We start from the raw sequence: 288,358 nt of genomic DNA, 5'->3' as shown, positions 1-288,358 counted from the left end.
GGGCAGGAGGGGGTGCAGGGCCCTGGCAGCTGGGGAATGCCTCTGCCCTGTCTCTGCACAAGCACTGCGCTTGACTCACCTCCACGGCGAAGTCTGAGCCAGGCACAAGCCCCTTAACGTGAGAGCTTCCACTTTGGAGGATGCAAGTATGGATTTTTTTATCTTGCTTTGTAGCTATGTGTTGTATGAAGCTCAGAAAGGAGTGTTAGGTATGTCAGTGAGTGTAGTCATGCTATCTGGTCTGTACTCTGAATATGGGCTGTTCTATGACATGCTTGGATGCTATAGAACTAGAATCATTTTCTTACTCTAAATTAAAATAACATTACTGTTGTCGGATAATCTGTTATAAATTCCCTATCCTGATGTAGTTATATCAAATCCTATTTATTCCTATGGCAGATGCAGCTGGTTTGGTATATGCAATCAGTAACAGACTTCCTTTAAATTACAGGTCTTGCCCATGGGCTTATTGTTGTGTTTATTTACAAATAGCAGGTTAAAAGTTGCTGTGCTCTCTCAGTAGCTATTGTCTTTAGTTTGAAATTGTCACCAAAATCTTCCACACCCTGGCAAACACAAAAAGCAGCTGAGGTGGTCCAACCTTCACACAGTTTGTGAAGGTTGTGCCTGCAGTAAATACCCAGGTTGACAAAAGCAACACGCGCAGTGATAAAGTGTGAAACTCCTGGGCGAACTTTTTCCTGTGGGAAAAACCCCTTACCTTGTAAAAACTAACACAATGAGAATGGTACTTCTTTGACCCCGGTGTTTGCTCACTTCAGAAGGCACAAAGCTCTCCTCAACCTTTCAGGGTCAAATCAGGCAATAAAAACCTGACTACACACTGGGGTTTCAGCCCTGCTTCTTGTGCTTGTTGCAGCCCTACAACCTATCTCCTACTTCCTTGATGCTAATACAGGCCAGAAAATACGTACAAAGTTTTACACTGTCCCAGATGTTTTCAGAATATTTTTCAAGGGGTATAATATGCCCCACTGTTTCCTATAACATCGTGTGCACAGCATTAAGTGCAACATCAAAGACGTGTCTAAACAGAAAACATTTTTCGTGATCTTTTTAAAGGAAGAAAGCAATCATATCCTTTGGCTGCCCTAGCTGAAGTATATGCTTTTTTTTAAGCACAACTTTGAGTACTTTCCTAAATCAGGATCTTGATTTCTTCCTTGGATATAATTTAAAATAAACAAAACTCTTTTCTCTTTTGATATATTATGCTGATCTATGGCTTGGCTTTCATTTTGTCCTGTTAAATAGAAAACCACTTCATCATTAAATATATCCTTCATACTTTCTCCTCCATAGTGAGAGAAAAACATTGATAAACATCAAGTGCCAGCCATTTCTCAAAAGCTTCCAACAGGTCTCAGGGAAGGAGAAGAAAACAAATGCTGTGCAAGTGCTGCCAGTTCAGCTATAATACCACTAGAGGAAGGAGTACATGGGAGTGAATATTGCAGAGGATGGATTTTGGTAAGTTATGCCTCTGGCTGTCTTACATCCAGCATGTAGTAGGCCATGGAAAAAAAATCATTTAGCTTCGGTTTAGGTGGAGATGGAATAAAGCTGATGTCTCTCACATATAACCATATTCTTTTGTTTAAAGTGTGGAGCTTCAGACAAAATGCTGCATTTCCCCAGCACTTCCCCCTGAAAGGGCAATGGTCTTCTTAAACAGTCTCCTGTTGCACTAATTAAAACTGAAAATTTCCCACAGAATTTCAGGTACAACTTGTTTCTTTGGAAGCTTTTAGGAAATAGAGCTAAGTCAGTTTTAGTCAAGGTATGATGCAGGATAAGATGGGAGAATGGCAGAAAGTAAAGCAGAGAATAGAATAGTATAGCAAACCAGAGCTGTCTGTCTGTGTCCTCTCCAAATCTGCCGCAGTTGGCCCCTGTCTAACCCGTATGCATCCCAAACATTGGATTTTTAGACACTGAAATTCGCTGCCCACTGTGCGACAGAGGAGAGCTGTTTGAGCTAAGGAACAATATTGGCAGAAGAACAAATGTCTTTGAACCGACTGTGAATAAATTTAAGCAATTGCATTATTTCTAACTAGCAGAGGAGCCAAGCTCTGGAAGAGACTTCTTATAGGGAAAGAAAGAACTGAGCCCTGGCCAGCTTTAAGATGAAGCTTGATGGGTTTATGAAGATAATTATCTGACAGAGTCCTCCATATCCCTCTGAATAACTGCAGGCTGGGTTCCTGGACCCAGCTGCCTCTTGCAGCCTGAAGCACACCCACAGGGAAAATTGATGGGGTCTGTAGGGGAGGTGTGAAATCCCTGTTGATGCCCCCAAGGACTTTCATAGGAGGGCTGCAGTAAAGCCCTGTTTTCTGCCAGTCCTGCTTGCCTTTCCTCCTTTCTTGCTCAGGAGACAGCCTCAGGGATTCCTTGGAGATGTCTGGCATGTAGCTGCACAAGCACATGGGCTGTAGAGGATCCTGTTAACCCAGGACTCTCAACTCTATCTTCTCTGGCAGACAGGAAGATGTAATGGCCATGTAAAGTGACCCTGAGACTGTGATTTCTGGGGGAAAAGCCTCTGGGACCCCTTCTCACAGCAACTGAAAACCCTGACAGGGCTGCCAGAGGTCCTCTGCCAGGCTCCTCTCCCTTCCAACTGCGCTTGTACCACCATCAGAAACACAGTTTGCACCTCTGGGACTCTAGCTTCAAGTCAAAGTAGCGTTATTCCCTTCTGTTTTCCTTCATCCCAACCCTTTTAATTGGGTGAACAACATCACTTGAACTTCCTGGAGGAATGGCAGCCACACTTGGAGCAGGGAGTCTGGAGGCTGACAGGCCCCTGCTGCCCTCACTGCTGGAAGTCGTGAAGGATCACACAGTGCCTTCATTTTCATCCCTAATTATGGGAATTTTGTGAGAAATCCATGGGACAGCATCAGTACAGGGAGTAAATAAAAGGTTGCCCTGAGGTATCAAGCACCCGAAATTCCAGATTTCAGCATTATATCTCGACTAGGAAGGATGCTGTCTGCTTTGTTACCTCACAGGTGTTATAATTCCTGCTCCTCATAATAAAAGACGTTTCACAGTGTGTGCACAAGACTGTGGGGTTCCAAAGCCCCTTGTTTTACAAAAGATCAGTGCACACTGGGAGCTTCCCCTTAGCCTTCTGCTAGCCTGGCTCTGCCAACATGCATCAGCACCATGGATGAAGCCTGGGAGATATCAAAAATTATGAGGCAGCAAAAATATAAGTATGAAAAAATTAGGCCAAGCTACTGATAAAGAAACAAATTTAATTTTCCCCAAGTAAAGGACATTTTTATTAGGAGTTTAGTGCTTCGATAGGGTGCAGATATAGAGCATATATGCTCTTTCCCAGAATTTCACCCTCAGTTCAGATCAGATTTGCCCATAAAGTTCCAGTAATGTTTTTCTTCTAGTAGTGACACTTAACAAAATAATTAGGCAATTTATTGCCTAATTCCTCAAGGAGCAGCAATTATTTCTTTTACTTCAAACATATAAAAAGCTGTGTCATTTATTGATAGGGAGTCGCATAATATTCCATGACAGAACAGCCCTCTGGAGACATTACTCTATATGCTGCAAATGCATTTTGAGAATAATAAACAAAACTCAGCTAAATCTTAAATAGGCTCGTTCTTGTATTTAAAAAATACTACCATTCATTAGAATTATTTATTGTTTATCAGTGCACAGATGACCACAGCCCAACAAGAGCGACTTGGCCAGTACCCCTAGGAATTTACAGCTGCAAACTCCGTTCTCATACCAATACCTGAGCAGCTGAACTCACATGAGCTCTGATTCAGCAAAGGCCATGAGTGCGTGCCTGGCTTTAGGGAGGGCAGCACGCTCCCAGAAGCCCAAGCACATATTTCAAGAAGCTTGCTCAGCCCAAGCCTTCAGTACTTCTTCCCCAGATACAGATGAGAAAATATGTGGACACCAGGCCTCCCAGCTAGCAGAAGTGCTCACAGGTGCCTAACTATTTTAATGCAGAGTTTAATGACACTTTTAATGCTCATTTTCAGACCAAGAGCTTGGCAGAGGTGAAAGCGAAGGGGGTGCCAGTGTTGCTTGCTTGCAAGTACTACCTCTGACTGCTGAATAGAGTTGGGTGTGAGGTTTTCATTTATGCATTATACAGCAGGTGCTATCCTGGTTTTGTTGTTGCAAGTAGATGGACATAAATTCCTTGTAAACTACACATACCAGTTTAAAGCCCCTGTAAGATTTAGTGTTATGTTTCATGGGGAGATTCTCTGGGGTTTGCTGCTTAATTCAGTCTATATGATCTTTAACCTAGCAGCAGCTGAGGATCAAATCTTTTGGGTTCAGGTAGTGCAGTTATCAATATATTCAAGATACTGACAGTATTGATGTGTAAATGCATCCAAAATCAATTGAAAACAATCTACATTCTGAAAAAACTTGGACTTTTCACTTCCGAGAAGAGGAGGAATACCATGGGCCTGCCTGTGTTCCTGCAGCGCCAGTGCACGTGTAAGAGAGAAACAAAAACCCAAACTCCCAGCTGGTGACAAATCTGAATGTTGAGGCTGGGTGGAAGAGGCGCTGGGTGGAAGTGTTGCTCCTGAGCTGTGTTGCTAGCAAGCTTGGAAGCAATTTAATTATGGGCTGGTTTTTGCTTTGCAAGAAAACCACCAGAAAGCCCAGTGTTGACATAACATGCTGCATCAATGCTCTTTGCATGCTGCATTTTCATATTTTGTTCTGAAATTTAACTCCTAGGTTGGGGGAGGGGAGGGGTGGTGTTCTATTTCAACATGCCTTATAATAAGACACTGAGCTTTTAAAATGCAAGCTGGAATTTTATTTGGCAAGTTGATCGAAATGTCAGTTTGTCAGAAATGAAATGTTTTAATTAGATCATCCTAAAAATCATTATTCTGGAGCTTTATTTTACAAAGAATTTGGCAGCACTTCCTCCTCTGTGAAGCTAAACCAAATATTGAAAGCACAGAGCCTTTGCAAAGTGTACATCTGTCTCCATACAACTCCGACAGATACACAGCTATTCTTTTTCCTTTCTTCCCAGATAAAGAGGAATTTTATTTTAAACATGGAGTTTTTAATGCTTGAGAAAATAGGGCAGTCACAGAACCATGGCTTTAAACAAACTTTATTTGGGCGCTTGACTGACTGGCAATTGTGGGCAATCATTTTAGCTGTCACAAGGCCCAGAGAAATGTGGGAGAGCTCTTCCATGAAATGTTTATATTTCATAAACAAAATGATGTGCTTAACAGTCAGAGTGATGGGAGGGTTCCGGCTAATGCATTTTCCAATGTGTGAGGCAGATTATTAATGCGCTCCAGTAGCTGTTAATTTCAGTTTGCCGGAATGATTTATGGGGAGGTAAAGGAGAGAGACATAATCTAATTGAGATCAGAATCACTGTTCTAGTAGAAGAGCACCAGCATGGACCCTGGCCACAGCAGAATGATTAATATCTAATAAGCAAATAATCCGTTAAATTATTATAAACATTACTTTTGACAACTCTTTTGTTGCCGGGAGAGAAAGCAAAACAAGCAAGGAAGATTAACAAAACCCCAGGTAAATTTTTCAGGTGTTTCTCTTCCACTGCATTACAGATAAAGGTTTGGTGCGGAGGAAAAACATCGGGTTAGGAGGGAGCATGCTCCCTGGTCAATTGTAAATCAGCGGGGGAAGCATTGATGATCTAACATGAACAACAATTGAACAATCAGAAGAAAATCTATCTTGCAAAGGAAGAGAGGAGGGAAAACTCCCACATTATCAGCAGGATCCACAGCTCAGCTCGCACCCAGCGGCTCCCTGGTCATGCTGCCCTCATTAGTACATCCTGCCTGTGGCCCTGCATTCGCTGCCCTTTGTCTCAGCGATGAGCACTCAGCATCTCTCCATGGCATCCTCCCAAAAGGGGCTGATGGCCCCGCTGATGTCCCTCCTCTCCAACACCCTGCCGTCATTTTGGCTTCTGGCAGTGGTTTTGCCCTTAGTTTTCCTTGCCCAGCAGGTGTCTTGGATTTAGTCCTTTACCAGAAGTGCACAGGGTGCCACCAGGAATCATTTTGGCTGTGCAGAGGGTATTGGTGGTGTTTCTGTAGGCATGGAAGGAAATTCAAAATCATGTGAAAAAGTAATTCAAGAAAATCTGAAGAATGTGATACAGAGCAACACAAAGCTGAAGCAGAACACTTTGCTCCTCAGTTTTTCTTCCAGAAGAAGTGTTTTCAGGAGTAAATATTGTAGTTAAAATGCACACTAGGCCTTCCTTCAATTTCCTTGCGCTGTAGGGCATTAAAAGTGTATTTTGAATTAGTCAAAACCAAAGGGATTTTATTTTTCATCAGATGATAAATGATCCATCAAAAGTCTTATGTGGTTGAGCAGAATGATATTCCTGAGCAAAAATTAGGTATTTCATTCATTATCAAGGTTTTTTTTAATCAAATGAAATATGTTTTAAAGAAATAAATGCGTCCAATGAAAAAGAATGTAACCACATTGAAAATATTAAGCAAATATTAACCATTTTTTTTCTGTCAGTGTGAGGATGTACTGAGTACTGAGGATGTACCGTGTGTGTGATTGATTTCAGTAAGATTTGCCTTTACTTTGATATCTTTGCCTTTTTTCCTTCATCCCACCCCACTTTCCCATGGCCTGGTCAAGAGAGTTTAGATTTGGAGAGCAAGTGAATGAAGCTGCAAACCTGCTGCCAGAGCTGTGGGCTCTGCTCTCCAATACCCAAGGCAAGCCCTGGGAGGAGCAGAGGAGGATGCAGCATGTGTGTAGTTGAAATTTGTGAAGTGCTTTTGTCTCCATCATGTTATGAGGTGGTTTTGGCAAGTCGGGTATCCCAACACCGTGCACCCGGCAGGCTGACAGCAAACAGCCTTGTGCTACTGTGAATTGTCATTGCCTCTCCACAGAAAAATGGCAGCTCAGTCACTGCAAGACTTATCCAAAAGAGCCACATGTCCTACCTGAGAATGGGCTTCTGAGAGGAAGCAGACTTACGTCTCTTGTTTGTTTAAGTAATATGAAATCCCCAAAATGAGGTCGGGAGTAAGAGCAGTAAAGAACCTAAAGCAGTAAAAGAGCAAGTAGCATGATTCCAGTACCAGAAAAAAAGCCACCAAATAAAGGATAACAACATAAACATCAAAACACTGGCTTTTGCCTCATACTTTTCTGAACAAAAGTCTGCTTTACATTAATGAGATGAATACGAGCCACAGGCTTTGAACTAGCACACAGGAATTCTTGATTTGAGTTGTTGTTATTAATCTCATTTGCAAGGAAGTTCCTTTCCTTTGTTATTAACCCCATTTTCATTGCTAATGTTTATAAAATAATCATTGTTATAATGATTAATGATTAATGGTTGATGATTATAAAATCATCATTATTATTATAAATAAGTCTTTCAGCTGGCTGGGGAAGACAAAACCACAAGTTCCCTCATTTTCTTGCTCAAAGGGAAGCCTTTCTGAGATGAACTCATGAAGAGAAGTCGATTCAGCAATCTTTGGATGCATCAAGAAATCTCCTTTTGGTGCAGCACCTCTGCTGTCTGCTGTGCCCCAAACCAAGCATCTCAGAAGGATTTTAAAGGGTCTTTCTAGACCTCCTTTTTCTGTTCAGCTTCTGATAGATAGATAGAAATTTTTCATGGCAATGAATGATAATTTCTTCTCATGTTCTTACACTCTGATAGGGAGAAGTGGAGCTGATTTTCATAGAGCTGTAGGTCAAAGCAGAAGGATATGGATCCATCTCTTTCCCCTCCTATTCTCCAGCCAGGCTCTGCAGCCTGAGGGGCTGTCCTGTGATGGTGCTCTTACCCAGAGGCTGGCTCTGTAAGCATGGGACTAGTGAGCAAGCAGCATCACCTGGCACAAACCAGGCCAACACAGAATCCACAAAAGTCAGAGAAGAAGTTGGCTCTCCACATTGCCTCAAGTTTTAAACTTTTTGATGAGCAACACTGTTAAACATGCAAAAATAACAACACAAATGGCAAGAACATGCATATTCTCCCCCAGATAGCAGTGGCATTCACGTGTAGCCAGGCACTTATAAAGTTCCTTAAAATCCTACCCCGTTCTCTCTGGGTTAATTCAGTCTGTGACCCAGCTGCTCATCCTGATACTAACTCTGAGAATCTTTCCTTTTAATCATGTGGATTCTCTGTTTGTTATTGTGACTGTTGTCCTTGGCTCTGCTGGCTGTCCCACAGCCTTGCTGGATCCATGTACATATCCAGCCACCCCTCACCAAAGCTGAGGGGATCTGCAGGCCTCCTGCTTCAGTTTTAGTCTCCTGCCTGAGCTGAACTGAAGGAAGCCAGCCTGCAGACAAGCCAGACAATGTCCTCTGGGTCCAAACCTGTCTGGGGTGAGATATGAAGCACAGACACTGATCCAAACGTCCTGCAAGACTTCCAGCACTTCTGAGTCTGCAAAGCAAGGCTAAAAACCTTCAGGAGCTCCTCAGTCCTCCTCGACAGGATTTCATCTATCCTCAGAAACAGCCATGTGAAGTTATTAAATCACTGGCTGCTTCAGAGAATAACAAAGCCTGGCCTTGATGTGCTGCTGTGCATGGCAGGTCCTTCAGGAAGACACAAGCATCTTATATTTCATGTTAAAGATCCTGGAAGGCAAAGTTGCACAGGAACAAGCTTGTATGTAAGGTAACTTGGGATCATTAGGTTTTCTTTGCCAACTACTGAGACTCTGCCAGATTTCATTTCCTCAGTGTCAGATGTCGGCATTCTGTCCTGCAAAATGTGCATTCTTCTCTTATCTTCTTTCCAATATTCCCCACAGTGTATTTGACACCAGGAAAAAGAATGTGTGAAGTAATGGTCACCCTTCAGATAATCAGGCCTGGGAACAGAGGCCAGTTTGTTTGCAGTGCAAGCATTTAACTTCCCAGTGCTTCACAGAGGCCGAAAAAAGCATGTTCAAAACACGCAGAAAGTGTTAGTGACCCTCCAGGATGAATTCCTGATATGACGACATGGAAATAATATCTACATTTTAGCTTCAAGGGTATCAGCAAATTAAATACTGTTTAATATCTGACCCAATGTATAGAGGAAGGCTCTGTCAATAAATTAATTCATTGGTTGTGAAGCCAAGCTGTGTTGCATGGATTTATTTCATGGCACATAGAAACAAATAAAATTCAAATAAAAGTAGCAGAAAGTTTTAGTTTAGTTAACCTAGAAATTTTGAAAGAAATGTTTGTTGGAGCAAAGTTGGACAGAGATATGCAGACTTAACAGTTCCATTTCTGATTTGGCCTGGGGAAAATGCCTGTGACTAAGTTAAGGATAATGTGTACCATGAAAGTCATTCTTTCAGTAAGACATGAAACTCATGGTGGTATGCATCAGCACATAGCATCACTTCCAGATCATGAGGGTCTCTGCCAACCTTAGCTCCAGCTGGATTTGACCTTCAAAACACAGAAATACAGTTTCTAGAAGTATAATTCTTCTTATTCTGAATTTGTTCCCATTGTAAATTATGGGGCTAACAGCTGGCTTCCAATGAAGTCAACTATTAATTAATTGTATGTTCACTACCCTGTCTTGTGTAAATCAATATGAAAAATAAGCAGTCTCCTACTATACAGCACAGACACTCTACACAGGGAAGTAATTTAGGGTGGATGTCAGCTTGCTCAGAAAGGCTTCTTTACTGCAAACAAGACAATGAAAAACCCTTGCTCTAGGGAAAGCCTCCCCTAGTCCCTGTTGGTGCTGACAGAAAAATCCTGTGGCTCTAGCAGTGAAACACAACTAGTGCTGACATTGCACAAGTATCAGTATCAACATAAATTATTGTCCAAACAATCTGATTTTGCCAGCAATGATACAATGGTCATCTATAAGATGATGTGGTCCATGACTGGATTATACCCTTGAATCAAGGGTGTACGTTTTCGAGGATTTTGTATTCTGGGTGGTTTAGTCCTCATTTGGAATCACTTCACTATTCACATTATGCCAGTAAAGTTAGTGGGATTATTTCAGTTTTCACCCCATGTGCCTCAAGCTGGGGCATAGCACACTTCACTCCTCACTTTGTGCTAGAAAACTGGGAGAATTGTCTCAGTTGTCTGGTAGGGTTTTTGAGTCAAAATCACTTACCCTGCTGAGAGCTGTCCAACTAAGTGCCGAGCTCTCATTCCTGTGTGCACTTCAGTTTCTTCTCACCTGCCCCAGCAGGGAGACAACTATCCCTTGAGTAGCAAAAACTACATTTCAGGCTTTTTTCCTGAATGAGGAAATAAAACAGAAGTCACAACTCTGGTTGTGTTTGTTTGGCTCTTTTCTGAGAATGCTGCTTGGAGTGAGTGTTTGGAAAACTAAGGATATTGTGGGCCCATTACTAAATGGTGGAGGGGGGACCCTGGTAAGAGAAGACAAAGTTACTGAACACTTTTCCTTGCATCAGCCTTCACTAACAAGGCCAGCCCTCAGCAATCTTTGACTCAGGAGACCAGGGAAAGAGGAATACTGGAAGGAAGAATTCCCCTTGGCCAGGAAGAATTGGGTTAAAGAACACCTACATAAATTTGGTGTCCACATGGATGTGTCCTGATGGGATGCATACACACGTGCTGTGAGAGCTGATGGACACTGCACTAAAGCTGCTCACAATCAACTCTGGTGATCAAGAGAGGAAGAAAGCAAATATCTCTCCAGTCACCAAAAAGGGCTAGGAGCTGGAGCCAGGGTACTATTGAACAGTCAGTCTCACCTCAATCCCTGGGAAAGTGATGGAACCGTTAATTCTGAAAGCCATCTCTGTCCACATGAGTGACAAGAAGGGGATCAGGGTAGCCAATGTGGATTCATTAAAGGTAAACTACACTTGACCAACCTGATTGCATTTTGTGATGAAACAACTGCCTGGACAGACAAGGGGACAGCAGTGGACATTGTCTGACTCAACTTCAGCAAGGGTTTTGACACCATCTCTCACAACGTTCTCAGAGGCAAACTAAGAAAGTGTGGGCTGGATGAGTGGACAGGCAGGTGGATAGAGCTGAATGACAGATCTCAGAGGATCATAATCAGTGGCACAGGCTCCAGTTGTAAACCTGTCCATAGTGGCATCCCCCACAGTCCAATACTGGGCCCAGTATTGTTTAACCTGCTCCCCAATGGCTTGGACAACAGGGCAGAGGCCTCCTCAGCAAGATGACTCAAAGCTGAGAGGAGTGACTGATACCTCAGAGCCGTGTGCAGCCCTACAGATGGACCTCGGTGGTTTGGAGAGATGGGCAGAGAAGAACTGTCTGAAATTCAACAAAGGCAAGTGCAGAGTCCTGCTCCTAGCACTACCACAGGCTGGGGGCCAACCTCTTGAGAAGCATCTCTGTGGAGAAGGACCTGGGGGTCCTGGTGGACAACAGGTTTCCATGAGCCAGAAGTGAGTCCTTGTGCCCAAGAAGGCCAATGGTGTCCTGGGGAACATTAGGAGAAGTATTGCCAGCAGACTGAGGGAGGTGATCCTGCCCCTCTGTTCAGCCCCAGTGAGGCACATCTGGAGTGCTGTGTCCAGTCCTGGGCTCCTCAGCACAAGAGAGACATGGAGCTCCTCGACCACGTCCAGTGAAGAGCAAGAAAGATGATAAAGGCTGTGCCTGCTCAACCTCAAGAGGAGATGACTGAGAGGACACCTCATCGGTGTCTGTCAGTATCCAAAGGAGGGATGCCAGGAGGATGGACCAGGCTCTGCTCAGTGGGCTGGGCAACAGGGCAAGAGGAATGGGCAGAAACTGATGCACAGGAAGTTCCGCCTGAACATGAGGAAGAACTTCTTTACTGTGCAGGGACTGGGACGCAGCACTGGAACAGATTGTCCAGAGACGGCATGGACAGGAATATCTCACTGGAGATATTAATCATCAGGGACCATCTGGATGCAATCCTGTGCCATGTGCTCTGTCATGGCCCTGCTTGAGCAGGAAGGCTGGACCACTGTGGTCCCTTCCAAACCTAACCATTCTGTGACTCTGTGATTTTGAGTGGACCCTGGACACCTTTCCCATTCCTGTTCCACTATGGGGCCCAGAAGTGGGGCTTGCTCCCTGCCCTGCCCTGAGGGACATGTGGTGATCTCACAAACTGACTCCCTGTTTTCCCTAAATTGAACTCACAGCCTCCATGTAAAACATCAGAGAGCTAATGCTCAGGAGTGAAGTTATTTCTGTCAGCTAGAACCTGCCCAATCCACTTTGTCAGTTCAAGGAGAAAGAAAATATGAGAAAACTATCAAGTTTTAAGTGAAGCATCGTGAAGTAATGGAGCATAACTGCACAAACCTTGTTTTCAGCAGTAGATTGGATTATCTGTATATTGTACCATAAATGGGTTAGAAGTACAAGCAGGAGATGCCCTGATGTTTTTTCATACCATTCTTCCAAAGTCTTCTTCTTTTTTTTTTTTTTTCCTGTAAATCACGTGTCAGGAAATCTTTGGCAAACATTATTTCCATACTTAAATTGAGCAATGAATTGAAACTAGCAAAAGAAAAGGGGAAGAGAATATATTCTATAGATGTGCCTTTTAAATTGCTTTATCTATTGATAGTTTTGTCCCAAGTAAAATGCAATTTCAACAATATAGAAAGCACAGACTGAAAACCAAGCGCTAATTAAATCAGCAATGTTTCATTATTTCATGTGAACAATGCGAGTCTAAACTGATCTTTCCACAGAAAAATTAAATCAAGTTCCATGTGAAAGTCTGCCATTTCAAATATATTTCATATCCTGTGTTCAGAGGAGGACTGTGAGCTGTTAGGGACCTTCCCCAGAAGCAGCATTCCCATCTCCCCATCTCATCAATGCCCACCACGGAGCTGGGGAGCTCCTCACGTTTTCCAGATGTGGTACCAGAGTAATATCCCATGGACACAGGAGTGACTTCCCTGTAAGAGATGTAACTGCAGGTCTCTTTGGATGTATAGTTAAAGCAGAACATATTTAAAAGCTGCTGGCTTATTGTGAAATTCAGCTGCATATGCTCAGGGAGGGGCTACTGCCCCCCACTGTTTTTTAATGATGGTGCTTGCACAAGGCAGGGGCTGGGGTGTCATCTGCAAATATATTGCCTGCTCTAAAGCCACAGGGAGACCCAGCATCCAAATTTATTGCCGAGCTGCAGGGAGAACCCTCCCTCAAATTCTGCTGCAGTTTCTGAACACAAAATGTCCTATCAGCTGGGACATGGAGGTATCACCCATAAATATCGGAGACCTTCCTGGTGGGTCAGAGAAGACCTTTCAGTATGTCCCAGCAATCCTAGAGGGAAGTGGAACATTGTTGCCTATTGCTTTAGGTAACTTGAATTTCAGGTGACTACCCCTGCAAGGGATTCTACCACCAGCAGGACGTCAGCGCCAGCAGTGGACATCCCTGCCTGCCGAGGCTATGAAGTGGCTTTTCTCCAGTACTTGTCATCTGAAATATGCAACTGCCTGCGCCTGTTGCACGTAAGCATTTTTGTGGTTATACCTGTTGTTGGTGAGGACACAGAGCAGTGGCAGTGCAGCCGGCTGGCAGAGCCAGAAGCCCCACGGCTGCCGCCCTTCTGCTCTGCTAACCAAGCACTTCCACACGGACACCATGCAAGGGGAAAACCACAGAGAGACCCAGAGATGTGCTTAACAAACTTCAGCAGCCGAGTCCCAAAATCACCCAAGCACACCTGCCTTGCTAATCCACAATTTATGATTCTGAAGAAAAAGATGATGATGACGGCAAAGAAGGGGGAGTTCACAATTCACAAACCAATTTGTGTTGTTTCTGCAACACTGCAAAAGTGCGACTCATGAATATCCTAATGAAATTGCAATGAGAGTTTTGGCACCATTTCATCACCTCAACTAGATTAGGGAGCAATCACACTGTGGGTTTAGATGTCTTTGGGAACTGCTGGGGACGGGGGAAATAGATATGCAATATTTATGATTCAACAAAAATTGCACCACCTCTACCATAAAATAACAATAATGACTGTGAATTGCCAAGAAATGTTTTTGAGCAAGCGGAGGGCTTGTTGGTAAGACCACTTCCAATGCTGCTACACTGGTACAAAAGTCTCCTCTCACAAAGGAGTGTGGCGCTGTAGTACAGTCACACTCAGCAGGAGCAAGAGGAGTCTCAGAAGGAAGCACTGGTAGAGAAATAAGCCCACAGATCAGATTGCTTGTTCCTGTGAATAATCCCACTGTGATGAAATCTTTCCTTGTGCCATTTCAAGTGAAATGGGAAATGCAAAAGGTGCATTTCCTGCAGCAACATTCTGGAGTTTTGTGCCAGTCTCTACCAGCCCCTCTTCTTGCTTTTTTATGGGCAGTCACAACCTCTCAGTGAAGCTGATCCTATAATTAGATTAACTCTTTTATTTCTGAGGTATGCATGAGCAAGGTAAGAAAGACCTTGGGCCATTTTTTTTAAATCTTAGTGTCTGTACCATGATTAGAGAATGCACAGAATGGGATAGTGCTGATATATACCAAATGAGAATGTTTTTCCCAAGAGGCTTCTGCAGTGACATTTCCAGCAGTGATGGCTAGTTCAAAAGAAGCTTCAGAAATGGACAAGCACCAAGTCCATGACCTCTCATGGAAATTTGTGTGCAGTTTTTAAGGATCCCTGCACACTGATTTGTTCAGGGTTTTACACGTGCAGCATGGGGCTATAAAAACAAATGGCATTGTTGTCATATGGGAAGGAGGAAAGAAATTCCTCAAACCTGATGCAGAAGCAGGTATCAATGCATGAAAAGGTGTGTAAGGCACCATAATCCTCTGTGAGAGCCATTTACCTGTCTGATACTGATAGGTATCTGGGACGTCTATCACCCTTGCTGGTTTATTTACTAACCATCATAGTTATTCTTTTCATTACCTCCACAGTGTAATGGTTATTTTATGAAGGCTCATTAAATTTAATGAGACACCACCAGATTTTATTGCCTTCTAATAAAATGGGTAGGGGGAGCTGTTTTCTTTCTGATTCATGCAGCTCCAGAGTACCTTAAAATAGTCAGGTATTCAGCTGGGTTATGAGCAGGGCCCCTGACATTCTTTCTGCTGGTCTCCTTGGGGGGCATCAGTGATTAACAGCTATTCAAATAAAGATGTGTACAGGGATATGCCTGGATAGGTAAAGGTTTGTTTTACATACACACCTATTTTATATATTTATACATACCTACATACACACACACACACACACACACACATACATACATATATATATATATATATATATACCTGGGAACTTTTTTTCCCAATGGAAGATATTTCTACCAAAATAGACAGGTATTGTTGGAGTATCTGGTCAGAAGCTTGTCAGCCCCCAGGAAAAAGGCAATTGCCAAGGTCCTCAGGAGGTGACCTGACTAGGCAAGGACAGTTTTTCCTAGCAGAGAATCGGATTCATGACTTCTTGGCTTATTTGTTTATTTATTGCACAATTGTCCGTTGCAAGTATAATTTTTTTCTTTTTTTTAATTGTGGGAGGTAGATCTTGGAACAATTTCTGAAAAAATGCCTAAACGCCAGAAAGAAACCAAGCTACAGTCTTCTCTAAGTATTTCCTTCTTGAGAAGATGGATCATAGAGTTCCTCTTCCAGTGGGATATTGACTGGGAGTACCATGTCACTTAAATAGGAAAAAAACCAAACTCCCGAAAAACTGAAGTGAACTTCTTTATAAGCTTATTGGTAAGCTAAGATGACTGGGAAGCAAAGTCCAGTGAAGGTGCAGTCCACGGCTTGTGTCTGAATCACCTGCACTACAGGGAAAACAGAAGGTGGGTGCTCATTTGGATTAATCCTGATGGAAGTATTGGGGAAGAATTTGGCTGGCCCAGTCAGCAGCTAACTCTGGTCTGCAAAGGCTCTCAAGGTAGTTGTGGGAGGAGAGCATGAGGAAACAGTGATGTAGCATGCGGGGACAGCAGGACACCAGCAGCATGTACCAATCATACTGTGTTAATAAAGCAACACATGCAGCACAAAATACTGCTTTAATAAAGCAATGAATTTAAAAATACAGGGCAAACCCCAAAATGCTACAAGAGCAGGTCTCTCTCCTATTGGTGTTTTATGCTGTAGTTGGAAGCTGTGAGAGTCAGAAATCACCATATCAAGACAGAAAAATATATACATAAAATAGCTTGGAATTTGGTGATTGTGTTGTAACTTAAGTAACAAAACAAGCAGATTTAGGAATTGAAAGCTCTCTGAAAAATATGTATTGATACAGCCTTGCTGTCTCCCAAGTGAGCAGCCCAAGGGAATGAAACTCTTCCATATAAAACTGGTTGAATTATTCATTATAAATAAATTATCCAATAAATGTAGCCCTTTCGGTGATCATAAATAACTAACAACCCAATCCTGATTTCGGTAGATGTTTTTGGTACCCAGAGGTATGTGAAGAAGGGGCTATTTCCAGACTGTTTCTTTTGAGGGTACCTCACTAAGTATTGTTGTGCCATTCACACTCTCTTCTTTTAAGATGAAAATAACATTAGTGAGCAGGTGCTGCAAACTGATAATTCAGAGTTTTCATTGTTTTGTCTGGCACATAAGCTCCCCTGCTCTCTCTTCTTCACTTCTTTCCCTCTGGTGACTTGCCTGGTGCTCCAGCTTGCCTGTGTCTCAGCATCACCCAGCCCTCAGATGGCTTGTCTTATCTGGTCACTCCAGTCACACTTCCATGGCGAGTCAGAGTGGGGGCTTTAGAGTATGTTCTAGTGGTCTTGGGCAATTGTTTTGGTGAAATGGTCATATTGGGAGCATAAGCCACACCATTATCCCTGTGCATCACGATTCATCCAATACCTGTAGTTTAATAATCAATACAAACCTTACTTCTAGCCTGATGTTCTGGATTGATTTTATGTGTTGAACTGATTAGGAATTTTCACTACAGGGCAGGATTTTGCTGGAAAAAATATCTGCCAAGCCACATTTTTCTCCTAAGAATCATAATTTGGGTCAAGCTCTCCCATAGAAAATGTCTATGAAGGAGATTGGAATTATGCATCCAGTTTGGGAAGACATGAGGGATAGGAATCTAGACCAGCTAGAGGCCCAGCGAGGGTATTTTGCTAAAAAAATTATATCTGTCCTCTCTGCTGAGCTCTGATGTAGTTGCAGACTCAAAGCTGAACAGCTCCATCCAGAGAGAAGTCCGCACCAGAGTATCCTGCAGCCCAGCAGCCAGGTCATTGCATGGGAGAAAGGAGACACAGGTAAAAGTCTTTGCTTTTGCTCAGAAGGGATAATGGAGTTCAGACCAAGATCTCCCATTTCCATGGTCGCTTCTATCTGGATTTTTTGGAAAAAAAATAAAAAAATCTGGATTTTTCAAGTGCAGGGGGTAAAGTATTATGAAAGCTCACAAACACTTGCCAGATCAGGAGCTGCCTTTCCATTTGGTTCAGCTCTCCTAAGCAAAGCATTGTGGAGTTTTCCAGACGAGGCTTGTTGTCTCTGTGAGTCCAGGGAAAGTGCCTCACCATCAATGAGTCCTGCTGACTTCAATGATCACACCTCCAGCATGCCCATTTGCACATTGAGGCTGGTGTTCCTCAGAGCAGAGCAACCCTGGGCTCTCTGTGAGAGGACAGAGGAAAGAGTAGCAGGAAACCCAGATGTCCAATCTTGCAGATAAAAAAAGAGTCCAAACAAGCCAAGAGCTGTATTTATGCCTTGCCAGTGTAACACCTGTAACTTGATTTGTGGAACTGACAGCAAGATTTCCTCTCTAATACATACCCTATATCCTTATCATAAAGGGAGCAGTTAAGAGGTGTGTAAAAAACCTGTCTGTCCTCATTGAAGTTGAATATAGTCTATTTTTGCTTTAATGCAGTGATCTAATTAACCTCTAGCCAGAATTAAAATGACCTTGAATTGGCCTTGTGACCTCCAATGCTTAATGTTGTTAACTTTAAACAAGCTTTTTGGGGTGCTCAAAAGCAGCATCTGTTAAAATGGCCAAAAGGTCGAATCCATTTACTTAAATACACCTCCTGCACGCATTGCTGGTGGGTGTGCTGCCTGCATTTATAAAGGGGATAGAACATCTGCCTTTGAGGGAAAAGGGTAGTTTATCTATGAGAAACCATGTGAGGAGGGTGAAAAATGGCTCTGAAGATGTGTTTTCACCTTCTCGTTTTATTTTCTTGAGCAGAAAGCCTCTTCGGGTTTCACTTTTAAGTTCTGCTATGTGCAGATGATTACAGTGTGGAAAATGCTGCTGCTTGGTGGGCTCTGCAGCTGAGATTTGTGTTTGCAGAGGAACGTGTGAGGCCGGTGGGCACCCATCTGGGGCAGGAGGTGGCAGGTGTAGCAGCAGTGTCACATTTTGGGCTGAGGTTTAGGTTCCACTGGAGTCCGAGAAATACACGCTCATGTTTAAAAAGAAGGAGATGCTCGGTGTCTGAGAAGAAGTAGACTCCCAGCAGACTTCCTGGACCACAAGGTCATTGGCGGAAATTACTTTAAAAAACTAAAACCAAACCACACTGTCGGGGCGAGGAATTTCAAAGGCAGCGTGTAAGGATTTAGATGAGAACAATCTGTTCGGGCGCCTCCTCTGACGGATGTTAAGGCCCTGGGGCGTTGGGTACAGAAGTCGTTTTGGCTCTTGGCGTCGTGCTCGGCCCCGCGTGTGGCGATGCCACGGCCGGGCGGGGGTCCCGGCTGCGGGTGGGGGCCCCGCAGCCCCCTTGGTGCCCAGCGAAGGGCCGCAGCGGGGTCACCTCTCCCGTCACCGCGACAGCGACACTGCTGTAGGTAACGCAGTCGGTGTTGCTGCGGCCGTCCCGATTCCCGGAGCGTTTCCCGAGGCTGCTCTTTCCTTCCCTGCGCAGCGGCGGCCCTCGCACGCCGGCTGTTTGCGGTGCATTACCATAGTACATTAACATTTGTAATGCGGCGATTATTTTACATAATCGATATAATCAAGTTCCTTTTCTTGGGAACCCTCGTGTTTATTTACACTTATTCCACACACGTCAGTTCCCATCAGGAGCAAAACCGATTTTCTTGTCCTACATCTGCTCTCGGGATAACCTTAACTCACCGTAATTCTATCGGCGCTCCCGTGGCCGTGAGCCCGGTGTGATGGGAGGGCGTGGGAGCGGCCCGGCTCCTCCTGGCCCGGAGCGCAGCCGGACGGGAGGGAACGGGGCGGCTGCGATATTAGTTGTTGTTATTATTGTTTATTGTTATTTATTTTGCGGCAGTTTCTGTTTATGGCGTGATGCATTTGAGCCCAAACACATTAGGTGCATTATTCATTGGGTACATTTGTCAGAACATGCATGTGTATAAAGAACTAATGATCCATATTAAATTAATGACGCTATAAAAAAGAAAAATACCCCATACATGCAGTTTATGACGGCAACTCCCGACTTTGATAAACCATCGAAAAGACTTAATCAGATGAAGCATTGGACTGTTCCGTCTCCAAAATTACATTTCTCGAAATGTGCTTGTACACAATGTTGGTTTTATTAAAACAAATTAATTCAGTCATTAAGGAATCATACGGCAAGTGTCTCATAAGTCAGGACCTCCAGTGTAACAAATTGATTAAATGACTGTGTAATAGTCTCTTTAAACAAATCTAGTGTAACAAGTTAATAGATCTGCTCAATTACCATGCTGGGGTGATGAGGATGTGGGCAACTCTCTCATTAAATCCGGGATAGACTTGGGGGGTGCGGAAGGGGGCGGTGCGGAGGTGCGTGTCTGTGGGGCAGGGCTGCGCTCCCGCAGTCTCGGCCAGGAAGGGACCGGGGAAGGTGCTGGAGTCGGAGCCGGGCGGGGATGGCTGCGGGCTCTGGGCAGGGCCGCCCCACCGTCGTGCTGGGGGGCTCCTCCTGACACCCCAGAGCCGGGGGCGCGGGCGGAAAATCTATTATTCCGCTGCCATTTTGTTAAGTGTTTGCTCCCCGTTGTGACCCTGCCACTTTATCTGTTGATTTTTATTTTCTGAGTGCATGTTGCCCATATGTTACTCTAATAGTTGCTATAATTCTTGAGCAATAGGGCTCATATTTTACTGAGCTGAATTAAAAAGAATGCACTTTAATAAAAAAACCGAGCAATACACTAATGGCTTGACATTGATGTATTTGCATAAAGATGAATTATATGGGCTCGCTTGACACGACTTTTAATAAATGATCGAGGACGTTATTACAGGGATGTACTTGTGTGTGCGGAAGCGGGTTATTGCCGCGGGGCCGGTGCCAGGCGCTCCCCGCAGCCCTCTGGCCCCGGAGGGCAGCGCGGGCCCTGACCGGCCCCGCCGAGCGCCTCCCGCCAGCCTCAGGCCTCCGGGAAGGCTTGAACCCCCGGGGGATACGGAGAGGTGCGGTGCTGCCGGCTCGTTTCCTTGTATCAATAACTTTATTCTTATCAACCACGCTCGCTGGGGCGCGGAGCCGCTGCCGGGCTCGGTGCGGGCTCGGTGCGGGTGCAGTGTGGGGGGCTCGGTGCGGGTGCAGTGTGGGGGGCTCGGTGCGGGTGCAGTGTGAAGCGCTCGGTGCGGGTGCAGTGTGGGGTGCCGGCTGGTCCCCATGGCAGCGCCGCCTTCTCCCAGGCAGATGTTTGCATCCCTCACGGAGACTTGCAACCGCTGTTGGAGACATCTGGCAAACGCCGCCAGAAACGCGTATCTGGGAAATACCTATCGGTGCAGAAGGTAAAGGCGGAGCTGCAATTAGGAGGGAGCAGTTCATCTCACTTTTTAATTTGCGGCTAGCGACGCCGGCTCTGAGCGCTGGATCCTGCAGCAAGCGCCTCTCCCGGCGGTCCCTCTCCCCGCGGCCGCGATACTGGAAGGGACACGGAGTGTCCGGGCCGGGGGTGAAAGCCCATCACCCTCATTTTAACCCCCGGGTTCTCCGGCCTGAGGGACGACATATGTCCCGAGGGAAGGGGTGCCTAAAGCAAAGCCTCGGGGCGGCTGGCAGGGATACAACGAAAGTCTTGCACGAAATAACATCACGGCAGCAAACGGAGGGAGAGCGGAGGGAAGACGACGTCCGTGTTATATGGGAAGCGTTAAAAATTAATAGCACTGAGAAGTGATGAGCGATAACGGGATTTCAGGAGCTCATCGCAGGAGACCACACGTGAGGGAAAGGGCGGGAGAAGCCATCGATCGCTGAAATGGGAGCGCTGTCCCGCGTGGCTGTCGGTTTGGGTATCCCTCTGGCAGGGTGTAGGCATTTCCTTCCTTGCTGCCTGCGCCGGAGGCTCTATGTGGGAGTTGCTATCAGAATGAGAGAGCCCGAAGGCCTCGGGGCTGTGACAGCGCTGGTGCAGGGCCTTGTCGGGGACCGACACACACGCCCCGAGTAGACCGACCCCTTCGTTACCCAGCGGAGAGGCGAGAGCTCTTCCTTTACCCCCTCCCAGCTGCCGCTGCGGCCCGCCCGCCGGCCGTGGGCTTCCCCTTGTAACCTGCATCCCCCCTGTGGCACTGCGGTACGGATCCTGTCCGCGTCCATATGCCCAAATCCATATGCATGCGTCCCGCAGGCAGCAGCTGCTGGCCGGGAGTGGGGTGCGGGCGGTGGGGTGGCCCCCGGCCCCTCTTTTGCTTCCCATACCTCCCCTCCCTCCCTCCATCTCTCCCCGCAGTCTCGTGGTGCCCATGGCTATTGCAGGGCGCGGAGTGGGTCCGGCGCCTGAGGCGCTTCTACGAGGAAGAAAATTTTTATCTCTGTCCGTGGTGACGCTCGCTTGGGCTGGAGGCGGACCGCAGCGGGCTCCTTTTGCAAAGCACCTCGACAAAGCAGAGGCGTTGGAAAAGTAAGGAGGATGCTTTGGGCACTCTGGGATTGCACAGCCGGGAACTTCTCCCGCGATATCTTCTGCACCCCAGAGAAGGCACATGACAGGGACCGAGGCAGGGTAAACCCAGCCGCCCCTATTTTCCCTGAGCCGGGAAATCCCAGAAACAGCTGTTTTTATTTCCGCTGAGCCTGGAAGTCCCGCGCACGGAAGGGACTGGGGTTTAAAACCGAGGGCTCTGTGACAAAAGGAAAGGAAAGCCAAAAGCTGTGTGCGAAGGGAGGTGTCGGGAGCGGCCTGCGGTGGTCTCTCACCGCTTAGGCAGGGGCCCTCCCGCCCAGCTCCGCGGCCGCGCAGCCGGCACCCGCCACTCCCCACGCGTGTGCGCAGCTGCCCTTTCCCCGCGGGAGTTTCGGCCCGGGCCCGAGCTAGGGACGGCTGCCGGGGAGCAGCTCCGCCGGCCCCATTCCCTATGGACATGGTTCTGAAGCATTTTTAAATGTCGTTTTCCCCGAGTTTATACAGTTCCGTCACAAATTTCTGCCTGCATGAAGGACTGAGCTGAAACCGCGGCTGATCTCGGCCAGGCCCCCGCGCACGGGGGGAACCTCGCGGCCCGTGAAGCCAGCTGACATTTGTCTTTTAATTGTTCACTGTGCTGTCCGTGGCAGGGATCCAGAGGTTAGCTATTGAATCTCTTCCTAAAAAGTCCTTTCCTGGAGGAGAGGGAGCCCAGCCGGCTTTGGCTTCCAAAACATGTCCCGAAAAGGGGGGCCGTGAGTTCGTGTGAATCCCCTGCTCTTTCTTCCAGCGCCCCAGACAAAACCAGCCTAACCAAGCGGACAGCGTTGGGCTCTTTTCCCTGCGATTCCACTTTGACGGTGCCAACTGCAACTGGTGGCCAGCTGGGTCTCTGTGCAGAAGTAAATTAACTGGAAAGCCTCAGTCGGTGCTGCGGTGAACTGGAAAAGGGGCCGGGGACCGCCGGAGCGCTCCCGGCAGTCCGGGGGCACTCGGGAGGGCGTGGGCAGGGGCCGGGACCGGGCTGCTGGGGAGCGGGGCCGGCCGAATGGCAGCCGGGGAAAGGGGCTGAGGGTGTGCGGGCGGAGACCTCCGGCCGCGCCGGTCCCCACCCCGGTGATCCGGACCCCGCGGTATTTTGATTTCTCTCCCGCCGTCCCGCAAAACCCGCGGGGATATCGTAACGGCGTGAGCCGGCAGGGCAGCGTCAGCTCTCTGGGAAACGACCGGCCTTTCCCTTCCTGCCTTTACAACTAGTCGGGAAAGGTGGGGGTGGGGGCGGGAGTGTCGGTGGACGATGGGCAGCCCCCAGTTCCCCGGCCAGGGAGAGTCGGGGCAGCCGCGCCGAGGCAGCCGCAGAGCGCCGGGCTCGTTCCCTCCTCTCGGCCCCGGCATTGTGTAAGCCGAAAGAAGAATAAAACCCCGCTCTACCTTTTTTTCTTTTTTTTTTTTTTTGTTTGTTTGTTTGTTTGTTTTTTGTTTAGAAAATTATTCCCAAATAGAATTATTTATTCATTTCCTCCAGAATAGCTGGCCCTTTTTCTCTCTCATATCAGCGATTCTGTTTGCTCTGCTGGTCCTTGGGAAGAAAAAAAAAACAAAACAAAAGTGATTGTTTCTGGACTGTTTAGATATGGAAATGATCGCGTCAGATAATGAGTTTCAATTTGAACCAGTTCTGGTATTGGGTCTATCTATTTGTTCTAGACACTTAGCCGAGCTCTTATTTTATCCTCTGTTTTCTTCTTGGAAAGCGGTTTATTTCCCATAATAATGGTAACACTCTGCCGTTAATAAAGCCCGGCGTCGCCCGCCTCTGAGAAAGTTGAAACAGCCTAATTAAGGCTGAGCCGAGCCTCTCCAGTGGTCGGGTGGAAACTACCTGCCCGCTCACGTCCCCAAACAACCAGCGGTTTATTTTATTTGTATCCTTCTTGAGCTCCCACAGCAAAATAGTCAACTTCCAATCTTTAAAAAAAAAAAAAAAAAAGCGCCCAAACAACAAAAGTCTTCAAACAAACCAAACGACAACAAAAACCCTACTACTGAGAGTCAACAAAAGACCAAGAAAATTATCTCTTCTCTTTTTTTCCTCCCCTTTTCCGTGGTTTCATTATATAATCTCTGATAATCTCGTTTTATCTGTACCCTTTAGTGAAGGCAGCAGACGTCTTTAAACTGGTTTAATTGATTTATCGTTTTGTTGTTTTGTTTGGTTTTTTTTTTTAACAGAAAGTGCATTACATTTAACTGGTCTTGCAAAGGGCTTTTCTTCTCTTTACAAACCGAATTATTTTTAATATAAATTAATAAATGTTAAAATGCTATATCACGATATATCATCGTTATTAGCTTAAAAAAAAGAAAAAACAATTTACATTCTCTAGTATTCCGTATGATACAAAAGAAAACACACTTTAAATTCAAATACAGCAACTAAATGAATTTTATACTTTGACTGACAGTGTTTGTGACAATTCCCACCAGCTACTTTTTCAACGCGAGGTTGATTGGAAACGGTGTAAATGAGAGCAAACTCTGTCCCTCCGCCCTCTCCCCCAGCCCTCCCCCCCCCTCCCGCCCCTTGCACGACGACCGCAACAGAAAGTGTTTCAAAAATACTAATAAATAGCACGCGAGGCCGCTGCACTTTCGGCCCGAGGGAGGGAACGGTGGCGGCCACGGCCGCTTTTTCCTCGGCGGCCCCGCCGAGGCTCCTGCGGTGCCCCTGGTGCTGCCGGAGAGCGCGGGGCGGGCAGGACGGCTGCGCCCTCGGCCCCCGCTGTACAAAAAAAAAAAAAAAAAAAAAAAAAAAAAAAAAAAAGAATGTATATTACATTTTAAATATTCACAGTAAGGAACGCCTATGGTCGCAGTGACTCACGGTTTATTTACAAAGAGCCGGCAAAGACGCGGCCGCCGCACGGCCGGGAGCGGGACCGGGGGTCGGGCCAGTCCCCGCCGCTCCCCTCCGCCCGCCACCCTACAACAACACGCGGCGCGGGGGAGAGGGCGCGCCCGCCGGGGCCCGCTGCCCGCAGTCCTCTCTGCTCTCCCTCCGGCGTCTCCTCCTCCTCCCGGGCGCGTAGAGTCTAGAAAAATAGATCTGTACATCTCCGAAAGCGGCGGCGGGCGAAGCAGGCTAGACGGAGGCCTCCCCCTCCGGGGGATGCAGCAACAGCCCGCCGCCCCCCGGCTTGTGTTTCTTCAGGAGCTGCGTTATCTTCTCATCGTCCGAATTGGGGTCCAGGGGCTTGTTGTAGTCATCGTCCTCCTCCTCGTTCTCCGAGGCGCCCTTCAGCCGCTCCGTCTCCGAGTCCTGCTTCTTCTTTGCCGTCGCCATCTCCGCCGCGTGCTTCTTCCGCCACTTGGTCCGTCGGTTCTGGAACCAGACCTGCCCCCGCCGCCACCGTCACCATCACCATCACGGCACGGCCACCTGCGGCGGCTGCACCGGGCCGCTCCCACCCCGCTGCCCTGTCAGTCCCCATCCCCGGCGGGCGGCAGCGATTTCCGCTTCGCCGCCCTTGAGGCAATTTCCCCACAACGAAAGCGGCCGATCCCCGCGGTACCACGCTCCCGGCAGCCGCCGACACCCGGCCCGGCGCGGGGCCCCCCCAGCGTCGGCCAACAGCCGTCCCCAGCTCCCCCGAGGCTCGCGTCGGGCCCGGGCGGCTCCCTGCCATTCTGCCTGGGGCGGGGAAACACACATTTGGGGCTGATTCCTTTCCCAGCCCCCCTGCCCCGCCAGATGTATTTACTCTCCGGCAGGGCGCTGCCAGAGGAGGGGGGCACTTTCATTATGGAAGCTGCAATAATTTATTCGCAGCCATCGGGACGTATTTGCTGTGACAAAGGAGGCTCTGCAGATCAGACTGAAAGCGTGAGCACCGGCGAGGGGCCCCTCTGGCCCAGTCCACCAAGCAAATGCATCTGCATGTTGTCGGGGAGCTCACCCCGCTCTCCCAGCCCCTCACACCTCCGCTTTGCCCAAAGCACAGAGTTTTTAACCAAAACATAATAGTGCGGGTGCGGCAGTGCGACACCCTAATATCACCCGTTCCCTGTTTTTCCCAGAACGCTGGCCACCCCCATGGTGTTCAGAGCTTCTCAGTCTTGCTTGGATTTGTTTGGTTCAATCTGATTGGGTTTTTAAAATGCTTTAAAACAACCTTCTCGGCCCCGCAGTAAGGCAATAAGGGGACAAATGCCGGTGGTTGCCGGGAAGCCCTCGCCGTGTGCCCGTTGGCTCGGCCACGCCAGCCCACAGCATCTCCGGCTGGTTCAGACGGGACCCCGTTTCCGCGGCGGGGCCCTTTTGTTCCCCGCTCCTCCGGCCCCGCACCACTCGGTGCGTGAGCCGTTGCTCTCACCTTTACTTGACTCTCCGTCATCCCCAGGGAATAGGCCAGCCGGGCTCGCTCCGGGCCCGCCAGGTATTTCGTCTGTTCAAAAGTCTTTTCCAGAGCGAAAATCTGCTGGCCAGAAAAAGTGGGTCTTGTATGTTTTCTCTTTCCGTCCTTATCCAGCAAAATTGAGCCTTGATCTGGCGAAGGGAGGGGGGAGAGAAACGGAAGGCAGGGACAGACAAGTTAATCTACGGATTTGGGAAAGCACTTCACTCTCAAGCGGCCCCAGGGGACGGAGGGGTCTCTACGCGGGGGTGCGTGTGTAAGAAAACTACTGCCTAAGCCAAGCGACGGCTCTGGCCTTTCGGCTCTGCCTGATTATTTTTCCTTTAAGGATCAAAAATCTGAGCGGGCAAATGATATTTTTTCTAAAAAAGCCACGGCCGGCGAGAGCGGGTGGTAGCCGAAACTCCTGCTCGGGGAAAGTTTGTGCGCGCCCCTAAAGCAAGTCCCGGCCTCAAGAGTCCCCAGCAGCGACGGCGGCAGCGCAGCCAATTTCCCCTCGGAGGGTTTCACTTTTCGCCGGCGATAATGGGCGACATATTACAGGGTTTTGCGCTGATCGAGGGGACGGAGAAAGCAAAATGAACTTAAGAAACGAAAACAAAAGAAATCGAGGCAAAGCCAGCCCCCTCTGCTACGGCCGGGCCCTGCATGGAGGGGCAGGAGGGTCTCACAGCGATGCCAGGGCGCAGGGACTCCCTAGCACGGGAAGCGGACTCCCACCGGGGCTCCCCGCGCCCTCTCCCCCCTGCTGCCCCGCGACGCTGGGTACTCACGGGGGGCGCAGGCGAGGCGGGCGTCCCTCCAGGGCGGGCTCTGCATCACACCCGGCCAGAAGATAGGCGTCCGGCCGGGCAGCTCGGCCAGCGGCTTGGGGTAGCGCCCGGCTGCCACGGCGGCTGCGGCGGCGGCGGCCCCAGGGCTGAAGTAGAGGGCGGGCGGCGGCGGCGGCGGAGGGCTGAGGCTGCCGAAGCGGGGCAGCCCGGCCAGCAGCCCGGCGGGGGCCGCCGAGGAAGCGGAGGGCGAGGCGGACGCGAGCGCGGCGCCCGGCAGGGGCATGGAGGGCCGGCTGAGGATGTCGTTGATGCCGTGCGGAGTGGCGGCCGAGAGCTGCGGCGGGGCCGTGCCCAGCGCCGAGAGGCCGCCCGCGGCGGCGGCGGAGGCGGCGGGCGCCTTGAGGCCCGGGGAGCCGAGCGGCGGCGAGGGCGAGGCGGAGGCGGGCGAGGCGGAGGCGGAGGAGGAGGAGGCGGGCCCGGCGGGTAGGGGGTACGCGGGGTACAGCGGCGCCTTCATCTCGGCCATGCTGTGCAAGGCGGCCAGCGGCGGGCTGCCCAGCAGAAAGGCGCCCTGCCGGGGCGCGCCGTCCATCTGTCCCAGCGCCAGCATCCCCGTGCCGCCGCCGCCGGCCCGGGGCGGGGGGCCCGGACGGCCCCTAGCGCCGCGGGGCCCCGGCGGCCGGCCCGGGGGTGCCGCCCGCACCGGCGACGCGCATCCAGCCCACGGGGCCCGCCGCCTCTAGCGGGGAGCTACACGCCCGAGCGGCGGCCCCGCCGTCCCGCCGGGCATCGGGGCTGCGCCTCGGCGGACGCTGCCGGGGCGGAAAGCGGCGGTGCTGTCGGACGGCGGCTGTACGCGTGTGTCTGCGCAGCGGCCGTGCGCCTACTCTGATAGACCTCCGCTCCCGCTGCCCGCCAGAGGCCGGGGGCTCACAGCGGCACGGGAGCTACGTTCGCCGTCGCTGCCTCCGCCCCGGCGCCCCGCATCCCTCCCGGCGCGGTTCCTGCCGGCTGCTGTCGGGGCTGCGGGCGCGGCTCGGGGCGCACTGCCGCGCCTCCCCGCTCCCTGCCTCCTTTAGCGGGGGCACGGCCGGCCGCGGGCGCGGCGGCGGCGGCGGCGGGGCGGGGGCGGGGCGGCAGCCGGCCCTGCCCACCCGCGCCGCGCCCGCCCTGCCACCAACTTCGAGCTCGCCGGGCTCCCCTCTCCTCTCTTCTCCTGGCTTTTCTTTTATTTTCCCCGTTCTCCTTTTCCCCTCTCTTTTTCCTTTCCATTTTTCTTTTCCCTCTTTCGTCTTCTTTATCTTTTCCCTTTTCCTCTCCTTTTCCTCTCTTTCCTTTCCGTCTTCCTTTCCTTTTACCCCTTTGTTAACCCCTTTTCCTTTCCTCTTTCTTCTCCCTCTTTATCTCGCTTTTGCATTCCTTTTTTGTCTCTAATTTTTTTCTTCTTTTTCTTTTTCTTTCTTGTTTTCCTTTTTCCTTAGTTTTTTTTCCTTTGTTTTTTCCTTTCTCTTTAACGTTTTATTTTTATTTTAATTGTAATTTATTTTTCTACATTTGATTTATTTTTCCTTTACTTTCTCGTTTCCTTTCCTTTTTAATTTTCTCTTTCCGTCTCTTCTTCTTTCCCCTCTCTCATTTAATTCCTCTGTTTCCTCCCATCATTTTATCTATCTATATCACTCTTTCTTTCTTTCTTTCTTTCTTTCTTTCTTTCTTTCTTTCTTTCTTTCTTTCTTTCTTTCTTTCTTTCTTTCTTTCTTTCTTTCTTTCTTTCTTTCTTTCTTTCTTTCTTTCTCTCTTTCTCTCTTTCTCTCTTTCTCTCTTTCTCTCTTTCTCTCTTTCTCTCTTTCTCTCTTTCTCTCTTTCTCTCTTTCTCTCTTTCTCTCTTTCTCTCTTTCTCTCTTTCTCTCTTTCTCTCTTTCTCTCTCTCTTTTTTCTCCCTTCCTCCCTTTCTCTCTCTTTCTCCCTCTCTCTCTCTCTCTCCCTCTGTCTTTCTGTCTCTGTTCCTTGCGATAGACTCCAGTGACGGTCGGGCCGGGCCTGCCCCGGCGTTTCCTTGGGACGCGGGTGGTGTGAACTGACTCGGCCCTTCCCGCACGCCTCTGGACCGTGTGGATGCTCTCTGTCCCCGCTGGAACCGGGTGTTGGTGCCACCGGGCCCGACCCCTCCGGCCCGGGCACTGCCCGGTGCTGTAACCCGAAGCCCCGGTAACAGCGAGCCCCCTGGACACTTGTGCCCTGCAGCCCCGGCTGCTCACGGCAATTCCCGTAGCCTAAGGCTGCAAGGGAAAAAAAATAATCCTATTTGTCCCCTAAAGAGCATTCCACGGAAGAGTGATGCAAACTCACCCTGAACAATTTTTACCCTATGCTGTCTGTGCCCGTGTGTTGTACCTGCGGGGAACTCTATTTTCCTCAAGCGTGGAAAAACGGGATGATGTGAAAATTAATTTTATTTTAATTACGAATCTTAACTAAAGCGGAGGTACGTTGGTCCTCTACCTGCAACGATATTTCCTTCTATTCTAAATAATCCCTTGTTGCTCTGAATTGTTTTAGTTTAAATTATAAATCTGTTGAATACACTTGGAGAAAGGGCGCCTAGGATCTTGCCTCGCCTTAACTTTGGCACAGCCACACGAAGGGCACCTCTGGGAAGCTCGAGTTAAATCCCCGAGTCTGATTTTTTTTTCTTTGTCCTCGTGTCACTTCGCAAATATTCTAAAAGAAAAACCAAAAATAGTGCTTTCCTGCTGGTTGCAGAGGAGCCAGCGAGCCCCCGGCCGCGGCAGCCCCGCACGGCCCCGGCCGCGCCCAGGCTCAGCTCCGGCAGCGGCCGTGGAGAGGGGGGAGCCGCCTCTCAAGGAGGCCGATTTGCATTTGAATTAGGAGGGAGAGAAATGCTAAACCGCTTTTGGAAGTTCTGAGGCATGAGCGGCCCCGCTGCGTGTCCAGCACCCAAGGGAGCCTCTTTTCCTCCTTCCTGCAGAGGAGACGGTGCGGGGGCAGGGGCTTTCCCCCGGCCCGGACTCACTGCCTCCCTCCTCGCAGCGCCCCGAGGGAACTCTGCCAGGGCCAGGCACCGGCAGCAGCGGCAGCTTCGGCCGCGGGTCTGCGCTGGCGCGGGGGGAAGCGGGCCCTGAGCCCGCAGCGCGGTCCTGCCGGGCCGGCCCGAACTGCGGTACCGCCCGGGGCTGTGCGGACAGCGGGCGCTGCCAGCTCCGCGCTCGGTCCGACGGTACCGCCGGTACCGGCCCTTTCCCCTCGCTTCACGCCTCTATACCGGCCCGGCCGGGAGTTCGCCGTCCGACATCTTTCGGCTTGTTTTCTAGCGGAAGCAAAACAAAACAATCCCTCCAGCAAAAGAGCTTTTCCTCCTTTTCTACTGTAAGAAACTGATGGCGTATTGAAAAAAACGAGTGTTTATTTGGGGGGTCTCCTCGTGCAACTTCTTCCATAAAGATAGCATCGCAGGTGGGATGGCGCCCATAGGGCTGCCCCTGCATGAGAAACGGATTCAAAAGCAGACACCAGAATTACCTTCTCTCTGTCTTTAACAACCGAAATATTCGAAAATATTAATATTTGGTTCTCTTTCCATACCCAGTTTCTGTTTTCCCTAAGCTAGGGCAGTCAGTCCCTAAGTTAAAGCAGTGAGGCAAAGTAACTCGGGAGGCAGCCGGGTCTGGGCTCCGCCGCTCAGCAGCTGAGCAGCGGGTAGGGGACACCGTGAGCACTCCAGACAGCGGTGGGGGTGAAAGCGACCCCAGCAACAAACTTCACTACCAGGGTGAGAAAGCCGCAGTCTGGAAACGCCGCAGCCGAAGCACTCCTTGAGCAGATGGGATTACTGACCGGACCCGCTGCAGCCGGGGCTGCTCGCCAATACCCGGCCGCATTTCCCCAGTTCCAAGGGGTCTCATCGCAAGCGCTTCGCCGCTTCAAATAGAGCAAAGACCAAGTCCTGTAATGAAAGAGAGAACAGCCGCCAGGGCGAGCGTGGGGTGCGGGCGGAGAGGAGGAGCGAGCGGCCGGCCCGCGGCCGGGGCAGCGGAGAGCAGGACCGAGCGGCAAGCCGAAGGATGCAAAGCCGCGAGAGGAGGGCAGCTCCCTCAGAATCCCACCGGGGCCTCGGGGAAGCAGCCCGCAGAGCCCCGGGGACGGCAGGGTAGCAGGGACAGTGGGGTCCTGGGCTGCGAGGGGCGGGGGCTGGGGGCAGGGAGGGGCTGAAGTGCGATGGGGAGCCCGGCCTCCCCGGGAGAAAGTAAAGAAGTGTGAATGAATTCACAGGTACGCAGAAGAAGGGTTGTCCAAAAAAAAAAAAAAAAAAAAAAACAAAAAACCCCCCCAAAAAAACCAAAAAAAAACCCACAAAAACAACCTAAACCAGAAAAAAAATAAAAAAACCAAAACAAAACTGTTTTGCTCGTTGTAGGCATAGGAAGTACGAGCGCTGGAGCAGCAATGCCTCCAAAATTCACATCGACCAGAACAGTCCCAGCGTATCTGAAAGGGGAAAAACCCCCCAACCAAACCATAAGGACACCTAAAATTAAAAGGTCGAACGTGCTTTGGCATTGCAGGGTCAGATGTTCTTTAAGCTGACGAGACAGAACCCGCACTGCAGCATCGTGCCGCCCGCGGGGTCCAGCTGCGCGCGGGGTGAGCCCTCGAGGGAAGGGCTGCTCTGCCCCACAGAGCTCTTCCAGCCCTCAACAGCAGAGACAGTGAACCCCACCTTGCCCAGCTTTTTCCCTAATAAGCCATTGTGGCTGTGAGAGGAGCCTGTCTGAACTAAATGAAGCAGTCATTTTATTTAGCAAATGAAATATTTTGCCACTACCATATGTTCCTCATTGCAACCAAGCAGCCAGTTACTTTCTTAAAGTGGTGGATAGGTATATAGACACCTTTTTGTTGTAGCAGCGCTGTAAAGCCACTGAATCATTTGTTGTCTGCCCGACATCGTGGGAAGGAGCTGAGCCAGGAAAGCATAATGTTCTTCTGGGCGCTAATTCGAACTCTTAATCAAGATCTGATTACCAAAAAGGAAGACAGAGCATAAAAACGCTATAAAGATTGAATTTTTTTTCTATCTTGGCCATAACTCACCCCACAAATGTGTCCATTATGACACTCACTCTAGCAGGAAAATTGTGATGTTGTTGCAAGATTCCCTACAGCAGAGCTGCTGCCAATGATGATGAATAATCTCGGTCCATATGCTAGCTCTATACATCTCTACAGCACCAGCCTGCTCTCATCCTCTTTCTGCTTCCTCAAAAACACGGAATATTTGAAGAACAGTTAAAGTTAATTAAAAATAGTTAATAGGTTAATCAGACTTGGTCTTATATTTATCTAATGCAGAGCACTGATTCTTTAGTGATGTAGCCTGAGGCATTACCACGAGCCAAGAAAATGAATCAGACATTTAATGGAGATGTGGAAACGGAAATTTCTTGTAAGACTACAAAATCGGACGCCAATAATACACTAAAATATAATAAATTTATCATTTAAATTCCACGCATGAAATTCCATCCTGTGTCCTCTTGCTGGGCGATAAACTGAGACAAAGCTGGCCAGAAAAATTTTCAGGAGACGGGCCTTTGGGTACATCTCACCTGCTTTTTAGCATTCTTGTTCCAGAGTGTCTGCCCGCAGACCTCTGGTGACAGCTTAGGTCAGAGTCGTCACTTCGCGGGAGATCCCACTGCGGACTCCCCAGGCTGCTCTTCATAGTGCCAAGGCCCCTGAAACGCTGCCAGCTCTCTGGGGGTGTGCTGGAGTCGCCCTAGGACTGGCACCGCTCTGGGTTACTTACTCGTTCTGACCGCGCAGGAATGGTTTGTGCGGGGAGCGGCTTTCCCTCTCCAGCCGGCGGTGCGAGCTCTGCCTTCCGCGGGGGCTGCCAGTCACTGCTGAGGACACGCTCCCGTCACTTTGTCGCGCTAACGCTGTGGTCCGCGCATTCTGTCTGAATTTCTCTTTGCATTTACACTGAAGCGTATCCAGAGTAACTGGGAGCGGAGGCTGAGACTGAGTGGGAACAGGACACGGTCATTGCCTTTTAAAAAAAGCTTCAAAGAGGAGGGTGTTGCAGGCTGCTGCCTGCACTCACCTCCGTTACCACTTCAATATTTCTTTTGCTTTTCTTAAGTGACATGCTCAAGCATTTTCCGTATCCTCAGGAAGGCAAAATGTTTTTCTCGTTTCTGGAACACTGAGAATATTTGCTGCTGAAGCGGAGTAGTTACTTTTACTTTTGGTTTGTGATCGTTGGTTCAGCCTGACCCCTGCTGGGGGAAGCTAGGAGGAGAGGATTACAAGTGCAGAGTGTCTATCCAGAATCCACAGGTTCACCGGAGACCATTCCTGGCGCAGTCCTGCTCCGAGACCCATCCCTACCCCCGGCCCATGCCCTGCTCAGGCTCTGCCCACACTGCACGCTCCCCTCTGGGCAATACAACCCTTATCTGAAGTTTGTCCAGCTTCCACCTTCAGAACCTGTCACCACCTCCACGGTTACGCTGCATTGCAGAAACATCACATACCGATTTAATATGGCCACAGGGGTCTGCTGCAGGTGCACCCACCCCTCTCTGGCATCCTGGCTCCAAAGCTCTGCTAGCAACAGCCCTGTGGCATCACTGATTACCAGCCCTCCGCCTATCCTAATTAGTGCACAACAGATTTCTTAACATTCCCATATTTGAGTATTCCCCTGTGGTGCTACTAAAAACTGCAGCCAGCACAGATGTGCCCATGATGTGACCTGGCACTCAAGACAAGGCATTTCCCTCTAACTTGCTAAGGACTGAAGTCCTTGTGGTAGGAATGGCCCATCTCTCCATCTGGGAGCAGCAGCAATGGGACTGCTGCTGCCTCTGCACACCTCAGTCTGGTGAGAAGCCTCCTTCATTTCCAGTTGGGAATTCTGTGGGGACTGGATGCATGTAGCTGATCAGCCCCAGGCAAAGAAACTATTTTGGAAACCCACTGCTAACAGTCATGCCAAAGTGTACCTGCCATAGGCCGGGTGTGCAACAGCAGGAGCAAGAAACATCTGGAGCTCCATCTCCTTCATTCATCTTTGCCTAAGGGCTGTGAAGGCGCCACTCTTCCAAAGTTACCTTCCTTTTCTCTTCCACTGAACATTGCTGCACAGAAACTTCCCACTCTGCAGTGTGTGTGCATATGAGATGTGGATAAAGACATCAGCTGAAATCCAACAGAAGTTCACCTGTCATCCCCCAGCCCTGGCTGACCAGCTGAACCTCCCAAGCACTTGCAGGGCAGCGAGTGCCCCCACAACTGTTGGATATGGATCCAGGCACTGCCCTGGCATCCACGTGAGGGATTTCTTGATGTGGATAACCACATATACTCTATGGCTAAAACTAATGTCTGCTTTTACTTCGGTTCCACATTAGCAGCAAAAATGTATGGAAATCTAATTGGCAAAGCTGGAGCTTTTATTCAGTTTCTTTCACTCTGTGAGACAAATATATGTACACGAGGCCATCGCTGCTATTGATCTTTAAGCAGCCCCACAATGGAAATCAGCAGTGAGAGCTTTGATTAGGAATTGTTGGCACAGGGTGGTCCAGTGTCAGGGAAATGAAAATCATTAAACTGATGGTCTAAATGGGGGTGGGAGGGGGAAAGCAGTGGCGATTGCTATCATTATGTGCATAATTTTATGATTTTTAGAAAATAATATTTCAGCATTTTCCATCACATCAAAGGCTGACAGGGCTGCATTGATTAGCAGATTCAGCCCAAAGGATGGAGAAAACCACTGATAGCAGTATACTTCGTACCACGACTTGGTTTAAGAAAAGATCTTGCTTTCTCCGTTTCAGTTTCAGTGTAACCGAAAGGAGCCGAGGAATATCGGCGGTGTCAGGAGCACTCTGGGAGCTCTTGGAGCGGGGCTGGGACGCGGTGCCGCTCGGGGAGCGCCCGGCGATTCTGGGGCTGGTTCCGGCGCTGCCGTGCTCGCTCCGGCAGCTCCACCTAGCGAGGAGCGCTCGCCGGCCGCTGGGAACCACAGGATGGTACAAATCTATTAGTGCAGTCGGGAAAGAGAGTGTGTGTCTGCCTGCCCCATGCCGGTGGTGGCTGTTGTGCTGCAATGGAAGGGGCAAGAGCATCTCCCCGGACGGGTCAGGGCTGGAGCTTCCACTGTTGCTTTTGGTACACAGAATTCCTGCCTTTGGAACAGAACAGCCTGGCAGTACACTGAGAACAGGAGAGAGTTTCTTCCCTCCCTCCCTCCGTCCGAGGTGCCGTGCCATCCAGCCCTGCAAACTCCAGCTCTCTGGCCCCAACAGCAGCATGAGGGTTTGTTAAAGGTAATTGCGAGTGCTATGCCATAGACTGAGGGGATGCGGTGGCTTCTGTCAGACTCCACCCCATTCTCTGGCACAGAAGATGAAGTGCTACTCACGACAGGGGCAGCAGGCTCACAGCTGGGGATGACCCTGTGCAGGGAAGAACAGAATGGCTGGACCTGCTCTCCAGAGGTGTAAGGGAGCTGCTGAGGAAGCAGGAAAACCGCTGGTCAGATTTTTCTGTAAGAAGCTGAATCCTTAGGGGAACTGTTCAGTGTTTTGGGGTTTTTCCCCCCTTGCTTTTTCCTCTCTAGTGAAGGACCAGAAATGTAGACCGCTAAAAAGCCTGCATCCAGAAGGGGCAATTTCCCACTGTGAGAGTTTGAATCCCAGTTCTTGCCTCAGTTTGCAGTGGCAATGTCAAGAACTCTTGGGATAAAGCATACTGCTGTTTCTTGCCCGACAGAGGAACCTGTCATTTTCCTACATGTTTCTCAGTCCTCTCTATCAGCTCCTGCTCTGATTACATTCACACTTTCCTTTTCATCTCTCACAACCAGTGATGTCAAGTCATGTTGTGCAGCTTGCATGAACCTCTAGTGGCACTGGGGACAGGACAGCTGGGAATTCTTGGCTGTAATAAGATACCCAGGTAATTTCTTCCAGTACTATCTTTGGCTATGTGTCATGAGGGCATGAAGGATGCTGTTCAGAAAGCATCGTGCTGGTACAGCAGCTGGCTAAAACTGAGTCTTCTTGTGCTGGCAAACAGGGAATTTCTTTAGTTTCCAATTACATGAAAAAAATATTACATGGATCAAAGAGTGAGTGGGCCTGAAGATAAAGTTCTGGACTTCTTTCTCTTGTTTTGGCTTTATACTGCAGGCTTTAGGTAAGCAGACATTTGTCTGGCACAACAATAGAAGCATTAGAAAGCCACTTGCTATTGTTGCTTTCCATTCCCATTTTGGTCCTGCTCTTCGGGCAGTAGCTGACTGAGGACCAGCCAGTTTGGTCCCAGCCCCCAAAAGAGCTAAAAATGCTAAAAGGTGGAACTGATTCCTCTTTTGAGCAACTAGCACCCATTCCTCCTGGTGTTACAGACACCTCCTTCATTGTGATTAAGTCAGGCAGCCAGCTGGGGGGCTTGGGGGACAGGCAACACAGATGGAGCCCAGATGCCTTTGCCCATTTAGCACACAGAGCAAATCTCTAGAAGAAGCTTTCCAGGATCAAGTGCTTTCCCAATAAATCTGGCATTATCAGGTAAGAAAAAGAGGAATAATAAGAACTTCCTGGAAGGTGCTTCTGTATGTGCTGGTGACTTAGGGAGAAGAAAAGTGAGATCAGAAATGGGAGTGCTGTGGCAGATATCCAAAAGTCACTGGTCAAGATTTATTGAGAAGCTTTCAACCTGGAAACCTGGAAACAGAGAAAAAAAGAGAAATAAACACAGAGAAAAAAGGGAATAGGCCATAAGTTTCTGTCTTTTGTTTGTGTTGATTCTTCAGCTGTGGGGAAGATGCTTCTCTCAACAGGTATCCCCCTAGCAAAAACCTCAGGATCTCATGTAACACAGTTCCAGTGCACAGGGTTTGGAAAAAGATGGAAAATATGTATGACCTGCTGGTAGTTTCTCGGGTATTTTTACGGCTATACCACTGGAAGGTAACTTTCAGAGAATGCTCCCAAGTGAAAATGTAGGAACGCCTTTGGAAAGTACAAGATGTGCTTCAGTCTGAAGACTACCACAGCAAAGTGGCAGCAAACCAAGACTTTACAGGCTAACCTTTGCAGATTGTGACTGTAACACTTGGCTTAATTGCATCCTGTCGGCTGCTCACCACTTATAAAATACACTCTGAGTGGGCCATAATGCTCCTCCTGTCCCTTGAGATAAGATAGTTAGATTGTATTGCTGGCAAAACAGAGTGATATTTCATAAACTGCTAAAAATCAATGGTGATATGCCTGATCATACCTTAGATGAACTTTTCTCATGAACTGAAATGTAATAGAGTGGGTAATACAGGAGCTCAATTAAATGAAATGATATAAAACTTATTGAAAGCAACACAAAGAGGAGGGGAGCAAATCCAGCCACAGAGATCAGAGACAAGTGCAAGCTGTGCTCTGAGCACCACAAATCCAGTAAACAGTAAAAACATACCATGGAAGTTACTCTAACCTGGGATTGGGAGATGTTGCTGAAACTGTCAAAGAGCTTTTGCCTCGGCCTAAGATGGCAAAATTCCCAGAGATGGGAGTAGGGCTCAGCCTCATATCTGGCCTGTAGGGGAGCACGTGAGTGTTGCCGGATGATAAAATGGGGATTGCTCATAGTGTGGTAGGAAAGCCCATTCCCCAAGAGTCTGTCCATCAGGGAGTGCTGTGGTCTGCTCAGTTGTGCAGGAAGAGCCAGAGTGACTGGGGATTGAAGAGGGCAGTGAAGTTTGGGCACAAACACAGCTGCCTTGACATCATACAGAAGGGATTATCTCTTGCAGCTGGCTGTAAATTGTGGTGTTAAGGCTGCTGCCAGCCATACATGTGGTAACATAAATGGTCTCCACCTCCAGGGAAACTGCTGGGAAGTGGCACTGGGCACAATCATTTTGCTTGGCCAGGTTTCTCCTGACAAGGAGGTGTTGCCAGACAGAGTGATGGGAGCTGTGTAGGAGGCACTCACTCTCCTCTTCCTTTCTCCTGCCCTTCCTGCTGCAGGCTGTGGGTTAGGGCTCCCTACCTTGTCCTGTGAGGGATGAGGTGTCCCAGCACCCCCAGAGTCTCCCCCAGGCTCTGAAGGTGCTGAAGGTACTGTGCATGGGGTCACCTGAAGGAGCTGTTGTGTATCTACTGAGGCCTTTTAAAAAGCATCTTATGCAACTTTTTGAAGAATGGTTTGCTCTTCAGTCCTGCCCAAGGCACGCAGAGGGTAAGCTAGTTTCTCCAAATACTTTAGACTGAATTTGTTGGGGGACAGCTGATTCTGCCAGTGCTACATTTTGTGGGACTTGACTAGAATGGAGCCAGCTCCTCTGTTTTCTCCAGCAGCCACCTGTGTTTGACAGAGCGGTGCCATTTGTCCTTTTAAACAATCCAGTGGTTACCCCTTTAGCCTTTCCCAGCTGGAATTGTAAACGTATAGTCCTTACCCCTGCCAAGTCTTTTTCCTCATCAGATTTGTCTCCACCTTTTTCCATGCCCACATCTCCTTGCAAAAAGAAGAGTTGCAAGTTATGGCATTCCAAAAGGAGGTTTGTATGATAAGAAAGAATCTGCATGGATAATATAACACAGTGCACGTGCGATTGCACAAGGAGGGTGTGTTGCAATTTCATGGCATGTACAGACAGTCTCAACAAGCTTAATTTCACATCTAATGCAAAAACAGCAGCAGCTTGCCAAGCACCCAACACAAATGAACCCTGGTTTGGTTTCTTTTTTTTTTTTTTGGAAAAAGTATGACCATCCCTGGGATTATGATAGGAAAAAAGGAAAAAGAATAACTCAGTAGCTGTGCAATACTCAGTCACTTGGACCAAACAGAAGGTGACAGCTGCCTAGGGCAAAGGTTTCTACTGCCAGAGCTTTCACAGTGGTCACTAGACTATGTTCCTCAGACTTTGGTGCATAACTTGGAAATAATGAGGTCAGTTTGTTTTGTTGCTTTGTTTTTTCTGGCATACAAGTGGCCTATTTTATAAAGTTCAAATGTACAACTAATAAGCAAATACTCAACCACAAATGCCACAGACTATGAGGTTTTTATGCCAGACTAGCAAATGAAAACAGATTACACGACATATTAACTAAACACAAAAGAACAATTCAGTGCTGTCAGTAGATTTAAATTACTAAAATATAGATATGTATGCTCTCTTCGGGATGCCTTGGCAAAGTATCACTGGCTTTTGACCCGTGTTAAACCCAGTAAGACAGTACTACAGCTCATGCTGCATTTATTTAAAGGGGGGAGAAGCAGCTTCTTTACTCATACAAGCCCATATTTCAGTGCAGCTTTCCCTTTTTCTAGCATCTGAGTCTAGCGCCTAGAGCTGGAGGAGGATTCATCCCAGAGGGCACAGGTTGTGTAATAACAAGCTTCTGACCTAGAATTTCAGCTTTAAGCATATCCTGAACACCTGGTCTCCCATGCACTGTCTCAAGGCAGCACCAGGCAGTGTTTTGCAGCTCTTGGTTTCATCAGGGGAGCACAGAGTATTAATAGCTAGGCTTGCGCTTTGGAGAGCAATCATACAGCCTGACTGAGGCTGTTGTATCACTGTTTCCTCTGCTTCTTTCTGACTTGGGGTTATCATCTTTAAAATAATTTAGAGATGCAAAAAAATTATAAATTGATTAAACGCAGCACATTACAATATTGTTCATAATTGATATTATTTAAGAGGATACTGAGCTGTTGCTGACAAGGCCTGACATTGCTATCTGTGCTGACCAGTAGCTATCAACATTTTCCACTTGTCTCACTTCTGTGCATCAGTAGGAATCTGTAAGCCCCGTGTCTCTGGGGCTGTTGTTTGAGCCCACTCCGGCTGGCTATGGCCCTGGCCCACACGGTCTCACACGGGCGAAAGCAAAAGACGAGAAGCGCTCTTCTCCAGGTGGGGACGAGTGTCCTGTTCATCGGCTTGGGAAGGGACACCTCAGACCCCAGTGACCCCCAGGCAGGAAAGAGACTGTCCTCTTCCTGCAGGGGACTTTTATACCTGAGGAATGGGGTGGGGGAAGAGGACTGTAGGCAATGGGATACCGTTGAGGAGGGGCAAGGGGAGGGGTAACCAGGGGGCAGAGCACCAGGGGTGTAGGGCAGAGGGATGACCCAGTGCAAAACAACAACTAAAAAAACAACTTAGTGCAATACAACAGGAGTCCATTAAAAAGAAACCCCAAACCTTGCAAACCACTTCTGTTTCTAAGACTGGCAACAGGGATCCTCAGTGCTACAACTGCAGACGTGCCTTTCTTTCCATCACATGTTTTGAGACAGACACTTTCTGTTCCCCAGGTTGTGAGCAGACAGGGAACCAGTTCCTTCCATTTCCTTCTGCTGCTGCAGCCACGAAGCAGCTCCACTCTGCCTCTCCACCATGCAAGGAGCTTACTGCTGCTCAGCAGAGACAGCAGCAGCTCCGTGCCGGCTGCCTTTCCAGGAGGCTGGATGCAGCTCCTGTAAGGGATTATATAACTCTTTGAATGTCAGGGCTCCGGTTTTGCGTCTGCCTGCAGAAAACTCCTCCTTTTGAACGCAGGTCGAGGCACAGAGCAGAGGCAGCTCCGAGCTCAGCCAGCAGCAGACGAGGCAGATCTGCCTGCTGTGGATAACCGGAGCGCAGGGCAGGGGGCAGCATAGCCGGGGCAGGTGATGTGTCCTCACTTGGGGCAGATGGGGGAAGTGCAGGGATTTGCTCGTTAAAAGCTTCCCTGTACTGCAGATAATGTTGAGTCGGTAGATGAGGTTTGGGTTGTTTACTGGCAGCTTTGAGCCACTAAATTCATGTGGGAATACAAGGCAACACAGAGCATCAGAAACCTCTGAGGTCTCTCACATCAAGACACTGAAATCCATCCAGGAGAGGTGATAATATTTGAATATCAGGAGAGTCGTCAGCTGACATGTTAATCTCTCTGTCCTGGGAGCTCATGGAAGTTTCTGCCACACATTGTGAAACCATGCCTAGTCACAACATTTGGAGAAGTGATGTTACATTCCAGCCAGTGTAGTTACTTGCCCCAAAGGAGCCTGAGTAACAGGGTGTTGACTTGGAAAATTCCCATCCGACCAGTCTAACCAGGTACTAGGCTCCCATGGCTGCAAGGTGCTGCAGCTGAGAAGAGGGACAACCACACTCCCCTGATCTACTTCATCCATAAGCCCCTGCCCCACCACTCTTCTGGGAGCCCCTTGCCTCTTTCCTCTGAGCTGGAGAGGCTTGAGATGCTTTGCTGTGATACAACTGTTTTTGCTGTCCCTTCTTGCACTTCTGAGCACTCTGTGGATGAAAAGGTGGATGACAGGAGCCGGAACACCCGGTTGGGAGAGAGGAGCGAAGCTAGGGCTGGATTCCTGCCTGATCCCGCTGGGGCCTAGTCCTTGTTTTTAATTTTCTCTCTCCCAGTGGCCCTGCCCAGAAGACTGTTCACCCCTCACCCCACTGTCACCAGTTGTTCATTGCTTGCTGTACACTGACTCATCTTCCTGAATTTGCCTTGCCTCTGCTCACTAATATGCACTGAGTACTTCACCTTTTCCTTCTTTGACATTATTGCTACTTTTTTTCCAACAACCATTTGCTAAACAAATATTTTTTTCCTCTCAACTTTTCTAAAAAAATTAACTTTCCCTTCACTGTTTAGATTAAGGATGGAGCACAGATGTAGAAGAAATGGAGGTGCTTACTCTTCTCCTAGATGGGATGTAAAGATCTGCCTAGTGTTCTTTATGCAGGTATTGAAGCATAGTCTCTGTCTCATCGATCTCAGAAAGGTTTTTTCTGTGGCAAAAAGAAATCTAGTCATTCTAGTCCTCTACCTTTCACTCCAGGTTTACCAGGAAGGGCTGTAACAAGGCATGTACTTCTTCAGCTAGACCCAGCTGCTCCACGGTGCAAATAGGGCAGTTGGTGTCCACCCCAATCCAGGCTGCTGACAAACATGTGGGACCTGCATGCTGGGGGAAACAGCCTGGATGTCTGCTCCACACGCTGCAGCAACCATGGGCAGTGAAGGTGTGGGGACCAGACAAACCACTCCTTATTCTCTCTGCACAGAGAAAATAAACGTTTATGCTTTCCCCCCAGACAGCTCCTCCATTTGCAGGGCCAACAGTCCAAACGCACATCTTGCATTTGAAGTAAGGGAAACTGGTTTCTTCTGAGAGCTTTGCTGGAGGAACACTCACAAGGGAAAACTCAATAGAGGAAACATACTGAAAAAGGAGAGAGTGGAAAGGACACCTCATTATTCATTGGGGTCCCCTCTGCTCGCCCTGTATCTGACCTGCTGGGATCTGTTCCCACCCTCTCATATTCTGAGCAAGGAGAGCTGAATTTTTTCCAACTCAATTTACGCCATAATATTTCACTTATGGAGAAATACATCAAAATTATACTTAGCAATAGCAAAGTGTTGGAGAGGCCTGGCCATATGGCCATATCACTGACTTGCAGTGAGCCGCTGCTTTCACCTTTCACATTATGTCACCAAGGGACACAATGCCAGAAACTGTGCTTCTGTGGCCTGTCTGGCCTGGCTTTGGGTCTCTGATTTGCCTTGTGCTGGATCAGCCCCTCTCTTAGCACATTTTTGTCATTTTTTTGGGGGGATGCTGCCCCCTGACATTGTCAGCAGTGCACAGGTAAAACCTTTCACATAAATGGCTGTTTTTCTGAAATACTGGGGTGTCCCCACTTCCTGGCAGAAGGACTGGAATTGTTTTACTAATGTCATAATCCATGTCCACCCACAGCATCAGTTCTGAACCATGTGTTTACATTAAAAACATACCAAGCATACTTTTGGAGGGACATAATAATAATCTTGTTTATGTAATAAAACTTAAAAAAATGAAACAAAACCAATCAAGGTCGGTGAAGCCAGTCACCATACGGATAATGTAAATGACAGCAGGAGTGGCTCAACATTGCTTCACAAGAAGTGCTGGCCCTGTGTTTGCAGGCACAGTAAGCCGGTGTGTGGACACTGAAGTGACACCTAGACTGAATGTCTTTATGGGAATGCTCCCAGGCAGCCAGCTGTTGCCATGGCCAGACCTCGAGCAGCCATACAAGAACGGTGGAGTGGCACAAGCACCGATAACAGGGCGCTGCAGGAATTCAGCACGTGTAGCTGGCCTTGCAGAGAGCTTTTCTCGACTTTGAGCTCCTAGGCAGGTGTGTTTCGTTTCTGCGCAGTCTGGTGGCACCACACTTGGCAGGGAACATGGCATGGTGGGGCAGGGACGAGCCAAGCACCGCACCTGTCTCCATGAATAGACATAGAGCAGGTGGGCATGAGCATCCCAGAAGGAAACAAAGCACTCTACCCGCGGGGCTGCAGCACGGCGCCTGCGGACGCCGATACGAAGTTGACACCGGGCTGTCTGGAGATGCCTGTCCCAGGCTCCCGGGGGATTCCACCGGCGGGCTGCAGGCACGCAGCGTCCGCGGCTATTCTGGCATCCAGGAGAGAACAACCTGGGTTAGGCGCTTTGCGGGGACCCACCGCCGCAGCCGTCCGGCCTCGGGCGCACGGCGCGCATCGGGCCGGAGCCCCGCGGGCCGGGCCGGTCGTTCCCCGCCCCCCGGAGGCGGTGCCGGTGCCAGCGGCGGGGGCGGAGCGCCGGGCGCACCTGAGCGACACCGCCCGCCCGCTCCGCCCCAGCCGCGGCGACGCGGGCGCTTCTCCGCTGCCGGGGCGCCGGGTCCGGCCGTGGCCCCGAGCTGCGGCGGCGTCCGCGGCTGGAGCGCCGCCTCCCCGGTGGTGGGGACAGCACCGGGTTCCGAACAGGAGGAGGAGGAAGGAGAGCCGGCGGGCGGGCTCCGCGGCGCGGCCTCCGCGCCCTCCCCGTCCCGATCGCGGCCCCGCCTGCGCCCGCTCGCCGCCGGGTGGGCGCTGCGCTCCCGCGGCGCGATGTCGGCGCGGCGGCGGCGGAGGGCGGCTACAGAGCCGGAGGAGGAAGAGGAGGAAGAGGAGGAGGAGGAGGCGGGTAGCGACAAGGTGAGGACGCGCGGGGGTGGCGGCGGCGGCGGCTTTTGGGGCAGGGGGACAGCGCTGCCTCTCCCCACGGGCCCGGACCGCGCCGCCCGTGGGCTCCGCGCTGCGCTCCCGGCCCCAACATCAGGCTCCCTCCCGGTCCCTCCCGGGCTTGTAACGCCGCCGCGCTCTCGGGTGGCGGGAGTAGAGAGAGGGCCAGGTGCCAAGTTAGGGGTTGTGTGCCCGCGCGTGTTTTACCCCGTTGCCATTCCCCCGCGGCGAGACCGAAATGGGAGCGGCCCGGCTCTCTCCGGGCCCGCAGCGAAAGCTCAGCGCCGTAGCTGCGTGTCGTATCTCACCTCTCGACTAGGGAGCTGATGGCGTGGTGTAACCCCAGCCGCTGCTGAGCGCCGCACGGCCGCTCCCTCACACCCCTCGTTTCCCCCTGCCCGGTGGGATGGGGAGGAGAGTCGGGGAAAAAAGGTAAAACCATTTGATTGAGATAGGAACAGTTTAATAATTGAAATGAAATAGTAACATTACTGAAAAGGGAGATGACAAAAGGGCATATAAAACCCAAGGAAGTGCAAGTGGTGAATACAATTGCTTCACCACCTGCCCAAGGACGAGCAGCAATCAGCCTTTCTCAGCCAATACCCCCCAGGAGTGCCTTTGGCCAGCTCAGATCAACTGTTCTGGCCCCTCCTGGCTTCTTGTGCACCTCCCTCACTGGCAGAGCACGGGAAACAGAAAAGTCCTTGACTTGGGCTAAGCAGTGCTCAGCGAAGCCAACACATCTGTGTGTTATCAACGTTATTCTCCTCCTAAATCCAAAACACAGCGCTGTAGCAGCTACTAGGAAGAAAATTAACTCTATCCCAGAGAAAACTGGGAGACTGGCCCAGGCAAAGAGCACGCTTCAGTGTGGTTGGGCCAGTCCAGTAGCACTGGAACTAACTCAGAACAGTGATCTGCTCCATTTAATGGCTGTGTCAGCATTTCCTGAGCAACTCTTTCTGCTTTATGGCCTGTTAAGTGATAGGCATTCACCTCTGGCCTGGAAAAGACTTACAGTATGACATTTCTGCTAAGGCAAGAGGTTTTTGAAATACTGAGTCTATGCATCAGGTTCATTACAGTGGCAAAACAGCCACAGTGCTGTTCTTTTGTTTGCTGTGGAGTTAAGGCTTATCTCTACAAAAAGCTAAGCACATCACCCCATTACAGTTGCTAATTGTCTGAATAAAATGAAAGAGAAGGTCTCATTTGGGTAACTGGAATTAAAGTTTTTAAAAAAAGCTTTCTAATAGCTAAATTGAGGTAGCAATATGTGTGTTTTTACTTGAATCAGTAACTGCTTAAACTTGCATGGATGTCGATGTTGCTGAGTGTGTAGCCTGCCTTAGGCGTTGTGGCAAGGAACTGGAAAGTAAAACTCAAGACTTTTTATTCCATGCTTTGGTTGCTTTAATTCAAAGCCAATGAATTTGCAAATTTGTAGTGCTGTCCTACATTGAGAGCTGTGATCACATAAGGTAGTGTTTAGACTATAGCTGTGCATATTATTTCTCTGTAGATGAGAATTAACTTTTAAACATGATTTCTCATCACAGTGTGCTCCAAAAACTGTTTTTCCGTGGAGATACTCTGGTTTGCTTTATTTTGCAGAGTAAGTTTATTTCTGAGGTGTGCAGTGAGCTGCCTTCAAAGAATTCTTGCTGTTCAAAGCCTCTGCTACTCAGGCCTCCGAAGGGTTCCTCTAATCTTGGTTTACCTGTGGGATTTTCAGAGAGGAAAATGCTGTTCTTACTTACATGCATACTGTGGTTTTTACTCCAGCTACTCGACAGCTTGGTGCTTCATCCCATTTTGGATGATGTTGAGTAGACAGGAGGCTGGTGCTGTGTATGCAGCCAGGATGCTGGTTACAGGAGATGGATTTCAGCGTGCATACATTTGTGTTCACTCCAACAACAGATATGAAAAGCCTTTTCCACTGCACAAGTGACTTTCTCATGGGTTATTTATGGGACCCTCTGTGTTCCCACTGGAGTTGTTTAACCTATCTGCAATGTGCCCAGCGCTGGTGCCCCTTGTCGTGGCTCACAAGTGACAGTAAGAATTGATTTTACATCTTAAGATGGCTTTAGTGCCATTGGTAACTGCAGAGATAAATCAGTATTTTGTACTGATTTTGTACTGTACAGTGGGTCACGGTTTGGGACTCTGTTTTTAATTTGAGCACACACATAATGTCTGCTGTAGGTGATTTGATGAGTAGCATCTGGTCATCAGGATTCACAGGTGTCACATTATACAGCTTCCTAGATGGTTATCACTCTGCTCTATCTCTTGCCTGGACTTTGCAGCAAGTGGAAACTTTTATTGTTCTCTGGCTATTTTGAGATGACCTTTTTGGTGTGGTGATCCTGTATTTGGGCTCAAAACTGGTTCTTTGGCCGATAACTACTCAGGATAGCCATGATGCCGTGCGTTTGCGCTGCTTTCTAGAATGCAGCTCAGAAACACCACCCCCTTCATCGCTTGTAATGAAGGAGAAAACTTGTTTCTTTGGATTGTACGAGCTTCATTCTGCTTCTGCTCTTGTTGGCCCAAACCAAGCCTTCCATATACATAAAGGCAACATGCACCTTCTTTTGTCCAAGTAGAGAAGCCCTCTGTGTTTATTGAAGAACTCCAGAAACACTAAATACGTTTGAAGGTTTTTCTGTATTCTGCTTTGAGCCCTGTTTTCCGTGTGCTATCTGGTAGTTTTCATGTTGCACTTATCATATCCATAGGTGCTCATTTCCCATTGAATTTAAGTGAAGCTGTTGGGGATTTTCTTCCTCATTTGCATGCCTTTTTGTCCCTAATTTGAAACAACTGGTAGCTATTTCTGTATTGATGTAGTTTCAAAGGAAAGTTAAATTCCTTGGTTTTGTATGAAGGAATATGATACATCCTTTGTAAAAGCTTCTTGAAGTTCCCAAGCTCTGCAAGTCTTAGCATCTCCAGTTGCTCACTAGCTTGTTGAGCTGGTGACATTTTCCAAAATTGCTGTGAACATGGCTTTGCCGTGCCCTGCAATTTCACAAGTTGGTTGTTTTCTTTGTATTGTCCTGTGGCATACAGGAGTGATTTTTTGGTTGTCACTTTCTTACTTCCTGCTCCTCGCCCTGGCTGCTCTTTTCCTAAGAACATCTGGTCAAAGTGCTTTCATAAATACTCTGAGCATGAGGAGAAAGAGGAATGACTTGGCATTCAGATGCTGATCTTCATGTGTTCGTGATTCTTTTAAAATTTCAATTGTTTGTTTTCTTTGCTACAAAGCAAGGGACAGTGCTTTCAAATTCTTCCCGAAAAATTAGCATATCCTGGAAGAAATCATACAGTTATTCTTCTTTGTACTGTACAGAGTTGTCAGAGTAGGACAGGGAGGGGGAATTGTGATTGCATTGCATTGCTGGCTGTTAATCATTTATAACTACAAGAAGCTTGGAATCACTGAATGCTGTTTCTCTTGTGGCATTGAAAGAGCTGTTTCTGTTCCATGGGACAGCTCTTCCAGGGAATCAATTGCCAGAGAAGTTGCTCAGACCTGTGAAGTTCAGTTTGGTGCTTGAATCTTTGATGTCCAGAGCCTCAGAAACCTGCTGGGAGATAAATGAAATTCCTAATTGCAGTATAGCCTGTCTGCCATGGATCACTTAGTTACTTCATTGGGATTATTTCTCTTGGAGTACCCCAAAAATGGATCACTAGAATTTTCACAGAGAAGTCTAACCTCTATGTGCTCTGCTACAAGCATGGTAATAATAATCAGGGCAGACTATTTCCCAGCATCTGTTTTCTTGGAAATGGTGTTGAATTAGTACTAATGCAGAGAGTGAAGGGTCAGTAGTTTCCAGTCATTGATTCGGTGTGTGCAGGTCTCTCGTCTGTGTTTCTGCATATGTCAGGCTTTAATAGTTTGGAAAAAAAGGTTTCATTATTCAGGATCTACTGATAGTTTGATATCTTGGCTTCAGAGGAAGGTATCAAGGTACAACTAATTAAATACTCTACAATGTGTTCTAACTAACCTATTGACTTTACTTTGGAACTTAAGAGAGACTGCAGAAAGATCAAAGATGGAGAAGAAAACATACTTTGAGTAACACTTAGGCTTATAAAATGACAATAACTAAATTATTTTGCTCATTGACTTTTTCTCATAAATTGTTGGACAGTGGCTTTATTTTTTCAGTTGCTCTTCAGAGGGATTTACATTCTCAAAGAAGAACATATTTGCTGTCTACTTAGGAGTTCCTTATGGTGTCCTGGGAAAATGCCATACAAGAGGAACCCTGCAAGTGCCTTTGTAACCAGAATAATTCTGGTGCGTGGTTTGCTTGGCATGTATTAATTGTAGTGGAGGGCATGTGGTACAAAACAGCACTTCAGATGTGTGGCCTTTTAGATGATGAAAGATGGAGAGGTCGATTTTTCTCTTCATGACACACGGCTGTATTTCATAAGCTGTTGCAAAATAGTGGGCAAGCAGAAATCCACATGGAAACCTAATTTATGGCAAGATGTCACATGTTTTGAATTCCTGATATAGAGGCTCAACCTCTTGACTGGCTGAGTTTCCCCCTTTTTATGGCCAAGTATTTGTGTTCTTGTAGAGAAGATTAAGCACAAGGATGAAAGTCTTGTCTTTTGAGAATACTAGACTTAAACTATCTACCCCTTACAGACACTTTCTGTGTGAATCAAGCAGGCAGGAGTGGCACACTGTATATAAATAAACAGTCCTGTCACCAGCAGTTTGAAAACTCTAGGAAAAAATCCAAACACCTTGGATAAAAAACTTAATTTGGAGTGGGGTTGAAAGGTTTCCTAGGCACTTAGGACAGTACAACCTGTGCTGTCCTAAGTGCTCAATTAGCCTTTGTAAACCTCCTAAATACCTGCTCACTGTGTGAAAACCACGGCATTTCCCACAGACCTTCACAGGTCCTTGATGTTACTGTGTACTAAGCTTGGCCACATCTCAAATCTGAAGAGCTGGAGAAGGAAGGGCTGCTTAGGTATGTGCTGAACTCCAGAACTGCTTCTACAAGGTCAAGCTGCAGTAGCAAGGCTCTTGATTGTTGGGTTTTTTTCAGGGTTTTTTTTGAGTGCTTTTATAGTTATTAACTTGGTGTTTCCTTCCATAATGATTGTTGTTATTTGTGGCTATAAACTGGAATGTTTGTAATCAATCACATAAAATAATGTAGAAAATTATTAGCAAAGAAGTCTCGTCCCCCACTGATGGGGTTCTAAGCACTTGATGCAGAAGACAATTAACTAGCTTTTAGTGAGCTATGTCCTCTTTGGCTCCTGAGTTTACAAATTAAATGCCTCATTCAGGAAATTGTTGTGGCTGTGATAGCAGTTAACTGGAAAATAGAGCATTCCTGGTAATTTTTGAAGTATGTTGCACAGGGAAGTTGAAGATAGTTGAGGTGTTGATTCCCCCTGGTTATTTTAATAATACGAGGCAAAAAAAATGCACCAAGTTCTAAGGAACTTGTGGGTTGCACCAGCCAAGCTCCCATGAGCTGCTGAAAATCACATCAGATAAACACAGGCCCCTTCTTCCAGCTGGTTATATACTCTGAAGAAAGCTCTGCACTCCTGAATTCAGATGTTAGAAGTAGCAAATTGAAAGTATTGCTGATAATGAGGTGCTTGTAAGTGATAATTGTGTGTTAAAGATCAGAGGGACGAAACTAAATATGATTTTTTAAAAATTGTTTAAACACAATTGTTTTCTGCAACACCAAAGTGGAATAAAAAAGTTTGGGGATATTCTTAGTTCTGAGTGCTTAGAAGAGAGAACATCTCTGCCATCTGCAAGCAGGGATTAATATTAAAGACGCTAAGTCATGGTCTTAGGGCTAGGATTACTGCCTGTCATCTGCGCAGTGAGTGGTGTCTTCTAGACAGCTTGCTGCACTCCAGAGCAGGTCACAGGAGTTGAAACATGGCTTTTGGAGAGGGCTGTGATCCCCTCAATTGCACCTATAGGTGATTTCCTAGGCTATGGTACAGCACTGTGAGAAACATCTCTGAATAGCAGGGTTGTGAGTGTGGTAATTTTTGATTTCTTTATGTGCTTTTTCAGGTGTTCTACTAACTTTCTGAAGTCTAGACCAGAGCTTGTTTGCTCTTGTTACTTATATCATTATAGGCAGAGTCTGCCTAATTATTCAGCTGTGGGGTTTCACGGTCTGGGGAAACATTGATGACCTTTTTGAAAGAAGTAAATGGTGTAAAATTGATGATTTCATCCTGGGCATGTATGTGGTACATCAAGTGGATGAGAAAAACCCAGCCCTAACTTTAAAAAAGAGAGGATGTACCTACCCACTTGCCTTGTGCATGTGCGTAGTGCCAGCACATGGTCTCAGGTTCTGAAAGGTTAAAAGCACTGTCTTAATGGAAAGGATGGTGTTTTTCCTCTGATCCAGTGCCCCTGGAGAGCCTGGGGAGGGTCTGAGGTTGGAGACTGCAGCACCCTGGTCAGCTCCTGACCCCTGGCCCTCCGCAGCCCGACGCTGAGGTGTGGGCTGGGCCCTTTGCTTTGGGCCACCAGCTTTGTGAAACTTTATTTTCTGCCTCGTGTTGTTTACAGAGGCCAGGCACTGGGACAGAGGTTACACCGAAGTGCAGCCGCAGGGAAAAGGCCATGGATTATCAACAGAGTAACCAAGCTGGGCTTGGGTGGGATGACTGAGGGTGTAAGCACCCAAATTCTGTGGTGTCTTGTAGTGGGGGTGAAAGAGAGGATTTACCTCTGCTGGCTTAGAAAAAGTGACAAAAATACTCAGAACAAGGGAAGAAAGTAATATTGTTATGGAAGAGTAGGAAAGAAAAGCAAAGGTTTCTAATTAATGGAAATGGAGGAGAATGGAAATAAGGAGAAAGAACTGAGATTAGGAAGTTGGAAAGAGAGAGAAGTGAAGAAATAGCATATAGCAGTGGAGAAGAAAGTTTAAAGTACAGTTACTTAACAGTCCCCAGAACTATTAAGAGCTGATGAACTTGAGGCACCAGGGCAGGCTGGAAGCTGTTGGAGATTGTAAGAAGGTGAGGTGAGTCAGGGAGGTCAGGAAGTTCAGGTCTCAAAAGAGCCAGACACTGAGCTAGAGATTGCTCTCTGCATTACTGCTGTGCCAGGGCTGAGTGCAGATTTCCAGCTCTCTGGAGCTGTGGTGTTTGCAACTTTAGAATGACTGAAGTCACCCTTTGTGTTGGCTTTAACAGAGGGAAAAATAGTCCTGATGTTGTGCTCTGAAAGTTGGTGACAATTTGTATGTTGTCACCAAAATTTGTACATTGTCACCAAATACCTGTTTTGCATTTGGGTTAGACCTGCAGTCTGTCTAGATGACGTCTTCTCTAGCAGTCCTCAGTGAGCAGTGAAGAAAGAATTATAGTGTTGCAGTCATACACAAAATTATTTTGAGTAATAACTCTGTCCTTGGGACACTTGCTCACCTTGGTTTGGTTTTGGATTGTTCTTTTCAAGCCTGAGATTTCAATGTACCGCGTATAAAACTGCCAGCAGCCTCTTCTCATTGTATAAAGGACTGTTTTTTCATGTATTACATTTTCTATTTTTTCTTCTTAATGTGACATTTCACCTTCACCTTATTCCATAGAAGGGTAGTTTGAGCTGTAGAGGGAATGTGCTAGAGGCTTGGGGATTTCTGGAAACTCCAGTATTCTATGTCAGCTGGAGTATTTCTGGAAACGTATATCCATGAAAAAGTGATGCCTAGAAGGGAAGTTTCCTGACTACAGCAGGTAATATCACAACATCCAAGTACAGGCCTTCCTATAAACATTTACTGGCATACATTGATCTCCTACAGCATCTCCTGTTTCACTAGTACACCATTCTTGTCTTTTAGAAGGTAATGCAAATATCATCAGTTCCTAAACTAATGTTTGACTCAGAATATCTGATAATCTTTCATTTTGTATTGAGTTTTCTGATATTTTTATTTTTCTTTTTGTAATAGGAAGTGGATTTGGAAGAAAGACTTCATGAGTTGGACCTTAGAAGTGATTCGGATATTCCTGATGTTCCTCCACCAACAGACAGCACTCCAGAAATCCTCAAGAGGGCTTTGTCAGGCTTATCTGCCAGGTACAGTGAAAGAAGGAGATCTCAAATTTAACAGCTGGTGGCTAAAAGTCATACAGATTATGTTGCAGTTTTAAGTCTTACAAATTGTACTGCAGTTTTGAGTTTTATATGGTAGATGTGAAAATTTCAAGGATAAATTGTTGCTGGATATTATTGTTCTATTTATGCTTTGATAGTCCCTTCAGTGGAATATTTTTTGTGTACACCTGTGTTCACCCATTGCATGCTTTTCTAAGTAAACATAGTTTACATAAATACCTACTGAGTCTGAGCATCGCAATAACATGGCCTAAAGAACTTGAATTACACAGTGATCATTTCTGGAGGTTGTAATAAACTGATAGCCTACCTCCAAGATTGAGAGGGGGATTGGTTTATGAATGAAAAGATGTGTAAATTTTCAAGATAAGGTTTGCTAGATTTTTGTGATATTTCCACTTCTAAATAATTTGCTGTACAGTTAAATACATCATAGCTGATATGTCCATACTTTTTAAAGCAATGCTTTTTTTTTCCTGCTGTTTCTTTTCAAACTTAAGTTTCTACCTCCAACTTCCCAGGATCTTGATGTCCAACAAATGTGAGGGGATGTGTATGTGTACAGATAAACACATACACATAGATAGTTGTGTGGACCTGCATATTCATGAAGGCTGTTGGATAAAGTTCCTTGTATAATTTTTATGCACTCCCTTTACAACACCTGATCAGTCAAACGCTTTTGGGACAAGCAAGTTGCATTATGGTTTTTCACTGACACAGTGAAAGAGCATTTAGGTGATAGATACTAAAAAACTACCTACTAAAATAAATATGCGTGTCATATACATGTTATGCTTAATGTAACAAATTAAGCAATATGCAGTGTATATTTTAGAAGCAACTTAGGTCTTGCAAGAGTCAGAAGAAGGATCGCTAATCCAGACTATAATTAAAACCTTCCAAATCCTTGTAAAAAAATTGGTCTCCAGCAGATATCTCCAACAGCACTGTGAAATGAGTTTTTTGCCTTGCTCATTTCCTAGTCTGTTGTCCGTTTCTGTTATGTGCATGAGCTATAGGCAGATGTAATGTTTCAGGTTTTAAAAAGCCTGTTTCTTAACTGCACCAGTGGTGAGTAGAATGTGATAATCTCTATGACCATCACACTGCAAGGAGTGTCTCTTTCAGAGTTCTGTCATTGTGTTAAATGTGGAAGTCTTAGGTCACCAAATCAGACTTGTTCCAAAGGGCATGGTGATACCCAAAGCCTGCAACTAAGAGGCGCAGCTGAAACCTTTCCTGTTTCATGGGCTTGAAATTCTTTATTGGAGTGTTTGCACCAAGGTGCACAAATTAAATTCTTGGTGCTTTATGAATGCCAGAGTTGGAATTACCTGCCAGTTCAGTAGCCAGCAATCCCAGCAGAGTCATTGTTCATCACGTGCAACATGGGTGGGTTGCACTGTAACTTTTAGAAATATGGATACTCCTTGTATTTGACCTTTGAAAGAAATAGTATCTATAACTTTCTAGCAGAGAGATAGGATACAATAAACTTGTCAGGTGGCTTCCTAAATTCTGGAGCTTCTTATCTTACTGAAGTTGTCTTTCCAATGCTGTGCTTGCCAACACCCTCAAGATAACATGTGGTATTTTAACATTACTCATAAAGGGAGAAGCTGAATTCTTCTGGAGGAGGCTTAGGCTTGTGCACTATGGATATGCCACCAGGGCCAAGCTGCTACTGTGTATACCGCATCGTATAGCAGCAAAACATGTGATGGAGCCTCTTCTGCCTCTATTCGGATACTTAAGCCAAATCCAATTAGTGGCTGTAGCTGCCATTAACCTGTCAATGAGTCACATTCTACAAAATCAAATGATTGAATTTTACATTGGACCCAGAGTCTGATTTGAAACTATCACTGAACCAGGTGTATCTCCTGATGAAGCAGTGAAACACAAGACTAGTGGCAAAGCAAAACATTAGGAAGAATATTTTCAGGCTATCGTGGGGGCTTTGTGTTTAGCAGTAGCTTGTGATTAGTTGCTTCAGCGGACTTTTAGAGGAAATGGCCTCAAATCGTGCCAAAGGACATTTAGGTTGGATGTTACAAAAATTTAATTTAGGAAAGAGGTTTGGAGTTAAATCTTTGGAGAGGTTTAATTTAGGAAAAAGGTCAAGCATTGGAACAAGCTGCCTGGGGAACTGGTACAATCACCATCCCTGGAGGTATTAAAAGATGTGTAGATGTGGCAGTCAGGGACACGATTTAGTGGTGGACTTGGCAGGGCTAGGCTAACAGTTGGACTCAATGATCTTAAATGTTTTTCCGGCTCAAATGATTCTATGACTCTGTAGTAACAGAAATTTTTGTCCTGTTTTCCTTAGGTAGTCACCCCCAGCTGCCAAGATCTACAAGGTCAAAAGAGTACAGCTAGTTTGAGCCATCAACCCCAAGTGTCACATATTCTCCTGTCCTGGTTCCAGTGCTCACAAGAGCATAGGACTGCTTCCAATAGATAACCCGCTTCCTGGCAAAAGAGCTACTTTGCTGTAGAAAGGAGGTTTTGTTTGGAGATTCTGTTGTGCGTCTGTAACTCCTGAAGGAATCATTTGCTTTTTACCTGGCAGTCTTACTTACATATGCCAGCCTTGGCATGGCTGGGCTCCCATCAGTCTTGCAGCTGACGTGAGGGTCCTGATGTATTTTCACAGCAGCTTCAAGATGGGGTTGCACCAATTCATTGCAAATGACATTTGGCAGGGTTGAGGTAGCACATGGGAAGAAGAAAGGTGTCGAACTTTAATTTCTTTTATTGTGCATCCTGTTCAGTAGGATAGTTGCTTGATTCTGTGTTTCTTGCTATGCATTGATTAAACACAAGAACTTCTGCTTTTCCCACTGTTTCTAATACAGTTTAATTTCTAGTTAGCAGAGGAAGTGGAATTCATTTTCATTTATAACTGCTCTTGCTGCTTTTTTTTTTAATAGGTGGAAAAATTGGTGGATTCGTGGAATTCTCTCCCTAGCAATGATTTCTGGTTTTTTTCTGATTATATATCTGGGATCATTTATGCTGATGCTTCTGGTAAGTTTATTTAAATGCATTTTTCTGTGTGAGAGTTATTTGATCTCTTCATTCATCGTGCCTGAGCTGAAAGGAAACTGCATGGCCAATTCAGAGCAATTGTCTTTTATTTCTGTAAATGTAAATACTTCTGAAAAACACTTGAGGGATTCAAAACTGGACCATACAGATGAAGGACTTCCTATATACTGTAATTTTAATTTTTTTTTTAGGAATTAAAGTAGCCCCAAGAAGTTGAATTACTGTTGCCTTGCTTAACTACTATCATCCATTTCATTGACTAGTTTGTATTGCCTACTGTTGCATGTTGAGGTTTGTTTGAAAAAGCAAACAAGTAAAAATCAGACCAAAACCAATTCAAGGAAAACTCCAGACCCACTAACAAGAGAAAAACTCTAAAACCAAAATATTAAGACCGGTGCAATTTTGAGGCTAAGGAAAGCAGGCAGCCCTGGCCTCCTGACTGCAACTGGCACTGAAAGGCTTTCGTTAGACATGCTCCTTTAATTCCATATTTATCTATGAGGCTTCATTGTGGCCTTGCATTTATCTGTAAGTTGGAACTAGATCCCTTTCTGAGGTACAGACAAAGTGTATTTTTAGGTCATGAAGTGAAATAGTGATGAGGATAACAATAAAAAACTTATAATAATCTTCATACATGCTATATAGCAGGTCAGCCTTTACTGCTTCTTTGCACCATTTTAATTGCTAGTATTTTTATGGAATGATGGTTTAACTATCTTTGCCAGTCTTAGAAAGGAACAAACAGGAATCAAGCTTTTAATATGCTGAAATTGGTTCTTCTAGGTAACTGCTTCAATTTTTGCCTCTAAGTTTGTTCAGGTATCAAAATTTTTAAACCTTTTTTTTTGCCTCCTATGAGGCAATTTTAGGATTTAGGTATTTATAAAAATTTTAGGATTTAGGTATTCCTAAAAACATTTAGGTTGGAAAATACCTTTAAAATAATTGAGTTGAACTGTTAACCCAGAATTGCCAAGTCCACCACTAAACCATGTCCCCAAGGCCCCCTCTACAGATCCTTTAAATATCTGCAGGGATGGTGATGCAATCACTGCCCTGGACAGCATCTTGCAATGCTTGACAGCCCTTTTGGTGAAGAAATTTTTGTCAATATCCAATCTAAACCTCCACTCCCATCTAAACTGAGGCCATTTTCTTTCACTTGTTACCTAGGAGAAGAGACCAACCCCTGTCTCCCAGCTCAGGGGACGGGGTAACCAGCTCAACAACTGGTCTTACCATTAAAGAGGCAAAGAACCTCAGCTTGTTCCTTGTCACTGTGTTTCCTCCTGCATCCAACAAAGGATGGAGCTTCTCCTTAGCCCTACTTTTGCTTCTGATGTCTTTATAGAGGTAGTTTTTATTGTCTTTTATGGCAGTGGGCAGATTAAGTTCTCATTGGGCTTTGGCCCTTCTACTTTTCTTCCTGCATGACCTCACAACGTCCTTGTAGTCATTCTGAGTCACTTGCCCCTTCTTCCAAAGGTCATAAAATCCAGTGTCTTATGAGACTGGAATGCTGTTTCACCAGCATTATGGTCTGCATTACAGTTTCTACACCTGAATTAGTCTGGTTAATATTTCCTGTTTTCAGGTGAATGACATAACAAACTACTAATTCATTGCCTCATTCATGGAGGATTTTCTTTTTTGTGTGTGAAGAAGCAACAAAAAAAGCCTTTTTAAATTGCAGGTTGCTGTAAAAAGATTTATTTTTTTCTGCTTTATTCTGTAAATCAATCCTTTAGTAGTCACTTACATTTGAGAATTATGATTATGAACTAGAAGGAACTAATTAATTTGCAGGGTGATTTTGTTTATTCATGGTATACTGTGAGATTGCAATCACGGGCAAGAAGTTAAGACACGAAACAAAAAGTAATCATAGTTAGTAGAGAATTGTAATAGAGCTCCTCTTTTGTGCCATAAAGCAACAAGTCTGTCTTCTATTAAAATGAGCTGGTAATTAAGTTGAAATTTGAGACTGCATAAAAAGGAGAATGGAGGGAAAAACCAGTCTTGTTCATGAATTATTTAATTTCACGGGAATAAAATAGCTTGTATTTAAATAACAGTTGTTATTTAAATAACAGTTGTCATGTTAAAACCAAATCTCAATACTGGGACTGAAGATGCCCAGAGACTTGTAGGAAGAGTAATCCAGTGAGGTTTGGAGGACAAGACCCGAGACTCTCTAAAGAGCTGGAATGTGTGCTCTGCCTTTGCCGGCTACTTGGGTAACAGGCTTCCATGGCTTGGATCCTGGCGCCCTGCTCCACTGTAAAGTGCAATCCTGTGACGTTGCTCTTGCCCACAGCATTTAAGTTTTGTAAGGTTGGCCAAGCAGAAGAAAGAGCACAAGATAGGGGAGCTTCAAAATTAGCTTGCTGGGGTGGTGTAAGCCTTCGAGCGCGCGTTCGGGTGTTGAGCAAGATGAAATGCGCGGCTGAGCGCGGGCGGTACGGGGTGCTGCGAGGCCCCGTGTGCCGACGGCGGGCTGGTGCTCCAGCCCCTGCGTGGCGTTACCCGTGCGCTGAGTTTGGCCATTCCCCACGCCTGGGTAGGGTGATCCGCTCAGAGACTGCGGGTTGGACAGACGTGCAGAGTCCTTTGAAGCCCAAAGGCATGACAGGACTGAGGTCAGCAAAACAAATGAAAGCCTGGGAGGGTGTGACATTCAGACCTGGGTTAGATGAGCTTTGCCTCTAATCATAAAGGCTAATTACCCTTAATGAGATGCTTGCAAGTGAAAGACCTAGGTGTCCTGTGTTGCACAGCTAGTTTTTTCCATTGGGCCCAGAAAATATTTCTAGAATTAAATGTAAAGATAAAACTTAGCCAAAAGAAATAGGAGAGTTTTCTTTACAGGAAACGCTTCTGACCTGATGCTATCAAACTGTTTTAATGCAGAAAGGTCAGGAGCTTTCTCTTGTTTCACAAGTATATGCTTGAAGCTAGCCCAATGTGGGGCTTTTTTTCCTTCATATACAGTTTGGAGATTTTTTTAAAGCTTTAAATGGAGCTTAGTTTTTCCTTGGATTTGATTTGAAGCTGTTTTCTGACTGGAATTTGACTTCAGAATAATGTCTTCCCTTAATGCAGGCTGCAGTGCTCCTTACTGCCTGTACGAAACAACTGCAGCATATTTACAAAGTTTTTTATTTCTCTTATTTTAGGTCTTAAGCATCCAAGTGAAGTGTTATCATGAAATCATTACTATTGCTTACAGAGTCTACCACTCGTATGATTTACCATGGTTTAGATCCCTCAGCTGGTGAGTAGCAAGCCGGAACATCAATAAGCCAGGATGTGACACTTAAATCATCCTCTTCCTCACCTGTTGTGGTGGAATGACAGCTTTGTGGGTCATGTGCAGACATAAAACTTGACATCTGTCTCTAATACAGAATTTTGTAGTTGTGTTCCCCCTGTGAACTTGGACAAATCAGTTGGCATTTTATTACTTATTTTTTTAACTTGTTATAAATAAATCCCTGTTTGTTTGGGTTTTTTTTTTTTTTTTAAGAATTGCATTTAATATATATTGTCTTATTAAAATAACTGTTAGATGTTGCATCTTGCAGGTACTTTTTGCTCTGTGGGAACTACTTCTTTTATGGAGAGACTGTAGCTGATTATTTTGCTACATTTGTGCAAAGAAGAGAACAGCTGCAATTCCTCATTCGTTACCACAGATTTATATCTTTTGCCCTCTATTTAACAGGTAAGTGCAGGAAATCACAAAAAGGAAAGAACTTTGTGCTGCATTTGCTCATTTAATTTTAAAATATTAATTACTCCCCATATTAATTTAAAATATTAATTATTCCCCATCATTATGCACTTCCAGTTTCTTTTTCCTCTTAATGCTTGAGGAAATGAGGTGGTTGCAGTTATATTTTTCCTGTGAAAAGATGAGTACAAATTTTGCATTCACTGAAAAGAAGAAAGCAGCCTAAACAAGGGGATGATCTTGAGACAGTTGAGATAATAGTGCTCAAAATAGGCTGGCAAGCATTAATTTTGATTGCTGAAGACCTGGTGCTATTTTGGCTGGCTGTAGGGATAACTTCTGTGTGTAATTGCTGTGCTGGGTTGATTCTTTACTGTGCAAGTGTTCTCCTAGGTCTCCAGTAATAGGATTTACTAATATATTTTTAAACTGATTAGTCAAAATGCCTGAGTCTTAATTTTGTCTGCAACATATTCAGATACTTTCCTAATGGAAAAAAATTCCTCCCTGTCCAAAAAAAAACTTTTTAAAAGCCCTTTTTCTAGGAAGAAGAGATACAAGTTGGTACTTTTTTGGGGTATTGCCTTGTGAACATGTACATACATTTTTTCAGCAATGCAGTTTAGCATAAAATTAAATCAGCTGAGGACTCAGATTGGTTTCAGGGACAAGGGCCTGCTATGCTACAAATATTTCTAAAGTGTACTGAAAAATCTGATCTTTGTGATGATCTGTCAGTTTTTCTGCTGTTGGTTTTTGTTTATTTGGTTTTTTTTTTCTTAAACCAAATAAAAATTCTGCTCAGTGCTTAGATCACAAACTTGAAACCAGCTTTGCAGGACTTGACCTTTTCCAGCTGGCTTTGTCTTGGGGAAACTAACTTGAATAATGCCTTGTGAGCTGGTGAGGGGAGACCTGAGACAAGCCAAGCGTGAGCAAAAGGAGGAGGCAGAGCATGGCAGAGCCCCCTGGTGTTGGGCTTGTGAGGTCACTCAGGGGCTGTCCCCAGGGTTCAGGGTCTTTTGAGCACCTCTGGCCCCCTGTTGGTGCAGGAAGATGCCATAGGAGAGAAGAAGCGCTCAATTAGCCATCCAGAAAATTCTTTTTGGTCAGCTGAATTCTCCAACACCTGTGCTTCACACTTGCATCGCCTGCAGTCATATGCCTGTTTGGAGGAAAGGGGCAAGCTGGTCTTTTCCTTTCACTTATTTCTGTTAAGTATTCAAAACTAGTTTGTTGACCTAGCTTTCAAATGGTTTTTAAAAGTGATGATCTCCTTTGCTAAAAATTGATATCCACAGTAGGACCTTGTGTGTTCCTAGGGGGTTGTTCTTTACTGATGGCTTACTATGGATGTTCTTTACTGATGTTAGCTACATCTGTGTCAACTAAATCATAGTCTTGTGTGAGAATAACTGTATATGTACTTTTAACTGAATATAGGCCAACAATTCTAGCAGCAGAGGGATTAAAAACTGCTTCAAAGGAAGAGGATTACTGGTATATCACAGTTCAGTGTCATTAAATATAAGATGCTACAAACTGCACCTGCTTTGTTTTACAGGGTTCTGCATGTTTGTTTTGAGTTTAGTGAAGAAACACTATCGTCTGCAGTTTTACATGGTGTGTATTACCCCCTTTGCTGTGCTCATTCCCGTTCTGATTGCCACTAGAAACAGTCATGGCCATATGCTCATGAAACAGTTCAGAAGAGCGGCGTGGAAAATGCGCTTAAAATGAGTTACATGAAATCAAGTCATGGACTGTAGCTGTTCACCTTCCAAATGATGATGATGGTGATGATATTGCAGGATGTGGCCTCTCAGTCAGTACAAGCTGTCCTTGGTGAGGCCTTGTGCAAGTCCAACATGATATGTTTCCCTTAGTGATAGGCTGATATGAAAGAGGTGCCTGGAGAAGATAGATGCATCTCCCTGCGAGGTCTGAAGCCAAACAGTTCAGCATTGCATGGAAAGTGATTCTTGTGATTCAAGTGTTGCTTTCTAGAGGCCCCACTGAAGTACCCTGACAGGTCTTGATCCTTAATGCCTGTGTGAAATATTTATTCCATGACATTTCACAGCTGTTCTGGTCTTTTGCTCTGCAGTGTCTCAATAGAGCATTGATGTATTAAAAGAAACCAGCATTGTCATCTCTCGTATTTGTCCACCTAATAATCAGCATAGTAGCTAAGCAACAACATGAACCTTTTTCTTATGTGTATCTTATACGTTGAAAACTCATTTTGTAACATTACAGGTTAAAACCAAAGCAAACACCCAAAACACCCCACTGACAACACATCACCTCCCACTTCTATGTAGGAATGATTAGAAATCACAGCGAAACAACAGTGCAGTACAGCTCCTGTCTTGAAAGAACTTGAGCAATCAGGGCATTGCACAATTTGAAGATTTCCTAAAGCTCTGGTAATGCAGTTAACCCTTCTGTTTCTGCACTGCTTTAGGTAGCACTTTACCATTGAGGATTCCCAATTCTAGACCAGGGCTTAAGTGAGCCTTATAATAACATGTAAAAAGATCTTTTACTCAAAATAATATACCCTGTTTGTAAGAGGGTTTACCTGACAGTGAGATGCGGCTTTTCTAGTCTTTCTCTTCTAATCTGCAAAAAATAAAAACACACCTCCTCATCTTCAGATTGGCACAACCTAAATATATTCACTCGCCATGATTTTTTTCCTTTTTCCTCTTCTGGAAAGAAGGTGAAAATGTGTAGTGTCAGTCACATGACTTGGTGTCAGCCCAGAAAACATTAAAATGTGACTACCCAGGAATCACAACAAAATGAAGCCATATATCTGCTGTGTAGCAACACAGTGTTTAGGAAGAAAAGGAGAGTCTGTCCCATCCCTGGAAGTGTCCAAAGCCAGGCTGGATGGGGCCCTGAGCAGCCTCGTGGTCTAGTGGAAGGTGTCCCTGCCTGTAGTGAGGGTGTTGGAGCTTTGTGATCTTTAAGGTCCTTTCCAACCAAGCTGCTCCAGGATTCTGGTAGAGTACACATTTGGGTTTGGGGGGTATTCCTGTGTCACTGTACAAATACTTAAAACTTTGCTTCAGAGCTGTGTTAATCAGCAGGTAATCCTTTCAGAAAGCTTTTGTCATTTCTTGTAGCCTCCCCACTCCGCCCTTTAAGGCTTCTTGAGTTGCCTTATCTGGAAGTAGAGTCTGGCTGCCATAGGTAAACACATGTGATAAGAGAATTGAAGAAGTAGGACATTTTGAGTGTAAATGGCCCAGATATTTAAAGTGCTTAAGTTTGGTGTATTGTGAGGAAACTACCAGTTCTTGATTTAAAAGCGTTTGGAATATAAAATCTATTGCAGAATCTTTATTGGTAACCTGTTTGGAAACCACTTTATTGTACACTGCCTCTACAGATTAAACACCAAGTACATACAGTAGTTCTGAACTAAATGATTGTTTAAATGACCATGCCCTTAAAAACAAACACTTCATTTTTGCTAATCCTGAGAATTTTCATGTTTCATAAGTTATGAGAGACATCCACATCTGTGTAACAGTACTCTTTCATGAGCAGTTCATTGCTATTTTATTGTTACAGTTCTAACATGTCTGTTATATGTATATACAGAATATCACATTGCTTAGACTTCTTTGCTGCTTTCATGCTGGAAGTGTATGTCTTATTAAATCAGGTGTTAAAACTGCATGTTAAAAAATTCTGGATGGAGGTAAGTGATGAAGAGACCTGCTGAAGTTTTTGAACTTGCTTCAGAAAGGCAGCTCACTTGTGATATACTGTATGCACACATCTCTTGCATTGTCACTAGAACTGGTCTTCCTGGGGAGCTCCTCAGTAGCTCCTGTAGCTGATGTGCCAGGATTTATGGAGGTCTATGGGTTGGTGTTTTCACTAACTGTTGTGTTGTTGCATTGTTAACAGTTCGCATGGACTCATGTCACTTTGCTGATCACTGTAACTCAATCTCATCTTGTCATCCAAAATCTCTTTGAAGGCATGATCTGGTAAGGGGACAGTAACAAACTGATTTGTACCTCTATTGCATTGAAAAGTTGGTTCTTTTGCATAGATCTGGTTAGGGAATAATTGTGGAAACAGTTAAGCAGGACGAATTATAGGAGCATTAATGTGTAATTGGAAGGGGAATCAGAGGAATTGGGAGTGGAGGTAAAGCATAGAGGAGAGGAAGCAGAAACCTCTTTATCTAGATTGACAGACACAAGTCTGATAGTTTTGAACAATCACTTCATTTACTTGCAGGGAATAGGATTGATTGCATGCCAGGTCAGATAGTTTCCACAGCATTTTGCTGAACAGATGAATATCCAGCAATTCTTTTGCAATTACTTTGGAGCTTTGAGTTGCTCAGAGCTATTGAAGTTGGATCATTTAATTTGAAATCCCCAATCTGACTATGTTCCCTGCAGCCTGTCCTGTTCAAATAAATTCAGAGTACTTAAAATATTTTAAGAGTTTTAATCTTGGTAATGGTTGGGCAACATTTGTGCCTCATTTTCAGTAATACATTAAATTTTGGCAATGAAGTTAAACTTGATTATGTAAAGCCACTCCTTAGAGAGTGGGTGTGTTTTCTTACCCCTCTCCTTCAGGGACAGGGTAAATTTCAAGTTGAGAAAGAAAGAAGAAGCATGTGGAAGATGGTTTGTGTTCTTCCAAGGACATAATGCTGTATGTTCTCCTCTTCCTGATATTTGTACATCTGGGGAGATTTTTGAAGACAAGGCATACTTAGAGTTAGAAAGAAAGCCCAAATCCTGTGACTAAGTTTCTATATACAAATACTTTTCATAGTGATTACGATCACATGTCAAAAACTGACCTAGTTGCTTTGCTAGCCTACTATTTCTTATTGCCACTCTTGCTAGGCAATTCGGCAGGAGATCAAAAAAATCTGACTTTTAGCTTATTAACACATCCCTGCTTTGAAAAGGAGGGGAAGAAAAGAGACATTAATGGGCTTGAATAACAACTTCAGATGCACTCTGCATGCAAAGAACATTTTAAAAGCTGCTCCAAACTGACAAGAAGGGAAAAAAATATAAGGAAAACTATTTTTTTAAATTTAGCTGTCATTTAAACTTTTTGAGTAATTTGCTTGTCTTGATGTTACAAAAAACTTTAACATGTTGATTTCTTCTTACCTGTGGTACCAGTCTTTAAGCCTGATAGGAAAAAGCCAGCCTGTTCATGTTTTAAGCTCATGCATCAAAATAACACTTTAACTTGAACTAACATGAATCTGTTATGATGTAGTTTGGCTGAAGACTAAAACCAGTATAGCTCTGTTGTGCTCACGGGGTACAAGGCAAACACATTATGAAACATAATTCCTTCCAAAATACTGCAGAAAAATTTCCCAGAAAGAAATTTGGCTCTTTCAGTTTTTGTCGGGTGTTTAGGTTCAGGCAGTTTTTCTCTGTGAAAATTTAATGTCTTTCTCTAGGTTTCTGGTTCCAATTTCAAGTGTTATCTGCAATGACATTACTGCTTATATTTTTGGATTCTTCTTTGGCAGAACTCCATTAATTAAGGTAGGTGCTTAGGCACTTCCTTGCTAACAAGCTTTTACAATTTATAGCAATTTTGTTACTTGTTCAAAAACATGTTAATGGGAAAAAATACTTTACACTGTACTACATGATTCACAGCTTTGCTAAAAAATCCCAAACTGACTAGCCTGTTCCTGAAAATTTGAATATGGGAAACTGGGATTAATGTGAATGTGATATTGGCGTTATGTGATAATGCAGTTTGAGCCTATTGCATCATTTATAATTGCATTCTTTTTGGATGTCACATGCAGATTTGGCTGCATACTTACTGCACAGTAACTTTTTTGAAATAAGCCACTAGTCCATATATATCTGCTCCTCTTGTTGACTGAGAAGGGCTCAAGCATTAATCTTCCTGTTCTGGTAGAATATGCAAGACCCCACAGAACACCACAAATTATTTTCATGATGTCGCCATGTTAACTTTTGGAGATTTAGTTAGTTCTTATACTAAAATGCTCTTAAATTGAAAATGTGGTAGAATTTGGTAACAGTTTGGCACACTGGTCTCTCTAGTTATTTGCTCTATTGGTTATCCAGTCCGTGTGCAGAAAGCTGGTGACTTCTGAGGAGCATCCCCAGCAGTGGGTGTGTCACACCTGGATTTCTGGCACTATCTAAATGGGCACTTGCTTGCAGAGCTCTCCAACAGAGCTGAGGTGTGCTTGTGCAGATCTCCCAGTCTTCTGCTTGAAGGGAGTTCTGCAGCTTAATCTGGGTGAGATGCAGCCAGAGGCCAGCAGCAGCCTTCAGACAGCAGCAGATGGGATGGGAGCTCTCCCTTTCCTCAAAGTGGCCACTGCTGCCAGCCAAAGTTGGCTGGTTGGCTTTTTCCCACCTTGCCTGGAATGGGTTGTGGCCATAATCTTCTATTTATCACATTCCTGCTGCAGCTGCTGACATTAAGTATTTCACACAAACATTTGAAAAACAAAGTAGGGGGTTAATTTTCACAAGCAAGGTCAAGAAATACAGTAAAAAAAGAGTGCAATGATGGACTAACACTATCTCTGTTGTGCCTAGCTGTCTCCCAAGAAGACCTGGGAGGGGTTCATTGGAGGCTTCTTTTCCACTGTTGTATTTGGATTTATTGTAAGTAAGCACAGGACACTCATAGAACCAAAGAATGGTTGTGTTTGGAAGGGACCTTTAAGATCATCTCATTACAATCCCCCTACCATGGACAGGAACACCTTCCACTACCCTAGATTGCTCAGAGCCCATCTATCCTGGTCTTGAACATTTCCAGGCACATAGGAATTTCTTTGTATAGAATCAGTCTTCATATTTTTACTTGAAATAACCAAATTTATAACTAATTTTATCTCAAACTCCTGAAAGCCTCAGGGTTGGGGTGTTCTTTTGCCTAGAGAATTCTGCCAATTTATAACTAGCTGGAAAGGGTAGGCAAGGTTTTAACCTCTACTGAAGACATCATATTGACTATTTTCTGCCATTTCTGTTACAGTATCTGGAATAATTTTATCTATTACTTTCATCCCTATTTTGAAATTGAAGTTTATCAATAGCATTATTTATGCTTTGTAGAAGTAGTCCTTCTGTGTTACATGCTTTATAATTATATTTCTCCTGAAAAGCAATTTACTCTAATGATATGCACAGATGATAATACCATCATAAGTAACTGTTGTGATAAGTAATTTGTCACCAAGGTCAACAGAACTCATAATAGCCAAAGTTAGTAGAGGAGATGTTCAAGTTTTAAGGGACAAGTGAACTGCAAAAAAATTGAGGGGATGACATTTTTGGATTTTATAATACTGAAGATAACTAGATAGAAATCTGAGAGATAGAAAAAGGAAAATAATTTGGGAAATCATCACTAAGCTCATGGAATATCTGCCTTGTTGAGGCACTCTCTAGTTAAGGCAGGCTGATTTTTCTCCATTCTGTCTCTCTTATTAGAAAGATTTTTTATTACCCTGAGCTTGTGGTGATAACGCCATTTACTGTGGGGTTTTGAGCGTAATAACAAATGCCTAATTCAGGAGTTCTTGTTTTGCTTTTCAGTTTTCCTATTTTTTGGCTCAACATCAGTATTTTGTCTGCCCTGTGGAATACAACAGTGAAACAAACAGATTTGTGACAGAGTGTGAACCTTCAGAGCTCTTCCAAATGAAGAAGTACTCTGTGCCACCATTGCTTCAGGCTGTGTTGGGATGGGTAAGGGGAAAAAAAACAGGCTTTGGTTAAAACTGAAATCATGCTTCCCAGCTTAAATGGGTTTCCCAATAATTTTGGAAGAGTATCTGAATGCTGGTAAAGCTTAACCTTAAGAACTGGGTCATTACTAAGAGCCCCTCCATTGCTCATACAGGGGATGTGGTCACCCGATCAGAGTCATCGCTGGAGTCACCCAAGGGAACCTGCCTGTGTTCTTGAAGCCTGTGTTCTCTTTGTGCTGCACGTAGATGCCACTAAGGCATTTTGCAAACTTATTTTTGAAGAGCAACCTTTGAATTTTTTGTGGGAAATGGACAAAGGCTTGTTATGGCCTGAATTAGTGACAAGCTGAAGTAAGCCTGTAGAACTTCGTTCTATCTTCAGCTAGTGTGTAACTGCTGTTAGGATTGGAGTTTTACTCTCTTCTCCTCACAGAATCCTGCGTGTTAGTGCCATTACTCCCATGCTGCATGAAAAAGTACTACCAGCAATAGTTATATGTAATGTACTCTCTGACCCTTCAAATATGTAAGCTAAAAATGCCTACAATCAAACATATTGAAACACAGTGTTATTTTTTTTTTAGGAAACGGTGAATATGTACCCATTTCAGATGCACAGCTTTGCACTGTCAACATTTGCCTCATTAATTGGGCCATTTGGAGGATTCTTTGCCAGTGGATTTAAAAGAGCTTTCAAAATCAAGGTATGTAATGAATCCTGAAAGCCTCTAAGTTGTCTTTTGTTTTTCTCTTTGGATTAGATAAATTGGTGTGTTAGAGGTTTTTTAAATCCTTCATTGTAGTTGTGTTTCTATTAAGTTGCAACAATGTTTTGGCTAGTTTTTAGTATCAGAAGCAGGACTTAGTTTTATCAGATAGGTGTGTGTGTGATAGTCTTCAAACTTTGCATAGTCAGCATGTGATTTCAATGCTGGAAATCTAAGACTAATTTGGTTACATAGTTCGGACAATAATTATTCTTCCAAATCATGTTGCAGAAGTGATTTAGACAAGCAAGGTGTGAGATATTATACTTGACATGAAAGACAATCTGTAGACACCTCAAAAGTTCTGACAGTGGTTTACTCTTCAGATTTTGGCTGGCTGGTTTTTACGGGTGACATTGGTGTCACAGGCAGATGCTGGTGTGTCAGGCTCACCAAAGTATGAGATGTTTGGCTGCCTTTGCCAAACATCTGCCTTGTAACAGGAGTGTGTACTGGCAAATTATGTGACCTGCTGCCCTCTATTTATTGCAAGGTGTACGCTGTCGCTTGTGGCAATGTTGTCCTTGGCTGGTATTAAATGGCAGCAGGAGTATGGCAAGAGGGCAGCCCCAAATTTCTCCCGACCTTCTTTATGTCTTGGTAGGACTGCTGTAATTCTTACCCTGTTGCTTGTTGTTGTTTGTGTTGTTGTTCCGTATGTCCACCAAGCTGGCATGTGCTTTGCACAGAAGTGTGTAAACCTCCCTGTTTGTGCTGAGCTCCTGTACATGTGCTTGTACTTACCCCTCTTTCTCATGCTGGTCCCAGCAGCTTGCCCAGTGCTTTGCTGGCTACAGCACTCTCATACCTGTACAGCCACATAGCAAAAGACTGTTTGTGTGAAGAAGGAATTTGGGATGAAAAAAATGCTGCTGAAAAGCATCACTTAAAGTCGATAAGTAAAAAAGTAGATTCCTTTTAAAACTTCTGGCCCCCAAAGTGATGACTTAAGGACTGTCAGAAGTCAAGGATGTTGTGGCATTGCTGCTGAAGGCAGCGCACTCCATGCCTGCCCTGCATTGGGTAGAACTAGTTTAACTTGCTGGCAGTCATCCCACATGACTAAGGTCAGGGTTTCCACTCAGAGAGGACACGAGTGAGTGTGGCTGACAGAAAGGATGCCTGAAGGTATTTTGATTGATAAAGCTGTTCTATAGACAAGCCAGGTAACATAAAGGTAGTGTATCAAGCTTTGTTTGCATCAGAAATATGTATTTTTTTAAGTAGTGATCATTTTTTCACAGTGTTTTTTGATTCTGTTAGATAAATTTACATTGTTTGCACATATTATGGTTTTTAGCTATGGTAGACAATAAAGCATAAAAGGTCTTAAAGAGGAGAATTAGATTCTGCAGAGGCAAGAAACAACAGCCAGCAGCTTAAGAGGTTTGCTACAAAATGAAGTGTGTATAGGCACATAAGTGTTCTCAGTACTGGCACACCTGCACCTGACCTACTGCTGTCCTCTTGTGCGAAACTGTGGACAAATTGCGGCTTTTCCTTTTTCTTCTCACCCCTTGGCTTGCCTTTGCAGTTAAAAACTCCTTTAGCAAAGGAGCCTCTTGCTAATTTTTGTCTCTAGGCAGTGAAACCATGGCTTACTTGCAGTCCTAATGTGCTGCTGTCAAGAGATAACATCATTTGTGTGTTTCACAGGAACCACTGACCATCTTTTTTTTTTTTCTTCTTTCCCCTTCTTGTCCTTCACACCCAAAAGGATTTTGCAGACACAATCCCTGGGCATGGTGGGATAATGGATCGCTTTGATTGTCAGTACTTGATGGCCACTTTTGTTCATGTCTATATCACCAGTTTCATAAGGTATGGACTTTTTACTCCTGAAACATGCACAGGAGCTGTGCCATAATGAATGAATAGGGCTTATGTTAGCATAGCAGAGATTGCAAGTTGCTAAATAGGATTTATCCAGTCACTTCAAATACAGGACTAGTAAGAAAACAATGTCCCTGCCTGGGAACATTGTGTCAGGTTCAAACTATGCCTGAATGTTCCTGTGACTGCTATTGAAAGTAACCTGTGTACCTGAAATACAAGAAAGTTTTGTGTAGATGCCTATCAGAAGTTTTACTAGAATTTGCTGATTACAGAAAGGTATAGGATAGGGTCTCAGGCAGGAGGGCTGTGCAGCATCTGCCTTCATCTTTGGTTCCTAATGAACCAATAGGTTGAGAGACTGCAGTTCCTCCCATGAGTTTCAGTATTTCTCAGTTGCTTTGCTTGGGATTTTCTGGTTTTTGTTTAAGATCAAAATGCTGTAGTTAAAGAAAATATTGGTCATCTTCCCTGAACCCCACCAGCTTTCAACATGAAATAATGGAAATCACAATTCTCTTATAATAGACATTTTAGTTTCTGAGGCAGGAGTGTTTCAAGGGACCAAATCAAGACATGCCCTTAGTTTTGTAAATGGATATGCCTAAAGAATTATTAGATACCTAATCAGCAACAGATTCTTTGCCTTATATTTGATTCATCTTAGAAGTAGATTGTAAGTGGCTAGCTAAAAATGAGGCTGATACTTAGAAAAGCTTGGTTTAATTTGCAGTTTGCTTTACTGACTTGGCCAATTTCCCATTCAGTTCAATAGTACATAGCTTATCTGCCAGGCAACAGATACTAAATAAAGATCTGCTAATAAAAAAAAATTATTACAGTGATAAAAGATGAATCAAGGAATCTTATTTGTCATAAGCCTTCTTAATATCCCCACTTGATAGCAAATAGAAATGCTTTTTAGTTTCTGTTTATATTTAGCTAAGAGTATGCTTTGCCAGTAATGCTGCCCCATGCATCCTGAGGAGACAGACTGGGAGAAATTGTAACTTCGTGTCCTCAAGAAAGGGAAGGCATTGTTTGGGCAGCAAGAAGAAATCTAAAAGACTCATTAGAGCTGTGGTCACAAAAGAATTTTTTTTTTCATTGACAGGGGTCCAAATCCAAGCAAATTACTGAAACAGCTATTGATACTTCAGCCTGAACAACAATTAAGTGTGTATAAAACCCTGAAATCTCACCTCGTTGAAAAAGGGATCTTGCAGCCATCTCTAAGAGGGTAGTTTGTCAAAACAGAGGACTAGAAGAAAACTCCATCTACCAGAAGCCTGCGGAAAAACACTGCAAAAGTGCACATAAATAATGGCTAAAGGAAGAGTAATTTGTAGTCTGGAAAAGGTGAATGTTTCCTGAAATGAATGTGAATGCTATGACTTCCTACTAGGACACTAAGGATTTCTTACTCCTAAAATAATTCAAATGCTTACAAAGTACTGGTACACATGCTTGGCTTAGTTCCTTAGTTCTTAGTTCCTGAGATGGATGGTAGCAGTTGTTCTTCAGCACCCAGCCTAACAATCTTTGTATTTAAGAAAAAAAATTATTAAATTAACTGTAAGCTTTTAATGAATTATTTAAAGCTGTATATCTTAGCAATACCTTTTTGGTCTCCAATTGTTAATGAAGTGTAAACACATCAGGGAGGCAGTAACTTCTGTATAGGCTGATGCTGAAGTTACTATTGGCCAGAAAACACTTGTTAGCTTGGTCAAAGAAGTAGTTTGAGCCTGCTGTATCAGACTACTTGTATTTCCTTAATAGTTATGAAGATTAAGCTTAGCTCTGTTTTTAATTTAACAGCTTTCTTATGAAACCATTTCCTGCTTTCAAGAGAAAAGTACATTTATGGAAATACAGCTGGGCATTGAAATACAGTTGGGTAGTTTGGGCTGTGGAGCTGCTTTTTTATGTTGTTGTTGTTAACATTACGCATCATAAACAAGCGTGTACCTCCAGGAGTAGATTACCTGAGAAATTCTTCAGCCCAATGAACAGATCAGGGAGCATCTGAAGCTTAAGTCCCTAGTTTCCATGGCCAGGTCAGTGTCTGAGGACAGTAATCCAAGCCTTATTCCTTGTGCCTCCTAACTGCTTTGTAGAATAGGTGTATTTCTTCTTTTTAAAAGCACTTTGAGGTCCTGAGTAAAAAGTGAGGTTTAAGTGGTGTGTATCAGTGTGTTACTCAGTAAAGACACAAACTTGAATCTCATGAATGTGCACAGTGCAAGACAGGATGCATGGTTCTTTTGCTGTGTGTCATTATTTATTAAGAAGATCCTCAAGCAAGCTTGGGTAACCACAGAGGGGTTTGAATGGAGAATTTTTATAGAAAGCAACTATTCTGTAGACTTAGTGGGATATATGAGGAGAATTAATGCTCCATTATTCTCAATTCTAGTTGTTTTACAACTTTTTTCATCATGTAACATGTTTTGATGCAAATAAAAATATGAACTTTTTTTGAAATAACAAAAATTGCTGAACAAACAGAAAGCACAAATGCCAATTTTGTTTTCATATCCTGTAAATTGATACAAGTTCATTTTTCCATCTAACTGTAAATAAGTTTCTCCACAGACCAATGCCATATCTATGTGTGTGTATATAAATTATTAAAATATGTATGTATATATACTAAAGATTAAAATTTAAATGGTTGGTGCTACTTGAGGATATGACCGTGGAGAAAATAACTTGGATGGGTGATAAGATCTATCAGTAAAATTCAAACTGCTTTTTATTGAACACCATGTAGCTGAGACCACTGTGCACTCTGTTTTGCCTTTGAGCTTGTCCAGCTTGTATATGGAAAGGCAGCCCCTGTGCATTCAACAAAATCCAGGTCTGAAGTAATCCTGCTGATGTCAAGTATTGACAGAGTTAAATTATGTCTGACTTGGAGATTGCAGTACTGTATTGAAGAAACACTCCAAGAGGTGAAAAGCATCACCTGCTGCTTGTCCATCAGTGGCTCTGTGACTTGGCTTATTAGCTGGAGGGGATTGAAGTTCAGCCCTCACTCAAGATAGAGCATAACTTGAAGTTAAAAGGTAGCACAGCTACCTTTGGAAAGGTGACTTAAAAAGAAGGGAAGAAAAAATGTGAAGGAAACCAAAGTAGAATATCTTCAAAACTAGCTTTTAGATGAGGCTTTGGTTATGTATGGATCTATGTTATGATGATATGCAGCCATACTGGAGCTAGTATATCTTTATCCTGGGTATTAAAACAAAAAAATCTAAATATTTAAAAATTATATAGAGAATATATATGTAAAAGGGTAATTGTTACTTCAGAAACTTGAAATTTTTAGTGTAATTTTATAGCATGTACAATAAGGAAGTTAAAATATATTTTATTATTTAATACAACAGAGCATTTGAAATTAATTGCTGTCAATGTGCACAATAGAAAATTCAATACTGCAATTCTGCTTTTCAATGTTAAAATGAAGATGGGATCACCTGTGAACTCACTCATCAATTTTCTAGGTAGAGTAATAGCTTCCTTCTGGTTTAGGCTTGGTGTAAATATGACTGAGCAGGATCTGTCACTGTGAAGTGACATCCATTCTTGGTTACTATAAAGAGAATTTACCACACTGGCTACTTCTGTTAGTTCAAGCATTGCAACATGATCAACAGGGAAGTTAACTTTCTACACCAGTGATTCTTTTCACTTGCACTTTTGTCCCAAGTGGCTCTAATTACCTGCTGAGCAAAAAAGAAAAATGTATATTCTGTAAATATTGTAAATAGTATGAGCATTTAATGTCTGTTTTAGTTTGACTGTTTCAATCTTTCATTGAAGCAGTTGTTGTAAAAAAAATAAAACTGGGACAGAAGTACTCCTGTCTTTTATTTCCTATAGCGTGCATAGTGGGTGGAGTTTTCTTAACAAGATTTTGTATTCCTTTGATTCCTTACATTTGTGTTCTTAATAGAAAGTCTGCTAATAATTTCCAACCTTTTGCCCCTCCAGGCTTCAGACCATCCATGTCTGTTGCTGGAAATTGTACAATATGCCTGATGTCCAAAGACATGCAAGCTTGTCATCTTTTCCCAAAGGTGCTCATTCCAACAATACTGATATAGACAATTTGTGGTGGCAGCTGGCAGCTACCTCTCCCTGCTTTCCTGTTCTTTCTCTTTTAAGTCTTGGATTTGAGGCCCTTCACCTCCTGCAGCCTCAAACAAGCCAGGTAAAAAATGCATGTTATTTCTAAATTACACAGAGTGTAACATCTGTTAAACACTCACCCTCAGCCAACTGCCTGTGGGCCATGCACTTCCTTGGGTTTTAGGAAACCTGTAGAGAAACACAGAGCTTTCCTGTGGTCTGAGTCTGCTTCCTAATGGTCTTTTGAGGAAAGGAAGGGGAAAATTAGCAGTGTGTTTTCTCCTACTAGACAGGTAATGTTTGGGACTTCCTCACACAAAGTCCTTTTGTCCAGCTGGTACTCCTACCTAAGTTGCAATTTCCCTTTCTCTTGCAAGTAGTTTCCCAATTATAAAATGGATATTTAGCTCCTTGTTTAGCAATTTCAAATAGCATGAACTTAAGGATGAGCTCTGTGTCTGACAGGATCCCAGAAACAGGTGGGAATGTGTCACCCATAAGCACACACCAAATTTAGGTCGGAAAATCCCCTCGACATGATGGAGTCTAACCATTAGCCCAGCACTCCAAGTCCTCCATCAATGTACAGCTGGGTACCACAGACACTGGGATTTGTTCATGGGATACATACTGCACCCTGACTTCTCAATACTGGTGCTTGTTCCTTGGTGAATTACAGGGACCCATTTTGATCCCTAAAGGAAAGGTGATGACAAAGACTGGTATCATAAGGATTTTGTTAGCATGCATATATCCTTTGCAAGTGATTGTGTAAAGGCAACATATTTTCACAAGGAAGTCAAGGTTTGTCCCCCTTTAATTGCCACCAGGTGACTTGCACTAGTCTGTGTTGAGGTGCAATAGAAGCAATTTGCTTCCTCAAGCGGTTGCTGCTCCCGTATGAAGAGACTGGGCCAGTTGTCCCCATCTCAGCAGGAACTTGAGTTTTGAGCTAGTCCCACGCAGTTTTCAGAGCAAGAGGCTGGATTTTCACTTCTGCTGTTGGGACGCTGCTTTTTGATTGCAGGAAGTGAAATACTCGTGCTATCTGGCAGATATGCACACCTCTAAAGAAAACATACCGAGAGCTCTTATTGCCCAATAGTGGCTTTATTACCTACCTAACTGGGGCTTATCATTGGGGGTTGTATGTACTTGAAGGGTGTGTATAGCTCTGCATACTTTGACCTTGTTTCTGATGTGACAAACTGTGATACAAGCATAGGCTGTTCCGGGACGGAGAGAAAGGCAAGCTCTGCCAGACTCCATGCTGTGTCATGTCCAGCTGCACAAAACAAGCTTCTGACTTGTGGAAGCAAACCTACAAAAGCATGTCTGTTAGCCCAGCTGGTCCCATGGACACCAAGAATGAGCCAGCCACATCCCCGAGTCGAGCGAGGGCAAGCCTGGCCCAGCCATCACAGAGAGCAACCCTGGCCAGGCTAGCTCAGCGCCACCACACCCACAAGCACTGGCCATGCACCATCCACTCCTTCCTGGGAAGATCCCCCAGCGCCTGGAGTGCAGGCGGGAGCTTCTCTGATGTCCACACGGCCCCTTCATGACAGATCTCCTCCCCTGTCCCTGACATGATGGCAACAGCCGTCCCTGCTTGAGAGGGCACTCAGGGCTGTGTGCAGGGCATTCCTTGGCAACCATCTGCAAGTGCCCTGCTCCCAGTGCCAGGCATGTGCCTGGAGACAGCTGCTCCTAGGCTCAGCAGCATCCTCTGAGAGAGTGACACAGGGAAGAACAGCAGGGATGGATGCAGGGACAGTGCCCCAAGCATCTGGCTGTCCCCAGGCCATCCTGCTGCCAGACTGTTCTTGGCCATGTCTTCATGACACCAGTCTGTGATTCCTCTTCAGGCACGCTGTAATTAGATCTGGTTCATTGTTTTGCCATACACATTTTGCAAACAGACTGTGTTTTATATGTATTTGTATATATGTTATAATTTTTCTTCAATAAAACTCAGTTTAGCCCAATTACCTGAGTTGTGTGCATTAAAAAAAAAGATTCAAAACCAAAAACGATGTTTTTATAGGGTCTCTTATATCCTCCATGGAACACCTCCGCTGGGAATGGAATCAGGTACCAGGGCTTTGTGATGAGGGGCTGCATTGTGCCCAGAGACCACTGTGACAGGGCAGGGCCCCGCTCTGGCCGTGGGGGACTGCAGGGCTGCAGAGCCCTGGGGTGCCCACTCTCAGGAGAGCACTTCCTGCAGGAGGCTGCATCTCGCCCGGAGCCCTGGCGGCTCTGCAGCAGAGAGTGTCAGGACAGACATGGAGAGCCATGCGGAGAACGCCAGCCAGACGCACAGGAAGTCGCTGAGCCTGGACTGGAGGCACCAGGTGAGGGACGAGGCAGGGGGACAGGCCGGCTGTGGGATGGGGCTGCACCGAGCTGCCCGGGGGCTGGGGCCGGGCTTGCTGGCACTGTGGGGGACTCTGTGCCAAGGCAGCTGCCTCCATCCCACCCTTCCTCCTCCTGCTCTTGCTTCCCAAGGGTGCGTCACCGGCAGCCGGAGGCAGCGCCTCTGGAGAGCCAGGCCCAGGCCTCGTCCCTCCATGGGGACAGGCTCAGACTGCTCCTCTGCCCACAGAGCTCACGGGATGGAGGGGGCTCCCCAGCCATCATGTAAAGCAAGGGGAAGCCTTTGCAAGGGCTAGAGAAAACTGGGCAGGCCCATACCAGGTGAAGGGCTCTGCAGAGGCGTGCCATCCTGCCACGGCAGCAGGACAGCCTGGAGGAGAAAGAGCTCCCAAAGCAGGAAGGCAAGGAGCACTTTGCCTCCCTGTCATGGCCTTGGTGGCTCCATGGCAGACCCAGGCAGGGGACTGCCATGGACAGGACAGGATGGGACAGGATGGGACAGGGGGATGAGCCTCCCTCTGACCAGGGCCAGCTGCTGCGCTGCACTGCTGCAGCCCCATCTCCTCCCGCAGCGCTGTTCCAGCAGCTGCTGCTGCCAGGTTTCCAGCAGGTATTTCCTGGAGGAAGCCAGATGACCTTTACAAATAACAGAATCACTGAATCACATAGAATCACAAATATTAGGATTAGAAGGGATCTCAGGAGAAAGTCCAGTCCAACACCCTGCCAAGGCATGGTCAACTTGAGCAGGTTACACACATAAAAGTTCAGGTGACTTTGGAATGTCTCCAGAGGGTGAGACTCCACAAGCCTCCCTGGATAGCCTATTCTAGGGCTCTGCCACCTCAGTGTGAAGTTCTTAGTCAAGCTGGGGAAGAACTCCTCAAGAAATACCCTTCTCTCCTTTCTCACCTCCCAGGGGCAGCCATTGCCAACAGGCCTGGAGAGGCTGGAGGCCATTTCGAGCAAGCAGAAGGTGCTGCAGTGGCTTGAATTCTATGTTCCCAGTGATCCACAGACCTTGGCCTATGAGGAAGAGGACTATGAAAAAAAGATTGACAAGGAGCAGTCCCATGGGGTATTGGAAGAGGACATCACATCTCAAGTGCCCTCAGACTTGTGGGAAGAGTGCAGCCAATGCCAGGAGTCCCAAGACACGTCAGAAGTGGACAGTGACCAAGAGCTGTTTCAACGGAAAGAGGATAAGAGCCCAGCAGCAGCAGCATCACGGCAGCGAGCGGAGGCCAGTGGCACCACACCCACAGGCACTGGCCACGAACCATCCTCTTCTTCCTGGAAAGTGCCCTTTGTGCTAGGAGTGCAGGCAGGAGCCTGTCTGCTGCCCTCACAGCCCCCTGCAGACAGATCTCCTTCCCTCACAGCCAGTCACGCCGCGGGGCAGCAGCAGCGACAAACCCTGTTCAGGAGGGCGCTCAGGGCTGTGTACAGGGCGTTCCATGGCACCCACCGCCCACGGGAGCAGGAGCAGCAGTGCCCTGCTCCCAGTGCCAGGCAGGTGCCTGGGGACGGCTGCTCTGAGCCTCAGCAGCATCCTCGGAGAGAGTGACACAGCAGGGATGGATGCAGGGACAGTGCCGCAAGCATCTGGCTGTCCCCAGGCCATCCTGCTGCCAGACTGTTCTTGGCCATGCCAAGACATGTCTTGGCCATGTCTTCTGTCCCCTTCAGACATTATGATTAGCTCTAGTTCATTTTTATCACACACATTTTGCAAACAGACTGTGTTTTATATGTATTTGTATATAATATGTTATAATTTTTCTTCAATAAAACTCAGTTTAGCCAAATTAACTGAATTGTGTGTACAAAAGATTGGTTCAACACAAAAAGATGAGAAAAAGTACAGTTTTAAATTTCAGAGGATACTTTCATTACTACTAAGCAGGTGATGGCTCCTGCAGGCATCAGAACTATCTGTCTCGTAGTTCTTGTATCTGTTTAAGAAAGACCTTCTGCAGCAGGAGGGCAAGGAGCAGCTTGGCTCCATAGCAGGAGTGGCTCCATAGCAGACCCAGATAGGTGAGTGCCATGGACGGGATGGGATGGGACGGGATGGGACAGGACGGGACGGGACAGGACGGGATGGCATGGCATGGCATGGCATGGCATGGCATGGCATGGCATGGCATGGCATGGCATGGCATGGCATGGCATGGCATGGCATGGCATGGCATGGCATGGCATGGCATGGCATGGCATGGGCCTCCCTCTGCCCAGGGGCAGCCACTGAGCCACAGCACTGCAGCCCCATGAGTATAAGGCATGTCTGCACTACACTGAGACATCCTAAATGGACAACAGCAGTACGTGGCCTAGCATGAGCTGAAAATTATAAAGTCAGAAGAGTATTTGGAGTGTCCCTGAGGAAGGCTCTGGCCTTATGCTTTTGGTGTCAACTGCTTAATGTCAGTGTTGGACACAAGACATTAAGGTGAGGCTTGATTGGATTGAGTACATCCCATCTTTGAATGGACCCTCCTTCTCCTCTCTAACAGTTCATCTCCCTTCTTAAACTTGATTTGTAAGACTTAAAGAGTGTTAGGCTAAATAATAAGTGCATCACTTGCAAACAGCCACACTTTGACAATTACTCACACTGAACTTGTTTTTTCCCTCTTTTGAACAAAGTGGTCCAAAAATACTGACTTGACTTTACTTTTTCCACAAGCATTTCGCCAGGTACCTGCGTGAGGCAGCAGGACCTAAAACCTCTCTCGGCCGGGCCTCGGTGCCACTAGGGGTCCCCGCCGTCCGCGCATCCCGCCTGGTTCCTCTTCATCCCGCCTCATCCCACTCAGTCCCGTCGTGGCGGGAGGCGCTGCGGCAGGACGCGCCTGGAGGCCCAGCTGAGGGATCGGGAGACACGAGAGATCTTATCATTCTCTACAGCTACCTGAGAAAAGGGTGTAGTGAAGTGGGGGTGAATCGCTTCTCCCAAGCATCAAGCAACAGGATGAGCTACACTAAGGGAGACGCAGCTCGGGTATTAGGAAACTTTCTTCGCCGAAAGAATAGCAAGGGACAGCCAGCTGTGGTAGAGGTCACAGGAATAAAGGACAGCTTCTACTGGGCAAAGCTGTGTCTCAGCAGACTTCCAGTTGCACCAGGGATACACTGTTTTGAGGCTAGAAATCTGGATATCCTGATGTGTTTGGAGATTTCAGGATAATCTTGATAACAGGCATTTTAAAAAATGTTGATAAGAATTGGGTGTTTCAGAATGAGGAGCTGGCAGAGTCAGCTGCAGACAACTTTCTGTGCATCCTAGAGCCCCTTAAATTTCTGGTCAGAATACAGTGTCTTTTGGTACTGTGATTTATAGTGAGGTATCTCCTGCTGCTGAAGAGAGAGAACAAATTCTTCTCTCTTGAGAGCCAAGCAAGGACCATCATTCCCTCCACATCTAGCATCAGGGCAGGAATGCAGCCATCACCCCTCCTTGTCTACTCCAGTGTAAAATAGTGGCCAGCTCAGGTTCCAGTCTCCTTCTTGTCCCTAGAGAGCACCTCTGTACTATGTCAGGAATGAAATACTGTCTCCCACAGTGGATGTTTGTAGCAGAATTCTGTGATGTGGAGGTGGTCTGAGAAGGAAACTCAAAGTTTAGTTATCCTAAAGGGCAAGGCATTTACCTCCAAAGCTGCAGGTCCCAGTTCTCAGTGCTCTCTCTGTCTTGGGAAGCAATCATGTCTTTCTGGTCTCTTCTGGAAAAAGAGACATTGGCGGACACTGCATGCCAAGCACCTTAGAGGGGAGGATGTGGCAAGCTGTGATCTGGGTTTGGTGTGTTCAGGATAAGCATGGATATGCAGGCTAATCCTCAGGCCAAAAGAGGTCTCAGATGGTCAAAAGATGTTTTGAGTGGTCTCAGAAGCAGAAGTCGGTGAACCTGGGGAGCTTTAATTTGAAAGCTTGTAGGCATCTGTGTTGTCAAAAACCTTCAGGATCAGTTAGCAGGAATCCTGCAAAACACATATCTGGGTTTGAGTATTTAAATACCCCCTAACCTTTCTGTTTGTCTGAGCAAAAGTTACTTCAAATGTATTTTGAGATTATGTCTTCCCAAACATGCAGCAAAGGTTAAATGAAACTCTAGATTTTGCATTAACTGGAACAGACTTAATCGAAACATACCGTGTGGATCTGAAAGATTTTTTTTATCTTGATGGATTTTCTTCTAGAGGCTTTTATACCCAGGCACTTAAGCAAAGTGGCCAAATTGCTCCTACCCCATGCAATCAGTACTACTTCAAGGTTAAGCATAGTTAGCAAATAGAAAGGAAAAATTGAGATTTTCAACTTGGGTTCAAAGCTGACACCTTGTTACTAAAAAGTTTTTCCCACACTTGAATGGCCCTCCTCTCTTCAGCAAAAACGAATTTCCAAACCAGTCCCAAACTAGCTAATTTCAGCTTCAAACAAAAACTAGGGAGGCTACTTGGCAAAGTGAATGAACGTGGGGGGAAGCTTTCTTCTTCAGCTTGCAGCGTCCTTGGCTCCTCTAATGCCAGATGTACTTTCAAAAGCAGCATGTAAATTTGACCTTTGCCTGCTCTGTTTTAAACTGACAAATTATAGTCATTACGCAACTAAAGTAACTTCACATTGCAAAGATACATGTTTACAAACACTTCCTATTCAAAGGGGAAAAGAAGGCTTAGCTAGAAAAGAAGTTGTTTAAAATCTTAGTGGGTGACATGACATGGACAGGGGGATTGAGCGCAGCCACAGCAAGTTTACCAACGACACCAAGCTGTGTGGTGTGGTGGACATCCTGGAGGGATGGATGCCATCCAAAGGGACCTTGACAGACTTGAGAGGTTGGCCCATGTGAACCTTATGAAGTTCAACAAGGTGCAAGATCCTGCACTTGGGTCAGGGCAATCCCAAGTACAAGTACAGGCTGGGCAGCAAAGGGATTGAGAGCAGCCCTGAGAAGAACTGGGGATGTTGGCAGATGAGAAGCTTGACATGACCCAGCAATGTGCACTTGCAGCCCAGAAAGCCAAATGTGTCCAGGGCTGCATGAAAAGTCACTCAAGAAACAGGTAAAGGGAGGTGATTCTGACCCTCTACTCTGTTCTCCTAAGACCCCACCATGAGTACTGTGTCCCCAACATGAGCAGGACATGGAACTGTTGGAGGGAGTCTAGAGGATGTCACAAAGATCAGCAGAGGGCTGGAGCACCTCTCCTATGAAAACAGGCTGAGTTTGGGGTGTCCAGCCTGCAGAAGAGAAGGCCCTGAAGAGGCCTTCTAGCAGCCCCCCTGTATGGAAAAGGGCTACAAGAGAGACGAAGAGGGATTTTTATAAGGGCATGTAGTGATAGAGAAAGGAAGAATGGCTTTAAACTTCCCATGCCTGGAAGCATTCAAGGCCAGGTTGGATGGGACTTTGAGCTCCCTGCTAGGATGGCATTGAAGAGTGCTATTCTGTAGGCATTGGTGTATTTTGACCTAATTTTTAGGACAAAGTCCTCTGAAGCTTTGGCTAGAAGACAACATAGTATTTGCCTTCTGCCTTCTCTTAAACAATTTGTCAGCACTGAGGTTATCACATTTATTCATCTGGTATGCAGCAAATGTAATGAGACCCTCTTTAAACAGAGGCTGTAAGAAAAAACAGCCTGTAGATTTCTGCTGCTTTTAAGCTTTTTTTTCTGTGAGAATCCCTGTACAGTAGGACAAAAGAATGGCCTGTCTTCTGCAGGTGGCATCAACCCTACACATCAGATTCCAAAGTGTAAGTTTCTAGGAGAAAGTCTTAAGTAATTTATTTATTTACAGTGTAGAAATTCACCACAAAAGGTCAGAAGAAAGCATTTGCCAGAATCAGAAAAGGTCCCTTTGTGTACTTCATGGTTGGTTTTTAATTTGTGCAGAGATTTGGCATGCCTTCAGCACAAGAATTCAAGCCACTGATAACACTAACTACAAACAAATTCTTCTGGTTCACTGTTGTTTGGTACGGTTTTATGGCCAGAGCACCTGTATATCACATTATGTGAAAAAGATCCCAAATGTCTGATAATTTGAATGTTCCTGGGCTAAAAACTTTGAAAACTTGTAAAACAGATTTGAGACAATTTCATCCAGTTTCTTTCATTCCTGTCCCCTGTCTGTTTGAAGGGCTCATTTTAAAACAGTCAAGAAGGGAATGCTGCCCAAGAAACACCGGGTTTTTCTCAACTGTCTCACTTGGAAGTTATGTGTCATTAGCTGTGCTGTAAGACAGAAACAGCTTCCAATTTACACATTCCCGTGCTTGAAAACTTCCACAGGTGAGCATTTATGCTCAGTGATTTTTATTTTCATGCCACTGCCAGACAAAGATATTTGGAAGATATGAACTTTGAAAACCTCCCTGGAAGAATCTTAAGAGGTAAGAAGCCAAGCAGTGTAACTGAGCAATGATTTTTACATGATGTAGCCCTTCAGAGTTAAAATTCAAGGCAGGCAAACCACCACGAGGGTGCAGTGGTAAGGCAGCCTTTGCTGGCAGTGGCAGAAAGCTTTAATTTGCTGCTCCTGTTTTAAGGGGTCAGATGATGATCTTTACATCGGCTCACTAAAGGAAATAATTTAAACATAATTAACTTGAGCTAACACTGAAACTCTTGGGAACATGATGGTGTTCAACGCAAGGGGAGGTTTAACTTGCTCTTTATCAGGGATGTGATATTACTGTTTGAATTAAGACAAGTCTTAATTAAACTTGACCTAAGTGAGAACACAGTTGGGTGAATAATATTACATTCTCTCAGACTGTAGTTTACTTCTAGAGTGGAGAAGGACTAAATTATTGTTTTACTGAGGATTAATATAGCAGGTTTTTAAATATTTTTAAATTATGTGCAACTTTTCCATAGCTTAAGCTGGTTCTCATATTCTTTTTTCAGTAATTGTTTTTTGGGAAAATGCATTGTAAATCAACCTTCTCAGCATTCATCTTTGTTCTCTATATAGCCATCAGTAAACATATTATTTTATATTTGTCTTTTTTAATGTAAAGATGGATGTTTGTTGGGGGGGGTTAATTATTTTTATTAAATAATTAAGTAATTATTAAATTATTAAATATTTTTTTAAAAACACACACAAAACCCTAAAGCAGAAATCTCCACAGCAAGACATTTGAGGGGAAACCTGGAAATCAAGTGATTCGCATAGGAAGAGACTGACAGCTGAATGCAATATTTTGAAAAACAGTACTTGTGTCCGGGACTAAAAAACTAGAATATATTTTGATAGTTCAAATGAAACCTGTCTCCTTTAGACAAAAGGACCAAGCTAGATGCTTTACCTGCCTCCAATGTCTTTAGAGAACGGCCCTTGTTTCCATAAAACCAGACTAGTATTTTTGAACATTGTCTGATTTGACAAGTACAGGTAAGAGAGGAGAGGAGGAAGTTTGTGTGCCTGTCCCCAGAAGAAGCTGCTTGCAGCTTCAGAGGAGATACTGATTCCCTCCCCTCTTGCACGGTCTGCAACCTACAGCTCTCCTGCAGCATCCACCTGCTCGGCTGTGAAACACAGATTGTACCAGGCATCTCTTCTGCAAGGTATTGTAAAAAAAAACTCAATGCAGAGCCAGAGGCCTGAGAATGGAGGTTTTTTAGCTGCTGGGGTGACATTCTCATGTTCCAGCCACCCTGAAGGCAAGCCTGCAGCCCTTGGCACCGAGGACGGCCTTGCAGAGTGCACGCACCTGGTGGTCCCACAGAGCCACAGGCACCTGATCCAACACCCACCCAGCCAAGAGAATGCATTATATGCCTAAATTAGCTGTATTCACAGACCAAACTCCCCAAATGTGAGGGAAAGATGACACTTTGCCAGCACTAGCTATTTAAAACAACAAGTGAGTTTCTACCTTATGACTTCATCTAGGTGTAACAACTTGAAAATCAAGTAATCTACTAAGGTGCCACATCTTTTTCACAAGAGCATGCAAATGCTCCTGCAACTTTGGGACAGAACACCCTTCTGAATTGGCAATTTACGTTTCTTACCTGCTCATTGAGAGAAAAAAACCCAACAAAACTAAAAGAAGGCTTTTCCGTATTTTGGAAAGAGAATGATAGAGGAAGCAGATGAAGGTTTTTCTGTATGGACTGAGATGACCTGAAATGAAAGCAGGCAAAATAGCCAACTCTGAGATCTGTCTCCATGATCAGGAAGAAGCAGACAGCATTTCCTAACTGAAGGTGGCCCGCCTGGTTGGACTGCTCAAGCATACAAATCATATTCTTCAGGCCATCACCATTAGAAAACACTCCCATCCCACAAAAGCTCTGCCCCTTCCTAGCACCTGTCTCTTGCAAGCAGCTCTCACCCCCTGCAATCCACCTTCAAAAAATCCCCTCTGCAGACTGCTGAACACAATTCCTCTTGCTCTGAATCACTTTGTGCAATTAAGACAAGGTGATTCTGGCTTGATTTTAGCCTTCTGGCTCGTGGTGGGATGCTGTGTAGGCCAGAGATGGTGTTTTGGTGAGCTGGGGCTACTGTGTGGCTATGCTGCATTGCCCTGGAAATGGTGAGAAAACCCTGCTCTGGAGGCTGCTTCACAAACGGCTGCTGGTGGCAATAGGACATCTGGAAACCACGTGGAAGCTGCAGATGGTGGAAATGTGGTACGTGGGAAGCATGTGAATTGCTCAGTAAGCCTCTAAGAACAGTGATGGAAACTCCTACATGGTAGAGACCTTCCCTGGGTGTCTCAGGAAGGATTTTATCATCACACTGCAAGCTAGAGCTTATACTCCTGCAAAAAATATCAACGTTATTTCTGGATAGGGAGATTGAGTCACCTTTCAATTTTAGGAATTCTGCTGGGCAGTTTGTGCAACAGAGAAGTAGGAATAGAATGGTAATCATAGGTCATGTAATACAATCCCCTACAGCAGGTACAACTACACCACTGAGTCCTGATGACTAAGCAATCTCACCTTTAATTTAGAAGCATTTTTACTGCTGGAAAATTGTCACAGAAATGGGATTCCCTGAGTATTAGGAATCAGTCATGTGAGCCAATATAATTTGAGTTTTTTGGTTTTTCTTGCCTTCATCCAGTCTTTAGACAGTCATGGAGGAAAAGACAAATCATGTAACTTCACATAATATTGATTTTTTCCCCCCAATTAATATTTCTTGTTTAAGACTGCATACAAAGGTTAAAACTCCTTAAATTAATCCAATACTGCAAGTCTACCACAAATTCTGATCTTAGCATGAACTCTGCTGTGACCACAGGAGGGAACACTAAAGTGTTCTCCACTTTAGTTCGAGTATTTGTTCAAATGTTCTTCATTTCTCCCTTTCAGTCACTGTGCTAGTAGAATTGGAACTGAAGACCACTTCCATAGGAGTCTTATCCTATTGCAAACTGGCAATAGGTAGGTTTAAGAAACAGTTGTGATTCCCAAGTGAGGAGAATGAGAAGGCACTGTATCTGAGGGTGATTCCGCAGTGAGGGGAAACGAGAAGAATCTGGTGAGTCTATATCACAAAGGCTGAAGGGCAGCAGCTTTTCTGCTACAGTCCTTATCTCTGACCAAAGGTGAATAATTTTCATAATAATTCAACATTGTGTCACAAATCACAGAATAAACTAGATCAACTACTTCCTTATGAGAGATAACTGAGGTTTTGGTGGCCAAAAGACTGGCGCCTTTTGAAGACGCCGGAGAATAGAATTACTGCAAAAATTATTTCGGCAAACATTACCTTCTAGCTCTTTGGCTTTAGTAAGAGCAGATAACAGAGCCCTTCTCTTCTCCTAAAAATGTGGTTTGTGCCTTTCCTTCAAAATGGAGAGGAATATCTCCTTGCATGTTTTCTTATTAGGTGATAGAGAGAAAGAACAGCTAAAAGTATTTTCTGCACAGGTCCATCACTGTAATAATTAGAATCAATTGAATTGACATTCATTATTTTCCTCATAAATATCACTCCTTTACTTTGATTTCCTTCCTGTAGTCTCTGCTGGAAAATGTAATGTTTCAGATGTACTCATGGATACTCCAAGGTATTTCCTTTTAGGTGGTTTTTTTTTTCTTTTTTTTTCTCAATGAGCACGTGAGAGGTTATTCAAGCTCTGTTGGCCACTTCCCAGAACACAGATTTTGCAGGAACTGCCATCTCTTTGCTCAGTTGTGATAGTCAGCATTTTATGCTGATGACTTGACAAGAGAATATCCCCATGCCTTTCTGGTCAGTGCCTGAATGAGGAAATAAAAGCCAGTTGCAGGGTTTGCAGTTTATCTCTTCAGAGGGCACAGGAGGAAATTATGACGAGAGCGAGCAAATTTGTTGACAGGAAAGATTTGTGCTACAAATGAAGGAATACTCTCAGGAAGGGTTCATGGGAAGGGACTGTTTTCCAAGAGTCTTCATTAGATGTTTTGAGAAAGAAGGGTGGCTCATGCAGAGACGACAAGTGTGCAATAACACTCAGGACTGCCTTCTTTCAGAGGCCCATGAAATTCTGGAGGTTCCTGTACTTGGTTTCTTATTGCTGACAATGTACAAAGCTGTTGGATGTTTTGAGGAAGAAAGGATCATTTTAATCCTCTCATCTATTCTCCTCCATGGTGGAGGAGAATAGATGAGAGGATTAAAATGAACATGCAAGCTAGCTGGTGTACTTTTTGATCAGCTGATTTAATGGGGAGGGGGAAAAAAACCCAAGCTTAAAATCATGCAGGAAACTGCTGTCTTTCAAATCCAAGTCTTATTTTCAGACATGTTATCCATCTGCAATAAAATAACTGCACGTGCTAGCCACAAACATTATTAGGATGAATGTGCATCCAGCAAAGCAGGGTTCAAACCCTATCCTGTGTGATTTGCTATGTAACTGACTTGAACTTCAGAAGCAGATTACATCAAGCTGTAACCACTTCTTGTGCTTCAGGGGGTAGATGAGGGGGCTGCTTCATTTTCAGAAGCCAACATTCCACATTTAACAGTGGCAACTGGGTCTTGAAAGAAGAAGCCATTCTTTAAGGTAGCATTTAGGTATGAAAAAATCTTTAAAAAGCGTAAGGAAGCTGATGCCTACTTACTGAACCGGAAGGTGGTTTTACTATGGGATATTTGCAGATTATCTTCTTCCAGAACTGGTTAAGCATTCATTTTGTGTATCAAAAAAACTTCTTTGCAAAAGCTGGTTGGCTAAAATGATGACATAAAAAAGCCAGGAGTCACTGCTTTCCTCTTGTGACTGAAGGCAAAGTGCCATTTTTACATGTTTAAAGTAGCATATGCTAGTGCACAGATGGACAATGGTGCTGACAGATAATTATCTGCACCCATCTGCATAAACCAAGGAAAAGCTTAGACATGCTATATCTTTCTCTTATCCCTGCAACAGAGGTTTTGAAATGCATGAGTGCACTGAGCAATGATTGTAGGCTGATGGCTAAAGTATTCTGAGAAACTAATTGGGTTTGTAAGGACATCTCATGGTATCATGGCAACCTGAGCCCAGAGGTTAATACATCAAGTCATTTGGAAAGTCATTTTAGAGACCATGAGCTATGCTTTGTTATCCTCAAGACCCCACATATACAGCAAGGCTGTAACTTACCTCTACTATAATTCCACTTCTCTGGGCCATGGATATCTGGACCCTTGCTTATTTTAGCCTGGCGTTTTCCCACTCCTTTCAAAAGGCAGGAACCTAAAGAGTGATCCAGTGGAGATGTGGACCCTGTAGACCAGGTTAATATAAGCCCACTGACAAGGCACAGGCTCTTTCCAGCCATATTTTCCATAGCTTGCTCAGAAGATTTTTTAGCCATCTATCAATCTACTACATAAAATTCTCATCAAATCCTTTGGGAATAGCCAAAAGTTTGGCTACTAAGAAATCTCTTTGGATCACCTTGCTGGCATGATTTAGTTATCTACTTGGAGGTGGAAGTTGTGTAAAATCACTTTAATGTGTGAAATGAAATGCCCTTCCCAGACTGAAGGGAGATGGATGACAGAAGTTGCTGTTAACAAGGCTGCCACAGACACTGACAAAACTTCTTTGTTGTTTCTTAAACCTAGTTTTTTATGACATGGCTAAGAATATTAGAAGGGCTTCAAGTTGCCAGATTTGTTCATTGTGAAAAAAATTACTCCTCTATCGTAAGTTATGTATACATCTAAAAAATTCAGACTCCCTCCATGTATCCAGAAGCAATTCCAATGCCTTTGGAGAGGAAGACACTCCAAGTTCTTCCAATGTAATATTAGTGATATAAGGATCTAGCTCTGTTTGGAATGAAAATGTAGGAATTGTTTTAGGAAAAACATGTATACAGTGGCTGTAGATACATTAAGGCTAGGAACTAAACAGAACGTGTTCTTTTTCTTTGCTCAGCACAGTTGAACAATAAATCCTTTGCAAGACTCTCTGGTCCTTGGGTTACTTCATGAGTTTGAAGCTGTTCTTAGATTAGAGTATCTTCCTAGGAAATTTATGGTGTTGCGGGAGTTAGTTTATCTGCAAGAGTGAATTTCATTTCTGAAGTTTTGTGACTACTTTGTTACAAAAATGTTGAGTCTAAAAATGAATATGGTATATGAACCACTTTACTCAGTTTACTTCCAGTCGGGAGCTGACCTATGGCCCTCAGATTTTCCCTTAGTCAAGGGATAAACAAATTTATGTTCCCAGAAAGAGCTATCTTTATCACGTCTAAAATAGAGCAATGTATGGGTTTTAATATAATCAGTAATTTCAACCTCTCCAAGCAACCATTATGGCTTTCTGTGAAAGCTTGTAAAAATAAAAATATCTTAGACAAAAATAACACTCCCTCATTCTAAGACTGTGGAGTGTCTCAGTACATATTTGGCACATCCTCCGAGGCTCTATCAACAACAATCCAAAATAGGCTGATGTAAAAGGCAAATTATAAAAGTAAGTGGTGTTTAGTGTCTGGTCCTATATCCGCTGAGGCTTCTGACATTCAGTCAGTATAATCTACAATGCTCATAAGATAAAATAGTGGGCCTTAGAGGCTGGGCAGTGATGCTCAAGGTCAAAGTCAGTTCTGCAAAAGAAATGCATTGACTTCCTGTTCTGTTAAACTTTTTCACTCAACTTGATAGCAAAACCCAGCGTCTCCATTCTCTCTCAGATGTACTTTAGAGACTACAAGTTTCTTCTGCTACATAATAGTAATATATATATTTATTTATATAGGATTTGTGATAGGAGAGCATTTTGCAATCTCTTGGTGTGAATATGCATAACTTCCTCAAAATAAATAAAGTCTATGTTATTATCACATGTGACTTTGTTTGAAACCATCTTTCCCAAAATTGCAATAAAGATTACATTAATACTTAACAGTATTCCTCTTCTGGGCAAACCACTGTAAAATGCATTTTTTCAGCCTGTTTGTTTAAATGCACTTACATCAGCCTGTTGTAAGATTTGCAGAATAGTAACACCTCCTAACAACAAAAAGGCAGCTGGAGGTCTGCAGGACTGAACCAGAAGCACTGATACCACTGCAGATGAAGCACATCATCAACATAATCCTTTTCTTTTTTCTTTTTTTTTTCTTTTTCTCCAGAGGCACCAGATGGCAGCATTTTTCCCTCACTGAGTGTGATCTCATCCTCTCAGATTCACTCCTGGGATCATCAGGCTTTGAGGCTTCATAAGCCACAATGACCTCAGCTGAACTGCACCTTCTCTGTTGCCACCTGCTCCTCTTTCCTACTTGTATTGGACATGCAGAGTCACATTCAAGTGCCCTGAACACAATCTAGGCCCTTGAAGTTGAAGCGTTTTGTGGAGGTGTGAGAGTCTAAAAAGAATCATTAGCAAACAGGTATACAAAAATTTAGACCCACAGAATGCAGCTCTGACCTCCAAATTTTCCACATCCTCTAAATATTAAGTATCATGAAGTTTATTTGATATTCTTGTTAACTACATGCTCTTTTCCATGTACACACGTGCCCAATGTAATACTTGCCTACAAATAAGTTTGGCATATCTCCTTTTCTATCAATGCTTTATTCCTTGAATAATATTTCATTATACACAACTTATGTATGACGAGTTATGCACTACTAGACTTGTAACCTCTGTCACAAGAACCCAGTTCTGGACAAATAATCTGAAGTAGAGCAGGGATTTTGAGAACCAAACTGCAAGCTCTGGGTTTTCTTACAGTTACAGACATGGCCTAAAGCTTTGCAGGCTGGGAATTCTGTTATCTCACCATCCTCTGTTCTGCTTCTTCCCTTCATCCTAATGTTCTTGCTTTCAATGCTGCTTTGTTAGTGGTTTTGTCTTAGAAGAAAAGAACCTACACATTATGTCCAGCTGTAACAAACTATTCTTAAATCATCTACCTTTAAACTTGGATTCTTAAGGACTGGGACACAACTATTTATTTATTTGAATGATGTGACTAACACTGACAGCATAAGAAAGGCTCTTTATCCAAAGTGGGGCTAGATTGCTGGGCCCTAGAGGGTGAAGGAGTAGCAGTCCTGGCTGCTGCTTTCTTTGACTGTTACTCCATCAGGTTGCTGGTGTTTCTGCTGTGGTGACTGTGTTAATGCTTTACAAATGCTATGAGCTCAGTAGTAGACTATTTGGGGATTGTATAATTTATTAACTTATGACAAACAGGCCATTATTTTTCTGAAGAACACATGTGACAAGGGACTTTTATTTTATTTTTCAAATTTCAGCCAAATTCAAGATGAGCGTCACAGGACAGGGGCACTAGATCCTCGACAGCCCCACCCTTCCTCTTATTTAATACCAAAAACTATCTGTAAACAAGCAGGAAGGAGGGAGGGAAGAGTAATTCTCAGAGGAAGTATTAAGAATCCTGTATGATTAAAACATTAGGCTGTGTAAATTTGGGAAACAGTGCCATTTTCTTCTGTTAAAAAAAATTCTAATTAAAAAAAGACTAAAATTCCTTCTATTTTATCTCACTTTCAATTCTCACTAGCAATTTCTTTCCAGTTCTGTATTTGCCTGTACTTTGCCATAAGCTAGTATATGCAAAGAGGACAGATGTAGCTTTATGCCCAAGATGTGTGAAATAAATGCAATGGAAGTATATGAGTATCTCACCTGAAAGCAGAGTGGCATTGCACTGCTGGAAGTCAGTTGTGTTAGTTTCACCTTACCCTCTAATAAAGAAGGCAATGACATTTAAATATATCTCCACTTTTTAAATGATTGATGCAATCCCTTGTGCACATTTTCTTTGCAAAGTGGAAGAATGATTAACTGTAAATACTTTCTTTTGTCTAACTATAACACTGTAATTACTATTTCACACCTTCTCTGAGAAAGACAAGCAGGTACCTGTGATGAGCTTTGTGAGAGGAGAGATGCTGAGAAGGTAAAAAGAGTGTCTGGTGTCACTCAGTATGGAACATTACAGCTTGCCATTATTAATTTTGGAACTGTGACAACTGACCAAAAGTTGGGAACTATAAATAGGAATGCAATGAGCATTAGCTATGCAAGAAGAAAAAAAAAACAGTGTAACTTGGCATGAAGCAAAATGTGTATATGGCATAGCATACAGCTGTCCCTGCAACTCCCACTGCCATCCTGGGGGATTTTGCTGATTTCCCACTACTTACAATGAATTAGGAATAGCACCATCTCTGTTAGCTTTGATTCTTACTCAGTAGAGCTCGCTCAGATAGGTCCTGATGAACCTTTACCTAAGAAAGATACAAGTCTCCTCCTACGCATAAATTACAGAGAGAAGATTGTTTGTTTTGTAAAGTGTAACTGCTATGTACCATTCACAGGCTGCATCTTGCACAATAAGTGAAATAATTGTTGGAACAAGCTGGTGGAATCAGTGCTTCCCTTTGCTGCCATTCAGAATGAAAACACCCAACGGGGCCAAATTCTTCCTTTCAGAGTTTTCCTTCTAGACTGGCATAGCTGGAGGATGCATCCATAAAAATTCAGTGCATGTTGGCTTTGAATGGACTGAGAGACCCTGGCAGTTTTGTAGCAGAAACATATTTTCCACTGACTCCTGAGCTTAGCCTTCACTCAAGTGGTAGGTAAATCACGTCAGTCTGCAATGTGACAGCAAGCAATTCAACACACATACTTTCCTTTCTGTGTATACATTGCTATATGATGCATACAAAACATGGTGAGTGCCCTCAGAAAGGTATCCCCTGAAAGAAAATCTGTTCATGTTTTGAACATCCTTATTTCCCCTTCTTATCCTTGTGACATTTCCTATATGGCCTTAGCCATAGAGAAATGTATTTTTTTTCTGCAGCAGACAGTGACAATTTCAGGTGTTAGCAGGTGATGTGGGAATGGGAGGCTGCAAAGAGTGGTTGGGTAGAAGTTGTTACAACGCTCTATGTCTAAAAAGTAGGCAGAAGTAAGCATTTCATTAGGAGGGGCAAAACAAGATACACATGGAATAAAATTTAAGTTTTTCTTGAGAGACACCAACTCTCTTAAGAGCTTCTGCCACTGATCATATTACAGTTGTTGTGACAGGACTATGGCCGATATACTGTGCATGATTTCTCTCTTGGTTCTCCACTGACTGTCCTGCATGGAAAAAAAAATACAGGTATTGCAAAGGGACAGTTCCAACCCAAACTGCAGCCTGGACTCTTCTCCTCAGCTGGGCTAAATGTTGATTCTGGCCACACGGTGAATTTTGAATGCCTGAAGATGTCTTTAACAACTAAAGATGGCACTGTATTGTGTAGGCAAGGATGTTACACATTTTTCCTTGCTTATTTTGTTTTTCAGTTGGGAGAAGTAGGCTTTCTTTGTTTGGAGTTATATTTTTGTCTTCAGTGAGTGCTTCTTGGGAGCTGAAGTAGAGCTAGCCTCACTCAAGACATCTGTAAGTTTTAAGCAGTTTTTCCCATCCGAATGGGACCGGATAATTTCCACTGCCAGCTGAACAGCAGAACATCAGCCAGAAAAAACATTAAGTGCATTTACATGTTTGATGCTAACGGCCAGAGAAAGAAGAATGGATAAATGGTGTTTACTCCATTTATCCTCAAGCACAACAGAGTACACAGCTTCCTTTAATAAGCCCCTGTAGCACAGGCAGGAGGCAATGGTCCTGGTTCCTGGTGATTGTGATAATTTGCCAATGAAACATAGAGGTCTCGGATGGTTTGTGCGTTGTTTATTGCAGCTTTTACCCCTGAAGCCACAGACTTCAAGCTGCTATTTTGTTTTTTCAATGAAGGCTTCAGAAGGAATTTTGTGAGCAAAAAAAGACCCCAAACAAAACTGCTGGAGAGTGAATGGAGAGTGAATGGCTGTTAGCAGCTGATTTCTTAGAGGAGGTAAGTTTATAAGTGAGTGGAAAAAGGCAGAAGGATATCTGATCACACACATGCGGACACACCTTTGCACTGCTCCTCAGGAGTGTCCAAGTGATGAAGTTTGCCTTGGGGTTGCAGTTACACCCTGCACTCTGTGCCCAGTGAGAGGCTAAACCTATGTTTCATCCTGCAGACAAAAATGAATCCTTCGGCTTTGGGAATTTAACAGGAGTTCTGGATTGAGTAGGAAAAGGGTAAATAATTCTGTTTCTGTTTCAACACCTGGATCATACAGATGAGAATGGTTGGTCAGCACAGGCATACAATCTTCTCTGTGGTCGGCAGTAGGGATATCCAGGAGCCTTTCCCTAGATGTCCCCTCGACAAAGAGCAAAAGGGAAAGCACCTCAAGCCCAGCTCAAGGGTGGGTTATTTGCTCCAGCATCGACCTGCACTCCCCTTCTCATCGCACATCCAGGCTCCTTGCGCGTCAGCTGCTCGGGCCTGTGGCGGCGGGGCAGAAGGGAGAGGACACGGGCGGTCAGCGCTAGAGGAGTGGGAATTCCGTCACAGAACGGGGAGACGCCAAACCCACCGCTCCAAAAGGTAAGATAATTGCAATAAGCCCCAGAATTAAGAAGCGGGCCCACGGCCTGCCAGGACCAACAGGCTCTCCTCGGGCGGCCTCGCCGGGCCGCAGGAGCGACCGCAGCCAGCCGGCAGCAGTGGGAGGAAGAGGAGGAGGAGCGGAGGGAGGAGGCAGCGCTGGCAGCCGGGCGGGGAGGGGGCACGCGGCGCCGAGGAGGAGGAGGAGGACTAAGATGGCCACCAGCCGCCGCGGGGAGCGGCCCCGCTCCCTCCGCGGCCCCTTCGGCGCGGCCCGGCCTTGATGGGGCCAGGACGACCCCGGCGCCCGGACGGTGCAGCAGCGGCGGCGGCGGCGCCTCCCGCCGGAGCCCGCCCGGGAGGAGCCGTCCTCCCGGCCCGGCCCGCACCGCCCGGCCGCGGCCGCCGCGCCGCGTAACCCCCCGAGCCGAGCCCTGCTCGCGGCGAGAGAGCGCAGCGGAGAGAGGAGAGCGAGGAGGGACGGACCGCCCGCCGCCCCCTCCCCGGGCCGGCACAGCCGCACCGCCGGGACCTAGCTGCCCCCCGGTGAGTGCTCGCCGGCGCTGCCCGGCCCCGCCGCTTTGTTGCGCCGTCGGCGGGCCCGGGGAGACCCGGCGCCCCCTCAGCCCCGCCGCAGGCCCCGCTCCCCGGGGATGCCGAGCGGCCGGGCCGGGCTGGAGGAGGGGGCGGCGGCGCAGGTGCCGGGGGCGGCCGCTCATTGTCACTGCGCGGGCACCCCGCCTCCGGCTTCAATGCAGGGGCTGTGCCGGGGCCGCGGCGATGGGGGGCCCGGGGGTCGCGGAGGAGCCCCGCGAGCGCTGGGCCGCTCCGGCCGCCTTTGTTGTGGCTGGGGCGGGCGGTTTTCCCGCGGGAGCCCCGGCGGGGTGCGGGAGGGGCCCGTCGGCCCCAGCCCTGGGGAGGCCTGCAGGGAGTATGGGGGGGTCGCCCCGGGCCGCCACGGGCACTGGGCGGCTCACAGGTGGTCGGTCGGGTCGGCTTTTCCTCCCCGCGTTTTGATTTTTCACGCGGGTACTGATTTTGGCGGCAGCCTCGAGCTGTCGACCCCGCGGTGCGGCAGGGACATTGAAGTTACAGAACCCGACAGGTTTGTCCGCGGTGCGTCCCTGGGGACAGGGGAGTCGTGGCTCCTGGAGGGTTCGGAACATGGTATTGGGGGGATTTGCGGGGTTGCTGAAGTACCTCCTCCTTGTCTTGATTGTGGTTTTCGCCCTGCAGTTCTGAGAGGTGGTCCGCACAAATGGATAGGTTTGCATAGAGACCAGTCAGTAGTGCTGGGTGCTGAAACCCTGTGTGATGTTCACCTTGAAATATTAAGACTATAATTTCTAGCTGTGCCTGCATAGCAAAACACTTATGGAAGAAGTGCAAAGGACTAGATGTATTTATTTTGACCTAGAGTTTCATGAATGATTTAACTGAATTTTTTTGCTAACTAGAGTAACTTGCAAGATTTCTGTGTAGACCTCTGAGTCCTGGCCTTATTTTAATGACTGAATTTTGGTTTCTTGGTATTGTTGGTTTGTGGCGAGGTCCATGTCCACGTATTGGACCATGAAATTTTGCTACAAAAAACAAGTGTTGGGTTTCCTGTTAAGAGAAATAATTTTTGCACGTTGTAAATAACCGAAGTTATTTTTCTCCACCAAAGCTGGGTTGCTCCTTGATGCCTGTGAATGCTTCTGTGCCCAGTTATGGCTGTACAGCTGTAGGATATTCCTGAGCACACTGGACTGGATCCTATGGATCCAGTCAGGCTCTGCAGAGAGCCAGCTTGATTGCATCCTTGGCACATATTGGCGACAAGCTAGCAGTATCTTGAAGTAGGCTATGTGAACAAATTGTACAGTCTGTGTGAACTGACATTTCTGCAATATCTCACTCATCCTGTGCAGTCTTGGTAGACATACAGCATTTGAAGATATGAACTTACCTGCTGTGGGAACTGGTCAGTGGCAGTAAGCCAGCCAAGTCTCTTTCTTTGCTTTTAGGTAGGCAGGCATTGTGTCCTGGAAAGGTGTCCATGTTCATGTGGCATTGTGCCTTTGTTCTGTGGCCCTGGTCAAGATGTGCTGGCAGTCTAACTTCAGCTACATGTTTGGACTGTGAGTGGGTGTCTCCTCACTATGTATGTGGTGTGGGTCTATTGAGCTCATTTGGAGCCAGCTCTGGAATACTCAACACTGTTGATAACAAGGTGTTTTGGGTAGAAGAATCCCTCAAATATCAGATTGGAGAATGGCGCATGGTATTCTTCACTTTGGTATGTTTGCTAGGAACTGGACACATTTGCTTTTCTAGTTGGGCAATTTTAGGCTGCTAGACTTGGAATAAAAATATAGCATGTTTTGGTTTTTATGGTCATATTGCATCTCTTAGCCAGCTGATTATCTAGTTGAAACAAGTTAATCATGGTGTTGCTGTGACTTAGTATCTTCAGCACCCATTTGAAAATGTAATACAACATTTCTATATCAAGGTTTAAGTAAGGGCTGGTGTGTCCAGTCAGTTGTTTGTTTCCAGTTCAGTACATCAAGATCAGCTACTTGGTAGTACTGTTACCACACAGTACTAGGGAAAGAGAACAGGACTATGGGAAAGAACGCTTATCTTTTTATTCAAAGTGGTAGCACAGAGATGCTAAATAAAAAAATAATTATAGTTATTGATAATTTCAACCTTGACATAACAAGGCTACGTTATCTTGTTGCATCTTGGTACAGGAGTGGTCTGAGAAGGTGATCTGACAGCTGCTTGTGTGGCTATGCAAACCTTGGTATTTAATTCTGGTTTAGTGGAGCTAAACTGGCAGAAGTGTGCAAGGTGAGCAGGTCTTCAGGATGTATTGATGTGTGTTGCTGTTAGAGGAATTCAGCAGTGTGTTTCACATCCACCAACCTTGCATTAACTAATTCACAGTTTTCCACAGGTGTTCTGTGGGATTTTTAGTGTTCAGGAAACTTTCAGTGGTGCTTTATGTGCAGGGAATGGGGGTGAGTGTGGGCAGATGTTCTGCTTACTCTTTGAAATGCTCAGGACTGTCATGAGATTGTTTAGAAACTTTGGTGTTGTAACATGGTGTTTCACTTCCCAAATGTTGATATTAATTGCTCCGTGGCTGGTTTTTGGGCATTCACTTGGGTTTCTGAAGATGTGCTAAGCTGAAATATGTAAAGAGAAGAGAGTGGTTTCCTCTTGGGTGGTTAAATTGACAGAGGACAAATCTGTTCATGTTAATTAGCAGTTTTGTTCATGTCTGTAAGTGATTTTCAGTCCCTATTGCAAAATAGTGGAAATACTGTTTCAGCAGTGGCCTTTGACTTGCAGGACTTCCTGCCATGAGGAAGTCTTGTGTCATTTGTCCAAAATAAACAGATTTTGAAGAGTTCAGATAAAGTATGCTGTGAGAAACCATACATCTAATTTACAATTCACCCCCTATTGCTTGCTTGCTTTTCTGATAATTAATACCATGGAAGTCTATCCCTACGATATGTTACTAGAATGTAACTTGTATTTTGTAATGGGAAATGGAATTTTCTGTTGGTCCACAGTACAATTTCTGGATATGTGTGTAGGTAGAAAACAAATTATTTCCTCATGGCTTTAATATAGAAGCTTTTAACTTCACTGGTTTCCTTCTTGATTCTTTTTTTCATGCTGATGGTGGTGTTGCTGATTGCAATAGTACGCTATTGAAAATGTCCAAGTTAAGACAAATGCATAACAGTTTCTTTGCTGTGTTTGGAAAGCTGGTTGCTGTAAAAAGTACTTTTTTTGTTACTTATCTGTACTAAGTGACCAACAGCTTGAGTCTTTAAGCCTTCATGTGTTGAAGGACTGAGGTGCATTGCTGTAAGATTGTCATATCTCCTAGAACAGCTCTCTTTGACTTTGTCATTTCGTTTACAGTTTCATAATGCAAGGAGTGAAACTGTTTATCTTCTGTTGGAGACTCTCATGCTGCTGCTGGGCTGTTCATACCTTGTCCAGGCTGGGGAGGACATGATTGTAAGGTCCCTGTGCACATTTGTTTTAAGCTGCTGTCCCACAGACAGTATGGAAAGTGTTGCCATATCCTTTTGCTGGGTGCAAAATCCTGCTGGCAGGATGTAACATTTTAACTGAAGTCATTGGTGGGGAGGTGAGAGCAGCTTCTTGGCTCAGGTGAGAGCACTGCAAGCTTTGCAGGACTGAGTATGCGTTAGTGGTGATCCAGCCTTGAGAGCATCTGTTTGGCAAGCAACCCGTGTTTGATGAGGCAGTATTGCAGGCTTTGGCTCTTTAGTCACATCCCTCTTCTTCTGGATGTTGCAGGTAAATGTGTACAGCAGCTCCCTGGTACAAACAGGGGCTTGGTGACTGCTCTGAGAACTGAATGGCAGCATCTTGCTGGGCGGGGGGGGCATGGCATGGTCTCAGGTGCTGGTGTCACTATTGGGGAACTTTCTTACACCAAGAGCTAGGAGCTCTTGGCTGGTATCAAGGCTTTCAAAACAAGTGAGAAGGGCCGCTTTGTCCAGTCCAAAGACGAAGAATAGGTCTTGTTCCTTTTCTATTTGCTTTGCTCTAAGTATGCAGGAGGGGGTTTTTTTCTTTCCTTTAAGTCTTTTGTGAGAGAAATGACCTACGTCTTTAGTTTTTTCCTATGAAAGCTCTGGGACAAAATTTTCTGATTTTTGTTCTGTGTGGAAATGTGCAATTGACATGATTTTTGACAATTGTGCTGATGTTTTTGAAATTTTGAATGACAGCAGTGAATATTTTTGGCTTTTTCTTATGGTGTAATTTTTTCTTTTTCTTTTTTTCTCTCCCTACCTGTTGAGCAAAGCTGTGATAGTGGAAGTGAAACTGTATTGAGATTTGGGAGAAAAAACAGTTTGATGTTGTTTTGGAATTACTTTATTCCAGTGAGAGCTACATGCTATCTTTTGGGATCTTTCTCATATGAGGGAAGAGGGGTTTGACTGCTTTGCTGGTTTTGGTGTTTCATCACTACCCTGTGATGGATTTCTGCCTGTCTTAAGCATGTGACTTGTAATGCTTCTCACATATCACAGAATAGGAACAGATTTGCAGAACTTGCACATGTAAAAAAATACCTTTTGAAATTTCAAATGCAGTAGAACAGTGTTGTGCTAGGAAAGAGGGAATTGTGTGGGAGCCATAAACAATAAAGGATATTGAATAGTATGAAGGCAAGTGGCTTCTCATTTCTGGGCAAACTTTAAGAAAAGTCAATGAAAGATAAGATGGCTACATCTGAATTATAATCAGGAATGCATTAATAGGATCTTTAGTTCTTACACCTTCACAAATGTTATTTCCATGTGTTTTTATTAAAATATGACATGGAAAAAACTTTGATCAGGCTGGCTAACCTAATGTACAGACAAGAATAAATTTGAAAACACATAGAAGAAGTGGATTTTCCAAGTGGCTTATTTCATCCCTTTCTCTCTTGCTCTACAGATTTTTTTTTTGTTGCACTGGAAGCATGTAAGAGATAAATTCCTGCTTTTTCAGGCTGGGTCAGTATTCATCAGTTCCGTGGGTAACTTAAGCTTCTTTTTCCAATTCTAAGACATCTACCTTAGAGAAGTCAGACCCATTTATCTATAAAGCTGGTCCCTCTATTGAACCATACGCTTTCTTACTAATGGCTGTGACAGTTTTGATTTTGAATTTGCATTTGAGGATTTGTAGTGAGGGATTTCAGAATTAAGGGGGAGTTAGCAACATTGATCCTTATCTTAAACCAGCTATATCAAATAAGCAAATGGGGAAAAAAAACCCCAAACCTTCAGAGTTGACAATTTGGTAGTGCAAAGATAGACACATGGCTAGAAGGAGAAGATACTCCTACACGTTCTAGGTGTTTTGGGTTTTTTTGGGGTCTTTCAATTTTGGAATGTGATGACTTCAGTGTGAGTGTGGATCAGTAGCTCTTGAGAAAAATGTACATCTGGCTTTCTATTTTCCTGCAGCTTTTGTCAGAGTTATCACCATGCATTGGGTATGAGAGAGTAGCTCTACCTAGTGCTACTTTTCTCAGTATCATTCTGCCAGGTGGAATGTGGGTGCAAGTGAACCACGTTTTATGTTCTTATATTACCTGATGATTTATTATTTTCATTTGAATACATGGTAAAAATCTCAGTGTTGTCCAAAGCAGGATGGTTTGATTTGTGTGAATAGGTGATGGCACATTGCTTCAGAAAGTGGAATGTGTTTGAAAGCCATGGTGATAAATAGTGTTGCTTTTATCCCTGGTTCTTGTTGAGAACCAAAATCTGAGCTCACAGATGGGCTGTAACAGGAAGAGGGGGTTTGTACAGCAGGAACTTCCTAAAGTCTGTGTTTGGTTATTTGGCACTGTAAGCATATCCTTTTTTTTTTGTTGTTGTTGTTGTTTAATTTGAGGTAAGGGGACTAGGAGAAATTGCAGGGCTAAGCAAATGCTTAGGGTATCCAGAAGATATGTTGTTTAAAGGATACAGAGGGATAAAATAAGCCAAAATATCAGTTTGGGTTGGTAATAAAACTTTCTAAAGTGCTTGGAGGATGGGCAATCCTGAAAGGGAGAAAGACTGTTCAGAGTGCCTTAGGTAAAGTTCCCTGAGAAGGTTAATGAGATGTAAGTGCACTTGGCATAATGAGCCTGAGCTTTTGTCTGAGGTTTGTTAGACCAGTGGGGAGTATCGGCCTGTGGTAGAGAGCTGTTCTAGGGGAAGCTTGTTTTTATGATACGGAGGCATCACTGGCAATACCAGTTCACCAGATTCCTGCAGCCAAAGTGTGCAGAGCAGGGGGCCAGTGATGTGTGGAAGCAAGCTCAGAAATGATACTTAGGTTTAGGGGAAAAACCCCAAGAAACTAAAAAACACCCCTAAGAAGCCCCAACAAAAACCCCTAAAACAGCAAAAAATCAAACTGAATAGTTGCCTGAAGGCAACCAAAGGAGTATTGAAACCAAGAGACAGGAATTCACCACCTTGATAGCATTCAGAGTGCCATTGATGGTCTTAGGATTTGATTCTGCGTTTGTATGCTTGCCAATGCTTGTTTACTTCTAATGGGATTTTAAGGAGATCCTTGGGTCTTCAAGTGAGAGCCAGGAACGAGATGAGGCCTTGGTTTGTATTTGCATGAGTGCACAGCGTACAGAATGTATCTTAAGGCAGAATGACAGACAAAACAGCTGAAGAGTGCATTTCTTAATGTAAAAGTTGGGCCTTTTGTTGTTCTCAGAGTTGAAATGTCATGGTGTAGGCCCTCAGTAGTGAGATTGGCTCAAGCTATGGCTTTTAAAGCATTGAAAGCACAAACCAAATTGATTTCTTTTTTGATTTTGAGCCTTAAGCATTCAGTTGTCATTTTTTTCCCACAACTGTGAGGGTTACGTCATCTTTGGAATCTTCACATGGCAAAATGCTCTGAGCTGGAATGCCACAGGTATGAGACTGAGAAAGCTGTGATCAGAGCTGGTAATATTCTTGTCATCACTGGTTTCCTGTTTGATAAGGTGACTGAGGAGGAGTGAAATTTATTTTATTTGGGAGTTTCTTTACACTTGCAGAAGAAAGAGTGCCTAACTGAACAGGCAGAAGTAAACATTCGTTATAATTTTATAAGCAGTCATGTGGAATAGGCATAGAAACCGTTTTGGTATTGCATCACAAGTTAAATACTAATACTTGAGTCAGCAACTGAGCAGTGAGCCACAGTACAAATGTAAAAACAAAGTCTCTATGGATATGGTCTAAGAGAATGATAGTTTGCTTGTTAATGAGGTTTGCAATGTTTTTTTTAACAGTTCTGAGCAGTGAGCCTAAGCTAGTGATGAATACTTCATTTAGGTTTTGAGTGGGTCATGAAGTAACCAGGGAGTATCTTTTCAAGCTTTTCATTATTAGATAAGAGTGTGTAAAGCAGCATGTCTTACATTGACTGTAGCAATTTCTGAAGACAGAAATATTTTGCTTGCATTTCTTTCCAGCAACATAGCCATGCTCCCAGCAGTGTTGGATCAAGAGAGGGGAGACCATGGCTTCCCTGCTGTCTGTTGAAAGCCCTTGCAGTTCAGCTGGTGGTGTTTTTGTACAGAGAGGACTCTGGATGTGCTGTATAAGTAACGGGATTTTTTTTTTTCATTACTTGTACAGTGTCAGGGTTTATCCCCAGCTGGTAACCAAGGCCCATGGAGCCAGTTGCTCACTTGCACTGCACCAGGAATGGGGAGGGAATCAGAAGGGTAAAAGCTGAGAAATCTGTGGGTTGAGATCAAGGCAGTTTAACAGGGAAAGCAAGAGCCACACACACAAGCAAAGTGAAACAAGGAATGGATTCCCTGCTTCCCTGCTTCAGCCTCCTCCAGGAGAGCAGAGCCCCATCACAGATAACCATTTCTTTGGAAGACAAACACCATCACTCCCCTTTCCTTCTTCCCCTCACTTTGTATACTGAGCATGATGTCACATGGTCTGGGATATCCCTTTGGTCAGCTGGGGTCACCTGTCTGGGCAGTGTCTCCTCCCACCGTCACAAGCATCCTCAGCTTCCTTGCTAGTGTGGCTGGTACAAAGGGCAGAACAGGCCCTGGCTCTGTGTGAGCCCTGCTCAGCAATAACAAAAACATCTCTGTATTATCAACCCTGAGTTCAGCATAAATCCTAAACACACCCCCATACAAGCCACTGTGAATAAAATTAACTCTACTCCAACCAAAATCAGTACATAAACTTCCCTGGTATGAATTGGGATAGCCTACTGATCAGTTAAACCCTAAAGTTATAACCTGTTTTTGTTTCAGTAAAACACATATGTATATATTGTATGCTTCAAATACAGATGATGATGTGAATGTTTAGGTTTTTGTTAGTTTGGGTTTGTTTGGGTTTTTTTTCTCCTTTTTAATAAAAGGAAGCAGAGGAGGTGTGTGTACTGCAAGTAATGTACTTGGAAAAATCTTTTTAGTCTAGCTATGTGTCTTTGCATTGTGATCTTTCTTTATAGGAGGAGGTCAATATGGTTGATGTTTGTCTGAAGTAGCTCAGATTGAGTAGAGAATATACCAAGGTGAGGGTTTAGGTTCCTCTGGCACAGACAGAATAAATTTAAAAGATGAAAACTCTCTTCCTCTTTCCTGTGTGTCCTCTTTTCCATGATCCTTTGCAGGATGAAGTTGAACTTGCCACCTGAGTAAGGATAAACATTTCAAATGAAAACATAATAGCACAAAGTAAGAGAATAAGCTTATTTAAATAGTTTAGGAAAAGAAAAGGGTGCCATCATTAGTAGATGTTCATATTGTGTGGAATTCAGCCTAGAGTTGTCTTGTTGCATTAAGCTGAGGGTTGTGGTGCTGAGGTGGAAGTCCCTAGACATGCTTGTTGTCTGCCTTTGAAATGCTCACAATGAGTAGGAAAGTGAAGCACCTCAAGCACTGCAGGGTCGTAGTGAATTGAAATACATTTTCTTGACTTGGGTTCAACAGACTGATTACTGCTGTCTCTGAATACTCATCTTTATTATGTGATGTGAGGAAGGACTCATCTTAAATTTTAAGTTGACCTGGAAAAATTTGAACACACCAGACAAATTTTGGTTGGAAGGGACATCTGTAATCATGCTTGAAGCAGGACATTTGCAGAGGTTGGGAACATGGTGTTTAGAGGTCTGACTTTCTACAGAAAGAGGTAAGGGTATGGGACAAGCTTTTTGTATGCTTTAAATAGCAAATGAAAACATGGGAATATTTCATGCCCTCTGTGAAGCCCAGTGGTGGATAGGCAGAGAGTGATGGTTTTTCTATCTTTTTTTTTTTTTCCCCACATGATACTGAAGATAGTAAGATAATTTTTAATATGGTAGGCTATGAAAGTACTGGATTTTTTTCTGTAACTGTTTTTTTGTCCACTTGTGGGCTTATAACTGGTCTGTTGCTCAGACTTCTGTGTTTGCTCTTGGAGTGGTAGGCAGCAGTGATGTGCCAGCAGCTGTGAGGTCCCAGCAGTGGCTGAGGGAAACTTTGTTGAAAAGTGAGCACAGCTTGCAGAGGGCTCTTTCCTCTACCCAGGAGAAAGCAAGCTGCTTTTGTGGATTTAAACAAATTAATTACAAACAAATGCCCTTTGAGCCTTTTACTTGGCTTAGGGTGGGTGTTCAAAGAAATGAGCCTTCACTTAATCAGGTGGAAAAGGACAGGAGCTTGATCAGGAGCACCCTGACTCGCCTGGAAGTTTACTATTAACTTGGAGCATGAAAAGAACATTGGTCAGAAGTCACACTTTCTTGTTAAAGCATTAAATAATGTTGGATGAAAAGTCTCTGAACAACCCATGTTTTTAAAAGAATTGCACTGTTTGGGGTTCATGAATGGCCCTGATATTTAAAGAAGAAAAGTAGGTGCACAGTGGTGCATTTTCTTACTAATGTATGAAGACTGTCCTTGAGTAGTTTTCTGTGTATATGTTTCAGGAAGATTGCTCTGTCTACATGAATGGAAAATGGAGGCATGATGAAAACTTCTATTTTTTTCTATGCTATTTTCTTTTTAATTCAAGTATTGTGGTTATTTTTCAGTCTGGACAAGAGGTATTTGTTTGCGTGTATCTTGGATTTTGTAGAATTCTTTTCACATTCTTTTAAATTTTGTTTATATGGTGGTGTCCAGTTTGCCAGTTAACAAGCAAAAATCTACCCAATAAAAAGTAAAACCAGCAAAATAGGTCCCTTTCCCTCTGTCCCTAGCTTCTTTATTAACAATATGGAAATCGGAGAAGAAAAACCATAGTCTGACAAGACATGAGGATTTTGTTTTGACCGTTTCACTCTAACTCCTAGTGTTAGGGTTAAAAATAAGTTGTGTTGCCCTCCAGCTCTCTCCTCAGGTACTGTTAGAATAATGCTTAGGCTGAGCTGTGTGGAGTGTATGTGCTTATAGATATTGCATTAATACCGTTGCCTATTTCTCTCTTGCAGAAAGAATGTGGTGCTCTCACCTTCCCTTTCTTATTTTCATTGCTTATGCTTATGTTGATGTTAGTTTATACCATTTGTAACGAATACTCCTGCGATGGGACTCTTCTAAGACCTCATAGAAAATGTTGAGCAGGTCTGGGAGGATGATGGCAAGACTTCCTCATGAGCTGAAGGCTTGTACTAAGTATGTAGGCTTGTACTACTGTCTCAAAATTTATACCTTAATAGGTTACTCTCATTTTCTGTTTGTTTTGAAATGTCATGTTGATTTATCTTGAAGAATAGCTAGCCAGGTCTAAATTAGTTTTTATTTCAATAAAAAGGCATGGTAGAGGAAGAGGTAAGAACAGAGAACGTGGGCATTCCAGAGCAATATCTGAAAAATGTTTGTACTGGAGCACTATAATTACAGTACTTTACATCTTTTCACTCAGTGTGGTGTCCTTTTTTAGTTGAAAACAACTACCTTTTGAAGAATCTGTTGCTTCAGTGGTGATGATCAACTTTGGATGACTGTAATGGTTTTTTACTGTAAGAAATTATTATCCACATAAGCAGTGCTGCAATGGTTGCAACATCTTTTATTTGAATGGAGGTGTCTCTTTTAAAAAGATGTTCTGTGTAATTAATGGCTGTGAGTTAAGGGGGAATCTTACATGGTTAATAATCTGTTCTCCTGGCCACTTACCCATCCTAAGAGGTTTCATTTTCATACTGAAAGTGAGTTTGCTCACTTTCCAGTATGTGTTGTAATGCCATTATCTGCTTGGTCCAAGAGCCCTGAGTTGTATAAATATGATCTGCATGCAGAGATGCCGACCCAGGCTCTTTTTAACTTCATCTTGACCTTCAATAATAAATTTAGCTTTCAGTAATAAAATATATTGAAGTGTTTGGTGGTCATTTGTATTCTGGTTGCTCTCTTGAGCTATAAGAAGGCTGACGTTTAGATGTCTCAGGGTAGTCTGTTGGTGTGCTGGTTTATGCATAATATTTCTTGCCTGCTTTGAAACCCTCCCCTCCTTCCCCAATTCAGGGATGCCTCCTGCTGTGCTCAAGGGTCATGTAACTTACATCACCATGGGGGTGCTGGTTCTTTTGGGATTTGTGTTCAGATCCCTTCTTCCCAGTCTGGTTTCTAGCACATAGCCATGCATTTGGAGGTACTCAAATGGGTGTCATTGGAAGGTGCCCTGTCTGCAAATAGGTGCAAATAATTATATCCAAATAATTGTTTCATAATTACCATCTACTCCCCTAGTGTGCTCGTCCAGGTACATGAATTACTGGCTTCTATTTCTTGTATTAGCTGGCGTACCTTTAATGTGATTAAAGGGAGGTTGCTGAGCTGAAGGTATCAATTTAATGATGCTGAGCAGCATGTGCCAGCTCTGGTAGTGACTGAGTATATTCATGTGAAGATACCATGCTTATCTCAAAGTGATCAATTTAATAATGCAGGTGAGGTAGCAAATGTAGATGTCTCTGAGAAAGATGTCTGGCAAATCTGAACTAATATAGCTTGTCTAGATAACATTATTGTAGTCACAATTCAGTCTCAAAATGGTAGAAATTGAATTACTCAACCCAGTAGGTGAGAGCTTGGAGGGAGTTGAGGTTTTGTGTCTGTTTGTTTGGTTTGTGGGGTTTGGTGTTGTTTTGGTCTGTGTTTTTTGTGGTGCTGTGTTTTGTTTTGTTGTTATCTGTGTGAGGGTTTTTTTTTTGTTTAATTTCCCCTCAATAGTTTAAGCATGTCAGACAACTTCAGAATATGAGGTCCTCCCAGTACTAAACCAGTTTGTTTCTTTTTGGCTTCCAGTGTGCTGGTTGTATTGTCAACAGGGCAGGGAGATGGAAGTGGAGACAAAGCAGTGCCAGTTGTGCCACAGTAGGTCTTGGAAGACAGTTCAGAAGAGAAACTATCTTTATACATCTGCAAGCTTAAGAAAATTGTGTTGCAATCATCATGCAATACTCTTTTCCTCATCATCTTTCAGTTTAGGAAATGGCACTATTCAGTCTCACTTGGACATAGGCAGAGATTTGTCCCTGCTTTTTAATTGTATGAGAAAGTTTGATTAAATTTAAGAGGGAATATTTCTTTTGTACCTCTGACACGGTTTATTTGTAGTGTTTGTTGCCTTCCTCCTTCATGTGGCTGGTTAGTGAGAATGAGACCTTTTTACCCTTGTGTGCTGTTGGGCGCTTGTTGCTTGGTGGTGGAGTTCTCCCTTTGGGCTGATAAAAGAGGGGGTGCTCTCTGATTAGCAACATGGCTATAGGTTTTGCAGCCGCTTGCTAGCAGAATGCTGACAAGTCTGGACAAGCAGATGGAAGGAATGTGTCAGCTTGCCACAAGTAAGAGAACTCAGTTTAGTGACCCATCTCTGTTTCACAGTTAGTGTTTCTCTTGCAGTGTTTGTTCTTGTAAGTCTGTCATGTAAGTGCTACTGTTGCTCCTGGGAGTGCTTTAAATGAAACAAATGCATTAATTCCCTTTCCTGGCCCAGTGAGTTTGGTTTGTCTGTTAATATTTTGCTCTTTCAAAAAATGCTGCTTATGAGAGCAAGCAAAAGAGAGTTGTGTGTGTGTGTGTGTCTGTGCTGGTTTGTCAGAGCATTCATTTATCCATTCTGCTGGTTCGAGAGATTTTTTTGGGGGCTTTTTTGTGCGGCATAATCTCAATTGTATGATGATCCTGATCTGCCCTTGAAAGAAAATTATGCTTTATGGACTTTCTGCAGGTCTGTTGCTGATCCAGACTGCTGGGCTTCTCTTTTAAAACAAGTGCTTTGGAATCATGCCAAAATATTGCTTGGAGAAAGATTGCTACAGAGAATTCCTCCAGTGTCCTCCTGGAAATGCATCAGAGCAGGGAAGAAACCACAGATAGGAGTATGGGCCTGATGCACTTGGACCTATCTCAAAACTTGCTCCTCCTCCCTGTTTTTTTGGGGGGTTTTTTTTGCCTTTTTTTTTTTTTTTTTTTTTTTTGTTTGGTTTTTTTTTTTTTTTTAATATGGAGACCTTATTATCATTAAAAATCAAAGGGAGAATAAACTGAAGACTAAATAGATTTTTCCCCTCTTAATTGCTTCTAGTAAGTTCAGTTCACATAAATCCAGGATATCATTGATGTTCTAAATAATACAACTTTTTTTAGACAAATCATTTGTTGTTATTTTTGTTTCAGCATATACATGCACAGGTAATTTGGGATTAGCGTAATTGTTTCTGATTAATAGAAACAGCAATGGCTTCCTTTTGTCCATAGGATTGGTGATCAGTGGGTTAACTTCAGTTTTATGCAAGATATGTAAATCCTAAATCCTAATTTTGTTTCATGTTCATTTCTTGTTGACTAGGATGATGTAAGGATGAAAGTTTTGTGGTTTTTTCTTTTGCTGGGCAGGAGAGTTTTCAAGACTTGACAGGTTCAGGAAGTGCTATATTCTTCTTTGCTTTTTTTTTTGTTTTGTTTTTAGGCCAAAAACACAGTAAGCTTTGGGATTTCCTAGATTATGCTATTGACAAAGCAGGCAAAAGCCTTTTAATGATTTGAAGAGAAAAACAAATGACAGTTATTTTCATTATTTTATGCTATTGTTGCCTTCATTTTTTGACCTCCTCCGAAACTAAGCTTTAGGGTTATAAAGCGGGAATAATCAGATTTGAAAATCTGCATTTGAAGTTCTCATGGTTTAAGTAAATAGGTTTTCAGGACTTGTGTGTCCACAAAATTGTAGTCCATCTTCCATTTTCCATCTTCTTCAAGTCTTCTGGATGCATCTCCTTTTTTTCCTCCTGCATCCAGAACTTGCCTGCTCAATTTTGTCATTTTTTTCCAAGTCACTGATAATTGCCTTTTGGGTTTTTTTCTTCTTTCTAGTTTGCTCTTTTCTCTCTTCGCCCTTTGAAGAAAGAGATAGATTTAATGTAATGGGGAAGATTTTTCAGGACCTAGAATGAGCCTCAATTACATTTGTGAGGCCTGAAGACAAATTACCAGGATGTAAAAAGCCTGGAGTCTTAGGAGGTGTTCTGCAGTGAGTCTGAGTTAGTTGTGTGTCCATTCTTTATTGGAAAAGAGATCATTATAGACTTGAAGTATCTGATAGTGGATAGTGGGTGATTAAATTAAGAGAAACTGCTCATCAGCTGAACGGCACAGAGGGCAGAATTCACCTCTCGCAAGTGCGTGAACCCAGCAGTCCAAAATCAAGACAGAGTGTGGAATGCCCTTGCAGCCTTGGGAGGAAATAATTGTCTTTTGCAGGTACTTAATTCCCATTACCTTAGGTATTAAGCTACCTTAGGTATTTGAAGATCATACTTTCAGAGTATGTTCAGTCAGAAATTATCAACTCTAGAGCAACCCTAGCCACCTAAGAAGTGTCTTTTGAGTCAATTCTCTGTTTGATGTGTGAGTTTACTAATAAGACACATTTTTATAGAAACCATTTCTAATGAAAGTGAGCAGCAGAGTGAGGAGCTTTGGAAGCTTAGCTGTGAGATTTACTATTTACTTAGCTTTTAGCATTTTTAGTATGTGTCTTATAAGTAAATTTTTTACAGTGCCAGATTTTTCTTGTTGGTTTCTTGGAGCACTTAATGTTTGTGGTTTTTCTCCTTCTGCTCCTTTAGCACCAAGTCCAAAAGGAATGGGAGAGTGGGTGAGATTTTCAGATCTTCCTTTCTTTTCCACAAGGAAGGGCATCGTGCTCTTTATCCACAATAGCTATTCCAGTTGCACTTGGATTAGTGTACAGTAGTGTCTTGAGAGTTGCCTGGTGTTGCTTTGCTCTTTGAGTAGGTAAAATGGCTCCCCTGAGTCCTAAACATGAGAATTTTTCAAAGCATTTTCCAGAGTCAAGAGGGGGGTGAGGGGACTGCTGATGAAGTTGGTGTAAGGGGCACTTGTTGCAGAGCAGGTCATTAATCAAAATTCTGAATTGTTGCAGAAGTATTAGGAGAGGTAAGTGGCTTACTTAATGCAGAACTGAGGCGTTACGGATAAAGCTATGCTGCTTTGTAGCATATTCACAGTAAGGGGCTTTAAGGATTGAATTATTGGCATCTGCAGCAATGCCTGATATGAAAAAAAAAAAAAAATATAAGGAAGGTGGAGTTCAAATGTGCTGCTCTCCTGTTAAGTTGGTTGCTAATGGAATGCCGCTGTGACCCTGGCCACTGGTTCTGGAGTTGTAACTGGTCAAGACAATCTGCTGAGTGTAGTGAGGCTGCTGAGGCAGGGCAGCAGCTGCTGCCTTTTCCTGAGGCAAGTTCAGCACTTGTGAGTTAAGCAGCGAGCAGTGTGCCTTTCTCCAGTTCCTGTTCCCTCAATATCTTGTATATACAGAATCATGGCTAGCATATTCCTTTGTGCAGGCTTTCACGTTAGCAGCTTCCTTTCCCTTCACTGGGGATGTTGCCATTCTCATTCTGTTTGCTTATCCAGGAGCTGACAGGCTGGAGTAGAGGAAAGAATGCACGTTAGGTGTCTCTCTTCTTTCTGAAATTGGTTTGTACTTCCACTGCAATACAGGTCCTGATATTTCCACTTCTCTGCTAATTCCTACAACTGTTTCTGGAAGTAGTGTGTGCTGATCACAGGAGGTAGGTAGTGCGTGGAGGTTTAGGGGTGAGTAGCAGAGTACATGTTTGTTCTCTTTGCACAATCAATGAATTTTGCAGTGTTCTAGATGCTAGCTGGAAAATAACAACAGGACATAAAGTGTCAGGATGGCCATCTTAGTGTCATCATTGTGGGTTCTTAAATCTTTTTTCTGAGATGCCATAGGCCTCTGAATTTTATCTGGATGGCTTTCAGAGATTGGCAGCAATGACATGTACTTCCACATCCAAAGAAATTCAGGAATATTGCTGCATCATGTCTTCGCCGATCCTGCAATGCAGTAGCTTTGGGCTGTGAGCCCAAATCGTGGTGAAAAGATGCAAAACTTCTGACCCAGAGGTAAGAAGAACCAAATGGACAAGACTTGGAGCAGAGAGGTAATCACAGGGAAATGCAAATTTTAGATGAGGAGATAAAGCTTTTGTTCTTTTGGCCCAAGTCCTTAATGAGAGAGCTATAATTAGGCTGGAATTACCTTTATGTATTCAGTGCTGGCAAACTCAAGTTCAACTGCCTCTTAATTAGCGTGCAGTATCTTTGTGGTCTTTCACTCTTGAATCAGACTTCACTTTCATTCTTTGTGCAATGCCTCAGTGTCAGGTCTGAACAATACATGACCACTCAGGAAAACCTCTTTCCTGCTCATTCTTCGGTGATGTCATTCCCCATAAGTTCATTTGTCTTCATTTCTCTTAAAAATTTTACACTGGTTCTTCTGTAAGTATCTGCAGGATATCCAGTTAGACAATTAGAATCGTGTTAGTGCTTGGGATATTTTTGTAGTTTATTATTTTGGTTCAAGTGCTGCAATAGCCACAGAATTCATAAAGTTCTACAGCAGGAAGAGAGGTCGCATATCATTCAAGTTGGCCTTAGGAACAGCTTTCTACCATGCAAACATGTCTTCTGAGAGCCAGACTGGAAAAGCCAGGTGGGAAATTCTTGTGGCTTGACACTGGCTTTAGGACACTGGCTTTTAGTGGAAATAGATGTTTTTAGCAAGGGTCAACATACAATTTGTTGTTTAATGTTTCAGTAAGCTAAAAAGTAGTGTTTGAAACTACAGAACTCCTTCACTTTAGTAGGACTTCACATGTGGTATTTAATTTATTAGCTTCTGTGCCCTAAAAAGACTTTTGTTGCTTATTTGTTTTCTTAATGATGAGAAGGGCAGACATTGTATAACTTCTCAGGCAGCAGCGATTATGCAACTGATCCTGTTATTGTGGAGCCAAAGTCCTTCCTAGTCCCTGAGCACCAGCTGCTTGTGTTCTGGTTGCTGCTTTTTCCTTTTCTTTCTTCCCTCCTGCCCCCGCCCTGATTTGTTTGTGAACAAGTTTAGGTTTTTTTCCCCATGTTGCTGTTTCCTTATTTTTCCAGTGCCAGTGAGACAGTGATTTGTTTGGGTTCATTCTTCAATTCACTATGCTGCAAAATTAAACTGCCCATTTACATAATGGGAAATATAAAATGTATAGGGGAGATAAAGTAACTTGATACTTTATGGGTACATAAGAAAAGGCATTTGCTTGGATCTAAGTGAAATATTGCAGATTGCCTTTGTTGGATTTCAGGTCAGAAGTTCCAAGTTCATGTTCTCATGATTTTAGAAACATGTAAATAACTGCTGTTTGTTTTGTTCCTCGTTGTTTTTCCTCTGCCTTCAAAGGGTGGGCCTAAGAGAAATTTTAATTTTTCCCCCTGGTCCTGCCTTGGGATCACCAAATAAAATCTAGTACTCCTGTGTATAAGATGAGGTAGTTGTAAATCTCATACTTTTACAGCCAAGTGATCTCACTGCAGTATATAATAAAGGCAGTTAATATATTGTAAAAATGTTTGCCCTATTCACACTTCATTTTCAGTTCTCAGTTTTATGTCATGTTATTTCCATTTCATGTTTCATGGCTTCCTATGAGTATAAGTGACCAAGGTAGGTTGTTTTGATCCTTGATAAAACATTTAGGGATGGGAGAAGAGATGGTACACTTGTAGACTACAGTGCTATTCCCTGCTTACAGATTAACTGAGTATACCCTCTACAAGTCCCAGTAGAAAGAAATAATAGTTGATCTGTGATACCACACTGTTGGCTGCACTGCTTGTTGCTATGTCTAGTGTGATCTGCATCAGTCATAAATAGGCTCTAGAGCTTAGTGTCCTATATCAGGAAATAAATTGGGGCTAAGGGTTTAAGGTCCTTATTTAGTTTATAAGTCTTATGCTAAAGATGTCATAGGGAGTGCAAAGAGTGTCTGTACTGTAGATCGGGTATTTGGAGAGGTGAGAAGGTGCTGTCATTTGTAGGAAATTGGGGTCCTTTCTCCTGGGCTCTTTTTGTTGGAATTTCTTTTCCTTCATTGGCGGTCTGTCCCTGTCTGCTTTCAACAGACCAGGCACACAGAAGATACTCTCTTTTGCAACCAAAAGACTGGATATATAGCGTGTATGCTTCCATCTTGTCAATTTACATCTCTCCCCTCCAGTTTTTTATGACGGAGACACTGAGTTCTGACTTGGAAGAGACTGTATGCTGTAGCCACATTTATCACAGACTTACTTGATTATTTCCATTGTTAGTGAAGGTTCTGCTAGAATTCTGCCCTCAGCCCAGCACTTCTGGTGCTGTGAATACGAGAATGTTGTACTTCTGTAACTCTGTATGAAGTACAGAGCACCTCATACTGGAGAAACCCAGAAAGTAATGATGAGAAGGGAAGACCTGTAAAGATTTTTCTGGAAAAAAGCTTGATATTATGTCTAATTCTTTGTCAGCATGGTGCTGCTAATGCTCTGGTCTAATGCAGAATTCACAAAAGCAGTGTTTTTGTAAGGTAGAAAACTTTAATTGGGAGTTTTGAAATTGCTTTTCACACCTTAGTGAAATATTCTGTGGTCCTAATAGCAGTGTGTTCCTGGGGTATTTATTGTGTGCCTCCATGTCTCCGCTTTATATATGTAGTTTTCCCAACTGATTCATCAAGGGTTGAAGTGATATGATCCCTGAGAAACATCTAACGACTCTTCAGCTGTTTCAATGAACATGTGCATAAATTAGTGTGTGACTAGATGACAAGGTCTGGTATAGACTGGTAACTTTGAAGATTTGCTTTTTCTTACTATTGGTTTTGAAAACTAGTCAGCAATTGAGTTAGAAATCTTAGGAATTGAACAATTTAGGAGGAAAATCTTCCCTACTTTGGAGAAAAGATTTTTCGTTTGTTTTTAAATCTGGTGGTTTCTTTTTCATGTTGCCATTGCCTAAATCTCCTCTTAGTGCAGCATTGAGTTTGGTTACTGGAGAGTTTCTATTCTGTTGAAGGCAATCAGAGATGATAATTCTACACGTGTTTCTATTGAATTGCAGGTGAGGGTTGGTACCAATTTACAATAGTATTAGGAGCACACTGGAAATGAACAGCAGCTCAAGTTCAGTAATGTTCTTGAAGAATTTCTTTTTCAGTCTGTTCTCTTTCCTATTAAGCACTGTTTGGATTTTTTTTTTAAGTACTAAGGACATATTCATGAAATGTTAATTCTCTTAAAAGAGATTTCAGACTAATCTGTCCATTGTACATTCACTGTTACAAGAAGTAAATCTCAATTGTGTTACCTATTAAGGAGAGAAGAATTTTGATCAAGAGTGGTACTTGATCACACTAAAGACTGTTTGCACTTCAAACCTAGATCGAGAAGAGAACTGAGGTGGCAACTTTTCACTGCACATACAGCGAAATGTTACTGCCTGAATTGGTCTTTCTAAAGAAACTAACTCCAGCTTGACATCTCCTGACAGACTTTGGTTGCAATACGAAAAACAATTTTGTTTGGATATTGAAAAGCATGAAAATCTAATATCTTTTCTTGGTTAGGCTTCTTTTTCTAAAGAAGAACTGAAGCCCTTATCTAGGAAGATGATGACATCAATAAGCTTAATGACTTGTCTCCTACAAGAGAAGTATATATGGTGCTTCCTGATTCCTTTCTTGAGCTCTCTTTCACCACATCTCAGTTTTTAAATGTGTTTATTTTGACATTCTGCCCTTTTCAGCAGTGCTCCTTATTTTGCCAGAGCAAAGCTAAATATTTCTGATTATGTAATGAAAAGCTCAATTCTTTCAAAATAACATCACGTGAACTTTGGTTTGTTTTTCAGTGACATGGACAGCAAGCTGAATGTAACATTTCTTTACAGAATGGGTGGGAATCTAGAGTCATCAAATTATGTCTACCTGGTGTCATTAATCATATTTTTCAGAGTAACTGTAAAGACACTTCCTTTCCCCTGGAAAAATATATCCAAACACAAATAAACAACAGTTTAAATAGTGTTAACAAGCAGCTTTCATACCTCACCAGTTTTTATCTTTTTTTAAACTTCTTCTTCACTTATTTCTTATGTAGCAGAATGATAATGAAACTTTATTATTGGCTTGGGGGTTTCCTTCTTTTTTCCTCCATTATTGACATGGGTATTTTTGTACACTTGGCACACCCAATTTCAGCCAGAATCTTGCTTTTCTGGTTTATTTTGATAATTCTGGTGCAGACTTTTAAAATAGTTTTAACTTTTCAATAGAAAAAATAATTATGAACAACTTAGATTGCATTTAGTATAAGCAGTAGGATTTCTTCATTTGGGAAATAATCCAGACAGGTAATAGAGGGAAAATTACTAAAGAATGGTACTATTGGTAGCTCCCAGGCAGAGGAAGAATAAGTTCTTCAACTTGTATTTGCCTCAAGTTGAGTAAGAATGTGTTAAGAGCAAGGAAGGACCAAGATGTATCATCAAGTAGCTGTTAGAGTCCTCTTCCTAAATGTTGTCCCCTTTCTCTTCCTCAGCAAAAAACCCTAAATCAAGCCAAAGCACCTGCACCCAAAAAAGAGTAAGACAAAAATCCATATGGAAACAAAAACTTGATGCATACACAAACTCAGCAACTACAAATCTATTAGAAATATTTACAAATGAAGATAGGATTCTGTGCTTGTGTAAGAGGGAGAGCTGGATAACTGGGAAAAGAGTTAAATCTCTGATCTGTTGATATTTTCTCTTGTGATGTTTCTTCATTTGTCATGCAGATCATGCAAATATTTAGGTTACTGGATGACTGAAGAGACATTGTAATTTCATGTTGGCAAGTTACACCTCCTTAAGTCATTCAGTGTCTTTAACTTTTTTTTCCTCTTGTGTGTATTAAAATTTACCCATTGAAAATTGTCTGGATCTGAAGTTTGCATCCATGTGTTTTTACAGATTTTGCTCTGAACATTTACCCATTTTTTAATATAAAGATATCATGTGTGAAGTCTTGGCAGGAAGCTTTTTGTGTAGAATGCCTGAAAGAAAACATGGAAAACTAAATATGTTATCTGCATTCTTGCACTTTCAACTTCTTAGGACTGCTAGGCAATACATGAAGTTATACTGTTACTTGGAGGATAAAAATATATTTATAAAAATAAAAATTAGTGTTATTCATCCGAATGTGATTTAAGTTAATAATGATCAGGTGTGGGTATTGTGTGATCTTCATTGGCCTGTGATCTCTCTTGGATCTAACATCTCAGAAGAAAAGGAGAAAGTAATGAATGAGTTGAGGAATGAAGGAATAGTCAAGGGAGATACTTTTAAGAAACAGACTGGCATGTTTCAAGTAGTGACTGCTGCTTTCTGAAAGAAGAGAAGAAAGTACACCGTCATAATTTTTGCAGATGATTTTAAGAGTGACTCCATTTAGACACTTCTTTTTTCTTGTAGGACTTATTCTGTAGTATCTTAGTTTTCCTTTAGTTCAAGGAAAAAGAAAAGTCAATTTGCTTCGTTTTTTAAGTGCCAGTGATGAGCTGCACAGGGAGGTCTGGCCCCCATTTGTGAGGAGATATCTGTTCAACTTGGGGGTTGCTAAATAAGAAGGTGGCTTTTTACTTTGGACACTCTGATTTCACATTGCAAACTGAAGCAGTTATTGGGATATTCAGTATCATTTTATTCTGCTGATCTTTGTTGGGATTTTTAAAAATTTTATTTCTAGCATTTGTATTAGCTGAGCAAGACAAGGCAAGTTTGATTCAAAATGAGATCCCTGGCAGCTGCCAAGAAGGCAGAATCCAAAGATGTGAGGACTTTGCAGGCAGTCTGCAGAACAGGCTCTCCCAAGAACACCGTAAATGATCTTGGATGTTATTCAGAATATCTGCCTTCTCTCAGGATTGTGGCTGTAGTTCAGTGAATTTCTTTGTTTCCATGCAGTTACTAGAATAAGGCTGCTAATTATCTAATTTACTATCAGATGCTGCAGTAAAATTAGCATTTGTGGAAATTGTTGTCCTAATGTTCCTTTTCTAACATGCCTTGTTACGTCATTTAATTTAGAAATTGGACCTGGAGAGAACTTTCCAAATGTATACCAGCCTTGCAAACTTGCAGATTACGAACAACTGGTTATTAGTGGGAGTTCAAGGAGCTGAGTAAAATGACTCTTCTGTGAGATGAGAGTCAGAGTTCTGCAGCACTCTCTTGAGAGGTGAAGGCTGGCAAGTTGTGGTGATATGACTAGCACCACAATAACTACAAAACATTTTATAGCTATGCATGGGCCTTGGAAACAGCATCTTAGGATTCTGGTGGAGCTTAAGATCCTGGTGGAGTGTGTGATAGAATAAATAAATCTTTATTATTAGGATTCCTGTATATCATCAATTTTGACTTGTTTAGTTGCAGTGTTGAACAGAATCTTCAGGCTATTCATAAACATTTAGATACATGCTGATCTGTTCTTTTGGTGGACAGGCTACTTACTGCCGTAACTCTATCTGAGCTGGCAGAATTCTCTGTCAAAAAGAAACATGACCAACAGACCTTCTCAGAACAGTAACATTTAATTTAACAACAAGGAAACAATTTATTGAAATACATGCCCTTCAAGGCTTGGAGTCGAAGGTCACTGACCAGAGTGGAGTTCTTGTGGAATAGAAATAGCTACCTGGAAACCCAGAAATGGAAACTCTGCTGCAAATCTGTTCTTCTGATCCCTGGATATACCTGGACACCAGCTGTGCAGCCCACAGCTTGAGAACTGTGTGCTGAGCTGAGGGCAGGAGCACTGGTGGGAAGTGTGTGCAGCCTGGCTGGCCAGTTACCTGGAAGTAATTTTCCTCTCTGCCAGCTGCCCTAATTTTCCTTTCTCTCAGCACACTCTGAGCAAGTGGCCCAGTGCTCTGCATGCTGTGAGTGGCTCAGTGCTGTGTTTGAGGGTGAGGACACGGTTGAGGAGGTGCATGTAGGCTAACACTGTTCTCCAGGAAGCACAGTTACAGCTCCATTAGCTCTGGGACAATTTCTCCGTGTTGCAGCAGGACAGAAGCGGAGATGCACAGATGCGATAATCAACTTGATGCAAGACGGCTCTTGCCTTTATTAAGATGTTACCTGAAGTACAGCACCGTGCAAATGGTTGTGCTGCTATCAAAGGCAGCTCACCATGACAAGTGCTTTTGGGTAGTACCCTAGACTTCACTCCAAGCAGGACCACCAAAATGTTGTCACGCCAAGATTCGCTGTGATCCTTATTAAGGAAGGGTTGTTAGCACAGGCCAAAATGTTACCCTCACACTGCAGGAGCTGGAGAAAAACTTGTCACAGGACTTGTGCACTGGGCTGAGTGACTGGTAGGGCTCTGGAGGAACCTGCTTGGAACTTGTAGGGCTGGATGTGAGTCAAATACAAAAGGCTCTGCTATTCAGGAGGTCTGTATGCTTGGCGAGGACCTGTCCTCTGCCCAGAATGTTCTATAGTGTGTCTGCTTTCTGATTTTTGCCTGCTGTTCTTCATGTACTCCAGATGTAGTGACTGGTTTTCTGGCCCTCAGGTAGATGCCTGTAGAGAAAATAAGGTCCACTGGTGGAGGGTTACCTTCCCTGTTGTAAAGTGTCAGGATAGGCAGGAAGCTGGAGGCTGCAGAGGGAGAAGAATACATGCAGGTGGGAGGTTTGGGAAAGCAGGGCAGCAAGTCAGCTGAATTTGCACATTAAATGTTAGAATGGGACACTGGGATTAAGACTTGCTCTATACATGACAGTGGGGAAGAAAACCTTTCAAGATCTCTCAAGTTGGGAGAAACTTTGGCAGAGCTGTAGTACAACCTCCTGCTCACAGCTGGACCAGCTCTGAGGTGGAACCAGGTTGTACTGGGCTTGATCCTGTCGTGTCTTGAAAGCCTCCATGTCTGGTGACAGCGCAGCCTCTCTGGCCCCCATTCTGGTGCCTCTCTGTCCTCAGTGGAGGAATAAAGCTTCTCTTATGTGCGGTCTGAACCTCTCTTGTATCAATTTATGTCTGTTGTCCCTTGTCCTCCCATCATGCCGTGCTGTGAAAAGCCTGACTTCGTTTTTGGTCTGCCAATAGCCTGTGGCACCTTTTAATATAGGTCAGCCTTCAGTCCTTGTTAGGAAGTTGTAACTTTGTGACTAATTAAAGTAAATAAAAATGCTTATGAGCTTGGAATTAATGGCAGGGATAACGTAGTGATATATTGATTACATTATGCCATATAGCATCAGTGAGTGTAGCTATATTGAGCAAGCTAGCATGTAGACACTAATTGAGAGGGAAAAATCTTTATTTACTTTTGAGTGTACTGTTTGCAACAACTTATACACTTCTCTTTGTAAAAGAAACAAATAGCCATATACCCATCAGTGAGGGAATTGAACATAGATTTAGAATTGTGTTGCAAGCCTCCAAATACCAAGGTAACTGATCTGTTCTTAGAAATGCCAGAGCATCTGTCCTCTAGGCAGGTATTTGACTTTTGGATTTCAGAATTTTAGATACCGTGATTTAGATAATCAGGGTTTGTGTCTATATCCAGAGGGTTTTGTTCATCCTATGGAAAGCTAAATAGATAGCCAGGCATTAGCTTCCTGAAATAAACAAAAATCCCCTCTCTATTATTCTGGTCTTTATTTCCCATTTGATGAAGCAAAATGTTATGTATGTTTATCTAGGTTTATTTTATTCATTCATAAATAAAATAATAGCTTGTATAAAAAAGACTCTTACTGTACGTGTGTACCTGACTGATCTGATTAAGGGCCCTGTCCTCAGATATCTGATCAATTTATAAAGTGTCTCTGTGGTCACTAATCTGTAATTCAGAAGAGATGACCACTGTAGAAATTTTGACTGCCTTCTCAGAGATGCACAGAGATAAGATGAGAGGCATTGGACACAAGCAGCACAAGGCCAGTTACAAGTAGGGTAGAAATTTATGCCATGGAGCTAAACAGCACAGTTGGTTTCTCAAAGGGCCCATGGGATTTCCACTCTTGGAGCTGCTCAGAGCTCACATGAGCAACTGATCTAAGCTGCCCCTGTGCTGAGCAGAGGTTGGACCGCACTGAGCTTCACAGAAGTCTTCCATCCTGTATCATTCTCTATTTACATGCAAACAACATCCAGTGTTTCAGTGACAGAGATCATAGTGCTATAACATTAAGACCCAGATGCTTAGTTTGAAAACCTCTATGTAAAAAAGACAATGCTTCTTATCAAGCAATATAATTAATGAAATTTTATGTCACAGTGATCTGCAAGTCAATTCAGCATGTCTATATTGGGAGCATCTGGAGTTTAGCACTGATACATTGTGATTTATTTCTACAAGAAACGCTTGTCTCTGCTGTTAAGAGCAGAAGACTCTTTAGAGGTGACTAAATTAATGCATCCTTTGCAGACTTTTGTAAATTGAGGATTGAGTTTGGTAGGTGAGAGCATTCTGATGACAACTTGAAATAAATTTTTCTAATCTATTTAAATGTACATGGTTTTGATGGTTCATTTGCGGAGGGAATTAGCATTTATTTCCATTTGGAGCATCAGCTTATAATAGTAGATATTATCAAAGCATGCAAATTTAATTAGAGAGTAATTAAAAGGTGAAGTAACATGAAGCGTGTATGACAATTTTCTTGTTCCTCTTTCAGACTAATTTTGGCTTTGACTTTACATAAATGCAGTTTATGGAGCATTTTTCTTTCCAGTGGCATAGAAATCAGGTGTTGCGTGAAGTCCTCCTGACTTCCAAATGCCTGCTGTTAGACTGAAGCTCCAACAAAGCTTGCCCACAATAAATGAGACTGGATTTATTTCCTTGACTTTCACTGTCTTGTTTTAAAAAAGTTTAAACTGTTGGTGTTAAACTTTCCTTGCTGTTAAATTGTACCCAGTGCCAGATTGTTGAAGTTCTTGTTTTGCATTCTGCCTCTTTGTATAGAGGATGCTTCTTGAGGAGATGTGAATGCAGCTGCAGCTCAAGCAGTTTCTCTTGGATGATGTCTCCTTTTATTGTGTCTGGTTAGCCATTTGCATCTACATCTTCTCAGGCTTTGCTGTACTGGGAAAAACCTGGCTGAGAGGCAGAATTTTTTAGATTAAGGAGGAACTTTTAAGTGCATGGTGCCCAAGCAATCTATCAAGTGTTTCTGTTGTTTGTGTCTGGCTCCTGGACAACTTCAATGAAGAGGAACAACATTTAAGAGTTGTATATAGGATGGCTGTAATGGTCTGTCACTAGGACCCCTTTTGTGAGGGTACTTCCCTTCGCTCTTGAGTGTGAAGGTATTTTGAAGCTTGACTTGGAACTTGGCATGTTGTTGCACAGAGTGGGATATCTTCATTTTTTTCCACCCAATTAATTTTTACCTGTCTAAACATGATTAGTTGTTGGGATTATATATTCCCCCTCCACCTCCAGAAAGTTGTGTTTAAGCTGCAGTGGTGTTTCCTCTGTGCTCACTACTGGTATCGTCTTTCTAGTGTTTCCAAGCTGTCTTACACTAGGTCTTAAGGACAGCAAGAACACAGAGTTACGGGTGTTCAACCATATTCTAATATGAAGATGGATGGAACTTTTTAAGTGAAAATTTTAAAGCAGTCTGTTGTGACAAGGGTCTGTAGACTTGGGTGTGCCATTTTTGCTGTTTTCTACTGTGAACCTCTGGGGTTGATCTCTGAGAAAGTGAAGTGTGTGCCTTAATGCGTTCCTTCATCCTCCGTGAGCAGGAGAAGGTAATGGAGCCTTCACTAGGAAGTATGCATCCATTTGGAAGTATGACAAGAGTGCTGAAAGTTGGATTTATAAACAAAAAGCAAAAGAATCCAGGAATGCTGGTGAGGAGAAGAAAGTACCCAGTGCTGGAGTTGTGAGCTTTACTGGAAACAGATGTGATACCTTTCTTTACATGTTCCTGCATGCAGTTTTGCAATACTAAAGTTTGTTTTAGCACAAGTAGTGAATAAGAAACAGTAATGAAGAGGGTTTTGGAGGGAGCCAGAAACGGTAGTTTTTTACATGTTTGAGGTTTTTGTTTGTTTTTTACAAATGGGTCTGACCCTTATGTTGGCTTTTAAGGTCTTGTCTTTGTTGGAGGGGAACATCTGGCTCTTTCATCCTGATCCTGTTGTTAAAACATCTGGGAGTATTTTTACAACATATTGCCCGTATTTGTGTTTCTTCTCTTAGATTTTATGTACAGCAGAAATATTTTGTTGCCAAAGTTATTTCTCATCATAGTAGGCAGTGTGAATTCACATCCAGGCTTCTGCTGGTCTGTGGTCCTGACCTCTGACCTCATCTGACTGAAGGCAGGCTTTGACGTCCCTTGCAGTGTGTCTGAAAGTGAACCAGTGAGGTTGAGAACGCATGCTAAGCACACATCTCTGCTAGAAAAGGCAGAAAATATATTTGAATCACATAATGTTTATGATCCCTTTGATTTCTTTCCATCAGAGGCAGGATTTTTATTTTTATCCAATGTGGAGTAAGTGCTAGCATTCAGCTACTGTAATTCCTATCAACAACAGTTTATATGTAATGTCTTCCTTGACTCTTTGATGTAATATATGAGTGAGTTTTGTAACTTTGCAAAACGTGGAAGCAGGAGGAAAATGGCTGGTTAGGTGTGAATAGGTTCCTGCTGAATAAGAAACCTTTATGCTCCTGTAGGGCTTTCCTTTTTAAATATTCTGATGGCACCAGTATGGTGTGCATAAAGTTGATAAACATAGTTTATCCACAGAGGAATACTTGGAAAATAAATAAGGGGAAAGCAACTGAAATGGGAGTCTGCATAACGTTTGTATTTTTTTTTCAGAAATAAGATGTACATAAAAGCAAATTTGAATGGTGTTAATTGATCAGTTTTCCTCTTCACAGGAACCAAGTGCTTTGTGGATTGCTGAGGTTTTGTTATTTAGCACTTTTTGTATGATGTCTGTTGGGGGTAGCAATCAAATTCTATTTGATTTGTTAAGCTCTAGAAATAGTGAGTACTGAGATATTGAGGCAAAATAAAAAGAGACCTAAAACACCTGTTTGAATACCTAGTAAGAGGTAGGTCTGGAAATGTTTGTTACAGCAAGCAAATTATTTAATTCACAAGAACAAAGGTGTGTTGGCAGCTAAGAGAAGTGAATCAAATAAAAAATACATATTATTAGAACTTGATTTAAACTTTTTAGCATTGGTTCTGAAGAAGTGGGATTGGATACAAAATAGTTCAACATGTTCATACAAAAAAAAAACCCCTTATAATCCCATAGTGCATTTGTTATAAAATACATGTTCAGCCAATGGACTTTGCATTTAGAAAAACCAAAAAGCTTTTATTCATATGATGGATTCATATTTAATATTTAATATTTTAATTTTTAATATTTTACCTTATGTAATTATGCAGATTACCTAAATAAACTCTTCAAGAACTGCCTGTAGATTGGAACTTGTCTGAAAAAGATGTCTGCTAAAATTGATGGTAACTGTGGTGAAGTGTCATTTAGGTTTTTATTGGTCATGCTCAAGCTGGCCACCCTAATATTATGTTTTGAGAAAAGAGTTGCAAATTATGTGTTCCAACTCTTTGAACTGAAGGAAAGCCCTTCAGTGCAGCAGGGAGCTTTATGCAAGCCATGGGTGGGGATGTTTTTGATGGCTGAGACTTGTTTGCTGGTTGACACTTGGAAATGTGCTGAATGACACTTTTGGAAAGTCATAGACATGGCTGCTGCCAGGGTTCAATGGTGGGTCATGCAAACGAGGTGACGCAGACCTCATCTGCACTGCCGTCGGCTGGATCAGACGCTACCTGTGCGTGCAGCATTCTGGGGAGGAGAAATCACCACGCTGTTTGTTTTGTACTGCAAGTGGAACCACCGTAACTCCCTGTTGTATTTGTTACTTATGGTGTACTTTTTCATGAGGTAATTGCCACTTGAGACACTTTGGAAGTGGTCAGGAGCAGACATCGGATACGGAATGGGCGGTTTGGTTCTTTGCTGTGCTGCTTTTCTCTTGCGGGTTTGAGCAGCTTCTGGATAGTGTGTGATCTGCAAATGGGAAAGCCATTAGCCAGAGAGCAAGGTGCTGCCTGTCTGGAGACGTTCAGCATGTACTTGCATTCCTTTCTGCACCCTTTCACTGGACAGAGGTGGACAAGGAAGCCTGGAGGCAGCATAGCCATGGAGTACTTTTTTGTCTGCATGTTGCCCGGAGATCCATTGTCCCTGTGGAAAGTCAGGAATCTAGTTCAGGTGGAGAGAGGGTGAATGCCCTGAGAAATCTTCTAGGAAAGCTAAATCTGAATCTTGTCTGAAAAACATAGTGCTTTTGTCCAGGAAAGGTTTTGTTGAACATGCCAGTCAGTATGCTTCCCAGAGATGTGTCTCCTTTACACTGGAGACTCAATAAGGCAGGAAGGTGACTAAGCTATGCCTCCCTCTTGACCCTGACCAGAACTGGTTCTCCTTTCTCAGAACTTGCAGCAGAGTTTTTGTCAGAGTAGCCGCCATTTCTTCTTGAGGGCTTCTGTGCCTCCACTAGGCTGGGGGGTGTGCGGAGACTGGAGTAATTCGAAGTGTCTTCAGTGCTTCTGGAGTTTTGCTCTTGACTGGTGGATTCAAAACGAACCTGTTTTGTTGCTCAGTTTAGTTGCATTTCTTTGGAGAATATTGGTGTTTTGGGATATTCAAGGTTAAAAACATCTTCCTTTTTCTCATTGCTGTAGTGTAGATGGTGTGTGCTGTTGGTCTTGCAGTCACTTTTGCTAACTGATGACCACAGGGAGAATTAAAGCTCGGGCAATGCTGAAGATTGGTTGATAGAAGTAAAGTAGGAGTGCTTTATTTTTTGGCACCACAGAAGGCATTTAGTTCTTGTTAACTATGTTTAAACAGGACCTCCTGCTCCTCTGTGTTTTTTGGTTTTGAGACTGCAAGTCAAAACAATTCAGTTTGTGCAGATACATTTGATAAAGTCTTTCTCAAGCTATTGTGACCCTGACAAAATATAGAAGTAGGATAAATGTAGGGGAATCAGGACTTAGAGACAAGGCATTCAAAATGTACTATGGGAATATAGATAAACTTTTGGTTCAGGACCAAGAAAATAACACATATGAAAGAGGGCTGCAGGCTGTCTTCAAGGTTGTACTTCCTCATGGCCTTTTTTACAGTTTTAGCTGGAAAAGATGGTGATACTACCCTTTAATTTCTGCTCAAGGAAGCTTGTGGGTTTTGTGTACTTACAGTGTAATTGGTCATTTGAGCTTTGTAAATATAGTAAGTGTTAATTAAGTTCAGTGCAATCACAGTCTGTTCTGATTTGGAGCCTGAAACCTCCATTGTCTGTATTTAAAAACAAAAACCTATCATTTTGAACCTGAGAGGCATTTGGTTATATAATAAAGTTCTTAATAGGGTGAAATGAAGATAGCTGAAATGGCAGTTCCTCATTTGTTTTAAGGTTTGTCTCATACCTGTTCCTATGACAAAAGGACCATTTGTTTATCATCTTAGTTTAAATATTTATTTGCTTCTGCAGAGATAAAATCAAAGTGCTCTCCCTACTTTTGGTATTTCTGAGTTCCATGGTCCAATTTCTACAGTTTTACATGCTGTGTACGCAGGTGGTATTTGGTTGTGGCTGCTGGTTCCTTACTTTGCCCCATGAGTTGGTAGAACTGGAGGGAGAACTTTTCACAGTCATGGATGATGGAGTTAAGAGAGAAATTCTCCTTTAGTTGTTAATGCTGAAGACTTGAACTTGCTAGCAAGTTACTGAAGATTTTAGAGCATAGAACAACATAGTAACAAAATTTTATCTTGTTTTAACCTCTGCAACATCACTGTGAGCAAGATCTTCACTTAGTGCCATCTCTCTTACAAAGCCTTTCAAAGGTACCTGATGCTGTACTGCTTTTTTAGCCAAGTCAATTTCCCCCCACCAAAATATTATCTGCTCCTTTTAATGTACAAAATATTAAAACAATAAATTATATAAGTAGTATTATGAAGTTTTTCCAGTTGCTTTAGGTATACCTATATTGTGTAGTGCTACAGAGTGTAGGAACACTGTACTAATAGTGCCAAATGGGACTGACTGGGAATCAGAGGTAAAATAATCAGAGGTCTGGCAACTCATGGCTAATAACCAAGGCACAGCATTTCACCTAGTTATTTGCCAGGTCCTACAGTTGCCACTGCTGGGTTTACTGCCTCTACCACCTGTCCGGGTTAGCTGGAGAACCTTGTGATGGATTCATGGAGTTGTGCTGAAGTGAGCTCAGACTTGATGCCCCTTGTTGGCTTGTGTGTGTGTGCTTGCAAGTTCTAAGGGGAATATTTTATAACTCTGAAAATAAAGAGGCAGACAAACTAGGGGAGAGGCCAGAGAAAACTGTACGCTCAGTAGCTTCACAGTTGCTCAGCTGGGTTAGTATCAATGTAGCTTAGTTCTTATTCCTGTGCTGTAATAGCGGGAAGTCACTTGCTTCCTCAGAGGGATGCTCTTGCTGATCATGGGCTGTCAGTGCATTAATTACTGAGCTTGTGTTTTGTATTAACTCTTTTAGCACTTCATATGCTCTCAGTGAGTGTCATTTGATCAGAGAAATACTGCTGCATTGTCAGTTTCTAGTTTGCTACTGTTCCTTTTCCTAGAGCTATTTAAAAGATTCCTTAGTTTGTGAAAGTCCAGTTGTCATAGGAATGACTCCTCTTTCATTTTGGAAGAGCAGAGTTCTGTGACTTCATTGTGACATTTATATTCTAACCTTTTTCTCTTTTACCTAGTGAGAGAGCAGCTTTGGTGTTGAAGAGAAACCTCGGAAAGGAATGGGCCCTGTTCTCTTGAAGCTGTTCGCTCTGATTCCAGGAATGCTGTAGAGGTTAGTGATGTGAATGTTGAAGAGCTTTTGTGGAAATTGCCTTTTGATTTGTAATTGGCACACCCTTCAATAAATTCTGTGTGAAGCAGTTCATTTGCCTGTCACAGAAAGGGAGTTAATTCAGGCACTGTCAGAACACAGTCAGCTTAAAATTGCTCTACCCAAACAAAATTTAGGATTCTGTTTATTTGTGGGGATGCTGTGGAAATACATTGCTGGGTGGTCACAGAAAGTTGTGTGGGTGTGATGGATGCTCAGAGACAAGCTGCATTAAACTTGGAGGTTTTCATCAATAGGTTAAGAAGGGTAAGAATGATCATAATACATGAGTCTGTAGTGCCTGATTCTTCTTTGAATTTCTCAAATCTCTTATTTTTACTTTGAGAGAAGAATACTCCTTATCTTTAGTAGAGTTGACAGGCTGGGAAAGGTCCATTCTGTATCCACACAGACTTAATGCTATCTCTACTTCTGCCTCAAGTGACTTGTATTTCAGTGTTACATCCTAGTTTTCTTGGGTTCGTACAAACTGCATAGTCTGTTTGCTGTGGATGTTTTTCTCCAGAGCTCTATAGTCCTTCTACAAATATTACAGCCTACAAGAAGCTTCCTTTTGCAACTAGAACTTTCAATCTAGCTTATTTCCATGGTTTTTGGAAAGTTGCCAATGATTAAGTAGATTTATCACCTAGTGGATTACTTTTTAACTAGTGAAGTAAAAAAAAGCTTGTGTAGCTGTTAAATTCAGTAAGGCTTGGTTTGCTGATGAAAAATGAATGTAGCAAGTAAAATTAGATGGAGTAGTGAGAGGGGGAGAGGGAAGAGGTAGGTCTGTTAAGTGCACTGCTGAAACAAAGAGGTGAATTTTCTAGGAGCAGTTGAGTTAAAATCTATTAAATCTGTCTGATTTATTGTAAAGGATTCTAATCTTTGTTAGCTTACTTTACAAGCATAGGGGTGTGGTGTGTGGTGTGGCTACTGTAGAGTAATGTCCAGGCTTTGCTAGGGCACCCTTTGACATACAGATGCATTTGGAGCAAAAAGAAAAACAACCCAGTGGAAAAAATGCTGCAGCATGTCACAGACGCTGAAAGTGAAGAAGTGACCCAGTGGGAAAAGACAAGGAAATGTTAGTTGGCATCACTCTTTGAGGCATGAAGAGCTCAACAACTGCAAGTGCTGCCACTTCTTATCGAGAACTTTAGTCATTGATGTATTCTCACCATCTTTATCTTGTTTCATATAAGAGAGAGTTGTAAAATGTTCAAGTGTGAGGTATCACTTCTAATTTAACAAAAGCATACAGAAAGACAGAAACCCCAAAGCGCGTTCTTCCATGTGAAATCCTGCACTCCAGCATCAATACTTTCATTCTAACACCATGTTGCTGCTTTTGTTTCCAATATTTTATTCATTAACAAAAACCACAAACCTGCCCTTAAGGGGGTCTGACAGAAATATGCCTTTTTTTTACTTTAATAGAAAATACCTAGCTCCCTTTAACCTATTGTGGTTAGATTTTTTTTGAGACATATATACTCCTTTATGGAGAATAAAAGAAGATGAAAGATTCATCTCCTCTCATGGTAGTCTCCCTCTTGACTTAGTAAAAGCAGTTGGTTTCAGGCGGCCTGTTGAATGCAGACTATTTTGTGACTCTGTGAAGACTGTCTTGTTAGAATCCTGATCTGCTGTTCAGATACTTATGTAGTAAATATTTCCTTGGCACTTCGTTCATCCTGTTCTTCCAGTTCTGAGGACATGCAAGAACTGGCAGAACTTAACAGCTTGGTTTTAGGGTTGTGGTTATGCTCCTTTCAGTCCCAAGCCTCCTATATTTGATTTGGTTGAGCTCTCCATGGGGCCACGTTGGGTTTCTCTCCAGCTGTGGAATGACTTACCTGCAGCTACATGGATAATAGTAAAAACTGTGATGCAGTTTATGAGCACATAGGAGATAATGAGATAAGGAAAGACAGCCAACCAACATAAATTTGCTAGGGAGAAAATTGTGTCAAACTGATTAGTTTGCTTCCTTGACAGATGACTTAGATTAGTGCATAAGGGAGGCAAGTGATAGAAGTGATACAAATAGAAGTGTATAAGGTTCTGAAGGATGTTCTTTTGAGTCTAATATGTGCAGTGTTTTGGTTTTTTTGAATGGGATCTTCTTTAAAGTACTATATTGCAGGAGCAAAAATTATTAAAAATGGTTCTGTGGAGCACTTAATAGGGATTTGAGATCACTTGGAAAAGCCTTTGAAGTAGGCTTCCATACTGTACCAGCTTGTCATGGCTGGATTTGTCAATGGCACCCTTTATTTAGTTTTCAGTACATGGAGTAGAGTTTACTTATGAGCTGTGTAGGTGAGGTCACTTTGGGAGTAGACAGAATGGGCAGCTCAGAGGGTTGATATGAAGCTGTTTGTCACTGGGGTAAGCAAAGTGTGTGTGTTGGCTTGACCTGACTCACCCTGTGTTTATTTGTTATATCAAAGGAGCTCAGTCAGTGTGTATAACCTAATTGTGCTGAGTTTACTGCATTGGATGGCCTCTTCCAACACTCACAGCACAGCTTGTGGTACTTTTTTATCCTTTAGAAAACTGCAGCACTGAAACCTAGAATTTGAAAGGAAGTGTTGTTTACTTGTAGCAGTTTTTTTATTCTGGCACAGGGACGAAAATGTGTGAGTGGGGAAGAGTGGAAGAGTGACCATATTTTTTAAAGAGCTTCTGTAGAATAAGATATGAAATATGGAAATAGTTGTCGTCTTAGGATGGTGTCAGAGGAGTCTGTCATACTGCTTTGTTTTAAAATCCCTGTGATAGAAAGGGGTGTTTGTGTGCCATGCTCTTGTATACACAATGCTCTTCTCATAGCTGTCAGGTTATCATGAAAGATTCATTTCATGGCGCCCTTAGAGGTAAACACTAATATTTCACACTGGGTCAGTAATTTTTGCTAGCAAGAGATTAAAGCCTAAAACTCCCTTGTCTGAGATGTTCCCATCTGTGATGCCATAGTTTCTTATGGATGGGAAGCATAGTGAGGCAAAAAAAAAAAAAAAAAAAAAATCTCTATTTAGGTTATCTCTGTGGGGATGCTGTTCTTTGTTTCTGTGATCCCTGCTGCTGTTTTCCTGACTTCTTGGGGTATGGCTTTTTCCTTGGTATCCTAGCAAATGTTTTTCTAGCAAAACTACAAATTAAGAAGGTACACCTTAGCAACAGAGAGTGGTGCACCAGTGGTGTAATTGGAATTACAGGAATGCTGTTAAAGTTTCATGCCCCATCTTCTGTCCCAAAGGGAGGGGGAATATTGGTAGAGCCATTCCTGATAAGTGATAGCCGGTGAAAGGCAAGCCTTAGGCAGTCCCTTGGAAAGACTTTTAAGTCCCATGAATTGAAACAAACTGGAGGCATGGTAAACCTAGTTTTAGAGCTTTCCCTTGTTTGATTTTAATTTCAGGAAGCTGCCTGGGAGAAATCTCAAAGGCACATTCCTGTAGATGCAAGAATAACTGTTTGAAGTGCTGGGAGATGAAACTGAGGTGCAGCAATTTTTATAAGTGAGGAAATAATAGTGCAGAAGTGGGCTACCACCTGCCTGTGTTGCAGTGAGAGTATATTAAAAGTACTGTTAACTCTTTGGTGTTCCTAAAAGGTCACCTTAGGAGAAGACAGAGAAGTAAAATCAAACTAAAGAAAGAAATGTATGATAAAATTGTGAAGGAATATATGGATGTATAAGAGAAGAAGCCTTTGCTTTGATTGTTGATTGCAACTATTGTTGCAATTAAATCTTAGCATTGACCATTTATTTACCTAATTATTTCATGTGTCTTTGTTTGCCAGCATATTGTTGGATTTCACTCTGTTTATTGCATTGTGTTTGTTGTAAAAATAAGCAAGAAAATAAGAGTAGTTATCCTCATTCTGTATGCTGCTTACTGTCTTAAAAGGAACACAAAACCAGAGAAAAGGGGTAGCAACTGAAAAGTCTTGTTTTCTCTCTTGTGAGGAGAAAGTTCTGTCACCAGGTTCTTTGCATCCAGAAAGCACAGTGCAAGTCATCTAAGTGAGGCCATACATTTTTGCAGATGCACTGCAGAAGAAAGGACTTGCATTAAATAACTACTCAGTGATTTATGTACCTGTAAATGACATTACAGTGCATTTGATAGACAATTACTGTCTCTTTTTTTTTGTTCTCTTCTTAATGTTTTTTTCTCCAGCAAGGAAGTCTGTTTCCTTAGTGTGAGTATTGTGTGTATGTGTAGGTGAATCCAAGGGAAAAATGTGAATAAACTCCATGTCAGTAGTTTTTACTAAGTGGATGCTCAAGCTCTCTTCTGGGATAAATGTAGTTTGGAAAGCAGTGTCCACTATAGTCATTTGAGTATCATTCTAGGAGAATTCTTTTCAGAGAACTACAACTTCAGTCATAATTTATTTTCTGTATCCTTGGTTATTACTAGGGGAAGAGACAAGTGTAGTGGTGAGATATAACATATCCAACATGTTTGGATAACATAATGGATTTCCTTGGAAGATACTACCACTTTTGAATATTTTTGTTATGAAACAAAACACCTGGCAGTTCTAGATTGTATGGTGCTGTGCATGCAAGTAGCATTGCAAGCTAGAACAGTGTTAAAAAACCACAACAAACCAACAAAGCCCTGAAAAGCAGAAGAGTTAATCAAGAAAATTCACATTGCATCTGATCCAGAGTCTAGAAAGGAGTGTCTCTTGTCCTTAGTTTATTTTTTCCCCCAGAATAATTAGTTCTATTGTAACCAAAATTGAAATATATTTACTTTCCTGTGTGATAAGAGAAGCCGGAAAATGTCATCTTGCAAATTAATTTGTAAGTCATGATACATCATTCTCCTTTGCAGTGATTGTACTGCTTACCAAATGTCAATTTGCTTGAGCACACAGTTTTTCATCTTGATCTGGTGCTTGCGTGAGTTGGATTTATTCTTTGTGAAGCAGCTCTGTCAGTGACTGGGGCCTGTGCATTGGACAAGGGATCCCTTCCCTTGGAGCCCCAGCTTGCCAGGGGGGAGCAGCTGCTCCTTGCTCACAATCCCTCCCGCCTGGGCACTGGTACAGTCGGCGCGGGGGCTGGTGGCGCAACGCTCGGCAGAGCCGCCTGACTGCCACAGGGATGTTTACTGACTGAGGGCTGGCAGCACCTTGGAGGCAAGGGAGCTTGTCTCCTGTCTCTAGTGTCTTACAAGGGGACGACTTGAAAACTAAGATGCTGGCACTCAACTTCAAGAATTCAAGGTAGGATGAGACCTAAATGAATCCCAGCTACTTTTATCCTTGCATGATAGTTTTCCCCCACAGACTAAAATTTAATTCCACAACTAGCACGTGTGAAATTGTACCTCTTGTTGTCAGACTTGCTGTTATAGGAGAAGTTGAACCAAAGCTGTGATTGATCAGAGGTTTAGTCACATTCTAGTGATATTTTTGAATAAAATGAGTAATGTACCACTGCCTCATTTTCTGTGTTTAGGATGGTGTCTTTAGAGAAATAAGTTAAAAGTAGGTAGCTGGCATTTATCATCCCAGCTAAGGAAGAGAACAATGGATTTAGTTTGTCACATGGGTAGTTTTCAAAATACAACTAATTCAAGCCTTGAGTGTAGTAGCTTTGCTGTGAAGCAAGCTTGTTATCGAGTTATGTTACACATGTTCTAAGAAATCTAACAAGTTGGAGAAAATAATACCAAGGTAATATTTTCCCTGTCTCTTGAGTGCTATAGGTTTCATTTTTTCCCTTTGAATAAAGAGAAACTTTTGGGGGGATTTCTAGCTGTCTTATTTAATCTTGTAATACACTGCAAACTAGTGTCGAGAAATCATTTATTCACTGTGAAATACAGCTTTTATTTTGACACCATTGCCAAGCAGGATTAGAACATGAGTAATGAAGAGAAAAACAAAAATAGTTTTGAAAGTAGTTATGGTAAATAGTAAATAAACCAACCTCTTTATCAGCAATCAAAAATGAGCAAAATAAGTATAGATTTTCTAAAATGTTGAAGCTTTTTCCGTTTATGAGAGACACCAGCTTTAATATACAATAATATCTACGGCCACTTTGATCATTTAATAAGTGTGCCATTGAAAAAAAATTCACTGGAGAACTGGAAGAATTTAATTTAAGTAATTAATATTGCTTTTAAAGTCTGCACTTTTAGTCTGCTTTGTAGGTTTGTGTTTTTTCTTGTTAAGTGTTTATTTTGTGGGGTGTTTTGTCTTTTCTTTCCCCTTTTTTGTTTTTTCCTGTTTAGTCCTTTATCTGACACATTCACTGCTGGAGATGGAAACCTTGTAGCTCTGATAGGCTACTTCTAAATCCAAACAGCTCAGTCCTGCCTTGGATCTGTCCCAGGCTTTCTCTGCAAGCCAGTGTTCTGGGAGCAGCAGTCTCTTGTGTTACTAAGGAGCTAGAGCTGTTTTCTGTAAGGAAAGGTTCACAATCAGCTCTTTTGTCTTTTCTCTTTGCTCCATGTGAGGCTCCTAAGTGTTTCCATGTGCAGTCTGGTGGAGCTGGATCCAAAACCACCCTGGGAGCCCAGGACGTAATCTGGCTTTACCTGCAATCCTCAGGAAGACTGAAGATGAGACTGAGGGGTTGAATTGCTTTTATCTGCAATTTGTGATTGTCATCTCTAGAGGATCTTCTGCCACCCAACAGAGAGGGGTCAGGGGAAGGAGAAGGAGGAGCAGAAGAGAGGGAGGGTGAGGAGAAAAGATGGTGCTTTTCTCCCATTGCTACAATACTTGCTTAGTTACACAAAGTGTAGGAATCTTCACTGTTTTTCCCACTGGTGGTGCCTCTTGTGAGGAGCAGTGGAAGGAAGGGGGAGTGTTTAGCCTGGGGAAAAAGAGGCTTGAAGAGGACCTTACTGCTCTCTGCAACTACCTGAAAGGAAATGCTAGTGAGGTGGGTGTCAGACTTCTGTGCCAAATAACAGGATGAGAAAAAAATCACAGAATCATTAGGGTCGGAAAGGACCTTACCAGTTGGAAAGGAGATCATCCAGTCCAACCCCCCTGCCAAGGCAGGGTCACTTGTAGCAGGTGACACAGGAGCATGTCCAGGTGGATTTGAAATGTTAGCAGAGAAGCAGACTCCACAACCTCTGTGGGCAGCCTGCTCCAAGGCTCTGCCACCCTCAGTGTGAAGAAATTCTTCTTCCATGTTGAGGTAGAACTTCCTGTGTTTTAGTTTATGGCCATTGCTCCACATCCTGTCGCTGGTACCATTCTTTGGGCAGCCACCCTTGTGGGCGTTAATGAAATCCCCTTCAATCTTCTCTTCTCCAGACTAAACAGGCCCAGCTTCTGCAGTCCCTCCTCACATGAGAGGTGATCCAGATCCCTCATCATTTTTGTGTCCCTCTTCTGCACCCTCTTCAGTAGCTCCTTGTCTTGTCCTAAGGAGCCCAGAATTGAACACAGCAGTCCAGATGTGGCCTCACCAGGGCTGAGTAGAGGGGCAGGATCACCTCCCCCATCTGCCAGATACACCCCAGGATCCCATTGGCCCCAGCCATCAAATGTCCTCAAGTTGTGCCATGGAAGGCTTTGACTGGATATTAAGAAGAAGTTCTTCACAGAAGGGATTATCAAGCATTGAAAGAGGCTGCCCAGAGAAGGGGCTGCTCCAGTCATCATATTTAAAAGATGTGCAGATGAGGCAGTTGGGCACATGGTTTAGTGGTGGACTTGGCAGTGCTGGATTAGAGGCTGGACTTGGTCTTAAGTGTCTTTTCCAGCCTAAGTAGTCCTTTGGTTCTTTAGTGTATGGTATGCCGAACTTTATCCCAGTGGAGCTCAGTGGATGCCTTTGGAGCATCCTAATTTCAGGCAGTAGATAACATGTATGCAAGTATTTCTGCTTCTTTTCTATTAATCTCTGAATTGCTAATTATAAAGTCTTGGGCTGTTTTATTTTGGTTTGCACTTAGAAATACTATGAACATGCAGCTTAAAACATTTGGGCTATTCACCCTTACTTACTTCATCTTGCTTCAAAAATAAACAAGCATTTGTGCCCAGCCTTTAATGCTGATTTAATGCAGATTTAAATGCAGATACGCTGCTGGTTTTGTTACAGTCTTTCTGCCTCGATGGTAGCAGAGAGAAGAATTTTATTACATCAGCCAAACATGTGCTGGTAGGATAATTTTGTTGGTTTTCTTACCCGTGTTGTTAGAAACAAGAGTGGCTCTATGGAGACAAATTTTACAGGTAATGGGCTTCTACTTACTGCTCCTTCATATGCAAATTTCCTAAAGGCAGAAGAAATGTTTTCTTTTTGGTGTATAAATGGCTGGTGTACATGGCTGCAGGAAGTTTTTTCTTTAGATTTCTGTTGAGAAGGAATCCTACTACCACCATCACCACAAATGGGGACTGTGTTCCTGTCAAAAAAATTCAGTGGCTTTTTTAGCTAAATGTGAGAACCGTGCTGAGGGTCACTATTTTCATTACTGAACATGTCCTCTTTGGTGCTACTTTGCTTCCTGCATGGCCTTACTGTGAGGATTTAAAGGCCTGTACCAGTTTCGTTGGTTTCCTTCCCCATCTTCCCCACTGCACCCTCCCACTCCCCATTACTTCGAAAGGTGACTAGACCAAAACGCTCTTCCCCATTCTTGATGGTGGCTCATTGTTTCACTATTGGTTCGAATGCAATAACTTTCCTAGGAAGGCTTTTTTGCTTTGCTTGTTTACTGTGAATGCAAGAGCCACTCTCCAGAGCAGTGTTATTATTCCTCTGCATTAGTTGATGTCTGCATTCCAAATAAGCACACGCTTCTCTCCTCAGATCCCAGATTATTTTGCATTTTTGTTTGTTTTTCTGTGTGTGTCCCCTACCCTCTCATCTCCTCACCCCTTTTTCGCTTTCTAGGGGCTTCTTAGCAGAATTTTCTCTCCTGAATTCATGGTTTAGTCATTGTCATGCAGTTCAGAACTTCAACCTAAAATTTCAGTTCTGCTATATTCCCAGTGGGCTCTAACTAGTATCCTGTTTGTCCAATTAATGCAAATCAGTTTATTTAGGCCTTTTGAAAACAAAACAAAAACAAAACAAGAAAACCAGCATTCAAAGGTGCTCAAGATATTTTACCATGGAACACATCAAGAATTCAAATTAGAAGTTGCTCTCCCAAGATATTGAGGAAACAAATAGTCTGTTTTGTTTTAGAGTTTTTTAACTGGTTGATACCTATCTTCATGGTATTCTGTGTATTTTTTCTGATGCTGCATAGGTTAGTTGGTTCATAAGCTTCCAATAAAATGTTCCAATTGATTCCTCCATTTCAGGTAATTTTGCTGAGCTGCAAATGTTTCTGAGATGTTTCAACTCTGCCAGCATATTTTCAAAACGAAAATGACTTTTCAGTATTTACTTTTCCTAAATGTGTTTTTCAGTTCCAGATGTTTATAGCAGTACTGAGGTTTGCGGGATGAGCTTGCTTATCTACTGCCTTGTCAACCAGCAGGTGGAAATGACGGTCATTCCCACCTCAAATGTCCAGTTACAAAGTTCCAGATTAACATTAATCCGACAAATATAGGTTCTAAAAGTAATCTGCTGGGTTTAAAATGTATGCATACTGATTACACTGAAGAACAGAATTTCTGTTCCCTCAGTCCAAAACCTGTTAACTTACTAGGCATCATTTTTCTATAAATAAGTGTTTCAAAAATTCATGTTGGTGAGCAATGTCTCTATTTTTGTCATGTTTTGTGTCTGCTTCAGCCAAGTTGGACTTTGCTTCTGCCTGTCAGGATTTTTGTGTTACTCATATTTTTGTCTCCTCGGTTAACATATTTTTCTGGTAAAAAATGTCCTTTGCATTCCTCAAGTAGCGGAGGAATTGTATGTCCAGAGCTAGTTCAGACTTTGTGGCACTCGGAGGTGGATTGCCAGCTTTGAGACCGCACTGGAACAGGTCAGAGGAGTGGAAAAAATGTCTCAGTGGTATGATTGCACAAGCAGGGGCAAATGGTTTATTGGAGCCTGGATGTCTATGAATGAACCACCTGAAGGTGCTAATGCAAGTGTCTCTTTTCTAACATAATACCTGCATAGAGCCCTGTACTTTGATCTTCTCTGTAACTGATGATTAGGGATAATGAAACATGACAAGATTGATTTATTTTCTGGAATGACCATTTCTCATCTCATAAAGCATGAACGTTTCTTTTACACATGAAGAGTTTGTTTCAGGTCCTCAGCCTGGCAATATATTTCTGCCATGAACAAGTTATTGAAAACCCTTTTCTGGTGTGATTATTGTCTTTTTTCTCCAACCTAAGCAGATACTGTGGAGCAAGTTTGAGGTATGGAATTTTCCACCTTCTTTGATGGCTGGCAAACCTAAAGTAGTTTTTTGGAGATCAGATCTGTGTTTATATGCAGATGAGGTGGTTTAAGACTTTGCATTGAAATTCAGAGATGAAGGTGTGTAGAACCCAGCAGTCAAATATGGATTTCAGGTAGCCTTAGGGTTTGTTGGATGGTATTTCTTGGTCTTGTGAAGAGATGAAGGACCATCTGTTACAGATACCTCAGAGATGAGGTTTTCTGCTCTTCCTAGCTGGATACAATATTCATTACATGCCATTTGGCTTCTGAAAAGTGAAAATTACTCATTCAGTTCCCATGATGTTTTTCAAAAGCTGCTTTTAAACAAGTGGTGGATTTAGCTATTCAAATGTTTACAACAGCAGATTTACTTTTTGGTTCTCAGGATTGTGTGATAGTTTGAGACAAAATAAGAATTCATCTTTCATTTTAATTGAAAAAGATGTAAAATGTAGAAAGGCAGACATCTTAAATCATCATGTCTCCAGTTTAAATAGCCTGTATTTGAGCTTTCTGGCAGTTTTCTTTTTCAGCATTTTCAATCCTTTAGCTTGGTTATCAGTCTATTACTGAGCTGAGAAAATGGAAGTCCTTAAGTCTTGTTAAAGGCTTCCTTAAAGAAAAACAGTACTGAGAATTGGGTTCATGGTGATGACAGATCATAATGAGTGCTAAATAAAGATGTAGGAAGTGGAATTATCATCATCCAGCCAAAAATCACATTCTAGATGCAGTGTGGACAGATTTGTTCCTCGTAGGAAAAGGCAGGACACATTTGCTTCCTCGTGCACTGTCTCGTCTTTACTCTCTGTAAAAGTAACTTGTAGTTCTGTTTCATCAAGGTGTGCGTTTTGTACACCATCCCCAGATATCTGTGGGCAATGATTGCAGTCACATCCTTTCCCTCCACATGTGAATGGGTAGTCCTTCATGCCAGGTAACTGTTGTTCTGTGCTATTGCTCTGAACAATGATGTTGAAGCAGGCTCTTCAGTCCCAAGGGCATTCTGAATTGTGGGACTGCACTCAAGGTATCAAAGTTGTCTGTGCAAGAAGAAGTTGTCTGTGCTTTTCTTGCATGGAGATGGCAATGAAGAAAAGTGATGCAACTTCAGCTGGGGTAGGTAAGATTTAATACTTTGGATTGCAGGCTTTATTTTTTGGAGATGGCAGAAGAAGTGTTTGTAGCCTGGAAATATTTTGTTATAGTAGTGCAAGTAATTTTGGGAAATGTGGTTATTAAAGTGCTAGAAAACGCAGTGGCAGTAATCTTCTAGATACGAGCGTTACACGGTAAGTCAGGAAAAATACAGGCTATTTGCAGAAGTCAAAAGCAGTACTTTATTTTCTTATTTGAACAAAATGAAGTGCAAAAAGTTGATATAACTAAAGGTCATTGTCATAAGTTATTACTAAGTAAAAATATGTGCATTATTAGTCTTTAGCAAGACAGCTCTCCTCCATCCCTGCAGCATAGGTCAAAAGTATCACTGTTATTTAATTGTTGTCCTTTTACACTGAGTATAAAACATTAACCTTCAGGAGGGTACAAACCACAGGAAATCTACTCTATCAGCACTTGCTATTATGTGTCATTATCATGAATAATTTGTGGGAAATCGAAGAAGAAGAAGAAGACTGATAGTCCATGATTTATAGCTTTATCTTTCTCAAAGAACAGTTACTAAAGTTCTTCATATTTGTTGAAGCATTAGGAATTTTTGTTTTTGCAGAGATTTCAAGGCATTAAGGTCAGATTGAGTGTAAGAATAGCCTTTCTAATATTGCAAATAACAGAGAAATTTTATCTTTAGCTGTCATCTGATGGGAGTTCAGAGAACAGGAAAAACATGTCCTGAATAAGGATAGCAAGGCTTTTTTGTTTGTTTGTTTCTTAGAGGTATTAAAGCAAAAAATAGCTGCATTGAATTCTCAGGTTTGGATACTACCCTGTGAATTGAGACACCTCTGTAAGCAGCTCTTCAACCTATATAAACAGACAGTATTAGCTCTTTTGTTCATCTAAAAAAGTCAAGATTGTTTTTAGGTGGTAACATAAGGTTGCTCAATAAATTTTGAATTTTTTCAGTGCAGAGGAGGTAAAAAGCCAAGCCATACACACAAAAGTCATGACTTTGAAATAGTAGTGTGACCTTGTAAATCCTTGCCTGCATACCTTCCTTAACTTCCTTAATGGTACTTAGCAATACTTAAAAGGTGGAGTGGGAGTTGGTGGTGTTTTCATGTTGGGGAGGTTTCTTAATGAAATAGTTCCTGTTTCAGCCAGATGACTGGATATTTAACAAGAGGAAATCATAGTATGGGAATAGGCACCCTTATTACTGGGGCAGAATATGAGTTTTACTTCAGGCTCTCTCTTACCAGGCAACATTCCCCAAAGGCATGTATGCCAGTTCAGTCTGTCAGGGACAGCTCATGGCATCCTTTTCAGCACCACAGCTTGCTTATGCATGATTTTCTTTGTGTGTGAGTAGTTGTTTTGTGTTTGGTGGCAGGACTGGTGGGGGGGAAGGGAATGGGAGGAAGTAGTTGTGTTCCTCGCTTCCCCTCCTACTGATGTTTTTGTCTACAAAGAGAATTTTTTATTCCTGCTCAGTTCTAAGCAAAAATGGATGTGTATCTAGCCAGTTGTCACTGACATGTTTTATGAAAAATCCTTTCCTTAGGATTTCTCCTCTTGAGAAGCTGAGTGGCTTCAGGAACAAAATGTAAACAATGATTATTTGCTGCTGTGGTGGATCTGTGCAACAGGTGGATCTGTGATTGGTCTCATGTAGTTGTTTCTAATTAATAGCCAATCACAGTCCAGCTGTCTCAGACTGTTTCAGTCAGTCTGAGCTTTGTTAATCATTCTTTTTCTATTCTTAGCCAGCCTTCTGATGGATTTTTTTGTTCTATTCTTTTAGTATAGTTTTTAATATAATATATATCATAAAATAATAAATCAAGCCTTCTGAACATAGAGTCAACTTTCTCGTTTCTTTCCTCATCCTGGGACCCCTGCGATCGCTGTCACAGCCAGTAACAGCTCTTTATTGTTTCCTTTGAAGGCCAGACAATGTCCTTTTGAATAGTGCATATTGATGATCATCTTCAGAATGTTAGTACTAACTGCATGGGTAGGGAACCTGAAATTCAGGAAAGAAGTAACAGACCCAGTGGGGAGGAAGCTAGCAGGTGTGGAATTTACTGATCCTAATGGACTTCTGAGATTAATTATAGAAAGAAGACTTAAATTTCATTTTCCTGAGATTATTGGGGTGGAGGTGTGTACTGGTGTCCCATTATAATCTGCAAAGAGAGAAGTTGATTCCTGTTTCACTGCTAAGCTGCTGATGTAATAACAATATAGTGCCTGGAGAAACAGGCACTTGTGACTGTAATTACTAAGCAGTTAATTACCTAGCTGCTTATTTAAATAACATCCTAGATGCAGAGCTCGGATTTATAATAGCTGTTGTGAAAATGAGTGTGTCTCATGCAGCTTCTGTCTACTTTTTTTTCTTCACAAATGTTTTGATAGCTGTAGTAGTATTACCCATGCATTATCATACCCTAACTCAATAATTATGTGTGTGTTGTGTTTTTCTTGTAGTGTCTGCCTTTGAGCTTTGTAAGTTGTTGGTATTTTCTGTAAAGTATTTATGATAATTTTTTCAACAGCTTCCACTAACAGTAGGAAACACTTCAAAATATTTTGAAGGGTAGAAATTAGCTCCTGTGAAACTTCTGGAGAATCTCATGGGTTCATCTTGTGAGATTCCCATATAAATTTAGTGGAAAAGTTAAGAACCTTGGTGAATGGCTTTATATCAGAGCAGCTCAAATGGGTCAGCCTCGCTTATGCTCGTGGGGAAATGTGCAGCCATCTGACAGCCTGTGGAAAAAAACAAAGGACAGTTTTTAAAGTGAGGATGCTTATGCTATGCTTTCACTGCTTGCTTCATTTCTCCTCACATGGAGATTCTTCAGCTTCTACCACTAAGAGAAAACTGTAATGTTTATTACAAGAGCAGTGGTTTTATTGTGCATGTTTGTGATCTACTCATCAAGTGTCTTATTTTAGTCTTGGTCCATACAGAACGTGATGCTCTGCAACTGCCATTAATCCACATTTTCAGCTCTAGTAGCAGAAGGTGGGTACAATAGGCTGAAATGCTTCAACTCTCCTGATAAACTACATGCCTGTCACAGTGGGGCTGTGTCATAGAACTTCCACTTGCTTAGTTCGCTTTTTCAGGATAACTTCTTCCTCAGTTTAAAAAAGCCAAACACCCAACAGCTGGAATCTCCAGCTCACAGGTTCCCTATGAAGAGTGTGCCTGCTTGGACCTGCTGGGGGAAGAAGCTCATCAGGGCTGCGTAGTAAAGAATGTGGGGCAGCAGTGGGATGTACGTGCCAGAAGAGGGAATGCGAGGCAGGGAAGAGGCTCCTGTGCTGAGAACAGGTTTCTGTCCTTGCCACTTCCATAAAACTCCTCTTGAGGTTTTTGGAGCTGCCCTCTAATTGCATCTGGGTGTACCTGGTGTTTAGCTCTGAGATCACAAGCTGAGAGGAGAAGGACATCAGCTGGTCTCTATGGGACACAATGCAAGCAAGCAGAAAGATTCAAGCATTGCAAGATTGAAGGATCAGTTGCTCTCCAAAGCATCTTCAAATAGATACCATATTATTACATGTCATCAATTTTAGCATAAGGGAGGATGTGTGTTCATTGTGTGGCTATTGAGGCTGTTGCAGTGCCTGTGCTGTGGGGTATATCTGTGAAAAGAAGTTGGTTTATTAGTTGTGATGCATTCTGATCCCTGAGGAAATGCACTGCTGGGTGTGCAGAGCAGCCTTTCAGTCCAGGTTGTAGGAACCAAGGTGTAGCATCATGCTCAGAGGGATGAAGTAACAAAATGCCAACCAGCTGCTCACGAAGCATCTGCTGAGAGAGGCAGGAGGCTCTCTGGGGACTGTAGGAAGTGAGTGTGCAATTTAAGACTGTACTGCAATGAATGTGCAGAGCCAGGCCAAATTCAAGCTCTACAATCATCTACAAGAGCGGTGTTCCCTAACTTTTGAGTTTGCTTGTTTTAATTACGCGGGGTGCTTGATTGTCATGTGCTGTAAACAAGCAGTTGTGAGCAGGTGAAGTGGCTGTTACTGAAAATACTGGAATCTTTTCATTTTTGACATTAAGGGGTCTGCCAGGTCTTAATGCTGAATTCAGGTCACATGTGATGGTTGCAACTGGTACAGATGATTTCACTTAGAATAGGAACATCCTTTTTTCTAGATACTTTTTGTTTATAGTAAAAGGTTTAGGTATACTGCTTTTTCTTCTGCAGCCCTAATTCTAAACAAAGAAAAGATCAGTCAAAATATTTGTATAGGACAAAATAGCAATTCAGTAGTGTTCTTTCACTGTTTACTTTCACATATTTAAGATTTGGGCCTAATGCTGGAGGTCCCAGTGCAGACAGCTCTCTTCCCATAGATCATCTGTGCTGTGATAATCAGAAAAATATCGCTGGATTTGGACAGGCAGAAATAAATCACAGAAATTCTTTCAGCTTTTATGTACAATATAGTTCAGATTGCCTGGAGCCCACACTAGCATTTTTTCTAATAAGAGAGAAACACAGTAGAGACAACTCTGGAATAATTCCAGAAGTAGTATCTACTTAGGTTACTTCTGGAAAAAAAAAAAAAAAAAGGTAATTAATTGGGATTACATCCTCTCCTCCCCTCTCTGTAGCGGGGAAAGACACGAGGGACCATGACTGAGTTGCAGAAGTGAGGACTATTGTAATTGTTCTGTGCGTTTGTCATCCCTTGGAGTTAACTGCTACGGTGTTAAATAGACCAAAGCTGCAAAATGCCATTGCAGTAGGCTCCTTTACACTGGGAAAATAGTGTGTAACATTTCTTTGGACTTCTCTAACTGTACAAAACTTACCAGATCTATAATTACAAGTGTGTGGCTGAAACAGTGTAAATTTCTGTTTTAGGTGAGTGCTTAGGCTGAGTAAAGCAATAGAATTTAAAAGTAAAATTGGCCACATGAGCAAAAATCCACAGCAGTCATGGACTTGATGACAGTATGAATTTTGGGTGGGTAAATAAGTTCTCAGCATTTTGTGAATCATAAAAAGAAATTGAAAATATTGTCTTTTAAAGATTTTATTAAAAAGAACATGCAGACTTTTTTCCTGCTGCTTAGGCAGTGAAGGTTTGAGTCTTTGAGCTCAGATGTGGTATTCTGTTATTTTACCTGTTACAGCAAGAGAAGCATCCTCAAACCGAGGAGCTTTGGAAAAGCTATGGGTTTCTTGAGGAAACTGTGTTTTATTTTTAGCTGCATGATTAATACTGATTTGAAGTCTTACCTGTGTTATTTCTTAGGGCTTGTATACTGAAAGACAACACTCAGTTCTATCTAATTTTTCCCCAGTTGTGAAAAGCCAGTGCACATTTCCAGTACGGACTTAACAGTTTCTGGCTTGTAGCTTAGCTTAGCTTTCTTGATGACTTCTCATTTCGTGGATTATAAAAATAAGGGTACTAAAATGTTCATTAGCTTTAGTTCCTAATGTTTTACTATGTTTTAGTAAAATACTTTATGAATACATTTCATGAACGTGTTCCAAAAAGGTATCTCTTTCTTAGAGAAAGAGATAGGGTTAGAGAGAGAAGACTTTTCTTTTATTAATGCTTCTTATTGGTAGTTAGTTGCCTTCACTTTTACAAGCATAGCTCCAGTTTGTTATTGATGTTATTTTCCTGGCTTTAGCATCCAGCTACAGTCTTTCATCACAATGTAATCTTTGGGTTGGAGCTCTTCAATAATGCGTTCTTTCCCTTTGTTATTCTAATTACAGCCCCTTTGGAATCACCACTTCTCCTTTTATTAATTGACCCTTCATGGTAACCTATCTTCTTGACAATTTAAATAATTAAGTTCTTTAAGTTTCTTGCTGCAAGGCATTTTCTTCTCTTGAATAATTTTTACAGCAGTTACTGACATTTGGTTTTTCAGCTACATTTAAGCAGTGAGATGTAGGCATTGCAATTCTGTGGAGTATTTCGTTGTTGGTGGTCTTTATATATGGAGCAGAAACTGTTTTCCATGTATTCCCCTCACTCCTTCCCTAACATCACCGTGGTTGTGAGATTAGTCCCTTTTGCTGCAGTGTCCGATTGGTTACATCTGTTTAGGGATTTATCTCTTATGTCCCTCACATCTCACGTACAAGGTCCTGCCTGATAGACTTCAGTCGCACAGCTGGAAGACTTGGTCCATGTTGTTTTGAAGACTGAGATGTTATTCTGCAGAGCCAATAGATGAGGGGTGAGACGAACAATAACTCCACTAGATAGTTTTGTCTCTCTGCCATAGTAAAGTCAGGGGAAAAAAAAAAGTATGCTTGTCTCTGTGTGATAAAGCTAATGTCTGAGAGAGTTGGAAGGTCTCATGTGATTAGATTTTAAAGTGCTGTTTTTTTCTAGAATTAATTTGAGAATATTTTCCATTATGGAGATAACACTGTTGTAAATGCTGTGGGATGTGCACCAAAGGATCATAAAACTCATCCAATAAAAAGTACCAAAGCATTTTGCAGTGTTCAAAGCCTGGCCAGTCATGCTTTCTGCTGGAGAATATCGGTTTTGCTCTTCCAGGTTATTGGCTTTAAATTCTCCTAATCAATGCCTGACATGTAAAATTAGCTAATGCTCTTAACTCCAGTGTGGTACTTACTGTGAGGGAGGGTGCTATGTATTTGAAGGCTTTGGTGGAATAATGCCTCAGTCTCCTGTACTCAGCTAGTTCCTTTTCCTGTCTGAACAGGATACAAGGGAGCTTCCAGAAGTCAGCCAAGATGAATATGGTGAAGAGGATCATGGGCCGGCCCCGGCAGGAAGAGTGCAGCCCCCAGGACAACGCGCTGGGCCTGATGCATCTGCGGCGCCTCTTCACAGAGCTCTGTCATCCTCCACGGCACATGACCCAGAAAGAGCAAGAAGAAAAACTTTACATGATGTTACCTGTGTTCAACAGGGTAAGCCAGACAATTTGCAAAAAGTGTTTTCTTTATTTGAATTGTTTGTTCGTATTTTGTATTCCCAAGACCTTTTGGTTCTAGCACAGCAGGTTTTCTCCCATTGGCATCCTTTCAATTTTCCCCTCATCCTCACACAGTTTTGTTAGGGGATGAACTTACCTTTGGAGGTTTCCTTTTCTCATCACTTTTTCTCAAGTGCAATCCACAGATGCATGTAGACTGACAGCTTTTCTGCAGTGTTCACTGCTATTACAGTCATCTGATTTCCAACCTAAACTTCGCAAGCAAGTTTATACCCACTTTTTTTGTGTGACAGCACTGTCCTTGAGTCTAAATAGCTCTTCTCCCTTCTTTGCGTTTATTGTACTGATGCATATTTAGAGGTAGCAATCATAATGTGTCCTGTCAACTTGTTTTTTCTAGGCTACATGAGCTGAAGAATTTTTGTTTCTCATGTGTTCTTACCACCCTTATAGGCCATTTTCTATGGAGCGAGTCTGAATCTCCCTTCATGGATAAGGGAGATTTTGACAAAGCAATACGTAGGGAATGTATAACAGCCACTTTTATTGTGGCATTCGTATTTCACTACTCCCTTATACTTAGGTGCTGTCATCTTATTGCAAAGCTCCAATACCTTCTCAGTGATTTCTCACGGGCAGCTCCTTGCAGTACTGACTCCTTCTTCCTCACAGCACAGCCAAACTCCGACTCTCTTCTCAACCAGCTAACCCACTCTTTTATAGCACTCATCCTCATTGGACATAGCTGTGGCCTGTTCCTAATCTTTGGTGATTATTACAGCTGCAACTTCTCAGGTGTGAGATTACCTTCTGCACTATTTTCTTAGATTCTATCCCCCCATAATTCCCTGTTTTCTTTTAATTGCAAAGTTGCAGCATCTCTGGAAAGATGTGTTAGAGTAAATTGATGTTATAACATATTCACACATCTTACTTAGTACTAACATATACAAATGCTCAGGCAACAACAAGTCACAGTAAGAACATACGTTTCTAAGTTCTGATTTAGTTTTGCTTTTCACAGTCTAGAACATCAACCTAAGGCTTTTCATAAACTAATATTGTGTTTACTATCTTTTGCAGGGCCCTTTGCAAAAGATAGTAAACCCAGTACAAACATCTTTTGTGTAATTTCTATTTCACTTCTGACTGTATCTGTGCCCTGACCTTGATTCATTACTCAAACTTATATTACATATTATCAGAAACTCTTATATTTACACTTCTAGAATATTGACAGTATCAATAGCAGTACAACTTTATAAGACAACTCACAAGAACAAGTTAAAGGCTATATATTAGGGTAGTAACAAATCAACAGTTACATAATTTTATCAATAGCTATATGACTTGAACAACATTGATCCAGTATCTGTCAATTGTACTTATGCTTGTGGAATATAAACTTTTGCACTTATGCTCAACCAAAGATTAATAGTTGCAATTCACAAACAAAATGCACATGTTTCATCAGCAAACAAATACACCATACTGGGTGATAGAGCTACTCTGTCTCCAGCTCCCACTGATGCTTTAATAATTCTTTTCTTCCTTTTACATTTTTTGTTGTATTAGTTAGTCACTGCAAGCCTCCCTTTCTCTGCTTTGTTCTCCATGTAGATGAAACATACTGTTCTCCACTTGATGTGTTATTTCCCATTGAGTCTTCAGCAGCTCACCTGTACCCCAGGTGTCAAAATCTGTCGGGTCTGGACCAGGCAGCTTCCTCTGCTGCTCTCAGTGCCACTCTGGGCTCCATCTCCGGCTGCACCTTGCCCTACAGCCCAATCCCGGATCACATCAGCTCACTGTGGAGATGGCCACTGCACAATTTTAGAAGACTTCTCTTACATATTGTCTGTGCAGCTCTGACTCTGCCTCTCAGAGCTCCATGTTGCTTTTGTTCCAGTGCTCACATAGCAGCGACTTAGCAAACCTTCCCCCATGCTCCTCGGGGGCCATGCTATTGCTGAGGCACCGGCTGCTGCTGTGGCCATGCCATTTGCCACTTGTATCACACAGCTTGTGTCCTGCTGCACACACTGCCATTCTGGGGGAACCCAGCACCATCCTGGGTCTCTACTGGGCTGCGGCCATACCTTGGCAGAGGGGTGCAGGGCTGGCTCCAACGTGCCAAATAAGTAAAGTGTGTAGCATCCACCCCTCATATTCAGCACTCTTCTTCTTGGGGGTAGTGTCTCATACATTGTCCAGACTTCTAGGCTCTGAGGTCCGCCTGCATTTCTTTCAGGCTCAGGTCTGCCTGGCTACAACTCATCTAATTTTTAGGCTCCCAGGCTCTTAGTCTGCCTGCTTAGCTCCTAAGTTCCACCATCTTATTGCTCTTAGGTCTGCAGTCATCTTCCTGAATCACCTTGGGATCACATTGCTTAATATTTTAGTCCTTTTTCCCAAACCACCACAAGATCACCTCCTTACTGCTCTCTCTACAGTTCTCCACCCAAATTACCACGGGATCATGTCAGAATCACATCAGGGTCACCAGTTACTCTCATATTATTGTAAAGTTCCTATACCTCTCAGTGATTTCTCATGGGCAGCTCTTTCTAGCACTAACTTCTTCTTCCTCACAGCACAGCCAACAAACTCCAACTCTCTTCATAACCAGCTAACCCACTCTTCTATAGCACTCATCCTCACTGGACACAGCTGTGGCCTGTTAAGGGCAGGCCTGTTCCTAATCTTTGGTGATTAGTACAGCTGCAACTCCTCAGGTGTGAGATTACCTTGTGCATTATCTTTATTTTCTTACATTCTATCTCACCACACTTAGGCACTGAGATTTTGTTTTGAAGCAGAACTATGGCAACTGTCACTGGAATTAATAGGAACTAAATCCTCCTGATGTCTTGTATCAGTCAGTTACCCCCCCAGGTTATTGTGAATAATAATTTTGATGGTAGTTTTAGGGTCGTGAAAGACCAGTAGGTACACATCTAGCTTTCTGGTTTTTTCCCCATTGTGTGCTCTTACTCTTACTTCTTGGATAATAGATTTGTGCTTGTATATGCTAACTCAGAAAACTGGAATAATCCAAACACTAAAAGGATGTTTTGTTGAAAGTATGGCTTATGAAGGTGTTAGACAGTGAGCTGGTTGCATGCTTGTGCTGGTTTTTCTGGGATAGAGTTAATTTTCTTTATAGTAGCTAGTGTGGGCTGTGTTTTGGATTTGTGCTGGAAATAATGCTGACAATATGGGGTTGTTTTAGTTATTGCTGAGCAGTGCTTCCTTAGAAGTAAGGCCTTTCTGCCCCTCACCCCACTCCACCAGTGAAGAGGCTGAGAGTGCAAATGGACCTGGGAGGAGACTCAGTGACCCCAGCTGACCCAGTGGATATCCCCCACATGTGATGTCAGGCTCAGCATAAAACAGGGAGGAAGGAGAGGGAGGTGCAGGGGATGTTTAAGTGATTTGTCTTTCCAAGTAACTGTTACCCATGATGGGGCCCTGCTGTCCTGGAGAAGGCTGGGCACACTTGCCCATGGAAAGCAGTGAGTTCATTCCTTGTTTTGCTTTGCTTGCATGGCTTTTTCTTTCCCTATTAAACTGTCTTCATCTCAACTCATGAGTTTTGTACCTTTTACCTTGCTGTTTCTCTGCCCTATTCCACCTGAGAGCAATGGGTCGGTGTGGTGCTTAGCTGCCATTTGAGGTTAAACTACAACAATGCTGTGTAGAAAAATTAATCCTAGTCAAGACATGGTGTTATTAGGATGTTCAGTCTACTAGGTAGTGTGCTTTAGTGGATGGATCACTTGAATGCCATTCTGGTGCCCTAGGTCATATTTCTACTGGTAACCTGTTGTGTGAGTTTGGGAGAAGTAAGCTCAGTTCATATGCCTCCTCTTTAATTTCTCTTCTTAGATTATATGCCTTTTAGTTATGGACTTTCTTGATTTGTTTTTACAAATTAGCACAGTAGAGTCCTAATCTTGCCTTGAGCCTGTGAAGGTTATTTTGATGCAGGTATGCTTAGAAATCTCCCTCTGGTGGTTGCATGAGGCTGATGCTTCTGGAAAATAGAATGCTCCCACTTGAGCTTCTTCAGCGCTTAACTCTGATGCGCAGGTGGAGAAGAATTTTTTCTTAGCCTTTGTGGTAGCTACTGGCAGAAGTATTGTATCTACATAAATTGCAGAGGTGATATTACTGGGTTTAAGTAAAACTAGTGTATCAATGCATGTATAGCAGTCTAAGGAAATACTTTGATTAGACTTCTGAGGTGAAAAAAAAAATCTAAGTTTTAATTAATCCACTGTTTCTGCATTTTCTCTTTTTTGTTTTCTTTCTTAACACACATTTCCCCCCCTCCCTTTACACCACTTGCTGGTTTCGTCCTAATTCTTACCTCCTCCTCTGCACTCTTCTGAAACCCAGTTGAAGTTACTTCATGTCTTTGCCCCGTATGTTCTAACTGTCCTTCATTCAGCTCATGTGCTGAAGCATTCTGAAAACCAAATCAGTAGCCCCAAGTTTTCTTTTTACTTCATGAAAATCAGCTCTTATCAAAGTAATCTCAGGTACCATTTATATTCTTGAACAGATTGTTGGTTTCTGTGATATTTATTTGTATGAATGCATCTTGGCTACTCTTTTTCTCAGTTTTCCCCTTTTTTGTAGTAGCTTTTCCTTTCCCAGGTTCCCCGTGTCTCTATTCTTTTGCAGAATCTATCTAGTTTTGTTTAGGGGCTCTTTGAGTCCTAGGGACTCTTTTGTACCCTTCTTTACCCCTTTGTACCCTTTTGAAGTGAATTTGGTGCTGAAGGCACATTCTTACATGCCTGCCAGATGTTTTGTTTTTCAGTCCTACTTCTGGCTGTTTTCTTCCTCTTTTCTCATTTTTCTTCCCCTCAGTTTCCTTGTTCAGTTTTAACATCACTGTCCTCAAGCTCTACCTACTTTGAGCTTATGAGCTTCTTGGGGCTGTCCTTTGTGCCACAAATACAGGCTCTTGCCAGATGTTGTCATTTCAGTTTTCAGTCTCTAAAATCTGGATCCTAGCTTGGCATATTGAGGAAAGCAGGTGTTGTTTCTGCTCTTTCACTTCCTTTCTTGCAGACCTTGATAACTATTATCAGTCATTGGTGAACTGGGATAGTGTAACCCAAACAAAACTGGTTTTTCCTGATCAGTCAGATCTCATCCTATTATTGGGGGATTTTTTTCCCTGCATTTCATGTCAAGGCATTCTTCTTTTCCTGTATTCAAGAGGCTGAGCAGTTGTGATGCCATCTATTTCTACTTTCTCAGTTTACCTCTTTAGATTCCTGGTTAATGCCACCTTCTTCTTTTGATGTTCACGTACATGTTCAGAGTCTGCTGGGGCTTCCTCAGCTTATCTAGTTTTATGTTTTCTGGAGTGTCAACTCTTGTTGGTACAGGTTCTTTTGGAACAATCCTGCTAGCTTAGTGGATTGGAATAAAAAATAGTAAAAGAAAAAAATCTCGTTTTCTAAAGAGTCTTGGAAGAGAATTTCAGTGGCAGATATGGTAAATCTTGGTTCACTTTAAAATTCTGACACAGCTTTTCTCTGAGAAGGGACACTTTTGCTGTCAGGAAACACTAAAACATTATTAGAAGTTCCTTTCTAAATTTTTTTTAGTTCCTCAAACTTAATCCTAAGCTGCAGAAGTTTTAAGTGCTCAGTTAATAACTTTGTTCAAATTCAGACTCTGAATCCATCCATCAGTTACTTTCCATGGTTATCTTTATTCTGTCGAAGATTTCGAAGTGTGATAGAGTACTTATCCTGTTACTGCCTTAAGCAAAGATTATGATGGTGTATTATAAAAGCATTTTCTGTTACAAGATTGAGATGTTTTTGTTAGGAGGAGAAACTCAAACAAATTGTAAAGCTCAGATCAAAACTTCTGTGCCGTGCCTTCATGTGTAGTCCAGAATGTCTCCTATACCGGAGTGGGGAGCTGTTGGAAGTGGGAGCTGCATGTGTTTGGCCGTAATCTGTGTGTGTGTGTGCACAAAATGCAGTAAGGAGTCCTGGGAGAAGCATTATTTTTGATGAGTGCAGAGATCTAGAGTGAAGAAGGTAATTCTGCTTCCCAGAGGCATCCAAGTGGCCAGCAGCTGGCAGCCAGTTAAATAACCATGGTATCCAGGAGCTCTTGAGACTTTCTGGCTTAGCCATGGGTTTGAGTTTTTTCCTTTCATCAGATGTATCTCAAGTTTTGTGGGAAATGCAGCTTCCTTTTTATTTTTTTATTTTAAGGATTATTAATCAGTAAATTCAGCAGAGCTAAATCATTCTTAAGTTTGGTTTATAGATAGAGTATGTCTCAAGTCTGCTGTGGATAAAACCGTCTTGCTAGTTCTGGTGACAAGTGGGTTTACAGACCACTTCTTTTTCTTCATTGTTCAGGGAGGCTTATGAAATGATGAATCACATAGTAATGAAAAGCTAAATTGGTGCATAATTAAGAAAAGATTGGCCCCATGGAAGAGTACTCAAAAGGCTCCTTTCAGAGTTCAGTGAGTTTGTGGAAGCACTGTTCTACCAACGTGGTGGTAGTGTTTGTGCAGTATGTGAGAAAAGTGGATAGAATGATGAAGAGGCTGGTTTTGAATAAGTGGTACATTGTTACATTATCTTGAAAGAGCCTTGCTTTTCCATATTAAAAGGTGATTTACTGCTAAAATGTGTAACATCCTGTTCTTGGTTCTTACTATCACTTTCAGTCTAAGGGTATATAAATATCCAGTGGAGATGCTTATTCTACATAGTGCAAACTTGGTTATGGGGTAGCTAATTAAAATCCACTTGACCTCAGTTAACCTTTTACCGTAACTTTGAGTTCTCTGCATTTCCTGGTAACTACTGACAAATCTGAGCAAGCTCAGGACAGGTAACAGGGGCTAAAGTTTTTCCTCTTCACTTGGTCTCAGTGAAAGAGCTTTAAACAGTTAGTGACAACAAGATGCTAATGTGCATTCTGGTCTAGATAATCTTACTTATGTCATGTGAGCATGCAAACCTCAAGGCCCTCTTCCCTTCTTATGGCTTTGTGGAAGTGAGGGGCTCTTGGATGAATTGAGAGCTGATACAGACAACTGCAAACGGAGGTCTTGTGAAATATTTAGGGAAACTTGGATTGTCTGTACTAGGTGTGTTATGTAGTCTGTAATTCAAATGAGAGGTGTTTTTCTTGGTGTGCAGAAAACAGTTGTCTGCCTGTAATGTCTGGTCTCCCATTTGCTTGCTTTAATGATAATGGTGGTTGATCTTTCCGCTATGAGAAATATTTATGCCTTTGGTGAAAATTACTTTTATTTTGAGGAAACTGAGTGTTCCATTTCAATGTTGTATTTCTGGCTCCATTTCATCATGACTTTGCAATGCAAGTAGACAGGAGAAATATTTTTGGCTGTTTTGTGATGTGCCGGAGCAGCTGATACTAAGGGAGGTAAGAAGTCAAACTTTGACAGAGGGTGTTCTTTCCTTCTGCCTTATAACTCTTTTCAGTGACTTAGGAGTTCCAACGTTAGCTGGCACCACAATTACCTTGCATCCTTGTTGGCTGTAATAATGAATTTCACTGGGTGTCCCTGGACTTGAAAATGACCTCAGCCAAGTATGTCAGCAGTTTAGCTGTAATAGGATAGCTGGGTCACCCAGAGAAAGGAGACAAGGGTGAAGCAGCTGTTGAGTCCAAATCAACTGTACTGTTGTAGAACACATCCTCCTTCTGGAAGGCCAGTGTAACCTGTTGAACTTAGGTTTTGCTTGAAAAATACTGTCATCTTTTATGCTCATCAGGGACACTACTAAATATCTATAAGGGAAAAAAAATTAAACGAGACTGTTCAGGTGTCGAGCAGGCTATTCTGTTTCTCCAGCACTAACACAAGTGATGATACCATAATTGGGATTGCATGCTTTGTTTGATAATGAATATCTTGGGTTCATTGCGACCATTTTAGTGCAAGTTTTACATTGGAAATGTGAATAAGGACTCGGTTTTTTGTGCAGTCTTGAATGAAGAGTAAATTACTGCAGCAACTAGCTAATCCATTTTGAGATTGTGTTCCACAGCTTAGTGTAATACCACAGAGTTAACACATTTTTCCCTGTTATATGTGATCTAATACGTTATTTAATAACAAAATCAATGCTTAATAATGAAGAATAAGTTACTAGAATTAAGTGACAATTTATAAAAAAAAAGCCTGCTGTTGTGTTCAGGGGGATCTCAAAAGAGGAGATTAAGTCCTTGGGATATCAGCAACATGGGAGACTTCCTGGTATTGTCAGTTTATTGAAGAAGGACATACCGGACAGTTCTAATTCTTAGTCCTTTTAAAAGACTTTACACGTTATTATATTTAGTAGATAGTAAAGAAGTAGTAGTTAGTAAAGGAGTTGATTTTAAAAACAGAAATCTTGTTGGATAATTTGGTCTGGTACCTGTTCTTTACCCCATTAAGTGTAATCTCAGTCTTTTGGGGTTCTGCAGGGTTTTCATCTTGCAAGAAAACTTACAACTCTTTTCCCCTCCACTCATCAGATTTTACATTCCTGAATGAGGTCAGAATTCCAACCATGAACATATCTTAGAGTATGCACTGTGCAAACCAGTGCAGTGATGAATGCTGCAGCATGTAAAGAAAAATTTGTTATCTCCATAGGAATACTTCTTCACAAAGGAACATGGTAGTGATCCTTGTAAACGGAATGATTTTAATGCATTTTTCTCTTGGTTTAGGTGTTTGGAAATGCTCCTCCAAGTACAATGACAGAGAAATTTTCTGACCTCCTGCAGTTTACTACTCAAGTGTCACGATTGATGGTGACTGAAATTCGACGGAGAGCATCAAATAAGTCCACAGGTATTGCTTGGGGCACAAGGGTGGCCTTTTCCAAATCTGTGCATCGTGATTTTCAGATCAGTCAGAATACTAAGAGCTGCCATTCGCAGCAAAAGTGCAGGCTCAGAAGCTGAATTTTTAGCAATGAAAATGTGTTCTCTTTTGTTCCTTTGTACTGAGGGGAGAGAGGAGGAAGAGGTTAGAGGTTTCCTCCCTGGGTTACAGAGAAAGCTGAGTTCACTAAATTTCAACAGATGAGAGAGAGAGGTGTGAACTGAGTTGCATAACCTACTAGGAGAAGGAGGCCAAGAACATGCCTGTGAAGAGCTGCTGTATCTCGCCTGAGGTGCCTGTTGGTGTGTTGTGTCACTTGGATATGTTAACATTCCAATACTATGCATCTTAAATTAGCTGCTGGTCAGGAAGCTAATAAGATGTGAAAGTACAGCAAGTCCCACATTCGGAACAACAATGCCACCCCTAGAAAAATGTCAGTGGACTCCTCTTCCCTGACATTATTAAATGTCAGGGTGAGATTTGGTTCTGTTGACCCCTGAATGTATCAGAACCTGATGTTGTATTGGCAACTGCATAACTGAGGACAGTTTCATCAGCTTTCCTCTTAGACTTCCTTTTCTGAAGAGGACTCCTTCCAAGAAGTATCAAGTCTTTGCCTGCTAGATAATTTTAAGATCTGTGCTGTGTTCTCAGTTTGGATTTGGTGGTAAATGAGGACTGGAAAAGGCTCTGAAAATTATTGCGCAGGAAGTCAGGAGTCACAAACTGTGCCAATTACAATATATTTCCATTTTAAGGAAAGTGACTAACAGTGAAGCAGTGAAACATTCCAGATGGCTAAACAGATATCATAGACAAAACCTGCTCTCTATGGGTAAACAGGTGGCAAAAAAGTCTTTTCTTTGAGTATTAGGGGGAAATAAGTGTCCAACAGCCATGCTGGCAGAATGGAGATGTTTGCTTGACCTTTTTTCCCAGGGAGCATCTATTATGCCTTCTAATCAGTTGGATTCTGTGGGGAATAACCATTTTTGTGTGTTACTTCAGCCACATCTCTGCTTATTTGCTCTGAAATAGTCCAGTTCTTAAAACCTCACAAGTCAGAGTTAGATTTTTGTTGATGGTGGTGGTTTGGGGTATTTTTCATGTTTTCCACCCCACTTGGAAACTTGACCACAATGACTAAAAGGACAGTTTGGTGCTCTTCTAAGCTTTAATGTAATGAATACCAATGTTTCTGTTAAAACAGAAAACAGTCATTTTTCCTATGTTATCAGGATTGCTGTTACTCTGCTCAGTATACCTTACTCTGGTCAGACCTCAAGAAAGCCTGATGGGTCCATGTTGTGCAGTTAGATTGTGACTCTCTCAGTGGGACCAGTGAGTTACAGTTTTCTCTTCAGAAAAAAACAATTAGAATGCTGTGAAAACTCAGTTTGTAGACTTCTGTGTTAAAGCAATTAGAGCTAGATACACACTTCCTGTGATGCTGATTTTAAAAAAATAGAAATTATTTGTTGTCTTAGATATCATGAGTTCTAACATCATTATAGTGCAAGGATTTCATATTGCCAGAGCTTCATACCTCCTCAGTGTTACTCACAAGCAGCTCCTCTATGCACTGTCTACTCCTGGTCCTTACAGCAGTCATCTGACTCCTCTTCTCCAGATCCTGCCAGTCCACTCTTTTATACCACGTTTTCTTATTGGCTACAGGTGTGGCCTGTTAAAATCAGGCCTGTTTCTAATCCTTAGTAATTGGTCCAGCTGCAACTCATTGGGGGATAAGAGTACCTTCTATACCACCTTCATTGTCCCATACCGTATCCCCCTACAATTACTGGCTTTCTAGAATATGTTTTATGTTAAAGACCTCATGCTGTGTCTGTGGATTGTGAAGATTCTTGCATAATTTTTTTTAGAACTTCATTCTTTTTGTATCTCAAACACAAAGATATAACATGTCTTGATAGTTGCTGTCAGATAATTATATCTCCTAACATGTTTTTAAAAGTAAAAAACTTCAGTAGCCGCAATATGCAGGAAATGTCTCTAATATACAAGTGCAAATTCCTGATGGTGTGAAGTGCTCTATGTAAGTCAACAAAATAGCTGAGCCTGTGTTAGAGACAAGCTTTCCATATAATCAAGAGTCAACTGTTCATAGTTAATGACAGGGAAGAAATTTTAGAAGAACTCTATTTCTATAAATGTGTTGGCAGTATTTTACAATGGGGAATGTGGTATGGTTAAATCTTGCCTGTCAGTATGTTGTGGTTGTTTGGGGTCTTGGGGGTTTTTTGGGAGGTTTGGGGTTTTTTTTGGTTGTTTTTTTTGCTTTGCCTTTTCTTTTTTTTTCCCTACTCCATCTGATAATGGAACATGGCAATTATTTTCCTCAGGCCTTTGAATATTTATGCTAATAGCTATGTGAATAATGCCTGCCATGGTGGAGGCATATCTCAGTTATTCTTGGCAGACCGTAGTAGTTTTCTCAGAACAGTGTTTTGTGATTCTGTAGTAACTGTGCCAGCACCCTGTCTTAAGTAGTCTCTGAACATTGCTGTTGTAGTTGTGTTCAGCTCCATTTCAACTGCTTTATTTCTCTGGTAGGGATAGTAAGAAAAATTAAGCAGTTACATCTGAGTTAAATTATCTTGCAGGTTTCAGTCTTTGCTGTACAACAGGGATGATTTTCTGGTGACAGCAGTAACTCTTTCTGAGGATTAGTGAATAGTTTCCCTTGCCATGGACTGTCTAATCTGTTTAGAATATGGTGGGGTCATGGGTGAGATAGCTCTATATACTTGAGATTTTTAGCTGCCACATTTGTCACAAATAAGTCCAATTTAATGTCTGAATTGATCAAAAAGTTGTGGTAGTACTATGTAAAATATATGTTCAAATATCTATTTCTAATATAGACTCAGTTCTGAGATGAACTTTTCTTTTGGGAGCAAGTGCATCTGGCTCAGAGCTAAAAAAGACTTCTGAAAAAAGGGGCAGGCAGAGCTGAAACTTGGTAGAACCAATGTGGCTACTAATGGCTCCTTTGGCTGGAGAGGAAGCACACTTTCATTTAATGTGTTTTTCTGAAGACATACTCTGGTTGAAGTTGGTAGTTCTGTGATTTTGCAGATATTCCAACAGCATGTCTTTAAACTAAAGTTGCTAGGGAAAGAATTGGAGAATATTCTGAGTTGGAAGGGAGCCACGAGGATCATCAAGTCCAACTCTTAGGTCAGTGGCCCCTACGTGAACTGTACCCACAACCTGGTGTTATTAGCACCAGGCTCTAACCAACGCCTCTCTTTCACTCTAAACAGCTTCTCATACTTCATCAGTTGAGGGTGTGCAAACCTGTGATTTGGTGGTTATTGGTTGTTATTTGTGGTAGTGATTATTCCATTTTTACTGTAATGGGTTTCTAACTCAGTCCTCTCCATTGTCTGCATCTCGAGCACACCAAATGACATCCAGTCAGGGCCCATTATTTAATGCATTAACATTTCTCCCAGGGAGATTCAGAATGATTCCCTAAGTGATGGGCAGTCCTGCTACCTGGAAAGCCATACTGTAGACAGAATATGAATAAGTGGTTACGAGGACAGGTGAAACTGAAGTAGGGTAGAAAACTGAACAGTACGAAAGCAAAGTGGTACATCACAGGTCTGGAACTTTTTAGCCTCCTTTCAAAGACAGTTTCAAAAGTTTGTTTGGTTTTTTGGTGATTTTATTTGGATAGCTAGTGTACATCGCTGCTTTCTGTGCCTTCTAAGTTCAGTTAAGGTGTGTCACTATTAATTTCAGTCAGTTTTTCATTTCATATTTACAACATTTTTTTGTTTGTGTTTGTTATAGTATTTACTATTGAATGCTAAATTTATTTTTACTGTACTGCTAGGCTGTTCAGTTAATCCTTCCTACCTCCAGCACTTTCAGTTGTTGGTTATACTGTCTGACAGTTGTAGTGATTTTGTCTTTTTTAAAGGGTTATTTTTTGGGTGGAAGGAGGGGTGAGTTGGTTTGTTTTCAGTTTGAATTTTTTTCCCCACCCTTCTTTTTAGGTTTTAGGGAGTTTTTTCCTTGTTTGTTTGGTTTTGGGTTGGTTTTTTTGTTTGTTTGTTTTTTTTTTTGTTAGTTTGTGATTTTTTTGTGGGGGAAGGGGTCCTACCCCCAGTTTCTTTCTTTTCCTCTTAATTTCACAGATTTGCTCAAACAGTTTCACCACTGAAAATGCTTTTAACCTCCTCAGGCATTTTTCTAGCAAATCTGCTGAAAGACTATCATTATCTCATCATGAAACCATTTTGGGAGATCAAGTTGATAAACATTCATCATCATTGCAGAAAACCACATCAGTGGCTGGTATTTGGCCTCTGAGAATGCCTACCTTTATTCTTCTTAAAGATTCATTAATCTGCAAACTCTAATGGGGTTTTTTGGGGTTTTTTGTGGGTTGTTTTTTTTTTTTTTTTAGTTAATCTCTGTCACATCAGCAGAGCTAATTTTATGTTTATCCTCAATTCACAGAAGTTAGTATAATTTGTTTAAGTGCATCTTGCATTTGGGTGAATTAGAGGTGAGATTTGAAGGGATCTTCTGCTACTAAGGTGCCTTTCAGGCTCCTTAGTGAAGTCTGAAGTTTTCCTGATAGGGAGGATCTTTGTCAATAAAATAAGTGCACTTAGGCACTGCTTTCAGACTTTTTAAGGTATGTTAATTTTTCTTCTTCTGAGAAGAGACTGTGATGCTGGGATTGTACATCTTGGGTTTTTTTCGTTGTATATATATGTTTTTTCTGTTCTGTGAGGGACTTTGCTTTACAAGGTGATTCTGGTTTGTGTTTATTGAAATTGCTCTGGAAGGGAAAAAGAAGTGTCCTGTCAGCTACTATTCATTAAAAGCCAGTTCTGATCAACAACTCCAGTATCTTATTACTTTTGGTCAACTTTCTGTTTGCTTTTGGTGCTTTCTACCACATCTTATGCAAGGCAAGTGTAGTACAATATAGCGCCTTTCCAAGAGATCCTAGAAAGTGTTCTTTTATCATCTGCATTAGGGAGGCTAAAAGCTGGCACAGTTGAGTTGTTTTATCTTTGGATGAGCAGCCCTCCATTCCTGCACACTGCAAAGGCATCAGCCACTTCATATCTGCCATGGGTGATGGCAGCTCAACTCTGCTCCTGATGATGGAAGGCAGACTTTGTGCCATCGCAGGTTTTTTTGGGTTGATGCTTCTCTCTTCCTATCTAGATATTTGGAATTATTTGTATCCTGTAAGTTTAGGTACCTGACTGTGTCTTCAGGCATTTCCCAAAAGAAGAAGCAGAGACATCCAGAAGGCACCGTTAGAGAAAGGATCCCTGACTTCAGCTTCATCTTCACCACCTCCTGACACACCCATCCATACCTTTTATTGCACCTCCCCTCCCACCCTTGGCACATGCACAGATTTTTTTTTTCTCTAATATTCCCCTCCAGAATAAGCTCTACAGAAGTCTGATTATGCTATTATATGCTGTTTATGGTTCTAGATCATCTAACTAAAAGCTTCTTTTACTAAATTTGCCCTTAGTGCTATTGCTATAGGCAACAACATTGCATGCAGTGCTTGTAGCACTGATTTTTGCTACCCATCTGAATGACTCTAATCCCGCTGCTTGCTACCTTTTGGTTTTCTGAAGTCCAGGATGCAGTGCACTTCTTACATGTGAAAAAAATTTTGTTGTTTGATTCTATGAAGCCTCTATCCCATATATACTGAATCCATGCTGGAAAATCTGACTCCTGTGTATTAACCATATAACCACATAATCATGGTCATACTCACATGTACATGCTTGCACCATTGTCTTAATAGGTATATTTACATAATATTTTATAGGTTTTTCTCTTTGTCTTTTTGCTGTTTTTACTATTTAGCATATCCCACTCCTGAATTGGCTTTCTTATGCAGCAGAAGTTGAAGGGCTAAGGATATCTGAGTGGGGCACATAGAGGATGTTAAATTAAATGATGACTTGGGCCCTTCAGAAACAGGGGAAAGGTACAAGGAATAAATTAAGACTAGTGCTGATGATAGAAGTTAATCTTAAATGATAGCACTATCAAATTTGCTCAGAGCAGATGACAAGAGAACGTGTTCCAGCACTTAAAATGCTGTCTGTGTTTTAGGTAGTGCTTAATTAAGAGTGACAGTTTTGAAACTGCTATTTATAGTGTTCAACTGCTATGCCAGGATGCCAGCAGCATGACAACTTTTTCAGAAGCATGGACTTAACCCCTGAGTTTCACTTTCAAAGGTGACTGAACCAGCCATTATTCCATAGGTGGCTTTGGAGACTGTGCCCAGAGGAGTCTGTGCGCATCCAATTTGGTGTGCACAGACAGTCTCTTGCAGGCAGAGACTGATTGCCCAACTCTGTCTGTGGTGGGATAGAAAAATAATAGGCCTACAGAATCACTCGTTATACTGTGCTGGTGGTGCACTTGTAGCAGCAGTGCTTGCTTTAGACATGCTTGGCTCTCAGAACTGAGGAAAAACAGCTTTTGTCAGGAATTCTGGCATTTTGCCTATGCCTTTAGTGTAGGGAATGCAACTGTGTCATGGCTGTTGTGCTTTTTAAGTTGTCCTGTTCATATACCCAACCATCTGACCAGTGCTTTGCGCTGATTGTTTCAGGTCAGCATGCTGGGAAATTCCTACTTGTCCTTGTTTGTGTGAGTTTTATAAATTGCCTTACTTTTCATCTTGGTATCTCAAACTTTATCTCAGTCTCATGGAGGGAAGTGGTAGGGCCTCTCCTTGCTTTAGCACCAGAATTGGAAAAGCCAGCATTTTATACAAAAGTCTGTTATGGAAAAAAAAGTCTGCCAGACAAAAACATGAGAGAGGAGCCGTTGAACAAATGAACCAAATCTGCACAGCTTACAGTGTGATGCTTCAGAGAGTGATCTTCTTATTGCAATTGATACTACAGGTTTGATAAGTACTTGGCCATATGAAATGTGCTGCCTTTCAAATAAACTTCCCAGGTATGTGCTGGGGAATCTTAACAGCAGATGAAGCAACCAAGCCAATATTAAAATACGATTTTTCTTCAGCTGCAGATTTATTCCTCCATTAGTAATTCCTTTGTAATTTCTTTTTAATGTGATATTATTCACCTTCCTTTTCTGTCCTAGTTGACACTAAAAGCACAGGAGGTGATTGATACACAGTTATTAATGAAAAATGTTTTTAAATTTCTCTTAAAGGTAATGGGCAGACATCACAACTGGCATTTTAGACTTCTTACGTAAGTGTGTATTCATGCAGCAGTGATATAGGGTTGCATTTTCTCTTGATTTATTTATTGAGGCTGATAACTTGTTTACTAGTTTGAGTATTTGTCTTTGGCTCTGACTGATAAGGAATAGCATCTAGAAGTGGTTCTCAATCATAAGAATTATCCGTTAGCTGTTACTGTTTTCATTCTCAAAAAATCTAGGATGGGGATGTGGTAATTGCTGATCATACTCTTAATGTTACTTTTTTCCCTGTTTTCTTATTCCTTTTGTCTTTCAGCACTTCTCCTTCCATAAAATCCCCATTATCCTCCATACTGTTGTTTAGGTGCAGCTTTTTTTCGAAATTTCGGCTATTTCCACAGAGGCCGCTAATTGATGGTGACTTCATGTCTTTGGAAAAAGTATATTGTATATTTATAAAGCAAAACTACTCAAACAGATGTCACTGCAGGTTACTCAGATCTGTCTGCTGGTCAAAGGATGCATGACCAAAGAATGTACTTTTTGCAGCCTTGCCAGTGTCAAAGCCAAGTGTATGTGTAAGACTGTAATGTGTGTCTGGAAGGTGCAGGCCTAAGCCCAGTCCTTTTCTTAAACAGTGCTGTAAAGGTGAATTTATGTTCAGTGCTTGGGGCTGCCGAGAGGATGTGTTCCCTTCCCTTCTGCTGAGAGGATGTGTTCTCCCTAGCAGACTGAATTCTTACTGCTTTTTTTCTTTTTTATTGCCCCTACAGAGGCTGCAAGTCGTGCCATAGTCCAGTTTCTGGAGGTCAATCAAAGTGAAGAAGCAAGTAGAGGTTGGATGCTGCTCACCACAATCAATTTATTAGCTTCATCAGGACAGGTTAGTCTGAAACAGCAAAGTTAAAGCTAAATTATGGAGTGGAAGAGATAAAAGCAATAATAAAATTAACTGCATGAACACTCACCAAAAGATGTAACTATATTCTGCTTTTCTGTGTTAAGATCCTCTTTCTCTTGTATTGCCACAGGACTTATGCTTTAGCTCCTTGTGGTTTCAGTTGCCTGAAAAAAGAGTAGTTTTGGGACTTTAATTTATAATGTTCTTTTGAATAACGCATGCAACTTTTATTGCTGCCCAAAGGCTTCTCTTGCATACTGCTGCTTAGTGCCCCATGACATGCATGGCACATAGAGCACCTAAATAGTTCAGACCTTGGACTTTGCACACCTCACTGGAGGAGGGCCACAGCAGTTGCAAAAAGCAAGACCAGCAGCAGTGATGAATGGGGGTGGTAGTGAATCATTCCTGCCTCTGCTTCTGGTGCTGTACTCCATCAGAGATCTGTCTCTGGCAGTATACTGGGCAGCTGTGTGGTTTGTTATTTCTGCTCTGATCTGCCTTTGTAATTCAGCACATCATCTTATCTCTGTTTTGGTATGTCACCAGCCTCCACACTAGTCTGTCTTTTCTTCTATGATGCTTTCATATTTTCTACTGCCTTACTTCTTACAGCTCCTTACACCTTCTTTCCAAGTGAGAGCATAAATTGAAAGGTCCTCCCCTCACTCCCATTTCTCCTACAACAAAGAATTTATAGCTGATGAGGGCTTGGCTGAAAGTCTAGTAATTAAATTGTTAACTTCTGTTGGCAGAGACTGACAGGTTTTGTTTCTGTCCTGTGCATTGACTGCTCTGAACTGTGGCTCTGAGGTGCTGCTGTCATGTAAATAAATCATCCTATTTTTAAAATTACTGTTTGGATAGGCACTCAAGAGTAGATGGTGAATCTGTACTGCTGTGTCAACACCTCGCCAAAGGTGTGAGAAAGAAAAACCAGCATTTCAATCAACTGCATTGTTATTGATGTTTGGAACATATAATATGCTGAACTGGTATTTTTTGCTGTGTTTTCTTCTTTCTCAGAAAACTGTGGACTGCATGACTACAATGTCAGTGCCTTCCACACTTGTTAAATGTCTGTATCTGTTTTTTGACCTTCCACACGTGCCTGAGGTAGTTGGAGGAGCACAGAATGAACTACCTCTCGCAGAGCGACGAGCGCTACTACAGAAAGTCTTTGTGCAGGTAAGAAAGGTAAATTGGTCAGGGAATTTGCAAGAGGAATGTAAATACTCCATGTGAGCAAAGTCTAGAAACTTTTCACTTGAGCCAGGTTTTATTCTTCCTTGATTCTTAAAAAACTGATAGCTAAGAGGGAGGTGGATTTTCCTGCAAGCACAGTTGAGGTTAAATTCCCCCTCCTCCTCTAGTTTTTGTCTTTGATAAATACCTCCTGCACAGAAATCCGTGCAGCTTTTCTGCACAGATATTTAAAAGGAGCAGCATGTGGACTACTATTCTGTTTTCATCTAACTGGCCCTAGTACTTATTATCTTTGGCTGTTACTGATTGAAATAGATGTAGTAAAAAATGTATTGATAATAAAGCGCTGCTCTCAAATGAACTGACTGGAATGAGTGAGGTTTCAGATCTCCCCATCCAGTTGCAGACAGCCTCTCTCCAGTTTTCTGAGAGGGAGCCTAAGTTTTTCCTGCACAAGATGCAAAAAATCAGACATTTCAAAACATGCAGAAAAGGGAGTGCAACATAGTAGCTTCACTTATGCAGCTGCATTTCATCTTGGTTTTGGTAATTAGGAAATTCAGACCAGATGCCAGTTATTTATATAGGTCTGCAGTTTTGCTGTAGCCTTTCCTGACAAACTTAATTTGACAAAGATGTTATGGTTGCTGCTCTGCCAACAACCCATCAATAGCCTTCTTCCTGCATAAGGGAGGAATACAGCAGTTTGCCTCACAGAGCTTCTTCCCCAGTGCAGAATTTAAACCTGCAAATTAGGCAACTGGCAGATTCTCCAAGAATGGAATATTCTGGTATCCATGCAAATATGCTTCCAGTCTTCTGGTAAGCATTTTTAACTGAACTGGGACTTGAAATAGCCATGTGTAAAAAAACCTTGTCTTGTGTTCAAAGTATAGAAATGCACAAAGGGAAAATGGCACATTGCCTTTTCTAATGAGTTTCCTTAGTGGAAGAATGTTTCGCCTTTTACTAAATCTAGGCAAAATTTTCAGTGATAAAGGTATTAATGCTAGTTGTTTAATGACTTCCTATTTCAGATCCTAGTAAAATTGTGCAGTTTTGTCTCCCCGGCGGAAGAACTGGCTCAGAAGGATGATCTCCAGCTTCTATTCAGTGCAATAACCTCATGGTGCCCTCCCTATAACCTGCCTTGGAGGAAGAGTGCAGGAGAAGTACTAATGACCATATCTCGTCATGGCCTTAGTGTCAATGTAGTGAAATACATCCATGGTATGTGTCTTTCTTTAGTATTATTTATTGGGATTTTTTCCTGCTCTTCTTTCGTAGTTTTCTTATTTAGGAAATAGGCATGAAAATAATAGGGAAGCTTCTAGGCTTTTAGTTTAGACATGTGCTTATTTACATACAGATAACATTTCTAAGCCTTTGTGTATTGAGAGAGCTGAGTCTGTCTCATTCACATTTCAATTTAATCGGGAAGGATAAATAATCCTCTCATGTTTTGGTGTAGCTTTCATGATAACCAAAAGGAAAGGCTTTCAGTAACTTCAGTAAACTGCCTGTATTGAAAAATATGTGCTGTGAAGATGCATTAATTCTTAGCAGGCAGCTGTCTTCCTCCCCTGTGGTCCAGCCCTGCTTTCCCAACCCAAGGATGTTGTTTCTGGGGCCTGGCCCATGGAGGCTCTTTGCTTGGCTGAGAACCATACCTGTGCTGGATGGGTTTGAAGCCCTTATGTTTTCCCTGGTCTCTCACGGACTGGATTGCTGATACTTCAGTCAGCCTGCATTTCTTCTGCCAGGCCCTGGTCTTCCCCACCTTGCTTTACAGATTGAAGATTTTGTGCATGCTGAAGGCCATGTTAAGTTATCTCATAGGCTTAATCCAGCCTGTGAGTCACCAAATGAATGAAGCATCCAGAATAATTCCAGTTTGTCTCCTGTCCATTTATAAGACAAGTAGATCCTGGCTGTTGCTGGCATGGAAACTGTACAGGGACATTTTTGTAGCTGGTTACAGATTTTGGTAGCTAATGAAAGTAGTGCTTTAGTCACCATCTATCTTTGCAAGAAGCTGGTAAAGAGGGAGGTGCCAAGCTGGTTGACAACAACTTGCAGATGAAAACCAGTGTTGGAGAGGCTATTAGCTGCCTAGAAGCAGCTTTGCATACAAATTATTCTTTTTGCATTAATTGAAAACCATATGGGTGTTTAGGTATGCAGGACTTGAGGTAAAAAATCTGATAAAATACGTTTCTGATATTATATTTAAGGCCTTTAGACTGAGGAGCAACATAGGAAGCATTTGTAGTTTTTAAATTGGACTGACTGTTGGAGTGAACTAACATCCTTATACACTTCAGCAGTACACCTACTAGAAAAGAAGAAACCCACAATTTTGGGTTGCTCACACTGTGAGAAGCAAGTAGCTACAAGGCTCTATATTGATGGTTTATTGAATACATCATCCTGCTCCCACATATTTCATAGAAAATTTCAGTCTGTTTTTTTTTCTTGTGCTAGCAGTGTGTTTCCAGTTCCAGTCAAAAAGATGTGAATGTACAGTATTACTCAAAGCACAGCATAGTCACCAGTTGAGTGTTTTTAGATTGGACTTAAAAGGTGATAGGCTTCTGGTGGGCTTTTGATGAGTGTAGAAGGTGTATGTATATGTGTGAAGCTGTTATTAAGTGCAAGAAAGAAAATAACTGGAGTTTTGACTGTCATTTGGCATGTTACAGTTGCTACCATTATTGCTTCTCTATGGGCTTAATCCATAGAGGAAGAAAGCTGGCGTGTGAAAAGATACTCTAGATTCTTTAAAAAGTGAAATGGATTTTTAAAAAGAAAACCAGTCAGCATTGCCTCTTTCTTTTTGATTAGAAAAGTGAACCTGACTTAAGAGATGACAACATCTGTCACAAGGGTCAACTTATATTCAGGAAAAATTTAAGCTATTTCATCATATGCAAAGGAACATCCTTTCACGCTCTCATGCTCTGATTTAGCCTCTGGAAAATTTTGTTATCAGTCTAGCTAGAAAGATTTGTGCTTGTGTTGTGCATGTTGCAAAGTTAAAATAGCAAATAATTGAAGGGAGCATCTTTAAAACAGAGTGCAACTTAAAATCTTACTATAGATTTGAGAATGAACTGACGGAATATGAGAATTATGCAGGGCGAGGCAGCTATGTCTCTTTGATGCCAGCCAATGAAATGCCAACCAGAGAAGGAGTAAGATGACATGGTGTAAAGGTTTATATGTATAGTTTTAATAACACTCCAAGTCCATGTTTTGTATAAATTTGTGTTTTAAAAGAAAAAAATGTGGTTTAGAATTACTTACAATTGCCATATTTGTCTTTTTATTTTGTTGAGTTATCCAGTCAGACTTTTTAGGTAAAAATTAGTATTTATCTACGTGGTTTCCCGCTTACAAGAGAAAAGGTTGTAAAAGGGAGGAAGAGGTTGGCAAAAAGAGGTTAAGGTTCTGATCCAAAGGCATTTGAGAATCCATCTCATCCTCAAGTAATATTAAGTGTTCTGTGTCAAGAGATACTTGAATAAGTTAATTTATTGCTGTGTTTTGTGTGTTGGTTATGTCTCTTGCTGTCATTAATGTAAGTAAAATCCTAAATTTCTCCACTGCAATTCTTTTCAGAAAAGGAATGTTTGTCCACATGTGTCCAGAACATGCAGCAGTCTGATGACCTTTCTCCCCTAGAAATAGTTGAGATGTTTGCTGGACTTTCTTGTTTTCTCAAAGACTCCAGTGATGTATCCCAAACGTTGTTGGATGATTTTAGGATATGGCAAGGATACAACTTCCTCTGTGACCTCCTCCTCAGGTAGGCAAAAGTGCTTGAAGAAATGCAGATAGATCCCTGAGAATTTTTCAAAAAAAGTTTCTTAATAAAGTGTATATGAATAGGTTTAAGCAAATAAGTGATTATAGATCATTATTGAATGAAGATATTAGGACTAAAACATTGTTTCTCTATGTTTCTTTCCATTTATCAAACTACATTGTTGAACTTTTTGTTCTTTAGTACTAGTTTATTACTAAGTGTTTCTTGCTTTGGAAAGATAGCAGTTGCCTAAAAAAACCTGGTGCTAAATATTTAGAGAGAATCCAGAACATAAAATTTTGACCGCAACTAGTGATTTTTGAGTGGTTGGAGTTTGTTTTGTTTTGTCTAAGGGAATGGTTTAGTGGTGGGCTTGGCTGTGTTGGGTTAACAGCTGGACTCAATGATCTTGAAGGTCTTTTCCAACCTAAATAATTCTATAATTATTGTCTTATCATGCTGTCGTAGTGAAAAATCCCATATGTAAATGTGGTAAATCCTATGAGGTAATAGGTTTTTCTTCCTAATTAAAAGTACTTCTAAGCTGCTAATGCATTAAAAAATATGCTAATGAAAATGCCTGCCCAAAAAACCTTTGTTATCTGATTTATCCATGATCTCTTTTCTTTCCATGAAAGAAACTTCTTTAATTTTCTGACTGAGGAAAAAAAAGAGTGTCTCTTGCTTTATTTCTGTAAAATCTATGGGCAGTCCATGTTGCTTTGTTTGAATATGAAGTTCTGAAGAAGAATGCTTAGCTGTTGCTATTGTAAAATGTATATATTTTACGAATCCAAGGTACATACTGGGTAACTATAAGTGTACACCTTATGAAGTATATTTAGGTCAAAGATGCTTAAGCCATTATTATTACTGAGAACTGCTAATGTTGTTATCTTCCTATTTTTGGTGTTAGTATGCTGAAGTTTGGCACCCAAATATTTGAACTAAATTTGCCACTACATTGTATACTTCTGAGGGGGATTTTTGTTTGTTTTAAATGGATACCAGACATAGACATGGCATTGGACATTTTTAATCACACTTAAAATTACTCATAAGTTACTTTTGGTGCCACAAAAGCTAAAGCACCTGTTAAGGAATTGTTATTTTTCTTGTGCTATAAGTGGAATTTTTGAGTACATTATATTCACTAATGCATTAATTCAAAGTAGTGTAATTCAAATGCAGTTGTTTTCCAGAAGCTGTCAGCCAGAGTTTAGGGGAAATAAGAGGGGAACATGCTGTCATGTTACATGTTGAGGTACAAAAGTGGTTCTCTGTAGATCAAGTGTTTTAAACAAATTCTCCCTAAGCTTGCATATCCTTAGATCAAAGAATGGGGGGTCCCTGCCAAATGTATAGGAAGACTAGCGATTTGCATGTCTCATTGAAAAAGGAGGACACCTGCAATCATCAGGTGGCCATCAGTAATAGCATAGGAATGTGTTGTCCTCATTCCTTCCTGAGAGGGTTTTCTAGGAGAAAATAGTTCCTTTCAAAAAGCAGTGATCTTGAATGAGCCCACGCATTGGTCAGTGATGGACCGCAGTGATGTATTCTCCCTGTTTTGGCTCAAACCTACCCACAGAGACATGTTCACTCTGGGGCACTTTTATGACGATAACTGTCATGTGAGGGTATGAAATCTGGACACCCAGTCTCAAGCTGCAAAGAGGAAAGGCTTTGGAGCTGGAAAAGCAGAAGGATGTGTGAAGAAGGTGGCTAAGTAAGAAACGGCAGATCTGTGAGGGCAAGAGGAGCACTTGGGTAATTTCATCTGGATGATGTGAAAGGGCAGGGCATGTGGAGGATTAGTAGAATGATGATAGGTGGGCTCTGTGCTTCTGTAGTGACTGTTTACAGGAGGTCCTTGTTTGAAGGAGGTTCCCACCTCAGCCACATCTGACTGAGAAGAAGATGAAGGATGCAGAATGAGCTGCTTGTAAAGGGCTCCCACAATCGTTTGTCAGCGAGAATCAAAACAGAGCTTGCACTGCCTGAGTCTATAGAAGAATGGGGACCCCAGTTTACTCTTGAGATCTACAGAGTTAGTAAATAATTAAACATGGTGTTATTTGTGTGAAGTAGCAGGAAAATGAGGATGGTGTTAGGATGCAGTTAGAGTCAGTTTTTAGGGTTTGGTCTGATGGTGTGTTCCTGTCAGTAAACAATGGTTGGAATGGGATGTTAATGTTTCTGATCTCTTGTGTTCAAAGGTGGTAAGAGTTTGTAGTTCTAGTGAGCGTGCTTCATCCCATGCTTGTGAGTGCTAGGCCTTTACCAAGATACCATTTCATTAGCACAAAATACTCACTCTCAAAGTGGAAGATGTAGTCTAGCAAGTTAATTACAGATCTATTTAATTACAGACTATCCATGTACTTTCCTATACTGTATCTTCATGTCTGTGAGAGGATTCTTAATGTAAATTTTCATGTCTCTCTGCTGACTGTTGAGTTTAAGGAGAGATTTATAAGGTAAATTCCTATGGCAAATAACTGTTGGCTCTTTTAAGTCCAATGTTTGACTAACCTAATGGTATGACATATGGACATGAAAAATATTGCAGGAATTAGGCAGTAAAATTGTCTCTAAACTGAAACAATAAAATGGACCTTACCAAAGTGATTTGAATTCAGATAAACTAGTGCTGCTAATTTGATCCTATTATATTTTCTTTAGATTAGAACAGGCAAAAGAAGCTGAATCTAAGGATGCTTTGAGGGACTTAGTTAATTTGATAACTTCCTTAACAACATACGGCGTCAATGAACTAAAGCCAGCTGGTGTCACCACTGGAGTACCTTTCCTGCTACCTGGATTTGCAGTCCCACAGCCTGCTGGCAAAGGTGAGTCTGCTTTCTTTCTCTCTCTGTTTGCTTTTTTTTTGTTGTTCTAAGTGCAAGTGACAAGATACAGAGCAGCTGTGTATTGCACAAACCCTTTGCAACTAAGCCTAGGTTCTTTACCTAAGATCGTGTAGCAAATACTCAGTTATTTTGGTCTCAAATATTTTATTTTGGGATTGGTATCCAAAGAAGAAAGCTTAAGCCTTTTGTCTTTGAGGACAGGTCCAGCCTCTTCACTGCAGAGCTTGCAGAGCTGTTCTGTGTGGAGATTTACAGGGATTATCTTATTGGAGAGATGCTCTGATCTGATTTATACTGTTTTAAGCTGCTCTCTTACTAAATTGATATGAAAGGCTGATGTGCTGGCTTTATTTTTTTTTGTTTGGTTTTTTTGTTTGTTTTTTTTTTGTTTTTAAATCCTTCCCCTACTCCACTTTGCTTTCTGTTAGCTTTTGTCAGCTCAGGCAAATGTAACTTGTGAGCTGAAATCTGTTATTTCATCACCAGTGTGATCAGAGTGATAAAATTTGTGGTGTGCTTGAAACCACAGTCGGTTACAATTTGGAGATAAGGTTGAGGAAGTCTTGGGGGAGAACGGGTTGTATAAAAATAAACTTATGTTTCATATCCTGTGCATAAACTTAAAATTCAGGTTAGTCTTGTATGTAACTAAGGAATTTGGAATTTAATAGTGACTGTGGAGCTACTTTGTTCAACTTTTCTGAGATATATTACTGCACAAGAAAAGTTTATTCTAGGATTGCATTTACAAATTTGTAGACTAATGAATATACATCCTAGGTTCCTTGGACAGTGACTTCCTTTCTCTGATATGGAGAAAGTTCATTGTTCTTAGGAATTGTTTTTCTTTTGCACTAAATAGAGAAAGAAGGTGAACACTCAGAATTTAATTTCTCCATGTTTTGATAACAATATTTTTTTTTTAGGTTAATCAGCTTTTCTGATACAATATTATGAGAGAACCATGGTCTGGTGCAATCTGCAAAAGAGTTCTTTAACTTTGTGGTATTTGTCAGGACGTCTCTATTCCTTTTACCTGCTTTTCATAATGTTGGCAAATTGTCTTTTTATGAAGACTGTGTTTTCTCAATTTACCAATTTCTCAATTATTTCAATTTAAATAGTTTTAGTTGTTGAACTCTGAAAAGCTGGTTAGAATTTGGTTTCTTCAGGGGGTCCTCCTAATAATCAAAAAGAATTTATTAACCTACTTGATTGCCTGGAACAACTGTTGATACTAAATTAGAATATTAATAGTTGTATCTGACATGATTATGTTCCTGTCACATTTAAGAAGCTCTAAATCTCCTCATTTGAACATTTTCATAGTAAAGAAAGCATGTAAATAAGTCCTTTAAGGAACAACTGTGTTATAATGGAACTAATATTCTTCCAGATGTGAAATTGTTCCAATGTTCATTTACAAAGGAGTTTTCTCTTGCCTTCTGGAGAAATACTGAAATGGAAGGTGGGGAGGCTAGGCATGAAGATAATTGAATTTACTGTTCAGTTGGACAACTTAGTTTACGAAAATGAAGAGAGTGCTATAGAGGATACATAATAAATAAGAATTTTTTGTTCATGAAAGGGTTTTCAAATCAGGTTAACAGTTTGCATATACCTTTATTGGAAAAAAATAAAGTAAGATTTTGTTGTTAAAACATCCTAAATGCTTTGTTTAGGTTGTCTTTAAAGTTCTCACTCTTGATTGTATATTTTGTTAATTATATTTTACCATTAGTTGTTTCTGTATCATGGGATCCGTCCACTGTGTCTTGCACTATTCCTACAGAAGTTTAAAAAGTTGAATTTAAGGCATCTTTTAAGTAGAAAAAGAATAATATCTGCCCATAGAAAATTTTGGGGCACACTCATAAATGATACATTCTTTAGCTAAGTGAATGAGATGTCAATCTAACTTGAAGGTACTTACAAGAAGAAATGTGACTGAGCTTTAAAGTTGTGAGATATATGTGTGCTAATATTATAGCTACTTTATGCTTTACAGCTCTTTCCCTGTGTTTTGATTCCTTAATTGTTAATAGTACTGGACCCTGCCAAAGCTTTTTTATTCCCAACTGCAAGGGCTGTGTTCTGTATTACAGAACACAGAACATATCACTGTTGCTATAATGAGTTCTCCTATGGCATGGCTACGTCATGAGCAGGTTTTGTTTTGTCTCTAGGATTGTATCCCATGTACATTTTAACACTAAATCAGTCTACTTATCTAGTTTAAAGAAATTATCTTTGATCAGCATCTTTAGCTGCTTACATAAACTCTTACTACCAAATATATATTAAGATGCCATCTGAAAGAATAGTAGGTTGTGGAATTTGCAGTGTAAGTGGATGTGCAAAGGCTTTTTTGAAGTTAATTTTAATGACTTTTTTATTGAAAGTGATATCACACATTATTTTATTCCTGCTTATTAAAATGCATGGATCATTATTAATAAGCGTATTCATTGTTTATGATGACTAAGAACTTTCTCTTTCCTTTTTCCTCCCATCCCACTTTGTTTCCTGATTTAGGTCATAGTGTGAGGAATATTCAAGCATTTTCTGTCCTCCAGAATGCATTTTTGAGAGCAAAAACCAACTATCTAGCACAAATCATCCTTGATGCCATCACGAATATTTATATGGCGGACAGTGCCAACTACTTCATTTTGGAATCGCAGCACACATTGTCTCAGTTTGCAGAGAAAATTCCTAAACTTCCAGAAGTGCAGACCAAATACTTTGAGATGCTGGAATTGGTCGTCTTCAGCTTGAATTACATACCCTGTAAAGAACTGATCAGTGTGAGCATCCTTTTAAAATCCAGCACTTCTTTTCAGTGTAGCATCATTGCCATGAAGACACTCTTGAAGTTCACTCGTCATGATTACATCTTTAAGGATGTCTTCAGAGAAGTGGGGCTTCTGGAGGTGATGGTTAATCTTCTTCATAAATATGCAGCCCTTTTGAAAGATCCCACTCAGGCACTGAATGATCAAGGTAGTGTGTCCATTTCCATTTTTCTAATAGTTGTCTTTTCGGACTGGAAATAGTGGAGTCTTGCATTTAGGAGAAATGAGAGAGTCTGAACATGTATCTCAAGGGCTGAGGACTGCTGTGCCATCTTAAAAGCTCATTGGAATTGCTTCTTTCAGTTTCTTGAGAGAAGCTCGAGGCTAACCTTAATGAATGATGCTGTATGAATGCAAAGTAGTACGAGCTCATATTTTCCTTTCTAAATGATTTTTTATGTACTGGTTCAATATTTGTTACTTAACGTGAAAAAAGTGCAGGGGCAATGCATACCATCAATGTTCTTCCTAACAAAAGGTACTTTGTAATTTTGTGTTTAGCCCCAGATTTGAAAAAATACTATGGAGTGCATATCTGAGCTCTTAATTGGCTTTTTTATAAGCTGAGTCTACATTTTTCTTAGCATTAAAAAAAAATAAATGAAGATGAGTTGTATCCAGACTGGAGCATCTCAGATAAGCTCTAGCTGCTAGGCCTCCAAAGCAGGCTCTGCCATGTGCCATAGGAGCCTATATGCACAGACAGACAATTTTTTTTACGTTCTTCATTCAAACTGCAGTTAAGCTTGTGTGCATCAATGACACTTAATTTTTAACCATAACTGCTGGATGTTTCACCTGGGTTTAATTGTATGAAGCTTCATTAGTGAGTGATAGCTGTAGGTTAGTTAGAAAGCTTTATTCCCCTCAACTCTGTTGGGAAACACATCAGTTCTTATGTTCCTGTAAATTAATGGATGAAACTGTCATCTAATCAGGGTGCTACCTGGGTGCATGTCCTTGTGTTGGGCTTTGCTTTTTATTAGAATAATTTAAAATAACCAAAATCCCACTGTTTTTCCTGGAGTGTTTCTCTGTGTGTACTATGCCAATTGCAGTGTTGGTCTGCTACACCTGTTAAGCAATCAGCTCATTTGCTGTAATTATGTGAGTGTAGTTTTGTGGGTTTTGTGCAGAATTTCTCTTTTCAGGTACTGAAAACTGAACAAGAGCAGATGCACTTAATCTTCAACTGATGTAGTTTTGTGGCCTGAAGAAACAATAGCTGCAATGTCAGACACTCACAGCGGAACTCACAGTGCTCTTAAACCTCAGTTTAAATTCTTGTCTTTATAAAATTAACTTTTCATATGATTCATAGTTAAGCTTTCCCAGGAATGCATGTGTAGACTAAATCGCAGCTTGCTTTGGAAAATGGTGGGGCTGCATGCTCTCTGGGGAAGCAAAAAAAATAAAAGTGATGGTGGAAAGTATTAAGAATCATCTTTGAAAAGAGTGGTATTTTCTTTGACTTTAGCTTCTGAAATTTTTTGTAGTGGATTCAAGAAACAGTTCATTTGAGGACCAAAAGCAGCTGGCTTTATTGGTTATGGAGACCCTGACAGTACTACTACAAGGATCAAACACAAATGCAGGTGAGTGAAGAGATTGTTGTCAAGATATGTATAAAGAAAATCATGTCATGAGTTTCTATCTTTAGGCCAGTATTCAACTACGCTGAAACACACGTTCTCTCTGGCCAAGTTTTCCTAACAAGGAGAATAGACAACATAGCCTAGAGTGCATAAAATAAGGAGAAGAAGATAGTGTTTAACTTAAATTTCTTTGGTATTGTTTACTTGAAGGCAAACACCAGACCCCATCACTCTTCAACAGGTCTATAATAATTCATGATAGTGCTTGTAAGGCTGTTTGGATATTCAAAAATTTAAGGGCATAATTAGAAATGTAGTTCAGTGTTCACAGTGTCATGTCTACTTAATGTAATGCCTGTATCTTTAGTTAAAGATGTTTTTTCATTTATATTAAAGAGTTATTTCCAGTCAGTATATACAAACAGGGAGGGCTCTGTTACAATGTAAATCAGGCAGTTTTGTATTATGCTTCATTAACCAAGACTTAGTGATTTTGAGACCATGGTAGCATCCACCTGCCTTGCGACAAACCCTTGGCTGCTGTTAGATGGCATTCCTGACCTCACCTAGGAAGCATCAATCAGCCATCAGGACCTCCTTGCTGCTTCTCAGAACTGATTTAATCTCTGAATATCCACTGGAGAAACAGCAGCGGGACTATGCAAAAGTCGTTGGCAGTTTGGGATGATGCCACAAATGGCGTTTCAGGGGAATCTTGGAGAGTTCAAGGGCCTCATTTCATTATTGAGAGTTCAAGGGCCTCATTTCATTAGTAGGTCTCCCAGTTCAGTAGGACAGAGCATACAGGAAGAACTGAGAAACTATTTCTCAAAAAGTTTAGCTACTGTTTGTACTGGGATGTGAGTGCAGTGGCACTGTGTCCAGAGGCCAGCAGAGGTTATAGGTCATCACAGAAGCATAAGTAGGCACAGCCTTGCAGTGATTCATACCACACTCAGTGATTGGTTTCTGATCTTAAACCAGTCTCTCTGATAAGCTCTCCAGAGTATTGCAGAACTGCCAACTACATTTCAACAGGAAATTTGGATGTCCAGACCCACACAGGTTCACTGGATAGTTGAGAACCTACACTAAGAGTGGGAGAAACATAAAATGTTATCTCCCAGTCTCTGTGAAAACCTGACCACAAAAGAGATGGGCTTTACTTGTGAAGGAGTACAACTCATCTGTCTCAAGGTCTGAGGTCTCTCCTTTTGCAGTGAATCCATCCCTGATCCAAAGGACATCAGAGAAAGCAGGAGGCAGAAAATGGATAGTGGGATTCATGTCTGTGTGTGTATATATATATATATATATGTTAGAGGGAATCTACTTGTGAATCCTGAACTTGGTAATTTAAACTGCTCTTTGAGTTTATCATCGCATGGAAAATTATCCCTTTTGATGCAGTAATGCAGCATTGATCCATTTCCCCAGTCACTTTTCATCTTCAGTAATTAACATAGAGCAATGCTCTAGGTGCTGACACTGTACTAAACACACATTATATATGCCATATATATACTTTGGGGTTTTTAGTGCTTTCAGAATCAATTTTCATATAATTTTTGGTTATTGCAGTAGCCAGCAAACTTGAAAAACATTGTTTGACTTATGCTTAATCTCTACAGGGATAGGTCTTGCCACAAAAAATCTTCTGCAGAGACTTACAAATGATGTGGATAGACTGAAGTACTTCTCAACCAGTGCTTGTGTCCAGAAACATCCCAGTTATATTTTCAGTTCATATTGCATTTAGGTCATTACTAAATGTAAGATAACGCTACCCTACACCAGAACAGTATATGATCTTCACAAAACATGGAGGGTTTGGTGCATTTTTATTTCATCCTGAGACCCTTTGACATCTAGCATGTAAAGAGCAACTGCTATTGGAGAAACAGAATTATTGAGGAAGTTCTTAGAGCTGACCTGCATCCTTGTACACAATGCCTTTAGTGAAAAATTTTGTCAGAAGACATTGAAGTTCTACTTTTGTTTGTGTTAGAGGAGGAAAAATAGTAATAAATCATTACACATCCATAGACATGAAACTCTGCCCTTCATTCTGTAGAAATGAAAATTAACACCTTTGGTGTTGTAATCCTAAAGTGCTTACTCTGCCACCCTCTTTCTGAGCAGGCATTTTCAGGGAGTTTGGTGGTGCCAGGTGCGTGCACAACATTGTGAAGTATCCACAGTGCCGCCAGCACGCCCTGATGATCATCCAGCAGCTGGTGTTGTCACCCAGTGGAGAGGACGACATGGGCACCCTGCTGGGGCTGATGCACTCGGCCCCACCTACCGAACTGCAGCTCAAAACTGACATCCTAAGGGTAGGTGAAGGGTTCTTCTTCAGCACTCTTGCTCCTAAGCTGTGGTTCCTTGAGAGAAAACACTGAGAAAGGCATTGAATTGAGCTGGATTGGATGGGTGGTGTTCAGGTAGTATGTAGATTGTCTCTGGAGTTGAAATACATATATTTGATCCATGTTTTTTTTTTTCCTTTCCATCATCTATCCATGGTAGGCTTCAGAACTGGACATGTAGGCTAGTGAATATGTTTTTATCGTCATCATGTTTGTGGATAGAAAATGAGGTTCTGCAGTTATGATGATTTTCCCTGGTGGGGTCTTATTGAGTTAAAAATAATGGGAATACATATGAAAAAAAAGCAAGCAAGTAACCTACATTTATTTTCAACTCTGACTTGCATTTTCTGTGGCATCTTATTTTACCAATTTGTATCTATGAATGCTGAAATAATTAAGATAAGTGCAAATTGTAATGATCATAGTAGAAGATAAATCGAAGAACTTGCTTGCTTAAGCAAAGTAGCGGAATAGTAAGAAAATAAGGCTGGTAGTGGAGGAAGAAGCAAGAAAACTCTTGTCTGTTTCCTGTCGTATTAGGTGTTTTGTTTGCTAATCTAGACCAACAATTTCTCCTCAGGGTAGCTAATGTTATTTTTTAAATTGACAAAATACCTGATTTCTTTTAGGGTAGAAAAGCTGAGGCAAATAGTAGAAAGCAAATGAGTCTTAAAGAAGAGAACTCAGACATCTAGGTTCATTTCTGTTCAAAGGAGCTGTAGTATTTCTCTGACAGATGAACAGCTTCATATTATTCCAAAAGACAGAAAGGAAAGCTAGTAATAAAGCTATTAATTTACTGTGTAATGTCTGTGAAGGTCTTCAGCAATTTTTGAGCATGCGTTATTTACCATACTTACAGGGAAAGAAACGATATTGGAGGATATTCCCCAGAGGATTTAACAGAAAATCAGGATTTCTGTCTTTCCCTTGACCTGTTGTACTTGTCCTCCATTGATGCTGTTCTCAGAAGTTTTGGTTATGGAGCTGACAGCTCAGAACAGTGTGGTGATGTGTCTCTTACTGTTTGGTCAAGTTTGTCAAGAAAGGAGATAGTGCCTTCAGAGGAATGACAGTCCTGCTATTTCACTACCCATCTTCTGAGTGCTTAAAAAAGCGGCTTGATTCTGAAGAAGTAAACTTTTGGTCATGGGAAGTTCCCCCTGGCCTATTTCTCTGTATCAGTAACATTTTCCTGTTGTTTATGATGCTTTCTGTTGGGAGACTTTTTCTTCTATGTTCACACGTGGGTCACGCTTCCCATGACAGATATCCTTTTTGTTTGTTTTTGGCTGTATGGAGGGGCTTCTCCACACCCTGATAATGAGTATTATTCACAGATAATGAGTATTATTCTCTAATTCCTAAGTTCATGTATTTTCTGCTGTTTATACCATGGATTTGCATTTATTTGTTCTGCAACTAAGGTTTTATCCACTTTCATTTCTCTCTACGGCTTACTTTTGAGAAGAAACTCTTAAAATATAGTCTCAGTCTCAATTCAGAGGTTTATAGAGGAAAGGTAAAAATAAGTGGGCGTATATGGCTGATTTTTACTGCCTGAATTTGCTAACTGAGTTGTTATATTTGAGTTCCATTGTGAATTCATAGCTGCCAGGTGCTTCCACATTGTTGATTTCTAGGAGACTGTTAGGATGCTTCAAGGTTTAGAATTCTCATTGCTGAAAGAAGTCATTTGCCTTTTCTTGTTTGAAATTGTTTGTGAAGTGTGATGGCAGAGAAGATTCCTTTCTAACAGATATTCTCCACCTAGTCACTAAGAGAATTACTTGGCTATTTTGGGTTCCATTCTGGGCTTGGTCAGGTCTTTTCTGTTGGAAGGTAATTTCTTATTTTTAAGTAAGGGTTAATGTTCTACTTTGCCCCCTAATATTTTTTTTTAATTTGTAGACTTTTGATTATCAGAATTTTTGTAGTAAAAGTTGATCTTCAGAGATTTCAGGCATTACCAAGTTCTGACAAGTGACATGAGGATTTTACTAGCACGTTTTGTGAACAAAAATGTTCCTACCTTTTTCCAGGCTGTTTGTAATGCTGCTGCTTGTTGTTGCTGTTGTTTCCCTGTTTTGATTGCTTGTTTTGTCCACAGGCCCTACTCTTGGTGCTGAGAGAGAGTCACCGCACAAGAACTGTTTTTAGGAAAGTTGGTGGATTTGTGTACGTCACATCTTTACTTGTTGCCATGGAAAGATCTTTGTGCTCACCACCTAAGAATGGCTGGGAAAAAGTAAACCAGAACCAAGTGTTTGAACTGCTTCACACTGTGTTCTGCACATTGACTGCAGCGATGCGCTATGAGCCAGCCAACTCTCACTTCTTCAAGACAGAGATCCAGTATGAAAAACTGGCAGATGCGGTTCGATTACTTGGCTGCTTCTCAGACTTGAGGAAAATAAGTCCCTTGAATGTCTTCCCTTCAAATACACAATTGTTTCAAAGGCTTTTGGACGATGATCTAATATCCCTGGATTCTGTGTCACCTACTCTAAGACACTGCAGCAAACTTTTTATTTACCTCTACAAGGTAGCAACAGATTCTTTTGACAGGTATGACCTTTGATTTTTTTCTTCTTCTTCTTCTTTTCTTTCATCTTCTCTGCCTGCCCCACACCAGTGTTCCCCAAAAGAGTTCTCTTCAGATACCTTCATTGCTTTTGTATTTCCATTTTAATCTACTTCTTTCTTCCCTCACCCTGCTGAGAGGAGAATAAGGTGTCAACATCTGACCAAATAATGACTTAGCTTGCTGGTCTTCTCCAGGGCATACAACATTCTCTCTGATGTTGGATGTTTTTATCGTGGCAGCAGTTAATATAGAGGTATCAGTTCATGGTTATATTTTATGTGTTGAAGCAACCTTTTGGTTGATAGGCTGACAGGTTGCATTATCATCATTAGAAAAACTATATTTTTATGCTTTTATTAAGTAAAATGAAAATTTGGTTGTTGAATGTCATACCTTAACTTCATGTTTCATTTGATATGGAGCTTTAAAGTAAATGATTAAATAATACCATGATTAATTAAAAAACATAGGATCATTTAAGTTGGAAAATACTCTTAAGATCAGGTCCAACTGTAAATTTGGCACTGCTAATCAACCACTAAGCCATGTCCTTCAGTGCCACGTCTACACATCTTTTAAAGACCCCTAAGAATGATGACTCAACTCCATCCAAGGGCAGCCTGTTCCAATGCTTGATAACCTTTTTGGTGAAATTTTTTTTCCAAATATCAAATCTAAACTTCCTGTGGTTCAACTTGAGGCAATTTCCTCTTTCCTTTTGGCTAGTTATTTGGGAGAAGAGATGGACACTCTACTGCTATGACCATCTCTCAAGTAGTATTAGAGACTGATAAGGCCTTCCCTGTGCCTCTTTTTCTCCTTGCTAGCACATAAGATGAACATCTTGTTTTACATGGATTTGCTTGTTCTTTAAAGTTCTAGGCAGTCTGTAAATTATTGTTTTTTTAAATTTAACTGGGAGACACTCCCAGAGTGAAACAACTTGAATTTAAATTATAATGAGACTCAAAATGAACAGAAATGTGTTTTAAATGTTCAAAATGACAACAAAACTTTGTGAAATATGTATTGAAGATTGGCTTGTCTGAAAGTAGTTTTTACACAATTTAAGGTACAAAACATGAAACACAGACCTAACCTTTGTATCTGGGACCTTTAAGCTATTTATACCCCAGCCTTTGAATGTATGTGACCCTGTTCTAATAAGATGGGCCATCTTGCCCCCAAAGCAAGAGATCTTAGTGCTTTTCTCTTCTTTAAAGAAAATTTTAACAACTAACAAAGCAACAAAAAAACGACCCTAACACACACGCACTCACACTCTGACACATTCACCAAAATGCCAACTCCAGAAATCAGTTTAATTGCTTTAATAATACCTCAAAATGAGATCATTCAGGTAGCAGGAGGACAATTTGTATTAAGAGTATGTTACTCATACTATAGAAGTTGACACTGGCTAACAGTAGAGAATGAGGAAACAATGGGGTAAGTAAATCACATGGTGATGTTGCATAAGATACCTCACTAAGTTCCTTTTTTTTTTTGGCTGTTACTTTTGATGATTTTTTTTCTTCTTTAAATTTTCAGTTCATCATTCATTGTTGAATTTACATTGACTTTATTTCTTACTCCTGTTGGTTATATCTAATTTACTGAAGCTTTACTTTCTCCTCTGAATTTCTGCTGTTGAACATTGAAAGAGGTTCTGCTTTGCTGGTACCAGTAACTCTCAGCAGAGCACTGAATAAGCAGTGCAGAGTCACACCACAAGACCTGTGCACACTTTGGATGTCTGTGTTCACCTGAGGTTGTCGTTCAATTTGTCCTTTGTTGTCCGTGTTGTTTCTGAAAGATGGATCCAAGTAACAATTTTATTGGTGCTTTTGTAAAACTAACAAGCTTATGGCCTCTGGTCTCTTCTCTAACCTCTCTGTCCTACCCCTGTCTGTTTTGTCTGTAGTCGTGCAGAACAGATCCCTCCTTGCCTGACAAATGAGACTTCTCTCCCCTCTCCTTGGGGTACGCCAGCTTTGTCCAGGAAAAGGTACCGACCCTTCAAAGACAAGCTGATCTCCTTTCTGATTTTTCTCTCTTGCTGTTGTGTTTCTTAGTTTTGGGGGGAGGGATGTTTCTCTTAAATTGCTATTCTGAGGAGTGCGTTTCCACTTGTGTGTTTACTGGATAAAAAAAATGTAAAGGCATGTTTCATAGTGAATCCTAGGCAGTGATGAGATTAGAGATGTCTCCAGATTCCCATAGCACTTAAAGTTAGGCTTGTGTTTCAAAACCAAATAAAGCCTAGTATAAGAAATGATCTAAGGGAGGTATATATCACACTCTCAGGAACAGTTCAAAGGCATTTAGACTATGCTAGTGGATCAATGAATACAGCAGGATTTCTTTTTTCCTGACTAATTTTTCAAGAAAGCTTATTTTTGGTGGAAGGTGAATTTGTTAGTAATTGCAGATAATAAAAAGTAAAGAATGGTCCTGTCAGTACTTGACTACCAAATCATGTAGAGACATGATGAATTAAAAGTTTTGGAAAGAAAGCACAAATGGCCCAATTCAGAAATCCGAGCACCTGCTTTCACTCCCAAGCTACAGCCTTTTCTTTTGCAACTTGATGTGTCTGGAAAATTTTGATTTTTTTTTTTTTTTCCTAATAAAGGTTACTATATGAACAGTGTTATTTGCAGGTTTGTGCAAATACAAAAAAAAAATTTCCCAGAGTCCCCAGGAAAGGGAGCAGCCCTTCGGTATCTACAGATGCAAGTTAGACAGAGATTTGCTTTTGAGAGCTAAAAAGGCATTTGAATGACACAGGGTTATCTGACATGCAGATGCCGTACGATCGTTAGTGAGTGGTATACTGCTTAAGATAGGCCATCAAGCTTAATGGTTGGAATGTAAAGTATTTTGCAAAGGAAAACAACCAAAGATGCTTTCGGAAACTGATTTGAACAGAATGTTTATACTAAAGCAGGTTAATAGGCAGTTTTTTCTTTACTGAGTGGTGTTACCCAAGCCACACCTGCGTATTCCACAGGGAGTGGCTTGGACAAAGGCACCTGCCCAGTAACCCAGAACCTCTCAGATTGTAATTTCCTTTCTTTCCTAACACTGAAGCATTTAAGAACAAAGATTATAGTTTACAGAAAAAAACTGTAGCTGCCAAAGTCTTTTCCCTGTCATTTACTCTGAAGAAACATGTAAGAAAACAGTGTGTCCTGTGAAGGCTCTTTAAAGCTTCAGCCCTGCATTACCCTCTAGTGTTGCAGATTGCCCATCTCTTTGCTACGTTTTGCTGTTCTCCCAGGTGTAGGTGGCAGGGCTGCTCAGGTTTGCTGAGATACTCAAACACACAGATATGCAAAGTCTTGCAGCAGAACACAAGCAGTGCCTGCCAAACAGGAGCTGATTCCAGGGTGTGATGAACAAGGTGGGATGCCAGATGGGTGGCTGACGCAGCCTGGAAATTAAAATATAAATGTAGCTATATGTGAATAGATACGTTAGGCTTCCCTTGGGTTTTTTTGTGGTACTGAAAATGCAAGCAGTTGCTTGAAAACCTAAGTAAAGAAAGATTGGGTAGTTTAAAAAGTCATTATCCCTGTGGGTTGCTTTCAGCAATTTAGGTAAGCTCCAGTACAGTAATGTAGGTCCTTGCTGGGGTTAAGTGCTTTTGAAATGGATTTTCACAAGCAAAAAAAGCCTTTGGGTTGTAACAAATTGTGTAAGACTCAAAGTAAAAGTGGACAGAAAGAATGATCATGCTTGCCTGGGTGACTTTCAGATCCTTTCTGAAAAAAAACCAACTAGGCATTCCAAAAAGTCTGTTTGAACAGCTGTCTGCTTTCTCACAGCATCGTGTTTGTCATTCCTAGTGAATTCAGTGCCAGTGGCTGTGATCTTTCTACTTTCAAAAATAAGCAGCTTGGGGTTTGTAGTCCAGTATTATTTTTTTTCTCCCCCTAAATGTCAGATACAGTTAAATTCTGTCAAAGTTGACTCTTCCCAGAGAAGTGTTTGCTCTTCTCTTATTGTTTTCTGTCTCCTTTGCTTTGCATCCCTGGGATCTCCCTAGTTGTGGCCTGGTTTTCTGCCTTTTGACTTGTAAGATAGATGCCTGAGGGAGAGCCCTCTGTTGTTTGGCTAAAAGAGCAAGCAGACGCTGTGCACACAAATAATTCTTACAAACAAAAATAGCACAGTACTGATTTCTCACACAGTCTAGAATAGTTTTAGATGCACTAATATGCTAATATTCTTTCTCAGACATGTCTCAAAGCTGTATTTCCCTGTGGAGTACTGCCCTCCAAGTGTTCTCCTTTATGGAAGCAGAGTAGGTGGGATTCCTGCAGCATGTGTTGGGATGGCAGTACATGGCTGTCCTCCTTGTTACCTGGAATGCATTGTTCTTCCACACCTGTGTCATTTGAATCAAGAACTACAGCTTTTTCAACTCTTTGATTGTTGTGAATTTTAGCAGAAATAAGCATTCTCTCTTTCTTTTTTTTTAGGATATCTTGGTCCTAACTGGGTAAAGTAGAGAATAGAATGTAGCTTTGACTTTTTAGCCATTATTTTAAAAAAGTTTGCATAGTGATCACTCTTGGGGAACGATATGCAAAGGGTTTACCTACAGTAAATCTTACTTATTTTTTTCCAGATCAAAATGCTGTTATAATTTGCATTCATAGTTGTAGCTAATTATATAACTAGTTATATTAATTAATTAATTTCTCTTAAATTATATAGTTTATTAAATTAGACAGATTAGACATACAGATGCCTGTCATCTTCTGTACACTGCCTTTTTCCATTATCTGCTTCTTCTTTCTTCTTCGTTAAAGAAGGGGCATAAGAATGTGGAAGTATGGTTAATTTAATTTATTGCAAGTTCTACCCAGACCCATAGAACTGTAACATTTAATTAATATTTTTGAAGGATTTTGTAAGATCTCTTTTTTCTTTGTAGAGATTTCTTTATAAACTGTTTTTTTCCCCTGTTGAATTGATACAGTTTTTCCTTGTATATGTATATGGAAATGTATATGGAAAAACTAAAAATAAAAGGTATTTTAAAATTATGTGAAAAACTTTTAATAATATATGCTTTAAAAAGATAATTTTTCCTTAGACTGCTAACAGAAAGCCTGGTCTGGACAGTATTGCTTTTTCAGTTGCAGTCCAGATGGTTTGAGACCAGGATCATATTTATGTTTGTGACTCACAGTGAGCAGTGTTTTTGTTATGTTCTCTGTGTAGAACCATGTCTTAACCTCATAATTTACCTAACAAGGTGAATGTGATAGTGCAGATCAGTGTGTTGAAAAGTAAAATTTGTACTTAAAAGTGGACAGATTGTCTTAAGGAATGGACTTTCACTAGACGTATGAGAATTATAAATATAAATAGATATTTAGGTTTTTTAACTGCATCCTGTAAAACTTGCATTGAGATGCTCAAGGTGACATTGGAAAGAGGCTGCATTTTCCTCCTTCAGATTAAGAGCGGTGCTTTTAGGATGCATGAGAAACAATTGCCCATGTTCCAATTTCTGCAGTAAATCAGGGCAGAGGCTTGAGATAACATCTCTTTGTGATACTATTGCCAGTTATTACACTGTTCTTAATTCCATTCCTTTTTAAAAGCAACAATGAAGCCTTTCTTACCTGCTAGATGTTTCCATAAGTGGTGGGGCTGACAGAGAAGTTTAGAAAATTAATGGCTTAAGGCTTTGTAAAAAACACTAGAAAAATTCATTTAGGGAGATCTTTTTCTTAGCAGTTGGTTTCAGTAGAATTGCCCTAATACTTTCTGTTTCCTGTAATCATTAGCTAAATGAGTAAAGCATTGGTAATCTAATTTTTCTTAAACACTCTCTTTTGAACAGTACTCTTGGGTTGTTCAGGTGCCAAGTTTTTGCTGATCTGCCATAAAGCTTTTCAGTAGGAACCTTTTTATTGGAACATTATTTATTGAACCAGTTTTCCAGCCAGCACAAGAAGATTGTGATGTTCTTCCTGTTGTCCTGTCTTAGACTGAATAATCCGATATCTTAGCCTTCCCCCATAGATGTGTTTCTTGATGGTGCATTGGGCTTTATGGCTGTGTTTAGGGCAGAATTGTGTTTGCAGCCTTCCTCACCTCCCATCTATGTTCTGTTTTTCCCAAGAGAAAGAGGTTGCCTTGTCTGAAGGGTGAGGAACAGCCAGTCTCAAAGTCTTAACTTGTGTTAGGGTCAGGGTTTGAGTAAATGTCTGTCACTGAGAACAGAGGAGAGGAAATCATTCTTTCAACTGATATGATAAGAAGAAACCCTTTTGTCTTGCTGTATTCAGTTGTAAAACAGAGGACAAAATGTGATCATAAGAAAAATTTCTTACACAGAGTTTGTTCTACTTCTTCTTACAAACAAGTGTTTGATAACTACTGTGGGCTATGGCAATTTGGGTTGGGGTTTTTCTGGGTTAGCGGGTTTTTTTCTTGTGGGGGTTTCTTGTGTGTTTTGGTTTTCTTTTTTTGTGATGACCATGAGTCTTTCAATCTTGCTTTTGCTTCTAAAGCACCGTCTTGAAAGCATATGTTCAATAAACTGCTCATGCTGTTTGTGTGTTGAAACCCTTGCTGAAAGAAGACTGGCATCAAGCTGATATCTCCAGGAGTTTCAATGAAGAATATGTCTGCATTTCTCAGCACCAATGGTTGCTTCTAGAGTCAGTGTGTCAAATCCTCTCTTCCCTGGATCAGACTAAAGCATCTTCATGTAAAACCAAATGGCCGTAGCAGTCATGGAAGGACTAAGAACATACAGATGGCTGGCATGAGTAACCAGAGACCACCCTATTATTCCCCTAAGCTGATTAGAGATTGCTGACAGTTTTGTGATAGTACATTTCATAATCAGTTGTTAATGAAAAGCAAATGGGGAGACACACATCCAGAGAGCAGGTGTAGTGGTAGGTTGGTCACTGCAGTTGCTGTGTGCTGCCACCGCAACTAGAATAAAAAGAGGGAGGCGATAAAAACAATCTCTTAATTCTTGAAACTGTGTAGCACCTGGGAAAGACATTTCCAAATTCAAGAATAGTTGAAAAACTGAAACCTCTCCAGGCTGTCTTTAGGGAAACATGCCCAACAGGTTTGAGAAGAGGAACACTTGTGTAACTGAGGGAAGAGAAAGGAAAAGGGAGTAACATCTGTAGGCCATTATAATTTTACAGCTGTTTGAAAAATGCAGAGCTTATAATAGCTGGGTGTTGTAACCATGGGATGTTTTCTGTCCTGCAGGCATGCATATCATTCTGTTTCAACACCTCCTGTTTGCCCTCAAAAAAACATAGCTGATGTGAAACTCCAGACAGGACCCACATCCATACAAAGCTCTGATGCAGTCATTATTCACCCTGGTGCTATGCTTGCAATGCTGGATCTTCTGGCCTCTGTTGGATCAGCTACACACCCAGAGGTAAGGGAAAAAAAATGTGTCGTCTGAAGCTTTGGGAGTTGCTGGGGGAAGGGATGGCTGTGGGAACTAGGAAAGTTGGTGATGTCCTCTCATTTTGTACTGAAAAACTAATATATTTCACAGGCTGAGTTGTATAATTGGTGGCACAGAGATCTGAAAGGAATTGCTTTACTTCATAGGCTTTCTTTTGTTTATCTCTTTCAAACTCTTCTTAGTAATGTAAGTTTAAAGAAAGGTCTGAAGTGGACATCAGATAAGTTTCCAAGCATTGTGATTAATTCATGTTTTCCCTGATGTATCAGGTATTAATGTGTACAGTGAGGACACAGGACTGAACATCATATCTCGGGCTATGCACACTGTTTGAAGTAGCTGGAATATGTTCTAGTTCTAAAGTTGTTCTAGTTGTTCTAGTTAAAGTTCTAAATATGTTCTAGTTCTAAAGTTTTACTGACTGCTTTGTATAATTCCCAACCCAAAATGTCTTTGTATATGAAGGATTTGTTGGACATTTTGAAAGTTGCTTATGTATTTTTTGTTTGGGATGTCTTCCCTGAAGAATACTTTTTATTAAAAAAAAAAAAAAAGAGTTCTGAAAGCTTGCAAGAATTACTGGATTCTTCTTTCTTGGTCTCTGCTGGTCATGAGTGTGGTAACTTTCTGCCTTCACGACATACATTTGACAATTATGTTGCATACGTCTTTAGTTTTGTAGAGGTTATGGTGATGGTAGAGCAGAATGAAACTTATATAATACAAGGGGAAGTAGTTAGTAACCTGATACACAACTTAAACACTCACAAATCTATGAGGCTGATGGAATCTGCCCAAGACTCCTGAGGAAGCAGTGGAAGTGCTCACTGAGCCACTTTCCGTCATTTACCAGCAGTCTTGGCTAATCAGGAAAATTACAGCTGGCTGGAGTTTAGTCAATGTGATGCCCATCTACAAGACTGGCCAGGAAGATCAGGGGAACCACAGGCCCCTCAGTCTGACCCCAGTGCTGGGGAAGGCTATGGAGCAGATCATTACACATCCCATGCTGCAGCACATACAGAACAGTTGTGAAATCAGGCCCAGTCAGCATGGCTTTATGGAAGGCAGGTCCTGCTTAACTAACCTGGTCTCCTTTGACAAGGTGACCATCTTGGTTGATGAGGGAAAGGCTGTGGATGTTGTTTACCTGGGCATTCATAAAGCTTCTGACACTGTTTGCCACTGCATTCTCCTGGAGAAACTGGCTGGTCATGGCTTGAGTGAATGGACTCCTTGCTAGGTTAAAAACTGGCTGGGTGGCCAGGCCCAGAGTGGTGGTGAATGGAGTTACACCCGTCTGGCAGATGGTCACCAGTGTGTTCTCCAGGGCTCAGAACTGGGTCAGATGTGTTTAGTATCTGTGTTGATCTGGACAAGGGAATCAAGTACACCCTTAGTCAGTTTGTGGACGGCACCAAGTTCAGCCAGAATGCTCATCTGCTGGAGGGCAGGAAGGCTCTGCAGAAGAATCTTGACAGGCTGGATTGATGGGCTGAGGGCAGCTGTGTGACATTGCCAAGTGCTGAGCCCTGCTCTTGGGTCGCAACATCCCCAGGCAGTGCTGCAGGCTGGAGAAAGAGTGGCTGGAAAAGACCTGGGAATGCTGGTTTACAGTATGAGCCAGCTGTGCCTAGGTGGCCAAGAAGGCCGATGGCATCCTGGCCTGTATCAGCAAGTGTGGCCAGAAGGACCAGGGCAGCGATCATCCCCCTGTACTCGGTACTGCTGAGCCTGCACCCCAAATCCTGTGTCTGGTTCTGGACCCCTCACTACAGGAAAGACATTGTGGTGCTGGACCCTGTCCAGAGAAAAACAGAGGCTCTGAGGAAGGTCTGGAGCACAAGTCCTGAGAGGACTAACTGAGGGAGCTGGGAGTGTTTTAGCCAGGAGAAAAGAAAGCTCAAGTAGGTTCCTTACCTCTCTCTAAAACTACCTGAAAGGAGGTTGTAGCAAGGGGAGGGGCAAGTCAAGCAAGTGATAGGCTGAGAGGAAATGGCATCAAGTTGTGCCAGGGGAAGTTTAGGTTGGTTATTAGGAAAAACTTCTTCACCAAAAGGGTTGTTAAGCACTTGAATGGGCTGCCTAGGGCACTGTTTGAGTCACCAGGCATGGAAGTCTTTAAAAAACATGTAGATGTGGCGCTTGGAACATGGTTTAGTGAGGGGCTAGGCCATGCTGGGTTACGAATTCAACTCTGTGATCTTAAAGGTCTTTTCCAACTTAAATGATTATGTTTTTAAGTTACTAAGAATAGCTTAGTAGTCACAAAAATAAGAGTTTCTAATTCTCTTTAAGCTGCCTCTCTTTGCTGGTGAAAAGTAGAGGTTGTTTAACCATTCTTACCTGAATTATTTTTCTTGACCATAGTTCTGCTAATCCTTTGTCTAACTAATTACCTTTTTTTGTACAGTGTGTTTCTTCACACAGACATGTGCACACACTCACTCTCTGAAAACACATAAGTCCATGCACGTATATTTAAGTATACGTAATTTTCTGTATTTATTGCTAATGGTAGTTTCTTTTCTGTTATTATGTATAAAGCCTTTCTCCTGTTTTCCTCCTCAGTTTGCACTTTCTCAAGCCCTGTACTGTTCTCTTTTACAGCATGCACTGGATCTCCAGCTGGCAGTGGCCAACATCCTGCAATCTCTGGTGCATACAGAGAGAAACCAGCAAGTCATGTGTGAAGCTGGGCTCCATGCACGACTTCTGCAAAGATGCAGCGCTGCTCTGGCAGATGAGGACCACTCCTTGCATCCGCCACTCCAAAGGATGTTTGAAAGGCTGGCCTCCCAGGCTCTGCAGCCCATGGTGTTGAGGTCAGAAGGATAGCCCTGAAGTTCAGTTGGACTGAGGCCTGCAGCCTGCACTGTCCCTGACTTGCTGTAAATGGCTGGCAGTGGTAGAGAGCCTTAGTGACCTGATGGGGTAGAGATAGCACAATATCCCATTTTTTCTCATCAAATAGGTTGTCTCTTGACAGAGAGAGACTTCTTACCTGGGCCTGTAGTGACAGGACCAGTGCTACAGATTTAAAGTGCAAGAGGCTGGATTTAAATTAGACTCAAGGAAGACATTTTTTGCAGTGAAGGAGGTGAGACACTGGAAGAGGTTGTCCAGAGAAATTGTGAATGTCCCATCACTGGAGTTGTTCAAGGTCAGGTTAGACAGGGCTTTGAACATTCTAGTGTAAGTGAAAGCAGTACCAGCCCATAGCAGAGGGCTTAGACCAAATGACCTTTAAAGGTCCCTTCCAACCCAACCCCACTGTCCTGCGGTTCTGTGATATCAGCTGTAAGAGGGAATTTAATTGTATTATTTCCTATGGATCACTGGCTGGCTGACCTGTAGCCAGGACAGCTGCTTGGTTCCCTTCAGTGACATGTAGCTGTGTCAGAAGGGATTCTGCAAGGAGCCCTCTAGCTCATAGTGACATTACAGGGACTGAAGCTTCTCTAAGCAGAGACACTGATAGCCTGGGTAGCTCTATAGTGAGATAGTATAGTTATCTAGAGATACAGGTGTTGATAGCTGTGAAATTATTCCCCCGACCAAATAGGACACAATGGTAAAACAAAGCTGAAGTCACTTACTTCAGCCTCTGATCTGCCTCTCCAGAAGAGTTCAGCTTGCTGGGCATGCATCATCAAATGTCCTGATATTCTGCTGCAGAATGCAGTAGCCTCCTGCCATGTTTTCAAATGAAGAGAAGGGAATTATCAAAATTGCTTGATTTTATGATAAATTACTTTATCAAAAGTGCTTGATTATTTAAAATAGTGTTAACTTTTGAGAGCATGTGTTCCAAAATTAAATTGTTTTGAATGGATCAAATATGTTATGGATCATAATTATGCATTGAGTTATTTTCTTAGTTAAAAGTTATGTTTATTCCAAGCGATTACTATCTTTTTTTAAAAGTGCTATTAGATTTGGTACCACTATAGGCAAATTAATAGAGAAAAATACTTTCAATTTTTTTTTTCTCTTTCTTAGGGAATTTTTACGCTTGGGAAATCCTTTGAATTGCGGCGCCTGGGACAAAAAGTTGTTGAAACAGTACCGAGTGCACAAACCCAGCTCACTGAGTTTTGAACCAGAAATGAGAAGTAGGTGATAAAGTGCTAAAAGTGTGTGTAAATAATGTTTCACTCATGTCCCCCAATTGCATACATATTTCAAATTTTTAGATAAGCATTCATAACAACCCAACTTTACCCCAGCTTTGTGTGAATGTGAAATCATCAGAACAGTCAGACTGGAAAAGCTCTAAAAGCAGAGGGAATGTAGTACTTATATTGAATATATATCCAGCAAAGATTATTGTAGGTTTTTATTTTAGGAAGTAACTGTTAAATCTGGTAGTAGTTTGGTTTTAAGTCTTGAGTAGGTCCTGCATTTGTAGTTACTTTTTTTACGTTATTTTTTCTCAGCTGCTTCCATGTGCACACAACAAATCATTATATCTGTGTAGTATCTTGCATGGGTTCCATAAGGTGTCAGATAAAATAGCTGCTCAATCTCCTATTATTATCCTTGAGTTGTAGAGCTTGGGAATGGTTATTCATATAAAATTATAATACAAAGAAATTGTTGAAAAGTTTCCAAGCACAAGGTATTTATTTTTGTGTGTCAGCTTGGTCATTGTATGGCTGGCTGTAACATATCATTGAAATTTTTGAAGTATTTAAAAAAAACTAGAAAGCATCTTAGATTATAATAGTTAAGCATTAAATTTTGAAATAAATAAGCAAAATAAATTAACTGAATCCATGTTATAATATCATGTTCAGTAAATTTTAAAAGAAGGGAGTAGAAGAGATTCAATTTATCTCTTGGCCAGTGTTCTATTTATTTTTTATATATATATTTGCATTAGAGTATTATCACCAGGAAAAATAAACACTGAAAATTACGAAAATGTGAGACTAGAAAGTTTTTAGCCTAGGAAAGAGAATGCAAAGCTACCTTCTGAATACCACAAGTTATGTTAAATTGCCTAAGCTGAATTTACTTTCTGCTCACTAAGAGCTGTGAGACTGCATCTGAAAAGCACAAAGCAGAATTTTCCCTGCTTCTTAAGTCAGGTAGCAGGAATGCATCTGAAGAGAACCCTCTGCAAAAAGGACACCGTGCTGACATAAGGTAATTGGGGGGGGGCCTCTTGGCTTTACCACAAACTTTCCTGGGCATGTTGTGCAAGATGCTCATCATTCTGCCTTGGTTGAGCATTTTTATAATCAGAGCAATGCTGCCCAGCTCATTATCGTATGAGAGCCTGAACTAGCTGACAATCTGTGGACAATTCAGTTATTCCACCAGAGTTGAAAGGTCCAAATAACCAGCCTGAAAATGCCTCCCTTTTGCAATGCCGTATTGCAATGCTATGTTGTTTCTTGGCTTCTCCTGTAGATAGCATGGTCACCTCCATGGAAGGTCTGGGTCCTGACAGTGTCTTCGGTGCGCACGAGGACAGCCACTATCGGATAAGCAAGAGCCTGCTCAAGCCAGCAGAAGGGAGCACAGTGCCCCTGACCAGAGTCAAGTGTTTGGTCTCCATGACAACCCCACATGATATCAGGCTTCACGGATCATCAGTGACACCAGCGTTCATAGAGTTTGACACATCTCTGGAAGGATTTGGGTAAGGTCCTGTCATGCTCTCAAGCAGCGTGGGGCACCAATGCGGTGTTTGCTTACTTCCTGTTTTCCCAAAGGAATGCTTTTAAATTTTAATAGACTGTTTGCAAGTAAGGAACAAATGAACTCTTTAAAGAAGAGAGAGGAATGGTTCGAGTCACATAAATTTCCATTTTCTCATTCATTAATAGCTTGATAAAAAATGCTTGTTTGCCATGTGTGGAAGTTAAAAAAAGATGTATCATTGATGGGACCCTCTCAGTTCTGGGTTTCACATCCCTTTTAAAACAAAGGAATGCCAACATACCCTTGAAACATACCTTGAAAGGAGATTTATGTATGACATTTGAACGGCACAGGTATTCTGATACCCACTTAAAATTGCTGAAAAACATGAAAATGTGAATTGTATCAGAAATACAAATGAAGCAGACAAGGTAGCTATGATGAGTTCAAAGAACTGAAAGAAACTTAGTATTACTAACTGGAGGTGTAGCCTAGATATCATGCTTAGCTAATTTTTTTCTTTTAGCAACACTTACTTGTTTTTTCTTCTCTAATTAAACACCTGCTGAGTGAAGCGGTTTTGAGGATCATGTAATAGGATTTAACTATTCAGAAGATGAAACCATGACGCCATTCTCAACATCTGTTTAAGGAAAATGTTTGGTTGTTTTGGAAAGAAAATGGAACAGAAAAACTTGAATACTTGGAAGCTCTGCTGCTGTCTGCATTCTCTTTTCAGCTCTGTAAAGCAAGGATGCAGCTTCCATTTTCCATCTAGCCTTAATATCCAATACAGTCAGGGACAGACTTACTTTTTTAGTAAACAAATGTTACTCTAGTCTGTGTTCTACATCCTTCATAAGAGAGAAGAAAAGAAAATTGTCTGGACCTAAGAACTTGAAATAGGCTGGCAAAATGAATTTTCATTGTGTTTGCTTCAGAAGATTTGTGGGTGTTGGTAACATGTCCAGAAGTAACTCACATAATGCAGTTGTGACTTCTTGTAATTTCAGCAAGTCAACTAAGAAGGCTTCTATAATAAATTTTTAAAATAAGTTTAAGAACTTTTCTCCTTATATTGGTTTCCATTGTGTCCACAGCATCAGAGGCTCTTATAAGGAGCAAACATAGCTAAGTTGGAGGAATATGATGTTAGTGTGAGAAAGTGCAAACTGATGAGGAAAACAGGAGAAAGTTAGTGTTAGTGTGAGAGCATGCTTTTTTAATATAGGAACGTCATTGTCTGCAGTTGCCAGATCATTTGACTATTTAGCTGATCCAGTCTCTTTAGAAAGTTCAGAACAACTCAAAGGCTGTTGCAAGATGCAGGTGCCCACAAGGGAATATCTTAGGCTATGGAGCCACAGGGGCATGACTCTATACCTTCATACCAAAGGCATACACCACCAAAGTTCTTTGTGCTAGAGATAATTTAGACTCACAATGAGCAATCTTGAGAATTCATTCCTATTTTTCATTTCTACATAAAGTCACAAAGCATGTGTGCTTATGGTATATTTTTCTAAGCCATGTTTTGTTTGTATTGAACTCCACTTACGCTGACTTTCATAAACTCCAGTGTGTTACTGGTCTTGTGTTTAACAGCTGCCTGTTCTTGCCAAGTCTGGCTCCCCACAATGCACCTACAAATAATGCTGTTACAACAGGACTTGTTGATGGTGCCGTTGTGAGCGGAATTGGAACTGGTGAGTACTCCAGTATGACTGGTAACAAAGATTGTTTTGTATCTGACGTTTAGTTCTCTTAGACTTCTTGGTTAGCTATGAACTGATAGTATGATGTTGGACACTGTGCACCCACAATCCAGAACTTCTTGTGTCTTTTTTTTGTGTGTTTCTGTTGCCCTCAAGACAATGAAAGCAGTATAAAATAAAAATTTAAAGTGCAAAGCTTAAAGTAGAAGACTAAATTGTAATTAGGCAAGGTGTATGAGTAATAAGCCAGATGCATTAAGAAAAAGTTGAGGTCGTAGTGTGTAGAGCACATGGGAAATGTGGAATGAATTGTAATGTCATACATGTGACTTTGTTCTGCTGAATCCTTGACTGTATTTATTACAGGTGAAGTTGCACACACCATCACAAAAGCCCCATCTAAATTGTTTGCCATCACTTTTACATGTTGTTGTGGATTATTCACCCGGGATGCTTATTTAAAACCTGGGGGATTAATTGAACATGGTCACTTAGTTAAATAAGTTCTTAAGTCTAAAAACTAAGGTGAAGGCTTACTGCAGTAAGATAGAATTAGTGGGAGCATCCTGGGATATCAAGTGGAGTTAGATGTATGTGGTAGAGAGATATTCCCTTAACAGAGGCTTCTTCAGCATCTGAAAAACACAGCTAGTATTAGCTGAGTTGATATGAAAAAAGGAACAGGATCAAGTAGGTATCCTAACTGCAGCTATGTAATGGGCTTTTCTTTTTATTTTTAGGTGAAAGGTTTTTCCCACCGCCATCTGGTTTAAGCTACTCAACTTGGTTTTGTATTGAACATTTTAGTACACCTCCCAACAGCCATCCTGTGAGACTCCTCACTGTAGTGCGGCGTGCGAACTCCTCGGAGCAGCATTATGTCTGCCTTGCCATTGTCCTTTCGGCAAAAGACCGCTCACTGATTGTTTCAACTAAAGAAGAATTGCTTCAGAATTATGGTAAGAGTTGTGCCACATCATCAGCTAATGCTGACAGTATTACAGGGATGCACCAGCAAGTTTACTTTAAACCCAGTATTCAGAAGAATTGTGTGTGCTGGAACTTTCATTGCTGCTTCACCAGTTCCTGATTTTTTGACAACAGAAAAATGCAAAATGTTAACATTAATTTATGGAGCTTTTATAATTTCCAAAGAAGGTTTGATTTCTGTATATAATAGAAAAATTTTTGCCAAAACCCCAGGTAATAAGTATCCAAGGGAGGGATTACATCATTGTTTTTGAAAGGTTTTGCCTTTGATTTATCTTGTGTCATTCGTTTTAGGCGTCATCTCTTGAGGTCTTGAGGTGCAAATTTTAACTGTCTTTGGTTTGAAGAAGTTTGGAAATAGTAAACTAATAGGTTGAAGGCTTTTTCAGTCTGGATAGTCCCAATACTGGAGGGATTTTTGAAGGCAAGCAGTCATTCACTTCATGTTCTAATGCTGTGGTCAGTTTTCAGAAGCAGTTTGTATCTTCATTCAGTATTTGTGACCAAAGGAGGAATTACAGGAGGTGCAGTAAAGATCTAAATGAAGCTGGTGATACCAATACATTTGCTAGAGAGAGCTATCAGTGCACTCAGGGGCTTGAGAATGAGCTGTCTCCAACCTTGTCCTCCATCAGAGCCTCCAAAAATGGTTGGTTTTGACAGGCTATTACACACTGAGTCTGTGGAGGAGCTGAGAGAAGCAGGGCAGCCTTCTGCATGTGTTTTAGGCTTAGCCCTTCACTGACCAGCCCAAATGGTTGTCAGAAACCTGTTCCTGCTTCTGTTCTTTTCTTCTTAGTAGGCAGCACTTATAAAAAATTTATACAATTGTTGTTATTAAAGAAACCTCCCACAAACAACTAAATGGACTGTTACCATGGAAGTAAGGAATAATCTGTAAGCAGACATTCACATCATTAACTGCAGCAGTCACTCTTAGTAGAAGTCAGATTCAAAACTTGAAACTTGAGAGTTTGAAAACCCATAGTGTAAAGTAGGAATTCAACTTCCTAAATTACAAAGATACTGACAGTGCTTTCTTTCTCAGAGGACCAAATTCTTAGAGAATGAAGCAAGTTTATCTTCACACTAATTGCTTTACCCTCCACTGAAGCTATAGTTCATATGTTTTTAGTTTAGTGAGCACCTATAATCAAACTCCCTGAAAGAGATTGGATTTGAAAAGGCTTTGTCAGAGAAGCCATGAAGGTTTCTGACTATAAAGACTGGTTTTTACTTCAACCAGGACACTTTGCTTCACTCAAGTGCTACCCTGTTGTGTCTAAATCATAGTTGGTGGTGTAATGTTGAGTGCTGAGCAGGTAGGGACCTGAAGAACTGAGACTGGAAGTGCTGTGCACAGCACAGGGATTGGAAGTGCTGACAGTCTCTTGTAAGAATAAATGGGGTGATTTAAGGACCCTTATTGAGAGCAAGAATTGTGCTTAGAGGTGTTTGGCTAAGAAAAAGAACTTGAGATTATTTTTGTGCCTGAATGTTAGTTCTAAATACTCTGCTTTTAACATTTTCCTTGTGCTGTTTCTAAAGAAATGAGTAGTCTCCCTGTGCAGGCAGCTGTTGTGGTAAGAGGGTTAATGGTTTCTTTTCCTTCAATATGAAAGAATGAACAGAGATCTGAAAAGTTCATGGTTGAAACATTCCCTGGGTTTTGGGGAATTTTTTTTTTCTTTTTTCCTTTCTGTTGGGACAGCTTTTAAATAGCGTAAGGGTCATTTTTGTGATGCAAAAGTGGGAATAAAAAGTCTTGGAGTATGGGTATCATCCTCTCCACAGTGTGAAAAAGGTGAAAAATAGCTCTGTGAGTTTGGGGACACATCTATTGGTTCTTGGTGACTGCTACTATAGAAACTTCTTTAGGAAGACAGCAAAAGATCTGTCTGTGACTTGCATTGAAGCAAGAGAAAGTAAAAACTTGAGCCACCTAGTAATTCCAGATAAAATTTTGAAGGGAGGGGAGAAGGTGAGAAGTAAAATACAATTGTCAAAAGTCTGAATATATCCTGAGATTTTTAAGCTCTTTCTGCTGGTGCCCACTAACTGATGCTTTTCCTTTAGTTGATGACTTCAGTGAGGAATCATCATTTTATGAAATTCTTCCCTGTTGTGCCCGTTTCCGCTGCGGTGACCTCATTGTGGAAGGCCAGTGGCATCACCTAGTTCTGGTCATGAGTAAAGGCATGCTGAAGAATAGCACAGCTGCACTCTACCTCGACGGACAGCTTGTTAACACTGTTAAGGTAAAATAAATCTTTCCATTCTCATTTTTACTGGTTGGAATGATTTTTTTCTTTGTGCAATTAAAAAACCTTACAAGAAAAAAGAACAAAATCAACCACCACCACCCCATCCAAAATGTCGTCACCTTCAACAGAATAGAAAAAAACCCCAACCCAAGCAACAAAACAAAAAACAACAAGGAAACACCACATTTATTTGCAAAGATCAATACCTCATTGTTAGGTAGAAGAAACTGCAGAGAGCAGTGAAGAGAACTGTGGACCTGTCCACTGAGCACAAAATATTCCCAAGCTGTAACAGATACCCAAACATCATTTGACACCTGGCAGGTGTGGGCTTTAAGGTATAACCTGGTGTGGGGTTTAAACTGGCTAATATAATCATACTGCTGTAGGTAAAACAACATGTTGACTTTCAAAGTTTACCTCCCAGTATTCCTTTTGCAAGAGGAGGACTACAGTAAGTTGTTATGCTGACAGCTGTAATACATGAGTGTCTATCTGGCCATCTCTCTGGCTACGCATGACTGCATTTAATAGCTACTAACAGAATTTCTATCATGTAAATAGAAAAAAGCGTGTGAGGTTGTTGTTGTTGTCTTTATATATTGACCAGGATCTTACTTGTATATTTGTTTAATTGTTTGAAAAGTCTTGCTGAATTTAGTTCATCACATTTGCAGTTTAGCTTGAAATAATGTAATTTCCAAAGGATGGGAAAGGGGAAACAGCACCACTTTGAGCACCATGTCTTTAGAATCAAGATACAGCTTCTTTAGACACAGAATTCTCATGTTCTCCTATGTTTCCATACACATCTTCATCTTTTGATAGCCAGTTCTGGTATTCACATTTCCTTTCTGTTTAATGTTCTTCACTGATTAGTCCAGTACAGTGTCAGAATACCCTTCATTACACAGCAATCATTTGATACCTCCCCTGGCTTGCAAAACAATTTTTGGACAAAATTTCTGATCTTGTCACTGTACCCTTGCTCCCTCACTAACTGGCCTGTGTTTTGTTCCCTGACAGCTTCATTACATCCACAGCAGCCCCAGTGGCTCTGGCTCTGCCAACCCCCCTGTGGTCAGTACAGTGTACGCCTACATCGGCACGCCACCCGCACAGCGCCAGCTCTCCTCCCTGGTGTGGCGCCTGGGCCCCACACACTTCCTGGAGGAAGTGCTGCCTGCCCCAGGGGTCAGCACCATTTACGAGCTGGGACCCAATTACGTCGGCAGCTTCCAAGCGGTTTATGTTCCATGTAAGTACAGGTCAGGTGGCACCTGGTAACTTGAGCTGCCTGTGCTGGAATTTTTGTGTGCATACTGGCAGAAGAGGTAAGAGAGGATGCAGGAGCAGGGAGGAAAAGCTTGCTCTTCACAGGAAGAAGATTAGTAGCTGCTGTTGAAGAGGATGATAGGAATCCAAATTCTTGTGCTGAGATATAGTAGAAGTGCTTGTATTCCTCACTTTGGTTTTAAACCAGTTAGAAAACTCATTATTCATATTGTATGCGATATTTATCTGTAGAAAGTGAAATCAGAAAGGGTACAAAATTTTAAAGATATAGTTATATATTCTCTTTGAATCTTGCATCTCTCATACCATTCCAAGGCAGCTTTCCTATCAAACTGTAGTAAAAAACCAGTTGTCACAGGCAAAGATGCAGGTTTACCAAATGCTTCTCTGGCTTTTGATTGCTTTGTTTTCCTTCAGAAGTGAAGGGAAGTTTACAGCCTTGAGGCTGGACAATATCCCATCTCATCTATTTGTAAAATCTTTTTTTTAATATCTATTCTGCAGTATAAGTTGCTTAAGGTTTTACTGTTCAAATCAAAAGAAAAACAACACCATTAATGAAGGGAACTTCTATTTTGTCTTTAAGGTAAAGATTCAAAGTCTGAAGGAATCAATCCATCACCGGTATCTTTGGTACCAGAAGAGAAGGTCTCCTTTGGTCTCTATGCACTGTCAGTTTCTTCATTTACAGTGGCAAAAATAAGGAAAGTTTACAACAAGTTGGATAGTAAAGCTATCGCCAAACAGGTATGTTGGGAAATCAGTCAGTAAATGTGTATGACTTTTTCCTTTCTTTGAACTTGCTTCAAGACAATTTGCTCAATGCACCCAGGAGCAATCTAGTATGGTCCCCCTCCTGTGGGCAAGGACACCTTTCACTGTGTTAGGTTGCTCAAAGTACATTCCAGCCTGACCTTGAAAGCTTCCAGGAACTGAGAACTCACAACTTCTCTAGGCACTAGGTGGCCAATCTTGGGGCCTTCTGTTATGGGATGACTGCATCAGTGGACAAGGGAAGGGTTACAGATGTGGTTTATCTGCACTGCAGTAAAGCCTTTGACATAGTCCCCCACTACATCTTTCTCTCTAAATTGGAGAAAGATGGATTCAATTGGTGGGCTATTAAGATGTATGAGAAAGTGGTTGCATCCACTGGGTAATGGTCAATAGCTCAGAGTCCCAATGGAAGATGGTGACAAGTGCTGTCCCTCAGCAGTCCATGTGGGGGCCAGTATTATTTAATACCTTCATTAATGACAGAGAGGGATCAAGTGCACCATCAGCACATTGACTGATGAAACTAAGCTGAGTGGTGCTATTGACACACTTTAACAACAGGATTCCATCCAGTGAGATCTGGATGAGTTCCAGGGCTGAGTGGACCCATAGAAGTGAGCCAGTTGGAAGCTCATGAGGTTTAACAACACCAAGTACAAGGTGCTGCACCTGGGTCAGGACAATCCCTGGTATCAGTCCAGGCTGGGGATGAGCAGATTGAGTCTGCTGAGAAGAACTTGGAGGTGCTGGTGGAAGGCGGGGGCTGGACATGACCCAGCCATGAGCATTCACAGCCCAGAAAGCCAAATGTGGCATCCGAAGCACGGTGGGCAGCAGGTGAGGGAGGGGATTCTGCCCCTCTGCTCTGGTGAGACCCGCCTGCAGTGCTGCATCCAGCTCTGGGGTCCCCAGCATAAGAAAGACCTGGATCTGTTGGGGTGAGTCCAGGGATGACCGCCAAGATGATCGGAGGGATGGAGCATCTCTCCTGAGAGGAAAGGCTTAATCTGGATTTATGTTACTCCTGATCACAGTAGGAAAATTCGTAAGTTGTGAATTTTAGGCTTGCATAAAAATAACCTTTTCTCTTCAACCCCTGCTGGTTTTTTCTTGTTTTCTTCAGCTGGCAATTTCTTCTCATGAAAATGCCACACCTGTGAAGCTACTGCATAACTCAGCAGGACATTTAAATGGACCAGCACGCTCCATTGGTGCAGCTTTGATAGGGTATTTGGGTGAGTTGAGCACTTAAGAATTATTATGCTTCAAAGTTATTAATTACTTGTCAGTAAGAACTCAGGTCTAGAAGATAAATCATGTGATTTATGAATGTTAATGGTGCATTGTATTTATTGAACATTTTTATATTTTATGGATATATTATTATCTTTTTTTTTTTGCTCACATGGGATGCTTGTTTTGGTTTATGATTCATTAATATGAAAATATATTCAATTACTTTACCTTAGGTCATAAACTTTTGTTCTATATTTCCTTCACTTTCTCTTCTAAGGTGTCATAATTCTTCTAGTAGCATTCTTTTTATAATTTAAATAATGCTAAATGAAAATTGCTTTCACATTTTCACAATTATTTCTTGCAAAAACTTGATTTGAATATATTTTAAATCATTTTCTCTGTCTGTGCTCAGGAGTAAGAACTTTTGTCCCCAAACCTGTTGCCACAACACTACAGTACATTGGTGGGGCTGCTGCTATTTTGGGACTTGTAGCCATGGCATCAGATGTGGAAGGATTGTATGCAGCTGTGAAAGCCTTGGTCTGTGTGGTAAAGAGCAATCCACTGGCCAGCAAAGAGATGGAAAGAATCAAAGGTTATCAGGTATGTAAGAAATGTCTTAAAACAGACTAGGCTGATTGCATTGAATTTCACTGTTTGTCATCACAGTTCCCATGGAAATCTCAGAAATCTCTTGTGTTGTAACCTGAGTTTCTCTTTAAAGGTTTCTTGAGGTCTTGTTTAATTAGCATAGATGAATTATTTACGATGTCTTTTAAAGGAGAGGGTGAAAAGTTTTTTGCTAAGCCCTTGTGCACATTTAGCTGCATTGCTGAGACTGAGCCTTCAGTAACATCATGACTGTTGTACTTAAATGAGTATTTTCTTGTGATTTTGAACCCATTCCTGCAAGCCCGGGAGCTTGTAGCTCTGATGTGCCAGCAAGAGAGAGGATAAGGATGCATAAGAATCCCAAACAAGTGAACTCCTAGAAGCATCCTTTTAAGGAGACAGCATGGACTTTGTAGTTAGTGATGCTGTTTCCTTTCAAGCTGAAAACATCAATTCTCCACTGGGATAGGGAAAAGGCAGTCACTTATGCAGAAGGATTGGTTGACTGATTCGAAGAGGTCTTCACATGAGCAATGTATTTTATGTTTCTCACATAGGATTTACAGGATTATGTAGGATTATGTTTCTCACAGGGATTTGCATGAGGTTGCTTTACTGAAATGGAAAGTTCTGTGGTTTGGGTTGTGTATTTACAAACCTTGAAATGCTAGTGCCTGGTGCAGTTACACCAAAACGTATCATTCCAAAGAGCCTGGTGCAGACCTTGGCTTACTGTGAGCAAACAAGTCTAGACAGTGTCCTTCTTGTATCATGAGTAGTCAGTGGATCGTCACAAATGACCTTACATTCCACTTGTATTGAGGTCAGCAAATAGTGTGGTTTGAGGGAGATTCCCAGAAATATGTGTTTCTTTAGTGTTTCTGTGAGGATGGTAAAGCTGAACAGGCCAGGATGTTGAGTGTTTAAACAAGTTTGCTTCAGAAGAAAAGAGACTATAACAGTAAATCTGGCAAATGGTTTTTTCTCAGCCCAGGTTATAAGTTAGAGCAGAAGTGGGGACTGCAGTCATGCCTAGGGGAACAAAGCATAGCAAGAAAAAAAGAGGCTTATTCATATTTATGTTACTTTTTTTCAGTGCCAGAATACCCCTCATTTGGGCATGCAGTGCTCTAGGCCTGCTCCATTTGTCTGCCATGTCCATGATTGCTGTCCAGGAACATAACTGCTTAAGGGTGTGCTGTCTTAAACTGACTGACTACCAGAGAGCTGAGAGCAGTGTGTGTCCCTAATTCTCAGGGCCTAGATGCTGTCTGTGGTGTAAACAGATGTTTTATGAGCTAGAGAGTGTCCTGGATATGCTGCTTTTGTAATGAACTGTAATGCCACTTTCAAACTCTTTCTTCAAGAGTATCAACCAGCAGACATACTTTAAAGGCCTTCTCAAAAGGGGCACAGGCATTTCATCTGTTCTCCAGCATGCTTAGACAACATTGCTGTGTGCTCGCAGGACTAATTCCTTTTCTGTTTACTTGTTCAAGCTGCTGGCAATGCTGTTAAAGAAGAAACGGTCCCTTCTGAACAGCCACATACTCCACCTGACCTTTTCCTTGGTGGGAACTGTTGACAGTGGACATGAGACATCCATTATCCCAAATTCTGCTGCCTTCCAGGATCTGCTCTGTGATTTTGAAGTATGTAGAGCTACACAGAAGAGTGATTATTATGCTGGATAGTGATTAAGTCCCATGCTGATAGTGTACCTCAAATATTCAGTAGCAAATTAGGCTGTACACTGAGAACATCCTATTTCTTATATAGTACAGTAAAGCAGGTGAGCAGCAAGATTATTGGTAACTTTTCCTGCTGAAATGGCTTGAATCACTGCACAAACAATGGATGGGTGCCGCAGGTGTTTCTGCTTTTTGTTGTTTTAGAAGTCAACATTCTATAGTTTTCTGTTCCTCAATTTCTTTTCACCTGTGTGTTCTACTGCAGTACATGTATCAAGGCATAAAAAGTGCCCTGAAAATAAAAGTAGAAGGTAAACTTTCAACATAGCACATGGAAATCACTTTATCATACATCTCCTGCAAGGTTGTTAGTAAGGGAGTTAAAATTCTGTTTGCGTAACCTATGAAATACTTTAACATTTAAGTAAGGAAAGTTAAGTGTTAAAGTGTTAAAGTAAGGAAAGTAGCAAATTTCAGAGGGAAATGCTAATGCAGTAGAGGCTGATAAAAGATTCCCAGGACTTACCCTTTGGTATGTGCTCCTTTGGCATTATCTGTACCTGACATAGACTGAATAAAAGAATTCTGACTCATGTACATTAAATTAAGTAAGTAAAAACCCTACTACCACTGCTACGCCAGCTATAAGTTGCTGACTTAATATTGCAAGTCAGTTTTGCACAAATGACTTAAAAGACTGAATCATTTCCTATTTTTAGATGTCTGAGTATTTCAAAGCACTCTTGGAAACATTATTTAGGAAGAAAGTCTGAGATTTTGGCTATTGTTTTTTCAGTTTTTTGATTGTTGTTTTAATTATTTACTTTATTCAGAAATCAGTGACCCAAACATTTCACTTAGTTTGGATAAATTAGATGTTCTTACTCATGCAGAAAAAGGAAATGAAAAGATTTGTTCTCATGATTTTAAATTATAAGATTAGGAGAAAAGCAAAAACTAGAAAGTTTTATACACCAGAGCACAAATACTAATTGTGCTTTTTTCAATAGCAAATCAATTTTAAAATTTGCAGCTATAACTGTGAGCTTTCCGGCTATTATATCTTCTATTATTTCTATTGATTGAACAATTGATACTTCAGGGGTGTTGGTAAAGAATCTAAATAATTTAAATGCAGGCAATGCTGGGTAAAAAATAAAATCAGGGAAGACCTTGAGTTTAATCTTGGAGGAATGTAGTAAGTTAATTTAATGAAGATATAAACCTTCACCTAAATGAAATAAATTTAACACAGCCTTGTAAATCTCAGTAGCTCCTTTGGAGTCATTGCACTGTCTGTTTAAAGTTTATGCAAAAAGACAAGGGTGTGTGACCTTTTATCTGGATCCCTTTATAAGATCCTTTTGTAAGTTTTCATCATGATACCCTTACAGAGAATATTTTTTGAACCAATGTGTGGTTCATCATGCCCAGGTAAACAGTCATGTATATGAATGATTTTAATATCTTCATAACCTTTGATTTATTAATGTTGTTTTTAACCTACAAGTTGATTTGTGTACAAAAAAAATACTGGTTTTTCTGTATTTCAGGTCTGGCTTCATGCACCCTATGAGCTTCATCTGTCATTATTTGAGCACTTCATTGAACTCCTCACTGAGTCAAGGTATGAACTGATGAAAGCCTAGTGATGGGATTTACAGGATCAGATGATATTTAGAGGATACTCCAATTATAAATGGCCATCTCATTTCTTTTCTTCTTCCAGTGAAGCAGCAAAGAATGCAAAGTTAATGAGGGAATTCCAGCTCATCCCAAGACTGCTGTTGACTCTTCGAGACATGTCCCTGTCCCAGCCCACTATTGCTGCGATTAGCAATGTGCTGAGCTTTCTCCTTCAGGGCTTCCCCAGCAGCTATGACCTACTCAGGTAGCCCACACCTGGATAATTTTGTCTTTCTTGGTTCTGTTACCTTGGTCAAAAGTACTTCGTGGTCATACTGCTGAGGAGTGTGTGACATGGAATGCTCATGTACTGATTTTTCTTTTCCCCCCTATGAACTAGATTGGAGTAGACATTAGCAATGTGTTGAAGCCTTGATTTGCATATGATTTTCAATTTGTATCTGACCAAGCATGGTTGAATGGTCAAACTGGTTTAATGTTCTACCGGTGAAAAGTAAACGTGCTGAGCAGCCCCTTTTGTTCATGTAAAGCATTCCTCCTGAATACCATTGAATGTTATTTGACATGGGCTGAAAAGATAATTCTGGTTAAAATGCAGTTTTGATTACTATCTTGAATGCAAGGTTTAGTTCCAGATTTTTTCTTAATCATCGCTGTATAAAAAGGTATTTAAGGCTGTCAGATATAGTGCTACTAATTCTGTCTGATGAAAATTACACTACTTACTGCAATTCATATGTACAGGAGTATTTGAAAGGCTTTAAGAATAGTTTAACTCCTTGATATCTTGATTTTTTTTCATCTCTTATTTTATTATAGTGGAAATAGACAAAATATTGTGGGGTTTAGGAGCTCTTTGCATGTGTGTAGTCATGTTTTCAGCTCCTTACTTTTAAGTACAATTAAATGTATCAGAAGCCTCAACATGAGTATCTTACCTGTCTTTATTTTAATTAGACAAGAAAAAAAATTATTCAAGAATAAAACTATTGATTTTATGCTTAAATGGTTAAAGAATAGATTGTAGACCAGTGTTCCCTGTTCTCTTTCCTGGAAATAAAGATTGAAATATGTTGCATAACTTGGGAAAAGTTGCACTAGCTAGGGGCCATTTCGGGTTAGCTGCAGAGAAAAGAGGAATATATTGCATCTCCTTTCTTGGAGTGGTACATCAGTGTCTTGTCATGGAAAATCATGACCCTGTGTTACATAACCTCAAGCTATAGCCATAAATGTTCTTCCAGAGCTGAGTAACCACTGTTTTGATGTAATAATTGTTCAGCTGTAAGGGGCTGAGAATAATATTTTGTTCTCCTTTAACTTGAGGTTCCTTTTACTAGGATTCAGCAGTATCTCCCAGTTCCGTTTCCTGAATCCTAGCATTTTCAGGGTCCCTTACCTGCAGACTTGTCTGCAAGTATTCTATTAATTACTACAAATTAATTTGTGTTTTGGCTAGTAACTTTAAATGAAGACCATTTTCATCAATCTTCAGATATGAGGAAGGAGACATCTTTGGGTATCTCCTTGTCACAGGTGTCATGGTTTTATATTTAAGGTGAATTATTGATAGATGAGAGTGCATCTGTCGTATCAATGAGTGATGTTTTTTCTGTATACATCAAGGTTTGGACAGTTCATCTCTTCCACTTTACCTACATTTGCAGTCTGTGAGAAATTTGTGGTCATGGAAATAAACAATGAAGAAAAGCTTGATAGTGGTAAGTGTTGGCAATACTTAGAAGCAGTAGAATAAAATACATCATAGTCTCTTCTGAGCTTGAATACAAAAAAAAGTATAAATAGTGTCATTAACAACGTTACAATATTGTTATAACCTGACTGCCAGTTAGGGGGGCTTTCGTTTTCAGTATTGAGTGCAAAGCAGAGCAAAATACTTTTTCTTTTGTTTCCTTCATTTAACTCTTTTGTTCTCTTTCCTCCACTTGCTCCCTTGAATCAGCTGTGTATCTCTGCTTCTTTGTGGGAAAAGGAGGAAAAACAAAACCAAACAACTGGTTGCTAGGTGCATCAGCCCTCCAGGTGTGAAATAAGTGAAAGAATTAGCTAAGACTGCCTGGTAACCTTTTTTTAGGCAAAAAAAAGAAATGTTACCATCCTTCAATAATTCTTACATTGAACTTATTTACCTTGTGCAATTGCATTTTCAATCTGTCTCCCTGAACAGGAATGTTTTAGTCCCACAGTGAATGTCAGCCAAGTAAATAGAAAGATTATCCAAAGAACCTCTGTTTCTACATCTCTTGGGAATATACTGGTGTAGAGGGACAAGTGAGAGAGATGTTTCTTCTTTGACAGTTTGTTATACTGGTCTGGTGTCAGAAAAAACAGAGTTTGGGCAGTGTGCACATTCTGGAGAGGGACTTTTCACAAGAGCATGTAGTGATAGGATGAGGGAGAATGGCTTCAAACTGAAAGAGAGTTGTTTAAGATTGGATATATGGAAGAAATTCCTTACTGTGAGGGTGGTGAGGGGGTGGTGAGGCACTGGAACAGGTTGCTCAGAGAAGGTGTGGATGGCCCATCCCTGTATGTGTTCAAGGCTGGTTTGGATGATGCTCTGAGCAAACAGAGGAAGTCCAGTGGAAGGTGTCCCTGCCCATGGCAGGGTGGGTAGGAACTCAATGGTCTTCAAGGTTCCTTCCAACCCAAACCATTCCATGGTCTGGTGGGATTCATCATTATCTTCCTGTGCCTCACCTGTTGCTTTTGAATAGTTTTGGTTTTGTGGTCTCAAAGATGATTAAATTTGAGTTTTTTAGTGAAAAAGAGGGTATTGGGTATTGGAGAGAGATCCAGATTGGTGTTCCCAATCTACAGTCACTACAGGCCATGAGTTTCAGTTTTTCCCCCATGTTAACAGCAGCCTGAGCTGGTTTTTGCCTGCATAGGGGACTGAAGAACCTTGGGGAGAAATTCAGGGTGTGGCAGAAATGAAAAGAGAAGCTCTTGAGGCAAAAGGCATGAGATTCTTAGGCTGCTGGAGTTCACCACTTTTGTTGGATTTCTGCCATAGATTTTTTGTGTCTTTATCTTGTGCACAAAACCTTGGTCCAGAAATTTTCTACTTATCTGTCTCTCTTCATTTTTGCCTACGTTGCCTCAAGTTGTGCTGCCTTTTTTTTTTTTTTTAATAACATAAAAGCAGGGTCCTCCTTTGACAGCATAAAGCTACAGGAAGAGGGATTTGCAAAATAGCTGTAAAGTTAGTCCTGAGCTGCATGGATTGCCTTAGTTGCAGTAAATGTGTTTTTCAACTGATTATGAGCTTGGGGATGTGTAGAAAGAAAAGGAGACTAATTTTTCTCTCTCTTTCTTAGACTTGGAGGGATTTGGGAAGTATCAGGATCACTTCCTTATAATTTCCACATCCCCCTGAACCACTCTGCTTTGAAAATGCAAAATGTTTATTCAATTACCATGTTTTGGAGTTTTGAGAGAAGGGAGGGATGGGAAGGAAGGGTGACAGATAGTGACCACCTCAGTTCAGATTATTGTCTGAGAAGCTATGATCCTCTTTTACCTGTTCTTCAAGCTGCCCGAAGTCTGTGGGACAGTGATAAGGAGGCACCAGACATTTCTCAGCACCATATTACAGGCTGCTTGCACTTCAGTACGGCTTCCTTGGAGCCTGAGTGGGGGGGGTCAGATTGTATTTGCTTATGCATGGAATTTATGAATAGCCTTTAAAATGCCCAAGTTCCAAAATCCTGATTTTGCCTCTTTTTTTGTTTGGTTTTATTCAATATTTAGGAACAGAGGATGATTTCGGAGGACTTGTTTCAGCTAATCTTATTCTACTGCGGAACAGGCTTTTAGATATCCTCCTGAAACTTCTATATACATCTAAAGAAAAGACAACTGTTAATTTGCAGTAAGTACCAAAAAACCCTTGAGGCAGAGAAAGGATATAATATTTTATTTGAAGGGGAAGAATTATACAGCCTTCCTTCAGATCACTAGTTGAATTGCATCATTTTGTAGGAAATGTTGAATGATTTATGCAGATAAATTACTTATTACAGATAGATTACTCTCAGGTATGCTAGTAGAAATGGGATACATTATTAATTTTGTTGTTTTCTCTCAACTTCATGTGTGGCTATAGAAAAATAAAATCTGTCCAAGAGAAAACTTTTGATTTTAGAGAAGTGGGATAGTCAGCTTCTCATTTGGATGAGATCCAGAGGCTTCAGTAGGGGGGTTATCATTAAGATCATCGACCCTAGAATGCCCCTTTAAATTGCAAAACCACAGTCAAATGTTCCCAAGTAACTCTTCCTATAATAAAAACAAAGAAAGAAACAATCTTCCTTCATTTTTTAATACCAGTTCATTAAGAAGACGTGAAAACTTCTTGTTCAACAAGATGATTTCAGTTCAGAATTCCATATTTGTTATCAAAAGCAGCAGCTGGAGAAATCTCATGCAATGGAATTAGTCCCAGGAGCTGTATTTAGTCCTTCCTTTCTTCTAAACAAATGCACATTACCTGTTTCATATAAAGAGTTGATAAGTGATATTACTTGTTTGTAGCAAACTTAACTAAGAATTTGCTCTTAAGGTTTGCCCTGCAGTGGAGGACATTGATTTTTGCTGTCTAAATGCTGTAAAATATGACTTTTTTTTCCCCTTCACTTAGGGCTTGTGAAGAACTGGTCAAGACACTGGGTTTCGATTGGATTATGATGTTTATGGAAGAGCATCTTCATTCCACCACAGTCACAGCAGCCATGCGAATTCTCGTGGTCCTGTTGAGCAATCAGTCCATCCTTATTAAGTTTAAGGAAGGTCTCAGCGGTGGAGGCTGGCTGGATCAGACGGATTCTGTCCTGACCAATAAGATTGGTACCGTGTTAGGTAGGCATCTCAGCCCCTCAGGGCTCAGGGGTTGCTGGGAGCACCTGTGCTGGGGTGTTGAGCTATGGGTTATTGTGGGGGTGCTGGCTGGCTGAGGCCTTTCTTTACTCTTCTCTGTGCTGCCATCAGATGCTTCTGCACTTCATTTTTCTTACAAGCAAGAGTTAGGATTTCCTAGGCAAAAGGGAATGGTTTTACAAAGCTACCTGCAGCTGACATGACACAGATATTGTGGTTCAGTTTTGGTGCATCATATGTAGCTAATTGGTTTTTTTGTCTTACCATCAGGGTAAGGTTAAGTGTGTCCCGTGGGCAGGCATGGCTGAGCTGCGTGCAAAGGAAGCATAGAGCAGCACTTTATGCACACAACTAATAAAGATTCAATAAAATTTGCTTGTTTGATTACTTTTAATAGTTAATTGTGCAGCATTATATCTGAGCTGCTTTGACTAGTGAGTGCTGTGTCCATCAAATGTACCAGTTTGAATTTTTGCTGTCTTGGAAATTTCTGTGTTCACAGTATAATCTCAGCATTTCTTTTCCTTTCCCTCTCCTGCATTCTTGTGTACACAAGCACACTTTCTATCAAAGGCGCTTTTTTCAGGTTCTTAAATCCTCTCTCAGCCAGGTTATCAGACCTCTCAGTTACCCCTTGTGACCTAGAATTGTGTATGAGGTTTTAGTGCTACAGGGCCCATTTTGAGCATCTCTGAGCTGTCTGAAATGTATCTCCAAATGTTTGAAATAACGTTTGTCTTATAGAGAGGTGTAGTGGCAAGTTCCAACCGACCTGGGTTTTTTTCTGGTCAAAATAAAATAGTGCTTTTAAGATGAATGTCTATTCAGGCTCTGGTGCAAACTTATTGACATTAAATGAGGGTCTTTCATAAGCCTCAGTAGCCTTTAGATCAGAGCAGTGGTATCAATAGTACTTCATTGTTGTAAATAGCTGTTCAAGGAGCCACCTGTGTTGCAGGAGTACATGATTTGTTACTGCACTAAAAGTTTTTCTGAATTAGTTTACTGTAAGGAAGTAATCGAAGTGTTGTGGAAGTGATCTTCCTTCATGAGAAGGGCTCTTCCTGGAATGAAAATACAAAAATATAAAAAATATTTCTTTCTGCTTTGTATCTTTGATAGATTTCAAATATAGGATCTTGGTATTTTTTGCTTAAAGAAAACTCTCTTTTTACTGTTTCCCACAATATATCCCTCAGGATATTCAGCTGCGAGCATAGGGTGTTTCTTTGCATTGCCATGAATCAGGAGGATTAAGGAAAATGGTTTTTCAGAAGCTGTAAAACCCATGCAAATATTTTATTGTTAAAATAAAAAGCATCTGTTGTTTGGCTCATTCTGATTAAGGTTCTGTATTTTATTTAAGAAGCAATTTTGCACATGCATTTCCCTTGCCTGGTTGTGCTTTAAAAACTTGAAAACCATTGGCATTTTAGGAAATAGACCGTTCTTTATTTAGTATGTACTTTAACTGTCCAATATCATAAACATTTTCTTCAGTCACAAAAACTTTCTAAGTAAGGTTTTGATTTACAATTACATTTGAAAGCATTTTTCAAATTTTCCTATTTTTCCTATTATACTATCACTTTAATTGAATCCAAGCTAGGCTGTAGTGAGGAAGATATTTTTAAACTTGAGTCTCATAACCTGATAGTGACAGATTATCTAATTTTTATATGCTGTGTTTTTTAAGAAATCATAACATACTGGCTCCAAGATTTCTCATGAAACCAAGTATGATGAATTTTGTTGAAGGTTACTGATGGAATTTCTGCAGCTGGGTAGCACAGATTTTATTAGTCTGATTCTTGATAAAGGTTTTCTGTTTAAAAAGGCATTTTATGGTGGAAAGTGTATCTGTATTTGAGCCTCAGAAAAACCACCTGACTACTGGCAATGTCAGACCAATGGCTCATAGTGCTGATGTGGAGACTGAACTGTCTTCCTGCCTCTTTCCTTGCTTGAAAATAAGTGCTTTTGCCACCCAGGTGTATTTTTTTTTTTCTTATAAATAGGAAGTTGAAAAATGTAGGTAGAAGCATGGTCACAAAAAGTGGTTCTGGCAGCACTTAAATAAAATAAGACTGTTTAATGCTTACTACCAGCTGATTAATCATTAGCAAAATATCTGAAACAAGATGCCTTTGAGACTTCTCTGGACTCAAATTAGTTGCTCATTGACTTAAATGGACCATGGATTGCTGCTTCATTGTATAAATCTGTAACTGAGATTGAGGTGATACTTTGCTCTCAGCCAGCAAAATACCTATTTTCAGAAACCTGGGTGTTTTAAAAGTAGAAATTATGTTCACAGCCAGAAAATGGATGTGTGTGTGTGTAAGCAGTTATATTAAGCAGTCTGTATGGAACAGTGTCATCTATGTGGTACTGAAAGCAGTAATTTCCTGTATTTTTTAACTGTTTAAAAAACATGAGGCATCTGAAGCAGAATGATGTTGTGCGTGACAGTCTGTATGCGCACGTTTGTTTTGTACAGCATTAGTTTCTGAGGAGGTTCCCTTTTAATCTCACCAGGTGAGCAGGAAGGGTCCTCACAGGTAATTCCCTCTTAACATTGTTGGCTTTGTGCCTTGTTTTGTCTTGTAGGGTTCAATGTTGGCCGGAGTGCTGGTGGCAGATCGACAGTGCGGGAGATTAACCGGGATGCTTGTCACTTCCCAGGCTTCCCTGTTCTGCAGTCCCTTCTCCCAAAGCACACTAACGTGCCTGCACTCTATTTCCTCCTCATGGCCCTTTTCCTGCAGCAGCCAGTCACTGAACTGCCTGAAAACCTGCAGGTCAGTGCACCTGTCATCAGCAGCCAGTGTAATCAGGGTGCCAAGGTAGGGATTATCCAGTAAGATGTGAATGCAATTCTGTCTGTCATGAAAGAAAATAATGAATTAACCAGGCCCTCTCCTTCTGCAGCTGATTCACAGTCATGATGTGGTGTTTAGTGCTAAGCCCTTTGGGTTGGGAGTATGTTATGCTATGCTAAGCCTGCTATGGTTTAGCTGTCACTGGTGTCACTCTGGTCCATTTTGGGGTCAAGTGAGAAGTAGATCCCTTGTTCAAGCTGGCATGCTGTGGGCATTGAAGGGAACATAATCTTTTGCTTACTTGCTTTGGTTGTGAGGTGGGTTTTTTGTGGTTTTTTGTTTAACAAGTGGGCAGTTGCTGTGTTAGAGTTCACGGGTTACATGCAAAACCAAGGTTGCTTTTATTTCAGAAAGTCTCTGTGGTTTTATAGGGAGACAACTCAGTTGTTGCTGAAAAATATTGATTGTTCTTATTCTGAACAGGTGATTTTGGGCTTTTTTGAAGTAAGTGAGTAGATATTATATGACCTACAACAGTCCTAGGAAACCCCAGGGTAGTGCTTTATGAAGAAAAGCCACACACACTCCATTCTACATAGACAGGTTGCCTATTTAGAATGGGTGCAGTGCTGACATTATTTATCAGTGAGAACTGAAAAGTAAAACTTCAAACCAGAAGGTGCCTGCCTTCTTTCTCAAGAGGAATACTTGACAGCACATTCAGCACTCTGCTGCCATGAGGTAGAGGCATGAAACTCACTCTTCCACCTACAGCATTGAAGTATGACACTGTTAAACTGAAACTAAATTCAACTACTTAGTAGCATTCTTAATATTAGAGGAGGACACTTGGTTCCTTTTTATTTTTAATTGATTTAATTATTTAGACTTTCTTGTCTGTACAACTTGATTTGTTTGTGTTATTCTTTTTTTTCTGTGGAATACCATGTGGGTTTTATTGCTGGATGTGAGTCAGTTAAGTTGATTGTGCGGCACATGTGCTGACAATTCTTTTGTTTCAAAACATTTGCGTACTTTATGAGAAGTGAGAAGAAAGTGAGAAGATGGGAGTTGCAGTTTCATTAGCTCACAGTTAAAATAAATTTTCTTCAGTGACATGTGATCTTCATATGACGTGATAAAGTTTGGAGGATGTAAAACAGCACATTTTTTCTCTACTGCGAAATGAGTATATTGTATCTGTAATAAAAAGCAGTATACAATTGCCCAGGAGAAAAAGATCATTTCATGTCTTCTCTTTCATCTCTTGCAGTTTGATTTAGACTCCATTTGGACATTCATATTTGGAGTTCCTGCCTCCTGTGGCACTGTTACCTCCTCAATACACAGTGTTTGCACAGAAGCTGCCTTTTTGTTACTGGGAATGCTCAGGAGCATGCTGAATTCTGTAAGCATTGGAAATTTTGCTTGTATTTCAGTATATTGTGTTATTCAAGTTTTCCACATGGTTAAAAGCCAAGTTAAAAAGTCAAAGTTTTGTTAGTATCATGACCAAATTGGCTGTGACTTAAGTCTCATAATACTTGGGTGGAAAGTGTAATTTTCTTGGGTTTTTCTATGTTACTTTTTTCCCTGTATCTGTAGAAATATTAGTAGCCACAAAATTATCACTGCTTTTCCACAAAAAGGCTGAGCTTTCTATTTAGCTGCAGTTAAAACAAAACAAGAAAGCAGAAGGATACAATGTCCTTGTCAGAGATAATTCCATTTCTTTCCTGATTAACATCATGGGAGAATGTTTGAGACTCTGTATCCCATCTGCTCAGAGCTTTGTGAGTTGCAGATTTTGTTCATGAATCTTCTCCATGCAGAGAATTCCCTGACTATGAATAGCCTCATGCCAGAGGAAGTTAATTTCCTGCCAGAGAAATGTGTCGTCTTCTCATCTTAAATCTAATGTCAAGAGTAGGGAAAGTTGGTTTTGCAGTGGGAAAATTATATATTTCCTTGAAGCCAGAGTGTGTTATCTGCTGAAAATTGCCTCCTGAAGTGCTTGAAAAGCAGCACCTGTTTGGTTGTCACCTGTTGGATTATCATGTGTATGTGATATGCTCTGTTGCTTCCATGTTTCTCCCAAGGTAACATGTCCAGAAGCATCTTCTGGACAAGTGCTGCAGTACCCATTTTTGTTGTCACATGTTCTGTCTCTGTGCTGGTGACCGATCATTGTGTTTGGTCCTCACCTGTTTGGATACACTTTGCACATGCTTAGAGACATGTGCTGTGTCTTGTGTGTTGACACCAGGCATGTTCAACTGTGCCATCCCATTTTGGGTTGGCTGCAGTCTGGTCATGTTTGCCAATATTTCCAAGTCATTACATGACAGAACACACATTTTAGCTTACGGTCAATGATGTGCTGTAAAATGCTGCTGGTCTCCTGTTTGAGATGTGCTTGAAAGCGTGCTCTTCCTTTCCGAAGCAAGTATTCAAGTGCCACAGTCTGTGCTAATCTGGTGTTTGTTTCTCAACCCAGCCCTGGCAGTCAGAGGAAGAAGGCTCTTGGCTTCGGGAATATCCAGTCACCCTGATGCAGTTCTTTCGGTATTTGTATCACAATGTACCTGACCTCATTTCCCTGTGGATGAGTCCAGAGTTCCTGTGTGCGCTGGCAGCAACAGTGTTTCCTTTCAACATCCGACCATACTCTGAGATGGTAGGAAATCCAGCTGCTTGCCTTTTTATTTTTCACGAGTGTTACTTTTAAGGATTTATCAATTACCAGTCATAGCGAGATAAAGCTCTACTCACTTGTACAAGAGGTCATCATCAGCTGAGCTGGATGTTTTGCACTTGGGTTGTCGATCTGAGAGAAGAGTGTGTTAAACTGCAGGGACATCAGAAGCAGCATTTTAGGGGCAAGAGACAGTTTGCTTGTTTTATAGCGGACATTATTTTCCATTGTATGAAAAATGCTAGCTCAAATTTACACAAGCAAAAGAGACTGTCAGCCCTCTGCTCTGGAGGATGTGATGAAACCTAAAACCTCTTTTTCCTCACATTTCTCATTCCCATTTCTGTTTTTGTGGCTTAACCACAAAGTAGTGTTCTTGTATTTCCTGAAACTACTGAGTTCAAGCCAAGAGAGGGTGTGAATTCAACTTTGCTTGCATTGCTGGCTAAAGTTTTCTTTGAGCCTAGTGTCATTTGCAAATGATACTATTTCTAGAATATGAATGGAAAGGAAAAAAACCAGATATTGTTAGCCAACATTTAAAAGTAATTTTATTAAGAACATGGAAGGATAATTAGTCTAGAGGCTGCCAAATGATAGAACTATGTATAGTATGATAAAAAAACTTCAGGAAATAATAACTTGGGGTGTGCTATTATTTTGTTAATAAAAGTGGGAGACCAATTTTTAGCAGTGCCTGCTGGTGAGTCTCTCGTAAGGACATGGGTTTTTTGCTTTTTTGTTAAACTTGCATTTCAAGTACATACTAGGAGCTTGCTCTCTCACAAAAAAAGTTCCACTTAACAAACTGGTAATGCTGATTTGGCATTCACCTGTGCGGAGTTCTTAGAGGAGCCTTGTGTCTCTAAGCAGGCTTTAACTATTAGATCCCCTGAAATTCTGTGTAGCTGCCTGGCAACTTGAGCTCTTTGCTGTTTGAGGGTGCTCTTCACTCCAAACTGGTTTACTCCTCCAGTGTTTTTGTTTGCCCAAATGTGTAGCACTAATCAGTGCCTGGTGAAATATCTGAATCACAGCTAGATTTCTGCAACAAAACACTATTATTTTCTCAACCTTGAGAAAATATTCTTAACTTTTTTAAAGATCTTTCAGTTTTTCCGAGATTGCTATTAAAAATAGAAAGAATACGTATTTGGGCTTCTCTTAATTTCTTGAAAACACTCTCCTGCTAAAGCAGACCAAATGTTCAGAACATTTGGTTACTTGACACATAAGCTGGTGATGCAAGAAGCCTGTTGAGAGAAATCATATTGTCTCCTCTTTCATTTAAGGAAGGGAGTTGCATAGAAAGAGTCAGTCTTCTGGATTTGACAGCTTTCATTACTGTTTGTGCTTTTGTTACAGTCCTCTTTAAGAGCTAGCCTTTCAAGGTTTCTGTTCATCAGAAATGGGAAAGCTGTGGAGACCCTTTTTTTTTTCTTCTTCTTTTAGAGATTTTTGGGAAACCGGCTTACCCATAACTGCACTCTGATGAAGGTATTGTATTAAAAGAAAAAAAAAGGCTCAGTTCCTTTTTTGTTTTATGTTATGTAAGCTTGATGGCCTTTTTTAGTTGGCTTCTGTCTTGATTTTATTTTAACAGCTTTAGTTAATAATTTTTTCAAAACTTTTCTTTTTCTTCTTATTTTTTTTTCAATGAGAACATTTATTTTTGCCAAATATCTAGAAATCATCCAATTCTGTTGGTCAGGGAGCATGAAATGTTACTCATGCCAGATCATCATTTGCCTTGAGAATCCAAAACTGGATGTTTCCATATTGGAGAACTGATTCTGAACATCATTATTTTCTAAAAAGGCTTCTTAAGAAGCAAAATGTGAAGTGAAATACCCTTAGAAAGACAAGCAAAGAATAGAGAAGTGAAGAAACTGCCGTTAATTACTCCACAGTTTTAACACGCTGGTTTTTACAGGTCACTGATCTCGATGACGAAGTTGGGTCCCCAGCTGAAGAGTTTAAAGCCTTTGCAGCTGATTCTGGCATGAACAGGAGCCAATCAGAATACTGCAATGTGGGCACCAAGACCTACCTGACCAACCACCCTGCCAAGAAGTTCGTGTTTGACTTCATGCGTGTGATGATCATTGATAACCTATGTCTCACACCAGCCAGCAAACAGACTCCACTGGTGGACCTTCTGCTAGAGGTAGAATTTCTTTGTGGTTTGTGTTTTAGTTTGGTTTTGTTATTTGAGCTTAGTTGTGACACCTTTTTTTTCCTAAAATGTTTTTTCTTCTATTACCTTACAAAGCTAGGCTAGTGATGACCTGAGATTCAGTGGAATTGCCATGAAATAAGAGTGGGAAAAAAACCACTAATGTTTCATAAAGAGTAGCTTGTTCACCTTTCTTTAATGGCTTGGAAAACCAGCATAAGAAGCTTTCTTCAAGTTTTATTTTGTGGAGTATGATTCAGTGGTTAAGCACCTTTCTAACCATGACATTTGTATTGACTTTGTTGAAAATATAAAACCTCTGCAGAAATTAGGGTTTCTGTTCTGTTTGTATTTGATAAAAAGAAATTGTGCCATAGATGGTGTCAGTTAGATAAAAAGACATATGGGACCATATACTATAAAGCCTCACAAAAAACCTTTTGCTGTAAATCAACTTCTGAAGTTTGTGACACTTGAAGAAAGCATTGTCCTGCTAATGGTGAGGCAAGGAGGTGAGGGGGTCAGTTACTATTTAACTGTCCTGCATCTTCAGACAGTACATTTTGAAATGTTCACATCACTTCTCGTTCACCTTCATCTACCTGTTATTTACCTCAACTTACATGTTGCTGAATCTCCCTGATTTTTTTTTTGAAAGCTGCAGGAATTTTGGGCCATACTTACATGCTTGCATATTTCCTAACAATTTTCCTGGGGCAGTTGGGCACCTCTTTGCTGTCACAAAGCAAAAACAAATGAAATGTCAGAAGATGTCACTTATCCACAGACATGGGAGACATATTTGCGATCATGTTCAAGTGGCTGCAGTTCTTCACAGCTCTTTTAACTTATCACTTGTTAGTGTTACTTGCCCAGTAGCATAATTGCGTTTAGGTAGGTACACACTGCCAAACTTCTGCAACTTAAACTTTTGATCCGTCCCATTTGCTCATTGTTTACTGAAGGAGGTGACTTGTGTCAGCTGAGGAAATCACAGGTTGAACGTATGTTTATAGCGGAGAGTTTCATGTACCTTTTCAGAATGTGTTCTTTCCAGTACCTGTTATGGCAGAAGATAAACTTCCTGGATTTAAAAAGGAGTAATGCCTGCTTTGCGAGACTGCATGCAGCCAGTGTATACTCAATGTGCATGCTTAGATTTTTGATAAAGCCAAAACTTTTTACTTGAGACAGAATGTTAAGAGTAAAAAAAAATGTAGGTCATGGGAGCTGAGAGAAAAGGAAATAATATACAACACCATCCCTCTCCCTCTTTTTTGTTCAGAGATATTAATTATCTTAATATTATTTTAATATAATTTTTTAGGCTTCTCCTGAAAGATCAACACGAACCCAGCAGAAGGAGTTTCAGACTTATGTTTTGGATGGAGTGATGGACCACCTACTTGCAGCTGATGTTTTATTGGGTAATATAGCAAAGTCTAATAGTCAATCTATTGATTTGGACACCAGGTTTTGATTCTGTGACTTTTTTCTTTTTTGGTGGTCTGTTTTGTTGCAACTTGATCGTCTTAATTTTTTCCCTTTCTCTTTCCCTTCCCTTTCCTTTCCCTTCCCTTCCCTTCATAAATGGTGTTGATGTGCTTGCATGTTCCCTCCCTACCTTGAATGTGCCAAGGCTGTAAAATAGGTTATTCACAAAAACTACATGGCTTAGGGGGCCCAGTCACATTTCATGGTTGCTTGCTGGATTTCCCAGGAGCTCTTGGGCTGCTCTGCCTCCATCTCGGGTGTCATAAGGGACTGCGTGCATTTCTGTTCAGACTTCCTTGTAAGGCTCCCCATTTCTTGCCACAGCAGTAATTTAATAAATTTAATTTAATGATAAGACCCACGGTCTTCCCATAGGTGCAGTGCATTAATAAAATAAATCCAGAATAATGTTTTAAAAATCCAGAATAATTTTTTTAAAGATAAAATAAAAGTCCAGAGCGGTGGTTGCTTACATCAAAGGGAAAGTCCTATTAGGGAAGCCATGAGGTTTTAGCTTTCATTGACTGAATCTCTTTCTCTTTTATGGAAGTCTAGAAAGCATAAACTAATGTGAATGTATTTATGCAGATGGGGTTATTTGATAAATGCAGAAAACTTTGGGGTTTTTTATTACCTAGGTGAAGATGCATCTCTGCCTATAACGAGTGGAGGAAGCTACCAGGTGCTGGTGAACAATGTGTTTTACTTTACACAGCGTGTGGTGGATAAGCTTTGGCAGGGCATGTTCAACAAAGAATCCAAGCTTCTTGTGGACTTCATAATCCAGCTCATTGCACAGGTAACAGGGCTGTTTGTTGAATTATCCTGCCTGAAAAACCATTTTTGCAGATTATGTGGAAATGCATGGAGTGATGTCACTAAACAATCTGCTAGTGATATATGTTTGGGAAAAGCACAGAATATGCTTTTCTTTCTCAGGCTCATTCTCTCTTTACAGAGCTTTCTTAGCACATCTTTCTGTAAATGAAGAGCAATTGAGTAAGAACTGCTCTCAGATCACATTATTTTTTAGAAATCCCCCCAAAATAAACAATGAAATATGCCTCACATGATTTTTGAGAAGCTCCCTAAATTTACCTTGACATTTTAGGAACCTTCTTCACACACTTCTATTGGAAATTGTTAGAAAACTTACTGTTAGAAATCAGCAGCATCTTTATAGATGTTAAAATTCAAAGTGTTTAATCATTAATATCATTTTTAGTCCTTGAAATTAATGGAATTGACACTTACAGTAAAATGCTAGTTCTGGAAAATGAGCTTGGGTCAGTTCAAGGGAAGATTGTGTGCCAGTAAAGCGAGTTGCTGCTACTTCTGATCATGTTTTTTTTACTTCCCATCAGTCAAAAAGAAGATCTCAGGGACTCTCGCTGGATGCCATTTATCACTGCCTGAACAGAACCATCCTGTATCAGTTCTCAAGAGCCCACAAAACTGTTCCTCAGCAAGTGGCTCTCCTTGATTCCCTAAGGGTCCTTACTGTGAACAGGAACTTAATTCTGGGACCTGGAAATCATGATCAGGAATTCATCAGCTGCCTAGCTCACTGCTTGATTAATCTACATGTGGGAAGGTAAATATCTCAGGCAGAAGTGCATTCCACAGCCAGTGCAGGGAAGTACTAAAATGACCCTTTTTTACTCACCTTGCAAATAAGTCAGCAAATTTTGGAGGGCTGTTTATAATTTTCAGCCAGTGAGTTGCAAGCAAGTTTAAGAAATTCATTTTGAGACAAAATTAGGTTTGAAGATCCTGGAAATAGAGAACATTTTTACCTCCTTTTGCAGAGGTATTTTAAATACTGACAAATGTGTTTGTCCAACTATTTTGTTGTTAACCTTTTATAAATGAAAATGTTTTAAAGATAGAAGGAAGCACTGGTGCTAGGTAATTAATAGTGAGAGGGTCCTGTCACTGGATTTACTATCTGTTGAATCATTTCATACAAGTTCAATATCTTGGTATTTCTTCTGTATAGCATTGAGTAAGGCCAGTCATGCATTAAATCGGGTGTCCGTGACAAATGCTATAGACACCTACTTTCCTGCATTGCTCAAATGCCAGCCTGGCATTTTAATTTGTTCTTTCCAAGAAGATCCACAACTTGTGTTTCCTCCAAAGATACTTAGTAACAGTCATCAAACCCCAGTGTTTTCCATTTCTAGCCTTGTCTGTTTTGTGTTTCTTCAAATATCACCATCTTCTGCTAGTTGCACCAATATCCGTGGCGCATCATCTCTTCATAAACCTTCAGTTCAGCTTGTGACCACAAATTCTCAGAACTCAAACGGAGAGAAGTGAAGATGCTTTGCTGTAGTAGTGTGTATTAATCTTTGTGAATTTGATACAAAATCAAATGCTTTATCTTGGCTTGGGTTTTTGTGTCTTTTTATTCTGATGGTTCTTAATCCATTGTGTGTTTGTAGCAATGTTGATGGGTTTGGATTGGAAGCAGAAGCCAGGATGACAACTTGGCACATTATGATCCCCTCTGATATAGAACCAGATGGAGTCTACAATCAAGATGTCAGTGAAGGTAATCTGAGAATGATAAAACCACAGATGTCTCATAATGCCACTTCTGTATTGTCATCACTAATCTTTTACCCCAGTGACTCAGGGCAGGGTCTTGTGGTATGTGTGTGTTACCCAGTTACTCTCTGGAGGGGCACTGGGGCTGTGTGTGTATAAAATTACATTAAAAAATAGATGAAAAGACTCTTGGAAATACCAAGATAGACACACAGAGGATAAATTAATGTTTTGTTAAAATAGTAAGTGCTCTTCATGGTTTTCTGGACATTCTCCAGAATTAGAAAGACAGGTTTATTTGCACTGTTTTAAATGCAATAGAAGTGGCTCATTTTAAGATAAAAATATATGGTATAAACTATACAGTTACTATTTTGTGGCATACTTACAATCTTTTACTCAAATGAAATTTATGAACTTGCTATGGAAGAAAGTATTCAGTGATTCTTAAATGTGTGTATTTAATATTGACACAGGTACTTAGGCAAACGTACGTAAAAATGCTGAAGCATAATGTATGTATGGAATTATATATATATTTATAGACACAGACTCCTATAAGGTTTTTTCAGTCTCATTTTGTTAATAGATGGGTGTGGGAGATGAGTCACAACTAATGAGAGCCAGTGTTTCAAATTCACAGAGAAAAAACTGCCAAAATTATTGTTGGACTTTCTGATAGCATACATAATGGCAAAAACGGGCACTCTGGCCAAAGGCATTTCACACATCATGCAATGGGGGGAGAAACTGCAGTTTTATCACAGAAATTATTCATTTCATTACTGTAAAAATATCAATGCTATGAGCACTGTAGAGAGCTTGCTCTTTGTGATCTTGTACTTATGCAGGTCGCCAGCTTCTTTTAAAAGCCATAAACAGAGTGTGGACAGAGCTGATCCACAGTAAAAAGCAGGTTTTGGAAGAAGTTTTCAAAGTGACACTACCTGTCAATGATCGTGGCCAAGTGGATATAACTGTTGCCAGACCTTTCATTGAGGAAGCAAGTTTAAAGTGTTGGCAAAATCATTTGGGTAAGTCCTGACTGAGGATTTGCTTGTCTTGAAATGTATGCAGTGGATGTTTTAATATAGGCTCAACTTTTTTGTAGCTGTAAATACTCTATAAACTGGCACTGCGTAACAAGGATCCTTCAGAAACTGGACCATAAACAGGATATTCTTACACTCCAGGGCCCTCTCTGAGTCAGCAAATAGCATATTGTGGATTACAATGGTAGAAGCATTGAGCTCCTCCCCATGAACCCTTGGACTGTGGTGACCTCTATTACCATTCCCAGGATTAGATGTGCCAGGCAGGGAGGGGAATGCTCTTGAGCATGTCTGGGTGCAGCCTGCAAACTCTTGGTCTGGCGATGAGATGGGAAATCGGTGGCTGAGCAGTCCTTCTCTAGCAGCAGTGATGCTATGACTAACTCTTGGCTGGAAATATGTTCAGCATAGGAAGCAGTTCTGCAGGAAAAGTACTGGGGAAACCAGGTGGACAAGTTACAGACAAATTAGCTCTGCATCCATGTAATAAAGATCAATTGGTGCTTGACTGAATTAGCAAGATTTTAGACAGCAGAAATTACAATTCCATAGATGTGACTCCTTGGATGATTTCACAGTCCTGAAGTAATTGAGGTTAACCTGGATGTACAGAAAACATATTTGGAAACCTGGAGTACTTGGTTTTGCAGTATCTGTGTTTCTGTGTGTTCCTGGCTGATGTTTGTTAAGGTTTCCAATATCTCCCTCTTAGCCAGTACATTTGCAGGAAGTGTTTGAGTACAGCTATGCCTTTTTTGAAGCAACAGAAAAGGTCATTCTATCTAAAAAAACCAAGTATTATGGGGGGAGGGGAAAAAAAAACCCTTCTAAAAAGTGCTCCCAACACTTTGTTTTTCAGCTCATGAGAAAAAATGCATCAGTAGAGGAGAGGCTTTGGTTCCAACCACACAGTCCAAACTTTCAAGAGTCAGCAGTGGATTTGGCCTCTCTAAACTGACTGGTTCCAGGAGAAACCGCAAGGAGAGTGGGCTGAGTAAACACAACCTCTCTACACAGGTATTTTCTGTCAAGAAATAACATGCAGTCTAAAATCCAGCAACGTATGTTCAGGATTTATGGTAAATATCCCAGGGTGGAGTATCTTGCGCAGTGTGAAGTATTATCTTGTGCTCAGTTTTCTTTCTCTTTTTTGACTCTCCAGACTGGGCATCTTGCTTCTGTGTGTCTAATTTAGTAGGTCCATCTGCATATCTGTAACCTTAAGCTAAGAGTCAACCCTTCATTGTCAGTGAGACTGGTCTTAAGTTCAGTTTGCAATACTGCATTGAAATGGAAGCTGTGATACAGATAATGGGTTTTTTTCCATTCTGCCCTCAAGATGGAAAGAGGGGTTTGAAAATTTTGTGGAAAAATATGTCGCTAGTTCTCTTTCTGAGCTGAAAATTAGTCAGTGGAATTGAAAAAATAATGAATTCTCAGTGCTCTCAGTCCTTTTGCTGGTGAGCAGGTATATAATGACGGGGAAAGGGAAGAACTGAACAAATGGAGCTGACAGGAACTGTTCCTGGTTGTATCACAAGAGGAAGCAATAAGTGAAAACACAGATACAGTGGGACAGGAGGGGTGGGTGTCTTGAGGATTTCCAGCAAACTAGCCACAATCCACAAAATATTACTTAAAAGGAAGAAGGGAAAGAGTAGTCTTTCTCAGTGCCAATCTTCAGCTGTTTGGGAATGTTCTGAATGTTTATTTTAATGAACTATTCTTTGTGAGCAAGTTTAGCAAGGTGGTGTGTTCCTAGGCATTTCATTCAAGCAAACTCTTGTTTATAAGAACTTTTATGTACATAACAAACTCTTGTTTATTTTGTTTGCCTCCTTGTTTTTGTCTTAGGAAATTTCCCAGTGGATGTTTACTCACATTGCAGTGGTTCGGGACCTGGTTGATATGCAGTATAAAGAATACCAGGAGGTAGGGATGGCTTGCAGTGCTAATTACCTGACACTGATACTTTGGCCTGTTGAGTTATACCAATGCCATTTCTCAGGATGAAGTGAAATATTGGGCTCTCATAGGTGAAATGTATGGATGTTTACAAACAGTTGTTATTTTTAAGGGGTTTTTAGGTACAATCAAATGGTGAAACTCATTTTGATCTGGTTGTAGATGAAAATTCTTGTAGCAATATCACATGATAAGTTTTGAGTATTTTTTAAGAAGCTTAAATTCCTTATAAGTGTAAAAAAAACCAAAGCAGGGAACAAAAAGAGAATGATTGGAAATACACTGTATTTGTAAAGCATTGTAGAAAAACTTAAGAGGAAATGTGGAGAAGCATTGTGTCTAAATGCTGCTTTCATAGTAACACACAGAAAATTTTATGGTATCATGCAGAAATAGAAAGTGGCTGATCTGTGCCTTCCAGAATGAAATTGTTCCACCCTGTGGTGTCTGCCAAACATTCCCAAAGACGTTTCATTCAAACTGATTGCTGAGCTATGTGCTATAAATCTTAAAAAATAACTTCTGAGAGAAACAGGTCATTCAAAGCAATTTGTTAAAAAAACCCAACCACCACACTTTGCTTCATTGAACTTCTCTCTCCTGTGAGAATAAGGACAGGAAGTTCTCCTGTCTGGTTTCATTCTTAAAATCATTTTTCAAGTTCTGTGCATTTACAAATGTCTTTGTGTTCAGCGCCAGCAGAATGCATTGAAATACGTGACCGAGGAGTGGTCTCAAATCGAGTACGAGTTGCTGCGAGAGCGGGGGCTCTGGGGGCCCCCCATCGGCTCCCACCTGGACAAGTGGATGCTGGAGATGACTGAGGGTCCCTGCAGAATGAGGAAAAAGATGGTGCGGAATGACATGTTTTATACTCAGTATCCCTACATGCCCGAGGCTGAGCAGGAAACAAACTTGCTGGTAAGTATTCAGGGGTTTGGGATGGGTGATTACACAGCCTGTTGCAAAATGCTTTTCTTTTTTCTTTTTTTTTCTTTTTGGGATAGGTTTTTCTTAAGAAAGATATTTTACTCTTTTGGTATGATATATTTAGGGAAGGGACTGAGTCACTTGGCTCAAAACCAAGCAAATTTGGATATATTGCAATATAATGTGAGGTGGGGTGAGTGATCCTGCCAACAAACGCCACTGGCGTCTTCACAAGCCTCCAGAGACTGAAAATTCCATTACTGTGTGAGGTTCAGTCTCAGTCTGAGTTCTTGTCATGAATCTAGATAATGTGGAAAACAGTGATCTGAAGGGAAAAAAAAGACCCCCCCCAAAAAAAAAAGAGGGGAAAAAAGGGCTACAGGACTTGCTTTGGGCACACTTGTGAGATGTACTTTCATCAATCCATGAAGACAAAGGTGGGCTGTGAAGCAGAAAAGTTTGTGGCCTTTGAAAGCTTTGCAGTTAGTTCCTGTTTTTAAGAAAGGAAGCAGTCTTTATTATGTCTTTTTAAGCATGTGTGTATGCATGCAGGATTTTTTTCCCCTCAAATTATGTCTGAGTGTCAAAGTACTTTAAAAAAGCAGAGAAAACATTGATGTCATTCAATTTTAAACTATTAGATATTTTTACCTGCTTGTGGTCTGACGCACAGTAGCTGTAGTGACAGTCTAATTCACGTGAAGTAGAGAACATGCCATCATACATTCTTCTCAAAAGTGTTCTTTCTCTGATGTAATTGATGCTTATGTAATTGATGCCCTGTTTCCAGTCTGACTTCTCAAACAGACTTCCTGAGACATCTGATGATACCATTCCTCAAAAGGTAAAGAAACAAGTACACCGACTGAAAGAATGTAAAAGAAATACAACTTCTGCATGTTAGGCAGTCTTAACAAGGCTTCTACGTTTGGCTTTCAACTTGCTCTTTCAGTAAACAATTCCAGACCTAAGGGTTTTTTCAGTAATCACATTAGAAGATGTTACTGTGCTGTCCTCAACCTTCACCTAATAAAACTTTCTGTAGACCTTCCCTTCTTTGCTGCACACTAACAGGCTGTGTTGGGCTGTGCTACCACTGTTCTCACTGTGTGGAGTGTTGTGGCTTTGGGACCTGAAACTATTGGTCAGTGGAACACATTTAGTAATGGGCAACACATCGCTTGGAAGCACTTACTGGGAAAGTGTTTCCTTCTGAGAGAGGATCTGGGGAGTGTTTTTTCTCCTTTTTGTCCATAATGGGCTTTAAAAGGCCAACTTTTGTTAAAGCCCATATTAATTTTGTCTTAGCTGACTCCTCTCTGTTTTGCTATTAGTAAAATGCACACATTTGCTTAAAAAATATGAATCCTTTCTTAAATAGAACAGACATGCTTGGAAGTGGCTTCTCTGCAAGCATTTCAGTATTATGCTTTTCTCTGTTAATTAGAGTCGCGTTCTTGCCCATCACTAAGTACAGTGTGTAATGTGCACTCACTCATTTTGAATTACCTTCTACAATTATCTAATTCATATAAATGCAAGTAATTCTATCATACAGAATATCTAATATAAATTGTTACTGTTTTCCTTCCCCTTAGCAGTGCTATAAATGATTTTTCTTTGTAGGTTATACATAAGTAGTTTCCACAAATGTTTTAATATCGTTTAAGTGGCAGTTTTGTGCTGATAAGGAGTGAAGACTTGGTTTAAACATAAGTGAGCAAATTAAATTACAGTGCCTTAAATTTTTGATTTTTGGGAGCAGCCAATTTTACCTGAATAATAAATTTCTGTGTTGCTGATCTTAGCACCTTTATCATCCCAAGCATCAACTTTTAATAAAGCTAGTTTGATTTCTATTCTGAATGTTGCTTTCTTAATTAAGTGAGGAACATAAGAATTACCCTGTGATGGGGGTAGGGACAGACAAAGAGCAAGGAACCATCACACACAGGAAAAAACCCCAAACCAAAGCAACAAACGCTCAACAAAGCAGAAAAAAACCCACCAAAAAAAGACCAAAAACACCACACAAAGGTACAAACAATGCTCAAATATTTACTTAGGTACATGCATATTCTCATGCCGGTCTCCTCCCCATAAGCCATCAGAAACTTTACTAAAAAAAGAAGGAACTAAGTTAATAAAGACTTTTTGAGACTTAAAGCAAATCCCTGAGTGCTTTTGGTTCATACCAGCTTCCACATCATTGTATCTTCTTGAGGCAATTTTTTATTCAAATTACTGCCTAACAAAAAAGTCAGCTGGCTAACAAATAAGCTGCATCTGTTGTTAGGGAGTAAAAAGATGGTTAAATGGCCTTCTGAGCATTCAGTGTTAAGCACAAGAATCCCAGCATTTTATGACAGTTCATAACATACTGGCTACACCTACTTTCCATGTGTTAGTTTTATCTGCAGGCTTTTCTGCAACCCCATGTTTGCTTGAGTGGCTTTATAGCTCCTTGCAAATTAGCCAGCAGATCAGATCCCCTGAAGAGTCTCTGTTCCTGTCTGTGTTGGCATATGAGCACGCACAAAACACTCAATGGGCATGCACTGTGCTGCACACCCTGTTCCTGAAAGACCTTCACTGAGGGAGGAGTTGGCTGACCAAGTGATTTCTTCCGTTATTCCCAAGAAACCTGCTCGCTACCGGAGAGCCATCAGTTATGACAGCAAGGAGTACTACATGCGCCTGGCTTCCGGAAACCCCGCCGTCTTCCAGGACACCATCGAAGAGAACACAGTTGGGGAAACAGCTCAGCAGGAGCCCGAGCACGGGGAGGACACTATTGCAAGAGTCAAAGGTTAGATGGTTTGGTTTGTCAGCCTCTCCTGCATTTGCAGAAAGACGAGCATAAGTTTGTCTCTTGTTTTTCTCTCTTAGAATTGGGTCAGTAGTTTGAAAGATTATAGGTTTTGTGAAGTTAATTTTTTATGTCTCTTTATGACATTTTTCTGTCTCTGTTCTCTTCTAGGCTTGGTGAAGCCTCCCCTGAAACGATCTCGCTCTGCTCCTGATGGAGGAGATGATGAGAACCTGGACCAGTCACAGGATCAAATTGTTGAGGGGAGTTCAATTGATGAAGAGGAGAAGACTGACAATACAACTTTGCTTCGACTTCTTGAAGAAGGAGAGAAGGTACTGTTTCAAACGCACTAAGAACTTAATGTATTGGAATTTCTTCATTTTGTGTCCCAGACATGAATATCTTGGAAGGAAGATATATCCTATATATCTTCCTTGGTCTATATATTTCATCAGCTTCTTCCTTATAATGTGTACTTTGTGTGCCTGCCCCTGATAATGCTGTTCTGGAAACTTTTTTTCTTTTTTTACCTTCTGCCTGCAAGGGAAAAATTCATCTGTCCTGAAATGAAGGCTATGAGCAATCCCATGCTTGGTTTATTGTCCTGTCAACTTAATGATCAGGGTAGCATATAAACATTGAAAATGTAAGCGCTGAATTTGGCACACTGTTTCTAATTGTTGCCTTCATTTGAATGGGAAGCCTTGATAAGTAGTATTTTATCCCCAAGATCAGTGGTGATTTACCATGCTGCGTATTTGGTATTTCAGGCTTTTGTCCATCTGAAGGATACCATTAAATAGCATTGTGATCATGGTTGAGTAGGCTGCAGGTTCTAAAATATGTTCAAGCAGCGTAGTGCAAGTGGATAAACTGGTAAATAGATACATTTATATCATACCAATGAGGCTTTATCCAACCTCCTCCCCAATTACTAGTCACTGGCATTAGGTCTGATTAAAGGACAGACTGACAGGATTTTTGCTGTATGTGCAAGTGATACAGCAGTGTCTGCAACTTGTTCTAACAGAGCAGTGGTCTGAGCCTGTGCTCCTTAACCTGCTTTCCCTAAGCATCTGCTTTTCCTCATAGATCCAGCACATGTACCGCTGTGCTCGGGTTCAGGGCCTTGACACCAGTGAGGGGCTGCTTCTTTTTGGGAAAGAGCACTTCTATGTCATCGATGGGTTTACCATGACAGCCACCAGGGAGATACGGGACATCGAGACATTGCCTCCAAAGTGAGTACATTCCTAGAGAGTTTCCTTGATCCTTAGAAGCTGAACAGCAAGTATTCTATGAGGTTTTTGTGGAGTCAGTTCCAAGATAATGTAAGATGCAGGAAGACCTCAGGTACTGCGCAATTTGTAGTATGGTATATTGTGAAAATATGTTATCAGCTGTTTCTGTAACTGGACTCTCATATGAAATTAATTGAATAATTCTTTCCCAAGAAGAAAATTTCTCATCTTTTTAATCACTTTTCTCATGCGTGTTTATGTTCCTTTACAGGATGCATGAGCCAATCATACCTAGGGGAGCAAGACAAGGTCCAAGTCAACTCAAAAGAACTTGCAGCATTTTTGCATATGAAGATATCAAGGAGGTGCATAAAAGGAGATACCTTTTGCAGGTAACTTGGACACCATATTTGGGTAGAGGGAAGCATATTCGGAGTGTTTTGATGATGTAATTTTTAGAAATGAAAATCAATACATAACTGAAGAATATTTGGAAAGAGAAGCTATTGACTGTGTTGAAATTTAAACATTTAAGTTGGGCATCCTTGTTGGAACTTATCCAGATTTAGTTTATTGGGCATGTTAGTCTATGTCAGTCGTCCAAAAATAAAACATTTGGTTGCACTAAGCAAAGTCTGCTTCACCGTAATTTAGTGCTGCATGTAGTATGACTAAACTGATCTGTGCCTGGCCTTCAGAGGCTGCAAGAAAATTAGTTATTGTTGACATGGGTTTGTCCTCTTTGTTTTCAGCCAATTGCAATTGAAGTTTTCTCAGGAGATGGACGGAACTATCTTCTAGCTTTCCAGAAAGGGGTTAGAAACAAAGTTTATCAAAGGTAATGTAAAATAAATTAGAGTATTTAACATGAATGTTTGCAAATACCTATGTGGAGGCTTTTTTTGGTGCCTGCTAGCACCTTACTGCTGCAGGAAAGAGCCACTAGAAGGCACTATATGCCTTCAGTGAGAAGAGGCTCCTGTGATTTTGTTGGAGACATTATGGAGCTGCTCAAAAGGAAGTCTGTAACTGTACTAAGTGCATGCTGCTTTTTAGGAGATGATATCCTGAGGGCAGAAACACTAATCATAATCTTTTAACTGCTGCTGCAGATTTTTGGCTGTGGTACCATCTCTGACCGACAGCTCAGAGTCAGTGTCTGGGCAGAGACCAAACACCAGCGTAGAGCAAGGGTAGGTGGTTCTGTTCTTCACAACCTCTGTGGCTTATCAGTTTCCAATAAATGATGCTTGCATTGATGTCATGATTATCTGGAGAATATCAGAGTTTAAATTATCAGTGTACTGATACATTCTGAAATGTATTGGAGGGATGAAGGCATCAGATTTATCCAAGTTAATTTACTCATCAGCCACCACTTGCACTGAATTGCATAATTAACATACATAATTTTTACAGTGTGTGTTTAGAATTCTAAAAAAGGTACTGCAAAAGGAAAAGAGACATCTTCTCCTAGTGGTTGCAATTTATAACTTTTAATGTTGAAATTTTGGGTTGTCTTATGAAGATGTAACCCTGCAAAGTCAAGAAATTCACTTTCTTCTTCCCGCTAGGTCTGGCTTACTTAGCACTTTAGTGGGAGAAAAATCTGTTACTCAAAGATGGGAAGTAAGTATGAAAATGCTGGAGTATTTTTTGTATTAAATTCCACATTTTGTAGTGATACATAAATAATCAATACACATAAGTTGCATCCTCTTATTCTGATAGGTGGAACATACTGTTATAGAAAGTGTATCTCAGCATTTACTTTTTTAGTATTTCATGGTATCATCATCAAATAGGAAATGATTCTACTGTTGAATTGCAGGGGGAGGGCTGTAGTAAAAGTAGAGCGAGCATTGCAATATTGAAGTAAGTTTTTATGTTTGGGGAGGGCTGCACATTGACAGTCTGGCAGGTTGACATTTGATTGTATAAAGTGAAAACTTTACTGTGGTGTTATCTGTCTGCCTTAAGAGAGGAGAAATCAGTAACTTCCAGTACCTGATGCACTTGAACACTCTGGCTGGCAGATCCTATAATGACCTCATGCAGTACCCTGTCTTCCCTTGGATCCTCGCAGACTATGACTCAGAGGTAAATAAAACATCTTGTCAGCCTTGATAGTAATCTTGTATAAGTTGAACGTTTCAATTTTGTTTCTCCCACTTCTCAACAGGGAGGGCATTAGAGAATCTTGGCTGGGCTGGTTTAACAGATGTTGATGGCCTGTGCACACATGAGGGCTGGCATCCAGAGAGAGACGTTTGCCCCTCACCTTGCAGGAGTTCCTGTAAATGTCTGCATTAGCTTTTAACTGTGTATCCTGAAGTATGCTAAGCCCACAGAGAAAGCATCCTTGTCCAGAAGACTGTGGTAGGGTCTGCTATGAAATCTGGCCCCCACGGTGAAAGAATATGCTTTTGAAAAAGGGGAAACATCCTATTAATGCTTTTGTGGACAGCCATTGCCACCAACCAGACCATTACATAAAATATTGTTAGGGAACTTGTTGAGTATTTGTGAAAAAATTAGGGTGAACTGGGGACAGGATAAGAGGAGCAGGGCAAAAGTTGTGCAGAGCCCAGATGTGATTGCAGATAAAACACACTGGCTGTCTTGGATCAGACTGAAGGACTGTTTTAAGCATATCCAGCATGGCACTTGCTGTGTGTGTAGAAGGCAGGGATAACAGCCTTAAGAGGTAGGTGGTGTCAACTGTGGCAATCAGCAGTTTTGAAAGGATGTGGTTTGGTTTTATAGAATCATTGTCTGATTTATTTTTAAAGGAACTGGATCTTACAAATCCCAAAACATTCAGAAACCTGGCCAAGCCCATGGGAGCTCAAACAGAGGACAGGTTAGCCCAGTACAAGAAGCGATACAAGGATTGGGAAGATCCCAATGGTAAGTAATAATCCATCCTGCAGAAAGAGCAGAGGAACACATGCCTGTTGTCATAGGAGGGACTCACAGATTTTTTTTTATAATGTGGGTAAAGAGGTTTGGATATGGATGTGCAGAACTCTACCATGGCTTTTTTTGTGACTGTCCAACAAAGTTTAAATTAGAACAAATAGACATTGGCTTTCTTTCTGTGTTGTTTGTCTAAATGACACCTTTGTTTATGTGCAAAAACAAAGATGGAACAGTTGCACATTTAGATGAGTTTAGTATTATATAAAGACTGGAATGGGCAGGCACATGAAGCACGCAACCAGCTGCGTCCGCTAATACAGTTTGATTGCTGCTGCATGAAAATTAGTAGTACAAATAATGCAAATGCTTCTGCATTAGCAGTATTCTAGCTTTTTCATTTCTAATCCTAAAGTGTGTTTTTTTTGGCTAAGGAAACAGCAGCTTCTTAGCTAAAAAAGCCTCAGAATGAGATGCAATTAAGTTACCTAGTCATGATTTTAGAGCTTTCTTTTATATTGAAAATAAAACTGTGTTTGGCAAGACAAGTTTTCTTGTGTGATTTCATTGAAGATAGAGGCCTGTTTAACTACTGAAGTGCTGTTCTGTGTCAAACAGCAGTAGGTGGCAAAGACATTCATTTTTAGTAACCAATCAGTATTTTCTAAGTGTGCTTGTGCAGACATTTTGCCATGAAATTAAGAAAGTAAAAGCTGTACAAAATCTGTAGGCAAGTTTTGATATGTATTTCTGCCCTATTAAATCCATAGTAAAAAAATAAGATGAAAAATTAAAAAAAGATCTTTTTTAAAATGTTTCTTCGGCAGAAATCACCATAGTTGCATTGCAACATTTTAATTAGTTAAAATAGAAAATGAGTGACCATTCAGTAGTGCTTTGCAGAACCCTATTGAATTAGTGCTACTGCACTGCAACCCAAACTCAAGTGACAAAACAAAACTTTCAGACATCTGCGAATGAAAATTACAAATTCCAGCTCTGAATGTGTCCAAGGCTGCAGAGTAATTAAAATGCAGTGTTATTTTTTTCCCATTAGTACTGATTCTGTCACCTAACTACATTATTTCTCCTATGTTTATGATTTTCATTCTGCAGGGGAAACCCCAGCTTATCACTATGGGACTCACTATTCCTCAGCCATGATCGTGGCTTCCTATCTTGTCCGGATGGAGCCTTTTACTCAGATTTTCTTACGGTTACAGGTAAAAACTCACTTCAAGTTTCTTGCCTGCTGTGTATTTCAGACAACACAGGGAAATAAAATCATTCAGCTTTGTTTTCATCAAATATCATAGAAGAAACACCTTTTAGCAGAGTTCTTATTGCCTGTATTGCCTGACAGATTTTTGATATGTCTTTTTAAAAGATGTGATGGAATTCACCTTTTTTTTTTCCCTTGTAGTTTGAACATTTTTCTAAATGTACACAAAACAAAGGTGCAGCAGACAAAAACCAAAATGAGTTCTATTGTGAAAAATATTTTGCTGTTTCTCTGGAAGTGACTAGATTTGAAATCAGACAGATGACTCTCTTCCTAAAGTTCTGTATAGCAGAATCTATATTTTCTGTTATCATGTACCTGAAAGTAACGCAGCTGATTAGATTGGTTGCATAAAGAAAGAAATGTGCTATGTTCTAGTGTCTTCATTTGGCAGAGGATGTTGTGATTTGCCTTCCTGGCAAAGGCTGCCGTGTGAGGGATGCTGTGACACTGACGTGCTGCTCTCTCTGCCCGGCAGGGCGGTCACTTCGACCTGGCTGACCGCATGTTCCACAGCGTGCGCGAGGCCTGGTACTCCGCCTCCAAGCACAACATGGCAGACGTGAAGGAGCTCATCCCAGAGTTCTTCTACCTCCCCGAGTTCCTGCTCAATTCCAACAATTTTGACCTAGGTAGGCAAAAAGAGCTTGATAGCAGCATTGTGGGTGTGAGAACTGAGACAGACAGACTTCAGGCATTTTCTCAAGCCGTGAGTGTTCATTGTAAGCAGTATAATACAAAGCATCTTCTGAGAATTGCAGAACTAGTCCCTGAAAAGACTTTTGTTTGGAGCAGTGTATTTTTGTCAATTTAGGGTTTTTTACCAGTTCAAAATGCACAGATAATGATATTTTGCTTAGTTTCTCTACTTGGTATTTTTCTCCATGTAACCTATTCCATGATGGTTCATCATCTTTGTTGTTTATTTTTTGAAGCTTCTCAAAATCTGTTGGACAAATCTTCACTTTTAGAACTTCATTTGAAAATATTCCTAAAGGTTTTCTGAATTTTCACAGCGGCTGTGACAGTGATTATTCAGCAGGAGTCATGTAGGAGACCTGTTTGTTGGAGATGCATGTTACTTATTATATGTCACTCTTAACACTGGCGTTAAGCTCTTATATTCTGAGCTCTGTGCTGTGAATCTATTATCAATAATAAAGATTAATCAAATCATAGGTTTTAATGGCCTGAAAGCCTTTATTCAAAATCTATTGTAACAGATTGGAAGCACAACCTTACAAAAAAGGAAAAGCAAAACCCAAGGAACACTCTGCAAAACCTCTTCCATCTATATTTTGCACTAAAGAATATGCGTATTGCTGAAAAAATGTTGAGCTCTTGTCCACTTATCTTTGTATCTGATGATTTTGGACTGTAACCATGGGAAATTCTTCAATGAGCATTTGGACCAACAGTAGAAAAGGCTCTTTAAGGGGCAATTGTCAAACAATGAGGTACTTTTGATTGTGGTAATTTGTAGCAATCCTGCTTCCCATCCTCCCAGGTGAAAAGAAAGGAAGATTTGAAGTTTGGTGATGCAAGTAATGTTTCTGTTGGAGCATTGCACTTATTTTTTGTGTGCCCCTGTAAAGTTGGAAATTTGTATGTGTTCCTCTGAGTTAATAGGAAGTGTGGAATTGGTCTCTTGACAACAAGTGACAGAACGAGAATTTAACTGAGGAGTTTTGCCAAATATATTTTTGTTGATCACAACATGCCACTATTTAATGTCCAGAGTGAGAAGGGGGCTGTCCAGGGCAGAGTGAATGTATTGTGTCCAGGCCATGGTCATATCAGGGGAATTGCCAGTATCCTTGGGCATGGAGCTTGTGGGGGATGCCAGTTAGCTCTGCTCTGTTAAGAAGTGAGTGTTTGGCTGCACATCACAGGAGTACAGGATATTCTCAGGAGTAAAACAACAATTTCATTGTATGATAAAATGCTGTTTTCCTCTTCAGAAGCCTTAGTGAGGAGTATTTGGCTTTCTCCTGAAAGCAATCTTACATGAACAACTGAGGCAGAACTTTTCATGTTTTATTGCCTGACATTTAAAACCACAATAGTATTTTAAAGAAAAGACTAAAATGGCTTCCTTTATGCACACATGATATTAGACTTGGATTCTTTTTCTCTTTTTTTCACGTTTTTTTCACCTTTGGTGTTCCAGTTCAGTTTCAGTGCTTCTGTCCAAATTTTTATCTTCTTTTTCTTTTTATTAGGTTGTAAACAAAATGGCACTAAACTTGGTGATGTAATACTCCCTCCATGGGCAAAAGGAGATCCTCGTGAGTTTATCAGAGTCCATCGGGAGGTAATTTCACTTTTAATGGTAACAGTAGAATGTCTGTTGGGACTTTCCACTGCACATTAATCTAAGCTCAATTTGTGCAGTCACAGGCCAGTCTGTGAGTTCAGGGTTTGTGTCTGATTGTTGACAAGGTCTGTAGGACCAGTTCCTCTGCTTCCTTTTCGGCTACAGAGTACTTTGAGGCAAAACTTGCTTCAATGAAAGGCTTTGTCAAAAGGTGACAAAAATATGTCAAATCATGTTCTGCATTTCTCCTTGTGGCAAGTGTAGTAAACTCAATCAATGAGCAATTTGTTTCATTTTAATGCATGCCTTCTGAATTTCAGGCTCTGGAATGTGACTTTGTGAGTGCTCACCTTCATGAGTGGATTGACTTGATCTTTGGCTATAAACAGCAAGGCCCTGCTGCAGTAGAAGCTGTAAATGTCTTTCACCATCTCTTCTATGAGGGACAAGTGGACATATATAACATCAATGATCCTTTAAAAGAGACAGCTACCATAGGATTCATTAATAACTTTGGACAGATACCAAAGCAGGTATACCTTTTGTAGAATTCTTATTTTCCAGTTAACACTCAAACTGAAATGTGTTAATAAAAAACAGGAAGGTGTTTTAAGAGTGAAACTTCTTGGGAGTATTTATTCTTAAATATTCTTCCGGTGATACAAAAGCATTTATGTTTCCATCATAAATTACACAAAGATCGACTTTGGACTTTACTTGTGAGGTTAGAAATGTCTTTTTTCCCTTTTACATCCTTAAAATAAAGACATAATGAATTATAGTTCAACTCTAAACATCAGCATAAAAAAATCCCAGAAGTATGCTCCTGCTGCAGAGTCATAGGGGAGGAATGAAAGTGCGACTTGAAAGTGGTCCAGTGCTAAGGTATTTGAAGTTACCCTGTAATAAAACAATTTCCATAATAATTTCTGCTTCTTTTTTTTATCCTAGTCTCATGGGTGACTCCCTCTTGTAGGACAGCTGTAGTTTAGAAGCTGTAAAGACCAGGTTTTGGTACAGCTTTAAAGTTTGTGTTCTCGTCAAGAGACTACATCAAATAATTCAATGTAGTATTAAATCTGGGGTTTCAGGTTTGGGGGGCTCTCTTTGTTGGTGGTTTTGATTTGGGTTTTTAATTGGGTATTTCTTTGGAGTCTTTTTGCTATCCAGTGAAAATCTTAAATGTCTTTGGCAAATATTTCCAATCCTAGATCTGGTGGAAGCCAGATACCTTCAGCAATTGGCTGGGAACTCAAGTCATGTGTTGGAAACTCTAAACTCAACTCCCAGCACATAATGTTTCATGACAGCCACAAGATATTTCCTGTGGCAACCCACTTAGAGCTGTCTGTCTCTCATTGCTTGGAAGGAAGGCTAAGAACTGTTTATCTATCTACTGTGGCTTTTCTCCTTTCCCTTCCTTGCTCTCTCTCAATAATCTAATTATGTAGTGGCTGTACATAATTTCTCCTCTTACGTAATAACAAATCCCTCTCTTGTGGTGATAATCAGACGTGGCCAAGCTAAAGCCAGATGGACACGACTGGGGCAGAGGGCAGGGCAATAGAAGAGCACTGCAGCTGAGTCCAGAGCTCTGCCTGCATCCTCAGATGCCTGTTAGGTACAAAGCTGGGGTGAAATCTACCAGGAATTGCATGATGCTTTGCTGGAGGAAATAGACTGCAGTAAACTTGGGAAATCAAAACTTCCTTAAGGCTTTGTTGATGGTGAGTGCTCTTGGAGCACATGTTTAGGTAACTGTAGAGTTTAGCTGTTTCCCTCAGTTACTTTCCATGGGGGATCCAGGGCAGGCTCTCTCAGTGACATGGATGCTGTGCATTTTTCCACTCCTTTCCTGCACAATGTAACATCCGTCGTCTTTGTCCCATCTCTTCCACTAGTAATGTGCCTGGCAGTTTGGATTTATATTTTAAAAAGTCATGATGCAAAACGTTGCAGAGCTGGTGGTGTGTTTGCAAGAGGGCTCTCACAGACTCCATGAGGGTACCAAGATGCCACAGCCTGAGGAGGCAGAGCAACTTTGCTCCTTGTTGGTTTTCGTATTGTTTGTTGAAGGTTTTTGAAATGTTCACCACGAGTTGTTAGCGAATACTGAGAGCAGTAAAGCATTTGCTTACCTGCACAATTTTTAGAAGATCTATTTGATGTATTTATCATCTTTTTAAGCTAGTGCCCTCGTAAACCTGTAATTTTTGATGATCATTAATTTCTTAATGAATTTCAGCTCTTCAAAAAACCCCACCCACCAAAGCGTGTTAGAAGCCGTCTGAATGGAGAGGCTGTGGGAACCTCTGTGCCCCCTGGTTCCACAGGTGACAAGATCTTTTTCCATCATTTGGACAATCTGCGGCCATCTCTTGCCCCAGTGAAAGGTAAACTTTAAACTCACAGTAGTTATTGCTGCTTCTTTGCCAAAGCATTCAGAGTTTCAGCAAGATTGTACTTTTCCATCTTTTTCTTACTTCTAATATTCTTGCTGCCCTTAGTTTCGTGAGAGAGACAAATTCAAAATATCCTAATGCTGTACAATTATGTTCTTAGCTACTTTAAAGGATCTTGGGAAACACCATAGCTGCACCAGTTTATTATGACATTTCTTAAATAGAGGTATAAAATGGAGCCAAACCACCTCTTTATAAGTTTGAATTTAATGAACAACATTCAGAGTACGTTGTTTCTGGGCCTGTGATAGCCTCTGTTTTTGTGATTTTCACAGCAAAAGGATTATTTATCACAGTGCCAAGAAATACTAAGGAATGTTGGCAGGAAAGTATGGTGTTGGTAGCTGCACTGAGACAAAAGAAAGGTTTTGACTTCAAATCTGACATTGGACTGAACAAAACTTAATTGTCTGCAAGGCAGGTAAATGCTATACAGGGATTTCTTTCCTAGCTGAGTAAAGCAATCTGTGGCTCCCTGCTGTAAGGAGAAAAGGACATTCTATTAAATGGGGCATAGCAGGGCTTAGAGAGAAGACTAAGTCAGGAAATGAGAAAGCACTAATCTATATTTGGCTCTGCATTTGTTACGAATGGAGCAAGAGTTGCCATCACTGCAGCTGATGCAAAGAATGTATAAATAGCCGCTCCAGAGACCTGTTTGGAAGAGCAGCAGGTACTTAAAGGGATCTGATAGTATTTGTCTCTCCCAGCAATAAAACATAACCCCATCTTCTCTTTCAGAGCTCAAGGAGCCTGTGGGGCAGATTGTGTGTACTGATAAAGGCATTCTGGCAGTAGAACAGAACAAGGTTCTCATCCCACCCACGTGGAATAAAACATTTGCCTGGGGCTATGCAGACCTCAGCTGCAGACTGGGTACCTATGAGTCAGACAAGGTTTGTCATCTGAAATTTGTTCCAGCAATCAGTACTCAATAGTGAAAAAAGCATAACGATAGACATTTATTTCACATATGAATGAAATAATCTTCTGCTGCATCAGGTTTTTTTGCTCCCTCTTGAGGGTCTTCACCAGGATGCTGGCAGAATAACATTAACTCATAACAGTTTTTTACCAGGTCTTAGTTACCTAATGAGTGCAAGGTGGCAGGCAGGTTTTTATTTTTTATCCTACAAAGTACTAGTTCTGTAAGTAATTCTTTGTTTTCTGTGTTTTTAGGCCGTGATTGTTTATGAATGCTTGTCAGAATGGGGTCAGATCCTGTGTGCCATTTGCCCCAACCCCAAACTAGTTATCACTGGAGGAACAAGCACAGCAGTGTGTGTGTGGGAAATGGGTGTCTCCAAAGAAAAAGCTAAAGCCCTCACACTGAAACAGGTAAAATGGAATAAAGCTGTAAAATAATGTTATAAGATCAAAGTAATTGTGTAATGGGTATTGCTCACCTTTGAAACCATGAGTCCAGCAGTTCTCCAAGAATGGTGTAGTTGAGATAGTGATCTGCATTGAAAGTGGACAAAATGCATCTTTAAAATTGCATAGTTTTTAAGAATAGTGGATCACCAGGAGTCTTCTGGAGACAAAGGCAATTTGATAGTGATGTTAACAAAATTATACAGGTGAGTTTTGTGAAATGATCTGAATTGTAGTGTTATGTGTAATACGCCCATCTAAAAATTGTGTCAGGAAGGAGATAAAAGGAAGCTGCTTTAAAGGTTAATTTTCCTCTTTTTAAAAGAAACTTACTTTAATTACTTTAATTATAGCACTTTTTAATCTAAAACAAACACCCATGCTTAAAAGTCAGCTACAGCTAAGTGCAGAGTAAGTTTTGTGTGTTTACTAAAGAAAAAACAAACCCAACAAATGTAACCAAAAAAGCCCAACCACAACTACGTCAAGATAGTCTAGCAGCTGTGTATCATTGGTTGTGTTACTGTTCCATTAGCATCTTAATAGAAGGACTGCTTTGTAGAGGAAGTCTTTCCCTCAAATTTATGAAAAGAAATTTAGAGAATTATTTAGTAACTTCCCTTGTGCAGTAATCAACTGTCCAAAGCTGCTTTTCTGAAGTGTTTTACTTTAAAACTGTACATGATAAAACACAGCATCTTAAATTTTGGGGCAGCACATTTGAATACATTTACTGTATTCAGCGAGTTTTATTTTAACTGAGTAAGATGCAGTAATCTGACTGTATTTCAGACTGTTTGTCCAATAGTTAGATTAAGCCTAAAACGTAAAAGTAGGGCCTAATATGAATAGATGCTCGTACTTTTCTCCACCTTCCAATTGACTTGGCTTTTTTGGCTGCAACTGTTTCTTGTCTCTTTTGCTTCTCTTAGTCATCAGCAGTTACTGTAGGAGTCAGAATGGAATTTCAGGCGCAGCCTGGAACACTTTCTGACCTTATAAACAGGCTACTGATGTAGAATGGGGTTTTCTTCAGTGGAAGGATCTGTAACATTAGGCCCTTGAAATTTTGTTTTGTCAAAGCTCTTTTTAAATGGAAGAAATATCACTTTTGCCATTTTCAGTTATAGAAATAGTTATCAACTGAAGATTTACAAGGTGGCTGCATCTTCTGATGGGATATTCTGGTTACGTTATCTGAATCTTTCAGGTGAGAGGCTTTGATGTGGAGTTTTTGTTCTCTCTCCTGATTTCTACTTTTGCTCCTGACTTGTGTTTTGCAGGCACTGCTGGGTCACACTGACACTGTTACGTGCTTAACGGCGTCGCTGGCATATCACATCATTGTGAGTGGGTCCCGGGATCGCACCTGCATCATCTGGGATCTGAATAAGCTCTCCTTCCTGACACAGCTCCGAGGGCACAGGGCTCCAATTTCAGCACTCTGTATAAATGAATTAACGGTGAGAGCCACACTCCGTCCACCAGGCTGCAGTGGGAACAGTAGCAAGAGTTGGAAATCATTAAACCAAAGGGAAAAAAGCCACTAGGCTCTCCTGTTAATTTGGCAGAACTTGTATAACTCACCTGAAAACTGATTAACAACTGGTTTAGGAATAATGTGGGTCATTTGTCTAGAGCCATACGTGGGTGCATTCCATGCAGAGTGGCTTGAGCTCAGAGGAGGTTATTTATTAACAGTGCTGCAAGCAATGTAGTTAGTGTGGCATTCCAAATGAGCTGCCAGATCTGCCACAGGAGCTAAGAACTTTTGATACATGACCTTGGTTGGCTTCTCTTGTCTTAAGCTGAATTTAAAGGAAACAGGGGATACCTTGGGTGACAAAGCAGTGCCAGTTGTAGTGGAAACAGAGGTATCCTAAAAGCTGCTGTGCCTGGTGGTCCTGTGACTTGCAAGTCACCATTTATCCAGCTCCCATGCATGGACATCAAGGCTGGATGGACCCTGTTGCTGGAGCAGATGCAGTGGTAGAAATCAAGACAAGAGAGAGCTGTAATGCAAGCAGGTGGTAGCAAGTACAGTTTATTTGCTGTTGGTGGTCTGGCTGTAGTGCTGCCAGTGCTTTAGACTGCAGCTCCCGTTTCTCTCTGCACTAGTTTGGACTGTTCCCAATAAAGAAGCAAATGAAATTTAAGGTGATACATGTTTATGAAAAAGAGCGGTCTCAACATGAGCAGTCTTTGGAAACTGAAAGTACTAAAAATAGGCTGTTGGATTGTTATGCTAGGAAAAGTGGAGGAATTGGTCAACTCATTCTATGCTGTAAAAAGAACAAATTGGTCGCTACTGAAGTGTGGTTTTCTAGGTAGAGTTAAAAAAAAATAAATCTTATAATCCTAAAGGTTTCTTCAGCTGGCCAGACACCCTTTGAATAGAACTTCCTGAAAAGTGCCAGCCTTGCAACTTGACTTATAAATGAACTTGACTTATATTTTTGCTGAAGAATACCTGCAACTTTGTATTGAAATCTGGAGGTGTTATTTGTCTTTGCAGGGAGACATTGTGTCATGTGCTGGCACTTACATCCATGTGTGGAGCATTAATGGCAGCCCTACTGCAAGTGTAAACACCTTCACTGGCCGAAGCCAGCAAATTATGTGTTGTTTTGTGTCAGAGATGAATGAGTGGGACACCCAGAATGTCATTGTAACAGGGCATTCGGACGGAGTTGTCCGGGTAAGTACCAGGAATCCCTCCCTGGAAAATAAAGCTTATGCCTTGGTGGTGGTAGTATTCAGAAAAGGCATGCCTATCCAGGACTACACAGTGTCCTGACCAGGACCAAACCCAGTCCTGCTTTACTTGGCAATTTCACCTAAACAGTTCTTTCTCCTTTTTTGATTCCCCCATTGGGATGTGGTAACCAGCAATAGTCAGCAGAACATACATTTTCCTTCCTGCTCTGTTTTGGTCACCAGCTTTCATACCTGGAGACTGTCGCTTTGGTTCACTATTTTAATTTCACACGTCTTGAGACAATTCATTTTGCTTGGCTAGAAAGAAAAGAGAAACTTAGTGTCATCTCTGATTGCTACACGTCTAACCCAACTTGCAGTACTTCTGGGTGCAGCCTTAACCAGAGTCTGCTGGTCAGACAGCTGTGTGGAGTGGATTCAGGCATGAACACAGATATCCTCTTATAGTTTCTAGTCCTCAAAAACGGAGTTTAGTATGGAGATGTGACCTGCCTTGCATGCTACCAGTGCAAATACATAGTTCTACTAAGCCATTTTAACTCTTCAAGTAGCTCAGGAAAAAGCCAAGAGTTCAGTAAGTGTCACTCTGCTTATGCCCTGTTCCTCCAGTTCTGGCGGATGGAGTTTTTGCAAGTGCCAGAAACACCAGCTCCAGAGACTGTGGAGATGCTGGAAATGCAAGAGGACTGTCAGGATGCTCAAATAGGTATGTCTCCTGACAAGTGTTTGGTATTTCCCTATTGTATCCAATCTTTGCTATAGGTAGGTCAAGTCCTGTGGTTATACAGGGCAGAATGGAATGATGGAGATTTTATCTCAAAAGGCAGTAGACATCCAGTGGGCACAATGTAAGTTCACCACCTTACTTAAGGTAGTTTCATATTGCTACAAGTAAAAAAAAATGTTGCCCATCTTAGCTTTTTGTTCTGTGAAGGTGGAACTTTTCTCTGTGTTTGTTTTAGCTGTTGGCACAATGGATTGTCCAAAAGCTAGATATTTTTTAGTATGAAATGGAATTATAGCATAACAGCCAAGTTGAATCTACTGATGGAACAGCTTAAACAAGACAAGCAATGATATCCCTTTCTGCTCTTGGAAGATTTTGGTCTGTGCCTTATGACTGTTTCTTTTAGCCATCTTGTCTTTCTCCTGAACTCTTCATATTGAAGATATGGTCTGGATTTGGATCTGAATCTCATTATACTCATAAGTAATTATTATATAAATACAGCTTTTGGTTATTTTCAGTGTCACTTGGAGCATAAATGTCTTTGTTAATTCCTCTTTTGTGTTAACAAGTTCTGTTATTAACAAGTCTGCATCGTATTTTTCAGTCAGAGTTTCAGCATAGCTGACTGTGCTTACTTGTGTAAGTTTGGCTGAAAGGTTTTGCCAACTTGAGTGTTTCTGAAGTTTTTGCTCCTTTTGTCTATTATAGCCTACCTCAGAGGGTCTGTTGTAGGAAAGAGCTTCAGCTAAGGCATGTCGTTCTCTGGCAAAACAGAAAAAAGTGCAAAAAATATGAATGGTGTGATTCCTGGCAGGAGCTGAATCTCTGAAGGGGCTCTGAGATGCCTGCAGGCAGTGTCCCTCTCTCAGCAGTTGGTGCCCATTGGGTTTCAGGCAGTGCAGCAGCAGAGTAAGGAAAAAGCTCAGGTCATAACCAGGTTCACTAACAGTGGCTTGTTCCCTGTTGTGCCAATCCAGGGCAGGAAGCCCATGAAGAGGACAGCAGTGACTCTGAGGCAGACGATGCATGCATAGGCCAAGACACAAAAGTGCAGGAAAGCCAGAGCCAACCAAGCAGCACCAGCCACAGGCCTCGGTCATCGTCAGCCAGAGCAGCAGCAGCGTGGTCGGCAGACAGCGGCTCTGATGACTCCAGGCGTTGGTCAGACCAGCTCAGCTTGGATGAGAAAGATGGATTTATCTTCGTGAATTATTCGGAAGGACAAGTGAAAATGCATCCCCATGCTCAGGTTAACCACCCCCACCCCAGCTATGCTGAAGCACGGCACTACAGCAAGCTCAAACCAGGTAAAAGAAACCATGAACAGCCCTCAGTTTTACTTCTAAGTGAAATGTTATAGAAAAAGAGAAAAACTTGAATCTCTGAGGGAGATCTAGTTCTTACTACAAAGTTGCGGTTATGAGTGTGTTGAGGGAGGAGGGAATGAAAATGAGCAAATTTACTTTATCCCCTCCCACTTCCCACTGCTTTGTAGGTTACAGATGGGAGCGTCAGTTGGTGTTCAGAAGCAAGCTAACTATGCACACGGCATTTGATCGCAAAGACAACGCACACCCAGCAGAAATCACTGCACTCGGCATCTCCAAGTGAGTAGCTCGCACATGAGTGCTTCCAACACTTTTGGCTGTTGTCAGCAGGAAGAGGTGCCGTTGTTCATAACTCTGTTCTGTGGTGCTTCTGTCTGGGTTAGCCTTCTTCAAGGACTGAGATAAAAGCACTAAAGAGAGGGAGACTTGTTCAGCTGCACTGTGTTACACTGAGTGTAACAGAGTGTTGCAGCTCCGTTCCTCAGAGCAGGGCGCTTGGGGCGTTAGTCACCGCACGGATGCTTTACCATTTTACATTCTCTGATGTTTAAAATGGGGCATCGATGCTTGTGTGTTACTGTGCCAGAGTTGTTGCAGGAATGCTTTTGCTTTTCCTTGCAGGGATCACAGCAGGATCCTGATCGGGGACGGCCGGGGCAGGGTGTTCAGCTGGTCAGTGAGCGATCAGCCGGGCCGGTCCGCGGCCGATCACTGGGTGAAGGACGAGGGCGGCGACAGCTGCTCGGGCTGCACCGTGCGCTTCTCACTCACCGAGAGGCGGCACCACTGCAGGAACTGCGGACAGCTATTCTGCCAGAAGTAAGCAACCTACAGCCTCCTTTGGTCTCTTTTCCATACAGGATTTTAGGTGGCGTAAAGCTGTGAAATACCACAGAACTCCTGTGAAAGACTGGGGCTGCCTTAACTGTGTGCAGGGCTGTGAGGATGCTGATTTAGGGGCCACTAGCGGGTAACCCCAGACAAAATGTATGACATAGAGGATGTGTGTGAGCTCTCCTTACCCACAAACTGAAGTGTAAATCTCATCTCTGATCCACTGGGTCAGAGATGATATTTCTAGTTTTATCTGTTTGAGTCTAAACTGGTGACAACAGCTGTTGTTGAGCTGTCACACAGTTTCGTTGTGTTGACTCTGCGGTGATCATTTGAGTTAAATTCTGCTTCTGCCACACTGCATTGCATCTCCATGTCAAGGTGAGTTAGGACAGTTTTCTGGTGTTTGAAGTCATGGTCGTAATTCCCACAGCTCAATAGAAAATGGGTAGAAATGGAGAGAACCTGCATTCAGTGATGGTTGCTTATTCTCCACAGGTGCAGCCGGTTTCAGTCAGAAATCAAACGGCTGAAGATTTCATCACCGGTCAGGGTGTGCCAGAACTGCTTCTACAACCTGCAGCACGAGCGGGGCTCAGAGGAGGGCCCCAGAAATTGATGGGGGCCTGGCAAACCTCATCCAGCCCCACTGTCAATCGAGGAACCAGTGAGAGCATCAGAAGGAATTGGAATATTGTCTGTTTACACTTATGTTTATACTGCATTCTAAGCACTAAGAGTAAAAAGGGATCATTGCATTGGTTTGTGTTGACAGAAGGCAGACGAGGCGAACAGCATAAGGAGAAGAGCAAGGCCCAGGAAGACATGGTTAATAACCACAAATCCAACAGAACTGGCGGCCCCTAAACCCATGCTGGGCTGGCTGTTGCAAAAATCCTCACTTATCATAAACACCCCTTCTTGTCTTGTTTTTGTAGAGGTAGTCATCTTAACTGGGGGGAGGGAGGGCAAGGCTTTTTAGTAGATAGTTGTAAATCTGCCTTCTTCGCAAGCAACTGTGTATATTGTAAATAGGTATAACGGCCTTTTTATCTAAATATGAACTTAACTGCCTGTTACATGGGACTTCAGATTAACCACTGTACTTTGTGTGGCATCTTTATCTCATCTATCAATTTAAATACGAATGTTTAAGAAAAAAAAACCAAACCAGAAAACTCAAAGGCATTATGTGTATTTCTGTTAAAAATCCAATCTCTGCATGTTTGTTCTTTCAGTTGCCCACAGTATCTTAATTTAAGTGAGGCTATTCATAGAATTACGCAGATTTTTTTCAAAAGAAAACATTTTTGAGAATAGGAACTTGGAGTATTTTATTCTAGCTGTAAGATAACCAGGAACTAAATTGTACACTTGTGTTGCATTTTATACCAAACTATTTACCACCTCAGTGTTGTTCATATTTAATGAGGCCTCTTTTATACATATGTCAGAGGTGCAGTTTTATTAATTACTTACTGTTCATTAGCAGCTGATTCATGCAGTGCAAGAACCAGCTTTTACCTTCTTTAGTCAATAGCAATTGGCTTTTGCATATAGGTACAGAATTAATTCCTTGAGCATAAAATTGAACTGCTGTTGTCCCATAGCTTCTCTGCAAAAAACCTTCTTGTAACAACAGGCATTGCTCTAAAGCAGAGTGATCTTGGTCATGTCAGAAATGCTCCTTGGAGCTCTCTTTGTCTTTCAGCACACACCATCAGCTTGAGGACAGCAGTAGATTTCCATTATTGTTTTTAAGTTTCAATATGAATTTAATTGCAGTATTTTTTTACTACTCTGTCATTTATTTTGCACTACATGTGGGATGAAGTAGAGACACTGATATCCGCTGGGATTGGAGCACGTGCATTGGGATAGGCCCATGGACTTAATTTCTGCATGAGGTCTTGCCAGTTTGGGCGAGAGGGTAGAGGGAGGGCAGCAGGCAGGCTGGTGGTCGGTTTGTTTTTGTTTTTTAACATATGTGTATATATTTTGTAAATGGGTGACAAACTGATCTAGAGCTAGGTATATTCACAATGGATTCTTTTAAATAGAGGTAAGGATATGACCCAGATCAACAGAAGACAGGTGGCTCTGGCAGTACTCGAGTGAATGTTGTCACTCAAAAGGATGAGATTATCCTTCACTTGGAATGACTTGGGCAGGCTCTGCCCCCGGGACAGCAAATCCTTAAAACCAGCATTGTTGTTGGAATTGCACCATCAAAAATTCCAGGCCCTCTCTGTTGGGGTGAGCTCCTTCCAGAGGGTCCCTGGCTCTGTGGGGGCACCCCTGTCTTCTCTTGATTTGAGCTTTTAGCAGTGAATAATTTGTTAATTCTGACCACTTACTATTTACCCTGGTATCACATGTTTATGCACTGAAGGTTAAATATGTATTTTGATACTTGTTTGTTTATTATGTATGTGCTGGTCTGTAAAATGAGATCTATTCCTGTTTTGGTATGTATACTAAGTCCCCAAATGAACAGAAAGGCTTCTGTAGAGTCCTTGCACACTGTTGAGTAAATGCAGGTTTGTTGAGCTTAGCTGACCCACGTTTTGGATCCAAAGAGTGATGGTCAAGTAGCCACACTGACTACTGGCTACCTGGCAGATTTCACCCTAAAAACAGGAAGAGGTCCTCGGTAAGCATGTGCAGAGCACTGGAATTTCTGTGTTCAGCTGTTCTCTCTAACGTTGCCTTCACCCTTCCCAAAATGATGCAAAACCAGCATACTTCAGAAGACAGGCTAGTGGCCTTAAAGTTTTCTGTTTGAAGAAAAGGCTGTTTTAACAACTCTTAAATGCCTTTGAGTCCACAGTTTTTCTCCCCTTGCCTCCAGATTTCCAAATCATCCCCAAATTTAAGGAAGCTTTCTTTTCTGTGGACTGCAGCTTGTACAGCCACATGGTTAAACCCTAATAAAAGCAAGGCTATGACAACAACACTGATGTGGTCCAGCACTGAAGCCAGGACAGATTCCTGCTGTGGGGTCCTGAGGACGGGGCTGTCAGCCGCAGGCGCGTTGTACGGGTGTTGTTCCGCACCTGCGGCGTTGGCAGTGCACTAAAATAATCCTTATTCCTTACAAATTCTGCAGTGTGCAGGCTAGGCCCAGTTTACATTTTGCAAGCAAACCACCACAGCCCTCTGACTTAATTCTGTTCCCAAAAAACCTTGCTTTTGCTTGTTGGAGGCAGAGGGGGACAAACACACCTGCTCATATTCCCTCTGGCAGCTGGTGCTGTGGGCGACTGTGGTGTTCACGTGGGAGTGGGGTTTTTTTCCATTTCATTCGAGCTTCTAATGCAAATATTTGCTTTGTTTTCCATGTAAAAATCTGTTGAGCAAAAATATACTCATTTACACTAACATTAGTAGACTGTATTCTCTGCAAGTACCTCACATGTCTTCTCCTGCCTTGTTCTTTGTAGTAAACTTATCCATGTACTCCTAACATTCGTTATGTAGTGTGCAACTGTAATGTCATGCTTTTGAGAGGGGTTGGCTGCCTCCAGCCAACATTCATCAGTTCAATAGCAAAACACTTTAGATAAGTTATTTTGCACTTTCTTATGTATAAAATTGGTAGAAACTTATATTTGCTTTGTATCATTTAAAGACTCCTTTTGTTTCAGTAAATGAACTGTGTATAAAATACTTATGCAGTTAAAACTGTTTTTAGAAAGTATTTTTAATTTCAGCAAGTTTGGTTACTTGTTGCATGACTATTAACACAGCTGACTTTTTGTGTCAGTGCAATGTATATTTTTTTTGTCCTGTTATTAACTTGTAAGCCCTAGTTAAATGGCCATTTATTTGTACAGCATCAGGAGTAAATTGAAGATAACTGGCTAAGACTGGAGTGTGGAATTTTGTACTATATTGCAGAATCCAATATCTGTTTTTTGGTGGTTACGTAAAAGGCCTGACGATTTACTATCTAGTGTGCAATCTGTGATATCTGAATGTTCATTGTATATTTGTCTCCAATGCAAAAAGGTAGAGTAACACAATTACAACAATACATTATTAAATGCAATAGTTCAGGTACTGAAGTATTTTTTTTTTCATTTCAAATAAATACCTGCTATTTACCACCAAAAAGCTGGTTTGCATTTGTTGGAAAGACAAATCATTTGCAGTTAAATAAACGTTTTTAACTCGGGAGCAGTAACTAATGAGTAACATTTTTCTGTGTCATCATGAGAAGTTTTTATTACTTGTCACATTTTTGCTTTCTGAGTGCGAGTATGCCCATCCATGATGGTGCAGCATGAAATCACGTGCCTTAGTTTGTTCTTTTTTGCTTTAAATTGTAGCGTGTGAATTCAGCAGAATGTGGAATCCTCTGCTATCATAGCGTTTTCCCCACCTAGACTGATAGAGAAGACTCAACTCATTATGCTCTGCAGCACTACTGCAAATCTGCATCCGATTGCCTGCCCCCCTGGCCAGTTGATGCTGCCCACCCCAGTTATTCATCCCTCATCCCACTTACAGGTTGCTGCTCTTTTCCCGCCCCTGTGCCCTCAGGTCATTGGCACTGACCCCACACTTGAGTCATGTGTACCACATGGCCCTGTCTTTTGTCTCTGGTCCCTTTGGCGTGGTGGATGCAGTAAACCCCTGGCTGGAGTATATCATGCAAAGGCCCTTGCTGTCTTTGCTCCGCTGAGCTGTCTGGGGCATGTGCATGCCCTTGAAAGGGCTGTTCTCGTGGCCTTTCACTTAGAGCCTTCTGGAGGAGACACCTCAAGGAAGGCTGCAGCATTTCTACCACCCTGCTGTGCTGCAACAGCTGAATGTGACAGTGCGTAGAACAGGCTCTGCCAATACAGTGGAAGCAGACAAAAAAATTAAGTCCTGCTGGATGAGGGCAGTGGAAAAGGAGGGAGTTAGAGAAGCCATTTCCATGGCCTTGCTTAGCCATGTCTTGGTTATATAGGATGGTAATGTCCACTTTTCATAGGTTCAAGTATTTTACACTCAGCCATTTCCACATTTTAAATCTTTCCATACACTGGAAAAAAAAAACGTTTTCAACAGTTTTGGGGGAGTTACTGTGCTTAGCAGCTGCAGACACATGACAGCTGCAGCTTGAGTGTCCTTCTGCTGCCAGGGAGCAGGTCATGGATGAATATCACCAAAGCACTCTGAGCCGGGTAACCATACCAGCTCTGGGCTGTGAGGTCTGGCATTGCTTCCCACTCTTTTTGGGGAGAGATTTCCTACTAACAGCAGCTCCAGGCTGCTCTGTGCAGCTGGGTCAATTACTATATGCAATATTCCAAGCTCATTTTCCAGGCATGATGGAGAGCGGAGGTGCCAGGAACAAGCATTGGGAAGTGGCGGAGCACACAGTCCTGATGGACCTTTTGACTGGGAAAGTGCAGTCCCAGCCCTGCAAATCCCAGCAGGCATCAGCTGGGCCAGCAGCCAGTTTTGGAGTGAAGTGAGGCACTTGTTGAGTGACAGGGCAGCTCCTTGCAAGTGCCCCAGCCTTTAGCTCTGGCTCCACCACAGTTCCTGCCAGGTGGAAGCACTGCCTGGGACCAGGCATTCCATTTAGCAGGTAAAACCAAATTTGTGGCCAGTTTGCTGTGACTGAATTGCCTTTCATGACAGGTGCAGTAACTCAGTTCAGAAAAGTGAGGCGAAGCTGCTTTCCAGGCTCAGTGTTCTGTATAAAATGCATGAGTGTTTTTAAGGCATTCCTGGCAGTGGGACACATCTCTCTCCATGTCAGGATAGATTTGATTCAGTAGTGAGGTTACTGTGCCACACGATGTAGGGAGAAGGGTGGGGTAAGCAAGCCCAGGAACAGGGCTGATGTGCTGGGAGCCAAATCCTGCCCTGTCTTCCTGGAGAAGAGTTGTGTGGCACTGCGTTGAATGTGGGCCTGGCCCCACAAAAAAGGGCAATTTGTAAGGAATGGCGCCGAAACTTGGTCACGGATGAGCCTAAACGCAATCCTGCCTGCGCCAGAGGGCACCAGAGCCCGCGGGGCAGGAGCAGAGACAACGTCTGGGGGGGAGCGTTTCCACTGCCAGCACTGAGGCTGGGGGGAGGTGTAGCAAGGTTCTGCCCGACGGCAGTGATGAAAATCCTGTGCGGCTGAGGTGCAGGGGGTGGTGCTCACACGAGCTCTGGGAAGAGGTCCCAGCCCTCCCCAGGCACAGCTTCCGAGAGCTTTAAGCTCTCCTTAAAGCTTTGCTGCTCTGCCCAGACAGTCTTGAAGCTGGGGAGGGAACCACTGCTGCTGGTGCTTCGCTGCCCTCTTCTCACAAAGCAGCAGCTCACAGGGATGCTCATTACAGGATAAATGTTCCAACTGCAGAGAACCTGGGAGCCGTATCCCAAGTCCTGTGAAGGGGCAGAGCTGGCCAGCAGGTTTCCCAACATGCCACACAGGCTCTCCAAATTTACCGATCAGTGATTACAAGACCACCATGGGATATATGCATATGTCCAAGAGCTGATCAGCTCCAAACTGAGCTGAGATGTGGATTGGCAACAAAGGAGAGCAAAAAAGGACTCTGCTCCTAAAAAGAAATGCTGGAGCTCAGCTGTGGGAAACTAAGACCTCATTGAAGTCAAGGCTGCTGCCTTCAAGGGAGAGAGAGTAAATTAGGTTTGAGCCCAGCTGTGAAAAGCTGTATCAACTAAAAATACCAGTGATCTCAGGGCCACTTCTGCAGCTGAGTTAAAACCCTCGGCTCTTACTTTTTCCTTATAATTTTTTCAAGTGTAACAGAGCACCTTTGAATTCATGCAGCAGCAAAACTGTATTCCTGCAGAGGCCCAATTTGTTTCTTTGCCCTGTGTCACAGGCTGGCATTTCTCACCATGACAGCCACCCAGGCAGACAGAAATAGCAAGTTAGAACATGACATCCTGGTGCAGCACAGCCCAGACACAGGAGGTACTTTGCACTGGTTATCTCTGGGAAAACGCCTTTGTAGCCAAAGCCTTGGTTATCAGAAGCTTTTTATGGCAAGCACTGAAGCCCGGGGCTAACAGGACAGCTGTGACACAGCTTGAGGAGCTGCAGCTTTTCTGGTAGTCGGCAATGCGGTGGAAGAAGAAAAATCCATTTTTAGTGACATAGCTCCTAGAAGCCGAGTCTTTATTGAAAGATCTTGTAAGCATTCCAGTACAGACTTAGTTGCTCTACTGTAGCTTTGAGTTTATGAAGATGAAAAAACATTCCAAAAAAAAAAAAAAAAAAAACCACCAAGATGGGCATCTCTATAAAATTTCACGGTAGATGAAATTCAAACACAGATTACACCAAAGATCAAAGATAAACATCAAACCACAGAAATTACACACAGCCCCAAGGCAAAGCATGATGTAATAAATGTACACAATTGCACTTAAGTCAGTAAGAAAGTTATGACAGGCACCACTGCCCAAGCACTCCATATCCTCGGTCAAGAGGGCACCTGATGGGTATCTCTGCATTCAGAACAGCAGTTTGGAACCAAGGAATGCCCAGAGTGTTGTTGTACTCTACACTTTGCTTCTTGGGTGAGTGAGCAATGACCTGGCAGTGCCCAACTGCCAGGTTTTTAAGGTTTTTAAGATGAAAGAAGGTTTTTAAGAGAAATTATTATTCAACCAGTTTCATTCATAGCTGTTGTTTTGTGCTTCTCCCTTAGCTAAAAATCCCAGTGTCTTTGACCACAGCACATCCACCAGCTGAGACAGAAAATGTGGCTCATGGAACCCTTATCCCAGGGAACTCAACAGAAATCCTGTGGTGAGTCTAAGCTCCTCTCAATTTTCAAATATGTGAAAAGCAGTGATATCGCTGATTTCTCGCCACACCCCCGTTTTCAGCTGCTCCAGGATTATTTTCCAGCCCTGAGCATTTCAGCCCAAAGGGACTGTCTGTAATGAAGGCCTATATTAAATTAATTACTGTATCTCTGCCCCATTTCAGTCTCCTGTGCTATGTTCATCATCCAGAGAGACCAGCTCTCCTAAATCCAGGCTGCAAATGACTTTTTTGGGAGTTCCCTCTATAAAGCATGAAATCCCCAACAGTGCAAGTGGCGGAGAGACTTAAGTTGGTAATCCATCTGCAGTCTCAACACCTCTCCTAGAAAATCCTCCAGCAACATGAGGCCACCTCCATGCCTTCCATATCCTCACAGTAAAAATGTGTACTTAGCTGGACAGCGTTTTTGCCTTTCTGCACCCACAGCCCACCCTCCTGCAGTGCCTGTACAGAGAGAGATTCATGCTCCAGGGGGCATGTTCAGGCAGTGAAATAGTCTTACCAAACCCAATGGATTTCAGAATCCATCCCCCAAAAGGTAGAAAAAAGTGAACATTTTTCACACTTTGCTCAGCAGGTAACCCCTAATGTTTGGTTCGGTCTGTCATAAACAAAAAATACTCTTTTTGTTGTAACCTCAGATGTACAGGAAAAACAGTGAGCTAGAGAGCAAACATTCCATTTTGTTTCATTCAAAGTGTGAGATCCTTCACTGTCCTGGAATAATAAACCTCTCTGGCAGGCAGCTGTCGTTTTAGAACAATTTGCTCTTTGTCCTCAAGCTGAAGGAGCTCTGTTGTGCAGGAGGATTTTGCCAGTCCCTGAGGGGGTACAGTGGAGCTGGTTGCTTGCAGAGCTGCCATGGGCTGCAGGAGGCCTAGTGATCAGATGGAAAACCTAAAGTGCTTTTTGGGCCTGGCTGGGATGGAGCTCATCTCCCCACAGCATCCTCACAGTGCTGGGCAGAGTACTGGCACCTGAAAAGGGGCTGGTAACACTCTTTATTAATTATCTTTATCTTCACCAGGTTTTGGGGTCTTTTCATTTTATTTTCTGCCGCTAGCCTCCACTCTGCTGTGAAGGTCAGTGATAAGAGCAGCTTGGTTGGCAGCTGATGTTCAGCCAAGGTTCCTCTTCCATGGTCCTTTTTGGCACCCAACATGGGACACAGACGACAGACAATGGCAGCTTTATATCCAGTGTGCTATTGCTGCAGCAGCAGCAGCAATCTCCTGTGGGAGTCAGGGAGTTTGCTGGCTGCACTGCTTATCCTCTATAAAGCTGAAGCTGGGAATGCACTGTTACAAACAGGGGCTCTGGGCTGTGTCCTGGCACAGATGGCCGTGCTGAGCTGCGGGAACTGTCTTGTCTCCACAAGAGGATGAGGGAATACATCTCCCTCTCCCTGCTCTGGATGATTGTGCAGGGTCCAGGGGTCCCTGTTCATGTTTACATGAGCTGCAAATGCTACTAACAGTGTTGGCATGTCATGGGGTTGGTGGAATCTGGTATCATCATGGTATAAGAGATTTCTGGGTGAGGCAATACTGAAATGCACCCTGAGGCGGCTGTTCCCTGGCTGGCAGGGTGTGTGGAAGGATTTGGGCAGGTTCCTAGCACAGGTATCACCACCCAGAGCCTGGGACTTTACACCTGAACGGGCACCAACCCTGGCAAACCGGTGTGTCACCTGATGGAGGGGTGCCTTGCCCAGCCCAGTGAAAACCAGCAGCTTTTGCGCCATACTGGAGCCCGGCCTGTGCCTACCGAGCCTCAATTCAGTGCTCTGAGAGGGCTGGGCTTGAGGCAGGACTCAAACAACAGCAGCAACTACAGGAATTGCCCCAGGAGTGAAAAAGAAACTGGACAAAGAAAACAACGGGTCCAACAGAAAGGACTGGAGGTGAGATGGTGCCTAGGAGTCCTTCCCAACCCAAGTGTTTCTGCGATAGTAGAGAAGCAGCAATAGCAACCACCAATACACCTGAATCTAATCATCCTCTGTTTCACAGAGCTTTGTCTTATCCCTTCCTTGGTAAAATTTCAAGGAAGTTATGGATGGATCCTTCCCCTGAGGAGACAACTATGCTGTTGGGAGAAATACAAATCCTCAACAGCAACCATCCCAACCTCAGGTGAACACTGAATCCCAGCTCTGGGGAAAATCTGAGGAGAGAGAGGGAATTAGGATTGTAAACCACTGGTGTGCTCACTACACAGGCCTGGGCACCAGCATCCAGTACAGCAGAGATTTACACATACCACTGCAGTTACAACCCAAATAAATGCATTGTTCACACCACGTGACGCACCAAGTGATGGGACAGACAAAATCAGGGCACTCTGCGCACCCAGCCCTTAATGCTGTCAGTACCACACAGTGCTCTGCTGAGTGCTGCTGGGCCTTCTATCACACACAAGGAAAAACTAATGAAATGACTGCCTAAGGGGTAACCCTGGACTAAAGAAAAGGGATAAAAGTAATGAAGATATGTATTTCACACTGGAAAATCAGAATCAATCCAGGCACCTCAGAATTCTTTTTCTTTTTTTTACAAGGTGATTTAGTATCAGGCAATTTCTCTTTCATTTTGTTTTGTTTTTACAATTGTGCTGTTGGAAGCATCCACAGAAGGAAAAATACTGTGGCAAGTCTGAGAAAAGACCAATTCTTCTCTGCCCATATTTCACTGCCACAGGAGCTGACAGCTGACATGGAAGGGAGGAAGGAAGAGGTCTGAATGAGGTACACTGGGACAGATCTTCACCTGTGCCAACATGTCACCTGCAGTCCATGTCACAACAGTGATATGAGCTGGATCAGGGCTCTGGTCCCCCCATGCCTCACTGGATACAGATTCCCCTCCAAGAAGGGAGGTGGAAACACTTCCTTTAAGTATAAAATTCCTTCCTGGTATCTGAATATCTGACATCTACTAGAAACAATACCCAAAACTTACAAAAATTACCTTACATTGTTATAATGCTCTCTCCTTTCTCTAGCTCGTTTGGGGCATTTTTTACCTCCTTGTGTACCATGAAGAGACATGAGAGATCACAACTGACTCAGACATCTTCAAAAGAGGGTAGCAAAATCCTCATGTATGTGTGAAGAAATAAACTGTCTTACGCATCGGGTCTTGAAGAGTAAACTCTTTGAAATTAACTTATTTTCTTTATTTAAAAAAAAAAGAAATTCAAGTTGACAAGAGTCTCTGGATAACAAAACTGTGCGTCTTTTTCCCTCCTCTGTGCTTCTGTCAGGCACTGACAGCAAAGAGAAGACAGTGCAAGGGGCTGCTGTATGGTCCACAGAGACTGCACAGGCTTTGGACCCAATGGAGAAAAGTTCCCATCTGTCCAACAGCACATGGCTCCAGCCTGGTGTGTCTCCTTGGAGCTAGAGGACCACAGATGATGGCAGTGAGAGCACAAAGCAGCATTGTCTCAGGAACTTGTACAGCTACACCAAATGCCACTGGCATCAGAACCTAAATATTCTGAAACTTCTTTATTTTTCACCCACTTCTCCTGGAGCACAGGGGAGTTTCAGGTGGCTGCAGCAGAAGAAAACCACAAACCCTCTTTCTGTCTACCTGAGAACATTGTGCGTTTGTTCCCCTGTGTTTTATCGGACAAGGAAGCCAGCATGTGGCTCAGGGACTCACAGCTGCCGGGGAGCTGAGGGTCCTGAGGAGTACAAGTAGGCATGAAATGACTGTGCACCCCCTCCAGCCTCAGGTGAAAGCCCAGAACCTTGTCTGTGTGAACAAAGTGATGCGTGGAGCTGTTGGGGCGACAAACCGAGGGCGCTGCCCCGCTGCCGCCAGGAATAACGCGGGCAGCAAGACACGGTCAGCCGTAAGCTACAACGGGCACTACGCACCAAGGGAGCAGTGGCATCTTCTAACACTGGGAACAGAAGAGATGGACAAGACGCTGAGTCAGCCTAGGAACAGATGGAGGTGCTCTCCTGTAGCACGCTGTGTCCAGGTGACGGCAGGGAAGGATCGCTGTGGCATTGTCTTCACGCCCACCTCCCGCTGGAAGCGAAACTGCGGCTGAAGGAGAAGGTAATCTCCCCATTCTTGTACTTGCCCCAAGCTCCAAATGGCACTATGACAACTGTGCTGTTGTCTTCGGAGCCAAACTGCGCTGCCTGAGAGAAGACGCTAAGTGTCAGCATCAGTGTCTTGCTTGGAAAGGGAAACAAGTGTCTGGCATCACCTGGGACAGTACACCCTGAGGCCAGAGACCTCCTTGCCCCTTCCCAACCCTGAGGCCCAAGACTCCCTTGCCCCTTCCCAGCCTTGATATTCCATTCTGATATGCCCCAGAGCTTCCCAGAGGATATGCCACCATCCAGAACCATGATGAGAAAATGGCCATTTCTGTCTATGACAATGACATTTCCAGCACAGGCAGAAGCTGCAGTTACAAACCCGCGCAGTTCAGTGGACAGTGAGCTAAACAAGCTAATTGAGGTGATGCCTGGCAAGGATATGGCGAGACCCAGAGTAAGGAACAGGCTGGCCAGCAGGACTGGTGAATGTCTCAGCCAGCACCATTCAATTCAGTTGAATGTGTGGTATTGTGTAAACAAAAACCTAGGTTTTTTAAGCCAAACCAGCCCAACCAGGAGCCCTTGGTCCCCAGAGCATCGCTGGCATTACCTGCTCAGTGACCACATGGGCGGCCTCAGCAGGGTCATGGCACTGGCTGATGAAGTTGCAGATCTCCTGGCTGTTCACTATGAAGTTGATGCCGTCGGTGGTCAGCACCAGGAAGCTGTCATCTGCATGGTGCAGCTGCAACAGAGGCACATGGGATGCATGACCCTGGGTGAGTGCTGCAAGGCAAGGGAACGGCCCCCATGTTTTTTCACTCTTGCAAAGTACTTTTTTATTTTCTTGGGGTGCTGTGTGCTCTCCTGCAAAATTTTCCATGAAGCTGAGTATTTCAAAAAGGGCATGATAGCACAGCAGTCATCTCCCTAAACCCCTAGTGGGTGGCACTTTATTGGGACCAAAACAATAGAAGTTCTTAAGGTCCAGGGAGGTGCATTGGGGGAAAGTAACAAACAGAATATGAATTGACAGGAGAGCTTCCTGCCAAAGTGGAGGCTGAATACCTTTTGGATGTTTAATTTGTTTTCTAGATGACTATGGAGCTACGGTAAGATACATGCAGCTGTCCTTTCCTCTGCCCCCTCCTCCTCTCAACTGTGCAAATCTCTATACATCCTACTTTTTTGATTGGCAGCCCATCCATATCCCACCCAGTTCTCAGTGATGGTTTTATACCAGCATTAACCTCAAAATTATTCATTTGACCACAGGAGCCAAAAAGACTAACACCTCTAATAGATATCATCTGTTATCTTTCTTCCCTTGTCATATATTTTGCTGTGAAAAGGGAGATTTAGAAGTAATCTGGCTGAATTTAGTACCAGATTCCTTTCTGTCCGGTTAGTGTTAATCTGAAACAACTCAATGAGAGGTGTTCTCTGGTTATTTCAGTAAAAGCCAATGTGTGGCCATCAGGCTTCACCTGGGCTTGTGCTGTGTGGGTACCACCACTGCATCAAATACCTATGGAGCCCTTAGTCCAAGTGCTACTGTCCCTGTAAGTCAGACCTTTTACCTGAATCCTTTTTGTTTCTGGCTGGGCTATCACACCACTGTTTTTAAGATCCAAATCTCCTATGCTCCGTGTCATTGCAAGTCTACCATTCACATGAGGTTGTCCCAAACTGTTCCAGGAAATGAAACCACCGCACTTCTTAATCCTGTCCAGAGGCACAAAAGAAAAAGCAAATTAGATACTGCTTCACACCATTACCCCTATCTCTATCCTCTATTTCTGTCAGGAGCTGGAATGAGGAATGATGTATGGAGAGCCTAAGCTGGGAGGCTGAGGGTTGGCTTTAGCTATTTGAAGGGTTCTATGGAAGGGATGTGTCTTGTTAGGCTGAGTCCTGACCTGGGAATCACAGTGCATTTCCTCAGGTTCTAAGTTGGTTCTAACTTGGCACTTTTGGACAAGTCTGAACCGTGTGGTCATAGCTCTGTTCTGAATCTCACTGATGCTAATCTTACTGCTGAGATCTTATGCTCATGGAGGTCTTTCCACATCCCTGGTCCTCTAAACAGGACCCAGTGCATTAGCTGGAGCTTACTGCCAGCTCAGAGCAGTCTAAGGGCTCTATATTCAACTCTGCTTTCTTCATGGCCCAACCCAGCAGCAGAGCAGAAGTCCATCCTGACTGAGGCTGTGCTCTGGGAAGCCCCATCATCAGCCTGCAGGTACCTTTCCTTCTCCTCCTTTCTCTCTGGAGTATGGTCAATGGTGAGTTTCACGGGCTTTCCTTTCCGGCACAGCAGAGCACGACTGTCTCCCACACTTGCCACAACCAGCTCAATTCCATCCCGGAGCAGAGCCACTGTTGCAGTGGTCCCAGAACTCAGCAGAGTTGCTACAAATGTCATCAAAGAGAGAAGTTTTAGCACTGCCTCAAAGAGTGGAGCCCTTTATAACAGCAACAGTTTCAATTGGTAAAATAAAGACAACTTGTGCTCTACCTAATCAGCAAGTAACTGCTTTGAAGTTAAAACTAAATTTACATTTAAAAAAAAAAAAAGCGAACATGCATGCATGTAGGAGTGCAGGAAGAGAGGGGAGGTGGGGAGGATGGAAGGATGGAGTGTTTCTGTGCAACAACATGGCTCCATGCAAACAGGGTAAGTGGGATAAAAGCAGTACAAGGTACAGTCGTTTCCTTTCAGTTTGTAGCAGAGTTTTTTAGCCCCATGATCTTGCCCCAACTTACAGGGTTATTGTCCTTATCCCTGGGCACAGTGACTGCACAAGGAGGTCACCATAAAGGTGATGGCTCTTTCTTTCTGTTAGGTGGTGAAGCGGGCATTTATATAGTAATTCATAAATTATAGCTACAGTAATTGTAATTCCACCAGATGGAGAGCAGTAGATCAGTCTGTGGCATCCTTCTATTGCTGTCAGAGCTGTTACACTCCCACCTCTGCTTCCCCCAGAGGGGTATTCAGCCAACAGGCTTCCTGGCTTTTTCCAGGGAAGGTGCTCCCTGTCAACTTGTTAGAGGTCCCAGTGTGAAGGTGAAGCTGGATTCTGAGATTCAGTCTTTCCTTGTGCCTGCAAACTGATGCAGGTGGCAGTGGTTGTCTGGGAATCCTGCCTGGGGCACTGCTGGGATCACCTGACAGGGGTTCACTGTGAGTGCCCAGAGGGCAAAACAGAGCCGTGGTGCTGCCCTCCTTCTCTACAGGACAGGGGAGTGAGCTGAGCTGGCTGACTGCACTCAGGGACCTGCCTGGATTTACTTCTGCAAGCAGATTTAAGGGCTTCTCATTTCAATTGCTACAATGGTCTGGAGAAAAAAAAAAAAAAAAAAAAAAAAAGAAGAAGAAGAAGAAAAAAGAAGAAAAAGAGGAAAAAGAAAGAAACTTAAAAAAGAGAAATGCAAATGCCTATTTCAGGAAAAAGATCCATTGTATCATCTGCAGGGAAGAAATGCCAGAAAAACTTCCCAGCTTTCCTCATTTTCTTTGCTTTTTGAAAGGGTAAGTCCCACTTTACAATTGTTGTCTTCTCTTCCTGCAGATTCTGCAGAGCTAACCCAGCAAGAGAGGTCTGGAAAGCTCCTGCTAACTTGAGCTATTACACCAAAATGTCTGGACAGCACCAGCTGCTGCCTGCCTCACATTTGCATCTACAGCCAATGCGATTTCCCTTGAAAGGCCCTCTGTAGGTCACCTCCAATCTGGGCTTTTCCAGTTGTTCCAGTTTTTCAAAGCAAGACAATTTGAGATGAGTTTTGGGCTTGCTTAGGAATGTGACTCCCCAGTTATCTTCTCGTTTTCATGTACTAACAGTTAATGTGTCACTGTCTTTCCACCACTGCTTCTGCAGGTATCAGCTACAACTACATGTGCTCCTACCTCTGGCCCTGCAGCCCTGACCCTGGGGACATGGGACAGATTTGAGACAGGACTTTGTGTTTGATCCCAAGGAATGCCAGGCAGCCGTAAATCTGACCAGATGCCAACAGGTAGCGACAGAAATGCAAGAGCTGTGAGATCTTTGCAGCCTCCTTCCCCAGCCCTGTAAGGTCTCAGCACCCTGTAAGTCAAACGGGCCTGGGAGTAAACTGGAGTCACCACGCCCTGGAAGATGCATTGAGCCTTGTTGTGCAGTGAAAGCAGCAAGTACGTGAATCAAAAAAACCCAAACACAAACCCTCACGAACAGGTGTTAATTAAGCTGGTGTTATTATTTAAAACAGGTATTATTACTGCAGCGAGGACTGGGTTTAGCTGAACGCTGAACCAGCAGGTCAGGGGTGACTGTCAGTGGCCATGGTCACACCTTGGGCTGTGCCAGGGCCACACAGGCTGGGACACTGGAAACTGGATGTGGCAGCTTCTGACTGGTGGCACTGGTGGGCACCGACATCCTGTTTCTCATCTGAAGCAAGGACTAGCCCAGTGCAGGGTCACTTTGAGGCATATTATGAAAATAAGATATTAAAAAGTACCAGTGCAATTAGAAATTTTAGAAGAACCAGTAAAATACCTGTTTTAGCCAACATTTAGAACAAGTGAAATAGTGCAACCTATATTAAACTACCTCTTTATTTTACAGAAGATTCCTTTTATTTAGACATTAAAATTAATGCAGAATTGCTGCTACTTTCCCATTTCATTCTGTGGTTTTAGAACTATGCTGAGAAACATGTAAAAAGTTAAATCATAGTCTTCAATTCCCAAAAGATTGGAAATATTTGGAATTCAGGTAAATCTGCATATTTTCAAATATGCAGATTCATCAAAGAAAAGATCTGCTATTACAAAATCAAGGGCTGGTACTAAAGAACAAGAAATTGTCCAGAATTGTGGTCATGAACATAGTAACTTGAACTTTATATGTTTATTAGTTAAATAGCACTCCTAGGAAAAAATACATGCTGCTCACAATCTCTTCCTTGGATCCAGTTCATGCTCTGGGTAGGGATGCAAGAACATGCATGAAGCCAGATGTAGCATTATGTGATTTCTAGCACAGCTCAAAACCACGGGAATGATGATGGGATAGCATTTCTAATGCTTTTTTACAACTGCTACTAGTTTAACGCAAAATATGTTGCATCAGCACATGTATTGGTTTTAACAATTAAAGAGTTTATTCTCCTAACAATATCACTATAAAACTAAGATCTTTCAATAGGTTCTTAACACTCACTGGACAACTTCTACTGCAAGTCATCTCAACTAATGTGACAAAGAGGATGTGGAAACCTTCCAGTAGTCCAGGCTAGGAACCGCTGGACTCCTTCACCTGGGACAAAATTAAGCAGATCTCTCTTTCCACTGAAGCCCAGCTTAAAGTGTCCAGGGCCTCCAGTTCTAGAGCTGCTGACCAGGTACAGTGTCTGCCACAAATAACACGCACACAGAGGCAAATAGGAAATTCACCCAGGGACTTTGTTCAAACAAAATAAACCTGCAACACTGGAGATGCAAGAATAAGGGCTGCAGAACTGGAGATGGAGTCAGTCACTCTCAGGTCTTCCTGCACTGCCCTGTCCAGGTCATGTAGGAAGAACCTGCATCTTTGGCCATGGTAAACCAGCCTTGGTATCTCTGGGGAGTTGCCACTGTTCGCACATTCTCGCTAAAACTGTGCGACAAAACCAGTTTAAATTCAGCCCAAATAAAATCTAAATTTAGTTTCCCCTATGGAGATAAGTAACCAACCAACCTATCAAATGAAGAATTTTATCAACGCTAGAGGACCAGCTGTCTCATATATGGCAAGAGTGGCCACTGAAGAACATCTGCTCCCTCAAGGTAATTACACCAATATGGGGAGTTCAAACCAGTGCCAAATAAAAGGGGGCCATCTTAAAGGCACTGAATAGAAGTTTATTAATTGTTCTGACTAATGGAAAAATAGGCAAAACAAACATCCCTTTAATATTGTAATTAGTGTCTTCTAAATTGATTAGGTAATAATCAGAGCCCATGGATAAAAAGGCTGCTGATAAATTTATTAAATATTCAAGTACAATTTCTGCAGCTCTCCCTTTCCCTCCGTGTTGCAGGTTAACATATTTAAAGAAAAGAAAATAATTTTTGAATGTTAACTTACAAAAAAACCCAACAAAACAAACATTACTTTAAAAATATAATTACTTTAAAATAACTTCTGCTGTTTGTCAGCATAATAAGATTGAAGAGTAAGAACCCTTTCAAACATGGGTAGACAAGTTAATATCTGGCTATGTTTTAATAAGATGGCTATTCCAGATATGAGTGGCCAATGTGATTAGAGTTAGATGCACTGAATGTGGAGGTTGATGGACAAACTCCCTCTTGTTTTCTCTGGCTCACAGTGAACAGAAGCAGTAACAATACCTGGTAGGATTCCAGTAGGCCAAGAAAGGGTAGGTCTCACATTACTTCAGGGAAATGCCCAAATTTCCTCAAGCACAGAATTTAATTTCTTATTTCTATCCTTGCTGAGCAAAGTTTTTCAGTTTTTATGGCTGGTAAAAAATAGCAGAAAATTCTGTCCATCTCTGGGGGCCATGGATAATGTCATTTGGTTGCATGTGAGCTTCCTTTATGTTCTATACCTAACTCTAGCAGTGATTTGAAAATGACTGGCCAGTATTTAAATGGATGGACATGAATAAAAAATCATTTTTGAAGAGGTATCAAACACCAAGCTTCAGGGCTCAGACATAGCTCTAAGCTGTTAATGATTACACAGGATTCAGACAGAGCAGAGATTATCACAGACCTGCCTCCAGCAAGTTTCTTACACTTTTCTGTGAAACAACAGATATAGGTCACTGTCAGAGTGTTACTGGACCAGGCCCCAGCAAGCCAATACAGCTGGCAATAGCACTGGTGAACTGTATGCCAGAACTGCAGCAGTACCTGACACACACACAAACCATTTTTATTATTGAAATCTCACAGGAACTACCATGCCATGTATTTTCCATCTCTTATTTCAAAAACTGTATCATTGTTGAGTGACCTACAGAGGACCATGCCCTTGAAGACATAGCTGGGGTCTCCCAACAAGGAACGTCTCTAGCCCTGTTAAATTTATGCCTTATGTAAGGTTTTACCCCTTAAAACTATAGTACTATAGTACTATAAAAAATGCCTCAAACACACCATTTTGGCTACAGGGATTTGTCCCAGGGTTTAGCTTCCTTCAAACATCCAGGTACAAGTTTTAAAGCTGGCTGTGTGTTAGTAAATACCTGGACACCCTGAATGTGCACTGTTTTTTTTTGCAGACACAGTGAAGTGAGTGAGCCCTGGAAGGGTCATCTGCTGAAACAAGTCAAAGCTATTATTTTGCTCTTCATCAGCTATGGCCAGGTTTCAAAAGGAGGTCAGACTTGGGGAGCATCCAGTGCAACCCAGATACACCAAGTTACACAATCAACCACCAGCTTCAAGATACTCTAGCAACTGTCCTGACCGTCACATCCAGAATAGCCACACTTAATCAGAAATTTTGCTGGCAAACTGAATCAGTTTGGAAGCAGGATTCTAAGAAAGACACATCCCAAGCACTGAAATTTTATGTAACTTTCAACACATCAGCAACAACAAAAATATCCACACAAAGCAGTCAACGAAGTATTGAGTTATTTTACCAACAGATATGCGAGAAGTTTAATTTGTTCAGAAATCCAAACTTGACTTTGCACCCTGTTACTCCATTCTTTGCCTTAGAACTTGATTTTCAGCCAAGAACAATAGGCTCTCTTAGATCCCGAATGTTCCTGCAAGAGCTTGCAGGTGCTCGGCCTGAGAAACACTGAGTCCCTGCCAGAGTATGGCCCCTGTGGATGTTTGGCAAATCTTTTACCCTCTATTTTGCTTTTTTAATGAAGGGGGCTTGTGCAGTATCCTGGTAACCATTGCATACGTTTTCCTGCATTAAGCAGCACCAGTTAGTTAAAGGGTATGAAAAAAATCCTAGAAGCAGTTCTAAAATGCTCTGCTTGCTGCACGGTTTGTCAAATATTGTTGTTATCCAATTCTGTAAGTCTCATTTACAAAGTATTATAATTTGAAATAGTTTTCAGAAAAAACAGAATAATACATCCAGTACAGTTCTCAATCCCTCTCCTCAAGGAGCTGCTCTGACACAGAGGTCACTACAATGAGCCAAACCAAGAGCTGTCTTACTCACAAAGGCACAAAGGGGCAGGGAAGGGGACAATTAGATCTGAAAATGAAATGGTCTGATCCAGGGAAGCACACAAACTTGTACTCAAATACTGTCTTGGATTTTGGTTGGTAAGAAAATACATTTGCAAAGAGGCTGTGGGATAAAAAGCACATCTGCTCTGCTAATGTCTCTCAACAGCTCAGCTAAAACTCATTTCATAGGTCAAAAGTAACTCTGGTCTTTTTAACAACATGAAATGCAATGGGAAAATTACCTTTATAGATTCAATCCTCCTTTTTTAAGGGCTGCATCTCAGGACTTAAGACTTTTTCCTGATCCTTGGTGCGGGCTAAGGTAAGAGGCAGTGCTGCAGCAGTCAGGCTACCTGATCTGCATTTGAGCTTACCTAGATTCATCTAGCAATTAAAGTGCAGAAAGCCACTCCATTACTTGACTGTATTCAACCAGTGCTTCAGAAAAGCAGCTTGAGAATACAGCATCACTTCAGTCCATACAGGGTTTCCTGGTTTCCAGTCTTTCTTGGAGAGAAGACTTTTACAGTTTCAGTTTTTCTGGTAGAACCTCAGTTTTTTTGCCTGTGCCTGCACCAGCATGGGGACAGGGTTTTTGTTTGGTTATTTGCAGGGGATTTTGTTTGGGTTTTTTTTCTGTTGTGGGTAGGTGTTTGTTTTTTGTTTGGTTTTTTATTTTTTTTTAATTGGGTTTGTTTGGGGTTTTCTTTTTAAAACTGGCTAAACTGACTCTCAAAATTGCATCTCATGGCTGAGAAAGCTCCTGTGACAGAACTGGGACAGGCATTTCTATCTCCCTTAAGTTACTCACTATAAGATCTGCTTGCTGCAACTGGAACTTCAGAGGTATTTAGTCTCCAGGCACATATACAAGAACTTCATTAACAGCCAGGATTAAATGGGAGTCTAAAAGAGCTGGTACCAGCTTTACCACAGCCTTACCACAGCCAAACTTGTTTTCCTCTTCACTGTTTTTTCCCTTTCCCACTCATCTACTCCTGTGATTCTGTTTGTACAGAAGCAATATTGGTTGCGTTAATTTTGGCTTATGTTCCTCCTCAGGTGCAGAAGCCAAGTTAGGAAGGGGAACTTTGACACTGTTGCTTTTAATCCACAGGACTAACAGCTTTAAAACAAGCAAACATAAAAAAGCACCCATCCCCTGCACCCCTAAAATAAAAAAAAATGAATCAAAAAATACCCCTCTCCACATTTCTTACCAGTAAAATTATGACCCTTGCAAATCTAAATCATTCTTTGCTACCTTGACAAACATAGTCCTTTTAATAATCACTTAAGAGAAATTCATTGATGATTATGCTAACATTCAGATTTATAACTCCTCCAGTAAATTTGACTGAGACTTACAGAAGTTATTTCATTTTTAGGGGGTAAAGCATAATTGTTTTATTTGCAGTAAGTGACCAGAGCAAAATCCTGTGTTAAGTGAAATTGTTTTCAAGCAATTTTCTGGACATTTTACTGCAAAACTACTAAGCAAATAAAACAAACTTTATTCTCCACATCTATATGTGTAGAATATTCTTTTTACCTACCATCAGCAGAGAGATTAGCATGCCTTTCATATGCTTTGTCTATTTCTAGAAAAGCTTTGCTCAAAACATTTTCCAAGTTCTCCTCCTCAGCAAGAAATTCCCTGGAAGCAAGCAAGTAAACAAAGAAATTAAACGTCTTTCCAAGAAAATATACATCCTGATCAATCGGTTTTGCAGTCTTATCTCCTCCCTGCACCCACTGAATCACGCTGGACCTGAGTGGAAAGGTAAAATGATCTTACTAACTGTGTGCACTGAAAGCATAATCGTGTAATTTTGCAAATATCTAAGTTCCTTATCCAACATCCAGGGATATGATAGATACAGAAGAGAGTGTGAGCAAACCATAGGTCAGCAATTACAGAGGGCCTGTATGAAAACAGTTAGTCCACACTCTCCCTGTGTTTCAAGACCTTTCCTGGACAGGGGGCACAATTGTGCTTTTGTCTCCTGTGGTTTTGGGCTTGGTTGGGGCAGGAACCAACTCATTAAGTAATTCATAGCATGTCTGTTCCACCCAGCACTCCTTCTGTCCCATACAGGCAGCTACATAACCTGGGAGGATTGGCTACAATGTACAACCCATTAAAGAAGGAATCTCGGCTGTAATTTATCTGACACACATTGCCTTGATGAGCACTTACTTAATATATTTTTCCATGTACTTATCACAGAAGTCTGCAGCTGCTGCCCCGCCGTGCCCGTCGTACACTGCGAAGTACAGGATATCCTCTGTCAGCTGAGCGTAATCGAACCGGTCCTCATTTTCCTTTCGCTTCCCGATGTGGCTGGCGCAGCCCACGTTGCTCAGGCTCACCTTTGGGATGGGCTTCCCGTACTTAATGCTAGGTGGGAGGAGAATGGGTTCATCGATGCGATTGTCCCAGATGCCGAAGGTGTCCCATGTGGTCGGCCGGCCGCTCCCGTCGGGGTCGAAGCGGGAGGCGCGGCGCTCGCAGGTGGAGATGGAGCAGGCGGCTGCGGGGCGCTTCTCGTCCTGCAGGAGGCGGGACGTGAGCGCGGCTCTCCTTCTTACTTGGAACCCTCCATTCCGTACCAAATTAATTAGAGTAGCTGTGGTCATAACTTGTTTTCGCAGAGATTCGTAGGGGGAAAGAGACCAGGAGCAAAAGATGCGCAGCTGCTGGAATGTCTTAGAGAGTGAGGGAAAATCGATCAGGAAACAAGAAGCACAGGAAAGGGAATTTTCAGTTGCATCATTCAGGAAACAATGTCATCCTGAGAGGCCGCTAATCATGCGGAGCCCAGCACTCCCTGAAAGCGACTGCAGCGGGATCTGCGTGACTCACCGGGAAACTATCCCGCATGCAGCAGCAGCCCACATCCAACCCCAGCTCTGCACACACAGCCTGGGAGGCGCTTCTGCTGGCCCTTTGCAGAATCACATCCCGAGGGGATTGAAGGGGTTGAGATGGAGCAAATGGGAGTGATGATAATACTAAAATATGAATATGTGAAAATATGAGATAAGGTTGAGAAAATGAGCTTATCACGCATGCTCTGCAAACACCAGCTGAGATATCTGCACTGTGACTCCCGGGGGAAAGGGAGGAAAAATGTATTTGCTTAGATTTTAAAATTTTTTATCTGCATGTGATATTTGTTTCTGTCACATTTACGGAGATCCTGAACAATACTTTTTAACACAGAGCTCTTAAGTTAATTGTGATTTTTTAAAAATTCTAACGACAACTACTAAGAGTGTATCCGTGGACATCCACAACTATACACACAAACTTCCCCCTCAAAAAACCCCATGCAGCTATTTGCTGTTTTGTCTGGCTTGAAGTTCTCTGCCACCCAACCCTGAAACAGGCTAACAAAAGCAGACAAGATCTTCTACTGGCTTTTCTACCCCAGATAAATTCAAACACACCACTTGGCTCAGCGCAGATAAAAATTCACTAATGATGACTCACCGAGCATGCTGAAAAGTGTAGAAAGATTGGATTATTTGATCTTTTGTAGAGTAACACCCAACTTCATGCAAGTCTAAGGATGCAGTTTGTAATAATTACATGTTGTTGCAATGGAGTAATTCAAACTGGACCACACAGATCACTGTAACTAACCACACTAAAGATATAAGCCCAGTGAGGAATTTCTAAATTAATTACTCAAAGTTTGCTAAGGGCAAAATTATGAGTGAGAAGTATTATATGACAACAAAAGATCTAAATATACCCAGGCTTAAGGTGAATGAAAAATAATAATAATATAATTTAAAAAATAAAAGAGACAGCAGGGTGATCTGACGTAATTGAGCAGCAAAGAGCAACAGTTGTACCCCAGAGACACTTTAATTCTGGGCTGGAATGCCTTGCTGTTTTCCTCTGCCCAAGCCAATGACAACTGCATCTCTACATCTAAAATATTACAACTATGTTTTTATATTGCTAGATAAAAATCTGTGTACTTGCAAAAAACATGCAATCAAAGGTAAATTAGTGACAGGTTGCTTAATAGAAAATGGCAGTGACAGAGCTTTCAGAAGGCCTTCAATAAACATGTTGTTCCCAGCTCAAAGTATGTTGCTTCAGATGCTGTGGGTTTACCTTTCATGCAATTCTTAGGTTGCATGAAAAGAGGAAAGGTTTCTTTACTTAGCACTTAGAGGTTAACTGTTGACTTGATAAAAGGCTGAATGTTCTGGAAATCGCTGTTGCTGCCCCAGCTGAATATGAAACTACTTGAAATTTTTAGATTTTCCATTTTACTTCAGGGTGATTGCAATATCACACCCTTATTTTAGCATACTTACAGGTATTTAAAACCTAGTTTACTTCCTGGAGCTGCTTTTTCTTTCATGCTATCCTTGACTTGCAACAGCAGCAGGTTAACTTCCTTCAGTGAAACACAGCAAGACCAAACTAAAAGCCTGTCAATTAGCAAAACCCACGCTCACTTTCACTTCTGTCAGCTTGAGAAGAGAACATGAAATGCTTGCTATATTTAGACTACCCAGTATCCACAGCATGAATCAGAGGATCAATCCAAACTCACAAGCTAATTAATGCATTTGTTCCCTATCAAATTCAGCTCTCACCAGGCAAGTAAAAATAGTGACGATAGTTTTGCCTTCCTAGTGTCTCTGCAAGACAGAAGTAGGAACCTGCTCTTTAGTTTGTTATGTAAACAGCTCTGGACACACAACAGTCTGTGCTTTCCCAGCTGCAAACACTGGGCAGATCCATCAGGGCAAAACAAAACGGAGGTAATGAAATGGGGGGCACCGGTGCTAGAGACAAAGTCCAAGATGGACAGTTCTAGATAGAAATCTGCTTTGAGGTGCTCCATCTGATCCTGTTCATCTGTACACGTTTTCCTGGAGGGAAACAGTTCCTACAGACAGGCAGGGAAACAGCACTTAAAGCGGGATGCGGTGATTAAAACTGTAGTTTTACAGGCTGCCTGCTGCTCAGAAGACGGAAATTTTCCGGGCTGCCAGAAGACAAGGGGAAGAAAAGGAAACCCGGAAGAAAGCGAAGGCATGCCTGCTGCCCCAGGGGATCCGACGTATGTAAAAAGGAATGTACAACTCCAAGTGCACTTGCATCGCCTGCCTTCCCAACCCCACGGATGTGGGCAGGACCGTACGGTTCTGGGTGCTAAGCTCGCCATAAAGCAGGTGCGTTGTTGTTTTATTTTTTTAAATACATGACAATCTAGCCTCGCCTCCCTGCCTGGAGAGCAAACTGGACAGGGACAGCAGCAATGTAAAGACGTCTCTGCTGCAGTTTGCGTATCACGAATTATCACAGACCGCGTTTATTCCGTGCATATCAAGGCTGCGGCGGCCGGCGGCAGCCCCTGCGGAACGCCAGCCGTGCCCAGCCCCGCTCCGTGATGCGCCAGCCCCGCTCCCTGACATTCCCAGCCCCGCCGCGGCCCTTCCCGCCCAGCAGCCGCGGCTGAAGGAGAAGGGAGAGCGGAGCCAGCGGAAGGGGCAAAAGAAGGAGACGCTTGCGAGCGCGGCCCCTCACCCTCCCTCGCCCCCGGCCCATGCCCCGGGCGGGCGGCCCTTCCTTACCTCCTCCCGCTCCTGGGCCCGGCGGCGGCAGCGCCTCAGCGGAGCGAGAGCGGCGCCTCCCCGGCCGAGGCTGCAGCGCGGCCCCGCCCGCCGAGCCCGCCCGGCCAATCGGTCCCGGCGGCGGCGGCCGCGCCGGCCGAGCCTCCCCCGCCGCCCCCGGCCCGCCCGCCCGCCGCGCCCGGCCCCTCGCACGGGCCTGGGGCTGAGCCAGGAGCAGGGATACGGCAGTGGCTGTGGTCGGGGTGACCCTGCACAGCCCCCGGTTTCACAGAATCACGGAATCGCTTAGGCTGGAAAAGACCGCAGAGATCACACCCAGTCTTTCCTTAAACACAGAGGTGACTCCATCACCTCCCTGGGCAGCCCATTCCAATGTCTAATCACCCTTTCTGTGATGGAATTCCCCCTAATTTCACAGAATCACGGAATTTACTGAGTTGGAGAGACGTGCTTCTGGCCCGGCACAAGTCCAGCCTAACCCTTCCCTGGCGCAGCTTTAGGCCGTGCCTCTCGCCCTGCCGCTGGTCGCCTGGGAGAAGAGGCCGACCCCCACCTGGCTACAGCCCCCCTTCAGGCCTGGATTCTCAGGTGGAGAAGAGGCCGACCCCCACCTGGCTACAGCCTCCCTTCAGGCCTGGATTCTCAGGTGGAGAAGAGGCCGACCCCCACCTGGCTACAGCCTTCCTTCGGGCCTGGATTCGCAGGTGGAGAAGAGGCTGACCCCCACCTGGCTACAGCCTTCCTTCGGGCCTGGATTCACAGGTGGAAGCCCGAGGGCCGGGACAGCCAGGCTGTGCCTGCAGCTGCTGCCCACAGGCTGCCCAAGAGGTCTCTGGAAGCAGCACTGCTGCCCTTATGCAACAAATATCCGAAAGATTTAAAGCACAGTTGTGTGCGCTGCTCTGAGGCAGCTGTTGCCATGAGCAAAGCCCTGCTGCCTCCTGACGTGACCCATGTCCAATCAGGATTTTAAAGGGATCATTTGCTCCACACTGCGCTACTGCCAGTCTCTGACCTTTGATGCAATTTGGCAAATCAGATGGCTCTGATTACAAAAGCCTTTGAAACACGCCGTCCATTCCATCTCATGCTGTCTGCTGGACACCAGAGTACTCAAACACCTGAGAAAAAAGTCAGAGCCGACACAATTTCCATAGGAGGTTAAGGAGGTTGCTGTCCAGTTTGTCCTATATATTTCTGAGGTAAAGGAGCTTTTGTTTTGTTGGACTGATGTTTCTGGTTGCTGCAAAAGCAACCAGAAAAGCAGCAATAAAACCTCTCGGACCTCTCACTGTACAGCTCTACTTGTAGAAGAAGGGGCTAGGTGAACATGGCAGCACACACCAGATCATTCTGGTTTCCAGATGTGTGGTGTCCCAATCAGCATTTAGAAAGGAATTTGATCCTGTGGGTCTTTTGGGGATAGCAACAGCATTATCTTTCACTGCAGGTTGTTCTCTGGTTCCCGTTTGTCCTCAGTGAGACAGGAAAAACAAAGCTCTCCTGCCAACTCTCCTGGCATTGGGCAGAGAGCAGCAGTTCTCCTGAGCACAAAGGATTCATACAGGAGTGTATCCAAGCTAGCACAGTGAATTACTGAGAACAAAACCAGCATATTATCTGTAAAACAGATTTACAGAGCAGCACTGGTGGGGTCTTCTCAGAACTGTCAGGGTCCTACATGACATGGAGGCACAAGTGCTGGGAGACAATTTCTCCCCCATTGAACTGGCAGTGAAAGGCTAGCATGGAAATAATAAATGCTTCATGTTGAGCCCTTATGTGCAGTAGAACTGCTCTTATCTTGACAAGGCTTTGGAAGGCAAGTGGGAGGCATCTGGAGAGGCAGCAGGAAAAAATGAGGCAGCAAGCATAAGAATAGCTTTGTGAGAAGGCAGAAGGCTTGAAGACAAGGCCAGGGCACAATGGCAAGAACAGATGAACAGGTCAGGGTACAGGGAAGGCAGGATGGGCTGCAGTGCAGCACCTGGTACTTTGGGAGGCCTCTGATAACACTTGGAGGACAGGAGGCAAAAAAATTCAGGAACACAAAAGGCAGGAACTTGTACTATGCAATATTTGGTTTTGACTTCAAACAGTTAATTTGTACTGTCCTCTCACAAGTTTTTTTCCTGTAAAGGATGAGGTAATATTCCTAGATTCTAGCTCTCCTAACAAGGAATCTCTGCTCCTGCAAGGTTCTCTCTGTCTTCTGTCTTACTACCTCTGTTTTTGCTGCTTAGTCATGCTCCTGACCTTTCCCTCCCTTGCCTCCTATTCTACTTTATTTTTTCTCCTTTTTTATTACATTTTATTAATGATTTTTCTGTGATTATCTCTCTCTTGCTGCCTCTTCTCCTTTTCACTCATATTTCCTTCAAGCTTCCATCTTCAAATTCCAAACCCTTAATCTGGGACTGTCTTGTGTGACTGGAAAACAAACCAAACTTCTGGGGGCAGGGGCAGGTTGGTTTTCTATGTGCTGTCCTGCCAGCATTGTAACTGAACAAACAGCAGCTGGAATTCTGGGTGAGGGGGAAAGAAATATCCATTGTAATATCCATGTATCGTATCTCAGACCAAGCTATAAACGCAGGGCAAACTGATTCTGAACACCATGCTTTTTCACCAGCACATGATGTTAAAAGTTGGAGAATTTACTCTTATACCACACTTTCTATCCTCATGAGGGAAATTTTTTTCTTTATGGCACACTTCTGGCTAATTGTCTGCCTGTACAATCTAGGTCTCCCAGCAGGTCAGAAGAGACCAGAAAACAACCTGTGGCAATGGTGAAGTGGCCACTATTTTACCATCAACATTCAAATAACTGGCAACAGCTATAATTTCTCACAGCACTTTTCAAAGGTTGCCCTTCAAAATCAGGTGAGCTACTGTGTCACCTCTGCCATGGCCATTTGACTGGCTGTGCTCATGGACAGCTCTGGATTCTCCAGCTCTCAGTGTGGGCATTGGTGATGAGAAAAGAGCAGCAGGAAAGCTTATTGGGGGTCTCTTTTCCTTGCATCAGGAGCCAAATTTAAGTTCAGACCCTTGCCTTAGCCATGCCTGGCTTGTACCTCACTGATCCTGTGCTTCCCTGGCTTATGGATCCCCTGTCTTGACCTCGAATCTGGCTAGTCTCTATGGTCAGGCTTGGTGATCCCTGGACTGCAGCTGACCCCCTGTTGCTGTCCCCAGCTGGCCTGGCTCTCCTTAGGTGCCATGGAGCTGTCAGGGAGGTCCCTGCCTGCCTCACCATCCCCCTTATCCCCAGCCCTGGTGGAGCAGCAATGCTTCTTCATGCAGACAAGGGCTGCACACAGTCCTCGGGGTGTAGGTAATAAGCAGCTTTTTTCTTCCAGGGAAATGTGCTTTTTGGCACTCTTGCCAGGTACTGCCCTTGCATAAATAATCACAGTGTTAACACTGAAACATGACTAAGCAAGCTGATAGGCATTCTGTTCAGAAACAAGAAATAAAAAATATTGGTTTTGACACTGCTCAAATGATGTGCAAACCTTAATTCTCAAGCTCATGCTCTAAATTTTTATGGGTGATGTGACAAACCTTCCGTGCTCACACTTTGGGATATGGTAGTCTTCCTCTGGTTATCCTACTCAATAAGTTTCTACTTCATTTGGGACTCATGGTTTACACAGAGACAGAAGGCATTCTGAAACAGAAGGGCCGTGGTGTAGCTTAAGCACATTCCCAGGACTGCCCAGATCAAACTGCAAGCTCTGAACCAGTTCTCACTTGCAGGGAAGATGGGAGTCAGATGTACATCTGTTCCCACAGGATTCCTCTTAATTCAGATGACATGGCTCGATTCTGTCTCCTGGTGAAGATGGAAAATACACTCCTGTATCTAAACACTGTGCTGGGAAGGTCAGATCAAGAGCATGCCTAGAGGCTTAGCTGTTGCCATTAAAATCAAAGTCAGCTTTCATTCCTTGGTGGTCCCTGGTGCTGTGGGTTGACCCTGAGCAGCCACCAAGTGAAGCCACTGTCACTCCCCCTCCTCAGCGAGCAGTACCAGCACTGCTCAGCAGCAGCCAAACCACTGTTGTGTTTTCAACACCACTCCAGCTACTAATACAAACCACAGCACTGAGGACTACTATGAGAAAGTTAACTAACCCAACACACTGAGTTTCCTAAAGCTAAAGAAAATGGTTGAATTGTTTATCCTGACTTAAATGGCTTTGGAGTATTCAAGCAGTTTATTTGGAAACAGAAAAAAAAAAAGGGTTGGCTGAGCTTTTTGTGCCCCTTGTGAAGAATGTGTCATCTTAAATGCAGGGAAAAGTGAGTTAGAACAGAATGTTCCTAGCCCTTCACATTGTGCCTTTGGCATTCTCCAATTACAGCATGTTAGCTGTGTAAATTGAATTTCTCCCTGAACTTTTCCAATCTAAATGATTGTATGATTCTATTAGGAAGTCTCATAATTTAGAAGTTGTGATACTTCAAAATACGAGGATGCCATGCATGATAGCTTTGTATTATTTGTATATGAAATTGATAGATCTGATTTTTGGGATGGTTGTACAGCAGCACAGCTGATTTTGTTTCAGTATCATAGCTTCAGTTTAACAAAGATAATATTCCAGATCAGAATTCAGTCATCTGCCTGCTGAGAAGAACCACGTGGCTACTTCTGCCTTGATGATTAAAGAATATTCCTAATGATTTTTGAAGAGTTGTTGTAATTTGACAGCAGGAAATGATTGTGGCTTTTGAATATGTAGCAAATATTTTAAAGCAGGCTTTTAAGTGGTTTCCTTGGCAACCACTCTTCTTTAGAGATCAATCCATGCTAGTAAGTATCCTGCTGGACTCCGATCAGCCTTGCAACATTAAAGGCACTCGTTTCCAACACTGCTGGGTCATGCGCAGTTCCTCACTGCCCAACAGCCCGGAGCTCAGAGGGAAGCTTGCTGCCTGCCAGGCTTTTTTGCAGACGATCAAGGACACACCTCTTGGTGGAGAGCTGGCATAGGTGTCCTGAGGGGTGGAGGAGCTGTCCATGCTCACATTGGCTGGGTTATCCAATAGCCCCGAGGAATGGGGGGTTTATTTCTCATTTGTCTACACTTCACCCCCCACCACAAGACAATTCTTGTTACTTGTGGTTCCCTATTAAAAAAGAGAAAGCAAGCACAGCTCTTAGCTGCACAGCCTTCATTCTTTTATTTTTTTGTTTTACATCTAAACTGTCTGGGGCATCACATAATTAATCCTTTGACCCCATATTCAGCATTTATGATCAATAAGAATCTAAAGCCATTCATGATGGAGAATCCTGGAGGTATCATTAACGTAAAGAATATCTCCTGCTCTTCTCCAAAGCTTTCCAGTTATGTATTCATTCTGATTTGGATTGGCTTCCTTATTTGCTATGGACATCTGGGATTTAAGGCAGCTTTAGCAGAACTGAGCTGAGCATCTTCAAGAAAACAAATGCTGCTCAGGGGAAATGTGCAAAAGTGATTCAAATGGAGGGCTCTTGCCTGGTATTTGTCATAAGTCCTGTGGGAGCCTCATCAGATGCCCCAGCAGTGCTGGGGTCTCTGGGGGTAGACTTGGAAAATAGGGCTGGTGAAGAGAAGTAATTGCTGACAAACATTCTTTAAGAGATCCTCATAGGTGTTTCTTTAGGTAAGCCTGATGTGCAGGAGTAGCTTCTTGCTTGGCCATGCTTTTCTTTCTGGAACTCTCAAGAGAATGGCTTTTCTAGAACTGACAGCAAAAGAGAGTGCTTTCTGAAAGCAGTTGCTACTTTGTATTCATGGGTTTGAAGGCAGAAATCAGCACAAATTCCTCAAAGTGAAAGTCGTGCAGAAGACAGCTCATAAGTCACCTAGTCTGTGGCATTATTGTACTTACCAGCAGTTTTTATTTCCTTTTCCTTTTTATTTCCTACTCATCTTTACTTAGCAGTTGTTACTCCAAACACTGCCTGCTGTTATGGAAAGGGTTACTGTTTTGTCTTAAGAGTAATAAGAATAGGATAATAAGCATTCAGTGTTGTAAATCCATGCCCCTTCTGTAAGACCAAAACTGAAGCAATATTCAAATTAAAGTACATGTTTGTATATAACCAGAAAAACCAGGGCCCACATGCAAAATGAAATCATCAAGCATCATTTTGAAATGCAAACAATTTCATGAAATCTTGTGTTTACAAGTGAGGCTGGGAACTTGCAGGTCCTGACTCATAGCATATGGAAATTTTGGCGAATCCTCCAAATTTTGACTTAGTATGGATAGCACTGGGTCCAAAGGAAAATGTATGCATTCAAAATCTTGTCCAGCATTGAATGGAAGCTTTGGCTGTGTGTAATCTTTGGTTTTGGCATGAGAATGTCATGTAGAAACATTCTCTGTGTGTGATCTGAGCTGCTTTGCCATCTACTTTTTGTAAAGGCCTATTACAGGCACTGGGAATCTGGGGTGCTGTGGTTCTGCACTTGCAGAATATCTGCTGCTGTCATCTTCTTCCATTTCTGATTATTCCAAAACTCTACATTTGTGCTGATTGAATAACACAAATTTTATTGTCAGCATTTGAAGGAAAAACCTGCTTAGTTGTCAGGACAACTCAATCCAGGGAGAGGAAAGAAGTAATATTTGCATTTATTTTTGTTCACAGGGTGGAGGTATGATAGTTACACTGTTAAATGTCACACTGTGTTTAATCCACCTGAGCAGGATTAACTGCCTAGGATGATCTTTAGGAATGTTATTTGAATGTTTTCAAAAACACATGGAGGGTAATTCAGAAGGCTATTTTAAAAATAATTGTTTTGAAAGAAATGATAGTAAATATTGGTGAAAACAAAAATGAAGTATGGCTTTAATTCTTGCCTTTACTGGGACAGGAGGTGGCAGAGCCTACCTGTTTTTTGCACCTAGCTAGGGGAATGGTAGGCACATCCTGATTGTCTGTCACCTACTGTATTCTAACCCTGGGCAAGCCTGGCCCAGCTGTGGTCCTGAATGAAAACAGGCAAGGTTATCCCATCAGATGGGAAAACCTCAGTAAACACAAGTGTTCCCTCACAGGTTCTCATGGGTTCTGACTCCCTGCGCCTTTGGTCTCTGCTCCTTGAGACTCCTGTGAGCTGTTCAGCCTTTTGCCTCTCAGGCGAGTCACTTTGCACAGTGGCATCCATGCATGATTTTGTTCCCTCTCTCTCATTTCAGGTTTCAGATTGCTCCCAGTCTGTATTTAAGTTCTCATCTTTTTCTACACCACTGAGAAATTACTGTTTTTCCAACGCTTTTTGTTCCATGTATTGAAATAAGCGAAAACATGTTTTATGCTTGGTGCCGCAAAGAAAAAAGTTTTTCCTGTAGCACAGAACCAGCCAAAATGATTTGTGAGAGCACATCTAAAATGAATCTCCCCCTTTTCTGGCCCCATTCCCTTCCTCCCTGTGCTCATCATGCTCCAGCTATGGTTGGCCAGAGCTCTCTCTCTTGCACAGAGCACGGTGTGTTGCCAACACCACTGCTGTTTGCAGATTTACAAGGTCTGGTTTTAAATGCCCTTGCAACAAACCAAAACATGGACGTGCTGCTTCTGTCTTAACAGCTGTTAACCCTCAATCACAGTGTGAACAGACAATGAGATGCTAGAGTGCATCTTTTCCAAAATGCTGCTTTACATCTGGGCCCAAACTGCAGAGATGGAGTGGAGGATCCTTTCCACACACAATGTCTGCCAGCTGAGGAGGAAACCTTGCTATTCTGCAAGGTTCCTCTGCAGGGGCTGAAAAGCAGCACTCTGGCACAGAGGAGACATGGAGAGACACAGGCCCTGGTTCTTCATTTTGGGGGAGCCAAGGCCAGCTCTTAGGCCATCATTAATATCCTGTGAAAGGTGAGTGGAGTTGGCTGTTGTTCCTGCAAGATTTATACCTTCTCTTCTCCACAGGCACCTTGTCCCTTTTTTCTTGGCCTCCACTTCCCACAGCAGTCATGATGAATCTGAGTTCAGCATGTTCTGAATTCTGCATGATCCTTTGTAAAAGCAGCACTTTTAGTTTGTCTTTTAACATGATGCATTTTAAACATGGAACACTTGATCTTTGCATGAACTATGTTCAAAATGTTTGATAAAGCCATGCAAAATATTCTCCTTTCTAAAAGATCTGGCTATGAGCAACAGAGAGGAGATAAACAGGACTCCATCCAGCATGACCCACACAGTAAAATGTCAGTTAATGCAGACAGTTTGTTGCCTGGCATCTTCTTTCAATGCATCTTCTTTCAATGATAGCTTTGATGGTGTAAGGCTGGAATAAAGAAAAGGCACTGTGCCCAGTACAACACAGTGTACAGCAGCAGCAGCAAATTTGATTTGTTTGCCTCAAAGAGCAGGTAATGCATTTAAGTAATCATGTAGCACAGCAAAGTCAAATTTCACAGACCTCAGCGTGTGGCAGTCAGAAATCAGTGACCTGGCAGATATCCCAGCTCCTCGTTGGGCACCTTCCCAACATGTATAAATTGGGCAGGTGGGTATCAGTTACAGGTGCACGATCCAGCTAACAGGACAGACCCTCAGACTCTTTGGAGTCCAACACAATTAGCTGTGACATATCTGACAGATTTGTATCTGTGCATACTTCTCCATAACATGACATGGGTTCAAGTGAATATAACAGCCGATAACTGAAGGCACAAGCAGCTTTGTTCACAGTGTAATTTCCAGTATTTTAAGACTCATCTATATACCTGCATTCAAGTTCTGCATTTCCCTCTGACAAATCTAAAAGAGCATATTCCAGAAAGATATGGTTAGTATTCTGTAGAAAAGAATCAGGAAAACATAACCTCCAGCAAGGTTTGATGACAATGATTTGTAACCTGGTGTTTCCATTTATACCTTGATAAAAGTTTAATTGCCTGACACCAAGAAAACCTGTATCTCATTCTGTGTAGGTGTTTATCTGGAATGAGTATACTGCTGTGGAGATTTTGAGGTAAATAAATAAAACCCATTTGGTTTTATTTGTAGCCTTGCTGGGTGAAGATGTGGACTTTTGATTGTGTCTCTCTTGGGTGATAAAGGAAAAGGATTGGTTAGGAGGATGTTGTGGTTAGGGGACCTCCTTGTACCTCCTTTTTAATAACTAGGCTCTCTCATAGAACCAGGCTGTGCTGGTTTTGGCTGGGGTAGAGTTACTTTTCTCCTAGTAGCTGGCATGAACTGTGTTTTGGATTTGTGCTAGAAACAGTGTTTATACCACAGGGATGTTTTTGTTATTGCTGACAGGGCTTACACAGAGCCAAGGCCTTTTCTGCCTCTCACCCCACCCCAGCAGCGAGGGGCTGGCAGTGCACAAGGAGCTGGGAGGGCACACAGCCAGGACAGCCAACCATAAGTGACCCAAGGGATATCCCATAACATATGGAGTCATGCTCAGCATGTAAAGGCGAGGGGAAAAGGCAGAAGGCAAGGACTTTCAGAGTGATGGTGTTTGTCTTCCCAAGTCACCTGCTCTCCTGGGGATGGCTGAACACCTGCCCATGGGAAGTAGTGACTGAATTCCTACTTTCCCTTTGCTTGTGAGTGGAGCTTTTGCTTTACCTATTAAACTTTCTCTTAACCCATGAGTTTTCTCACTTTTACTCTCACGATTCTCTGCCCCTTTAACTATGGAAGAGGAGTGACTGAGTGGCTTTGTGGGACTGAAGTGCTGGCTGGGATTAAACCATGACACAGAATTAAAAATGCAGGACCACAGTGGCTTTTCTCATGTCCCTTCCTACCAAAATGCTCACAGACAACTTGGGCAACAGCAAAAGCTGGGGGTGAGATGGTATGCTGGTATGCTGCAAAGTTATCCTAATGCCCTTTCTCCAAATCAATGCATGGGCAAAAATTTGTCTCTCCACAGTCACTCCCTTGTGTCCATGTCTGCACAGGGCAGTCATCACCTGATCCATTGGAAATGCATTAAATCTGTAAATGCATTGCTCACTGACAAAATTACTTTTGCGTCTTGCTGCTCATCATCAGGACCAGCTCTGAAATAAGCAGTTCTTCTGAGACCTGTGTCTGCTCATCTGCCTGCCTCAATCCCAGCAAGCATACAAAGGGCACGTTAAATATAACCTTGGCCTGTGGTACAGAAATAAATCACGAAACATGACCCTCATGCCAGTTAAAGAAGCAGCATTGCAATTCCTACTGCACTGATTCATATTAGCAAGTATTTCCCTTTCCTTGAAAAGACGTTGTGAGTGCCAGCTCCTTGAAGAAGAAGAGCACAAAGCACGAGTACCAGCCAAGTCCTGCTGAGACTCTGCAGCCTGTGGGTGACAGATGAGATCTCTGCTGTTGTGTCCTGTGTCTGGCCAGGGCTGTGGTACCCCCATCAGCAGCACTCATAGGGATTGTCTGCACAGTGTCACAGGAACCAATAATTGGAAAACACATTTTAAATTCCCAGCTTCAGTTTGGTCTCTGAGGGAACCCCGCAGGGTGGCAACTGCAGGCAGGAGTAGTTCAGGTATCTGGGTTCCCAGGAGATCCCACTCTCAACAAATTCTGCCATGGCAAAACCTGTGCATCATCTCTCCATCTGTGTATGGGGAAAAAAGTTCGAGCAAAAATGGGAGTTTTTCAACTCCTTAACTGGGAGAGGGACCAAAATGGTAACAGTAAGTTGATTTAAGTATCTCAGAGTAATTGCCGGGTAAGAACTGCTTTCAATACTGTAACACTTGGTCTTCCTTGCTGAAGGAATAGTGCCTCAGAGTAGATTTTATCGGGAGTTTGTTAACTGGGACAAAACCCAGCGAATTTCCTCCTCAGAGACCAGGATATACGCGTTCGTATTTATTTCCCATAAGGATGCCTTCAAAAGTACCTGTAGTGTACTTGAGTCATGTGACCACTGTGAAACCTCAAGGCGCTTCATTCCTTTCCCCTCCTCTCTTGGCCTTGGGAGCTCTTTCTACCCGGAGGGGGCGATGAAACAGCGTCAGCTGAGATTTAACGTCCCGCGCTGGGTGCTGGCGCGAGCTCTCTGTGTCAGTTCTCCGCAGTAGCGCAGATCTCCCAGCGGGATGAGTGCAGGCAGTCCAGAGGCTGTGGACCACCAGGATGCGGTGGCCGGGACGCGGTCGGGGCTGGGTGCGCGGCGCGGCCGCGCCGGTGCCGCTCCCGCGCAGCACGGCCCGCCGAGCGCTCGCTGGCGCCGCCTGGTGCCCGGAGCGCGGGCCCGCAGCAGCGCCCGCCCGCCCGGCGGGGATGGGGGAAGGCAGAGCCGCCCTCGCTGCCGCCGCCTGGTGGCCCAGAAGATGCATTGCGGCACGGCCTTGGAGGCGTGCCTTATCCCGGTCCCTGCGCTGGGATTCACACACAGAGATTTACGGAGTCCTGCGGCTTAGAAAGGACCTTTAGGGGTTAAAGATCATCGAGTCCAACCGCTAACCCGGCACTGCCGAGCCCACCACTAGACCGTGTCCCCAAGTGCCACATCTAAACTGCAAAAGCAAATGGGTTGTATATGGGTTATGCACGCCTCCACGGATGGTGACACCACCACTTACCCACACAGCTTGTTCCACAGCTTGACAACCCTTTCAGCAAACGTATTTTTCCTAATTATCCAATCTCAACCTCCCCTGGCTCAACTCGAGGCAACTTCCTCTTGTCCTGTCATTTATTACCCGGCAGAAGAGACCAACCCCTATCTGGCTACAATCTCCTCTCAGGTAGTTTTAGAGAGCACTAAGGGCTCCCCTGAGACTCCTCAGGGGATAAGCACCCTTATCTCCCTTATCAGAATTCTGCTCCAGACCCTTCCCAAGCTCCATTTCCTTTCTCTGGGTCCAGCACCTCGATGTCTTTCTTGTAGTGAGAGATCCAGAACTGAGCACAGGATTTGGGGTGCAGACTCAGCAGTACCGAGTACAGGGGGATGATCGCTGCCCTGGTCCTTCTGGCCACACTTGCTGATACAGGCCAGGATGCCATCAGCCTTCTTGGCCACCTGGGCCTTCACAGTTCTCCAGGTGTGGCATCAGCAGTGCTGAGTAAAGGGCTTCAGTAGGCTTTGGTACTTCTCTAAATAGAGCTGGCTTCAGCAGAGGGTATAAGCAGCAGAGGTGTTCCTGTCCACTGTCCCACCAGACTGGCCCATGAGGGGTCCTGCTGACTGGCAGAAGACAGAAGTGAAGGTAAGCTGTGAAATGTAGTTTTCATATCTACCATGTCTGACAAAATTATTTCCTATGGTAAGAACTAGTTATGAAATGCATGTCTGCACTAGAACTGGCTTTAAAATATACGTGCAAAGATAATAACTAAGGGCTAAAAAAGTCCTCACTTCAAATGCTAAGGTCTATTTCATTTCTCTTGCTAGCTGAAAGGTTTTGTGAGAAAAGGAACTGTTTGTTTCCTTATGAAGAGTTGTAACCCCCACCTAGGAATAAACATGATTTCCTGCTTCAGAAGCCAGGATGTTTTCTGTAGCTCCTGGTAAATCTGTAGAAATATAGAGGAAGCCAAGTCTGCCCTCCCCTCTAGCTTTGTCCATTTCCACGAAACTACTTAACAGTTTTGAGAACTTGTCTGCAGGACCCAAAATGACTGGTCTTTGCAAAGAATTTCCTCAACATGAAGAGGTTCTGTAGTGCCCTTTGCTAATAACCGTGATGCAAGATAAGGACAATGGAAGTATCAGAAATTTCCTGTTCTCAGCTTCCCTAAATCAAATAAAATCAAATCAGTCCCAAAGATCTTTACACAGGTTTAAGAAAGGAGAAGTCACTTCCCCTATCACACACTACAGACGAAGAGTAGGGCACCTTTAAAGCCAAGGAGAACTGAGAGTGCACGGCTCAATCAACACTTCAGGATATTACTTTGTTCTTTTTTTTAAAAAAGGGGCATGGAAGTCTTGTTCAGTCCTGTCCTTTCAGATAACTAGTCTGAACAAAATGGATTTCTATTAGTTCTCTTTAAATGATCAAGCTTTGAACACTTTCTTATTGCTACATGTCAAAGATATTTTAAAATGTTCCTAAGAAATGTAACCTTGTGGTACTTTTTTTTTAAACCATTAGTGAAAACTTTCAGTTCCTGCCAAAACAGACTCGTTTTTAGAAACCAATTTTTTTAATACATTGACCATACAAACTATGATCAACATAGAGTAATCAAGTAAATCAACATAGACTGTACTTTATTTAAAATATATTTTTTAATCTACTGAATTAAAAACAAGGAACTTTCTTCATAAATCTGAGAGTAATGTTGGGCTTTCTTTCTTTGGAAATCTATGTCATCTATTTATTTAAATATGTTTAACTTCCGGATAGAAATTATTTTTAAGGATCCAAGCAACACTACTAATTCATTTTAATAAGAGGTAAATCCAAGAGACTGCAACAGCTTTTGTTGCTTTCTGTTACTGAAATTCTTTTTTTATCTAATATTTATGAATGTACTGCACAACAAAATTAGTATTTCTGTGTAACTTATTTATGTACTCCATGTTTGAGGGAGGAATTATCATCATTTTATTTAGCATCTGAATAAAGAAAATTATTCTTTCCAGATGTAAAAAAATATCTTCCCTTTTATTTTAGTTGTCATAAAGTATACATAATACACATTATCCTGGAATTTTCCTTTGCTTTTACCTTACAAGCAAAGCAAAACACAAGCTCTTTGTTTTAAATCCTTCTCAGATAACTCCTACAACTGTTTTTGCACTTCTAGTTTAGCAAATCTTACAGGCAGGGTATATCTACAGAAATAACTTGCACAGCAAAAAAGCCAAGCCAGCTTTGTACCTCAGCATTGCCAGATCCTGATGGCCCACTTCCATGGCAAATTCACTTAAGCTTTTATTGAAATACTCTAATTTAGGAAAAAATATTTCATTTTGGTATGTATAACACTTTATTTTTGCCTACAACAAGCAGGTATTAAGGAATAGATTAGTTAAACCTGAATTTCATTGGGAGTAACATTAGTCAACAGCTCAGGTGTAATTTAGGCAGAAAAAATCAAGGTCTGAGGACTTTGTGTTCATTTTTGGTGAGGATATGTTTTTCTATAGCTCTTCTACAGCCTATTTAATCCTCTAATTTAATTCAAATTTACATTATTTAACTCACCCAAAGTATTTACAGCACTGTGAAAGTCCAGATGCAGGCAGCCTTATGCCTTATTGGCAACATTTTCTTCAGAGGCCTGGCTCACATGATAACCTCCCTGCTGTCCTATTTTCTTGCATGGATATATAATTCTTCCTTTCTGGGTCCTCGTTAATTAAAAATACTTGGAATAGTTTGGATCTCACTGTAGCAAAACATGATGGCGTGGCACATAAATTATGAAGAAAAAACTACTGCTAGCATGGATCACTTCCCAGCATTTGTAATGAGAGGAAGCACAGTGAATTTCCAGCCCCTCTCATCTCTCATATTGCTCCCTTCTCTGGGAGTGGCCACTCCTGCCCTCTCCCCCAGAATCTCCATCCATTTCCTTCTGCACAGGTAGAGCCAGAGTTCTCTGGTTGAAAAAGTAGAAAGTTATTTAGACAAAATAATGGTCTCTAGTGTAAGTACAATTAAATGTGGCCTCTGTAGGGAAAGAGGCCACTGCCTCTTAATTTTTCACTTCTGCTAATTAAACAGGGTGGGGGACCAGATAGTGCCTGTGGTCCACAATCCTGTGCTCCTTTAGGTTATGCTTCAGTTGATTGTTCACCTTTACCTGCTTTAGGGCATTTTTGTGTATTCTTTCTTCTTTTTCCTGTTTTCTATCCTAAGCAAAGAATTGATTATCAAAATTTTATTTACCTGTCTGCTTCTCAATTCCCTGGGGTTTTTTTCTGATGTTTGATAGAACAATCTGGAATTTATCCATAAAATTATTAGTGAGTTTTTCTGTAACTGGAATAGCATGCATCTTTTTACACAAGCTTGTTTTAGCTCATTATTATGCTATTCTGAAAGATCTGATTCTCCTATATGATTTTGTAAAAGGGCCCTAGTGAGGGGGTTAAGAGTTTTCTTTATCAGTCATTGCCCACCAAATTTGCCTATGGTGCAGCTTAAAATCTCCCCTTCTCTCCTACCAACTGAGCTATAGTCAATCATGCAATTTAGTCTGATGATAATTTATTCCACTTAATCATGCATGAAATGTAAAAATCTCAGAGGAGGAGCTTGGGCAGCTGGAAATTAGGAAGGGGAAAAATCCCAAACCAAACATTCCCACCTTTTTTCCTTGCAAACTCAGCATATGCTGAAATTACTGAGGCACCACGGTGCCCCGTTTTTTTCACAGTCTCTTGGTGCTGGAATCACACTTTAAATCATTCTCCAAAAGCATGACTTAGTTAACACTTCATTATGCAAGAAGATTTCCACTATGCTGTAGTTGGCAAAAAAACCTGACTTCCTTCATGCATTTTATCCAGCACCCACTTCAAATTAAGAAAATGAGACTTTGAAAATTTTTGTCTAAAAGGCATATGCCTGAATGTCTATTTACCCAATCACCACTTTTACTGGGTCCATATGTTAAAAATATGAAAGATCAGGTACCACAGCTAAATTAAGATATTTCTGTGATTTTTTTTTTCCTTTCAAGGAATAAATATTTCACTGTACAGCATTATTTGAAGAGTAGCATGTTTCATCTCAGGGATCAGGAATGGCTTGCAGTGCAATTTTACAACGTGGCCCATTAATTTAGTAAGTGGAGAACACGATTATTTGCTCACATAAGAGTTTTCAAATTGTGCTTTTCAGACTACCAGCTGTCTGAAGTGTCAAAGAAACTGCTGCATATGTGGTCCTGGGGCCAAATCATCCCTTTCACAGCTTATATTAAGATGATGGGAGCCTTCAGAGGAAAGCAAGGGATGTAGGAAATCTGGCAGGCATGGTTTTAGTAGAAAATTCTTTTTCAAAAAGCAGCAAATAGACTTATCACTAGAATGATACTATACCCAACAAGGTTCTCACTCCTGTAATGCTGGAATTCAAGTTTACATGTTTAAAAACATGTGGCTACTTAGAGTTATTTTTTATAGCTGAATCTCAACTCCTTTGTTCAGTTTTTGCCTCTTTCTTTAAGCAGGGCTCCCATTTGCTATATTTTTAAAATTTAAACAGTGAGGTTACATGTTAACATCTGAAAACTCCTATTTTAATTCTGTATCCTTTTAAGATACAAATTTTATGTTGAAAATGAGAGATTCTTCTAAAATGGGTACATATCCTTGCCATTCCCCTGGAAGCGTACTTAAAATACAAAAGGGGGAAAAAACACCCAAGACATTTTCATCAAAATGAGTCCAGCTGCACTAACAGATCATGTAAATCTTTATTTCTGCACTGAGGCCTTCTTTATTGGATCTTTTTCAGCTAAATACAATGGTCTAACTAAAGAGACCTCACCATATTTCAATATGCATGAACTTATGCAGAAAGGCTTCTCAACCCTGGGCTTACACCTGTAGTAATGGGATATCCTGACAAAAAAATCACAGAAATATTTTACAGAATCACAGAAATATTCCACTCATTTATATAAAATGTTATATAAAAAGTGCAGTGATTGTTGTAGAAAATTCCTGCTACTCTTGTATTCTTTATTTTTCATCATGCTAACAACACATGGATTTTTTTCTTCTGATTTGACTGGCTATGAGAAAACATAAGTAATTTTTTTTAATAACTACCAATATTCAAAATGAGACAATTTTTAACAAGAACTTGAAGTACCTCTCATTACAAAATATCATATTATACATTTATAAACTGCCTGTGCACATAGAAAGAAACAACAAAAAGGTAGACTTCAGCCTGTATTTCCGTAGAAAAAAACAATTCTACCCTACATTTTATCAGGATGTTCATTGATTCCATCTTTAAATCCTCATAACAATGCAGATGCTGATTCAAAAACTGACATCCCCTTCAAGAAAGAAATGCATATACTGGTACATATATGTCACACAAGCTGGAAATGAAACAGTAAGGATTAAGT

The 288,358-nt window shown here is 42.2% G+C and overlaps 4 protein-coding genes across 5 annotated transcripts; 2 read left to right on the top strand and 2 right to left on the bottom strand.

The window, feature by feature from the left end:
* Positions 1–25,065: 25,065 nt before the first annotated feature.
* NKX6-1 (NK6 homeobox 1) lies at positions 25,066–27,721 on the bottom strand (the record flags this gene model as incomplete). The annotated part of the gene is made up of 3 exons (XM_084204512.1): positions 25,066–25,317; positions 26,297–26,469; positions 27,112–27,721. 3 exons carry the CDS (start codon positions 27,719–27,721, stop codon positions 25,066–25,068), a joined length of 1,035 nt encoding a protein of 344 aa, XP_084060638.1.
* A 16,345-nt stretch (positions 27,722–44,066) lies between these two features.
* On the top strand, positions 44,067–70,797 carry CDS1 (CDP-diacylglycerol synthase 1; the record flags this gene model as incomplete). Its single annotated transcript, XM_084203910.1, has 13 exons — positions 44,067–44,189; positions 52,226–52,353; positions 55,332–55,428; positions 58,632–58,729; positions 59,040–59,179; positions 60,753–60,811; positions 63,116–63,198; positions 64,659–64,746; positions 65,791–65,859; positions 66,799–66,951; positions 67,538–67,657; positions 69,438–69,541; positions 70,668–70,797. Exons 1-13 carry the CDS (start codon positions 44,103–44,105, stop codon positions 70,795–70,797), a joined length of 1,356 nt encoding a protein of 451 aa, XP_084060036.1. The 5' UTR covers positions 44,067–44,102.
* A 23,431-nt stretch (positions 70,798–94,228) lies between these two features.
* WDFY3 (WD repeat and FYVE domain containing 3) lies at positions 94,229–249,820 on the top strand. Of its 2 annotated transcripts, none has more exons than XM_084204151.1 (66): positions 94,229–94,564; positions 126,787–126,881; positions 145,142–145,352; positions 154,121–154,244; positions 162,269–162,378; positions 163,423–163,584; positions 164,640–164,832; positions 167,224–167,410; positions 170,096–170,262; positions 172,819–173,286; positions 174,635–174,733; positions 176,876–177,069; positions 179,216–179,673; positions 186,953–187,130; positions 189,774–189,988; positions 191,166–191,278; positions 192,582–192,813; positions 194,421–194,521; positions 195,271–195,489; positions 197,597–197,778; positions 198,811–199,042; positions 199,667–199,827; positions 200,981–201,092; positions 201,509–201,699; positions 203,208–203,360; positions 204,953–205,026; positions 205,129–205,290; positions 206,673–206,767; positions 208,821–208,941; positions 209,710–209,927; positions 212,556–212,746; positions 214,041–214,175; positions 215,265–215,444; positions 217,396–217,629; positions 218,966–219,065; positions 219,771–219,931; positions 220,497–220,726; positions 221,580–221,689; positions 222,537–222,719; positions 223,597–223,754; positions 224,592–224,669; positions 225,396–225,623; positions 226,423–226,476; positions 228,273–228,441; positions 228,613–228,776; positions 229,537–229,685; positions 229,957–230,077; positions 230,438–230,523; positions 230,798–230,878; positions 231,260–231,314; positions 231,666–231,785; positions 232,478–232,595; positions 233,721–233,827; positions 234,365–234,518; positions 236,109–236,200; positions 236,524–236,736; positions 238,449–238,596; positions 239,407–239,561; positions 239,845–240,003; positions 241,323–241,502; positions 242,555–242,737; positions 243,367–243,463; positions 244,465–244,794; positions 244,983–245,094; positions 245,437–245,634; positions 246,148–249,820. In XM_084204151.1, exons 3-66 carry the CDS (start codon positions 145,173–145,175, stop codon positions 246,266–246,268), a joined length of 10,455 nt encoding a protein of 3,484 aa, XP_084060277.1. In that variant the 5' UTR covers positions 94,229–94,564; positions 126,787–126,881; positions 145,142–145,172; the 3' UTR covers positions 246,269–249,820. The 2 variants fall into 2 exon arrangements, with proteins under 2 accessions (XP_084060277.1, XP_084060276.1); XM_084204150.1 differs by having other exon boundaries at positions 212,556–212,791.
* Positions 249,821–252,525: 2,705 nt separating this feature from the next.
* PPM1K (protein phosphatase, Mg2+/Mn2+ dependent 1K) lies at positions 252,526–271,420 on the bottom strand. Its single transcript, XM_084203777.1, has 7 exons — positions 271,321–271,420; positions 267,914–268,422; positions 267,270–267,370; positions 259,754–259,919; positions 259,088–259,232; positions 258,118–258,252; positions 252,526–257,603 (listed from the first exon to the last, which is right to left on the bottom strand). The coding sequence occupies exons 2-7, from the start codon at positions 268,351–268,353 to the stop codon at positions 257,472–257,474; spliced, it is 1,119 nt and encodes a 372-aa protein (XP_084059903.1). The 5' UTR covers positions 268,354–268,422; positions 271,321–271,420; the 3' UTR covers positions 252,526–257,471.
* Positions 271,421–288,358: the final 16,938 nt, after the last annotated feature.

The sequence above is a fragment of the Fringilla coelebs genome (assembly GCF_963513975.1).
Source record: "Fringilla coelebs genome assembly, chromosome: 4".
Taxonomy (NCBI): Eukaryota; Metazoa; Chordata; class Aves; order Passeriformes; family Fringillidae; genus Fringilla; species Fringilla coelebs.
Note: the sequence above shows the minus strand (reverse complement) of the source record. Positions and strands in the feature narration are given on the sequence as shown.

Coding starts and splice junctions, on each gene's coding strand:
- PPM1K (XM_084203777.1), bottom strand. CDS start 268,353: ATGACCACAGCTACTCTAATTAATTTGGTACGGAATGGAGGGTTCCAA. Junction 259,233..259,753: donor AGAAAGGAGGAGAAGGAAAG/GTACCTGCAGGC, acceptor GCCTCTGGACAG/GATTAAGAAGTGCGGTGGTT. Junction 258,253..259,087: donor CAGAAACAAAAAGGATTCAG/GTAAAAGGTCTG, acceptor CCTCTGTTGCAG/CTGCACCATGCAGATGACAG.
- WDFY3 (XM_084204150.1), top strand. CDS start 145,173: ATGAATATGGTGAAGAGGATCATGGGCCGGCCCCGGCAGGAAGAGTGC. Junction 199,043..199,666: donor CCAAGCGGTTTATGTTCCAT/GTAAGTACAGGT, acceptor TTTGTCTTTAAG/GTAAAGATTCAAAGTCTGAA. Junction 241,503..242,554: donor TCTGTATAAATGAATTAACG/GTGAGAGCCACA, acceptor TTGTCTTTGCAG/GGAGACATTGTGTCATGTGC.